Below are 288,358 nucleotides of genomic sequence, written 5' to 3'. Positions count from 1 at the left end.
GTTGAGAGTCCGCCTGCCGATGCAGGGGACACGGTCCCGGTCCAGGAAGATCCCACATGCTGTGGAGCAGCTGGGCCCGTGAGCCATGGCCACTGAGCCTGCGTGTCCGGAGCCTGTGCTCCGCAGTGGGAGAGGCCACAACAGTGAGAGGCCTGCGTACCACAAAAAAAAAAACACAAAAAAACAACACCCCCCCCATGTATTGCACACAAGGGAATAAATCCAAAGAACATCCTATCCTAAGTGAGTCCTGAGGTCCATATCCACAAATGGACTCATGGGCATATCTAGCTGGATGTCTTTCAGGAACCTCTAACTCCACCTAACAAAAACTAAGCTTATTATCTCTGATCCCTATGGCTACAGCCTCTCCATAAACTGCTGTTCCTCTATTTCCTCTCTTAAAAAACGGCACATTGGGCCTCCCTGGTGGCGCAGTGGTTGAGAGTCCGCCTGCCGATGCAGGGGATACGGGTTCGTGCCCCGGTCTGGGAGGATCCCATGTGCCACGGAGCGGCTGGGCCCGTGAGCCGTGGCCGCTGGGCCTGCGCATCCGGAGCCTGTGCTCCGCAGCGGGAGAGGCCACAACAGTGAGAGGCCCGCATACCGCAAAAAAAAAAGAAAGAAAAAAAAAAAAAAACGGCACCACTTCTGCTCAAGATAGAATCTAGGAGTTACCTTCAATTTTTCCTTCTCCATTATCTCTATTTAAAGGCCCATCAAGTTTTGTACATTCTACCATTTAGAGTAGATTCTTGTTATATAAGTAGTTATACACTAAAAATATAAAGTAAATGTTCTCAATCTGGGATTTTTCTCCCTTTTTAATGTAGGCATTTACAGCTCCCAGTAGCTTCTTATACTTAAGAGAATGAAAGTCAAGAGCAAGAGCAAACATACTGCTTCAGATGGCCTGTTAGCTGAGGCAGGGAATGGGCAAAGCAGAGAGGCCTGAAATAAAAAGACCAGAGTTTTTAACTATAAAACCTATTGAGGCAGTCTCATCAAGAAAAAAGGGGGAGGATTCAAATCAATAACATTAGAAATGAAAAAGGAGAAATTACAACTGACACCACAGAAATACAAAGGATCATAATAGACTACTACAAGCAGCTATACGCCAATTAAATGGACAACCTGGAAGAAATGGACAAATTCTTGGAAAAGTACAACTTTCCAAGACTGAACCAGGAAGAATTAGAAAATATAAACAGACCAATCACAAGATATGAAATTGAAATGGTAATAAAAAATCTTCCAGCAAATAAAAGTATGGCTTCAGGGCTTCCCTGGTGGCGCAGTGGTTGAGAGTCCGCCTGCCGATGCAGGGGACACAGGTTCGTGCCCCGGTCCGGGAGGATCCCACGTGCTGTGGAATGGCTGGGCCCGTGGGCCATGGCCACTGGGCCTGTGCGTCCAGAGCCTGTGCTCCACAACGGGAGAGGCCACAACAGTGAGAGGCCCGCATACAGCAAAAAAAAAAAAAAAGTATGGCTTCACAGGCAAATTCTTTCAAATATTTAGAGAAGAGTTAACACCAATCCTTCTGAAACTCTTCCAAAAAACTGCAGAGGAAAGAACACTACGAAGCTCATTCTATGTGGCCACCATCACTCTGACACCAAAACAAGACAAATATATCACAAAAAAAGAAAATTACAGACCAGTATCACTGATGAACATAGATGCAAAAATCCTCAACAAAATACTAGCAAACCGAATCCAACAACACATGAAAAGGGTCATACACCATGATCAAGTGAGATTTATCCTAGGGATGCAACAATTCTTCAATATATGCAAATCAATCAATGTGATACACCATATTAATAAACTGAAGAATAAAAACCATATGATCATCTCAATAGATGCAGAAAAAGCTTTTGACAAAATTCAACATCGATTTATGATAAAAACCCTCCAGAAAGTAGGCATAGAGGGAACTTACTTCAACATAATAAAGACCATATATGACAAACCCACAGCGAACATCATTCTCAATGGTGAAAAGCTGAAAGCATTTCCTCTAAGATCAGGAACAAGACAAGGGTGTCCACTCTCACCACTATTATTCAACATAGTTTTGGAAGTCCTAGTGATGTCAGAGAAGAAAAAGAAACAGAAGAAATATAAATCGGAAAAGAAGAAGTAAAACTGTCACTGTTTGCAGATGACATGATGCTATACATAGAGAATCCTAAAGATGCCACCAGAAAACTATTAGAGCTAATCAATGAATTTGGTAAAGTTGCAGGATACAAAATCAATGCACAGAAATCTCTTGCATTCCCATACACTAACAATGAAAGATCAGAAAAAGAAATTAAGGAAAAAATCCCATTTACCATCGCAATAAAAAGAATAAAATACCTAGGAATAAACTTACCTAAGGAGGCAAAAGACCTGTATTCAGAAAACTATAAAACACTGATGAAAGAAATCAAAGATGACATAAACAGATGGAGAGATGTACCATGTTCCAGGACTGGAAGAATCAATATTGTGAAAATGACTATACTACCCAAAGCAATCTAGATTCAGTGCAATCACTATCAAATTACCAAGGGCATTTTTCACAGAACTAGAACAAAAAATTTTATTCTTTGTATGGAAACACAAAAGACCCTGAATAGCAAAAGCAATCTTGAGAAAGAAGAACGGAGCTGGAGGAATCAGGCTCCCTGACTTCACCCTACACTACAAAGCTACAGTAATCGAGAGAGTATGGTACTGGCACAAAAACAGAAATATGAATCCATGGAACAGGATAGAAAGTCCAGAGATAAACCCACAACCCATGGCCACCTAATCTATGATAAAGGAGGCAAGAATATACAGTGGAGAAAAGACAGTCTCTTCAATAAGTGGTGCTGGGAAAATTGGACAGCTACATGTAAAAGAATGAAACTAGAACACTCACTAACACCATACACAAAAATAAACTCAAAATGGATTAAAGACCTAAATGTAAGGCTGGCTACTATGAAACTCTTAGAGGAAAATATAGGCAGAACACTCTGACATAAATCACAGCAAAATCTTTTTCGACCCATCGCCTAGAGTAATGAAAATAAAAACAAAAATAAAAAAAATGGGACTTAATTAAACTTAAAGGCTTTTGTACAGCAAAGGAAACCATACATAAAATGAAAAGACAGGGCTTCCCTGGTGGCGCAGTGGTTGAGAGTCCGCCTGCAGATGCAGGGGACACGGATTCGTGCCCCGGTCCGGGAAGATCCCACATGCTGCGGAGCAGCTGGGCCCGTGAGCCATGGCCGCTGAGTCTGCGCGTCCGGAGCCTGTGCTCCACAACGGGAGAGGCCACAACAGTGAGAGGCCCACACAGAGCCAAAAAAAAAAGAAAAGACAACCCTTGGAATGGGAGAAAATATTTGCAAACAAAGCAACTGACAAGGAATTAATCTCCAAAATATTCAAACAGCTCATGGAGCTCAATATCAAAAAACAAACAACCCAATCAAAAAATGCGCAGAAGACCTAAGTAGACATTTCTCCTAAGAAGATACACAGATGGCCAACAAAAACATGAAAAGATGCTCAACATCATTAATTATTAGAGAAATGCAAATCAAAATTACAATGAGGTATCACCTAACACTGGTCAGAATGGCCATGATCAAAAAATCTAGAAACAATAAATGCTGGAGAGGGTGTGGAGAAAAGGCAACTGTCTTGCACTGTTGGTGGGAATGTAAATTGATACAGCCACTATGGAGAACAGTGTGGACATTCATTAAAAAACTAAAAATAGAACTACCATACGACCCAGTGATCCCACTAGTGGGCATATACCCTGAGCAAACCATAATTCAAAAAACACATGTACCACAATGTTCACTGCAGCACTATTTACAATAGCCAGGGCAAGGAAACCACCTAATCGTCCACTGAGAGATGAATGGATAAAGAAGACGTGGTATATATATATACAATGGAATATCACTCAACCATAAAAAGGAACAAAACTGTGTCATTTGTAGAGATGTGGATGGACATAGAGACTGTCATACAGAGTGAAGTAAGTCAGAAAGAGAAAAACAAATATTGTATATTAAGGCATATATGTGGAATCTAAAAAAATGGTACAGATGAACCTATCTGCAGGGCAGGAATAGAGACACAGACATGGAGAATGGACATGTGGACACGGGGCGAGGTGAAGGGGATGGTGGGACTAATTGAGAGATTAGGATTGACATATATGCAATACTGTGTGTAAAACAGATAGCTAGTGGGAACCTGCTGCATAGCATAGGGAGCTCAGCTTGGTGCTCTGTGGTGACCTAGATGGGTGTGATGGGGGGGAGTGAGGTCCAAGAAGAAGGGGATATATGTACATATATAGCTAATTCCCTTTGTTGTACAGCAGAAGCTAACACAACATTGTAAAGCAACTAAAAATGAAGAAATCTTGGAATATCAGGAAAAAAGACTACAGTCAGCAAAAGATATGGTTAAATTCAACATATTTTACTTCTCCTGAGTTTTCTAAATTGTATTTGATGGCTGAAGTAAAAATTATAACATTGTATACTATATCTCTAAATGTATGTAAGGAAATACTTAAGACAATTACATTATAAATGGGAGAAGGTAAAAGAACATCAAGGGAAGTAAGGTTTCTACACTTTACTTGAACTGGTAAAATGACAGTACCAACAGACAACAGGGGTGTGTGTGTTATGTGTGTATACATATACAGCAACCTCCAAAAGTTTATACAAAGAGATACTCGAAAACAATAAAGATAAATCAAAATGGAATTCTAAAAATGTTCAAGTGATCCAGAGGAAATCAGAAAAAATAAAACAGAGAAATGAAAAACAGATTTAAGTCTAATATATCCATAATTATATTAAATGTAAGTGGTCTTACTATATCAATTAAAAGAGATGGGCAGAGAGGATTGAAAAACATGACCCAAGTATATGCTGTCTACAAGAAATTAAACCTCAAATATAATAATATAGTTAGGGTGAAAATAAAAGGACAGAAAAAGATACACTGTGCAAACACAAATCAATAGAAAGCAGGTGTGGCTATATTAATATCAGATAAAGTAGTCTTTAGAAAATTACAGAGGGTGACATTCATTCCATTAAGACAACAAAACAATTTGAAAATGTGCATGCACTGAACAACAGAGCTGCAATATATGTGAGGTAAAAGCTGATAGAACTGAAAGAAGAAATAGACAACCCACAACAATAGCTGGAGACTTCATCATCTCCTTCTCAACAGTGATAGAACTAGACAGAAGATCAGGACGAATATAAGATCTGAACAACACAATCAACCAACAGGATCTAATAAACATTTATGGAATTCTCCACCCCTAACAGCAGAATACACATTCTATTCAAATGCCCACAGAACATATGCCAAGGTAGACGATATCCTGGGCTGTAAACCAAACCTCAACAAATTTAAAAGAACTGAAATATTTTAAAGAACTGAATCTAACTAGAAATCAATATCAGAAAGATAACAGGAAAATACTCAAACACAATGGAAACTACAAAACACACTTCTAAATAATAGATCAAAGACAAAAAGTCTCAAAAGAAATTCTAAAAAATACTTTGAACTGAGTGAAAATAATAAAAACATATCAAAACATGCATGACACAGCTAAAGCAGTGTTGAAAGGGAAATTTATACCATTAAATGTATTCATGTGAAAAGAAGAAAAATCTCTTATCAATAATCTGTGTTCTCACCTCAAGATCCTAGAAAAAGATCAAAATAAACCCAAAGTAAGTAGAAGAATGGATATAATAAAGAGCAGAAATCAATGATATTGAAAGCAGAGAAAAATCAAATAATTAGTTGACTCTTCAAAAAGAGTAATAAAATTGACTAACCTCTCACAAAACTGACAAAGAAAAAATAGAGAAGACACCAATTACCAATATCAGGAATGAAATAGTGATATCATTATAGACTCTGTAGACGTCAAAAGGATAAAAAGGGAATATTACAAAGAACCCTGTACACATAAATTTGACAACTTAGGTAAATAATACAATATCTCAAAAAACACAAACTACCATAACTCACCAAATATGAAACAGATAATTTTCAAAGTCCAACATATCCATAATCACATTGGGTTGAATAACCCAATGACTGTTAAAGAAATTCAATTCATCATCTTAAAAACTCCCATTGAAAGAAATCTTCAGGTCAGCATTCTACCAAATGTTTAAAAAAGAACTGACACAAATTGTGCACACAATCTCTTCCAGAAAGCAGATGAGGATGGAACACTTTGCAATTCATGTTATGAAGTTAGTAATACCCTGATTCCAAAACAAATACAGTACAAAAAAAACTACAGACCATTATCCCTTGTAAATACAGATGTAAAAATCCTTAACAAAATATGTATCAGCAATTAAAATTCAGCAATATGTAAAACGATTTTTTCACTATGACCAAGTAGGGTTTATTCCAAGGACACAGGCTGGTTCAATATTTGAAAATCAATGCATGACTCCATATTAACAAGATAAAGAAAAATCACATGATAATATGAATCATGCATAAAATGAACCTGACAAAATTCAACACCCATTTCATCATTAAAAAAAAAAAAAACAATTCAGAAAAGTAGGACTAGAGAAAACTTCTTCAACTTGATAGAGTATCTACAAAAGCCTACAGCTGATATTACAGTTAATGGTAAAACAACATGTTTTCTTCCTAAGATAGGGAGTAAGGAAAGAATGTCTTCTATAAATCACTCTTATTTAAAATAGTGCTAGAGGGACTTCCTTGGTGGTGCAGTGGTTAAGAATCCACCTGCCAATGCAGGGCACATGGGTTTGAGCTCTGATCCAGGAAGATCCCACATGCCATGGAGCAACTAATCCCAAGCGCCACAACTACTGAGCCTGCACTCTAGAGCCCGCGAGCCACAACTACTGAGCCCACATGCCACAACTACTGAAGCCCGCACGCCTAGAGCCCGTGCTCTGCAACAAGAGAAGCCAGTGCGATGAGAAGCCCACGCACTGCAATGAAGAGTAGTCCCTGCTCGCCGCAGCTAGAGAAAGCCCGCACGCAGCAACGAAGACCCAATGCAGCCAAAAATAAATTAATTAAAATAGTGCTAGAAGTTACAGTCAGGGCAAAAAGGTAGGAAAAAGAAACACACAGAGGGGGGCTTCCCTGGTGGCGCAGTGGTTGAGAGTCTGCCTGCCAATGCAGGGGACACGGGTTCGAGCCCTGGCCTGGGAGGATCCCACATGCCGCGGAGCAGCTGGGCCTGTGAGCCACAATTACTGGGCCTGCGCGTCTGGAGCCTATGCTCCGCAGCAAGAGAGGCCGCGACAGTGAGAGGCCCGTGCACCGCAATGAAGAGGCCCCCGCTTGCCACAACTAGAGAAAGACCTCGCACAGAAACGAAGACCCAATACAGCCATAAATAGATAAATAAATTTTAAAAAAAGAAAGAAAATTGACTCTATTTGCAGACGACATGATTGTCTACATAGAAAATCCCAAGGAATCTATAAAAAAAAAATTCCTTGAACTATAAATGAGTTTAGCAAGGCTACAGCATACAAGATAAACATATACAAACCAATTGTATTTCTAGCTACTGATAATGATCACATAGACACGAAAATGTAAAAATACAATACCCTTAAAAATCATTCAAGAAAAGTGAATGTTATAAATCTAACAAGACACAGAATACTTGTGTGCTAAAACTACAAACTGCTGATAAAATAAATAAAAATTATAAATAAATGGAGAAACATATTGTGTTAATGAACTGGAAGACTCGATACAGTAAACATTTTAATACTCTTCACATTGATATACAAGCTTAATTCAATTCCGATCAAAATCTCAGCAAGAATTTTTGTAGATATAGATGAGATTTCTAAAATTAATGTGAAGGGTAAAGGAGCTAGAAAATTAAAACAATTTTGAAAAAAATAAAGATAGAGGAAAAAAGTATTCAATTTTAAGACATTATATAGCACAGTAATCAAGATTTTATGATATTGGTGGAGGGATATACACACAGATCAAGGGAACACAAAAAGAATCAAGAAACAGTTACACAAATGTGCTCAACTGATTTTTATTTTTACTAAGGTGCAAAAGCAATTCAGTGGAGCAAAGAAAGTTTCAACAAATGGTGCTGTACTAATTTAGTGTCCATTAGCCCCTTGCCCCCACGAAGACAAAACAAAACAAAAGCCTGGACCTAAGTTTCACATCTTATACAAATATTAATTCAAAATTAGTCATGGACAAGCATAAAAATGGAAAAGTACAAAACTTTAGTACTGTGGAAGAAACCAAATTTATGTTGTTTTGGAAACAACCCAGATGTCCTTTAATGGGTGAATGGTTACACAAACAGTGGTACATCCATATTATGAAATACTAGTCAGCAATAAAAAAGAACAAGCTACTGATATGTGCAACAACCTGAATGAAATTCCACAGAATCATGATGAGTGAAAAAAAAGTCAATCCCAAAAGATTACACACTGTATGGTTCCATTTACATAACATTCTTGAAATGATAATATTATCAAAATAGAGAACAGATTAGTTGTTGTCAGGGTTAAAGGAAAGATGTGGAAAGGAAGTAGATGTGGCTGTGTAAGCTTTACACGAGGAATCCTTGTGGTGATGGAAATGTCCTGTATCTCGATTATTTTAGCATCAATGTCCTAGCTGGGATATTGTACTACATAGTTCTGCAATATGTTACCACTGAGGGGAAGTGGGTAAAGGGTACATGGGATCTCTCTGTATTATTTCTTAAAATTACATGTAAATCTATAATTATCTCAAAATAATTTTTTATTTAAAAAATATCTTCAAAATCATAAAGAAAAAACCAAACTACCAAATAATTCTAACTGATCTCTGTACTATATAAAATAATAATTTTATTGTTTATCTCTTACATTCTCTGTGTTAGGTAGTTCGTTTTGATGGAGACACTAATAAAAATAATTTGAATAAAATATTAATGTTGAGTAACTATAGGATAGCTGATTAAATTTATCAAAATTGTAAAATCTTTGTTCATTTAAAGCTCTGGTAACATGAAAAATGAGGTTTCGTATTACTGCATGCAAAAGATGTGTCTCTTCTTCTTTTGATACTTCAGACGGCTTGCATGCAACAACATTTTGCCTCTTAAGAACAACCTTATAATGCATTTCTACTATATTAAATTTTTTCCAGCAATACCTCATGACATTGCTGATCCTAGTTAATCTTATAAGCATTCTCATCAGTGTCAAGGGAAACTACAAGTAGCCATCTGTTAGAGATGGAAATCTTAAGGCTCTCTACAAAAATAATTAGCTGGACACTTTTAGATTTCCATGTATTTTTTTAAAGAAAAAAATCAAATGCTTACAAACATCATTTGCTAGCTGTGATCTTGACCAATTTATTTACTACCTCTGAGTCTTAGTTTCTTCATATATAAAATGGGATACTTCCTATGAAAAATGACAAAATAAACTGAGTATGTTAAGTAGTTAATAATATCTGACAGATATCAGTGTCATTTAATGAGTTTCAACAATAAATGATAGTTCAGTTCTAGGTTAAGGTATAAATAAAATAATATAACATAGGTAGAAACTACATCACGTTGCTCTTTAAAATCTTTTGAACCAAAGACAGGTTCTTTTTGGGAAGGGAAATAGATTGTTAGAGTTGTCTCCACAAAGCGGCACAATTAGAGTAAAATTATAAAGCGGTATTTGAAAACCTTTCTAGTGTAAACTATGTCACGATACCTGTGTTACGGGACATTCCTGATGATGGTGACAGAGCACTGACTCAGTCATCATGTGGTGAGGTACCAAGAATTGGAGCGCTCCATCTTTCCATACATGTTTTGATTGCGTTTTCTTTTTAGGCAAGAGGACTAAATGATATAATTATCACTTGGGGGTGCACATAGGGCTTCAAAAAATTACCCCTCTGTATAATGTTGACATTAGATGCTAAAGGCAGGAAAAATGTAAAGTCATTAAGAACAAGAGGCTTGAGAGTGAAAATGCCTGGGTTTAAAAGCAATCTCTACCACTTCCCATCTGGAAGACCTTAGTCAATTTACTTCATGTCTCTAAGATTGAATTTCCTCACCTACTAAAAGGGGCAAGAATGTTATAATACATATAAAGTTCTTTGCACAATACCTTTCAGATATTAAGAGCACAATAAATGCTAGCCATTAGTAATAATAATAATCTTAGCTAATAATCAAGCTTAAGTATAAAAGTGATAAATACTGAAGTGGTATCTAAAATATATTTTCTGACAAAGTGAGATGTGAGGAATAAAATATAATTAAACCGCAAAAGGGCTACTAGAATTGAAATAACTTGCAGGGTGTTTTGCCTGAATATACTCATTATTTTAAGAAAGTATTATGTACTCTGCTTCATAAATATTTGATAAAAGAACCATTATTTCCTCTTTAGCTCATTGGTGGCAGTTTTCAAGCATAAAATTAAACAAAATTTGTCATATTTAATAATTACCTTCATACTCATAAACAATTTAGTTTTAAAAATACTTTAAAATTGTTTATCCTGCCTAGAATATTAGTCAATTACCAAAAAAAAGAACTTTATGAGCATATTAATTTGTCTCCATAACAAATAACTTATCTTTAGAAATCAAACTGTAATAAACAAACTACATTAGAAATTAGATCTCTAAATATTAAAACATTTGGGCATGGGAAGGAGAAATTAACTAAGAAGTTCTATAATTGTAAGTAACAGCTGCACAGTCAATATTTAATCACTATATTGTGAGACAGTTCAGTAGTGGAAGACAGGATTAACATATTGCTTTAAAACATTCCATTACTTTCTCCATCTGTTTACTGATAATAAAAGACACAGCTGTTCTAAACGAAACGCACTAACAGGTGTAAAGTGCCAATTTGTCATTTTACATAAAACTTACTCATTATTTCCTTTTGGAATACTCTAAAATTATACTCTAAGCATAGCTACCAATAACTTAAAGAAATTTTTTTATACTAACTTGGATTATTCTAGTCATTGAGGAAAAGATACGCTTCTTTCTCCATGAATTCAAGATTATTTTTAAACAGTACACATCCTGAACTAATTATAATTACCCCAGATGTTTTCCATAAAAATGGTCACACATCTGAACTGGGTTTCGTTAGCAACTGTTCTATATCAAATTTACTGCAAAGAGCATCAAAATTATGAAGGAACGCTGTATCAGATTCACTATGTTTAAGCTACAAATGATAATGAAGCTTGAGCTTATAATTTATTTTGACAAGTACTCTAGCTAATCTGTAGCCATATGTAATCCAAGGCCACCATGAGGAAATTCAGTATTATTTATAATAAATTCTCTATAATCACTAACTTAAAACATGTGGAAGTTACCAAAATTTGTGAATACTATAAATGTAACTATAGTTTCGGGATTTTGTTTTTAAAACATAATATACACCACAAACCACTAAAAATGTCCTGAGTAAAAGAGCTGACCCCATTCTAGTAATTTAAATATCTTTGATAACTAATTTTTAAATTTTATAACAGTGAAATTTTAAGACAAGTACAAAATCAATATTAATGATTAATGTATTGGTGATAAGAAAGAACACTGTGAAATATTTTCATTTGGCCATTATATTTACTTTAATATATAAAACTTGAAAAGTTAAGGGAGAATGTCAAAGGAGTCCAAAGCATTCCAGTCGCTTTTATTTCTTTTCCTAAAATAAAAACATCTGTCAAATTAGCTTTAGAAAAAGAGGTTCACTAACATGTACATTTAAGAGTCCTTGAGACTATGCCTGTATTTTGAGATATACACCTGAGGAAAAACATAAAATATATACATTTTGCTTAAGATTTTACAAATCATTAAGTTCTTCCTCCAATAGTTCCTTTTCTTTGTTGGCTCAGGCTTACATGATTTTAAATTCAAATAAAATACCCTACAGCTTTGCAGTAAGGTATCCTCAGCCAGGTCACTTGGTGACAACAGTTTTTCTGGTCCTTCTGGAAACAAATTATGATCAATACAAATTCTATTCGTTTGCTGCTTAACTTTTGAAAAGAAACATAGGAAGAATTTTTTTCAACATCAAAAGAATGAAGAAAAACATTAATTTTATTGTGCAATCTAATAAAGCTTAACTCTGCCTATTATATGGTAAAATGATGACATGTTACCTTAGAAACACACCATCAGATTTTCTGATTTGTAAAATAAGTCAGAGTATATAATCCAAATAATCAATAATCCAAATCAGATGATTCAGAAATTCGTGAGTTGTTTATACAGACTTCATAAGGCTCTTAGTCTTCATAACGAAAAGACAACCCACAGAATGGGAGAAAATATTTGCAAATGAAGCAACTGACAAGGGATTAATCTCCAAAATGTTCAAATAGCTCATGCAGCTCAATACCAAAAAAACAAGCAGCCCAATCAAAAAATGGGTGGAAGATCTAAATAGACATTTCTCCAAAGAAGACATACAGATGGCTAAAAAGCACATGAAAAGATGCTCACTAATTATTAGAGAAATTCAAATCAAAACTATAATGAGGTATCACCTCACACTGGTCAGAATGGCCATCATCAAAAAATCTACAAACAATAAATGCTGGAGAGGGTATGGAGAAAAGGGAACCCTCATACACTGTTGGTGGGAATATTAATTGGTACAGACACTATGGAGAACAGAATGGAGGTTCCTTAAAAAACTAAAAATAGAGCTAACATATGATCCAGCAATGCCACTACTGGGCATATACCTGGAGAAAACCATAATTCAAAAAGATACATGCACCCCAATGTTCACTGAAGCACTATTTACAATAGCCAGGACACAGAAGCAACCTAAATGTCCATCAACAGAGGAATGGATAAAAATGTGTTATATATATACAATGGAATATTACTCAGCCATAAAAACGAAAGAAATAATGCCATTTGCAGCAACATGGACGGACCTAGAGATTGTCATACTGAGTGAAGTAAGTCAGACAAATATCATTTGATATTGCTTATATGTGGAATCTTAAAAAACGGTACAATGAACTTATTTACAAAACAGAAATAGTCACAGATGTAGAAAACAATCTTATGGTTACTAGGGGGTAAGGGGGAGAGGGATAAACTGGGAGATTGGGATTGACATACACACACTACTATATATAAAATAGATAACTAATAAGGACCTACTGTATAAGCACAGTGAACTCAATACTGTGTAATGACCTATATAGGAAAATAATCTAAAAAAGAGGGGATATATGTATATGTATAACTGATTCGCTTTGCTGCACAGCAGAAACTAACACAATATTGTAAATCAACTATACACCAATAAAAATTTTAAAAAATAAAGCAAACAGAATATGAGTGAGCTGTGGAATAACTTCAAGTGGCAGAAAATACATGTAATTGGATTCTTTGAAAGAGGTGGAGAAATGGACAAAAAAATTTTGAAAAAATAATGACTAACATTTTTACAAATTCGATAAAAATTTTAAATCAACAGATACAAGTTCAGTAAACCACAAGTGCAAGCAATATGAAGAAAACAAAACAAAAAACAAACCAACCAACAAAAAACCTCCAATGCTCTAAAGCAATTAATTTAATTCAGGGTAAAATAAGACAAAATGGCAACTAAGAGGGACAAAATGACTTGTCAGTTGATTAAACATAGCAGGAATGACAGTTTAATGACTTTAGTGAACCAGTTTTTAAAGAAATTAGAGAATGGGTATTTCTAATAACTAAAAAACTGAACTTTAAAAAACCACATTTTATAGTCAAATTTCTAGACTAAACTAAATTTAGTCAAACTTCTGTATATTTCTACTCTTGACTCTTTTTCTAGTACATATGAGTATGGTCAGAATCATGAGACATTTTCATAGGGTTTTACTTAAGTAACCACTGTAGTCCATCTAACAATCAAGAAACGCATTACAGCTGTGGCTTGATGTTAAGAGATCAATAAATTCTCTAAATCTCTTTCATAATTTAATAATCTTATCGCAGGTATCTCCTACTTCAATCTCAAAAATGGATATATTTCCTCCAAAATTAGTAACAATACATAATTATAACCGTATGTTCAAATGGGTTTTAATAAAATGGTATATTAAGACTAATAAAGCTCAGTTGTCCTGTAAAACTTCAAAAACTGCGAAGTATTGATTGTAATTCCTACAAGCACAATGTGGCTGTCCATCTGGTAAATTCTGAGGGAATTAATTTAAAAGTCTAAGTGGTGTGCTTTCCTTCCACCTTATGCAATATTTCTTCAGATTTCTACTTCCCATTATTTTCTAGTTTTCAAAGCTTCAAATAAAAGGTTTCATCAATATGTAAATCCATACAGAGTAATACACAGGGAATTTTATTTAGAAAAGGTATATCAGAAGCTTAACTTAAATCCATGGAATGAATTCTGTCTGTCCTTTACTTGAGATGTTAACAGTGCTTAAAAAGGAAATAGATATGGAGGTATGACATATCAGATAACATCCAATTTATAGTGAAAGGAATAAATTACAAAATAGTGCTTATAAATATTTTTTAAAAAGTTACATATGCTATGTATCACCTTGTCTTACACCCAAAAATAAAAGTTGTGTCCTTGTTTTCACTGAGAAATAAAGAGCTTTTATTGCCACAATATTCACAACTTAATTTCTGATTCCAATTTTAAATAATGATTAACTAAAGAAAATCTGGTTATGCGTCAATTTTTACAATTAAATAAAACAAGACAATCATTAATACAATAATAGATTACTAATGCATATTAATCCAAAGAAACCTCTATTTTATGTAGTAAATAAGTGAATTTTAAAGAATTAGAATTTTGTTAGGTACCTAGTCTCAGAATAGGTCAAAATATTACCTGTTAAAAGTCAAAAGGAGTTTTCAAATTGTTCTATGACTGTGTGGTTTGAATTTACCCAGGTTTAAAAAAAAAAAGAAAAATTTAAAACTCAAATGTCATATATGACACAGAGTAGAAGATCATCAATGCATTACTTGGTGTGTTAAAGAGGGGGGCAGAGAGAGAAAGATGAGAGTGGAGATCAAGAGACTGAAAGAGAACAGATACAGACCTTGGAATATGTTTTCTTTTTTTGTTTGATCATCTCTGCAAACATTCCAAATTTTTATGACAGTACAGTTGAATAGAAAAGTATAGTTTGGCATGAAGTTGTTGGTTTAAATTCAGATTGGTCTGCCCAGGTCCACTTTCAGGAGAATATTCAAGTGAGTGTAACAATACTGTGAATCAAGACTTTTGTCATACTATAAAGCCAAAAATTTAAAAACTATAAGAAATACACTGCATCCCATGCTGACTAAGGCTGCAAGTGTTACCTTAACCTTGCTAAATTAGTTCCTAAAAACATTCTCTTATTTTCAGAGATTTCCTATATAAAAAGTAGATGTTATTAATTAACATGGCCTTTATGCAAAGAGTAGTTCTCATGTTTTCTCTAAAGTAATTGAAATATCTTTCATTTGCATATTAATTTATTTAACAAAGTTTCATAATTCAAATGTAAGTGTCTGCCCTATCTATTTCAAATGATAAATTCTTAAATGAATAAAATTTGGACCATAAGGCTAAATTCAGAATATGCCCAATTTCAGAATAATATATACATAGGAAGCTAATCCAAGCATAGAGCTAAAGCAAAACATATACTCTAGATATTTAACCTGTTACAGAAACCATTTTTATAATTGAAAAATACCTTAACAAATTCTAAATGTAAAATTATTATAATTATCACTATTGAAATCAGTACTTACTCATAAAGGGTTTGAGGTACATGAAAACATAGCAATTAACCATTAATAAAATATCAACTCAAATTCTTTGTACATAAATATTACAGCTTACCATGTCAGTGATGACTTCTTTGCCTAAGAATAAAAGATAATTCAGAAATCAAATGATATTAAAATACTGTCAAAAAATGGGTTCAGTTTTAAAAAGGCCTGGGAGAAAAAAAACAATATTTACACACGCAACCTAAGCTGTTCCTTGATACCTACCATTATTGAGCATGTACTATGTGTGAAATACCACCTATAACTCTTTACATGGATTATTTGTAACCCTTAAATCATCCCTACAAGACTGGAATTTTCCAAATTTTATAAATAAGGTGACCATGTGATTTAGTAACAAAATTGGTACATTTCTGAGAATAAAGGCAGTGGGCACAATTAACAATTATGCTAGGAGGAGAGGTGTAAATCATGACTGTTGTAGAAAAAGTATGATACATGATCACTATACAAATGAAGAAACTGCCTCAGAGGGGCGTATTTTGAAACTCACTCTCTGAAACACAGTATGAAATACGGTGCTAAGTCTTTTTGTACAAATTAATAACGTAATGCATGAATATGGTTCTGAGTAATACATTACACTTCTCCAATGAATTATAGCACTTGCTTTTTACATTCTCACAGATTAAATTTGAGTAACCTACTTAGTTAAATTGATACCTGCTTAATCTCATGTTATTAATACACTCTCATTTACTGAAACTATATAATTATTACCTGGCCCCACCACCCCTTCTATACTTGCTATTGTTGCTTATTTTTTTTTCCAGATTAAAGTTTGAATCTAGATAATCAAATTCCAAGAAAAAAAAAAGATTGAGAAAATAAAAATTCAGAGAAAACAAGAAAGTTGTTAGAAACAATGGTAAACAGAAACTGATAAAATGTTGGTTAATTTAACAACTGACAAGACATTAAGCTTTGGGTTAAAATACTGAAGTAAATTCTAGGTAATTATAATAGGAAATTGTCTTGGAGGTTCTGTGGGTTAAGTTAAATTTGTCTTGTTCCAGGGCAAGAGAGATGATAAATAACTTTGCTAAAAAAAATTTATGGTCAAGAATTTATTTTAAATATTTAAGGGTAACCATTAAAACAAACAAACAACCACCACCACCACCAAACAAAAATCAGAAATATAAACCACTACTTCCAAACCAGGGGACACTGAAACAGGAAATTAATTTTATTATTTCCAACAGAAAGCATTAATAGGAAAGAAAGACACAGACATGGACACATACAGACACACACAGACACACACAGACACACACATACACAGGCTTGATAAACAAAAAGCACAAAATAAGATGATGGCGATATGTCCTAATAGATCAGTAACCACAATAAATGTAAGTATTTAAATTCATCCACTAGCCAACAATATCACATTGTCAAGGAGATGAATAAAGCTATATACCCAATACTGCTAAAGGGCTGGAAGTAGAGAAAAGCCATGCTGCCATCTGGTTTCAATCTTCTACATAAAAAAGGATGACAATCTAGTATAAGGTGGTATGGACTCTCTTTTATAGAATATTATTATATAATATAGAATAGAATAATATAGAATAGAATAATATTCCCACTCCCCCCACCAAAATACTATCATCCATACTGAACAATAAGATCTCCCAGCCTTACTGGGTTTCCAAAATGCTAGTAACCAGGCTTACCCATTAGGAAGAAGATTAAAATATTCTTCCCTTGGGAACATGACCAGCCCAAAGAAAAGGCCTTAAGATACTTGTATCCTGGACTCCCCAAAGAAACAGACAGATAACCTTCTAATGAAGCCTTCAATAAACAAGCCCCACCCAGCCAGCTATTTAATACCTCTTATTCTTAGTATAAGCAGGCAGCCAAGGATCAGAAGATATCCGAGAAAAGCCACTAACAAAAGACTGAAGGGAAAAACTGAAAGGGAACAAAGGAATATGAAACCTTCAAAAGAACCAACACTGCCTATGGAGAAAAAGGCAGGCTCAATGGTACAATCCCTATGGATGAGAATTTGGGTATATCTAACAAAATAATAAATGTATATACCCTTTGACCTAGAGGTCTTATGTCCAAAATGCATCCTGAATATACATCTCCACCAGTTAAAAAAAAAAACCAAAAAAACCCAAAAACATATACACAAGGTTATTCATTGGGTCATTACTGTAATACAGACCAGAACAACAGAAATGACCATATCAGGGTACTAGTTGAAGAAACTGTAAAATATCCATATAATATGACACAGCTACAAAAAAAGAGTGAGGAAACTCTCTATGTACTGATTTGGAGCAATCTCCAAGATACATTGTTAAATGAAAAAAAGCAAGGTACAGAACAGTGAATAAAATGCTGAACCTTCTGACTAAGAAAGTAGGGAGAAATTATATATGTATGTATGTATGCAAGTATGTCTCTGTATATTTTTGCAAAAGGAAGCAATGGAAAAACACAAACTAATGAAAATAAGAAATGTCTATAAGAAATAGGAACAGAATGGGATGGTGGAGGAGAGAGATGAAAGTAAGACTTCTCTAAATATCTTTTTATTTAGGTTTTGACTTTGAACATTATACAAATGTTTTACATAGCTTAAAATGAAATTCAATGCAAGTAAACTCTGAAACTGAGAACTGAAGCAAAAACAAACAAACAAAAACCCCAACTGTATAACAAACCATTAGTAAAACCAGATGAAAACCTTATTAAATATTCTCAGAATGCTGACTTTCAGACATATTTAAAGATAAACAAAACAAGCAAAGAAATCTTAAATTTCATTCAGTACTTTTATAGTTAGTAATAACCTTGGTATTAACTTTTAAAAACTATTGTATGTATATTGTAAAATAAAACAAAGTAACATGTTAATGTTAGAAGAACCAAGATTTTTAGGATAAGAGAAAAATTTTAAATTATAAAAACAAAGCAGTAAAGGAAAACCCTGAAATATTTAACTTGAGTTGGGAGTATACGTTTGAACTCACGGTTTTCTTTTTTTTCTTTCTTTCTTTTTTTTTTTTTTTTGCGATACGCGGGCCTCTCACTGTTGTGGCCTCTCCCGTTGCGGAGCACAGGCTCCGGATGCGCAGGCTCAGCGGCCATGGCTCATGGGCCCAGCCGCTCTGCGGCATGTGGCATCTTCCTGGACCGGGGCACGAACCCGCGTCCCCTGCATCGGCAGGCGGACTCTCAAGCACTGCACCACCAGGGAAGCCCTCATGGTTTTCTTTAAAAATTACATATATATGTGTGTAGAAGGGTGTGAAAGTGTGTGTATATATATACATCCACCCTAGCTACAGTCATTGAAAAAGCTCAGAATTATTAATATCATCCTAGTAAACAATGAGTACACTTAAAACACACCTGGCATTAGTATCTCTAGGCCATCCTGACAAAAAGGAACCAGAAAAAACGGCCAGGGTCAGAAAAAATACAAGATGAGCCTGGGACATCATGTATGTGAAAAAACGAATGTGCTCCAAGACTATAAAAGGGTATGTCAAAAGGACACCAAACCAGCCTGAAGGGACTGCTAATGGTCAGATCTGAGACTATTATAGGGTTAAAAAGTATAATCGATTGTAAGATACTGAATTAATAAGTACTCAAGAATCCAGAGTGCCAGTCAACGGGAAAGGAAAAAAAACACTTGCCACCAAAGGAGATGACTGTCACATCACTTTTAGAGTGAAAAATGGTAAATATTCAAGAATTAGGCATCTACCCTACCTTTTTCACCCTAGTTGATGAGGGGGAGCTCTACTTCACAGGAAAAGAAGTCAGTTAATAAATATCAAAGGAACAATAGAATTAGAAAATTAGCATTTTGTAACCTCCAATGTAATAACTGATTTAGGAACACTTCCATGATGTCAAAGTATCTTCCCACAGATTACCTGCTAATTGCAAAGGGAAAGCATATCTTCATAATGCAGAGATCAAGTAGTCACCACCTCCACCAAATAATCAAACTTGGCATCATCAATATTGGAACAACCTGCTATTACATCCTTCAATTACATATGATGAAATACCCAGTATCACCTACAAAGTATTCTTCACAAAAAGGTTTAAACTGAGCCTAATCGAAATGCTAGAGTTTACAGAGTATAGAACAAGTAAAAGAAAACCAAGAGAAAACAATGAGACCAATCCAGAATATGATTCCTTCCTCAAAACAACTTTCTTGGTCTCTTTAAAAGGGCACTGCCATTAAAAAAAAAAAAAAAAGGTGAGAGGGTAGTGGTCAAGGTGAGGGAGTAGGCAGACCCTGAGCTCACCTCCTCCCACAGGCACACCAAAATCACAACTATTTATTGAGCAACTACTAATGTGAAAACATGAAGATTAACAAAAAAGGTTTTCTACAATGAAAGATAAAAAGAAGGAACCACAACAAGATGGGTAGTAGAGGCAGAGACACAGTATAGTCAAGACCCATACCCTGGGTGGGTGACCCACAATCAGGAGGATAATTACAATCACAGAGCTTCTCCTCGAGGAGTGAGGGGTCTGAGCCCCACAGTGGGCTCCCCAGCCTGGGGGTCCTGCACCAGGAAGATGAGCCCCCAGGACGTTTGGCTTTGAAGGCAAGTGGGGCTTATTTTGGGAGAGTCAGAGGGCTGAAGGAAATAGACACCCTACTTTTAAGGGCACAGACAAAATCTCACACACTCCGAGACCCAGGACAGAAGCAGTAATCTGAAAGAAGCTTGAGTCACACCCACTGCTGATCTTGGAGAGCCTCCCAGAGAGGCAAGAGGCAACTGGAACTCACCTTGCGGACAAAGATGCTGGCAGCAGCCATTTGGGGGAGCTCATTCTACCATGTGGACACCAGTGCTGGTAAGCACCATTTTGGACTCCTCCCTCTAGCTTATTAGGCTTAGGACCCAGTCCTGCCCCCAGCCACCAGCCTGTCAGCACTTGTATTGGAACGCCTCAGGCCAAGCAGCTAGCCAGTGAGGGACACAGCACCACATAGCAGGCCAGCGTTCATAGAAGCCCCTAAGCCCACAGCCACCCCACGATGCTGCCCCACGCACCAGAGAACCCAGGACCTGTCCTGCCCACCAGTACACCAGCACTAGCCCTGGGACCACTGGGGCCCTGCAGCCAGCCATCGGGATGGGTCCCTGTACCAGCAGGCTAACATCAGCTCCAGGACCCCAGGACCTGCAGCCAGAGACCTCAGGACCTGGCTCTGCCCACCAGGGGCAGACAGCAGACCCAGGACACCCTAGACCCAGCCCCATCCACCAGCAGGCTGACACTAGCTCCAGAAACCTTGGGCCCTCTAGCCAGAGACCCCAAGATGTGGCTCTGTCCACAAGTGTGCCAGCACTGGCCGCAGGACCCAGCATCAACTACCAGCAAGCCAACACCAATTCTGAAACACTTTGAGACCCTCAGCCAGCTACCCTAGGATCCAGCCCCACAGTGGGTCAACACCAGCTTGGGGGTACCCCAATCATGCAGAGAGCTGTATCAGGAACCGGCCCTGGCAACCAGCAAGCAGACACTAGATCTGGAACCCCCAGCCCACAGTCAGCCATGCCGAGACCCAGTGGGCCAGGACTAGCCTTGGGACCGCCCCCCCCACACACACCCCTGGGACTCTGTAGCCAGTCTCCTTGTGACCTGGTCCCACCCGCCAGCAGCTAGCACTCTCTGCACAAGGCAGGGCATGGCAACCAACCAGTATGGGGGCCAGCCACACCTACCAGCACACCCACAGTAGTCAGCCCACCACAACAGAAGGACCTACACAACCCACATAGAGGGTACTGCTAAGGCATATAGCACGGGTGACCAGAGGGGTGTGCTACTGGGCCCATAGGACATCTCTTACAAAAGGCCACTTCTCCAAGATGGGGAAATGGAATAAACCTACCAAATACATAGAAATAAAAACAGTAAATTAAGCAAAATGAGGCAACAGAGAAATATGTTCCAAATGAGGGAACAAGATAAAACCCCAGAAGAACTAAGTAAGGTGGAAACAAGCAATCTACCCAATAAAGAGTTCAAGGTAATGATCATAAAGATGCTCAAAGATCTCAGGAGAAGAATGAATGAAAACAGTGAGAAGTTTAACAAGGAGTTAGAAAATATAAAGAAGAACCAGAGATGAAGAATACCTGAAATGAAAAATATGCGAGAAGGAATCAATAGTAGATTAGGTGATACAGAGGAACAGATCAGAGAGCTAGAAGACAGAGTAGTAGAAATCACTGAAGCTGGACAGAAAAAAGAAAAAAGAAACAAGGACAGTTTAAGAGACCTCTGGGACAATGCAGAGCATACTAACATTCTCATTACAGGGGTCTCAGAAGGAAAAGAGAGAGAGAAAGGGGCAGAGAACATATCTGAAGACATACCAGCTGAAAACTTCCCTAACCTAGGAAAGGAAACAGATATCCCGGTCCAGGAAGCACAGAGAGTCCCAAACATGATCAACCCAAAGAGGACCATACCAAAAGACACTGTAATTAAAATGGCAAAAATTAAAGATAAAGAGAGAATATTAAAATCAGCAAGGGAAAAGCAACAAGTTACATACAAGGGAACTCCCATAAGGCTATCAGCTGACTTTTCAGCAGAAACTCTGAAGATGAGAAAGGAGTGGCTTGATATATTTCAAGTGATGAAAGGCAAAAAGCTACAACCAAAACTACTCTACCTGGCCAGTCTTTTGTTCAGATTTGAAGGAGAGATAAAAAGTTTTACAGATAAACAAAAGCTAAAAGTTCATTAACCAAAACCAGTTTAATAAGAAATGTTAAAGACAACAAATAACAAGTGTTGGTGTGGATTGGAAAAAAGGGAACACTTGTGCACTGTTGGTGAGAATGTAAATTGGTGTAGCCACTATGAAAAACAGTATGGAGATTCCTCAAAAAATTAAAACTAAACCTAACAGATAATCCAGCAATTCCACTTCTGGGTATTTATCTGAAGAAAACAGAAACACTAGTTTGAAAAGATACATAACTCCTACTTCATGGCAGCACTATTTATAATAGCCAAGATATGAAAGCAACCTAAGTGCTCATCAATTGATGAATGGATAAAGAAGATGTGGTGTACCTATAGAGTGGAATATTACTCAGCTGTAAAAACGAATGAAACCTTGCCATTTGTGATAACACAGATGGACCTAGAGGGTATTATGCTAAGTGTAGTAAGTCAGAGAAAGACAAATAGTGTATGATTTCACTTATATGTGGAATCTAAAAAACAAATGAACAAATATACAGAGAACAAACATGTGATTGCCAGTGGGGAGATGGGCAGGGAAGGAGAGAAACAGGTAAGGGAGATTAAGAGGTAGAAACTTTCAGTCACAAAATAAATGATTTACAGGTATGAAATGTACAGGTGGAGAATACAGTAAGTATGTAATATCTTTGTATGGTGATCAATGACAACTACACTTATCATGATGATCATTTTTAAATGTATAGAAATATTAAAACATTACATTGTGTACCAGGAAATAACATAGAATTGCAGGTCAATTATACTTCAAAAACAAACAAACAAACTCATAGAAGAAGAGATAAGATTTATGGTACAGGGGAGTTGAGTGGGCTGGGGGCAAGGGGATGTAATATGCAACATGATAAAGATAATTAACACTGCTGTATGTTATAGATGAAAGTTGTTAAGAGACGAAATCCTGAGAGTTCTCATTGCAGGGAAGAATGATTTTTCTATTTCCTTCTTTTTTTTTTTGGCCACACCACGCGGCCTGTGGTATCTTAGTTCCCCGACCAGGATTGAACCCGGGCCCTCTGCAGTGAAAAGCGTGGAGTCCTAACCACTGGACCACCAGGAAATTCCTGTCTATTTCTTTAATGTTGTATCTATATGAGATGGCTGTTCACTAAACCTATTGTGGCAATCATTTCATGATGTATGTAAGTCAAGTTATCATGTTGTATATCTTAAATTCATATTGTGCTGTATGTCAATTATATTTCAGTAAAACTGGAAAAAATACCAATTTTTTAAAAGAAAGAAATAAGAGAACTCAGTATGAAATGAGACTAATGAGCCAAAAGTAATGCATCAATCTGACTGGATTCTGGTTTTTAAAAAACAGCTCTAGAAGGCATTTTTGGATTGGGAATATCTGAATATGGATGAATACTAGATGATTTAAGGGATTAATACTAATTTTCTTACATGTGATGGTAGTTTTATTTTTGAAGAGAAATATTATTTTTAGGAAACACATTCTTTTGGGAAATATATCCTGAAGTATTGAGAGATCAAGTGTCATGAAGATTACATATGTCAAATGGTTCAGAAAAAAAATACCAACACATGGATTACTCTGGCAAATGTTAACATATGTATATCTAGAGGGTGAGTATATGGGTAATTATAGTACTGTTCTTTCAGTTCGTCAATATGTTCTAAAATGTTCATAATAAATTATTTGAAAAAATACATTAACATCCCCACAAAGAAAAGAAAATATACTACATCCACGAATACAATGTGAGCACTTGGTAGTAATACCAGATTAGCAAAAAGTTTTTTTACAATTGGAAAATAAATTTGAGGAAATCTAGAAAGTAAAGCATACAGGAAAAGAGATAGATAATTATCATTCATATATATATGTATATGTGTATTTGTATATATGTGGGCTTCTGTATATGTGTATGTATGTATATATGTATATACATATACACACACACATATATCTCCAACAGGAGTTTCATAAAACAAATCAGAGAAAACACCCAGAAAGCAACCAGCTAAAAAATAACTCAAGAAAATATCTCAGAACGAAAGAACATGAATTTAAAATTGGAAAGCCTGATGGAGTGCTCAGCACAATGATAAAATCAAATCCTCACCAAGACACATTACCATGAAATTCCAGAATATTAAGGATAAAGAAAAGATCCTACAAGTTTCCAAAGAGAATAAACAAGTCAGATAGTAAAAGATCAAGATTTAAATGGTTTCAGATAACACTACTTCTGGAAGCCAAGACAAAAAAAGAGTAAAGTCTTTAAAGTTCTGTGAGAAATTTTTTTCCATACTAGAGTTCTCTATCCTGCTGAGTATAAGCAGTCAAATGTAAGTGATTTCAGATATGCCAAGTCTCAAAAAGTTTAATTCTCATGCACTATTTTCCAAAAAACTACTGGAGGATGTACCTCCCTAAAATAAGGTAGTAAAATAAGAAAGAGCAAGACATGCTATCCAGGAAATGGAAATCAACTCAAGACAGATGTAAAATGAATCCCCCAGATGACAGTATTATAGATCCCTGGATACAAGCTGTGTATGAGGTACTGATGTCAATCAACTGGTTAGCAGACTTTAAGAAAATAAAAACAATAGGCTACAAGATGTATGTAAACATATTGAGAAGCAATTTAGACAACTGGGCAGATTTGGGGGATGAATGAATGACAGATGCAAAAATCTCAAACAAAAAAATGCATAGCAAATATATTTTTATTTACTCTTAGAATATAGAAAAGGGCTCTTTAAAAAACTGCTATTTATTAAAGCTGTTACACTGTACAAGTAATAGTATTTGCCCAACATAGCAAAAAATGTTAGAAAGTATAGAAAAGTATTTGAGAGAAAATGAAAACCACTTAAAGTTCTACTACTCAGAGAAAACATTCATTCATTCAATAAATAATTATTGAATGCCCTTTACATGCCCTACTCTGTTTTAGAGTCTATGATTCAGCAATGACTAAAATCTGTTTTCATGAAGTTTAGATTCTAGTGAGTAGTGACAAATGATTAAACATAGACTAGGTCACTGGTAAAAAAAAAAGTAGGATAAGTAGCACAGAGTGCTGGAAAGAGAGCTATGCTATTTTCTATAGAGTGACTAGGCAAGTCCTTTCTGATAAAATGACATTCAAGCAGAAACTTCAAGGAAGTCAGTCAACAAACAGTGCAGGTATCTAGAGGGTTTTGGAATGAAAAGCAACTGGAAAGAACCTGAGAAAAGAACATGCTTGACACTTTGAAGGAACATCCAAGGGGCCAGTGTGGCTAGAGGAATGAAACAGGGAATCAGAGGTAGAATATTAGCATCAGAGAAAATGGAAGTTGCAGATGGGAGGCATAAATAATGTAAGACTTTGCAGGCCACAGTTAGGACTCTAGATTTTACTCTGACAAAGTCACTGGAAGTTCTGTGCATAGAAATGATTTTAAATGATTTCTGTAGTTAAAAGCAGCTCTGGCTGCAATGTGGAGACACATGATAATGAAGAAGAGTGAAACTAAAAGGTCAGTTAGGAAGTTGTTTTAATAATCCAGGTGAGAGGGCTTCCCTGGTGGTGCGGTGGTTGAGAGTCCGCCTGCTGATGCAGGGGGCGCGGGTTCGTGCCCTGGTCCGGGGGGATCCCACGTGCCGCGGAGCAGCTGGGCCCGTGAGCCATGGCCACTGGGCCTGTGTGTCTGGAGCCTGTGCTCCGCAACGGGAGAGGCCGCAGCGGTGAGAGGCCCGCGTACTGCAAAAAAAACAAAAAACAAAAAACAAAAAAAACACACAAATTTTTCTTGGTTTCTTTTTTGTTTGCAAATTTAAGCATTAAATGATGTCCAGAAAGTTTAAATTAAAAAGTTGGGGAAATTATACCCTAAATATTAAGAAATAAAGGAATGTTTTAAAAGATGATAGTATATCTGCATGCTAGAATACTACACAGCTATTAAAAATAACACTTAAGGGCTTCCCTGGTGGCGCAGTGGTTGAGAGTCCACCTGCCGATGCAGGGGACACAGGTTTATGCCCTGGTCCGGTAAGATCCCATCTGCCACAGAGCGGCTAGGCCCGTAAGCCACGGCCGCTAAGCCTGTGCGTCCAGAGCCTGTGCTCCGCAACGGGAGAGGCCACAACAGTGAGAGGCCCGCGTACCGCAAAAACAAACAAACAAACAACACTTAAAATTATTTTTAAAACATAGAATAATGCTTGTATAATAGAAAGAACAAAAAGCAGAATAAGATTCTATATACCAAATGTTCTTAACTATGTAAAATATATATATCAAAAATACTGGAAGTAAACATATTTTTTTATGTGGTAAGATTATGGATATTTTATTTCCTTTTGTATCTGTAGTCTTCAAATTTTCTACAGTGAACTGGAATTAATTTTATAATTAAAAAATACTTCCATATTTTCAAAAATTAAGTAAAGGGGAGCAGAACCTGTGACCCCCAAAATATGCCACTTTGGCAGGAGGATTAATTTGAGCTAAAGGCAATCAAAACTCCAGCAGATTTAAGAAAAGCTCTTTTCCTCCCCCTAAACTGCCTAAATTTACACTGGAAAGGGGGGCCTGTACCAGGAAGGGAGCTATTACCAGAGACACTTTTTACCTAAGAAACTTATCTGCATAACAAAACAGCTTTTGTTTTCTAAACATCTCCTCTGCTTCCTATGAATGGGCCTTCCTCCCCTTTGTATCCCCAGACCCTTACCCCTTTCCTTCTCTCAGGATGTTTGGCCGCCTTTTGAGTCTTTACATTTTTATGGGGATCCTGTACATATGTAATTTTGTTTGTTTTTCTCTTGTTAATGTATTTTGTTAATCTGATTATTAGACTAGCCAAAGAACCTAGAAAGGTGGAAGGAAAAATTTTCCGGCCCTTCATAGAAACACATAGAATTGAAAGACATAGGTTAGGTTCAAATGCCTGATATGGCACTAATCAGCTATTTCTTGGACTAATATCTCCCTTAAACATCCATTTCCTCACTTTTAAAATGAAGACAATATCATACTCAAAGAATAACTTTGACGATTACACATGAGTGTACTCAACTCAGTATAGTTCTTAACATATTAAATGCTTGATAAATATGTTTAAACAAAAATGAAAATTTGACAGTCTGAGAATTCATATTTCAAGTAAAATGCAAAATCTCCTTGTTAGGGAACCACTGACTGAAACTGCCCATCCCTGCCAGGCAGGATAATAACTACTTGCATGAATTAATTCACAACAGGAGGTCCTGATAAGGAACACAGAATTGATAAGCTATCTACCACCAGCTGGAAGAATTCTGGAGGGGCCAAAAGGAGGGAGGAGATGCCAGCCCATAATATGTCCTGCCAACTTCCCAGAAACCCTCATGCTGGAAACCATCCTGACTAAGAGATGCACACACTGCCAGGAAGGGCCTTGAATCGGACCAAATATGGGCACAAGTGAGGTGACTGGCCAGAGACAACCCAGAAAGCTAACCTCATTACCATAAAACCTGAGACTGTGAGCCACATGGCAGAGCAGTTCTTACCCCGCTGCTCGCTGCTGTCCGTCTGGGCGCCCCTTCCCAATAAAGTCTTTTGCTTTGTCAGTACGTGTGTCTCCTCGGACAATTCATTTCTGAGTCTTAGACAAGAGCCCACTCTCACACCCTGGAAGGGGTCCCCTTCCAGTAATATCATCATGAAGACCTGATTTAAAATGAGTGAAACATGTTATTTGCTCTTATACTCTGCTCACTCTTGTCTGCAAACCAGTTCAAACTGGAGAAAAACATATCACTCTAAAATTAATGTAAAAGGTAAACCAAATTGTCACCTTCCTTCCTTGAGACATCTGCTTGCCTAAAGTCCTCCCCAATACTGGAAAGAAATTTCCAACTTTTGCTGTAAAAATCTATATTCCTAAAGCTGAATGTAAATGCCAGAGAGGAATTCTCAAGTCCCCTCTTGTTCAAACACATGCTAAATGAGTGATTAAAGCACAGCTTCCCACTGCTGATGAGAACTCAGAAATCCATATGTTGTTCTGATTCAACTTAATAGATGATTATCAACTGACTATAGATTGGGGATAGGAAGCACTTTTTTTTTTTTTTTTTGCGGTATGCGGGCCTCTCACTGTTGTGGCCTCTCCCGTTGCGGAGCACAGGCTCCGGACGCGCAGGCTCAGCGGCCACGGCTCACGGGCCCAGCCGCTCCGCGGCATATGGGATCCTCCCAGACCAGGGCACGAACCCGTGTCCCCTGCATCGGCAGGCGGACTCTCAACCACTGCGCCACCAGGGAGGCCCAGGAAGCACTTTTTAACACAACAAATATCCAAAATCTCAATACTGGCCAAAGATTCAAGGTAATCCTGTAGACTATAAACCTTGAAGACAAAGGATAAAAATTTCCTTTCACTAGAGGAATCTAAAACTACCTTAACAGCTACAGAAAGTGGGCATAGAGGGAACCTGCCTCAACATTTTAAAGGCCATTTATGACAAACCTACAGCTACCATCATACTCAATGGCGAAAAGCTGAAAGCATTTCCTCTAAGATCAGGAACAAGACAAGGATGTCCACTTTTGCCACTTTTATTCAACAGAGTTTTGGAAGTCCTAGCCACAACTATCAGAGAAGAAAAAGAAATAAAAGGAATCCAAGTTGGAAAAGAAGTAAAACTATCACTGTTTGCACATGACATGATACTATACATAGAGAATCCTAAAGATGCCACCAGAAAACTACTAGAGGTAATCAATTAAATTTGGTAAAGTTGCAGGATATAAAATTAATGCACAGAAATCTCTTGCATTCCTATACACTAACAATGAAAGATCAGAAAGAGAAATTAAGGAAAAAATCCCATTTACCATCGCAACAAAAATAATAAAATACCTAGGAATAAACCTACCTAAGGAGGCAAAAGACCTGTATTCAGAAAACTATAAAACACTGATGAAAGAAATCAAAGATGACATAAACAGATGGAGAGATGTACCATGTTCCTGGACTGGAAGAATCAATATTGTGAAAATGACTATACTACCCAAAGCAATCTACAGATTCAGTGCAACCACTATCAAATTACCACGGTCATTTTTCACAGAACAAGAACAAAAATTTTATTCTTTGTATGGAAACACAAAAGACCCTGAATAGCAAAAGCAATCTTGAGAAAGAAGAACGGAGCTGGAGGAATCAGGCTCCCTGACTTCACACTACACTACAAAGCTACAGTAATCAAGACAGTATGGTACTGGCACAAAAACAGAAATATGAATCCATGGATAGAAAGTCCAGAGATAAAGCCACAACCCATGGCCACCTAATCTATGATAAAGAAGGCAAGAATATACAATGGAGAAAAGACAGTCTCTTCAATAAGTGGTGCTGGGAAAATTGGACAGCTACATGTAAAAGAATGAAACTAGAACACTCACTAACACCATACACAAAAATAAACTCAAAATGGATTAAAGACCTAAATGTGTGTGGGACCTTCCTGGAGGGGCCAAACCTGTGTCCCCTGCATTGCTTCACTGTGTGGCCCAGGCATGCTGTGTACTCTCCAGGACTGGTAGATGAAAGGCTCTTGGTGCTGCAGCCAGGAGTCAGTGCTGTGCCTCTGAAGTGGGAGAGCCAACTTCAGGACACGGGTCTACAAGAGACCTCCCAGCTCCACATAATATCTAGCAGCAAAAATCTCCCAGAGATCTCCATCTCAACACCAGCACCCAGCTTCAGTCAATGACCAGCAAGCTACAGTGCTGGTCACCCTATGCCAAGCAACTAGCAAGGCAGGAACACAACCCCACCCATTAATAGAGAGGCTGCCTAAAAACATAATAAGGCCACAGGCACCCTAAAACACACCACCAGACGTGAACCTGTCCACCAGAAAGACAAGATCGAGCCTCAACCACCAGAACACAGTCACTAGTCCCCCCCACCAGGAAACCTACACAACCTACTGAAACAACCTTAGCCACTGGGGACAGAAACACAAAAAAAACGGGAACTACGAATCTGCAGCCTGCAAAAAGGAGACCCCAAACACAGTAACATAAGCAAAATGAGAAGACAGAAAAATACACAGCAGGTGAAGGAGCAAGATAAAAACCTACCAGACCTAACAAATGAAGAGGTAATAGGCAGTCTACCTGAAAAAGAATTCAGAATAATGATAGTAAAGATGATCCAAGATTCTATTTCCAAGATCCAAAATCTTGGAAATAGAATAGACAAAATGCAAGAAACATATAACAAGGACCTAGAAGAACTAAAGATGAATCAAGCATCGAGTAAAAACACAATAAATGAAATGAAAAATACTCTAGATGGGATCAATAGCAGAAAAACTGAGGCAGAAGAACGGATAAGTGAGGTGGAAGATAAAATAGTGGAAATAACTGCTGCAGAGCAAAATAAAGAAAAAAGAATGAAAAGAACAGAGGACAGTCTCAGAGACCTCTGGGACAACATTAAACGCACCAACATTCGAATTATAGGGTTTCCAGAAGAAGAAGAGGAAAAGAAAGGGACTGAGAAAATATTTGAAGAGATTACAGTTGAAAACTTCCCTAATATGGGAAAGGAAATAGTTAATCAAGTCCAGGAGGCACAGAGAGTCCCATACAGAATAAATCCAAGGAGAAATACGCCAAGACACATATTAATCAAACTGTCAAAAATTAAACACAAAGAAATCATATTAAAAGCAGCAAGGCAAAAACAACAAATAACACACAAGGGAATCCCCATCAGGTTAACGGCTGATCTCTCAGCAGAAACTCTACAAGCCAGAAGGGAGTGGCAGGACATAATTAAAGTGATGAAGGAGAGAAACCTGCAACCAAGATTACTCTACCCAGCAAGGATCTCATTCAGATTTGATGGAGAAATTAAAACCTATACAGACAAGCAAAAGCTGAAAGAGTTCAGGACCACCAAACCAGCTTTACAACAAATGCTAAAGGAACTTCTCTAGGCAAGAAACACAACAGAAGGAATATACCTACAATAACGAACCCAAAGCAATTAAGGAAATGGGAATAGGAACATACATATCAATAATTACCTTAAATGTAAATGGACTAAATGCTCCCAGCAAAAGACACAGATTGGCTGAATGGATACAAAAACAAGACCCATATATATGCTGTCTACAAGAGACCCACTTCAGACCTAGAGACACATACAGATTGAAAGTAAGGGGATGGAAAAAGATATTCCATGCAAATGGAAATCAAAAGAAAGCTGGAGTAGCAATTCTTATATCACACAAAATAGACTTTAAAATAAAGACTATTAGAAGAGACAAAGAAGGACACTACATAATGATCAAGGGATCGATCCAAGAAGAAGATATAACAATTGTAAATATTTATGCACCCAACATAGGAGCACCTCAATACATAAGGCAAATACTAACAGCCATAAAAGGGGAAATCGACAGTAACACAATCATAGTAGGGGACTTTAACACCCCACTTTCACCAATGGACAGATCATCCAAAATGAAAATAAATAAGGAAACACAAGCTTTAAATGATACATTAAACAAGATGGACTTAATTGGTATTTATAGGACATTCCATCCAAAAACAACAGAATACACATTTTTCTCAAGTGCTCATGGAACATTCTCCAGGATAGATCATATCTTGGGTCACAAATCAAGCCTTGGTAAATATAAGAAAATTGAAATTGTATCAAGTATCTTTTCCAACCACAATGCTATGAGACTAGACATCAATTACAGGAAAAGATCTGTAAAAAATACAAACACATGGAGGCTAAACAATACACTACTCAATAACGAAGTGATCACTGAAGAAATCAAAGAGGAAATTAAAAAATACCTAGGAACAAATGACAATGGAGACACCACGACCCAAAACCTATGGGACGCAGCAAAAGCAGTTCTAAGGGGGAAGTTTATAGCAATACAATCCCACCTTAAGAAACAGGAAACATCTCGAATAAACAACCTGACCCTGCACCTAAAGCAATTAGAGAAAGAAGAACAAAAAACCCCCAAAGCTAGCAGAAGGAAAGAAATCATAAAGATCAGATCAGAAATAAATGAAAAAGAAATGAAGGAAACGATAGCAAAGATCAATAAAACTAAAAGCTGGTTCTTTGAGAAGATAAACGAAATTGACAAACCATTAGCCAGACTCATCAAGAAAAAAAGGAAGAAGACTCAAATCAATAGAATTAGAAATGAAGAAGGAGAAGTAACAACTGACACTGCAGAAATACAAAAGATCATGAGACATTACTACAAGCAACTCTATGCCAATAAAATGGACAATCTGGAAGAAATGGACAAATTCTTAGAAATGCACAACCTGCCAAGACTGAATCAGGAAGAAATAGAAAATATGAATAGACCAATCACAAGCACTGAAATTGAAACTGTGATAAAAAATCTTCCAACAAACAAAAGCCCAGGACCAGATGGCTTCACAGGCGAATTCTATCAAGCATTTAGAGAAGAGCTAACACCTATCCTTCTCAAACTCTTCCAAAATATAGCAGAGGGAGGAACACTCCCAAACTCATTCTACGAGGCCACCATCACCTTGATACCAAAACCAAACAAGGATGTCACAAAGAAAGAAAACTACAGGCCAATATCACTGATGAACATAGATGCAAAAATCCTCAACAAAATACTAGCAAACAGAATCCAACAGCACATTAAAAGGATCATACACCATGATCAAGTGGGGTTTATTCCAGGAATGCAAGGATTCTTCAATATATGCAAATCAATCAACGTGATACACCATATTAACAAATTGAAGGAGGAAAACCATATGATCATCTCAATAGATGCAGAGAAAGCTTTCGACAAAATTCAACACCCATTTATGATAAAAACCCTGCAGAAAGTAGGCATAGAGGGAACTTTCCTCAAAATAATAAAGACCATATATGACAAACCCACAGCCAGCATCGTTCTCAATGGTGAAAAACTGAAAGCATTTCCACTAAGATCAGGAACAAGACAAGGTTGCCCACTCTCACCACTCTTATTCAACATAGTTTTGGAAGTTTTAGCCACAGCAATCAGAGAAGAAAAGGAAATAAAAGGAATCCAAATCGGAAAAGAAGAAGTAAAGCTGTCACTGTTTGCAGATGACATGATACTATACATAGAGAATCCTAATGATGCTACCAGGAAACTACTAGAGCTAATCAATGAATTTGGTAAAGTAGCAGGATACAAAATTAACGCACAGAAATCTCTGGCATTCCTATATACTAATGATGAAAAATCTGAAAGTGAAATCAAGGAAACACTCCCATTTACCATGGCAACAAAAAGAATAAAATATCTAGGAATAAACCTACCTAAGGAGACAAAAGACCTGTATGCAGAAAATTATAAGACACTGATGAAAGAAATTAAAGATGATACAAATAGATGGAGAGATGTACCATGTTCTTGGATTGGAAGAATCAACATTGTGAAAATGACTCTACTACCCAAAGCAATCTACAGATTCAGTGCAATCCCTATCAAACTACCACTGGCATTTTTCACAGAACTAGAACAAAATTTTCAAAATTTGTTTGGAAAAACAAAAGACCCCGAACAGCCAAAGCAATCCTGAGAACGAAAAACGGAGCTGGAGGAATCAGGCTCCCTGACTTCAGACTATACTACAAAGCTACAGTAATCAAGACAGTGTGGTACTGGAACAAAAACAGAAAGATAGATCAATGGAACAGGATAGAAAGCCCAGAGATAAACCCACGCACATATGGTCAAGTTATCTTTGATAAAGGAGGCAGGAATGTACAGTGGAGAAAGGACAGTCTCTTCAATAAGTGGTGCTGGGAAAACTGGACAGGGATATGTAAAAGTATGAGATTAGATCATTCCCTAACACCATACACAAAAGTAAGCTCAAAATGGATTAAAGACCTAAATGTAAGACCAGAAACTATCAAACTCTTAGAGGAAAACATAGGCAGAACACTCTATGACATAAATCACAGCAAGATCTTTTTGGACCCACCTCCTAGAGAAATGGAAATAAAAACAAAGATAAACAAATGGGACCTAATGAAACTTCAAAGCTTTTGCACAGCAAAGGAAACCATAAACAAGACCAAAAGACAACCCTCAGAATGGGAGAAAATATTTGCAAATGAAGCAACTGACAAAGGATTAATCTCCAAAATTTATAAACAGCTCATGCAGCTCAATAGCAAAAAAACAAACAACCCAATCCAAAAATGGGCAGAAGACTTAAATAGGCATTTCTCCAAAGAAGATATACAGACTGCCAACAAACACATGAAAGAATGCTCAACATCATTAATCATTAGAGAAATGCAAATCAAAACTACAATGAGATATCATCTCACACCAGTCAGAATGGCCATCATCAAAAAATCTACAAACAATAAATGCTGGAGAGGGTGTGGAGAAAAGGGAACACTCTTGCACTGCTGGTGGGAATGTGAATTGGTACAGCCACTATGGAGAACAGTATGGAGGTTCCTTAAAAAACTACAAATAGAACTACCATATGATCCAGCAATCCCACTACTGGGCATATACCCTGAGAAAACCATAATTCAAAAAGAGTCATGTACCAAAATGTTCATTGCAGCTCTATTTACAATAGCCAGGAGATGGAAACAACCTAAGTGTCCATCATCGGATGAATGGATAAAGAAGATGTGGCACATATATACAATGGAATATTACACAGCCATAAAAAGAAACGAAATTGAGCTATTTGTAATGAGGTGGATGGACCTAGAGTCTGTCATACAGAGTGAAGTAAGTCAGAAAGAGAAAGACAAATACCGTATGCTAACACATATATATGGAATTTAAGAAAAAAAAATGTCATGAAGAACCTAGGGGTAAAATGGGAATAAAGACAGAGACCTACTTGAGAATGGACTTGAAGATATGGGGAGGGGGAAGGGTAAGCTGTGACAAAGCAAAAGAGAGGCATGGACATATATACACTATCAAACGTAAGGTAGATAGATAGTGGGAAGCAGCTGCAGAGCACAGGGAGATCAGCTCGGTGCTTTGTGACCGCCTGGAGGGGTGGGATGGGGAGGTTGGGAGGGAGGGAGACGCAAGAGGGAAGGGATGTGGGAACAGATGTATATGTATGACTGATTCACTTTGTTATAAAGCAGAAACTAATAAAAAATAATAATAACAACAAAAAAATCTAGCAAGGAACATAGACACCTAGACTTAATACATCATACATTACAATATTATATGTGTAATATATAATATTATTTAGAAATCTATTTTTATAGTTTTATATAGTAGAAAAAAGTATGGTCATGGGAAAATGAAGGAAAGATAGTATTCAGAGAGAGGATCTATATATAAAAAAGTATATAATGTGAAAAAAAATGAGATAGCATGGATGGTAAAAGAGTATACAGCTGCTATGAAAACACATTAAGGAGTGAGTGTTCAATTTGCTCAGGGAGATCAAAAATTAATTCTCAAGAATTAACATCAATTCTGAGTCTTGAAGGATAAGGATAAGTAAAAGTTTGATGGGTGGCCTTGGATTGACATGGTGTAGAGCAGGAATTAGGTAGCAGGAAATTGGAGACATATTCTGAAGAGAGGAATATATAGAGAAGGAGGAAAAACAGGTTTATTCTGGAAAGCTTCAAGTAATTTAGCACTTCAAAGTTCAGGGTATTAGAGAAAAAATGATTGGAAATGAGGCTGAAAAGAGATACAGAGGCCAGACTATGAAGTATTTGATATATCATGCTAAGAAATTTGACTTGTAACTGATTATAATCAAGAGAGTGATTTGATTAGATTTCTGTTTGAGAAAGATTCTTTGGTAGCAACATGAAATATGGAGAAGAAGTGGCTAGGACTAGAGGAAAAGAGACTAGAAGTTTTTAAAAATGGTTGAGGCCAAAAGTAATTAGAGCTTGAACTAAGGTGGTGGCCTTGGAGGCTGAGAAGACAAAAGAGACTCAGAAGATTTTAGGAAGTAGAACTGACAAGATCATCAGGGAGGTGTTAAAATGGCTCTCATATCTCTTACTCGGGAGATTGCGTGGAATGTGTAATAGTGATTACATGTATACACGTGCATGTGTTTGTGGAGATGCCTTTTTTTAAAGCAGTCCTCATTTTAATTTCAAGTCCCCTATAAGCTGTACTTACAATTCAGGCAACACCTAGTTCTCTGAGTTAATTTATATGTGTGTGTGTGTGTGTGTGTGTGTGTGTATATATATTTATATCTAACTATATATATAGGTTGATAGATAGATAGATACACATATATATATGGTTTAGAATAGAATCTAGCAAATAGTAAGTTTTAAATGAATATTAGCTATTTTATTATCACCCTGAACCATCAAAGAGCTTTAGTCCCTATTCTAACTTTTCTATTTCATTCAATTCTGAGTTCTAAAGAGGATATGGTAAAATCTCTGGGAAACATATAACTTTCAAATTCTTCAACACTGTCAGCCACTTAAAGCTTTTGTTGAAATAAAGATGATCTGTTTATTCAAAACAAGGAGAAGCTGGAATAGGAGCTTTCATTAATTACTTATATGCCCCAGGAAATATATAAAACGTACCCACTCCAAGTAGGTATTACAATAACAAGAGTTTCGGATCTACCTTAGAAAGATACTTTGTGCCATTGAGAGTTGATGTAATCTGTTTCTAAAGTGGAGTTGTGAGTGAGAGAATTTGAGAAGAAAAGGATAAAGAAATGTAATAAATTTCCAGAGTTCCTTGAGTTAGACCTTCAAAATGTTCTCAGTATTTTCTTTGAAGGACTATAAATAATCAGACCAAAAATATCCGAATTCTAAAACAAACTTCAAAGAAAATATAAATTTTTTTAACTATGCAGTGGTTCTCTTTCATTAGCTTAATAAAAAGTTAACTATAAATTCATAGTATTATTGTCAGTATTTAATCATTAAGATGGCATCTGAATAAGATACTGTTATGATGAGTAACTTACCAAAAATGATATACATTTGTTATACTTAGGTACACAGACTGAGCATTTTTAAAATGCTGTATTTTTTTAACTGTAAAATTTCCTTCAGAAATAGATGAAAACATATAAGGGATGGGCACTAATAATTGCTGAGTATCTACTATGTGGTAGGCATTGTACTAGATGCTTTACATTTCCTCTCACCTAATCTTTACAAATCTCTGCAAAGTAAATATTATCTCTATACAACACAGAGGAAGCACATAGAAGTTAAATAGTCTATAGTAACATAGCTAGTAATGAACAGAGCTGGAATTCAATCCTGAAGCTGTCCAACTCCAAGGCCCACAGCCTTACATTATACTGTATTATTGATTCATAAATATAGAACATACGTGCCTTATATTTGAATAAAAGTTATAAATTTAAAAGCAATTTATATATTTCACTGACATATCATGTACTTCTTTTGAACTACCATCTTCGCTTATAGTTTCTGTTTCTTCTTCCTTTAAGGAAAAGAAAAATGTAGTATTAGGGGTAGTCTTAAAATGTATATAAGAGTAGGTAGTTTCCCCCAAAAATGTATATCCCTAAACTGCCTGAAATTCAGTCAATTAGAGATTAATTCAGGGCAACTAATTCCTTTTAAAATCCAAATATCCAAGTCACTCACATTATAGTTTTTCCCCCTTCATGCATCTTTATATCATTCACATTGATATAAATACTTTTTCAATCTAATTCCTTTTCCTTTAACACTTAGCCAGGATCAACCAAATTAAGGGAAAAGGAAGTATATTTGGTGGTTGGGAAAGAGAGAAAAAACAAGAGGTTATCTGGAAATATTTAGGCCCATGTGGAATGCAGGAGAAAGTACAGGAACAGCAATAAGTATAAGGAACATACAAGATCTACTAAGAAGGATAACAAAATATGCATTTTCCCCCAGGCTAAACATCACAATATTTGCTGTTATGAAAATCAAGATAAAATTAAATAAATTTAAAGCATCTTTTAGTCCATGTGCACCATAAACTCAACATTCTTGTTAAGTATGGTTTTGCCATCCTCCAAAGTCACTAACATATTTTACTGGAAATATTAGAACTAGAAAATGGAGAATAAAAATGTATGTTTTAAAATTTTACTTTGATTGAGTTTAAGTTTAGAAATAATATATTTTTACACCTCAAGAATGTCAAATTCTTCTAAAGAAACTTCTTCTTCTTCTATGTTGAATGAACATAATGAACATGAGATGACTAACACATTTATACATAACAAAAATGGAAATATAGCAGTTTGACTTTTTTTTCAACTGACTTCCCCATCTCTATTCTTACTCATTTCAATTCATTTTCAACACAATTTTAAACTAATATTCCTAAAGTACAGTTCGGATTATTTTATCTTCCTGAACAAAAGCTTTTAGCTGCTCTTACCAAAGTTGAAAATCTTTAGCCTTATATTCAGGGCCCCTCAAAATCTGTTTCCAAATGAACTTTTAATTTTATTTCCCATGACTCTCCTTTGGATGGGGAGTAAGACTAGTTAGTATTGGTTTGTCAATATCAGCAGATTTGAAATTGAAGGGAAAGAGCGCTAAATAAAATGCCATCATTCAAATTCACAGAAGATTGTAGATTGCCTTCTAGGTTAGGCACAACTCTAGGTGATGCAGATAAACAGGTAAACTAAACCCAAAAAAGTCACGATACTTAGTGACTGTAATACTAAGTATACCAATCATTGAATATACACAAGTGGTAGGGTATAGGAGTTATGTCATTGCTCCGGGGGAAAAAAAAAGGAGATTTTGGCCAGCTGAAGGATGTCCAGACAGTGGGAATAATTATTAGTGCATTGTCCCATAAAGTATGAGTGATGAGGAGAAAACGAGAGACGAACTTTTGTGGTGATCAAGCAACAGAGTTTCCCCCAACTCTAGGGCTTCTTCCTTTCTTCCTTTTGCCTCTGGCTGTAGCTCTCCATTCAGATTAGTTTCATTTTGTCTTTTCTGTATTCTTCCACTTTCTCTTTCCTTTACTATTTAATTTGAATATTTTTTTCTACGTTAATGGTTTTGATCTCATTCTATTTGTTCTTTAACTGTAACCCACTGAAAATCCTTTTTGGAAATAAATGGTGTTCAAGTCCACCTTTTCTTTCCTCTTGCAGAGACTTTTTTTTCTCCTCATAAGTGTTGTTCTTTTAGTTGACTGAAATTCAGTACTGAGATTTTTTTTTAATTTAATTTTTTTTATCCCTTGGCCGTGCCGCATGGCTTGTGGGATCTCAGTTCCCGACCAGGAATTGAACCCGGGCCCTCACTGGTGAAAGTGTGGAGTCCTAACCACTGGACCGCTAGGGAATTCCTAGTACTGAGATTTTTAATATTAATTTTAATGTTTAATATTCAGTATTTTACATTTGAGTCTAAATTTTCTAAATTTCAATTGGTTCTTTTGATTAAGAAAGTTTTTAAATGTGGGTTTTAAATTTAAAAGATATAAATCACAGTATAGGGAAAGCATAAACCTTTCTGACATTTGAAATAAAATATTATGAAAGAGAGGCAATTTAAGTAGAGATGCCAAAATCCTTTCACATTAGGAAAAGGAGACTAATTTAGGCATAAGAAACAATTTAGGAGGAAAACTAAAAGTAGAAGCAGGATTATACAAATAAAATTTAATTGGTATGGTTAGTAGAAGAACGAGAATATATGAAGTGATATGAAAAGAAATGGATCTATAATTGATGCAGGAGCCTCAAATATCATTGAAGGACTGAGCTTCAGTTCTTGGTTCTAATTCAAAAAAGAAGATTTTATTTAGGGATGCCCAAAAGATGTGGATGTCAATTCTACCTGTAGATTATATAAGCAAAATAGTAAAAAAAAAAAAAAAGCTATGAATATTCATTCTAAGGGGCACTATGATATTCAGAGAGACTACACTGAATGTTTGTTCATAAAAGTATTAAAATGTGGAAAAAATTATTTTTATCTACCCTTAAGCTGGTGCAAAGTTCATCCATCTTCCAAAGATTCTCAGTATAAGTATCCGATGTTAGAAGTGTTTATTCTGTTTTAATAAGACATGAGTGGTCATACTAATTTTTATTTTTAAAAGCATCTGAAGTCATTTTTGCTCTATTTCCTAATGCATAAAGGATACATTTATATGGCAAACAGGTTCATTTTCTGAGAGAGTTACTTTTATTGCACGATCACTCTTCCACCAGTGCTCCTTCTACATAATGTAGCCTTCCCTAGTGGTACTATAATTTATGCACAGACTCAAATTGAGCCGGCTGTAATGCCTAAGATGCACTGATCATCTATCTATCTATCTGTCTGTCTATCTACATACATAATTAGGCATTAAGTTCAATTGAGTCTATTTCCATTTCTTTTTTCCTCCTTTTAATTTCCAAGGTCATTGCATTAATTCATGCATTTGTGTTCTGACTACAGCAACAGGCCTCTATCTGAACTTGACTTTCTCTCTCATACAAAGAATGTCACACCTGGCTGCCACAGTTAATCTTTCTAAGTCATAATTCTAACATGTTTCATATCTACTATCTCTATACTTCTCTTCCCTATGTCTAAAATATCTTCTTTGATTTCTAATTAAAAAGCATGCATTTTATTTGGAACTCTCTGGGCTTCCTAGATCTGGATGTCTATTTCTTCCCCAAGTTAGGGAAGTTTTCAGCCATTATTCCTTCAAATAAGATTTTTGTCCCTTTCTCTCTCTCCTTCTGGGAGCTCTATGAGAATGACAGTCCATTTCATGTTGTCCCATAAGTTCCTTAAACTATCTTCACATTTTTTCATTCTTTTTTCTTTTCACTGCTGTGATTAGGTAAGTTCCACTGTCTTGTCTTCAAGTTGACTAGTCCTTTCTTTGCTTCATCTAGTCTACTGTTGAACCCCTATCATGTATTTTTCAGCTCAGTTATTGTATTCTTCAGCTCTTTGACTTCTATTTGGTACTTTCTTACATTTTCCATCTCTTTGTTGAGGTTCTCACTGTGTTCATCCACTCTGTCCTTCTTTTCCCCAGTTCAGTGAGCATCTTTATGACCACTACTTTGAATTCTTTAACAGGTAAATTACTTATCTCTGTTTCATTAAGGGTTTTTTCTGAGGCTCACCTTGTTCTTTCATTTGGAACATATTCCTCTGCTTCTTCATTTTGCGTGACTCTCTGTGTTGGTTTCTGTACAGTAGATGAAACAACCACCTCTCCCATTCTTGAAGGAGTAGCCTCATGTAAATGAAAACTTTCGTTTAGCCCTGTCCCAACTCTTGGCTGACTCTCAAACCTTTGTGTTTGTCCAAGCAGCCTGTTACGTTTTTAATAGCTCCTAGTTGTTGAGGATATGCCAAGACCTGTCAGTGTCCCTAGGAGAGGATCTCAGCACCTAGATTCAGGCTGACTGGAAGCCAGACAGTCAGCAGCAACTTTTAAAAGTATGCAAATATATATTGTCCTGAGGGGCCACAAGTGTAAGCCCTACCAGCCACCAGAGCCAGATGATCTGGAGGTGGCCCCTGGGCAGCAATCACAAAAATTGAAGCTCCAGACAAATGCATAAACTCCTTTCTGGGAGACACTGGTGAGTGGGAACAAGGCAGCACGGGAGTGTCAAGACAGTGTCCACAGCCTATGTTCCTTGAGAGCACCTCTGTAGGCCAATAAATGTGTGCCAAACCTGAGGTCTGCCCCTCAGTATGAAGCTCCAGGAAAAGCAAAGTGCCCTCCTTTACAGAAAGACTGGGGGTGTATGCCTCAGTCTGCTGTCTGTGCAGTGTCCTGGTGGTGGTAGCCTGCCAAGAACCATTCCTCTGATTGCCGCAGTCTTCTGGGACCCTGAAATGCCAGGCTTTCTGGCCACCAGAGCCAGTGATCAAGGGGTGTCTCCCAAGCCATCAGCCACAAAAACTGGGCACCAGACATTTGCAAAGCTCCCCTCCAGGCAATGCTGTGCTCCGGAGCTTGGCAGAGGGTGACTGTGAAGATAGCATCCACCCTTCGAGGTCTCTGAGAAGGATTACAGTCAGCCCCTAGATGTGTGTTTAATTAGAAGCCTGCCCCGCTCCCCTCCCACCTACCCCACTGAGCCATAGTTATGATGATTAGCTAATAGATCTCCTTCACAGAAAGACCTCTGGGCCTGTTGCCTCTTGAAGTGCCCTGAGATCGTAGCTGTTTAAGAACTCTCCCTCCACTGGTTACAGTCTTGTGGGACCTGTGAGTACAAGCCCCACTGGCCACCAGAGCCAGGCAATGTAGAGGTATCTCCTGGTAGGAGTCATAAAAATCAGGACACCAGACAGGGGTATGAGCTCCTCTTTGAGTGACACCATTAATTACAGTCCCATGTGTCTAGAAATGCAAGCTCCCCTGGCCTCCAGAGCCAGGTGATCAGGAGGCATGCCCTGCATGGCAGCTGCAAAAATCAGGGCACCAGACAAGTGTAAAGGCTTTTTTCTGGGAGATACTGGCTCTGTGAAGCATGGCAAAGGGAGAACATGAAGATGGTGCCTGCAAGTCTCCATCCGGGAAGAGTGTTCCAGCAGGCTCATAGAAGTGTATGTTAAATTAGATGCCTGCCCCTTTCGATGGTTTTAATATAAGCAGGGGAGCCTCCTTCACTTTAAGTTTGGGCACAATCAGCTAGCTTCCTCCGAGCTGGGCCCTGGGGTGGTGAATCTGTGTTCATGAGCCTTTTAAGAGCTGTTTCTCAGATCACTACCATCATGTGGGTCTTGGGATGTGAGCCCTGTTGGTTTTCAAAATTAGATGTTATGGGAGGTCATCTCTCAAGCACATGTCTTAAAAACTGGGGAACTCCCTCTGGGGTTGAACCCTTTGCTCCTCAGAGAGAAGCTCTGGGTTTTGAGCTCCCTCCAGTTGTGGGCCATCACACAGGGGGTGAGATTGATGGCAAGATCGTGTCCCAGCCTCTCCAACCCGTTTTGATGTGGTTTTCTTCTTGTCTGCCTGGTGCAGAGTTGTCACTCTGTCAGTCTTTAGGGTTTTTTAAAGAGGAAATCGTTCCATATGTAGCTGTAGACTCAGTGTGTCCGTGGGAGGAGGTGAGTTCAGTATCTTCCTATATCACCACCATCTTGAATTGGCCAGTTAAGTAAACCCAAAGAGACCACACAAAGACACATAATTGAAATATCAAAAATCAAAGACATGGGGCTTCCCTGGTGGCGTAGTGGTTGAGAGTCCGCCTGCCAATGCAGGGGACACAGGTTCATGCCCCGGTCTGGGAAGATCCCACATGAGCCCATGGGCCATGGCCGCTGAGCCTGCGTGTCTGGAGCCTGTGCTCCGCAACAGCAGAAGCAACAACAGTGAGAGGCCCACGTACTGCAAAAAAAAAAAAAAAAAAAAAAAAAAAATCAAAGAAATGGAGAAAACATTAAAAGAAGCAAGAGAAAAATGACTTGCTACGTACAAGGGAACCCTCATAAGACTATTAGCAGATATTTCAGCACAAACATTGCTGGTCAGAGGTAGTGGCATAATATATTCAAAGTGCTGAAAGAAAAAAATTCCAACCAAAAATACTATACCTGACAAAGTTATCATTCAGAATTTAAGGAGAGATACAGAGTTCTCCACAGAACCAAAGCTAAAGGAGTTCATCACCACTAAACTGGCTTTACAAGAAATGTTAAAGGGACTTTTTTTTTTTTTTCTTTTTTGCGGTACGCGGGCCTCTCATTGTTGTGGCCTCTCCCGTTGCGGAGCACAGGCTCCGGACGTGCAGGCTCAGCGGCCATGGCTCACGGGCCCAGCCACTCCGCGGCATGTGGGATCTTCCCTGACTGGGGCACGAACCCGTGTCCCCTGCATAGGCAGGCGGACTCTCAACCACTGCGCCACCAGGGAAGCCCCAAAGGGACCTTTTAAGTTGAAAAGAAAGGGTGCTAATTAGTAACAAGAACACATATTAAAGAATAAACCTCACTGAAAAGTAAATATACAGGAAAGGTAGTAAATTAAGTACTTATAAAGCTACTATGAAGTTTAAAAGACAAAAGTAGTAAAACTATGATTACAATAATTAGTTAAGGGATACACAAGATAAAAAGATATAAAATGTGACTTTAAAAACATAAAACATAGAGGTGGGGGAACAGTAACAACTTTCAGCTTCAGAATCAGATCAAATTTCAGTCATTATCAACTTAAAATAGACTGTTATAGATATAAGTTGTTATATGTAAGCCTTATGGGAACCACAAAGCAAAAACCTATAGTAAACATACACACAAAAGAGAAAGGAATATAAGCATACCACTAAAGAAAGTCATTAAACCACAAAGGAAAAGTAAGAGAAGAAGGGAACAGAGAGGAACTACAAAAACAGTTAGAAAACAATAAACAAAATGGCAATAAGCACAGATCTATCAATAATTACTCTGAATATAAATGGACTAAATTCTCTAATTAAAAGACATAGATTGGGTGAGTGGATAAAAAAAACAAGACCCACTCATATGCTGCCTACAAGAAACACACTTCAGATGTAAGGACACTTGCAGACTAAAAAGGAAGGGATGGAAAAAGATATTCCATGCAAGTGGAAACCAAAAGAAAGCTGGAGTAGCTATTCTTAAATCAGTTAAAATAGACTTTAAAACAAATACTGTAATAAGAGATTAAGAAGAGCATTACATAATGATAAAGGGAGTGATCCAACAAGAGGGTATAACATATACAAATAGTTATGCATCCAACGTAGTGGAACCTAAATATATAAAGCATATATTAAAAGACCTAAAGGGGGAAACTGATAGTGATACAATAATAGTAGGGGACTTTAATACCTCAGTTACACCAATGGATAGATCATCCAGACAGAAAATTAAGAAGAAAATATTGGCCTTAAACAACATGTTAGACAAGTTACTAACAGATATTTACAAAGCATTCCATCTAAAAGCAACAGAATACACATTCTTCTCAAGTGCACAAGACAGCTAAAATGTTAGGTCACAAGACACGTCTTAACAAATTTAAGAGGACTGAAATTATACCAAGCATGTTTTCTAACCATATGGTATGAAACTAAAAATTAATGAAAGAAAACTGGAAAATTCACATTAAACACATTAACAACATTAAACATTAAATACATTAAACAACATTATACTGAATAACTAAGGGATCAAAGAAAAAATCAAAATAGAAATCAAAAAATACTTTGATACAAATGGAAATGGAAATGTAATATACCAAATTTTATGGGATGCAACAGAAGCAGTTCTAAGAGGGAAGTTCATAGTGATAAATGCCTACCTCAAGGAATAGGAAAAGTCTCAAATAAACAACCTAATGTTACACCTTAAAGAACTAGAAAAAGGAGAACAAATGAAGCCCAAAGTTAGTAGAAGGAAGAAAATAACAAAGAGCAGAAATCAATGAAATAGAGACTAAAAAGACAATAGAAAAGATTGATGAAATTAAGAGCTAATTCTTGGAAAAAATAAACAAAATTGATAAAACTTTTGCTAGACTTACCAAGAAAAAAAAAGAGTGCCCAAATAAATAAAATCAGAAATGAAAGAGAAGTTATAGTTGATACCAGAGAAATACAAAGAATCATAAGAGACGACTATGAACAATTATATGCTATCTAATTGGACAACCTAGAAGAAATGGATAAATTCCCAAAAACATATAATCTTCCAAGACTGAATCAGGAAAAAAAATAGAAAATCTGAACAGACTAATTACCAGTAATGAAACTGAATCAGTAATCAAAAACTCCAACAAACAAAAGTCCAGGACTAGACAGCTTCGCAGGTAAATTCTGCCAAACAGTTAAAGAAAAGTTAATACCTATCCCTCAAATTATTCCAAAAAACTGAAGAGGAAGGAATGCTTCCAAATTCATTCTACAAGGCCAACATTACCCTGATACCAAAACCAGAAAGACCCTACAAAAATAGAAAATTACAAGCCTGATGGGTAAAAATCCTCAACAAAATATTAGCAAACCAAATCCAACAATACATTAAAAAGATCATATACCATGATCAAGTGGAATTTATTGCAGGGATGCAAGGATAGTTCAACATCCACAAGTCAGTCAATGTGATACATCATATTACCAAAATAAAGGATAAAAATCATATGATCATCTCAACAGATGCAGAAAAAGCTTTTAATAATATTCAACATCCATTTGTGATTAAAAACACCTCTCAACAAAGTGGGAGTAGAGGGAACATACTTCAACATAACAAAGGCCATACAGGACAAACCCCAGCTAACAAGCTAATGGTTAAAAGCTGAAGGCTTTTCTCTAGGATCAGGAACAAGACGAGGATGCCCACTCTTGCCACTTTCATTCAACATAATATTGGAAGTCCTAGGCACAGTAGTCAGAGAAGAAAAATAAAAGGAATTCAAATTGGAAAGGAAGAAGTAACACTGTCACTGTTTGCAGATGACATGATACTACATGTAGAAAACCCTAAAGACTCCATCAAGAAACTGTTAGAACTAATAAACCAATTCAGCAAAGTTGCAGTATGCAAAAATCTGTTTCGTTTCTTTACACTAATAATGAACTAACAGAAAGAGAAATTAAGAAAATAATCACATTTATAATTGCATCAAAAAGAATAACATACCTAGGAATAAATTTAACCAAGGAGGTGAAAGACCAATATATTAAAAACTACAGGACATTAATGAAAGAAATTGAAGAAGACACAAATAAATGGAAACATATTCCATGCTCACTGGTTGAAAGAATTAATATTGTTAAAATGTCCACACTACACAAAGTAATACAAAAAATTCAATGCAATCCATACCAAAATTCCAATGGTATTTTTCACAAAAATAGAACAAACAATTCTAAAATTTATATGGAACTACAAAAGAACCTGAATATCCAAAGCAATCTTGAGAAAGAAGAACAAATCTGGAGGCATCACACTCCCTGATTTCAAACTATATTACAAAGATTAGTAATTAAAACAGTATGGTATTGGCATAAAAACAGACACATAGATCAATGAAACAGAATAGCCCAGAAATAAACCTACACATATATGGCCAATTAACTTATGATGAAGGAGCCAAAAATATAACAGCGGGGAAAGAACCATCTCTTGAAAAAATGGTGTTGGAAAAATTGGACAGTCACATGCAAAAGAATGATACTGAATCACTAACTTACCCCATACACAAAAACTAACTCAAAATGGATTAAAGACTTGGACATAAGACCTGAAACCATAAAACTCCTAGAAGAAAACACAGGCAATAAGCTCCTTGACATAGGTCTTGGAAATACTTTTTGAATCTGATACCAAATGTAAAAAGTGACAATAGCAAATATAAACAAGTGGGACCACATCAAACTAAACAAGTGGGACCATATCAAGGCTTCTGAACAGCAAAGAAAACTACCAACAAAATTAAAAGGCACCCTATTCAATGTGAGAAAATAATTGCAAATCATATATCTGATAAGAGGCTAATACCCAAAATATACAAAAAACACATACAACTCAATAGCAAAAAAAAAAAACACTGTAGACATCTAGAAAAATGGTACAGATGAACCTATTTGCAAAGCAGAAATAGAGACACAGACATAGAGAATAGGCATATAGATACCAAGGTGGGGAAAGGGAGGGTGGGATGAACTGGGAGATTGGGATTGACATATATACACTGCTATGTATAAAACAGATGACTAATGAGAACCTGCTGTATAGCACAGGGAATTCTACTCAGTGCTTTGTGGTGACCTAAATGGGAAGGAAATCCAAAAAAGAGGGGATATATGTATACATATAGCTGATTCACTTCGCTGTACAGCAGAAACTAGCACAACACTGTGAAACAACTATACCTCAATTCAAGAAAAATTAAAAAATGGGCAGAAGATCTGAATGGATGTTTTTCCAAAGAAGACATAGAGATGGCCAACAGGTACATGAAAAGATGATCTATGTCATTAATCACCAAGTAAATGCAAATCAAAACCACAATGAGATGTCACCTCACACCTGTTAAAATGGCTATTACCAAAAAGACAAAAAGAAATAGCAAGTGTTGGCAAGAATGTGGAGAAAAGAGAATCCTTGTGCATTGTTGGTGAGAATGGTAACTGATGCAACTGCTGTGGAAAACTATAAGAAGGTTTCTCAAAAAATTAAAACTAGAATTACCATGTGATCTAGCAATTCTACTTCTGGGTATTTACATGAAGAAAATGAAAACACTAATTCAAAAAGATACATGTACTCCTATGTTCATTGCAGCATTATTTACAATAGCCAAGATATGGAAACAATCTAAGTGTCCGTCAATAGATGAATGGATAAAGAAGATGTGGTATATATAAATACAATGGAGCCATAAGGAAGAATGAAATCTTGCTTTTTGAAACAACCATGGATGGACATGGAGAACATTATGTTAAGTGAAATAAATCAGACAGAGAAAGATAAATAACGTATGATGTTTCTTACATGTGTAATCTTAAAACAAAAAACCAAGCCCATGGATACAGAGAACCAATGGTGGTTGCAAGAGACAAGGGGCTGGGGATTGAAGATATGTGTGAACTTTTTCTTTAGTTTAAATAAATTAAATTAAAAAAATTTTAAAGTACACTTAACATAATATAACCTGTGATGAAAGAATGTAAAAATATTTCATGTAACATAGGAAATGTGAAAAAAAAAAACGATGCAAACAAGAAAACTTCCCCACTCCCACATCCCAGTTCAACTGCAATTTTCTTCATGAAGTTGATCACCCTTGCTGTTGTGGTTTTTCTTTATTCTGAACCACCCCTGCATTTTCATTCCTTTCATTTAGCCTTGATTCTAACAGAGTTATGTGTGGACTATTCTTTTAACTGACTACATGTTCCTGAGGAGGAGATTATGTTTTATTTAATCTTGAATCCCTGTGTATTGAGTTTCCCAGGGTGGTTCTGATAGATGTCTGGTAAAAACTGAGTGAATGATTAAGTTTTTACATGTCACTAAAATCATTTTTTATGAAAGAAATAAAGCCCCCTTAAGAGGCTATTGTGGGGAACAATATCTAGACAAATCATGGCATGAATCTAAGATACAAGAAAAGTTAATATTCAGTAAAGAACATTAATCTATTTCTCACTCATAGTTTGATCCCATGGATAGGTGACAGTATCGACTGGTGAGAATGGAAAATTCTAGTGATTATGTGGAAGAGCTGAAAATCAGATCTATAAATAAACAGTCCTCTAAATCAATACTATCCCTAATCTCAAAGGCATGATCATAAAACATGACTCAAATATGTTATTTAATACTAGAACATTTTAATGAAAATAATATGCTAGACATTACATGAGTAAGTTTATAATAAAAAACCTAGACTGCAATATTATTTATGTGAAAATTTCAGATGAATCTGCAACCTCTATACTGATCATTTTCTGCAAGATCAACATGACATTTCGGTAATAACATTCAAGTTGGCATAACGTAAATGTTCTGTTTATCTACCTCTGCATAACAAACCTCAAAACTTTGTGGTTTAACAATTTATCTTTCATGGTTCCTGGGGTTGATGAGCTCAGCTGGGCAGTTCTCACTTGGGGTACCTCAAATAATAAAATGGCAGCTGAGGCTAGAGTTGTCTAAAGGAGTCGCCGCTCAACATCTGGCACCTGAGCTAGGATGGCTGAACAACTAGAAACCCATTAGTCAGGCATTTCTTTCTCCACACGGCCTCTTCAGCTGGCTAGCTTGTACTTTTTTACATAATGGCAGACTCAGGGTAGGCTGACTTCTTATGAGGTGACTGACCTTCCCAGAGAAAGTTTCAAGAGAGCCAGGAGGAAAGTTGCAAGGTGTCTATGACTTTGCCTTGGAAGGCATATAGCCTCACTTCTGTTATAATCTAATTAATGATCATAGTTATCAAAAACTAGCCCAGATTCAAGGGAATGGAGGAGTGGACTCCACTTCTTAATGAGGGGATGGCTTGTGTGTATAAGGGAAGAGTTGATGGTGGTCACTTTGAAACCAATATTTTGAGAATATAGTTGACCCTTGAACAACATGGGTTTGAATTGTGCAGGCCCTCTTTCTTGGGACTTTTTTTCAATAAACATACAGCCAGACCTTAGTATTAGCAGGTTCCACATCTATGGAAACAGAGGGCCCACTATGGGACTTGAGCATCCATGGATTTTAGTATCCCCCCCGCACCACCCCCTGCCCCATGGATACCAAGGGACAACTGTATATAAATCCAACTACTTTATAAAGAATGATGTCCCAAAAGATATCCTAAATCTGTCTTCCTAACAAGAATGGAGAGCCATTAACACACTCAATTCTGATTATTTGACTTGCAGCATGTTTGGATTAAAAACATACCTGTATTCTATTGCAAGAATCTAGCATTTGGCCAAAAATTATGTGCACTCTTGTTAACCCAAGTATGGTTCCTGAACCAGCAGCACCTGGGAACTTGTCAGAAATGCAGACTATTAGACCCTACCCCAGACCTACTCAATCAGACATGTATTTTAATAAGATGCCTAGGAGATTCATATGCACATTAAAATTTGAGAAGTGCTGACTTACGCCATACTCATATACAGTCATCCCTCGGTATCCGTGGGGGATTATTTCCAGGACTCCCTGCAGATCCCAAAATCCAAGAAGATGCTCAAGTTCCTTATATAAAATGGCATAGTATTTGCATATAAACTATACAAATCTTCCTGTATATTTTAGATCAATTCTAGATTACTTATAATATCTAATAGCATGTAAATACTTTGTAATAGTTGGAAGTACAATGTAAATGCTATGTAAATAGCTGCTGGTGTATGGCAAATTCAAGTTTTGCTTTTTGGAACTTTCTGGAATTTTTTTTCCCGAATATTTTTGATCCATGCTTGGTTGAGTCTGCAGATGTGGAACCTGTGGATACTGAGGGCTGACTGTACTAGTATACACAGAGTAGCCTCAAACTTGTCATCTGAAGAAAACTAGGAAACATGAAGTACTCTTCTTCACCTTTGGCGACAGAGAAGGATTGTATATTTCATTTGGGTTTTAAATGGAAAAAATAGCTAAAACTTGATTGCTCCTATAAAATCTTTGACAAGTTAGAAACCGCATGTATGAAGGTTTGTGTTTTAATCTTGCTTTTATCTGGGACATCAAGGATCTCACTATGTATGGGGGAAAATTTTTGATTTATGAGTTTTTCATATGACTAGGGAAGCTAAGAAGAAAAGACCAAAAAAAGTGCAAAGGACTTTGAAATAGATAATAAGTACATTATATACATGTAGTTATTTACACGTAAAGACACATGGAAAAATTTTTCACTATTATTATTAGCGAAATACTTAAAATATTTTTTTAGGCAGGATAGCATCATAGTTCTGTCATAGATAAAATGAAAGCAAATTTAGAAACAAAAATGTTCTTTTTAAAGAAATAAAGTTAACTTTTGAAAACATACCATTTTCTGCCAAAAATACGTTCAATCCATTCACAGTTTCTTGCCTGTTCTTCTTAATTCATCATTCATTTCTATGATCTAAATTACAAAACATAATTAAAATGCCTATGAGAAAGTTCTTAAAAATCAGATTAGTTCAACATTAAAGATAATTTAAAATTTTCCAGCCATTACTTTATCTTGTTAAGTATCTGTCATGTTATCTAGAAAATTACATATGAATATTTAAGTCCTTTATAGATAAAACTATTTCATTTAAGGTATAACTAGAAACTTTAGGTTGGTTTCCAAATGGCACTTATACAAGCCTAGATTAAAAGTTAAGCACCAGATTTAACAATTTTTTAAAAAGATACTGAATTTGAGTAAGGAACACAAAAGGATTAGCCGAAATTATACTGACTTCTTATGTAGACAAGAAAGGCAAATGACTCTCCATTCTTCCAGTAATCTATTATCACCACAAATTAGCCAAATGGAGAGAGACCTCATTTTCTACTTTAATTCTATTATGGCATTATCCTAGAGAATCTAAACTGAAGACCACCACAAGGCTATGAGGGCCTCAATAACTATCAAATAGACTTTCTCTATTTGTTACCATAGAGTCAATTATCCCTTTTTGTTTGGATCACTCACATTGTCTGAATTCTCAAGTAGCCTGCTTTCTTTATCTGCTTTTAACTTGGCTAAAGTATTCTCTAAACCTTAATGTGTACTTCCCTGCTGAAAAACTTTATTGGCTTCCCACAATCCTTGGGATAAAGTCTACCAAATACTTAGAGGCCTATGAGACCCTTTATGATCAAGGTACTGCCTGTCATTCTACTCCAACCTCCATTTACTTCTCAAGATGCAGCAATGTAGAATTCCTTGCACTCACCAAGGCACTGGCACATGCTATTCCTCCTGCCTGAAATACCTTTCTTTTCTTTCTCCTCCTGGATAATCCTTAACCTTAAGATTCAACTTGCTAGCTTCTTCCATAGGTTTCTCCAAGGCAGTGGGTGGCCCTCTACACTTCTGTACTACATACTATTGACACATATTCTCATAACACTTATATTACATTGCAATAATTTTTCTCAACTGGAGGGCAAAGAATGTCTTTTCTCTGTATTGTGTTAAGCGCTGAGTTTGGCACTCAATAAATGTCACTGAATAAACAAAGAAATGAATATACAACTAAAATAGAGATGAGGGAGTTATAGTGATTCTGAGTCCAATTTGAGTAGGGTGGAAGAAATCTACTCCCCACCCCCCACTGATTAGTTTAAAAGATTTTATGGGGAAAAATGGACCTCTTCAGAAATAGTTAAATACGGTCAATAGTAATACTGTGATAATTAACTGAAAATAGGTTATTCCAGGTCCTGCTAATGAATATTCATGACACAATAGGAAAAAATAAAATTACAGAATGTTAGAAATAACTGTGCACTTCAGGGTCAAGTTCAGCATCTTCATGGCAGAGATGAAAAAATATGGGCTAAAAGAAATGGACCTGAGATTGTTAGGGGAACTTTGATGTAGGATAGGGCAGTGGTTCTCCTAGTGTGGCTCAAAGTTGAAAACCACTGAAACAGGATTTTTAAAACTAGAAAAAGTTTTACATTAATTTGCAATGGCTTAAGGAGGAATTAAAAAGTGTGATTAAAAAAATAAGCAAGTAGGGCTTCCCTGGTGGTGCAGTGGTTAAGAATCTGCCTGCCAATGAAGGGGACACAGGTTCAAGCCCTGGTCCAGGAAGATCCCACATGCCGCAGAGCAACTAAGCCCGTGTGCCACAACTACTGAGCCTGTGCTCCAGGGCCTGTGAGCCACAACTACTGAGCCCACGTGCCACAAATGCTGAAGCCTGCGCACCTAGAGCCCGTGCTCCACAACAAGAGAAGCCACCAAAATGAGAAGCCTGCACACCACAATAAAGAGTCGCTGAAACTAGAGAAAGTCCATGTAAAGCAATGAAGACCCAACACAGCCAAAAATAAATAAATAAAAATAAAAATGAGCAAAATACCTGAATAGACATAAAAAAAAAAATAAGCAAGCAGAGAAAACAATCTCAAGGCAGAAGTAGAGAGCGCTCAGTGCTGTGTTGTTAGCATTACTGAAAACAATGAAGGTTTTGAAGATTAAAAATGTTTAAAGCTTAGGTGAGATCAACCAAAAGATCTAGAGTAAATTAATAGGTCACTTAATTATTCATGTTTATGAAGAGAACTAATTGACAATCTTGAGTCACTTTTTATTTGGTTCTGCAGTAAAATGTATGATTTTTCTTTCAGTACTTACCCTTCTTTGTTTTGTTTATGGTAATATCAACATTTGAAGTGGAACTGGTAAAGTACTAGATCAGCTGTGGGTACTCAGGCAACTCACAGTTAAGTATTCTGGGTTCTATTTTCTCATTTGTAAAATTGTTTGGATTATATCACCTCAAAGATTCTTTTTAGCAACTATGAATCCAAGAACACTGGTTTGCCAAAATTATAGAATTAATTTAAAGAACAAGTCTAGTTCACTTAAATACCTTAATATCATTATTGGTATTTTTAATTTGCTTGGCAACGTCGGTTTTTAAGTTAGTGAGTCACCTTGGGTCTCCAATAAATAGATCATATTTACATTCTTAGTTAAGAAACATAATAGGCTGCAGTGGAATGGCCTATAATTCCTGCAGTCTGAAGCCACAAAATGTGGATAAGATAATTGAGAATCAAACAGCCAATGAAAATAACAACAAAAATCTATCCACCTGAATTCAGGTCTAACACTTTTCAGTACGTTAAATATTTGAAACCTCGTAGGCACTGCGGGACCACACATGGCGGGACCACACAAGGCGAAAGGTCCATCCAAAGGGGCTTTCAGGCCTCATCACCGCATGGGTTCGGCGTCATCCCTGTCCTATAGCCGAGGGTGGAATGCTAAGCAAGGCCCGCTGGTCTCAAGAGCACTTTGGGAGGATCACACCTTAAGAATCCTCCCTCTTCCCGGCCAAGCCGTAACCTAGAGAGAAAAATGGGCAATTTGGGAGGCTTTCCTTTCCCTCCAGATCTCCTCGCATAGCCCTTAATCCCCACCATCAGCTTCCCAAACTGCAGCGGCCGTTACCTCCAACCTAGGAGCCAGGGCTTTGCAGACGCTGCCGCCTCCTCCAGCCATTTTGTCCCGTGGTCCGCGACTGCAGCACCTACCGCTGCTGCTGCCGCTGCTGCCGCCGCCTCTGCCGTCAGGGCCTATGGGGGATGGGGAGGGTGGTGCGTGGGGGCGGGACTTCCGTGCCCTCGTCGGGAGCCAGGAGGCGGGGCCTCAGCAGAACGGCCCTGATCCTGCCCACCAGACTCAGTAAATTGCAGCTCAAAGTTGATCTAGCATTGCTTAGAGTGGCATCAGGGGCTGCTTTATAATTTTCTTCTTTTCCCGAATACTTCCGTAGACTCTAACGAATAGGGCCTGCTTCTCATGGCAAGCAATGAACATGGTAAGGAACACGAGCTCTGGGATTGGAGACTCAATAGTACCTACAATCCTAAATCTGATGTGAACATTAATGAGATCATACAAGGTAAGTGCACAGTGGATCTAGTGAACAAGTGATAAATACCTGCTGTCATAATTACTACCTTGACCTGATAGAATCCAGCACTGGAAAGAAAATGCAAAATGAGTTTATTCATCTAAGAAGCCACTGTAGGACCTCTTACAATAGATTACGTCAGCTGGAAAATAACTCCAAAATTTTGCTTAGGACCGGTACAAAGGATGATGCAAATTTTGTCTTTCTCAGTATCTCTCTGAACTTCTCTTTCCTCAATTTACCCAGTAAATTAAAAAGGATTACTCCCAGAAAGGTCTTCCAGAGAGGGGCCCCAAGTTATTAAAGGGAATAATGGGGAAAAAAACCCTCTAGTATTTGGGTTGTTGGAAACAGGACAATGTTAGGAAAAAAGTCCTAGCTACAGATATAAATTATCACAATTTGTACCTCTTAACACAAGTGTCTTAAGAATTTAAAAATTCTCCTTGAAAACTACAGGTGATGTGAATGTGGGAACACTGTATCCCATATATTATTTTATATAACAAATATATTCACTAAAAATCATGTTTCAACTTTTTGTAAATTAAGTACTTTGGTGCACTTGTGGGATCTGTTTTAATTTTTTTATAATTTTTTTAAACATCTTGGGATCTGGTTTTTGAAAGGATACATGCACAATGAACACTCAATCTAAATTTTGTTAAAAATCTGGATCTTCCTATGTTCTGACAAATTGTAATCCCAGAGCCCAAAAATTTCCATATAAGAGACAGCAACTTCTCAACTGTTACTCCCAAATAGAGGTAAATAGCAGGATTTTTGAAGCTATGTTTTATCTTCTTTCTCTGAATTTCATTTTCTTACTTTTCCCCACTCCCTCTCAATCCTACTTTACACAAGACTGATAACTTCTGCCATATATGCCAGCTGAGTCTGTGATTCTCCCTGCACAGGACTGACCCATTGTATTAGATCAGGCTGCCATAACAAAATACTGTAGACTGGTGGCTTAAAAGCACAAGACATTTTTTGATAGTTCCAGAGGCTAGAAGTCCAAGGTCAAGGGGCTGGCATGGTTGGTTTCTGGTAAGAGCTCTATTCCTGGCTTACAGAGGGCCACTTTTTCTCTCTGTCCTCACATGGCAGCTGGGGCGGAGTGGTGGTGGTGGGGGGGGGGATGGGGGGTGGGGGGTGGGAGGAGAAGAGAGAATGAGCAAACTATCTGGTATTTCTTCTTATAAAGGCACTAATCCCACCATGAGGGCCCCACCTCATGACTTCATCTAAACCAAATTACCTCTCCAAAAGGCCCATCTCCAAATACCATCACACTGGGGGTTAGGGCTTCAACGTATAAGTTTGGAGGATACAATTAGATAAATAGAACCTAGCAAATCAACCACCCAAGAATAGTATTTTTCAATTTGGAGTTTACAACCAATAATTATTATGAAGGTTGGTTCTTGAGAATAAAATGAATTAATAGTCTGTATTAGTTTATTTAAGATTTTTACAGTTTTGGAAAATTTTTTCAGTATACAAACAGGCCAGTGAATCCTTACTTATAAAACAACCATTTGACATATGATAGTACAAAGACAGTTTAAAACCCAACTCATATTATTTTATGACCATATCGATTTCAATAGTAACAAATTTTCTTAAACATATTTAATCATGTAGCTTCTGGGAGATGGGTTAAATGATGAAAAAATGGGCGACCATGAACACAGCCTTTAATTTCATTCCTAAATTGGTGCTTCATTCTGTAGATAATATCCTGGATGTCCTCTTTTGATAAGTACATGGGTAACTGTCTAGACAGACGCACTGCTTCTCCCTGTGGAGAGAAAGCCATACATTTTACTGCGATATACCCTGAAGCAGAAAACAGGTTTTTACTGGCAAGGAGGAAGACATAAAATTGATTATATTCTTTCATTATTTACTTACTCAACAAATATTTATTAAACACCAATTATGTGCTAGTCAGTGCTGTAGGTTCTAGGAATACAGCAGAGAACAAGACAAACAAGATCCTTGCTCTTCTGAAACTGACATTCTAGTGCAGAGAAGCAGAAAAATAAAAATACAAAGAAAATTTCAGCGACTAATAGCGCACAAAATTAAACTGGGCAACATGATAGAGAGTGATTGTGTGATTAGGAAAAGCTTCCTCCAGGTGACAATTAAGCTTCAATTTAAGTAACTATGATGCAAAGATGATGGGGAAAGAAAAGCATTTCAGACAGAGGGAACAGAAAGAACTGAATGGTCAGTGTGGGTGCAGCAGTTACTAAAGTGAAGAGATGAACAAGAAAAGGAGTTAGGCAGGGGCCAGATCGCCCTTTGGGACAGGGTAAGCAATTTGGGTGTTAATCTGAATGCAAAGGGAAGTAACCAGAGGGTTTTTAAGCAAAAGCCTGACATTCATTTCACATTTTAAAACAATCAGTCTGGCTACTTTGTGAAGTATGACTTGAGGCAGATCAAGAAGAGAAGCAGGAGTCTTGCAGGCAATCACTGCAGTCCTGGTGAGAGCTGTTTTTTAAAATTAATTATATATATATATATTATTTAGTGTAACTGACATACAATATTATGTAAGTTACAGGTGTACAATACAGTATTCATAATTTTTAAAGGTTACGCTTCATTTATAGTTACTATAAAACCTGGCTATATCTCCTGTGTTGTACAATATATCCTTGTAGCTTATTTTATAAGCTAATCATTAATCCCCTACTCCTATATTGCCTCTATATTACCTCTCCCCACTGGTAACCACTAAATTGTTCTTTATATCTGTGAGACTGTTTCTTTTCTGTTATTATATTCACTGGTTCATTGTATTTTTTAGATTCCACATGTAAGTAATATCATACAGTATTTGTCTTTCTCTGTCTGACTTATTTCACTTAGCATAATACCCTCCAAGCCCACCCATGTTGTTGCAAATTTTCATTCTTTTTTTATGGCTGAGTAGTATTCCATTGAATATATACCATATGATAACCCCAACAGATGCAGAAAAAACTCTTGACAAAATTCAACATCCATTTATGATAAAAACTCTCTAGAAAGTAGGCACAGAGGGAACATATATCAACATAGTAAAGCCCATTTATGACAAACCCACAGCCAACATCATACTCAATGGTGAAAAGCTGAAAGCATTTCCTCTAACATCAGGAACAAGACAAGGTTGCCCACTCTCACCACTTTTATTCAACACAGTATTGAAAGTCGTAGCCACAGCAATCAGGTAAGAAAAATAATAAAAGGAATCCAAATTGGAAAAGAAGAAGTAATACTGTCACTGTTTGCAGATGACATGATGCTATACATAGAAAATTCTAAATATGCCACCAGAAAACTACTAGAGCTCATCATGAATTCAGCAAATTTGCAGAATACAAAATTAATATACAGAAATCTGTTGCATTTCTATACACTATCAGAAAGAGAAATTAAGGACATAACCCCATTTACCATTGCATCAAAAAGAGTAAAATACCTAGGAGTACACCTACCTAGGAGTACACCTACCTGTACTTGGAAAACTACGACACTAATCTAAGAAACTGAAGATGACACAGATAGAAAGATATACCATGTTCTTGGATTGAAAGAATATTGTTAAAATGAACATACTACTCAAGGCAATCTATGGATTCAATGCAATCCCTGGTGAGTTTTTGACTAGGGAGATAGTAGTGGAGATGGGGGGAGTTATAAAAGACTCCTGACATGAGTTGGAGGTAAAGTCAAGACTTGCTGATGGACTGGTTATGAGGGATGCAGAATCAAGGATAATTTTTGGTATGGTAGTGCTGTTTTCTGCGATAGGGAAGACTGACAGTTTGGGGGTAAAATAGCATTAGTGAAGTTGGCTTGTTTTAAGATTTATTTTTTTTCAAAACTTGTTGTACTTCAAAGATCCTGAATACTAACATTATTCTCTCTAACCACATACTCTCTCCCATTATCTTTCAGATCATCCTACTTCCTTTATTCCAACTAAATCTATTCTTCTTCTTCACTTTGACCTTTAATCTCCTCAATCTTTCCTAATTCTCCTGGCCCACAAGCACCCTTCTGTCATCTTTCTGTACTTCATGTGTGAATAGTTAGTGAGGCATTAAAGATACTATCTCTAGCTTCGCTTCCTGCATTCCCTCTACATTCCAACTAGAATCTAAGGGCAGGTTCTTACTAGAATCTAATTCATCTTTGTATTCCTCTAGGATTAAACAGTTTCTTATATATATAATGTGTTCAAATTTCGTTACTCACTCTTTTTTTCTTACACCATATTCCTCTTGCTAATCCTTACCCTTGGATAAATTCTACCGAGCATTGTTGGAGAATCACAAAACTTGCTGGCTGGATCCAATACCAATATTAGCTCTTATGAGCCTTTAATGTCATTTGAATATCCTATTCTTCTCTAATCAACCTTCTCTTGAAGTACCTGCAGCTTATTTTCACATCATTTCCAATATACTCAAATCCTCAAGTGCCTCCCCAGCCTCTTCACTCTCAGCAGATAACCTCTCCTATTTCATTACCACATATATCATACAGGACTTCTCTCAAGTTTACTTCAAAATATTTTTACTTTCACTTTAAAGCTCTCCCCTCGTCTGCTCTTGATTCAGAGAATGGTTTCACCTTTCTACAGCTTATATTGTTAACTCATCTCCCTTCCTGCCTCTTCTGGAACGTCTGCTCTTCAATCTTTTACTGTAAGACTTTTTCAGTGAATTTAATACAAACATGTTCTTTTTTTCCCTTCACCACCATGTAACTTGCTGCCTACACTTTTGCTTTTCACCACTGCTCCCACTCTTTCACTATCACTACTACTTTTCCTTATGGCTCTCTTCAAGGATATAACTCCCATCTAGCAGCCACACCTGCTGGTCTTCTAGCAACTATATATACCCTATAGAGAATGTGATACTACTTATTTTTAAGTTTCTTTCCTCCCTTGACTTGTATATCCACTCCTCCCTTGATTTGTATATCCACTCCTCCCTTGATTCTTCTTTTACTCTTCTATCTTTATCTTTGATTCATCTTATTCAGCTTGACTGTCAATGGAAGCATAACTATGGTTCTGACAGAAGTTCTCTTTTTTACTTAGACTATCTTCCCTAAGAATCACATCCACTATTGCCTTAACGTAATGAGAGGTACAGTATTAGTAAAAGTATTTGTAACTAATCCCAACCACTTTTTCCTCTTATTTCTGAAATCTTACTTCTTCCCATGTAGTTCTTTGATATACAAAACACTACCCACAACTCCCTCAACCTTTATTTAGTTTATACCAACTCCTTCACAAGGAAACTTTCAGGTCCCTAGAAACTATCAGTGTTGAATTGCCTCCACAATAGGTTGGCAAGTTCCATAGGACAACCTCTTGAAGTATTCACAGAATGCTACTGACTATAATCTTCAGGAAGGGTAAAAAATGGACTTTCCTGTTGAGGAAATCTGTCCCTCAGAATTCATGGCCCACCATGATCACAGTCTAAACAAAAATGACTCATTTTTTAAAAGGAAGAAAATAAACTTTATTAAAGTTCAAAATAACACCAGTCAACCTTGAGGGACAGAAGCTCAATATAGAAACAATCACTATTGTTTTACTACCAAATGCCCAACACTTGGACATTTAAAACTTTATAACCTGCCTCCATCCTCTATTACTTTTGAATTTATTTTTTAATACACTTTTACTTCTCATTTGTGGTAGATACTGCTAGAAAACAAAAATTTCCATTTATTCAATAATCTACATTTTTCATTCCCCCTCCCCTCTTTTGCTCTTGAAGAAATCAGGGCTTAAAATCACATTACAGTTCTTTTTAGACAAGTGTTTGGTATCAAGGTGGAGTAATTATGAATCCCTTCTAAACAAAACAAAACAAAAAACTTCACAAAGTGTCTCATGCATAAGGCTCTTCCTCAGTATGTATTCAAGAAATAATGTAATAGTAAGGATCCATGATAGAGTTTACCAAAACCAGTCCATGATGTGAAACTTTTAATGGAGTTTTTTTTAAAATAGTATTTCCTCTTGCAAACAGATAACAAGCCTTATAGAAACTTTACTATTTTGAAACCATTTACTATTTTATTAAGGAAAAGTTAAGTATCTTAAAACCTAGACAATCTACATAAGCTAATAATGCATACCTCTAAATAACTTATTACTTTGCGAGGTCTACATTCATAAACTTCCTTCGCATTTTTGTTTAATATAGCGTTAAGAATTTCTTTTAAATCCATCACTCCATAGAATGGAAGACAATTAGCCATTCCTTCTATTTCCAAGTAGTTTTCAGCAATGGAAACTCCTAAGAGAAAAAAATAAATAAAACCACATATATAGTTAGTTTTGTTTAAACTATATTCCAGAAAATGTCTATTAAAAACAAAATCACTGTTAAAATATTTAGTTAACCTTCATTAGAATAGAGTCAGGAAAAAGTTTTGTTCCTTAGTTGAAGAACAAATAATAATTTCGCATAGGATTTCACATTCACATTAAGTCGTAAGTGCTCAAAGAATCCACATGTGCTTTACATCATTTAATTTAATCTCAGTTACTGTTGTTCTGTTCCCTACATTTATCTAGAACATTTCTTACTTTGGAGAGAAAATGGAGCCCCATTACTATTTATTAAAATAAAACTGGTTTAAATGTTTTAACAACTGCTGCTGTTCAAATTCTATCCTACTGGTTTAATATCTAAAAACCTGAATTATTTCTATGATTAGTTTAACTTAACAGGTTATTATAAAAATACTCACATAGTAACTTATTTTCTTCCAGCTTTATTGAGATATATTTGACATATAACACTGTGTAAGTTGTACAAAGTGTTGATAAACACACATATAAACTACAAAATGATTAATTACCACTATAGTAACTTATTAATATAGTAGCAATTTGAGGAAATGAAATACTAATGTTTATTTTACTAGAATAATGTTTAAATCTGACATATTATCTATTATTTAAACTAATTTAAATAACTTAGTGATTAAAATAAAACTAAAAAGTAGCAACATGAGTGGATATATAATGGGGTATAATATCCATAACAGCATACATTCCCAAGCATCAAATTTGGCTTTAGAATGCATTTTATGATTTTAGAAAATAGCAGAAATTTGTTTTCTTTGGTTATATCTGTGTAAAAGTGTTCTTAATATTGGAGACCACAAAATGTTACCTATAAGTACCTATAAGTAAAAAAACAAACAAAAAAAAGAGATAGTCCCATGTTGGATAAGTGGTAGCCATCAATGGAAAAATTTTAAAAGAGGAGTGATGTAGCTTGAAGAGTTTCAGGTCCTGAGATGTCAACGACCCTATTCCTAACCTATTCCCAGTTACAGACTAGTTCCTTGACCTGAATGGCAGATGCACTGGTGGTATACTAAACAGAGAAGGCATCCTAATGTTCTTCCCTGGAAACAGCTGGAGAATAATATAAGAAGATACATAATCAAGTGTTAAGGGGTAAAATACAGAGTTCAGTGAAGGAAGACAAAATGAGAGTTTGAGCAACCAGGGGAACTTAAATGGGACTTGAAACAGGGTTTAGATAGGCAAAGAGGAAGTAGCAGAATATTCCAGTTCACATCGTTTTATACAGATAGTAAAATTTATCAGTCAAGAGACTTTTCACTATTGCTGCTTCTATGCCATTTACAGTATGATTTGACTGAAAAGTCTAATACCGTCTACATGAATGCTGGAAAATTATACACATTTCACAGAATTATTTGTGGATATGGGTAAAAAGTATATGGCAACAAACAAGGAAACTGAACAATATTTTAATATCTGTGCTTGCAAAATTTAGATATGGAAAACTTAGAGACATTTGGAATCATGTTCAAGAAGTTTCCATAAAATTCTGTGAAATGCTTCCCAATTTCCAGAAAATACTTCAATAAGTGGTTTGACAAGTTTTCAGTTCCTAAAATGTGTAATTCTTATTGATACAGAACAAAAGCTATTCTCATTAACAAGCAAAGTTCTTAGGGTCACATTCAGAATCTTTTTCCTTAAAGCCAGATGTATTCTTCCTCTTTCAAGTGCTTTTATCTAAATAATTTTTATGACAACTGGCAAACTGCTGATCAAAAGTTAGTCCAATACAGGGCTTCCCTGGTGGCGCAGTGGTTGAGAGTCCGCCTGCCGATGCAGGGGACACGGGTTCGTGTCCCGGTCCAGGAGGATGCCACATGCCGCGGAGCGGCTAGGCCCGTGAGCCATGGCCGCTGAGCCTGTGTGTCCGGAGCCTGTGCTCCGCAACGGGAGAGGCCACAACGGTGAGAGGCCCACATACCGCAAAAAAAAAAAAAGTTAATCCAGTACAACAAAACTCTCACTAAAAGACGGAGAAATGGTCTTTAAGAAAACATGACATAAAAATTAATGAATGAAAAAATGGTTTTAAAAAAATGAAGGAAAAAAACGAATGCCTTTAACTTGATCTGTTACTGAGACGAGAAATAATGCTGATGATAATCGAAGTAAAGTTAATTCCGATCAAATCAAGTCAGTTCGCAGATGACTGGCTTATTCATTTTCAAATCTTTGGTGCCATGCAAAGTACCTGGCATTTACAGGACTTAAAAACATTCTCTACAAGCTGAGAGCTGAAAGCATCTGTGACACAGAAACTTACTGGGTAACTCAAAAACAAACATGCTTTTGCAACAGACATGGTAGTTATCCTAACTAAAAAAAAAATTGTTGTGATAACATCTTTCATGAAAAAAAAAAGTACCTGCCACCAATGCCACATAGTTAATTAGGAAAATAGATTAAGAAAAAATTATCTTGCTACACACACACATACACATACATAAACTCCTTGCTTCACACTTCAAATAAATTTTTAAAATGTCAGAAGTCCTGAGGATGAAAGATTTCTAGGAGGACCAAAAAACTGACTACAAGTCAGCTCAGGTCAGAAAGGGGGTGCTGGAAGAAAAGAGAATATCTGAACACATACCATTGCCGAGTACTATGCTGATTTACCTAAGTACCTAGTTTAGTGCTAACAACTTCATGAAGTAAATATATCAATTTTAATAGGAAATCAACATAAATTAGTTAAGAGTTGGGTTTAAAGGCAGATTGCTTGGGTTCATATCCTGGTTCTACCACTAATCTGTACCCTTAGGCAAACTTAGTTTCTCCATGCCTCAATTTTTCTATTTATAAAAAATGGGCACAGTAACAGAACCACAGGGCTATTAGAAAGATCAAATGAATTAATACATTTAATACTTAGACTACTGCCATGCACATAATAATTATTAGTTGCTATTGATGAGGTAACACTGAGGCCAACTGACTTTCCCTAGAACATGTGTTTTTAAATGGCAGAGGTGGGATTTGGACTAACTCTTCACTCCAGATCTAAACACCCAGGGTTGAGGTTAGGAGGAAAGAAGTTCTGGGTAGGTTTTCTTAAAACTGCTAGTCAATGAAGTTAAAGTTTGGAACACCAAAGCATTTTCTGTATTTATTCCATTTCATGATTTTGTACATTGTTTTTACTTATTTTCTTTTCATGTCTCAGTAAAACAATCCTTTAAAAATTTTCTACATTGTTTTGTTTTTGTACACTTTGGTCATGGCAAGTTTAGGGGAGGGTGGGGGAAGGGACAGTGGAATCACTCTTCCTGGTACCTTTGTGCTGCTTGATACCAGATGAAAGCAAAGTAATAGGACAAGACTGGCCTAGGTAGCTAGGGCAGAAGGCAGTTAAGTATGGAAACTATGAAAGAACAGAGAAGGGGCCAGCCAGGAAAACTGAAGTCTCCTAGCCAGAAGAATTTTCTTTTTTCTCCCCACCCAGTGAATTTCCACAGTAAGCAAACAGTATTATGACAGGTTTTTTAGCAAAGCCATGGAATCATATCATCCACTCTTCAAACAGTAAGACTGTTGATGCTACACATCTAATTGGCAAAACAAGTAAATGCTTTTAAAAAAGGAAGAGAGATGTTTAATTTTGTTAGTCAATTCTAGTACCCTACATGTCTATTTCTGCTTCATCATCTAAGGAGTATTTAATAATTTAGTTAGACACAGCAGGCAGTCTGCATATTGTGACAAAGGATGGCAAAAATTACAATTACTTGATTAGTTATGGAAATGCTAAAATACAAGGCAATGGACTGAGATGCTAAACTTGCTTGTTTCAGGCAGAGGTGACCTTTCTGAAATATGACTGTTTTTACAAAGGTGACACTGTACTTTTGGTGAGACAAAAATATACCGTGATATCTGTAAATTACGAAACCCAAAAGTAACTTTTGGAACAGGACTTATTTTTCCAAGTCAGGAAGTATTAAACCACATTATCATACCTGGTATCAATTTTATCTTGAAACCATTTGCTGTGAGACGAGGATCGGACAGGTAAGTTGATCCACTGTATCTTTGGTCATCTGCTGTCATTTTATGTAAAATCTCTAAATAATGAGATCCATTAAAAAGACTGAAAAAGAAATTATGGCCCTTTAACTTATTAAATACGTAAAATGAAATAAGAGAATTTACGGAGAAAAGTTAATCTGACGGCCCTTTAAAAAGTGTTATCACTAACCAAAATATAAAGGTATAAGGAGCCCTGTGAGAAACTTTACCTTTTTACATTTCTGTTAATACTTCGTAGACCTACCATATATACAGTGTACAGAAAGGAGGAAGAATAGACACAAAGACAGTTTCTATCTTCTAGAATGTTATACAAACTAAATGTGAAATTTAAAAAGTACTCTCTCTATAATACAAATGAAAACTTTATTTATAAATAACGCCATTTTATACCTTTATTTACAAAGACATATTGTCAAGTTATTGATGTAGTCCATCCTGCGTAATAGTCTATTGCTAGTCAAGGTTTCTTCAATAAGAAGATAAGCATGTATCTTTTTCTCCCAAGAACTTATAAAAGTAATTCAGGGCTTGGGAGAGATACTTCCAGTATACTATAGGCATGGTATGTTTGCCAAAGGTGGCATACACTGAGTGGTACTAGCTCTAAACAAAATTTTGAGGTGGCCAAAGATTACCTAGGCCACAAATTAACCTTTCATGCTGGTTTTAGGCTTGGTCAGGTGCTTCATAACATGTTATTTACAGTAATGTGTCGGTTACAGTTGACACCTATGTAAATAAGGCACTGTTCTATATTCTATCCAGTGCAGGATGATGAGCTGCTACTTCACTAAAATCTTGTACCCCTTGAAAATTAATAGATGATGTCTTTGCTTATCACCTCTGAAAGGTTGAGGACCCCACTGGCTTTAAGAGCAGGTATCATGGAGAGGAGAACTTTGGCTATATAGCAGATGTGCGCTGTCTGGTCTAACGCAACATTCAGAAGATCAACCTGAGAGCTGGTGGCGGTGGTAGTGGTGGTGATAATGATATAGTATAGAAATTAGTGGTGCAGGGTCTACAGTTACTGTCAAGATTGGAATGCTGGATCCACTGCTTATATACTGACTGAATGAACCTTGGTAAGTTACTTAACATTCTGTGTTTCAGTTTCCTCGTTAAAATGTGGGATACCTCTCATATGGTTATTGTGAAGATAAGATCATGAAAGCAAGGGGCTTAGTAAAGTTCCTATCATATAGTAAGAGCTCAATAAATATGAGCCATTATTGTTATTATTATTATTATTGTTAATATTAACAATATATTGTTATTATTATATTATTATTGTAATATTATTATTATTGAGATTATTAATAAATAACCTCTAAATTATATACTCCATTGAGAGATAAACTACACAACCTGCATTAGAACTCTGACACGAAAATTGAGCCCAACCCATAATTACCTTCTTTATGACTCAGTTTTTAAAAACTTATATTAACTGTGATGGGGATGTCATATTTCAGAAGAAAGGTGAAAACAATTTTGAATTAAGCTTTGTTGCTGTCCATGTTCAAATAAGAAAGATTTATTCTCAGGCTAGTATGGACCCCAAATAACTTTTAATGTATTTGTTTTTAAATAACAGAATGTCACAAAGAAGAATATTTTTTAAAACCTATAATTCATAAAGCACAAAAATATTTTTGAGATCTAAATGAAAATTTACGAATACCATTTAGAAAAGCAGTGGAGTATACAAATACACCCTAGCTCTTTTTAAGGGAAGAAAAAGAAAAGTACTATCAGATTTTTGAACTGTTTTAATTAAGCCTAAGGCTGTATTAACTCTTTTTAATTCTTTCTTTGACAGTTTCCTAGCCAGTCTTAAAAGAATACTGTGAAAGACACTGGGTTTTAGTTACTGTGATTACTATTGCCTTAATTAAAAAGATAGCTTTATCACATGTTTTTTTGGTTCTGGCCCTGTTTTTCTTTCTGGAGGCAGGGTCTTTAACACAAGGGTTTAAATACATTTTTTAAATGATTTTTGATTTATTCTTGGAAGTCTGAAACAGAACGTTGGCCTCCAAAACAAACTGTCATCTTTTTAATTTCAGGTTTTTATCTCCTTTGTCATAAATATAATTTCTTCTACCTATGTCAGACTAAAAAAGAAATATTAAGTACAAGAAAGTGAAATATTAGTAGACTATTTAACAGTTATTTGTTTTTACAGAAAACAATTTGCTCACATAGGATATGAAAAGGAAATACCCCATTTTACAATCTATCATAAAGTTAGTTAAGGCAACAATCATCAATGGATAAAACCATTAGATGGAAAGGTTATCGGGGAACTTTAAGATGGAACATCAGGTTGTCAGCAGCTGAATTCAGTGATAAGTGCCTTTTGATGTGATGAAATATGAAGTACATAGCACCATGTATTAAGTAGTCTTATCAGAAAGTAGAATCTAAATCTATTCAATCCTCCTGAGCTAACTTCCATTTAAAAACGGGAGAGGGAAAAACAAGTTAAACACCATCACAAGAAAGCAAGAGAGACAAATAGAGACAATGGGATATTCCAATGAACAAGCAACTAAGAATCCACAATACATTAACGGCGTGATATTAGAAGAGATTTAAAATACAAAGCAAAATGTAATGGTTGGACCTTGTTTAAATATAAATTAAACTTAATTTAAAAACTATAAAAAGACATTCTGAGACAATGAGGAACAATTCCAAGGAATTAGTATTGTGTAACGCATGAAAAAAGGCATTGTGGCTAAGAAAATGGCCATTTTAGAGAGAGACATACTGAAAATTCTAAGGATGGGAATTGTTCTAAATCCTTTAGCAAAGGAAAAACATAAGTGTGTGTGTGTGTGTGTGTGTATATCAAGAACAGAGTAAATGCGGCAAAATCTTGATAATTGTTGATAAAGGCGTTCACTGTATAATTCTGTTTTGGTATATGTTTGAAATGTTAAAACAAAGAGTGCGCAATGAAGGAGAGTCATGGCAATCCAACGTCAGGATTACCCTGGGGAAATCACTAATGTACAGGGGGGAACTGAGCTTGATATTTATTAACTGCAGAAGTAAACTATCTAGAATATTCTAAAATTATTTATTTAAAAGCAATTCCATTAAATATTTGAAATCAAATTACAAAAATTTCTTTAAATAAGTACCACTTTTCCCTGCCAGGAAACACTTTCAACTTTTACCTTCAATTTCAATAAATGTTTTTAGAGTAAAAAAAATTACATTACTTCACCATACCTCTCTGTTAATATAATTGGCTTTTCGAGTGGCTCTGCAGGAAGTTTGTGATTCTCAAGAAGTCTTTTAAATAGCAGAGCTTCTTCCACCCTGTATGGATTTAATAACATTATCTCTGTTTTGGATGTAATTAGCCATGCATCAGGAAACTTGAGATTGTGGATCAAGTAAGATTCGTCCTTTTCTTCTAAGTCAAATTTCCTATGTTTATAATAATTCTTTTTTAAGTTTTCCATAGAAAACGGGATCTGAACTTTTTTAATGTTTTGGTTTTTCTTTTCAATTTGGGACTGAAAGAGCTCATCAAGTTTTGGCTGATTAGATAATGATGTTTTCAACTTGTGCTTCTGTGCCAAATTCCATGCGCTGGTGGGTTTTATCCTTTTTTGGCCATCTTTTAATGATACTTGCGACTCTTGTTCAATGGCTCTCTTGATTTGCCTATTGTATCTTTCCAAGTCTTTAGTAGCCTTCTCTTCATACCTATATACAGAGATAAAAAAGAACTAATGAAGTCATAATGAGAAATACATTAACCATCCGAAGAAAATTTTATAAAAAATAAAGAGCTGGCATTCCAGGTTCAGTAATGACAAAGGAGCTCCTATTGGATTAACCCACCTTAATATAACCATAAGCTCTGAACAAAATACAGAAATCAACCATTTAAAATAGGCACTGAAGAGCAATGAAAAGCATGCAGAATTTGGAATGGATTCAACCCTTGAAAAAAAAAGAGATCCACATTTATACCACTTTTACCCAGAGGGCAGTCCCCAGGGCATTAAGGAAGTGTAGCAAGAACTCAGTCACAAAGCTGCACTCTTATTAGACTGAGTCATCAGAACACAGAACTCCCTGCTTCCAAAACAACTGGAAATTGAGGGAGAAAATCCCGTGTGTGAGAATCTAGAGGAAAATAACCACTAGAAGGCTAAATAAGCTAAACAGAGATTTCAGTGGCTGCCTGCTGCAGGAGAAACAGAGTTTGGAGTTTAAATTCCACATAATTAGATGACTTGGAAAACACTTTGGGCTTTCAATTAAAACTGGAGGAGGGCTACATCTTACATCTTAGGGGTAAGGAAACAAAACAGAAACAAACCAACAAAACAAAAAACTATGTTCTAGAACTAAGGAAGCTGCCCTAGGACTAACAGCAAAATTTAAACAGTCTTTGCCTAAGGAAGTGTCAAACAAAGTCTCCTTAAGCTCCAGGTGATCTGTCTGCAATTTAAATGCATGGTAGAACAAAACCAAACACTTTTCGGAAGATAATAGAATCCAGAGTTTCTACAACATACCAACCACAATGTCCACTATAAGAGCAAAAGTTACCACTCAAGCAATAAAAAAGGAAAATGTGAGTTATGGTAAAGAGAAAAAGTGGACAGTAAAAACCAACCTCAAGATGATGATGTAGGTGTCGGAACTGCAAAAAAAAATTTTTTTTAATTGTTTTTTACATATATTTAAGGAAGTAAGAAAAAGATGATCACAATGAGAGCCCAGAAGGAGTAATCTCAACAGAGAAGGGAAATTATAAAATGAACCAAATGGAAATGGAAATTCTAAAACTAAAAAATAGAATATCTGAAATGAAAAATTCACTGGGTAGACTTAACAGCAAAGAGATGGCAAAAGAAAGGATCAGGAAATTTAAAGACAGATCAAAGGAAATTATCCAATCTGAACAACAGAGAGAAAAATGATTGAAAGAAGACTGAAAAAACACTTCAGTGACATATGGCAAAACAAGCAACCTAACATATATGTAATTCGAGTCCCAGATAAAAAATATAAAAGTAATGGGGTAGGGACTTCCCTGGTGGTGCAGTGGCTAAGAATCCGCCTGCCAATGCAGGGGACATGGGTTCGAGCCCTGGTCCGGGAAGATCCCATGTGCTGCGGAGCAACTAAGCCTGTGAGCCACAACTACTGAGCTTACGCTCTAGAGCCTGCATATATGAATTTATGAAATTCATATATGAATATATGAAATTATATTCTTTTAACCCTAAAGAGGCTGCCTCTCTCCCAAAACAAGGAGGAACAGAGGAACAAAACTGAGAATAGGAAAATGGTAGACCAAAACACAACCATATCAATTAATACATTACATGGACTAACTATTACATTTGAAAGGCAGAGTCCGTCAGACTGAATTTCAAAAGCAAAATCCAGCAATGTAGAGGTGTGGCCAACAAGGTGGAGTAGGAAGATCCTGAGCTTACCTCCTCCCATGGGCACAACAAAATTATAACTATTTAGAGAGCAGCTATCGATTAGAATGAACTAAAGACTAGCAAAATGTAAAGACTTCTACAACTAAAGATATAAAGAAGGAACCACAATGAGATGGGTAGGAGGGACGGAGTCGTGGTATAGTCAAGACCATACCCCCAGGGTAGAAGACCCACAAACAGGAGAATGATATCAATCACAGAGCTTCTTTCCAAAGAGCATAGGGTCTGATCTCCACATTAGGATCCCCAGCTCGGGGGTCCTGCACCAGGAAAGAAGACCCCAGAATGTTTGGCTCTGAAGGTTACTGCGGCTTACTTTCAATAGAGTCAGAGGGCTGAAGGAAATAGAGATTCCACTCTTAAAGGGCACACACAAAATCTCACACACCCCAAGACCCAGGGCAGAAGCAGTAATCTGAAAGGAGCTGGGTCAGACCCACCTGCTGATCTTGGAAAGCCTCCCAGAGGCAGGAGGCAAATGGAACTCACCTTGGGGACACAGACACTGGCAGCAGCCATTTTAGGGAGCTCATTCTACCACGTGGGCACCAATGCTGGTAAGCACTATTTTGGAATCCTCCCTCTAGCTTACTAGCTTTGGAATGCAGTCCTGCCCCCAGCCACCAGCCTGTCGGCATCAGTACTGGGACACCTCAAGCCAAGCAGCTAGCTGGGCAGGGACACAGCACCACACACCAGCAGGCCAGCTGCCACAGGACCCGAGTCGACAGCCCCCTTAGGACCCGGCCCCATTTACCAAAGGGCCCAGGATCCAGCTCCCCATACCAGTGCATGGGCACTAGCCCTGGGACATTCAGCCAGCCATTGGAACTGGTCCTGGCACTAGCAGGCAGAGACCAACTCTAGGACCCCACAAGGCCCTGTAGCTGGAAACCCTAGGACCCAGCTCTGCCCACCAGGGGTTAGACAACAGACCCAGGACATCTTGGGCCTGGGCCCATACACCAGCCCTGGAAACTCTAAGCCCTGTACCCAGAAACACCAAGATGCAGCTCTGCCCACCAGTGTGCTGGCACTAGCCCCAGGACCCAGCCTCACTCACCAGTGGCCCAATACCTACTCTGGGACACCCCAGACTCCACAGCTAGCCATGTCAGGAACTGGGCCCACTCACCAGAAGGTCGACAGCAACTTTGGGACATCATAACTATACAGAAAGCTGTGTCAGGAATCACCTCTGCCTACCAGCAGGCAGACACTAGATCAAAGAACCCCAGCCGGCAGCCAGCCACCTGGAGACCCCGCTCCACCCACCAATGGGCCAGGACTAGCCTCGGGACCCCCCGGGACTCCACAGCCAGTCAACTCATGACCTGGCCCCATCTATCTGTGGGCGGCCCACACCAGTAACCAGGACTCCTCTGGCCATACCAGGACCTGGCCCTGCCCACCATCAGCTGGCACCCTTTGTATAAAGCAGGGCATGGCGACCAACTGTAATGGGGGCCAGCCACAACCACCAGCACACCCACAGTAGTCAGCCCACCACAACAGAAGGACCCACACAACCCACATAGAGGGCACCACTAAAGCATATAGCTCTGGTGACCAACAGGAGTGTGCTACTGGGTCCCATAGGATGTCTCCTACAAAAGGCCACTTCTCCAAGAGGGGGACATGGAATGAACCTACCAAATACATAGAAATAAAAACAGCATATTAGGCAAAATGAGGCAAGAGAGAAACATGTTCCCAACGAAGGAACATGATAAAACCCCAGAAGAACTAAGTAAAGTGGAGATAAGCAATCTACCCAATAGAGTTCAAGGTAACGATCATAAAGATGCTTAAAGAACTCAGGAGAAGAAAGGACAGACACAATGAGAAGTTAGAAGTTTTTAACAGTTAGAAAATACAAAGATAACCAAACAAAGATGAAGAATACAATAACTGAAATGAAAAATACACTAGAAAGAATCAACAGTAAATTAGATGATACAGAGCAACAGATCAGTGAGCTGGAAGACAGAGTAGTGGAAATCACTGAAGCTGTACAGAAAAACAGAATAAAAAGAAACGAGGACAGTTTAAGAGACCTCTGGGAGTCTCTTATGTCAAGTGTACTAATGTTCTCATTATAGGGGTCTCAGAAGGAAAAGAGAGAGAGAAAGGGGCAGAGAACATATTTGAAGACATACTAGCTTAAAACTTCTCTAAACTTGGGAAAGGAAACAGACATCCAGGAAGTCCAGGATGCACAGACAGTCCAAAACAGGATCAACCCAAAGAGGACCACACCAAGACACATTGCTATTAAATGGGCAAAAATTAAAGATAAAGAGAGTATATTAAAATCAGCAAGGGAAAAGCAAGAAGTTATGTATAGAGAATTCCATAAGGCTATCAGCTGACTTTTCAGCAGAAACTCTGAAGGCCAGAGGGAATGGCATGATATATTTAGTGATGAAAGGCAAAAATCTACAACCAAGAATACTCTACCCAGCAAGTCTTTTGTTCAGATTTGGAGGAGTGATAAAAAGTTTGACAGACAACCAAAAGCTAAAAGAGTTCAGTACCACAAAACTAGCTTTGTAAGAAATGTTAAACACAACAAATAACTTGGTGTGGATGTGGAAAAAAGGGAACTCTCGTGCACTGTCAGTGGGAATGTAAACTGGTGCAGCCGCTATGGAAAACAGTATGGAGATTCCTCAAAAAATTAAAACTAGACCTAACATATGATCCAACAATTCAACCTCTGGGTATTTATGCAAAGAAAACATGATAAACATAACTAACATCGATGTATGTTGTATATTAAAGGCGTTAAGAAAGTAAATCCTAAGAGTTCTCGTTCCAAGGGAAAAAAACTATTTTTTTCTAATTCTTTTTTTTTTTTTTTTTAATTTTTTTTTTTAATTTTTATTTTATATTATAGTTGATTTCCAATGTTGTATGAGTTTCAGGGGTACAGCAAGTGGTTCAGTAATACATATACATATATCTATTCATTTAGAAATTCTTTTCCCATTTAGGTTATTACAGAATATTGAGCAGAGTTCCCTGTGCTCTACAGTAGGGCCTTGTTGGTTATCTATTTTATATATAGTAGTGTGTACATGTCAATCTCAAACTCCCAATAAATCACCCATTTCAACCTTATGTGTTTTTTTTTTGTTTTTTGTTTTGTTTTTTGCGGTACACGGGCCTCTCGTTGTCGTGGCCTCTCCCATTGCGGAGCGCAGGTTCCGGACGCGCAGGCTCAGCGGCCATGGCTCACGGGCCCATCCGCTCCTCAGCATGTGGGATCTTCCCGGACCGGGGCACGAACCCGTGTCCCCTGCATCAGCAGGCGGACTCTCAACCACTGCGCCATCGGGGAAGCCCTCTAATTCTTTAATGTTGTATATATATGAGATGATGGCTGTTCACTAAACTTATTGTGGTAATCATTTTATGATGTATGTAAGTCAAGTCATTGTGCTGTACACCTTAAACTTATACAGTGCTGTATGTCAATTATATCTCAAGGAAAAAAAACAGAGTAGATGCCTAAAAAATTTAAATATTAATATTTTAAATGAAGTGACTACTAATATTTTAAAAATTATCAACATTTAGAAAATGCACTTTGTCAGAAACACCTTCACCTTCAGCATAGTTGAATATTTTTGTTTCACTTTCACATTTACTTTTGCTTTTGCATACTGAAATAAGTACAATGTTCTTTATTCTGCTAATCTATGCTATGCACAAGTTGCCAAGCTGCTTTCAAGTATTTAATCAATTTGTTATTCAATACTCTGGTCTAATTTCTTAGGGAAAAGCACCAAGAGATGGGCAATGGAATCTTTTTCTATCAAAACATCACTAACTCTCAGGGGAAAAAGTACTAAAATACAATGAAGGATTAAAAAAACCCTTTATAATAATTAAAATTTATTTTAAATCTAGGAACATAAAGCACTATCCAGTACAGCAAAATTAAAATTCAGTCCACTTAAATAAAAAAGCAAATTCCAGCTATATGTGTCTACAAGAGTTACACAGATAGCACGGGGGAAAAAAAAGACAGATAGTTTGAAAGTAAAAGAATGGAAAAGATAAACCATGCAAATCGTAAGCATAAGAGCAGCTTATAGTAATATACGATGAAATAAATTTCAAAACAAGAAATAATAGCACAGATAACAGGAATATTTCATAATGACCAAAGGGAATCATTAGGAAGGTATACCAATCACAAGTGTGCGTGGATCTAATAACAAAGCTTCAAACTATGTGAAGCAAAAAATTACAGATCTAAAAGTAGAAATACATCCAGAATTACAGTTGGGGACTTTAATGCCCCTCCCTTAGGAACTGACAGAATTAGACCAAAACATAAAAATCAGTAAAGCCTTAAGAAGATTTTAGCAATACTATCAACTACCTTGACTTAATTCTCATTTTAGAACACTATATCTAACAGCTATAGAATTCAGATTCTTTTTAGGTGCCTGTTCTTCAAGATATGCTGCTGGGCCTAATTCTCAATAAATTTCTAAAGATTTAAATCTAACAGTATTTTCCCTGTCCGTGACAAAATTAATTAGAATTCAGTAGCAATAAGATATTTAGAAAAACTCCAAATATTTGGAAACTAAACAACACAGCTTTATTCATAATATCCCATATCTGGAAAGAACACACTGATCATCAACTGGAGACTGAGGAAACAAATTGTGGTATACTTATACAACTGAGCATTACTTACTGATTAAAAAAGAATAAACTACATGCATACATTCAACAAACATGGATGAAAACTACAAAAATATTTTGTTGAGGGGAAGAAGCTGGACATAAAGGAATACATATCATTATGATTTTATATATAAGAAGTTTAAGTACTGGAAAAACCAAGCTAGTGTGATGGAAATCAAAATAGTGGCTGAGAATGGAGACTGGTTTGTAGGTGGCATTAAAGAACCTTCTGGGCTGATGGAAATGTTCTATATTTTGTTTGCAGTGGTGGTTTCATCATTGTACACATATGAAAATGCACTGAGCTATATATACATTTAAGATCTATGCATTTCACAGCAGCTAAATTTTACCCAATTTAAAAAACCATTTAAGGTACAGGCAACTAAAAAAAAAAAAAAAAAAAGGAAATAATTAAACAATAAAACAAGGAGTCAGGGCTTCTCTGGTGGTGCAGTGGTTGAGAGTCCGCCTGCCGATGCAGGGGACACGGGTTCGTGCCCCGGTCCAGGAAGATCCCACATGCTGTGGAGCGGCTAGGCCCGTGATCCATGGCCACTGAGCCTGCGCATCTGGAGCCTGTGCTCCGCAACGGGAGAGGCCACAATAGTGAGAGGCCCGTGTACCGCAAAAAGAAAAAAAAAAAAAAAAAAAAAAGGAGTCAATTTTAGATCTGAAGAGTTCCTTAAATACGTGCTGTAACATCAACATAGAAGAAGCAATTCCCTGAGCACAACAAAAGAAAACTTACATACATTTAATAATTATATACTAGTAAAATTAAGGTCACTATAATAATAACACTCAAAATAAAAATTATATGATTAAATTTATAATGGCTTCATAGATAAATGTTCATTTTTTTGTTACTAGTTATTTCTCATTTTAGAGTCAGCAATAAAAAAATAAATTCAAATAAACTGAACACATCCAAACCACCTAATTTAATTCAATTTCAAACAAGGTAATGGACCTTTTAAAATTATACTGGGTAAGGGCTTCCCTGGTGGCACAGTGGTTAAGAATCCGCCTGCCAGCGCAGGGGACACTGGTTCAAGCCCTGGTCCGGGAAGATTCCACACACCTCGGAGCAACTAAGCCCGCGCGCCACAACTACTGAGCCTGTGCTCTAGAGCTTGCGAGCCACAACTACTGAGCCCACCTGCCACAACTACTAAAGCCCGTGCGCCTAGAGCCCGTGCTCCGCAACAAGAAGCCACCACAATGAGAAGCCCGCGCACCACAATGAAGAGTAGCCCCCGCTCACCGCAACTAGAGAAAGCCCACACACAGCAACAAAGACCCAACGCAGCAAAAAATAAGTAAATAGATTTATTAAAAAAAAAAAATTATACTGGGTAAAACGTTAAGAGGTCTTTTCTTTTTGGTTAACAATAACAGAAGTAAAATGAAACTTCTGGGGTCAAAGACAGCAGTATGGTATAGTGGTTATATCAAACCCTTTTCTAAAAAATTGAGATGCCTGGGTCCTACCCTCAGAGTTTCCAATTCTCCACACCTAGGCTGGAGTTGGGCAGCACTGTCTTTAAAATGAGTTTTAAGTACTTAGAATAGTGCTTGGCACATAGTAAATGATAATAAATGTTCGTTATCATTATTTTCTATCAAGAAACACCTATCTTATAATGAACGGGGCACACAATTGACTAAACGTTGGTAATTATTTGAGCAACCTTGCTAAAAAATTCTTTGAATGCAGTTTTAAAACTGAGACTAGGAAATGTTATTTCTAATCTTAAGAAACTCAAACTGTTTGAGTTCTATTGTAGATAATATATATACATTTTTAAGGAGAAATTTGAGTAGTTATGTACTAGGAAATAAAAATGATACTATTGGGAGAATGGAATTAAATGTTAAAAGTGAGACTAAAACACAAGAAACAAGCATGTTATGTAATTTGTACTCAGCATATGTTTGTTGAATAAAGAAATGTTAGCTGGATGAGAATGTAAAAAAGCCTTTATTTCGCTGTGAACTAGATGAATGAAAAATGCCTCTTTTGGTTACTGACCAGGCCACATTCATAATATTTTACATTATTTTCTCCCATTTCCGCTTAGAATCTGAAGTTCTGGATTATAAAACACAAAATTTTCAATACAGTTTACCTTCAATAAGTACTATAACTAAGTATTTTTAGCTCTTGGACATTCAAACTCAAGATTTTGCTCCTACGGTGGAAAATGAGTTCAAGATGAAGGTTACCATTTGTAATTAATTATGATGTGCAAATTTTCACATATGGTACTAATCTTTTGATTTATTCAAGAAGTCAATTTAATTAGTTCCTTGGGAAATATAAAAAGTTATGTGCAAAGGAATATTAAGTAAATGTTAAGTAAAAACAGCTGTTATCTTCAACTTTATATCACTAAGGGATTTAGTAACTTGAACAAAAATATTAATTCTGATTTATCAGTAATCAATTCAAATGTTTCTGTGTCTCAAGATTAATGTAATTATAAAGTTTATTTACCATTTTTCAATAATATCCCAATTACAGTATTGTTCTAAGTTATTTTAAGTAGAAATATGTTCATAGCTACTACAAATGAAAGTTCAAGTTCACATCAATTGACTGAGAACTCAGTGGGAGGACACAGTGGTTTCTAATCCACTAGAGGAAAGGAGAAGAAAGCAAGGGGGAAAAAAATCCAGAAAGGAAAAATTTTAAAATGTAGGTACCCTCTATTGCAAAGTCTATCCTAAGCTCTCAGTAGAAAACCTGGATCCAATGTCTTATTCAAAACTGTCTGAATCTTCCAAGATCTGACCAGCCTACCCCATCTTTCTTTATCACACTCCCCCATAATCCATTCCTGTCATAAAGGGCATCTTTCAGTTCCTCAATAACGCTGTTTTCCTTCTAGCTTCTGGGCATTCTTACGTGCTGTTCCTTCTACACAGAAAATTCCCTACACCATTTTGATTAATTTCTATTCAGGGAAGCATTTCCTGTCCCACAGATATGATTAAGCCCAACTGCTGTTTTCAGAACTCTTCTGTGTTCCTTTTATTTAAAAACTCTTCATATTCTATGATTACTATTTGTTTAATAGTGTCTTCCTCACTAGACTGCACTTTTATAAGTAGTAAAAGTATCTTTTATTTATAATTTATCACTGTATCTGAAATGACTAGCTAGAGTACATAGGGCCTTGTACACAGAATGGCCTCAGTAAATAGTTCCTAACTGAAAGAAACAAGGAAGGGGAAGGGAAGGGAAGGGAAGGGAAGGAAGCAAGGGAGGAAAGAAAAAAGGGAAGGAAGGGGATGGGAAAAAAACAGGAAACAAGAAGAGAAAAAAAGGGACGAAAAGGAAGAATGGATGGAAAGGCTGATTATCCGTAAAACAAGAGTCTACTCTCCTATCCCTTCACACTCCTTGTAGAATTTAAGACCATGGAAAGAATTCTAAGATAAAGACCAGAAGAGAAATGGTAGTTAGTGTGATTCTTGTGTTATAATATATTTACTCTACCTTTTCACTAATCATGATTTTGATTCCCAGACCCCTGGCTCTGGAAGATTCTAATAGAGCTTTTTGTGACATAGAGTAAGCTCTCTGATCCCAAGATACCTATATTTTCTTCACAGGTTTCTATTTCTGGGCTCCAAATTAAATTTAACCTTGAACAAGCAAATGAAAAATAATATCAATCACAATAGAGAAATTTCCTTTTCACAGATTAAAAACTCTGATTAACATCATGAACAATTATTTACTATGTGCTAGTCATTTATCTTATATCATAACACACAATATATCTTATTTAATTTTCACAACAATCCGGGAGATAATGTCCACACATTTTTACAAAAAGCTATCAAAGAGAGGAAGTGAGGTTACAACGCAGGTGTAGCTTCAGAGACCTGCTCTCGACCAACAATGCCTCTTTTGTATACCTTATGGCAAGAGAGAAAATTCTGAATTCCAGAATACTGCCTGATGATTAACAAATTTTTAGATGAGACTATTAACCATAACCCTTGTATCTTAACACCTTGGGGCCTGTAAGGAGAAACAATGTCGACATTCCTTGAAAGGAAATTGGAGTAATACCTGCTATTGTGAGGCTGCAAGGGAACAGCTACCTTGAGCTGTTCCAATGTCAATACTTCCATGAGAACTGGGAACATCTATGCTTTTTTTTTCTTTTCTCAGACAGCTCTCAATTCATCACCTCCCTGGTCAATGCAGTTCAACTTTTGAGGGCTTACTGTATTAAAACTCAAGTGCTCTCATCTTTAAACTGAATGTGTCATTTATGTAAGACAAAAGATAATTAACAATGAGTGAACCTTATTTGCATCTTAATTCAAATAAACTTTTAAAAAATTTGACATTTATGAAATAATAAGAAATTTGAACAATGAAGATTAAGGAATTCATGTTTTAGAAAGTGATAACAATTTGTATTATGGCTCTGTTTAAATTAAGAGTATCTTTATCTTTTACAGATATATGTTAAAGAACAAAACACAACCACCATCCCCACTTAAAAAAAAAGATAGAGAGAAGTTAACTTGTGGAGGTTTTGCCTGTTGGTGTGTTAATAGTGGTCTTTATTACTTTAAATTAACAGTGTCTTTATAAGATTGAAAAGCTAATGAAAAAATGAAAAAAAAATGGTCAAGTATCCATGTAGCTTATCACCAAATATAAACTCTGGATGACAGGTTACATTTAAAATTTTTTCCAGATGTTTGACATAGTATTGCGCTGCCTTAGGTCAGGGGTCCCCAAACCCCGTGACACGGACCGGTATCGGTCCACGGCCTGTTAGTAACTGGGCCGCACAGCAGGAGGTGAGCAGCAGGCAAGTGAGTGAAGCTTCATCTGCCGCTCCCCATCACTCGCGTGACTGCCTGAACCATCCCCACCGGCCCCCACCAGTGGAAAAATTGTCTGCCACAAAACTGGTCCCTGGTGCCAAAAAGGTTGGGGACCACCGCCTCAGGTAATAATATGTGACCGGAAGTACAATTGCACTCTTTCATTTTCTTGTGAGCTAAATCACTCAAAATATAATATTTTGTGTTTACAGCAAGTGCCCTAAGTCAATTAGAAACACCCCTCATATTTTTTTGGAATATTTATTCAGATCATCTGATCTAAAAATGGCAAATAATATGTAGTTATTTTCATCAAGGAGATCAAACCACCTATTTACCTAGCCCCCAAAACCCGCGATAGTTTATAAGTTGTCAATAAATAAAAGATTTTATAAGAAAGCCTTGAGTTATACTGAATAGGAACTGTATTAACATCACTAAATTAAATCTGCAACGTTACAATTTTTTATATTGTTACATATTTTAGAGACCAATTTAAAAAGGGAATAGTCAAGATCTTAAAAACACCACTGTTCTAATGCAAAAGTTTAAAAAAGAAAAAGTCCTGTCATAGGAAGATTAACGTAAAAATAAAAAAGAAATAGAAGAAAATGGTAGTTTTTAGTTAAGAATGGAAAACCTTTAACTACAAACTTAAATCAGAAAGTAGTTAAGGCTTGTACCAAAATAAAAAACAAACAAACAAAAAACCCCTATAAAAACCTCTAAATTAGCAAAAAAAGTAATGCCAAAAAAGGTACTTTAGTCAAGCCAAAAGCCGTTTTCCATTCTGCTTTTCCATAAATAAGAAGTTAAAAAAATTTTTTTTAATCCAGTGAGTCATATAGAATGGAAATATCTGAACATTCAGGTCCCATGAAAGCTCTGGAAACTTACTTCAGTTTTTCCTCTTCACTCAATGTCTTCCACAGTTCTTCAATTTGTACTGTTGCATCTTCCAAACTGGTCTTGGAATTGTCTGTGAGAAACTGAGCACGATGATCTTGAACAAAAAGGGCACTTGCTGACATGGGTTTCTTGATTACTCGATTGCTAATTAAATCATAAGCTGTAAGCTGTCCAGATTTGTTATCTACCACATTTGATTTTTTGTTATAGGAACTTTCATTCAAATTCTTTTGTTCAGGACTTGGGTTATTATTATTATTACTTCCTTTACGTGCTAAACTTTCTTGAGGCACTAAAATTTTCACAGGTTCAATATTTTCTCCTCTTGAATCTTTAAGTACATTTCCCTTGCTCCAGTCATCTACACAAATTTCCAAAGACTTCTCAGGAACCGCTTCTTCCTCATTTTCCCCACTCTCATCTATATGGCCTTTACTGCCATTTTCTGATTGGGCTTGCTTAACAGAACCTACAAAACAAATTTCACTAAATTCCTTTTGGGTGTCCTCACATGATAAATTATTCATTGGAATCTCCTGAAATGTATTTCCACTGTTCTTATCAATGCTAGAATTTTCACTATTAAAATGATCATCACAATGGTCACCAATAGGCATCTGATGATTCAAACAATAATTAGTGTTTTGCCCAGATTTATCATTATGCACATCATTCTGGAAAGGAATGGCTGAAGTATCAACATTTGGATAATTATTTCCAGATGTTTCCATCGTAGTAAAAAGCACATCTGTTTCTGTTGTTTTACTAACAACCATGTCATCTGAGGAAACATCTGTTTTATTACTTTCATAAGAATTTGTACTAGTTAGTGATCCATAATAAGTTGTCATCAGATTTTCAAGAGCAATCAACACAGATTCCTGAAAATACAAATTAACAAATGTTAGAGGAAATTATGAAAATAATATTAAAAAATCTACAGAAACAAGCAAATCTTTTTCATATGAAAATGGTTAGGACTGCGTAAGTTTGTAAGTAGCATAAATACAAAAAAAATCTGAAAAAGATTACCTTATTCTGTAATAATACTTGACTTTTATCTGGTGTTAAATTCACATCTACATCAGCTGTAGGAACATCAATTTTCAGAAAGAAAATGGGATACAAACGAGTAGATTCCTTTAGGCATTTCAGATTGTAATAATGTCGGATTAGCTAGAAATATATGAAATGAGTGAAAGACAAAAAAAATGACATAAAAAAGATAGTATTGCCATCTTTAAAATACCACCAAAAGAAGCATATTTAACTGAGAAACTAAGTGGACGTAACTGCTTATTAGGAAAAGTAGTATCTAAATAGTAATGCTCATTTAGAGGCTTTGAACTTACATAAAGCACAAGCATTCATTAAGAAGTAAAAATATCCAATGCAACTGGCTTCATGGTTAAAAGATCATAGTGCCATGGATGTTTGGAAAGTCCTGGGTTCAAACCCAAATTGTGTTACTTCCTCATTATGTGGTCTAAGATAGTCACAAACATTGCAGTCTCTTCACTATAAATAGGATAATAATTCACCACAGAACTGTTGTGAAGAGTCATATGTAAGGTACCTAGCACAATGCTTAATAAATGATATTGTATCTATTTTTCCTTTTCCTTATTTTGGAACAAATTCTTAGAAGTAGTCCTTATAAGAAGCTGACAAGTGACAGAGTTTTTATTTCTGATCCAAGTGATACTTTTTCTTAAAAAAATTACCTTTAATATATCTTTTTGGTGTACTGGTCGACTGTTTATAAAGATGAAACTCCTTTCTGGGGTTGAAAGACTTGTGAAAGAGTGGTCTGCATCATGCTTTGGAAGAAATCCACTTAGATAAATCTGTAATTGTAATAAATAATTACAGAATTGATATGCAATGTCAATGATAAATGTGATTCCATGGGTCTGGCTACATACAATACATTAAGAGGTATAAAAAAATTGAGACTTCCCCAGTGGCTCAGTGGTTAAGAATCCACCTGCCAATGCAGGGGACATGGGTTCGAGCCCTGGTCCAGGAAGATCCCACATGCTGCAGAGCAACTAAGCCCGTGCGCCACAACTACTGAGCCTGCGTGTCACAACTCCTGAAGCCCGCACGCCTAGAGCCCGTGCTCCACAACAAGAGGAACCACCACAGTGAGAAGCTCACGCACCACAACGAAGAGTAGCCCCCACTTGCCGCAACTAGAGAAAGCCCACACGCAGCAACGAAGACCCAACACAGACAAAAATAAAAAAAATTTTTTTAAATAATAAAATAAGTAAAATAAATTAAAAAGCCTAAATAACACTGTATATGTATTTTAAAAAGGTATAAAAAATTAACAAACAAATGGATTTCGATCTTAAGGTCTAAAGAGCCATATATTTCCTGATAACCATGTCATGAGCATTAACCTTAAATAAATTACTGAAGCGTGTTAAATTGGTGTTCTCAGCCTCTGACTCTCCCTTTTTGCAATTCTATTTTAAGGAAAAACTGGCATTCATGAGAGTTTCACCAACGGGCATATATCTTATTGTCATAGGACATACAGCATAAATACTGCTCTCTGCTCAACTGATCTTCTTTCTGTCTTCTAAAAATTTCTTTCCTCATATTGTGACTTTCCTCTGGCTCTTTAACCTTTTCTTTTCAGCCACCATTTTCTGTAAAGAAGTGGCTGTTTCTATTTTTATTCTGAGTATGCCATGAAGTCAATCTGACTGGGTTTTCATTACTGAGGGAAAAAAAAATCTTTTACTCTTTGATACGTTGCAGCGTTGTACTTTATCTTCATTTTTGTTTAGAGAACTATTTTACAAATGTTTGAAGACGGAGAAAATAAAGAAGAATCCTAGAAAAAATACCAGCGAGAAGATTGATTGATTTAGGGAACAGAAGGCAAGGAAAATGCTCCTACTTTTACTTTTAAAGATAATACAGAGAATTGTTAGGAATACCGGATAGAGCCAGACTGACATGATTTAAATCCCAGCTCTACTACTAGTGTGATTTTGGTCAAATTATTCAAAATACAGGCCTATAATAATCTCTTATCTGAAACAACTGGCATCAGCTGTTTTATTAACCTGTTAAGAAACAGTAATAATGGGAAAATTTCAGCTTAGGTTTAGAAAAGCAAGAGTGTCAGTGGGGGTGCTATTTTTAGTTAAGCAGAAACCATAAGGCTCCTTACCAATGTATCCTGCAGGCTGCCACCTATGTCTGTGGCTATCCCTGCCCTTGGAAATAAGTGCTTAAGGAGATGCAGTACCAATTTTAGAACACTAAGCGCATTACCGTCACAGTGCCAAACTGTGCCAATTAAAAAAAGTTAATAAATAAACCTAGATAATCCATTATAAAATGAAAATACTTAATTAACTGTAAAACTTCACAAGACTTATAAATGGTTGTATAATTTACCAAGTAACATGAGACCCTTCTTAAAGCACCTGCTGAGCATCAGGAAGAGCCTGTTTAGCCTCTGAAAGACTTATTGGGCTTGTTGATGGAAAAAGAATACCCAGAATAGGGAAGAATGAAGATTAAAATGAAGAAAAAATTGGTAATATTGCTAGTGTTTTCCTTCCACACCATCTTGGCTGGCCACTGAATAAATACTATTACTTCTGAATACTGAGCTTTAAAAATGGCTTAAGACAACCTTAAGAACTAACAAACTTTAAGTTATATGGAATAGTAAAATCAAACGGCAAAGTCTTATAAAATGCTATAAAAAGTGAAAATCCATCTAGTTCGAGTGAAGAAAAATGTCTGTAGAGACCAAATCAGTGCAACAAAATAAAAAATTAGATAGCCCTTATAAGATTCTATACCCAACAATTAACTAAATAGCAAAACAAAAATCAAAGGCAAAATATAAACAAATAATTCTCCCCTGATTGTCCTTCAGCTATGGACCCCTCTCTCCTTCCCTTCATCTCCAATATTCTATAATCTGGCTTCTACCTCAGTGACCAACTCCAATGGACACTTCGTTCTACCCTTACCTGACTCTCTACAGACCCTGATACCAATGACAACTCTCTACTTTGGGAAGCATGACACTGCTTCAGCCTTCTCTTTTGGTCTTTCTGTTTCCTCTCTGACAGTTCCTCTTTAGCCTGGTTTGCTGGCTTCTCTCTCTTTGCTTACAGCCTATAATGATGATGGTCCCCCTGAGTTTCATCATCAGACCCTTTTTTCTTGCTCTCTACTCTCCCTGAGTAATTTCATTCCCATCTATACACATACACCAGTGACACTAAGATACAGATGTAGAACCTTTATTTCTCTCATCCCCAAATGCTTACTATCTTTTTTTTTTTGCAGTACGCGGGCCATTCACTGTCATGGCCTCTCCCGTTGCGGAGCACGGGCTCCGGATGCGCAGGCTCAGCGGCCATGGCTCACGGTCCTAGCCGCTCCACGGCATGTGGGATCTTCCTGGACCAGGGTACGAACCCGTGTCCCCTGCATCGGCAGGCGGACTCTCAACCACTGAGCCACCAGGGAAGCCCCAAATGCTTACTATCTTTAACTAGCTGTCACACAAATCTTCTCAATCTCACCACATTCAAAACTTGATAAAATATTTAAGCTCACTTCTACCCTGCTGTCCAACTAGCTTCTCCTGTATTCCTTTACCATGATAAACAGCCCTGCCCCCTACCCAGTTTGTCAAACCCATCTCTTCTTCTCTGCCCCGATTCTGTTGAAGTAACCTTGATGTTCTCCTCTTTCGGTAAACCTCTAGAACCCTATGGGATTTATGTTTCCAAAGTAAAAACTTAAGTACTTCTGATCAGGATAGTGGAATAAATTCACACTTATTAATAATTCCCTTCTCTCCATCCCAACTGCAAATACATAGCAGTGATAGATAAAATAAATTTTTACAAAAATTTTTAAAGACCTAACCGTTTAAAAATAAGACAAACATAAAGATGTTATGAATGCTAAACATAACAGGGAGTGATGGCTGAAATCAAAAGCTCTCATGTGCTCTATGATCAGAAACCAGCTGTGTCAGAAAAAAAAAATGTGTTACGATGTGTGATTATGGATGTAACTAGACTTACTGTGGTGACCACTTCACAATGTATACATATAACAAATCATAACATCGTACACTTGAAACTAATATGTCAACTGTATATCAATTAAAAAAAAAGAAAAAAAAAGAAACCAGCTGGTCAATTGGAAATTCAATTCTTGTATGGAAATAAGGACAGAAAACACATGTAGTTACAGGGGATTTACATCAGTCTTTCCCTTTGAAATGGGCAAATTTCTCCTCCCACCCCCACAAATGTTTAAAAAATATTGTGACCACTGTTTGGAGCTGCTTGCAAGGATCACCAGAAAGAACAGAGACAACTCCAAAACCAAAAATAAGGTTAAGCCAAGTCCGCTAGGAAAAAGGGTCTGCAAAATCTTGGCAGGACGAAAGGCATGAACTACTAATATTAATACCTAGTTTTGAATTGGAGCTGGGAGGGCAGTGGTATCTGCCAAACTATGGGAAGGGAGGGGAAAGTGGGAGGGAAAAACAAACAATAAATCTGCATTCAAAGTGATTTTGTAAATTAAAATGTCAAAGCATATAAAATGGCAGAGAATGAGAGAATATTCTCTCAGGAATAAAAATGATAGAGCAATATGAAAATGACTGAAATTAGTATGTGTACCATGCTTTTAAAAGAGTAAATAAAAAGCCATTATTATTTTTAAAAAAAACCCAGAAGATAAAGAAATCAAAACTGGTAGCTATAAATCAAGTTTAGAAGAAAGAACAGAAAAGTAGATATTGCTGTGGGAATAAAAATCAGGCAGCACTGAGGAATTCACCCAGAACTTAGCATGGATTGATGCAGAGCTATCAAAGAGAAGACAGATGTCAAAACAAACAAACAAACAAAAAAACCAACTTGAGGAGTTCCATCAAACCAACAAAGCCATACTGGGAAACTCCATAAGAAATGCCACCACAGCAGTGGTGCAGCTGGGATCACCATCCATAATTAGGAGATTCTTCCCATAAGGAGTTGCTATAGATAAGAAAGGGACCCTCAACATTATAGAAACAGATATTATGAAGATTTTCTGAACCCAAGGTTCCCAATGACTTATGCATCTGCCACCCCAGTCCAGTGAAGGGCCTTGGTGGCCAAGTTTCACAACTTGAATGTATGTAATGAGGACAAAAGTGAGGTGAGAGGGGCAACCATTAGCAGTTGCTAAATAACTTAAGATTGATTTTGGCTAGGAATGAGAATGGGTCAAGGAAACTCTGAAAGCCCAGGAAGCATGAAATGGTGATGGGTAGCTGGTGGCAACATAAATACAATACCCATTTAGACACACAGTGCATGAACAAAAGAGAGATTTGGTTAGACGATCATTCTCACTAGGGAGACACTCAAAAGTCTGTCCTTCTGACAACCCACTGAAGTGGTACTACTGAGCAACACATGGTTTCCGAGTTCCCTCATTCCCCCATGCAAGAATAACCACGTGAAGGTGCAGCAAAGTTTTGGTATCTGTCAAAGATTACCAGCAGCCCTTGTACAATTCTATCTCAAGAGAAAATTTAAAAATCAATGGACATGGGGCTCCCTGGTGGTGCAGTGGTTAAGAATCCGCCTGCTAATGCAGGGGACACGGGTTCGAGCCCTGGTCCAGGAAGATCCCACATGCCGCAGAGCAACTAAGCCCGTGTGCCACAACTACTGAGCCTGCGCTCTAGAGCCCGTGAGCCACAATTACCGAGCCCACGTGCCACAACTACTGAAGCCCACACGCCTAGAGCCTGTGCTCCACAACGAGAAGCCACGGCAATGAGAAGCCCATGCACCACAAGGAAGAGTAGACCCCGCTCGCCCCAACTAGAGAAAGCCCACGCGCAGCAACAAAGACCCAACACAGCCAAATAAAATAAAAATAAAATAATAAAATAAATTTATTTAAAAAATCAATGGACATGCACAGATCTGGCAACATATCTCAATACAGATCAAAGAAAAGAAATCCCAACTGCAGGACCGACTTGTTCCAATCACACATGTAATCATAACTAACAAAGGTCTAAATCAGTGCTTTTCCTACTTGAATATGCACTCGGAGACCGTATTAAAATGCAGATTCTCATTCAGTATGTCTGGGATGAGGCCTGAGATTCTTCACCTAACAAGCTTCCAAGTAATGCCAATGCTGCTGGTCTTCAGACCAAACTATGACAGGTAGAATCTCTAAAGCACAACACCACAGATATCATGTCTGGGTCTCCTGTCACAAGCTTCCTGGGTTACCAGCATAGGCAACAAAGTTCCAGGAAGCCACAGGGAATGCAGGGGAATTTAGACAGTACCCTTATTATCCCAAGTCAGCCACCATGACCAGTCCAAGGTGGCACTAGTGTCTAAGCTATTAAACAACTATTAAGAGAGCTCTGAAAAATAGAACCCATGTCAGATCATGGCCACTAAGGGTGGCCTGAATTGTTCCTCAGGAGAGAGAACTCTTAACGCATTAATTGAGCGCAAGCTCCCATCCAAGACTCTAATAAGATGATAATTAAGAACTCAATACTGCAAAAAAGGATAGGAGGGGAACTAGTAGCAGAAAAGAGATTGTAACAAATTATAAAAAAGAAAAGGAGAACAGAGAAGTCATAGTAATGTATACTCCATATAAGCTTTCAACTTTTAGAATGAATCTTCAAATAAAAGATGATTACATAATTAAAAATCTTCCAACAAACAAAAGATGGTTACATAAGAAAATAGGTTATTAAGCTAGATAACATGAAAGTGGAGCTGACATGACTGAGAGGGAGAAGAGCAGGTAGAAGTAAGACTGGGAATGTTAATAACCTCATCCAATATTATTGGGACTGAAGAAGACGGAAGCTGACAGATCAAGAAAATAAAGCTGGAATACATATACCTAGGATGGGAAAGGGAAAACAAAGGTAAGAGAGCTCAACTTCTTTTCTTTCATTATAGAAAGTAAACAGATGAAGATTCTAAATTGAAAATCACTTAAAACATTAATGTAGCCATGATACTTAAAATTAAACAATAAACAGAAAAGATAAAAACAGGAAGCAGGGCTGGGAAGAGAGGTTTAATATGAGCTCTGTGCGTATTTTCTTTTTGTACCTTATACACATACTTCGTTAAAATTTTAAAAGAAAAAATTCTTGCAACCCCAACCCCACAAAAAGGAAATAATTTAACAGTTTCATTGGTAAATCAGAATTATTAAAGAACATTTTCATTGTATACCTGAGATTCTTCAGAGTGGTACTGAAAGGGTTCCATGTTGCCCATAACAGCAGTCCCCAGAACAGACATGAGAGCCATTTTATGATCTGATACTCTAGTTTTCTGCCAAATAATTGCCTAGGGACAAAATAATACAGACAACTTTTGACACAATTTGGATTTAGTAAACTCAAGTACTTATACAAATTATTGCTATATTTAGCATTCATCCCTAGCTTATATTTTCTGCATCATTTATAAGATATGCATGTCTGACAGAACTCCATTTCCAAATTTTAATAGCTATATATGCTGCAGTGTAGAATCTATTTTAACTTCCCTTAACCTCAATTTTCTTCTCTCTATAAGATGACTAAGAATAATTATCTCCCCGAGTTGTTGGAAGATGAAAATATATGATGTAGGCAAACACATAGGCCGGTGTCTGGCATAAAACAGTTTTATTAAATATTAATTCTCTCCCCTCTTCTAATCCTAAACTTCAGAGTATATACTTCAGAGTATATTTAAATTAAATCGCTACTCCAAGTAAAGTATTACTGTTTTATTGAGGACAGACACCTATGCTATAAGATTTCTATAAATAGTCAAACTGGTATAAAAATTTAGGATAATGCATGCTTTTTAAAATTACCTTTATTATTACCTTTTATACACAGAAAACTTTTAAAAAGCTAACTGAACCTTACAGACATAAAAGCTGAATAATGAGCTTGGATTTTTTTCACTGCAAGCATCCAGTAGGGTAGTTTAAGAGAAGCATAGTCCAGAGAGACTGCACCAAAGTTTGGCTGTGAAGTGTATGATCAGGTACCACATACTGAAATTTTTCAGTTAATAAGGTCCAATTATAGTCAAATCTCTTAAGAAACCACCAATACAGACACATATCATACATTCAACAAATAGTCACTTAGAACCCCCTAAAAGCTAAAGAAAATGGGTAAAGGGCTTAGGAGAAAACATTAACATTCAAGAGGCAGACAGAGGAAGAAGAGGAGACTGAAAAGGATTGGCCACAGAGGCAAGAAGAGTCACAGGACAGTATGGTGCATAGAACAAGGAAGTTTTTTTAAGAAGAAAGAAGTAGTTATGTGTGACCAGTGTTGAGAGACCAAGGTAAAAAAAGAGATGTGGCCACAGGATTTAGCAATCAGGAGGATGAGAGCAGTTCTAAGGAAGCAGAGCAAACGAAGCCAAATTTTACTTACTAGACAGTGACTATAGGGGGAACATATGAAAGAGACAGCTCTTTTAGGAAGTTTGGCTATAAAGTGAAAGCAGACAGCAATAACTGGAGGCAGGTGGATCAAGGGAAGCTCTTGATGACACACTTGAACAAAAAGCAGTGAGGGAAGAATGGGTATACAAACAAGTAGGTTTGCAGAATCAATGGAAGGAAGTTGAGAAAGTTCTCCTTTGTTCTCTCTTTCTCTCTCCCTCTTTTTTTTTGTAATGTGGAAAGGTTATTTGTTCCAAGTAAAAAGACACTGATTTAAATATCTGATTGTAGAGAAGGTTTAAAAGAAAGAGAGACACTCTGGCTAGATCAAAGGATCCTAGCCAAACAAATGCCTTAACATGACCAGGAACCTATGTAGGCAGGAAGAAGTACTAACAATATTATATATAATAAAATGAAAGGGGAAGTAAATGAATTCATGTTGTTCTCTAACTGGCACGTCGGGATAGCAACGAAGGGCTGTTCTCTTCTGGACAAGAAGACAATAGTCACTGACTCTGCTTCTTGATATGTATCACCTGTAAGCCACTTTTGTTTTTAGAATCTCAAAGACCAACCTGCTGGGGAAAACAGATAGTGTAACAACTGATCAAGAAGACAAAATGCCCAATATTTAGTGTAACAGGAAAACCTTTTACCTATTCCCAGGGTTTTATTAATACTAATCAAGTAGGAGTTACAATTTATGAAGAACTTACTTACCAGGCACTACTATTCTAGAAACCATTAGTTTTCACAACCATTTCAGGCAGGTATTATTATCTCATTTTCCAGATGAGGAAACTGAGGCTCAGATTGATTTACCCAAAGAAACAGAGATATTAAATCACGGAATCATGATTTATACCTTAACCTTTCTGGCTCCAAATTTTTACTTTGCTAACATCTCTCTCCTCTCTAGTCAGGGATAGTAATAAGTTAGAGCCAACTCCAGACCCTAATTGGGAATTCTCAAATAGGGTCTCTGACAAATGCATTTTCATGTATGAGTACGTGATATGTTATGAAATCTCCAGTTGTTTGAGGGTTTTAATACACTCTCAAAACAAAATTATTTTAAAAATTCATTTAAAGTTAAATAAATAATTTACCTTTAGAAGAGGGCAAGGAGAAAAATCGGGGTCTCCAAATCAAAGAAACCACACCAGAATAACAGAAATCCAAAAAAGACTAGGAGCTACTCTTATAGCATCCTGAAGTCAGAATATTTTTGAGAGTGCAGCTTGTCAGTGCCAACCTTAGCCTTATTATGCAGATCCATATACCTAAGGATTTCTAAATTTCTGATAAATTTTATTTATTAATATTCATATAAATACAGATGTGAAGTAATTAGTCCCAGCAAAATGACAGAACTAGAATTTAGGTACTGTTCTGTCCTAGATGCCAACTTTTCACTGTCTATTGCTTTGAAAGTGATCTGAATTAGAAAAAAAGACCTAAAGTGCATGAAATCAAATAGAAAAATAAATTGTAAACAATTAAAAAACTAAGGTATAGGTTCAATGTGTATATTTCTAAAAAAAAAATGTTTTGGTAACTACATTTCCACTTAAAGGACAATTCACTATTTAAAATTGGAACTGCTCCAGGAAACATGGGATGTCACATAAGTATTTTTAATCATTATTTCAGCACATACTATAATATGTAAATGCTCTGGCTAAATTAAAATTTTTGGAGAAACTTCTAAATTTATTCAGCAAATATTTTATTGAACATCTACTTTGTACCAGATTCCATGCTAAAAGCTGGGAATACAAAGATAGAAGGACAAGGTCCCAGCTTTCAAGGAGCTAAAAATACAAAAGGAAAGTAAGGTATTAAAATAATTATAATGCATTATGAAAACTGCTAATACAAAACACAGTGGGAACACTGTAGAAGAAACCTAAGTCTACTCCACAGAGCAACTACAAGTGCGGTGAGACTTGAAAGGAGTCTGCCACCCACAAATTATGGGAAGGGCATTCCTGACAGGTAGAAGAGCACATGCAAAGGTATGGAAGCATAGAAAATATGCCTTGCTGGAGATGAAGCTGGACAGATAGATAGAGAGGAACAAGATCATGAATGACCTAGCATATCATGCAAAGAAGTTTATAGTTTCTCTTAGATGCAATGCAGAATCAATGGACAAATCTAATTGGGAAAATGGCATGATCAGATATGGATGTTAGAAAGAGATCTTTTGACCTTGAGGACTTTCTGTTAAATGAGATAAGTGAGACAAAGACAAACACTGTATGATATCGCTCATACAGTGATACAGTTTTTCTAAGGAAAAACTCACAGAAACAGAGTAAAATTGGTAGTTACCAGGGCATAAGGGTTGGGGGGATAAGACAGATGTTATTTAAGGGTACAGACTTGGAATGAGTAGTAAATAAATCCTAGAGATGTAATGCACAGTACAGTGAATATAGATAATAATATTGTATTACAATCACCAAACTTGCTGAGAGACTAGAACCTAATTATCCCAACCAGTAAAGAGAAAAATTAGTTAATGTTATAGAGGTGCAACTATTGCTACAATGGCAATCATATTATATTCAATAATACAGTATCAAGTCAACATGTTGTATACCTTAAATTTACACAATGTTTTATGTCAAATATATTTCAATAAAAAAAGAAAGAACTTTGGCAAGAATGATTTAGTGAGAACTGAAACTAAAGCAATATGGATTTAAAAATGTGACTGTAATAATCCAACTCAGAGATTCTCAACTTTTATTGAGGACACATAAAATGGATGAGGTTCACATTCGTAAAACAGTCTCATAGACACTGATGATTGTGTGTTTTTCCTGGCACACTAGCTATAACACAATTGCTTTCTCTTCTACTCACAAAAATATAATGGAATGCAAGTCAGTAAAAGTGACATTTACAGGATTATTTATCTTATTTTTTTAAAGGTAAAACATTTGCAAACTTTGGTGTTTTACTAATATTAACACTGGCTGAGAATCACTGGACTGGGTAACAGAACCAAGCACACTGCTAAGAGTAAAAAAAAAACAGAGATAGACTAAAGGATATGAAACAGACTTGATGTGATTTTGTGACTCGCTGCATGGGGAGAGGAAGAAGAGGAGAAGAATCAGGAATTTGACTGAATCCCTAGTACCAATAACAGCGTCAAGTACTCAGAAGGGCCCAGTAAACAATCTGTTGAAGGAGTGAGCAAATGAATACATTTTTCTAGAGAAAAGTAAGCCTAGTGGAGTTGGAAACTAGCTCTTTATTTTTAAATATTAAGACTGCTGGTTCTCACACCACTACATGGGTTAGAAATTATAGTCTTTGTCTATTCCTTTAGGAAATCCAAAACAACTTTGCTTTTCCTTATTTTCTTTAAAATAATAGTTTTATTCTGATAGAACTGACACGATACAATTTAAGTATACAAGTATACAATTGAATGGTTTTTAGTATATTTACGGAGCTGTGCAACTAAATCCCCACAGTCTAATTTTTTAAAACAATTTTATCATTGCAAAAAGAAACCCTGTACCCATTAGCAGTCATTCCCCATGTCCCTGCACCTTCACCTTATGCAATCACTAATCTACTGTCTCTATAAATTTCCCTACTTTGGGTATTTCATATAAATGGAATCATACAATACATAGTCATTTGTGAGTGGCTTGTTCACTTATAGCATAACTTTGTCAAGTTTTATCCACGCTGTATCAGTACTTCATTCTTTTTTTTTAAATCCAGTTTTATTTAGCTACACAATGCTAAAGACTTTACAGACTGTCTCAGGTGTATCTTACAGTAATGATACAATTTAATTTACACGAAAGGGTAAAACATAAAATATATGAATTTAGTTTTGAGTTTATAGTAAGGGAAGAAGCTAGCATAATTAATATTATATGATCTAAAGAAAAAAATAGGAGCTAACAAATTCTGTAACTGAGTGTTAATTTGCATGAGATGATAGATTCTCCAGATGAGGGACTTTTATGCTGTTCAACTCAGAAATTTAGTGTCTGTCACATAATGAATATTATTTACATGTTTTAAAATGAGATGGATGTAGAAAGCCATCAGCTGTACACTCCACTAATGATGATTCTAACTCAGCTCAAGCCACAGGAATTTCCAATATTCTCTCCCTTAGTTATGCTTCTAGATGGAGGGTAGAAATAGGTGACTGAGGTTCTTTCCAATTTCTATAAACAGATACTGATAAAATGATTCCTACCAAAAAGTTACAAATAATACTGACAGCAGCAAGGCTCTTTGAAAGAAGATCATTTTGAATGACACTGCTTCCTAGTTCTGTTTATCTTTTTCTTTTTCAAGTGAATTTTGAGTCACTGCTTTTTTAACACTTCTGAACAATTTCAGCTTAGATATAATTTTTATGCAATGCCTCTGAATTCTGACCATTAAACACAATGTGTTTAGGTAGGAATCGTATTAAGTCATTAGTGTGCTTCATTTCATCAGCATCTGGGATAGTCACTGATTAGCTGGGTTGACTGGTTTCATATGTAAAAATGTGCAGAGTTCCTTTTATCTTCATCGCCCATACTAGAAATTTTAAAGGCAAAAAAGCTATGCTCAAGTGATTTCAGGTTAAAACATGTGATTTCAAGTGATTTCAGAGTTTGGGCACTCAAACTTTAATCAAAGGCTCAATCTCCACATATTTATGTGCAAAATTCCAAAGTGATACTTATCAAATAAAGAAATCTTAATGTCCTATTAACAGCTATATAACCTACACTTCTGTATGTCACATAACATTTAATTCTTTTTGCACTGGGAGCTGCACTGCAAACATAAATCTATTTATATAAATACAGCCTTCCTGAAAGATTCCAAAAGCACTGGTCCACTCAACATGCCTATACACATCGAAGTACTGAGGTCCCATCACAGAGAAAAGAGTAATGGGTTACGTGGACATACAAGGAAAAAAATGGTCAGAATCCTTGCCCTCTAGAAATTAAAAACTGGCTGAATTAGAATGCAGTATTGGTATCAATAGGATAATTTAAGGACATGGAAATATTTGGTTGATAAAGAGCAATTTCTTTTTTAAAATCTTTTTTTCAGCTTTGAGGTATAATTGACAAAAACTGTATATATTTAAGACGTACAATCTTATTGTTTCATATAACATTGCATTTTGTGCAGTGATCACCACAATCAAGCTAATAAGCATTCATTACCTCACATAGTTACTATTTTTTGTTGTTTTACTTTCATCCCACCACCAACGCCCCTCTGGTAAACACCTGTTGGTTCTCCATGAGTCTTTCAGTTTGTTATGTTTGCTCATTTGTTTTTTTAGACTCCACATATAAATGAAATTATACAGTATTTATTTTTCTCTGACTTATTTCACTCAACGTAATACCCTCTAGGTCCATCCATGTTGTTGCAAATGGCAAGACTTCATTCTTTTCTTATGGCTCAGTAGTATTCCACTGTATATATGTACCACATCTTCTTTATCCATTCATCTGTCAATGGACATTTAGGCTGCTTCCATATCTTTTTTTTTTTTTTTTTGCGGTACGCGGGCCTCTCACTGTCGTGGCCTCTCCCATTGCAGAGCACAGGCTCCAGACGCGCAGGCTCAGCGGCCATGGCTCACAGGCCCAGCCTCTCCACGGCATGTGGGATCTTCCCGGACCGGGGCACGAACCCGTGTCCCCTGCATCTGCAGGCAGACTCGCAACCACTGCGCCACCGGGGAAGCCCCATTCCATATCTTGACTATTGTAAACAGTACTGCAATGAACATAGGGGTGCATATATTTTGTCAAATTAGTATTTTTGTTTTCTCTGGAAAAATACCCAGAAGTGGAATAGCTGAATCGTGTGGTAGTTCTATTTTTAATTTTGTGAGGAACCTCCATGCTGTTTTCCTTAGTGGCTGCACCAATTTACATTCCCACCAGTGCAGGAGGGTTCCCTTTTCTCCACACCCTCTCAAATAATACCAGTTATTTGTTGCTTTTTGATAATAGCTATTCTGACAGGTGTGAGGTGGTATCTCACTGTGGTTTTGGTTTGCATTTCCCTGATGATCAGTGATTTTGAGCATCTTTTCAGGCGTCTGTTGGCCATCTATATGTTTTCTTTGGAAAAATGTCTACTCAGGTCCTCTGCCTTTTTTTTTTTTTTTTTTTGGTGGTACGCGGGCCTCTCACTCTTGTGGCCTCTCCTGTTGCAGAGCACAGGCTCCGGACGTGCAGGCTCAGCAGCCATGGCTCACAGGTCCAGCCGCTCTGCGGCATGTGGGATCTTCCCAGACTGGGGCATGAACCCGTGTCCCCTGCATCGGCAGGCAGACTCTCAACCACTGCGCCACCAGGGAAGCCCCTCTGCCTTTTTTTTTTTTTAACATCTTTAACGGAGTATAGTTGCTTTACAATGTTGTATTAGTTTCTGCTGTATAACGAAGTGAATCAGCTATATGTACACATATATCCCCAAATCCCCTCCCTCTTGCATCTCCCTCCCACCCTCCATATCCCACCCCTCTAGGTGGTCACAAAGCACCAAGCAGATCTCCCTGTGCTATCCTCTGCCCAGTGTTAAATCAGTTTATTTGTTTATGATGTTGAGTTGTTGAGTTCTTTGTACTTTTTGGATATTAACCCCTTATCAGATATATTGTTGACAAACATCTTTGTTCATTCAATAGGCAGCCATTTCATTTTGTTGACAGTTTTCTATCGTTGTGCAAAAGCTTTTTAGTGTAGTCCCATTAGTTTATTTTTGCTTTTGTTTCCTTGCCTGAGGAGAGAGATCCAAAAAAATATTGCTAAGAGCAATGAATGTACTGTTTACGTTTTATAATAAGAGTTTTACAGTTTCAGGTCTTACATGTAAACCTTTCATCCATTTTGAATTTATTTCTGTAAATTGTGTGAAAAAGTAGTTCAGTTTGGTTCTTTTGCATGTAGCTGTCCAGTTTTCCCAACATCATATGTTGAAGAGGCTGTCTTTTTCCCATTGTATATTCTTGCCTCCTTTATCATAGATTAATTGACCATATACATGAGGGTTCAATTCTGGGCTCTCTATTCTCTTCCATTGATCTTTGTGTCTGGTTTTGTGCCAATATCATATATATATATATTTTTATAATTTTTATGTTTTATTTATTTTTGGCTGCACTGGGTCTTCGTTGCTGCATGTGGGCCTTCTCTAATTGTGGTGAGCGGGGGCTACTCTGTTGCAGCACATGGGCTTTTCACTGTGGCGGCTTCTCTTGTTGCGGAGCACGGGCTCTAGGCGTGTGGGCTTCAGTAGTTGTGGCACGTGGGCTCAGTAGCTGTGGCTTGCAGGCTCTAGAGCGCAGGCTCAGTAGTTGTGGTGCACAGGCTTAGCTGCTCCGCAGCATGTGGGATCTTCCCGGACCAGGGCTCGAACCTGTGTCCCCTGCATTGGCAGGCAGATTCTTAGCCAGTGCACCACCAGGGAAGTCCCTATCATATTGTTTTGATTGCTGTAGCTTTGTAGTATAGCTTGAAATCAGGGAGCATGATAATTCCAGCTTTGTGCCAATATCATATTGTTTTGATTACTGTAGCTTTGTAGGATAGCTTGAAATTGGGGAGCATGATAACTCCAGCTTTGTTCTTCTTAAGATTGTTTTCGTCATTTTGGGTCTTCTGTGTTTCCATACATATTTTAGAATTATTTCTTCTAGTTCTGTGAAAAAAGCCATTGGTATTTTGATGGGAATGCACTGAATTCGTAAACTGTCTTGGGATGTATGGTCATTTTAACAATATTAATTCTTCCAATCCATAAGCATGTTTTATTTTTCCATTTGTTTGTGTCATTTTCAATTTCTTTCATCAATATCTTATAGTTTTTTGAGTACAGGTCTTTTACCTCCTTGGTTAGATTTATTTCTGGGCATTTTATTCTTTTTGATGCAATTGTAAATGGGGTTGTTATCTTAATTTCTCTTTCTGATAGTTTATTGTTAATATATAGAAATGCAACAGATTTATGTATATTAATTTTATATCCTGCAATTTTACCAAATTCATTTATTAGTTTTAATGGTTTTCTGGGGGCATCCTTAGGATTTTCTATACATAGTATCATATCATATGCAAAGAGTGGAAGTTTTACTTCTTCCTTTCCAATGTGGATTCCTTTTACTTCTTTTTCTTATCTAACTGCTGGGGCTAGGACTTCTAATACTATGTTGAATACAAGTGGTGAGAGTGGGCAACCTTGTCCTGCTCTTGATCTCAGAGGGAAAGCTTTCAGTTTTTCACCTTTGAGTATGATGTGAGCTGTGGGATTGTCATATATGGCCTTTATTAAGGTGAGGTACATTCCCTCTATACCTACTTTGTTGACAGTTTTAACATCATAAATGGATGTTGAATTTTGTGAAAAGCTTTTCCTGCACCTACTGAGATGATCCTATGATTTTTATTCTTCAATCTGTTAATGTGGTATATATCACACTGATTGATGTGTGGATACTGAATCATTCTTGCATTCCTCAAATAAATTGCATCTGATCATGGTGTATGATCCTTTTAATGTATTACTGAATTTGGCTTACTAATATTTTGTTGAGGATTTTTGCATCGGCGTTCATCAGTGATATTGACTTATAATATTTTTTCCACTGCCTTTGTCTGGTTTTGGTATCAGGGTGATGCTGGTCTTGTAGAATGAGTTCACAAGCATTCCTTCTTCAACAGTCTGAGAAGGATAGGTGTTAATTCTTTAAATGTTTGTTAAAATGCACCTGTGAAGCTGGCTGGTCCTAGACTTTTGTCAGGAACTCATTCCTTTTTTAATGGCTAAATAATATTCCCCTATATGGATATACATTTGAAGTATCATTGCCTCTTATGATGGACGTGTGGGTTATTTCCACTTTCTGCCTATTACAAACGATGCTGCTATAAACATTCATGTACATCTTTTTGTGTGAAATATATTTTTATTTTTCTTGTGTATATACCTAGGAGTGAAATAGCTGGTAAAGTGGTAAGTCTGTTTATTTTCTCTGTTTATTTTTGCCAGACTGTAATCTTTCCATTTCCTCTGCACGTGTTTGTGTTTGTATGTGTGTGAGTGTAAAAAGACAAAAAGGTGCTGGCTTCTGCTATGATGGTTGTTATTTTAAGCCAGCCAGTAGCTGGTGATTTAAGGAAAAATACTCAAAATAAGAGAAGCAGGTTACGGTTCTGAATAATCTGCAACTGTATATAAATTAAGTGTCATCTGCTTCATACTTTCTACATCACAAGTTATTTTTAACAAGGAGTAGTTGAGCAATAAAAACTTATTCACAAAAAGTTTATCTCCTTAAAGCTAGCCAGCTAGCTCTCTGATTCATACATATGTATAAAATGTATTTAAAATGAGTAGTCATGAAAATATTTCAAGAAAACTAATGTTTTAAAATTCCTGCACTTAATACAGCTATAAAACCTGTGATTTTTCTAGTGGAAACGTCATCTTGTGTATTTTAGTTTGTATTAGAGTGATGCCTCAGATATGAATCTTAGCTGCTGATTAATGCAAAGATGCTATTGCACTGCCTGACCTATTGAAAAGCTAGTATACAGAACTGCAAAAAGATCACTTGAGGAAATGGGCTCTAAACAAGCTGTGAAACATGAGAACCACTGATTGTGAATTTTTTTTTTTTAATGTAAATACTACTAGCAGTTCTAGAGCATTATTTCACACTGGGCAATTACTGCATCAGATCAGGGGGCTGATTTAGAAGCATTTTCTAAGTAGTTATAGTTGGGCTAACAATAAACAATAAAGAGGTCTGCCAATAAATTAAATCTTCACTATTACTTAGGCAATTAAGATTCATTTTCAAACCAGGACCCATTATTAAAGAACTAAACAATTAAGTGTAGTACTTAAAAATTAAGGATACAGAAAGTACTGAATTTTTAAGTGCTACAGTTTTTACAGCAAGTGATTTTCAGTTTGCTGTCCCCACCATTTCATCAATCCTGTATTATTTTCTAAAACAGAGATCTTCTTTTCACTTCCTGAAGTTTTTCATATATTTTGCCCTTAGGCTGAAAGCTTAATGTGTGCTAAAAATACACACACATACCCCCATATGTTTTCTATCTAGGTCACACAAAGCTGGAGCATCTGGATGTGCCAAGTAAGAATCTGACTCTAGTCAGGATGATGACAGCGAGAAAACACCTCAATAAAAAATATATTATTACACGCACGCCATGTAATTGATTGAAGTTAGCCAAATATATCTTGCCACTCTTCCTACTTCATTGACATATACTATTTGAAGTTAGATGAGAATATTCAGGATTTAATTAGTAAACCTCAACTGTGAAGGCAACTTGTGATAATGGGAAAAAGGAGGTTACACATAGATAATAAAGAATTAACTAAAAACTATAATGCTAATAAGACTGCCTGAGCAAAGGTGACTCCTAGAATATGAAATCAAAGTATACATATTAGCATAGAGTGCAACCAAACTTTTCACATAAATTATTTGCAGACATGTACTAAGAACTTCACGTTTCAATTTCTTAAAAATCAGAAGTTTTAACTACTTCTAAGGTCTTACAATATAATTGGATCTGTATCTATTGCTATCTACTCCTGGACATGTATTTGTACTGAATGGTTCAGAAAAGGGCAGTGGCACAACCACAATATAAGAAAAGGCAATCTCTTTCCGCACTGGCAGTACGATAACAACATTAGCTATAGAAGCTTATAGAAACTTTATTGCTGAATGTTTTGAGTTTAGTATAAAATTACGGATTATTCCATCATAATACCAAATACTACTGTTAAAAGAATATCACATTCTATTAACATAATAAGCATTAATATGATTTGGTTCTTACTAAGCAGCCCTAGTGTTTAAAACTGGTAAAATTTATTTAGAAGGGTTCGATATTTAAAGTCTCTTATGTGGGAATTCCTTGGCGGTCCAGTGGTTAGGACTCAGTGCTTTCACTGAGCGGGGTGGGGGTGGTGGGGCTGAGTTCAACCCCTGGTTGGGGAACTAAGATCCCACAAGCCACATGGCATGGCCAAATAGAAAAAAGAAAAAAATTAAAAAAGACGCAAAAGGGAGGGGATATGGGAACATATGTATATGTATAACTGATTAAATTTGTTATTAAGCAAAAAATAAAAAAATAAAATAAATAAAATAAATAAAAAAAAAGAAATGGGACCTAATGAAACTTAAAAGCCTTTGCAAAGCAAAGGAAACTACACACAAGATGTAAAGACAACTCTCAGAATGGGAAACAATATTTGCAAATGAATCAACAGACAAAGGATTAATCTTCAAAATATATAAACAGCTCATGCAGCTCAATATTAAAAAAACAGACAACCCAATCAAAAAATGGGCAGAAGACCTAAATAGACATTTTTCCAAAGAAGACATACAGATGGCCAAGAAGCACATGAAAAGCTGCTCAACATCACTAATTATTAGAGAAATGCAAATCAAAACTACAATGAGGTATCACCTCACACCACTTAGAACGGCCATCATGAAAATATCTACAAACAATAAATGCTGGAGAGGGTGTAGAGAAAAGGGAACCCTCTTGCACTAGTGGTGGGAATGGAAATTCATACAGCCACTATGGGGAACAGTATGGAGGTTCCTTAAAAAACTAAAAATAGAACTACCATACAACCCAGCAATCCCACTACTGGACATATACCCAGAGAAAACCATAGTTCAAAAAGACACATGCACCCCAATGTTCATTGCAGCACTGTTTACAATAGCCAGGTCATGGAAGCAACCTTAATGCCCATTGACAGACGAATGGATAAAGAAGAAGTGGTACATATATACAATGGAATATTACTCAGCCATAAAAAAGAACGAAATTGGGTCATTTGTAGAGATGTGGATGAATCTAGAGACTGTCATACAGAGTGAAGTAAGTCAGAAAGAGAAACACAAATATTGCATATTAACGCATATATGTGGAACCTAGAAAAATGGTCCAGATGAACTGGTTTGCAGGGCAGAAATTGAGACACAGATGTAGAGAACAAACATATGGACACCAAGCAGGGAAAACAGCGGGGGGTTGGGGTGGTGGTGTGATGAATTGGGAGACTGGGATTGACATGTATACACTGATGTGTATAAAATGGATGACTAATAAGAACCTGCTGTATAAAAAAATAAATAAAATTTTTAAAAAAGCGCAATTGTGAAAGTAGAGAGCCTTCTTGGTAGCAGACAAAAAGGATCTCATTTTCTGCTGCAGGAAGGCACAGAAATCCGAGGACCAGGTCTAGAATATAATCATCAAAGGAGCCAAACTCTGAAGAAGGTTAAACTCCTAATCAAGACAGATCTTCTATGATAAGATTAGGGCCCTGGTTAGGAAAAATAGGACCCTGACACATTGAATAGTTATCTAAGTGGATGCCCACAAAAATCCAAAATCCTTAGATTCCCCAAAACCCCATAGACTGCAGAAGTGTCTGTTCCCCACCCACCAAAAAAAAAAAAAAAAAAAAAGACCCCTCTCTCCCCCCTTAAAAAAATAAATATAAAATCTTTTATGCTTACTTTACTCTGCTTAAATGTTTATTTTATTTTATATTCATGTTTTGGAATATAGTATGCATAATTATTTTTTCCTAAGGTTATGAAGAAATTAGTAACTTTACCTATGGGAGGGGGGGCTTATAGGTGCTAGGCATATAAGAGACAAAAGATGAGATTAATTTTTTCACTCTACCTTTTCATAGTTTTGGGGTTTTGAATCATGTAAAGAAGGTATGGTTCAGTCAAAAAAACTAAGCAAAAAATTGAAAACATAAGTTAACCTCTGCATAATTTTCAAAGGGAGATTGTAGATACTCTTTGTGGTCTTTAAAGCAAGAAAGATTATTTCCAATTGCTAATCAAATCTTATCTACATCAGAAATATTTTCCTTACCATAATTCCAAAAGATACATGTACCACAATGTTCACTGCAGCACTATTTACAATAGCCAGGACATGGAAGCAACCTAAATGTCCAACGACAGATGAATGGATAAAGAAGATATGGCACATATATATAATGGAATATTACTCAGCCATAAAAAGGAATGAAATTGAGTTATTTGTAATGAGGTGGATGGATCTAGAGTCTGTCATTCAGAGTAAAGTCAGTCAGAAAGAGAAAGACAAATACTGTATGCTAATGCACATATAGGAATTTAAAAAAATGGTACTGATGAACCTAGTGGCAGGGCAGGAATAAAGATGCAGACGTTGAGAATGGACTTGAGAACACGGGGGTGAAAGGGAAGCTGGGACGAAGTGAGAGAGTGGCATTGACATATATACACTACCAAATGTAAAATGGATGGCTAGTGGGAAGCTGCTGCATAGCACAGGGAGATCAGCTCGATGCTGTGTGATGACCTAGAGGGGTGGAATAGGGAGGGTGGGAGGGAAGCTCAAGAGGGAGGGGATATATGTATACATATAGCTGATTCACTTTGCTGTATAGCAGAAACTAACACAACACTGTAAAGTAATTATATTCCAATAAAGATATAAAAAAAAAAAAGAAATGTTTTTCTTGCCTATACCCTTTTCTACATGCTCTGTGCAACTGCTTGGACTACTGAACCAGCTTCTTCTGTTACACAACTACTACACATAATTTGGTTCATTCTCCAACTGCCATGAGAATTATCATATTCTGTTAGTCTCCTACTAAATGTCCTTATTATGTTCCCATTCACCACTTGGCAAGAAGTCCATACTCCCATGAAAAGTCCATAAGATCCTTTAGAATCTAGACCAAAGCAACCTTTCCAGCCTCATCTATTTTCCTATACCGGCTTACTCTGACCTTTCATGACTCCTTGACCTGGCATGTGCTTTGAATGCTTTTGCCCACTAAGTCTTTCTCAAGAACCAGTTCTAAAGCCACCTCCTCTGAAAATTCTTTTTTTTTTTTTTTTTTTTTTTTTGCGGTATGCAGGCCTCTCACTGTTGTGGCCTTTCCCGTTGCGGAGCACAGGCTCCGGACGCACAGGCTCAGCAGCCATGGCTCATGGGCCTAGCCACTCTGCGGTATGTGGGATCTTCCCGGACCGGGGCACGAACCCGTGTCCCCTGCATCGCCAGGCGGACTCTCAACCACTGTGCCACCAGGGAAGCCCTGAAAATTCTTTTGGAATTCAACCAGAGTTTAATAACTGCTTCCAGATTACTTATATTCTTAATACTGTTTATAGAAATCTTTCAGATCAGTCTTTCTGATCAGCTCTTTAATTGTGGATCTCTGAGGCAATCACTACATCCTCCCATATTTAACTTTACAGAAAAGGTTATCTGCAAATCAAGCTGCTACTGCTTTATACAATATTTGATTTCAGCTTTTCCTCTTTATTCGAACTGTATAGATCACCTTTCTATTACATTTTGTTTTTCAAGAGACTTTTCTTCTCCAAATTGACTCTTACTTCTCTCTAACACATTTTTTTTTTTTTTTCAGTATGCGGGCCTCTCACTGTTGCGGCCTCTCCCATTGCGGAGCGTAGGCTCCGGACGCGCAGGCTCAGCAGCCATGGGTCATGGGCCCAGCCGCTCCGCGGCATGTGGGATCCTCCTGGACCGGGGCACGAACCCGTGTCCCCTGCATCGTCAGGCGGACTCTCAACCACTGTGCCACCAGGGAAGCCCTCCCTAACACATTTTAAAGGAAGCTACCCCAACCACCTCTTCTACAATGCAACTCCATCTTCTACATGGTTCTCTAGTTGTTCTTTTTTTCAGACCAATAATGGATAGAAAATCCAGACAGAAAATCAATAAGGAAACAAAGGACTTGAACAACTATATAGACCAAATAGACCTAATAAACATATAGAGAACATTCCACCCAACAGCAGCAGAATACATATTCTTCCCAAGCTCACTTGGCTCTTTCTCCAGGATAAATCATATGTTAGGTCACGATACAAGTATTAACAAATTTCAAAAGATTGAAACATACGAAGTATTTTTTCTGACCACAATGCAATGAAGCTAAAAATCAAAAGCAAAAGGAAAACCGGAAAATTCACAATATGTGGAAGTTAAACAACATACTCTTGAACAACCACTAGGTCAAAGAAGAAATAAAAAAGGAAATTATAAAATGCCTTGAGATAAAGGAAAATGAAAATACAACATACCAAAACTTATGGGTGCAGCAAAAGCAATACTAAGAGGGAAGTTCACAGAAAAAACACCTACATTAAAAAAGAAAGATGTCAAATAAACAACCTAACTGTATACCTCAAAGACCTAGAAAAAGGACAACAAACTAAGCCCAAAGTTAGCAGAAGGAAAAAAATAAAGATTAGAGTATAAAATAAATAAACAAAATAGAAAAAAAAAACAGAAAAAGAAATCAACAAAAATAAGAGTTGGTTTTTTGAAAAGGGACAAAATTAACAAACCGTTATTAGCTAGACTAACAAAAATAGATCCAAATAAATAATATTAGAAGTGAAGAGATATTGCAACTAATGTCACTGAAATAAAAATAATCATGACAGACAACATGAACAATTACATGTCAATAAACTGGATAACCTACAAGAAGGGCTCAATTCCTAGAAACATACAACCTACGAAGATTAAGTTATGAAAGAAGAGAAAAGTCTGAAGAAACTTATAACTAGTATGAAGTTTGAATCAGTAATCAAAATCCTTCCAACAAAGAAACTCCTAAGACCAGATGGCTTCACTGGTGAGTTCTACCAAACATTTAAAGGAGAATTAACACCAATCCTTCTCAAACTCTTCCTAAAAACTGAGAAAGAAGAAACACTTCCAACTCATTTTATGAAGCCAGCATTTTCCTGATACCAAAGCCAGAGAAGAATACTATGAGAAAAGAAAACTACAGGCCAATATCCCTGATGAATACAGATGCAAATATTCTCAACAAAACACTAGAAATCAAACCAACAGCATATTAAAAAGATCATACACCATGGTCAAGTGGGATTTATCTCTAGGATGTAAGGATGGTTCAACATATCCATTTAAATTAATGTGATACACCACATTAACAAAACAAAGGATAAAAATCACATGATCATCTCAATAGATGCAGAACAAATATCTGACAAAACTGAACAACCTTTCACAATTAAAAACTTTCAGCAGGGGCTTCCCTGGTGGCACAGTGGTTGAGAGTCCGCCTGCTGATGCAGGGGACACGGGTTTGTGCCCCGGTCCGGGAAGATCTCACATGCCGCGGAGCAGCTGGGCCCGTGAGCCATGGCCACTGAGTCTGCGCGTCTGGAGCCCATGCTCCGCAACGGGAGAGGCCACAACAGTGAGAGGCCCGCGTACCACACACAAAAAAAAAAAAAAAAAAAAAAAATGCTCAGTGTAAAATGCAAATCAAAAAGCACAATGAGATATCAACTCACACCTGTCAGAATGGCTACTGAAAAGACAACAAGTGTTGGTAAGAATGTGGAGAAACTGGAACCCTTGCATACTATTTGTGGGGATGCAAAGTGATGCAGCTGCTGCAGAAAACAGCATGGAGATACCCCAAAATATTAAAAATAGAACTATCAAATGATCTAGCAATCCTACATCTGAATATTTTCCAAAATAATTGAAAGCAAACTCTCAAAGAGATACTAGCACTCCCATGCAGCACTATTTACAATGGCCAAGATGTGGAAACAACCTAAATGTCCACTGATGGATGAATGGATAAAGAAAATGTACTATATACATACAATGAAATATTATTCAGGCTTAAAAAAGAAGGAAATTCTACAACATGTGACAACAACATGGATGATCATGAGGACCATTATGCCAAGTGAAATAAACTAGTCATAGAAAGACAAATACTGCATAATTCCACTTATATGAGGCATCTAAAATAGACAAATTCATAGAATCAGAGTCAAATGGTGGTTAACAGGGACTGGGGGGATGGGGAAATATGAAGTTACTAATAAATAGGCATAAAGTTTCAGTTAGGGTTAGTAAGTTCTAGAGATCCGCTGTACACCATACCTCTAGTCAACAATACTATATGGTACACTTAAACTATTTGTTAAGCGTGTAGATCTCATCTAAAGTGTTCTTAACACAATAATATTTAGAAAAGAAAGAAGACGACCAAACCTACAGATTCTGAACTGCCAACACTCCTACAATCAGCTGGCTCTCTGGTACTTAACTGATGGCAATTCTCTTCCCATACATCCTATTCAGGCAAATATGCCAACAAGTTTTAAGCAACAAGCAACAAGTTTTAAGGCTGACAAATAATATCCAGCCTGGAGATGATTAGCTTTTCTTTCTTAACTGATTAGTTAACAAAAACTTTCTACTGATGAGGTAACAATAACTTCACTTTAAAAGTTTGGTTTGATTCTATTAGGTTCTTTCTGGAGTGAAATCAAAATTATGCCAGAGTAATTCATGAATGTACTACATATAAGAGGAGAAAGACAGATGCACCCATCCAGGAATAAAAAAGGCATGTATATAGTATTATCATTTGCCTAGGCATTAAGTTAAATAAATCTGGTATCCTCAAATCTTTTCTGTTCTTCATTTTCTATGTGCAGTCAATCAGTCTCATTGATTCTTCCTTATAATAGCAATCACACTGTTTTCTATGCCCAATCTGCTTATCCTATTCAGACCCATAGAGCCTGAACTTTTGTTACAGCTTCCTAACTTATGTCACCACTTATAGCCTCCTATAATTTCTCCCAGCACACTACTACCTAACTAACTGTCTGAGGTTACACCGTGATCAAGTCATTTCCCTACTCCCAATTTTCTATTAAAAAAAAAATCAGCCTAGCATTCAAGACCCTTTATAATCTAGCCTCAAATTGTCTTTCAGGATTCATCTTCCTGTATTCCTTTATATAAAATACTTACTCACTTAAATTGACTTATTCACTGCCTCTAAATGTGCTCTGTACTTTCCTACCTACATCTTTTATATTCATACTATTCCTCTACCTAGAATGATCTTGGTCCATTTATCTATATTAGCAAATTATACTGTAATAGAATCAGCCTATGACCCACCCACTTGTGGAGTTCTAGGTGAAATCACTTTTACAGGTTGTTCCTACTTCACTGAATCAGTAACACCCACCTGCCAAGTGGCTAAAGTCAGCCCTCCCTCTTCTGTGACTTTCTAGGAGCCCTCCAGAAAAAAAGGGAAATGTCTCGAGTATAAAAGTTGATACTTGCTGTTTTCCCACCTCTCTTTTCCAGTTGCTATTTCTAATTCTAGTGACACCATTTACCACTGTATCTTTGGTGCTTTAATACCTATGTTCACAATCCAGTATGGGCTAGTGGCACCAATGTGATAGAGTACTCCTGTCCTCCATGCTTTCAATCCTTGATCATACTCATTATTTTAACACATATTTTTTGAGTACCTACATGAAGTACTACCGTCGACACTAGGGACACATCAGTGAAAAAATAGTCAAAAATGCTTCCCCTCATGGAAATTATATTCCAGAGGAGAGAGAGACAATAAATTAAGATAAGTACAACAGGGCTTCCCTGGTGGTGCAGTGGTTGAGAGTCCGCCTGCTGATGCAGGGGACACAGGTTCGTGCCCCGGTCTGGGAGGATCCCACATGCCGCGGAGCAGCTGGGCCCGTGAGCCATGGCCGCTGCGCATGGAGCCTGCGCATCTGGAGCCTCTGCTCTGCAACGGGAGAGGCCCGCGTACCATAAAAAAATAAAAAATAAAAAAAAGATAAGTACAACATACAGTGTATTAGATTTTGAGAAGTTTTAAGAAGAAGCAACAGGAAAACATGTGTGGGGCGGGAGAAATGGTTATAATTTTAGGGTGGCTAAAGAAAGTGTCATTGAGAAGTTTTAAGAACTAAAAGATGAGGATTGAGCCAGATATACCGAAGAATGTTCTAAGCAAAGGAACTACAAATACAAAGGTTCTGAGTTGGAAGTATGACTAGTAGGTTCAAGAGAAAAACGAGGCCAGTTAGCTGAAGCCAAGAAAAGAAAAAAATGAGATCAGACATAATAGTGGATCAGATCATCTATAACAGGGGTCAGCAAACTATAGCCCAAGGACTGAATCCAACCCACTGCCTGCTTTTTAAAGTTTTAATACCTACGGCTGCTTTCATGCTACAAGAGCAGAGCTGAACAGTTGTAAGAGAGTCTGTATGAGTTAGAAAATCCAAAATATTTACACTATGGCTCTTTACAAAAAAAGGTTTACTAACCTTTATGTAGAACTCACAGGCCATTTATAAAGACTTTGAGATGGAAACTCACTGAAGAGGAGTTGCATGACCTGAATTACATTTTTACAGGTCACCCTAGCTGTTGGGCTGGGAATAGACTAAAGAGAGAAAGGTAGGAAGTGGGGAGATCCAATTAGAGTACTATTACAAAAATCCAGGTGAGAGATGATGGTGGCTTGGACGACAGTGGTAGTCAGACATGGTGAAAAGTAGTTAGATTTTAGATATATTTTGAAGGTAGACCAACAGAATTTACTCTTTTATCAGATTGAAGTGTGAGAGGATCAGTAGTCAAGGATAACCCTAAGGCTTCTGGTTTGCCAACAGGAGAAACAGAATTCTCACAGACTGCTGCAGAAGGATGTGGAGAGAGCAATTCTGAGAGACAATGCAGGGAGCTCACTTCTGGTCATGTTAAATGTGAGGAGCTTATTACTAAACATCCAAAGAGAGATTCGGGGTGGTAGTTTGATCTATGAGTTTGGAGTTCAGAAGAGAGCTATAGAATGGAGATAAAAATTGAGGAGTCATCAGGGTATAAATGACATCTAAAGGCATAAGACTGAATAAGCACATCAAGAAAAGAATATATATGAGAATAAATTACACACACACACACACACACACACACGAGGATAAATTCCAGAATTGAGCCACAGGACACTAAATGTTTACAAGTTAGGATATGAGGTGGAACTAGAAGACTGATAACAAATGGTAGAAAGATAGGAAAAAAACCAAGTATGTGTGTTGACCTAGAAGACAGGTGAAAAAGTGTTTCAAGGATGCGGAGATCAACTGTGGCAAATGTTAAGTAAGATAAGATCTGAGAGGTGACCACTGGATTTAGAAATTTGAAAGTCAATGGTGACCTTGGTAAGAGTTGTGGACTGGCAGAAAGAGAAAGTCTAACTAGAGTGGGTTCAAGAGAGAATGGGGGGAAAGTAATTGGAGACAATGAATACAGACAAGTATTTTAAGAAGTTTTGCCCAAGTGAAGGAATTGGCCTTGCCTAGAAACATGACACATACATCTGCAGTAACAGAAGGGAAGGCTGAATGTATGGGCACAATTGCAGACAGGTGGGTAGTCTGTAAAAGTTCTCTCTTGATTGCCTCAATTTTCTCAGTGAAATAGGATGTAAGATCAGGTTATGTCCTAGTTCCCTGTGCTACTCTTGTGAAGCTAGGGAAGAAGGACTTGACTGAGAAGAGAACACATGAAATAGCCCTTTGGGACTTCCACTCAATGTGTGGATCATGGGCCAGCAGCAACTGCACCACCTGGAGACTTGTCGGAAATGTAGAATCTCAGGCCCTCCCTGGCCTTCTAAATCAGGATCTGCACTTTTAACAAGATCCCCAGGTGATTTGTATGCATATTAAAGTTTGTTTAAAGCACTGATATAGGAGACCAGGAGAGAAAATGGGCAAGAGAAACACAGTATGACTACCAGGCAGTACAAAGATTAGTGATCATGAATTTAAAGTGGTACTAGTAATTTTGATTTGCAATTCCCTAATAATTGGCAATGTTGAGCATCTTTTCATGTGCTTTTTTGGCCATCTGTATGTTTTCTTTGGAGAATTATCTATTTAGATCTTCTGTCCATTTTTTGATTTGGGTGGTTTGGTTTTTTTTTGATTCATGTGCTTTTTTTGCCATCTATATGTTTTCTTTGGAGAAATATCTATTTAGATCTTCTGCCCATTTTTTGATTGGGTGGTTTGGGTTTTTTTTTGATATTGAGCTGTATGAGCTCTCTGTATATTTTGGAGATTAATCCCTTGTTGGTCACATCATTTGTAAATATTTTCTCCCATTTTGTAGGTTGTCTTTTTGTTTTGTTTATGGTTTCCTTTGTTGTGCAAAAGCTTTCAATTATGTCCCATTTGTGGTATATATATACAATGGAATATTACTCGGCCATAAAAAAGAATAAAATAATGGCATTTGCAGCAACATGGCTGGACCTAGAGATTATTGTACCATTAAGTGAAGTAAGCCAGACAGAGAAAGATAAATATCGTGCAATATCACTTATATATGGAATCAAAAAAAAAAGATACAAGTGACCTTATATACAGAACAGAAATACACCCCACAGACACAGAAAACAAACTTTTGGTTACCAAAGGAGAAAGGGGAGAAAGAGGAATAAATTAGGAGTTTGGGATTAACATATATACACTACTATATATAAAAGAGATAACCACCAAGGACCTACTGTATACTACAGGGAACTATACTCAATATTTTGGGTTTTTGTTTTAATTTATTTTATTGAAGTATAGTTGATTTACAATGCTGTGTTAATTTCTGCTGTACAACAAAGTGATTCAGTTATATATATATATATATATATTCTTTTCCATTATGGTTTACTACAGGATACTGAACATAGTTCCCTGTGCTATACAGTAAGACCTTGCTGTTTATCCATTCTATACATAATAATTTGCATCTGCTAATCCCAGACTTCCAATGTCTCCCTCCCCCACCCCCTCTCCCTAGGCAACTACAAGTTTGTTCTCTGTATCTGTGAGTTTGTTTCTGTTTCACAGATAAGTTCATTTGTGTCGTATTTTAGATTCTACATAGAAGTTATATTATGCGGTATTTGCCTTACTCTTTCTGACTTACTTCACTTAGTATGATAATCTCTATGGCATTATCTCATTCTTTTTTATGGTTGTATACTCAAAATTTTGTAATGCTAAGTGAGCATTAAGAGTAATACAGATATAAGCAAGATGCAGCCCTCCCTTCCACAAAAGGCTGGTGGGACGGGGAGAGAGAATGCATATCATTTCCAACAAAGCAAAAGTGACATAATAGGAATACGCAGAAAATGCTATGGAAAAAGCTACATAATAACTAAGTCTTGCTGGCGGATATGGGAAGACTTCAAAGACGTTTTTAACAGTGTGAGCAAACATCAAAATTAGAAATCAACTAAACTAAAATTTGACTTATATATGTCCCTCATCTTTTCTATATAATATTTCACAGAAGTTAGGTGAAAAGTAAAAGAAGTTAATATAACAAAGAAGAAAAATGAGAACCATAAAAAAAGTTATCATTAATTTGCAAATAAAAACAAATAAACAAACAACCAATCATGATTGATAATGAGCCCCAAGCTAACCTTAAAATATATCTGAAGGAACATCCACCTTCACTAATTAAAAAAGAAATAAAAACAAACCACCCAAACTTTCAAGGTTAGAACTGGAAGAATATATTCTTCAGAAGGAAGGGGCATTTGAACCACAGTCCTGGACTGGAATTTCTCTTTGATTATACTGCCTCCACAACACTGGCTGGGATGGGCGGGGGGAGGGGTGACCCTTTAATTCTGGTCCAGTTATGGGCAAAGGACTTTTCTTGATTCCTCACAGCACAGGTGAAACAAAACTGGGACATTCAAAAATACATGAGTAAGGGCTTCCCTGTTGGTGCAGTGGTTGAGAGTCCGCCTGCCGATGCAGGGGACACGGGTTCGTGCCCCAGTCCGGGAAGATCCCACATGCCGCAGAGAGGCTGGGCCTGTGAGCTATGGCCGCTGAGCCTGTGCATCCGGAGCCTGTGTTCTGCAACGGGAGAGGCCACAACAGTGAGAGGCCCACATACCGCAAAAAAAAAAAAAAAAAAAAGAGTAAAAGGCTAAAAGATGCAAAGTAGAATAAAATGAACAAAGGGAATAACATGAATGTAGGGGATACAGATTATAAACTACCACTTATTTATCTTTAGTTTATAATCTAATAAATGTGTCCCTTCTTTCTCATTCTTGGTCATCATTCTTCCAGACTTCAAAAATAAATAAATTGATCCCAATAAGCCTTAACATTCATGTCACATGGAGGTGGGATAGGTAGAAAGCCATTCCTTAAATTACTTCTCTCTCTCTTCTGTAAGAGACAGATCAGACCTTCTTATGTCAATAATATCCAATTCAGCTTTTTTTTTTTTTTTTTTTGCTGTACGCGGGCCTCTCACTGTTGTGGCTTCTCTCATTGCGGAGCACAGGCTCCGGACGCTCAGGCTCAGCGGCCATGGCTCACGGGCCCAGCCGCTCCGTGGCATGTGGGATCTTCCCAGACCAGGGCACGAACCCGTGTCCCCTGCATCGGTAGGTGGATTCTCAACCACTGCGCCACCAGGGAAGCCCTCCAATTCAGCTTTTGCAATACCAGCAGGACTCTAATTATCAAGACAGGATTAAATTCAAAACAATTTTTAAAAATACAAATGATATTTTAAGCAAAGGAAAATCACAAAAATCCACAAGTATGAAGTATGAAAGTATCCCTTATCTGAAATCACATATTTACCATTATGTTCTAAACTAGTGGTCTATAAAATTACTCATGTATTTATGAAAGAGCTAATACTACTAAGTGGGTTTCAGATATCACCACATTGAGAAAAACTTCTAATTCTGGGAAATAGCTACTTTATAAATGAAAATATATGTAGCAGGACCTCACAGGGATTCAGTTACAAAACAAAAGTTGAAGACTGTACTGCTCATCTAAGAAATGGCTCTAGCATTTCTCCAAACAAAATCTACTTTAAATAAAGTCACTGAATCCACTTGTAAATTATTTCTCTTTGGCTGTCTCATTATTCAATATGCTTTCAAGGAACATGGTGATGAAAGAAGAAAAATACCTCTTTCTAACATAACCATACTGGCAAGAACATCAACATTATCAGTATTCAAAGAATGTCTTGGCAGGTTAAACCTTCATAAAAAGAAGGAACACTATCTAATCCAAGATGTCAAAATAGCAATAGTACTTCTCATATTATGTGCAATATGATTGTTTGTTTCTAATGTAGAAAAAAATTTCAAAAAAAGAAGAGACAACAATATTTCCATCTTTAAATTTTAAGCTAAGGCAAAAAAATTCTTCAGAAAAGCACATAAAGAATGACAAACATAAGCATGTTTATAAGAGCAGAGCAGGACTCAGTGTTCAAAGAGATTTATGATAATGTATCAATGCTATTTTAGGACGTTTAACAATATAACATTTGAGGCACAATAGCACTATTAATAAATAGAAGAGTGAAAAAATAATTTATACTAAAAGAAAAAAGCTTGAAAATATAATTGAGTTCATGATTTCCTTGTGTAATAATAGCTAATACTTAATTTTACTATAAAACTTTTGATAGTCTTACATTACTTGCATGGTATAACACTCTCCAGGACTTGAAATGCATCTGAAATTACTGAAGGTCACCGAGAGACCTGTGTTTGCTCAGTGTAAGTTCAGATACAGTCTCTTCCAAAAATTATAAAATACGGTATATTAAAAAATACTACTTTCCATTTTCAAATGCCTACACTGATGATCTTACACAGGTTGGGATAATAATATAAACTTATTCAAAGCTTAGAAGATATATATTTGACTTTAAATACGCATCTCCATTACACAGGGCAATAATATTCTTCTGTTTTCTCTTAAAACTTTTCTCTTTGGTTGTAGTCACTTTTCTTTTATAAAAATGTAGCTCCTGTCTTCATGTTTTACCTTTTTCCATTTTTTTTCCCTTCCTGATCACTGTTTCTTCTGCCCTTAATATTTTCTTAACTTGGGTAATTCAACTTTTAATGACTAAATGTCCTTTGGATCAAGAGGTCATAGGGTTATTTATATTAACAGGATGAGTCTCTATCTATCAACATCCTGAGGAATCCTAGCATGATAGAGCTGGAAGGAATCTCAAGGTATCATTTGGTTGAGCTCTATGCCAGCACGAACAGGTGGTTGACTATTCTTAATGTTTTTCTTTATTTTTTTAAGATGACCAAAGATTTTGATCATAAATATTCCACCATAACTTGGTTTAATATGGAATCTTCTTAATAACAAGTAAAAAGACATGGAGTGGAAAGAAAACTGGATGAAAAAAGGGTTCTGACCTCAGTAGTATTACTTACTGTAAAATAGAAAACAATTCCTTAGATCATTCTGAGCTTCAAGTTCCCCATACAAATAGAGATAAGGCTGTCTAACCCACAAGGTTACTGTAAGTGCTATGAAACCTGGAAAAGAACCACGCAAATGTAATGTAATATTAAAATGGGAAGACAAAACAGTAGAGTGTGAAGAACCTATACTCTGTAGGCAGGTAAAGTTTTGAACCCCATCTCAACAATTTACCAGCTGTGCAGCACTGAGCAGAGTATCAAACCTCTGAGTTCAGAGGACAACTGCAAATTGATATAATGTCTACCTCACCTGGCTGTTGCTGTAGATACAGGAGTTTCACACACCTAGCATAGGCCCTGGCATTGTGTACGTCCTTAATAAATGTTAACTCTCTACTCCCCATCAGGTTTCTAAACTTCTGCTGTGTGGTTCTACTCACCTTACATTAAATATTTTGAAGTGCACGTGTGGAATTTTATGAAAAACATAACAATCAGAAGATATGTAAACCTTTCTTTCCCCTAAGATTCATCAAGCAACAAGAGGAATTCCTTATCAGCCCTGCTTTGAAAAATGGAAAGAAATGAGGTAGAGTTTCCTTTAAAAACTTAACAAAAAACTCTTCCAAAGAAGAAACAGTTTAGAATAGAAGGTGGAAAATGTTACTAAATTGTGAACTCTTTAAAGGAAAGAACAAGTCTTACTCATCGTCATATTTAGGAAGCAAACATTTCTTGGATGGAAAAGTCTCTTGGTAGAATCACCTATCTTAGAAATTAAGAAATAAAAGGTTCAATGAGATTTCATATAGATATAAGGTAACAAAGTGAAGATGCTCTCTAAACAATAAAGAAAAAGCTAAACAAAAGTGGACAAATTTTGAAAGAAGACTCTTTACATATCTAACTGATTTAGATAAAATACATTGTCCCTTTATTATATCATATACCAAAAAAATCCTGTAGAAAGTACAATAATGCTTACCTTGTTATGTACAAAAACAATCCTTACATCAGGTTTAAGTACACCATAGTTTATGAGGAGGTCTTGGACCTTTTTTATTTCCTCTTTACATTTTTTAGCAGTTGAGTAAAATTGCTTTCTTACAGGTAGATTCTTAAACAATCGTAAAGCAGTTACAGTTGTACCTGTTGGCAGGTAAGAGGAAAGCATATTTAGATGTGGAAGGAACTTCACAGATCTTCAAATCCACATACAATCAGTAATTAATCCCTTTTATCACTGAAGGCCAGTCCTCTTCAAACTCTGGGAACACAAAGAAGGCTCAACCTTGCAAGCTATTCTGATTCCTTGCTAGGCTCTCCTATTTGTAACAGGTCGGACCTGCTAAGTATGATCTCTTCTATGTCATCTAAACAAGAATAATCTTATTTCTACCACTGCAGAGAAACATGGGCTTACTAGAATGTACAGTATCTTAAGAAATCTGCTGATATTCAAACTACCTGGTGATGATGCTTATTCTGCACTTTGAAACACACAGGTGGTATAAGGCTAACAGCATATGTGATAACCTTAATTATTCAATTAAAAATTCTTATCTGATGCTCAACATCTCTAATTATCAGAGAAATGTAAATCAAAGCTACAATGAGGTATCACCTCATACTGGTCAGAATGGCCATCATTAAAAAGTCTACAAATAATAAATACTGGAGAGGGTATGGAGAAAAAAGAACCCTCTTACACTGTTGGTGGGAATGTAAATTGGTACAGCCACTATGGAAAACAGTATGGAGGTTCCTTAAAAAAAAAGTTACCATATGATCTGGCAATCCCACTCCTGGACATATAGCTGGAGAAAATTCTAAGTCAGAAAGAAACATGCACTCCAATGTTCACAGCAGCACTACTGACAACAGCCAAGACATGGAAGCACTCTAAATGTCCACTGACACATGAATGGATAAAGAAGATGTGGTATATGTATACAGCAGACTACTACTCAGCCATAAAACAAATAATGCCATTTGCAGCAACGTGGACAGACCTAGAGATTATCACACTAAGTGAAAAAAGTCAGACAGAGAAAGTCAAATACCGTATGATATCACTTATATGTGGAATTTAAAATATGATATAAATGAACTTATTTACAAAACAGAAACAGACTCATAGACATAGAAAACAAATTTATGGTTACCAAAGGAGAAAGGGCAGGAGGGAGGGATAAACTAGGAGTTTGGAATTAGCAAATACAAACTACTATATATAAAACACATAAACAACAAGGTCCTACTGTATAGCACAGGGAACTATATTCAATATCTTATAATAACCTATAATGGAAAAAATATGAAAAATAATATATATATGTAAAACTGAATCATTTTGCTGTACACCAGAAACTAACACACATTGTAAATCAACTATACTTCAAGTAAAAAAAAAATTCTTATCTGAAATAATATCTAATCGCCTGGTTTAATTTACCTCATCTCCTGAACAACAACAAATATGCAAAACACAGGATAATCTAACAAAAGGCTTTTTTTAACTTTGAACTTATTTAACTAAAAAGTTGAGGGGTGGGATCAAGATAGCAGAGAAAGAGGATACAGAGCTCACTTCCCCTCTCTAACACATCAAAAATACATCTACTTGTAGAGCAATTCTTACTGAAAACAAACTGGAGACTGGCATTAAGACTCTTATACAACCAAAGGTGTAAGAAAGATGCACATGAAATCAAGCAGGAGGGGATGAGAAGCAAGTCTGTGTAATCCCTCTCCTCTTCTTGGAGGGGGCACAGAAGTGGAGGGAGTACACAGGCTCAAAGATCCTCCCTGAGGAGTGGGCGGTTTGAACCACTTATTGGGTGCCCCATCCCTGGGGTCCACCGCCAGGAAGATGAGTCGCTTCAGGTGGTTTGAAAACCAGTAGGATTGACAGTGGGGCTATAAGAAACCTAGACTCCACTCATGAAGAACATGCACATGCTTGCTTACTTCTGAAATAAGGCAGAGGAAGCAGATTAAAACTGCCCAGGTCTCTGGCCTGTTTCCCACTACCACCCCAGCACATACCTCAGACAAGCTGAGCATCCACTCTGGCCTGGGCTCATTCTGTGGCACAGCTCCACACCGCGACAAGGGCTGCCACAGCCAAAAGGAGTGCACAGTTGTAGGGGATGGGGCTGGCTTGGACCTGGGGCAGTATCCAAATGGGGTTAGGGGCAATCGTTGCTGGCACTTGCAAAGGAAGTGGATTGGGAACAGTCCAGAACTCTGGTGCCAGGACAGCCATGGTGCATGCCCAGTCCACACTGAGCATCGGCCCTGGTCCCTCTTGCTCTGCAGCATAGCTCCACATTAGGGCAAGGGCTGTCCTTGCTGAAAAGAATGCACAACTGTAGAGGGTGGAGCCGGCTCAGGCTCGATGCAGCATCTGAGCAGGGTTGAAGTCAGCCACTGTTGGTGCTCCTGGAGAGAGCAGATCCAGAGCAGTATGGAATTCCAACTGGTGGCAGGACCACCACAGCCTGCACCCTGACCCATGCCAAGCACCCACAGCAGCCTCTCTTGCTCCAGCTCCCCTTGAGGGCAAGTGTGCCAGTGCTGGGAGGGGAGGGCACACACTTAGAGGGAAGAGAGCCAGCTCAGACCTGACCCTCAGATCTTCTATTCTAGCAACATGGGACCTGATCCCATCCCCATTAGGGTGGTATTGGCCACTGAACAGAGGAGAAGCCCCAGCTCACACGTGACTCTGGTTCTAGCCCATCTATCTCTAGCCCTACCGCCCAACAAAGGTGAAAGCTGCCACTACTCCATAGGGGAAGATGTAACTCGTGCTCATATAAAATCCAGCTCTCCCACCAAAGGCACCTGGCACACACAGACAGTATAGGGATGCTCCCAGACAAGGATGCCACTACAAGACCAAGATAGGTAACTGTTTCACCAAATTCCATAGAGACAGAAAAAGTTAAGCAAAATAAGAAGACAGAGGAATTTGTTTCAAATGAAAGAACAAGAGAAAACTCATGAAAAAAACAACTAATGACATAGGTAAATAATTTACTAGATAGAGTACAAAGCATTAGTAATAAGAATGCTAACTGAACTAGGGAAAAGAACAGATGAACAAAGTGAGAACTTTAACAAGGAACTAAAAAAATACAAAAAGGAACCAGTCAGAACTGAATACAATAACTGAAACAAAAAACATAGTGGAAAGAATTAGCAGTAGACTTGGTGATATAGGAAGAACGCATAAGTGATCTGGAAGATGAATAATGGAAATCACCCAATCAGGACAATGAAAAGAAAAACAAATTTAAAAAAATGAGAAGAGTTTAAGGGACCTCTGGGACAACATCAAGTATACTAACATTTGCTTTGTAGAGGTCCAAGGAGAAGAGAGAGAGAAAAGGGGTTGAAAATATATTTGATGAAATTATGGCTGAAACCTTCCCAAACCTGAAGAAGGAAAGAGATATCCAAATATAAGAAGCATAGAGGGTCCCAAACAAAATGAACCTAAACAGACCCACATCAAGACATATCATAATTAAAATAGAAAGATTAAAGATAAAGGGAGAATTCTAAAGGCAACAAAAAAACCCCACAAAGAGTCATATATAAGGGAGCCCTCATAAGGCTATCATTTGATTCTTCTGCAGAATCTTTGCAAGCCATCAGGGAGTGGCATGATATATTTAAAGTGCTGAAAGGAAAAATCCTACAACCTAGGATATACTACCCAGCAAGATTATCATTTAGAATTGAAGGAGAGATAAAGAATTTCTCAGACAAGCAAAAACTAAGAGTTCATCAATAATAAAATGACTTTAAAAGATATGTTAAAAGGTCTTCTCTAAGAAAAAGAAAAGGCCACAACAAGAAGTAATAATCTGTTGGAAAGTAAAATCCCACTATTAAAGACAAATATAGGGAACTCCCTGGCAGTCCAGTGGTTAGGACTCAAAGCTTTCACTGCCGAGGGCCCCGGTTCAACTCCTGGTCGGGCCTGGGTTCAACCCCTGGTCGGAGAACTCAGATCCTACAAGCCGCATGGCACGGCCAAAAAAAAAGCAAAAACCAATATATGGTAAAGGCTGACAATCAACCACTTAAATATGCATGCTACTACGAAGATTAAAAGACAAAAAAATGTAAAATTAACTATAACTACAACTACAATACAGTTAAGGGATAAAAATGAAGATGTAAAATATGACATCAAAAACACAAAATGTGGGAGAGGGAGGAAAAAAATGTAGATCTTTTATAATGTGTTTGAACTTAAATGACTACCAGTTTTAAACAAGTAGATACAGTTATAGGTCAACATATATGAACCCCACGGTAACCATAAATCAAAAACTACAATAGAGGGAGTACCCTGGTGGCTTAGTAGTTAGGATTCCAGGCTTTCACTGCCATGATCCAGGTTCAATCCCTGGCCGGGGAACAGATCCTGCAAGCAGCATGCGTGGCCAAAAAAAAAAAAAAAAAAAATACAATTCACAAAAACTAGAGAAAGGAAGACAAGCATACCACTAAAGAAAATCATCAAATCATAATGAAAGAACCTAAAAGAAGAAGACCAAGAAAATATACAGAAACAACCAGACGATAAGTAACAAAATTGCAATAAGTACATACCTATCAATAATTACTTTAAATGTCAATGAACTAAATGCTCCAAGCAAAAGACACTGGGTAGGGTCTTCCCTGGTAGTGCAGTGGTCAGAATCCACCTGCCAATGCAGGGGACACAGGTTCGAGCCCTGGTCCAGGAAGATCCCACATGCCGTGGAGCAACTAACCCCGTGTGCCACAACTACTGAGCCCGCGTGCTGCAACTACTGAAGCCCATGTGCCTAGAGCCCATGCTCTGCAACAGGAGAGGCCACCACAATGAGAAGTCCATGCACCGCAACAAACAGTAGTCCCCGCTCGCTGCAACTAGAGAAAGCCTGCGTGTAGCAATGAAGACCCAACACAGCCAAAAATAAATAAATAAATAAATTTATTAAAAAAAAAAAAAAAAGACATGGGGTAGCTGGGAATTCCCTGGTAGCCTGGTGGTTAGGATTCTGGGCTTTCACTGCTGAGGGCCCGGGTTTGATCCCTGGTAGGGGAACTAAGATTCTACAAGCTGTGGGGCATGGCCAAAAAAAAAAAAAAAGAGAGAGAAAAAAGCCATAGGGTGGCTGATTGGATTAAAAAACAAGACCTGACTATATGCTGCTTACAAGAGACTCACTTTAGAGCTAAAGACACACATAAACTGAAAGTGAGGGGATGGAAAAATATATTTCATGCAAATAATGACAAGAAAGCTGGGGCAAATAATACTCATATCAAACAAAAAACACTTTTAGACAAAATCTGTAACAAAAGACAAAGAAGAGAGTTATATAATCATAAAGGGATCAATACAAACTGAGAGTTTAACACTCATTAATATATATGTACCTAACAGAGGAACACCTAAATATATAAAGCAAATATTAACATATATAAGGGGAGAAATTGACAATGATATAATAATAGTAGGGGACTTTAACACCCCACTTACACCAATGGACAGATCATCCAGAAAAAAAAATCAATAAGGAAATAGTAGTTTTAAATAATACATTAGACCAGCTGGACTTAATAGATACCTACAGGACATTCCATCCAAAACAGCAGAATACACACTCTTTTCAAGTGCACACAGAATGTTCTCCATGCTAGAGATCACAGGCTAGACCACAAAACAATTCTCAAAAATTTAAGAGAACAGAAATTATATCAAGCATTTTTTCTGACCACAACAGTATGAAACTAGAAATCAATTACAGAAAGAAAAATGGGAAAAACACAAACATGTGGAGACTAAACCACATGCTACTAAAAAACTGATGGGTCAATGAAGAAACTAAAGAGGAAATTAGAAAATATCTTGAGGGCTTCCCTGGTGGCGCAGTGGTTGAGAGTCCGCCTGCCGATGCAGGGGACACGGGTTCGTGCCCCTATCCCGGAAGATCCCACATGCCGCGCAGCGGCTGGGCCCGCGAGCCATGGCCGCGGAGCCTGTGTGTCCGGAGCCTGTGCTCCGCAACGGGAGAGGCCACAGCAGTGAGAGGCCCGCGTACAGCAAAAAAAAAAAAGAAAATATCTTGAGACAAATGAAAAAAAAAACCACACCTTTCCAAAATCTATCACATGTAGCAAAAGCAGTTCTCAGACAAAAGTTTACAGCAATACAGGCTTACCTCAAGAAATAAGAAAAATCTCAAATAAACAACCTAAACTACTATCTAAAGGAATTAGGAAAAAAAGAACAAGCAAAGCCCAAATCAGCATAAGGAATGAAATAATAATGATCAGAGAGGAAATAAAGAGTCCAAGAAAACAATAAAAAAGATCAATGAAATCAAGAGCTGGTTTTTAAAAAATATAAACAAAATTGATAAGCTTTAACCAGGTTCATCAAGAAAAAGAGAATCCAAATAAACAAAACCAGAAAATGAAAGAAGAGAAATAACAACTAATATCACAGGGATACGAAAAAATCATAAGAAAATACTATAAACAGTGATATGCCCACAAATTGGACAACCTACAAGAAATGGATAAATTTCTAGAAACATAATGCTCCAAGACTGAAGCAGGAAAAAACAGACGGTCTGAACAAACTGATCACTAGTAATGAAACTGATTTTATAATAAAAAACTCCCAGCAAACAAAAGCCCAGGACCAGAGAAGCTCACATGGGAATTCTACCAAACATATAAAGCAGAAATAATACCTATCCTCTCAAACTATTCCAAAAAATTGAAGAGGAAGGAACACTTCCAAATTCAACCTATAAGGCCTCCATTAACCAGATACCAAAACCAAAGACACTACAAAACTAAAATTACAGGCCAATATCTCTGATGAGCATAGATGCAAAAATCCTCAACAAAAGATTAGCAAACCAAATTCAACAATATATAAAAAAGGATCATACACCATGATGAAGTGGGATTTATTCCAGGGATGCAAGGATGGTCCGACATCTGTAAATCAATCAATCTGATACACCACATTAACAAAAAGGATAAAAATCACATGATCATCTCAATAGACACAGAAAAAGCAACTGATAAAATTGAACATCCATTCATGATAAAAACTCTCATCACAGTTGGTATACAGGGAATGTATCTTAACATAATAAAGACCACTGATGACAAATGCAGTTAATATCATGCTCAACAGAACAACACAAGGATGCCCACTCTTGCCATTTCTATTCAACATAGTATTGGAAGTGCTAACCACAGCAATCAGACAAGAAAAAGAAGTAAAAAGAATCCAAATTGGAAAGGAAGAAGTAAAACTCACTTTTTGCAGATGACTTGATATTACACATTGAAAACCCTGAAGTCTCCCCCAAAATAACTACTAGTACTAATAAATGAATTTAGTAAAGTTGAAGGATACAAGATTAATACACAGAAACCTGATGGTAATAATGAAATAACTAATAACTAGTAATTAACTATCAGAGAAAGAAAAGAAGAAAACAATCTTATTTAAAATTGCATCAAAAATACCTAGGAATAAACTTAACCAAGGAGGTGAAAGATCTATATTCTGAAAACTATAAAACACTGATGAAGGAAATTAAAGATGATACAAAGATATGGAAAGATATCCTGTGTTCACGGATGGAAGAATTAATATTGTTAAAATGTACATCCTACCCAAAGCAATCTACACATTTAATGCAATCCCCATCAAAATACCCCTTGACATTTTCACAGAATTACAACAAATAATTCTAAAATTTATACGGAACCACTAAAGATCCTGAAGAGCAAAAGCAATCTTGAGAAAAAAGAACAAAGCTGGAGGTATCAGACTCTGACTTCAGACTACACTACAAAGCTTCAGTAATCAAAATAGTATGGTACTGGCACAAAAATAGACACATAGATCAGTGAAACAGAATAGAGAGCCCAGAAATAAACTCAGGCACTTATGGTCAATTAATGACAAAGAAGGCAAGAATATACAATGGAGAAAAATTGTTCTCTTCAGTAAGTGGTACTGGGAAAACTGTACAGCTACATGTAAAATGAAATTAGAACATTTTCTCACACCACTTACAAAAATAACCTCAAAATGGATTAAAGATCTAAATATAAGACTAGAACATCTAGAAGAAATCACAGGCATAACATTCAGACATAAATCATAGCAATATTTTTTTGAACGTGTCTCCTAAGGAAAAGGAAACAAAAGCAAAAATAAACAAATGGGGCCTAAATAAACTTAAAAGCTTTTGCATGGCAAAGGAAAACAATTAACAAAACAAAAAGACAACCTACTGAATGGGAGAAAATATCTGCAAATAATATGACCAATAAGGAGTTAACATAAAAAATACATAAACAACTCAAACAACTCAATATCAAAAAACAGCACACCTGATTAAAAAGTGGGCAGAAGACCTGAATAGACATTTTTCCAAAGAAGATATACAGATGGCTAGCAAGCATGTGAAAAGATGCTCAACAGTGCTTGATCATTAGAGAAATGCAAATCAAACCACAATGAGTTATCAACTCACACATGTCAGAATGGCTATCATATGACTACAAATAAACTGGCAAGGATGTGGGGAAAAGCAAACTGTAACACACTGTTGGTAGAAATGTAAATTGGTGCAGCCACTATGGAAAACAGTATAGAGGTTCCTCAAAAAACTAAAAATAGAACCACCATATGATCCCACAACTCCACTCCTGGGTATGTATGTGAAGAAAACAGAAACACTAATTCTTAAAGATACATGCACCCCAACGTTCACAGCAGCATTATTTACAATGGCCAAGATATGGAAACAACCTAAGTGTCCAACCACAGATGAATGGATGAAAAAGACGTGGTGTATATATAGAATGGAATGCTACTCAGCCATGAAAAAAAGAATGAAATTTTACCATTTGCAACAACATGTATGGACCTAGAGGGTACTATGCTTAGTGAAATAAATCAGACAGAGAAAGACAAATACTGTATGATTTCACTTATATGTTGAATCTAAAAAAAACAACAAATGAATGAAAATAATAAAACAGATTCACAGATGTAGAGAACAAAATATTGGTTACTAGTGGGGTGAGGGAAGGGGGAGGGGCAAGATAGGAATAGAGGACTAAGAGGTACAAACTGCTTTGTATAAAAGAAACTACAAGAATATATTGTACAGCACAGGGAATATAACCAGTATATTATAATAACTTTAAATGGAGCATAATCTATAAAAATATTGGATCACTACATTGTACACCTGAAACTAATATTGTAAATCAACTATATTTCAAAAAAAAAAGAAAAAGGAAAAATGTTGAATAAAGGTATAAAAATTATACTGCTTAAATATCAGGTTAATAATTAGCTTTTGTTGGGGGAAAAAACATGAAATTAGTACTGGATGCTTTCTCAAGGCCATATACCGTAAGTCTGTGTTTTTTCAAACACTGAGCAACTTTTAAAACTACCAGTCACCAGCTAATCCCGACTTATTAAATCAGTCTCCTCACATGATTCTAATGAATGTACAGCAGGGTTGAGATACAAAGCACTGAAAAGTCAAAAAACCAATTTAGTGCACGGTTTCTTAAACATTTACTGGGGTGGGGGCTGTCTGGTGCATTTCAAGATGTGTAGCTGCATCCCTGGGCCTCTACCTACTAGATGCAATCGGCACCCAATCCAGTTGTGACAATCAAAAATGTCTCCAGAAAATGTCAAATGTCTCCTGGAGGGGGTGGGGGGGTAGGAAACTGCCCTTGGTTGAGAATCACTGATTCAGTATACAGCAACTACCATTAAAAACAAACAAACAAGAAAAACTAAAATACAAATAGACTAAATGAAAACAAAAATAGAATGCATTACACGTAGTAAGTGTATATATTGCACTAAGAATTTTTGTTTTGATTAGATTTGTATAAACTGGGTTGCTATGTAAAATGTATTTCTTATTGTGAATTGGAATCAAAAAACCTGAAAGTTGCTGCAAAGGTCAACCTTTGACCTACTGCTCATAAGAAATGGCAAAAACACAAAGAAATGACAATCAAGAGGGAAACATAAGACATAGAAGCCTAGCATAAAATCAGGAGTTTCAGGAAGAGAAAAAGAAACAAATGTAGATGTAATTAAATAAATAATAGAAGAAAATCTTCTTGAGTTAAAGGCTTGAGTGCAGGTTTCAAGAGCTTAGAGCATTACAAGTAGGAATTTAAAAAAAAAAGACACCACATTCCACTGGAAGTCCTAAATTTTAAGGAGAATGGAAAGCTTTTTCAAACCTTCAGAAAGCATAAGTTCCTTATAAGGAAAGACTAGCATCAAATTTGTTATCTATCTATAACAGTAGAAGACAACCTCAAACTACTTAGGTGTAATTAAGAAACTTACATCAAGATATGATATGTATATGGGCAAAATGTAGACAGTTTGGGACCTGCAAGGATTTGAAAGTATATCAACCAAAGCATATGTGATGAAAACAGTGGAGGATGAGCACTAACCAAGTGACAATTATATCAAAACAAGAGATTTCACAATAAGAGAAGAAAATAAACTTGGTGAGCAAAGAATCTTAAGACCTGAATGTAAACAGAAGATGGCAATGTGGCTGGCATTTACAATATAACTGTTAAATAAAGATTTTTAAAATGTAAGAGATATGTTGGGGAAATCCTACCAATAGCTTGGAACTCAATGTTTTAAACGATTCTTAGTAACATTGGGTAATAACTGGAGAAAAGAGTTAGGAATAAAGAGGGATAAAGCTTACAGGGTCCTATATAACCTTCACTATGGCTATCTCCTTTCCTCTCAATGTCCTTCCTTCTGTTATTCCAGCACATCAGACTTCTTTCCACCTGAGGGCTTTTGCACATGTTCTATCCCCTACCCTTGGCATAGCTAACTCCTTTATCAACCTTCAGTCTCAATCTAAGTAACACCTCTTTAAAGAATCCATTCCTGAATGCCCTATCAAAGGCTGTTGCTCCCAAAGTTAAATCATGTTTTGTTTCTTTCTAGAAATGATCAATATTTGAAAAAACTTGTGTCTGCCTCTTCTTTTAGAATACAAGAAGGATGAGAGCAAGTAACTGTCTACCATGTTTGCCATTAAATCCCCAGCACTTCAAACAATGACTAATAAGCTGTGGGCATTTAACTAAAAATTTTTGAACAAATGAATGAATGCACTGAAGAAAGAAAATAAAATAAATAAGGTAGTAAGTAGAAACTTTGTTTAAATTGTTTCTGTAGTTAAAGAGGTACACATTGTGTTTTTATAATTTTTGAAAGGGAATTTACTATAAAAGAAACAAACAAAGAAAACAAGGTTAGGGAAAAAAAGATCTTTGTGGAATAGGACCAAAGGAAAAGCTGTACTTCTACTTTGCTCACACCTGATGTTTTTCTGCTTTTTTTCTCTCGATTAGGTGCTTCATTAGCATATCACAGTCAGCCTTCCATATCAGTGGGTTCTGCATCAGCAGATTCAACCAACCACAGATCCAAAATGGTTGGGAAAAAAAATTCCAAAAAGTTCCAAAAAGCAAAACTTGAATTTGCTGCATGCAATGGCAACTATTTACATAGCATTTATAATGTATTAGGTATTAGAAGTAATTTAGAGATGATTTAAAATATATGGAAGGATGCATGTAGGCTATATGCAACTACTACACCATTTTATATAAAGGACCTGAACATCTGAGAATTTTGGTATTCGCAGGGGGCCCAGGAACCAATCAGATACTGAGGGAAGACTGTACTAACAATTTAAAGTATTTTTTTTTTTTGGCCTCCCTCCATTTTTATGTAGGGTATTTTCTTGGCCTAAATGTACATGTCACTTACAAAGAACAAAAGTCCTAGGAACACCACAGTATTCCTCACTAGTAACACCGTGGTGCTGGTATTCTCTGCCTTAGGGAAGTAAAAAAGCTACTGCTAAGTTCTGAGGTAAACTTGACAGATCAAGGAATGCACACAGAACAAGTATGCACTCTGCCTCCATTGCTAAACAGAGGTCACACTCACAAAAGAATTCACATCACACCCTATTCTGAAACCTCTCATGCCTTCTGCTCATCTCACGCTACGTTCTCCCTAGATATTGCCTCCACTCCCAACAGCTTCAACTGCCATTCATATGCCAATGATTCTTTTCATCAAAACATAAGAAACACTATGTTATGAAACTCTAAAAAAGATAAAACATGCCAATTAAAGTATGCTGCAATGCCTTAACAATAGTCCCATGCAACACAGAACTAGTCACACCAGACTTTCACGCTTTGAAGTTACTTTTAACTAGCTCCATGGATAAGGCAATTTCCTCTGGTGTCTTCAATTTCAATACTTGGCATGTGACAGCAATCTTTTTGCATTTAACACAGCTTTTTTCACTTGTGGCTATTTTCCCTTTTTAGGTCTCATAAAGCATTTGTTGCTTCAGAAAGAAAATACAAAATTGTTGTTTATTCCTGAAATCAACACACAAATTACGAACAATGCACAAAACTTGTCCAAAAAGGATTTGAGGAAGCCATTTATTATAAGCCAAAACCTGTTTTCAGAGATGTCAAAACATGCATCTTATAATTAAGATATACATCTGAGACCTGTAACACTCAAGTTATATACAGATGCTTATTCAAAATTATTACCTGGATATCCCAAAGATACCTCAAATCACCACACGCAGACCTGAACTCATAATCTTTCTTCTTGAGTCTGATACTACATCTATCCTTCCTTTCTCACATAACACTAACATCCAACAGTTTCTAAAAACGGGTACTCTAGATTTCCTCTACCTCTTACTATCAATATTGCTTAAGTCACCTAGCCCTATCCATTCTATCCCCAAAATATCTCTGAAATTTATGTCAAGTCCCTTCCTCTCCTCAAACCTTAGTTCAGGATAACATCTCTTACAGTAAGACATAAATTATGGTAGGAGTTATAATGTCTTACTGGTTAATTTTGTAAATAGCATGATATTCATCCTCTACCTAAAAAGTTTCAGGGGCTCAACACTGGTTGCAAGAAAGGGTACAAACTCCTTACCATGATAAAACAGGCCCGTCATAACCTAATATCCAAGCTACCATTTTCTTACCTAATCTCCTGCATCTACTACCTCCAAACATTCTCACAGAACTTTGCTATGTCATTCTTAGTATACCAGTTTATCTACTTTATTGGTTTTTAGCTATACTTTTCTGTATTATATTTAGTGGTACATTTTTTAGTTTTAGAATTTTCATTAGGTTCTTTTTTAGAATTCCATTTCTCTGCTGATATTCTCCACCTTCTTACCAATTGACCATCTTTTCCTCTAAATTCTTTTAACAGTAGTTTTAAAAGTTCTTGTCCCTAATTCAAACATCTGCAAGTTTGCTTATATCAACTAATTTTTCTCTTGACTATGAACCCCACTTTCCTTTCTTCATGTCTCTCAATACTTTTATTTTCATCAGACATAATATATAAAAGAACAATAGATATTGAAATAGATATTTCCCCCCAGTGAAGGTACTTCATTTTCTCATCAAACAGCTAGAGTGAAGAATAGATCTCTTCAATATATAATTAGAGGAGTTCATCTGGGTTGGAGCTGAGTTGCCCCTTTATTTAGTTCCCGTTCACTTCTGGTTTCAAATGTCTTGAGGATGGAATCAGGTCTCTCTCTGCCTCTAGCAAGGCTCTGGGATCTAGTACTGTAAGACTTTAAGATATTTCTCTCTCTAGCTCAGTCCCAACTTTCTTCACCACTGCTTACTCAGCAAAAGTCCTGATGAGATTTGGCTTCTTGGGTGAACTACCTCTGTGTTTGAGGATCCTATCCTCCAATCTGTCATGTCAGCTCACATGTGGCTAATAAAGTTCAGCTGGTTTCTCCTAGGGCCATAAAAGATCCCTTGTCTATAGTAGGCTTGTTCCTTTGCATGCCTATGCCTCCAGGCTCAGTTAATGCTCTCAGGGATACAAGTAGCCACCAATCTCTTTGTGCCTAGGTGCACCTAGGAAGGGTCACCTTCCTCTTGAACTTGGTTCATTTAATTTCTTTGTGACACAGTTCTCCAATGAGTTTTTAAAAATACAAGTTTTTAAATTATGTGTTCTTCCCCCTCATTGTTACACAGAGAGCAATGGTCTCCCGAAATCTTCTAGAGCCATCATTCTTCTCTTATTGAAAGGTTATGCTCCCACCCCTCCTTACTACCATCTTCAAACTCAAATGTTATCTTTTCTGAAAAATTCGCTCACCTTCCTCTAGGCAGCTGGTGGCTTCTTCTTACTGTCATTGCCTGTTTACTCATCTGTGTTCTCCACTCGTCTGTGAATTCCTTTCACTCACCTGTGTTCTCCACTAGCCTGTGCAAATATAATGACATATACTGTAGCTGTGGACAGATGGCGGGAAGGAAGGTAGGCAGAAATCAGTAGGGCAAAATATGTGTTTATGAAAGGAAAAGATGTTGGCTTTTAAATATATGTCTGCATCCAAGACCACACTGTACCTAATCCATATACTAATTGATAAATTAGTGCTTCAAGAGCTAAAACTATTTTCTCCGACCAAACTGAGAATTACCAGTAAGCCAAGAATTATATATATGTTCAAATAAAACTTAATGATGGAAAACTTTGCTGATTCCAAATGAAATGTATATCCTTAAAAGAAGTACCTAGTAATACTGGCCAATAGGGAGGAGGCCCTAGTATACTATCATATTTTACAAGAGAACTGCTCAGCTCTCTAACTTTAGCACATTCTATAAACACCAGAATTAAACTGCAGTCTGTAATATGCTCCCTGTTATATTTTTACATGACCCTATGTTATGCCATTTATAAAGGCAGCTATTTATATTCCTAATGTAAAGAGGTATGATTGCTTAACTATATCAGAGTTTTCTTAAACTATTTAATGAATAAAGTTCCATTCTCAACATGAAAAAAAAATCCTTCAACACCTGCACAATCACACATAGAAGGGATTTACAAAAACCATGATGCATTACTCTAATAACAGAGTAGGGAAAGGATATACCCTGATCACAGTACTTTAAATATACTACTTTTGATATCTGAGAAATTCCTAAGACAGAAGTACTAGGAGGTGTTAAAAGAATTTGTCCAGGAGGGTAAATCAATTTAGAAAGCTTAATGCTGATTATCTAGGGTAAAGAGAATAGAAGTGATGACAGAAAAAAGATATGGCCAAAACAAATAATTTAGTCAGAGTTCTTGGTAAAAGAATTTAAAAGCTAGAAGTTTATTTTTACATTTCTTGTTAATTTTAAAAATGTCTTAGAACTGAACAGAAGGGTAATTTAAAATGACATTCTATTAAACACATAAATCATTTTAAATGATTAAATTAATCCATAAAACAAATACCTACATCTGGAAAAACCAGAACTGGAATCTCTAGTAAAACTATTCTTAAACATTTTAAAACATGTTTTAAAGGGGTAATGAATTTTCCAATGCCTAAGAAAGATTTTGTCCTAAGTTGTCCCTGCACCTACAGTTAGGCTATCTACAGGTGTCATCATCCTATCAGATGATATGAGGAGTAACTGCTAAGCAAGCATATTCACAACACAGCAGAAATTAATCTACAAGAACCCTAAATGCACAGGTATTAATTAGGATGGTTGTACTGTAGTTTTATCTTACATAGAAAACATTTAAATGACAGGTGGTGAAATGTGAGTCTGTGATTCAATCACTCAAAAACTATCAGCACTAAGGCAATACAAATGTAAAAGACTTTTGAAAGTGCTTGTGGATTTTTATATGTCTATATAGAGCAATAAGAAACTAAGAGTTTGACTTTTTGTTATTTTCCTAGGCAACCAGCTGTAATTGGGGAAAAAAAGTGAGTTATGAAAGGCGGTGACTGGTTTCGCAAATGTTGACCTTCTGAGTGGGTAGTTTCTTAAGATAAAAGGAATATGCTAAAGAAAATAAGGTTCATTTACTGACTGTAGAAATTTCTTAATATGCTTATGTGGTCTCACTAAAGTAGAGAAGACTCACATCAGCAAGAAAAAAAAAATCAATAAGCGAATGGGCAAAGATCAGAAGGATTCCATATTTAAGGATTGTTATTTCATAGTTCCCATGGAGATGAATACAGAAAAGCATGAGAAGTATGAGTGATGCAGAGCCACTGGCCCTCCAGATTAGACTGGCTACTACCAAGATAAAAATAAATACAATTAAGTTTTATAAGGTGACTAAATTACTTCAAAGTACTCCATAGGCTAGCCACTCAAATATCTCCTAATGGTTTCTTAATCTCAACTCCCAAGAACTGGGGTCAGAGCATTTCTGAATAGGGACAATATTAAAAAATACCTTCTCCTTGTCTTTATCTTCAGTACATAAAAAAGAAAAAGAATCACAATCTATTACTTTTAATTAAAACATGTACAACATAATACATCAAATTAAATCACTATTAGACTTGAGCTCATTTTTTTTTTTTTTTTTTTTTTTGTGGTATGCGGGCCTCTCACTGTTGTGGCCTCTCCCGCTGCGGAGCACAGGCTCCAGACGTGCAGGCTCAGCGGTCATAGCTCACGGGCCCAGCCGCTCCACGGCATGTGGGATCTTCCCGGACTGCGGCACAAACCCGTGTCCCCTGCATCGGCAGACGGACTCTCAACCACTGCGCCACCAGGGAAGCCCCTTGAGCTCGTTTTTATTAACTGAATAAATGAGAAAAAACTGTGTTTTCTTAAGAGTTCCTATTAATTTTTTTTTTTTCCGGTATGCGGGCCTCTCACTGTTGTGGCCTCTCCCGCTGCGGAGCACAGGCTCCGGACGCGCAGGCTCAGCGGCCATGGCTCACGGGCCTAGCTGCTCCGCGGCACGTGGGATCTTCCCGGATCAGGGCACGAACCCGTGTCCCCTGCATCGGCAGGCGGACTCTCAACCACTGCGCCACTAAGGAAGCCCTATTAACTCTTTATGTAGATGCAAAAAATAATTCTTAATGGGCAAAAGTAATCAGTAACTAATTTGAGGATTTATAAACTAAGAGAAAGGATGAGAAAATCTGGTATCAGTATTAAGATACAAGAAAATAAATTTCAATGAAGACAGAGAAGTCATTTGAAAAAAAAATAAATCCAATAATTTAACATGAAAACTGGAAGAAACCACAGAAAAAAATACAGGCTTTGACAGGGAGATCAGCTCAGTGATTTGTGACCACCTAGAGGGGTGGGATAGGGAGGGTGGGAGGGAGACGCAAGAGGGAGGGGATATGGGGATATAAGTATATGTATAGCTGATTCACTTTGTTATACAGTAGAAACTAACACAACAGTGTAAAGCAATTATACTCCAATAAAGATGTTTAAAAAAATATATATATATAGTGCTTTCATAAATTACAATGAGGAACCCAAAAATTTAAAATGAACTTACAACAAAATTGGAAGGACAAATAACAAAAACAAACCCCAAACAACAACAGAAGTCCCTTTTCAGATCTAATAACTCTTTTGCACATGACTCTAAACAGGGCATATCTTTAATATTCTCTCAAATTTATACATCCCGTTACCAGAACTTAGTAGCATGAAAAAGATTAAAGGAAATATGTGAAACTCAAGCCTGAAGAGATTTTTTTCTTTATAAGTAAATAAGTAGAGGAACTTAAAAATATGTCAATTAAAATGTACTAAAATTACATAAGTGTATAAAACACTAGAGAACTAAATTACAGGACCTCCCTGGCAGTCCCATGGTTAAGACTCTGCGCTTCCAATGCAGGGGGCATAGGTTCAATCCATGGTTGGGGAACTAAGATCCCACAGGCCGTGTGGCGTGCGTGGCCAAAAAAATTAACAAATAAATAAAAATTTTTAAAAAGTTTAAAAAAATGTAAAAAAAGAACTAAATTACAAATAGAATATTATATTTATATACGGTGTAATTTATAATATATTTATTTGCTTCAAATAATATAGAAAGGAAGGAAGTGGCTGAGAGTATTCGATGAAACATTAGCAATGAGTTGATAACTACTGAAACTGAGTGATGGGTACTCCATTCCAGGGGTCCTCAACTCCCAGGCTGTGGACCGCTACCAGTCCACGGCCTATGAGGAACCAGGCCGCACAGCAGGAAGTGAGTGGCGGGCGAGCGAGTGAAGTGTCATCTGCCGCTCCCCATCGCTCACGTTCACCCCCAGCCCCACCCCCATCTGTAAAAAAACTGTCTTCCACAAAACCCTGGTGCCAAAAACGTTGGGGACCACTGCTCTATTCTATCTACTTGTACATATGTTTGAAGTTTTCCATAAACAGGTATATTTTAAATTAATTATTTAATCATAATATCTTGATAGGATGGTTTATTAACATGATTACTAAATCAATAATGTTTTAGGCATTTAAAGAAACTATTATCCTTCATATAAAAAGAAGACACTAGTGATCCAGCAACAGTAAAACAACTGCTCTTACGAGTTTTACAGAATAACTAATCCATATTGTTGCTCAAAGTCTTTCACACAGTTCCTCTTGAGGACAACTCTAAGTATTTAAAAGATTAGCAGGTAAAGTAAGGCTGAACGTTCACTTGGAAGTTAACCAGGCTTTATCAGAAACAAACCCAAAGCAATACATTTGAATTTAAGGAGTAAACAATTTTTTTAAAACAAACAATTAAAACAGAAAAGGCAAAGAATGCTACAAAGCTTCTCTCTTACCTTGACCAAGATGTGATGGTTTTTGAGAAATTATGTGGCCACTGCCATCTAAAACATACTGGGTGCTAAAATTATCAGCAGCTGTCCTTGTTGTAATTAAAACCTGGAATAAGAAAAACTCGAATAAAATTATGATTTTAGTTATTGCAGTGGGCTTATTATAAAATTAGACTTAAAATAATAATTACATATTTCCTTGATTGATATAAGTTCTACTTAATAAGGTCTTACAGCCATTTCTCTTGAAATATTCCTTAGAGTTACACTAATAAGCAATAGGCTAGCTTACATTTTCTATGTTGCAAATTACCAATTTTTATTTCAAATATTTTACTTTAATTAAAACACACACAAATCAGTATACTTGAAATGGCTATTTGTATTGTATGTATTAAATGACTTACATCTGTAAAATCAAATCAATTGCATTAGGGAAGCTTGCTTTTTAACAGACAATTCCCATAAATTTGTTGGCAAAGTGAAAAATCCTTTTGTAAAGTGATCATTCCCTCCTTCCTTTATATTCTGATAAAACTGCGCTTCTCTATTTCAAGTTAATGATTCAAAAGAATAAAAATAAATAAATTATACATATATGTATATTTATGGGCAGTTTTTTCTTAAACCCAAGCTTTGAACTCATTGTTTTAAATGTAAAATTTTTATTAATTAAAAAAACTAGCATTAAAACATGTAAGAAAGGATTCCATTCAGCATGAAAATATTTCCTAAGATGTTACAGTCATAGAAATATAAATTTTAAGAATGTCTGAACTCTTCTGAGCCATCCTCACCCTCAGCTTTCTATTTACCTACTTGGTGAGATTACTAGAAGTGTACATGCTATAACAGTAGTAAAACATTCCATTATCAGAAAATACCATAGGTAGGGAGTGGGAATGCTGGCAAAAAAAAAAGCAGGGTGGATTCAGAAAAGGGTAGCCTCCTCACATTTCTAGTGAGTAATGTTGATCCAAAACTGGGAGCAATCTTTCTCAGCCATCCGTGAACTCAGCAAAGCTATCTTAAAATAAATCTATATAATTTAGAAAGAAGCCACAAATATACAGCTCCACTGTTGGAACTCATCCAGGTCCAGTTGGGTCTACATTTGATGGTTCTGTCACCAAGTCCTAACCATGCCCTGATTTCTGGTAGGCCAGATGGCTCTGTGGAACATGTCAGTACCATGAAGGGAAAACCAGAGTCACCACAAAAAAAATCTGGTTTCTCTAGCTTACAGTCCTAGTAGAGTCTATTAGGTTCTGTCTAAGGGTGACGTCCATAAAATCCTTATTAGAGGCTCATTGCTGCAGGCTGCTATTTCTGTCAAAACTGTTCCCTCAAAGAGTTGTACCTGAAACAAAGTTGTGAGCCTCTGTATACTCTTAAGTGATTATTCTACTTCTTCTAAAAATATATTCCATGGTTCAAAAGTTGTATTTTAGAAGTTTTCCTGATAACCAATCTCAATCTTCCCACCTACATCCCAACTCTATTGTGTCCAACAGTGATTTCCTCTAGTAAAGTTTGTTTAAAACAAAGAAGACAGAAATTGCTAGAGATTTTCTTTCCTGTTTCTAATTTACTCTATGATTGTCCCTTTAAAAACAATTCTACATTTAACCAACCACTTCTCCAAAATGCCAAGGTCAACTGAATTCTATTTCTATTCTCCAAAGAGCTAGCCACCTGACCTAAAGCTGGTGTCACTGAGCAAAGGCAGCCCTGAAACTCTGAGTTCTAGTACTAACCCTGCCAGTGGCTTGCTAGATGGTCCTGAATAAATGATTACACTATCATTTTAAGAGGACGGTGATGATAAGATGAAGATGATGCTAATCCTTTATACGGTTACATGGGTTTTTGTGTTAACTACTTAAGAGCATTTTACAGATATTAACGTGTTCGTCCTTTAAACACATTAGTGAATAATAAATATGCTCCAGCCAAGATGAATAAACTGAAGTGCTAAAAAACAAAATAGGACCTTAGTGGTCATAATGTAACATTTATGTTATGGTAAAAAAAAAAAGAGAACACAATATTGTTTTCCAATAGAATGTTTAGGGTACTATGAAATTTATTTAGATAGGAAATCCTTTGCAATTCACTTCAAAAGACAGTGAAGGATAACACGCCTAAGCACGTTTCACAAAGTCATGAAACACAGTGTGTTCCTCAAAGGAAAGAATTGTATTTCAAGAGTTCATTTCATCATATGATCCTGTGTCCTGGGCAGAAAACCTTTTTTTGGACGAGGCACAGGTTCAGAATGTGTTAGCTGTGAAGCAGCTAACACACTCGAATCTGTAGCAACTCCACCATCAGGAGCATCTCCAATATTACAAATTATTACTGGTGCTTCCTGCTAGAGACATTGAGGAATTGTGGCAGTGAATGAATCTAGTGGTGTCAAGAAAATAAATAAATAAATTTATTTTAAATAATTTTAAAATGAGAGATTTATTTTAAAAGAAGTTTTAGAAGTCCTTAGAAGTTATATTAGTTATCAGTTATTACAAACTGACTGTCTGGTCCAGTTACTGAGTTTCAAGAAATTATAGTACTATTACAAAGTTAAAATTACATAAAAGCATTTAAGTTTTAGATAAGCACAATTTTTCTCAATGTTTTAGAAAGTAAATTGAAAAGCTTAGGATGTATCCTAGCAATTCATGAGAAAAAAATATCCTCTCTTGACAAAAATTCATTGAAGATAATCATATTAAAGTTTTGTGGGTTTTTTTGTTTTGTTTTTGCTGACTTTTGGACAAACACTTTGGCACAAAAACACAAATCTGAAAACTAAGGTAAATGGTCCTCATGATTCAGCTAAAATATGGACTGTGCATGGATCACTGAAATGTCTTTTTCTTTCTCTGTGTGAGTATGCCTACCTGCCTGTGCATAACTGCATACTATGATTTCAGAGCCTTCCTCCAGATAGTCCACTGAGGGAGACTAGCAACAGGGAGATCTTGGCCCTGGCTTTTCTCCTTTTAGCAGAGTTTTATTATTTGTGAGAAGGCTGCATTTATTTAGGAAGCAGGATATACCAAGTGTTTCAAAGATCCTGTGCCTATTCTAATTAAAGCCCTACCACAATGGCTCTAAAGGACACAGGAGGTATTCTACACTGTGGAACAGGAAGCAGGAAACAGCAGAATGAAGCTAGAGGCTTCCCTCTACTACTCTTTTACAGCTATGTGGAACCACAAATAAGGGCACCCCAGCTCCCATCTTCAAAACAGAATGACTTAGCTTCTCATTCTGCCCCCCTTAAGCCATGGAGGTTTAATGTAACATAAAAAAACATAATGTATGTTTAATATACATCCCTTATCATCTCATCACAAAATGTATAATGAACTTGATAGATCAAAATAACACACAGCACATTATAACCACTTTAAAAAATTTGGATGAATGAATCAATAAACATGAGTTTTATGCAAGAGGATAGCTGGCAACTCTTCTAATTCTTCCCAGGGAAAAACAAGAGAAAAAAGTGAACTTAAGCTACAGAATAAAGACCACTGGTGAGAATGAGAAGGAATTTACCTAGGAATGGCGGTTAAATTTTAGAAGGATTTCCTGAAAATGTTGAGGAGTCTGCATAAACTTTGAAAGTTAAGGTGAAATACTGCTTACCAACAAGAGAATGAGCAAGCCTGATGACGCCATCACCTTACATGATACAGACGCATGCTACGTTTCACATTCAAGTCCAGAATAAACATAACTTTCATCTTCATGGCACATGACCATATTCTAGATACTTTAATACATATGATTTCATTTAACTCTCAAATCATTATCTGCACTTTATAGATTAAAAAAAAAATTGGCTCTCAGAAAAGTCAACCTGTTTTATGCCTTTGGCCAACTCTCTTATTTAAACTCTTGGAAATGATAATTAGGCTTCTGAATCTTCATCCCGAGTGTGTTCTAATTTGAAGAAAACAAAACAAATCAAAACTGTTCTGTATTCCTCTGAAAACTGAGATGTAATTTAGCCTCTATTTAAAATCTATTTCAAAAAACTTACGAGTTTCTCATACATTTCCTTGGAGAAAAAAAGATCATTTTTAACATAATGTATACAAAATATCAGCCTAAAAGGAAATAAAATATTTTATTGTGTGTTTTATTATGTAACAGGAAGAATATATACAAAGAGTCTTCTTAAAAAATTTTATGAACAGGTCAAAACAGGATTTTCACTATCTCTAGCTCATCCTAGTCAGTATGCTTAGTAATTAGTATCAGGAATTTAACACTGAAGACTGACAAATATCCCAAAATTATTGCTCCACAAACAACAATAAATTTCAAGAGAAGTTATGCTTGATGATACGATTTTTTAAAAGCCGTATCAATTTGTTTCAGTCACTGACACCTTCATCACAGATTATGGAAGCAGTTAATTCCAGTTTTAAATACTAATAGATCACTCTGTAGATATAATTTTTTTTTTTTTTACTCTTTTGGACTGTTTAAGATTGGAAGTCATTTTACAATTGACAAATTAGGAGAACTGCCCATTCTTTTAAAATGCATAAATAAAAAAACAGAATTAGATGTATTTTAAATTTCTTCAGCCAATTTTGCTGAAAGTCTACTTAATTTCTTCTTTTTATAACTAAAATTATTAACATCTTTAAAATAATCTAACAAAAAATAATTTCAACAGTTTTGGGTGATGGCTGTTTAACAGTGTGACAAAACTATATCCCAATTGCATATTATCAATCTACCGAGTCTGAGATGATTTACATCTGTATGACTTTAAAATTATCTACATCAGTTAGTTTGGCAGATAAAATGACCAAATCACTAATTTTTATTATGTAACTGCAATCTCTATCCAAAGATTTTCGAAGTAAGTTGGAGCCTTTAAAATAAACATGCAACTTCTATACCTGAAACTTCAATTATTTTTGAATGGTAAAGAATATTGTTTAAAAAGTGAATTTTTTCCCCAAAAAAGCACTCATTAATTTGCCTTGCTGAATAACAATTTTTAATTTTTAAATGTAATTGACCTTAACAACCAGGTATTACTTTCTGTGTTTCTGAAATACTATTCAGAACCCTCCCATATAATTTTCAACTTGACTACCCCTTGATAACCACTCTATTGAGCACTGTGGGACTGAGTATATTTATTATTTTAGTATGAGGTATTTTTAAACTTATAAATACCTTTATAACCATGCTAGTAAGAAAGCAGCATGACCTACTGTGGAAAACTCATTACTGAGAGGCATGAAAATGTAAATGAATTTTTGGCTTTGCCATGGATACATTATGTGTCTCTAAACAGGTCACAATTTTCATATACCATTTACTTCACTGTGCACAGTTCCTCTAAAGTAAACTACTTAGCACAGAACCCTGCATACAGTAGATACTGAAATATTAGCCGACTTATTATTAGACTGTGTTTTGAAGTTGGGGTGAGAAAACCTGGCATTTGGCTTCACAAGACCTCGTTTTCCTTATCAGTAATATAAGGAGACTAAACCATAAAAGACTGAGATGGAGACCAGCACTGGGGAGTGCTCCAGAGATGATCACTTGTGGGGGTAGGGCAGAAAGAGAAGTGAGGCTGTGCCATAGTCACAAGGCCTTGGCAGACCCCAGGGGGGCACTCTGGAGCAGAAACAGCATGGCAGAGCTGCTTCTGAATTGGAATAAGGCCTTTACAACCCCGCATCAACTAGTCATTGGATGCAGGTTGACCTGTATGAGGTGGGTAAGGGTCCACTACTAATACAAGAGTCCCCTGTATAAGAAACAATCAAACCTAAATCATCAAAAAATCTGTGACAAAATAGTACTTACTGTAAGATTCCATTCAGATCAAGTACAGGTATGACTAATCTATGTTGATAGGGATCAGAATAGCCATTACCTTTGAGGTGTACTAAATGGGAGGGGACATGACAGAAAACTTCAGGGATGCTGATAATGGTCTAAATCTTGATCTGAAGTATACATACATAAATACTCACACACACACACACACACACACACGCACACGCACACACACACACACACACACACACACACTTATCTATGCGTGACTTTCCCAAAGACTTACAAGAAAAGAGAGTCCACAAAATACTGGAATATTTTCTAAGACAAACACTTGACATTGCAATATGTAAACTGAACATAATTTTTTAAAGCTTATAGTTTTCTATTATTGTGATACTTTGACAATTTTTTTATTCCTTTTGTGATTTCGATGAACAAAATTATTTTAAATATTTATACTTAAGGCATTCAAATGCTTCAAAAATAAAACAAGGCAAAATGATAAACCTGGATATCAAGTGGGCTTAAGTAATCAAATAAAAAAACAAGATAGAGAGTATCACAGGATAAGGACTTGCAAAACTGCCATCTAAAATCAGAACTACAGTGACAATTTGGAGAAATCATGGCTGAGGTACAATGCATTTTAAAAGACTAAGTATAGTACTGCCACCTAGCAGACAAAGTTGATAATGACCAACTTCAGTTCTGAAAGGTTATCATATATAATCTTAGAGGAAATACAGAAACGCTGGACAATATATTATTCAACAATACTTGCCAACATAAGGCTTAACAACTAGAACTATCTGCCAGATTTGGACGACAGCTAAAAAAGCGAATACTTTTATTCTCAAACAAATTATATGATTTCTAAAATAGCCACTGAGAACTCCAACAACAGTACTAGCACTGGGAGCTTCAAAGCTTCCTTGGTACAAACCCCACCCATTTTAAAAACAGACTCTTTGTACAAGATTCTAGGGCTATAGGTTCCCATACACAGTCTCTGGGGATAAAAATGGGCAATGGCCAGTTGTACCCTCTAGCTGCTCTTCCCTAAAATCTATCTGGAGACTCAGTGAACTCTAAATAAAGCAAGAGCTGAGAAAGATAGAGAAAGCACACGGTGTGCTGGAATTTGGGTAGAGATTTTAAGCAGAATGCACTTAACGAATGACAAGGTCTTTCCTTCTTTAGTGATGTCTGAACATCTGGATTCTAACAAGCAAGGGCCCTTAGTCCTCTGTGCCAGAACAGCAAAACCTCCCACTCTACCTCTTCCCCAACCCACACTTTTTCTTTCTTACATATAGGCATCAGCTTACAGAGCCCCGAAGTCAAAGAGTAAGTGAATACCTAGCTGGAACCCTTTCCACAGAAAACAGAAAATCTACACTTTGCCAGCATTCTAAAGGCAGAAGGGCCAAGGGAAAACCAAAATAAGCCTGAAGAATATATCATTGCTGGGGAGACTAGGCTACTAAATAGATAAAGAAATAGCAACAATATCTCATGTCCTTGCCACTTTTCTGGGACAATAAGTATAAAGTCCTATCATTTTACTGTACCTGTGCATGCTCACCCAAACAAGGTCTGCCAGCCTAAGCACAAAAGAAAGGATACAGAGCCACTGGGCAAACTTAGGTAGATAAAGAGACCCTCACAATTACCATGTCACTCACTGGCACACAGATACTATCACACTATAAAACAGAGCCTAACACACACAGAATAACAGTACAGCACAAAGAAACTTGTGATCAAACATAACTGAGATACATGGAAATTAAGAGATCAAGGTTCTAGATGGGCTTTGCCACAAACTAGTTACGTAACTTAGGGCAGAGGCAGTGACGTATAATTGGTACTATGCAATGGAGTGGGTCAGGCACTGAACTTAAGGGTTCATAGAAATTGAAAACATCTAGCAGTCAGGAGAGCAAAGTTCTAGCTAGGGTTTAGCTCAAGTCAATGCACATCTCTAGAGCACAATCTAGTTATCTGTATTGACTAGAGTAGTATTTCCAGAGTGCATTCCACAGCACAACAGAATAACAGTGATATGTGTCTCAATAAAAGAGTTTCATAGTCAAGTAAGAGCAGGAAATGTCTGTACTATAAACCACCAACCTCAGAGATTCACAATGCACTTTAGTGCAGTAAAGGCTCTGAGAAGTGCTTATAGTTAAGATACCTGTTTAATTTTAATACTTTTCCAAGTCAGTGGATCACTAAACCATTTTTTCCTCTTATAAATGTTACCACTGAAAAACACTCTTTGCCATTCCTCAAAAAATTAAACAGAATTATAGTAGTCCCCCTTTATCTGCAGGAGACATGTTTCAAGACCCCCAATGGATGCCTGAAACTGCAGATAGTATCAAACCCTATATATACTATGTTTTTTCCCTATGTATACATACCTAAGACAAAGTTTAATTTACAAATTAGGCACAGTAAGAGAATACCTGAATTGCTGGCATCACTGCTCTTGCACTTTGGGGCCATTATTAAGTAAAATAAAGGTTCCTTTGAACACAAGCACTATGATACCTTGACAGATCTGATAACCAGATGGCTAGAAAGTGACTAACAGGCTGGTAGTGTATAAATCGTGGATATGCAAAACAAAGGGATGATACACGTCCCAGGCAGGACAGAGCAGAACTGCACAAAATTTCATCATGCTACTCAGAATGGTGCACAATGTAAAATTTATGAGTTATTTGTGGAATTTTTCCACTTAATATTTTCCGACAGTGGTTGACTTTGGTAACTGAAACCATGGAAAGCAAAACCATGGATAAGGGGGGACTACTGGACCATTTGATCCAGCGATTCCACTTCTGGGTATATACCCAAAAAAGTGAAAGCAAGGACTCAAACAGACATCTGTACACCAATATTCATAGCAGCATTATTCACAAGAGCCAAATAGTGGAAACAACCCAAATGTCCATTGACAGATGAATGGATACAACAGAGTATCATTCAGCCTTAAGAAGAATGAAATTCTAATACATGTTACAACATGTATGAATCTTAAAAACATTACGCTGAAATAGGCCAGACACAAAATGACAAATAGTGTATGATTTCAATTATAAGACATACCTAGAACAGTCAAATTCATAGAGACAGAAAGTAGAGTACTTACCAGTTACCAGTGGACGGGGGAAAGGAGAATAGAGGTTTATTGTTTAATGGGCATAGTTTCAGTTTGGGATGATGAAAAAGTTCCGGAGATGGATGGTGGTGATGCCTACACAACAATGTCAATGTATTTAAAACCACTGAATTGTACACTTAAAATGACTAAAATAGTAAATTTTATGTATATTTTACACAATAAAATGTATATTTTACGCAATAAAAAAAACTCTTTGCCAAATTCTGGGTGAGTTGTCTCTTAATTCTAATATTGTGTTATTATGAAACCACTAAAATAGTCAATACAAATTACCTCACCTCAGCTACACAACAAATGGACCCCAAGGCTTCTCCACGAAAACCGTAAGTTGTCAAATTTTCAAGATCTTCATGACCACTTATTTTTGAGGTATAGTACTTCATTGCCATCACAGGTGCATCATTAGCCTTGATACCCTCACCATTGTCTCGCACCTCAATCTTATCAAATCCATAGTTCTCCTATGAAAGTTAAACAGTACTTTTAGTATATAAGGACATTAAACTACTATCACATTTACAAACAGAATGTAACACAAGTGAAATGGTTTTGTCATTTATCTATCTTTTATGGAAACTTAACATTAAAAAAGTAAGAGTTTAAATTCTTAACTCTACCAATTCCTAGCTATGGTACTATGGGCAAGTCCCTTGTTTTCCCTTGACTCAGATTCAACTGTAAAATAAGGAGATCAGTATGATCTTCAGGGTTCCCTAGAATTGTTTCAGTATGATAGGTATTTATGTTTAAATTTATGTTTAAACTTGCCCAGAAATACTCTTCTAAGTTATATACACCTTTGTATATATAATCTCTCAAATAAAACAGAATACCATCACCATCAAAAACATCAGCTGGGGGCTTCCCTGGTGGCGCAGTGGTTGAGAGTCCGCCTGCCGACACGGGGAACACGGGTTCGTGTCCCGGTCTGGGAGAATCCCACATGCCGCGGAGCGGCTGGGCCCGTGAGCCATGGCTGCTGAGCCTGCGCGTCTGGAGCCTCCGCAACGGGAGAGGCCACAGCAGTGACAGGCCCGTGTACCGCAGAAAAAAAAACAAAAAAAACACACAAAAAAACACCAGCTGGTTCTACCCACCAAGAGTCTAGCAATCATCATTATTCAATCTGATTTTTAATACTTTGTCCCTGAACTACTTATTGCTTTCATAAATAAATAAAAATCTGCTACATTATAGCTTTCTAATTTTCTTTCTGCAAATAGTCACCTAACAGACTGATGAGAAAATATAGCTAACTGGCAATCTCAGAGAGTTTTTAATTTGAAAATGGAGGGAAAAAAACAAATCATAGCTTAATATTGGTAATTTAATCCTAAAAATACGCATACATAACAAATACAAAGCCTAAATTCCTAGAGTGATTACACTTTCTATGAATACCATATTCTAAATTTGGTAGCAAGCTTCTATCGTAAGCTTTACTTCACAAAGTTTGTGTATGGCCTTAAATGCATGTTATAAAGGGGAAAAAAATCTTCCTACAATTATGACTCTGCTATTTAAAAATAATACTTTTTAATAACCTAGAATTATATAATACTGTGTCATTACTTTTTAGATAAATTAGAAATAAAAGGTGTTGGGGGAAGACACCTAAGATCTAGTTTCTTATCTCTCCCTCGATCTAAAAATTATCTTTCTGGGAATAGGTTGTCTGCTTCATTTTATAGAAAAATAATTAACTATAGAAATGCAAATCTTTCAATATAAATAAGAACTCCAGGCACCTGAGTAAAATAACACAAAGATCTGTTTAAATGTTTAAAATAATATCTACATGTTTAATTTACTAATTACAAAAACATTCCTAGTCAGAACAGTTATTACTGTATGAAACTATAATAAAACAGATCTTATTATGTAAAGCAACAGACTTGTTTATTCTAAAATTCTACAAAGTAGGAACTGGCAAATGTCAAGAGACTTAAATATGCAGCAGGATAAAAATGTGTACTTTAATTTACTTTTTAAAGAGGACTTCTGTTGGCTCTGTAAAACGATTTCTAAAAACTATGTTTTTCTTCCAAGAACTTTGAGAACAAGACATATGTTTGCCTGCCTAAGATTCTTAAGTTAAACTTGTCAGATATAATTATATAATCCTATTTAAGTATTATCAACTGTATTCTAATCAGACTGAACTGACTACATAAAATGTCTAAGAAAAAGAAAATGTCTTTCTTTTGGTTTAATTTAATTTTTTCATGTTTATAAATCTTTTACTATATTATTTAAAACCAAAGTAGCGGTTTGATACACTATAGAACAGCGGTTCTCAGCATCAACCAGAAACTTGTTAGAAACACAAAGTTGGGACCCTACCTAGAATCTGAAATTCTGCGGCCCAATAACTGTTTTAACAGACTCCCTAAAATTACTGATGCACCCAAATGTTATGAAAACCACTGGCATAGAGGAAAGATCCTGAATGAGTTTTAGAGCCATAAAGACCTGGATTGCAATCTCAGCTCCAGTACTTACTACTTACATGACTTTGGGAAAGTTCTCGGAACCTCAATTATTTATAAATGAGTAGAGCAGTAGCTAATTCATAGTTTTTACAAGGAGCAAATGGGTAACATATATATAATATATGCATATGTATATGAAAAGGGAAGGTCTCTTTCCTACAAAGATATTCGTATCAGTAGTCTTTATAATGCCATAATACCAGAAATAATATGAATATCTGATAATTATGAGATTACAAAAAATGTATTCTTGCATTCACTCAAATTTATTTACCATTTATGTACCAGATACTGGACAGGTATAGAGGACACAAAAAAATATAGACCTTACCTCCATGAGCTAGTAACTTATAACAGGGCAGGTAGACCTGAAGACTAATTGTAATAAATCATAATAAGAGTCCTAAGTCATTACTAACTCAAATGATTTAATATGTAGCACTTAAATTTAAAAATGTGAAAACTATGAAGCAACAGGGACACAGTTCTGAAATAAGATTAGGTAGAAAAAACAAAATGCAAATAAGAATATATAAAACAAGTAAACACAAATAACCAAGGATAAGTATTAGAAAATACGGACAAACTAAATTCATGTTTTATGTGACAGAGTCCTTCAGAATAAGCTTTCCTTTATAATTTCCTTTAATGTTACTGTAACATTGAGCTAAATTAAAACTTATTTTTGGGCTTCCCTAGTGGCGCAGTGGTTGAGAGTCCGCCTGCCAATGCAGGGGACGTGGGTTCGTGCCTCGGTCTGGGAAGATCCCACATGCTGCGGAGCGGCTGGGCCCGTGAGCCATGGCCGCTGAGCCTGTGCGTCCGGAGCCTGTGGTCCACAACGGGAGAGGCCACAACAGCAAGAGGCCCGCATACCGCAAAAAAAAAACAAACTTATTTTTAAGAATTTACTCTTAAACAAGACAAAGGGCTCAACGTCCTAAGAATAATTTACTGTTATATAAAGAAAAGAAAGGTAATAATTGTAAGGAGAAAACATCTGTCCAACCCTCTTCTGCTTTAAAGGTACTGGGCAGCATCTCAGGGACACTCACCAGTTTAACGTCTATGCTCGTGGCGCCAGCATCCAAAGAGTTTTCAATGAGCTCTTTTACGACACTGACCACTGAAGTGATGATCTGAGAACTTGAAAGGAGGCGAACTGTTGCTGCTGGCAGCTGTTTCATTCTAGCTTTTAGCAGAGGAGCTAGAAAATAAAATATAAGTTGTAAAAATAAAAATTGTTAAGCATTCCTAACAGAACTGATAGCAACAACAGCAGCAATAATAGCAACGCATATTTATTGAGCCTCACTGTATGTCAGGATCTACTGTTAAGCTCATACAGTATTAAATCATTTATTTCTTACGAATACCCTTTAAAATAGATGCCATTATCATCTCCATATTGTAAGACTAAGGCACAGAGAAATTTGTTGGTAAATCACACTACGTTACTAATTGAAGAATGATAAGAACAATTGTGCAATAAGTGTAATGTATGATGTGTCTGGCTAGGAATCACCAGATGGTGCTGTCAACTGTTAGGCAGATAATGTCAGTCGTGTGCCTTAATGGCAGTTGCACTTGAACATCATTAGTCGTCTACACATTTTGATGAATTACAATATCTCTTTCAATTATTGAGCTCTTTTAGAGTTAGGAAATCTAGACTCTAGAATTACTCTTAATCTAAACTAGTCATACCCAGACATATCATATCAGATTACTATCCTATGCACTACTGGGTCTAAAACATCTTTCTAATCATGTGGCTCCCCAAAGCCAAATTATGATAAAGCTCAAACCATATGCTGGCATTCAAGGTCCTTTACATGCCGATCCAACTTGTACATCCAAAATCTCTCTGCCAGTAATGGTTTTAGCCATGAAACTCTTTGTCTGAAACCTTTTCAAACAAAGAAACAAAAAAATTTCATATAGAAATCACGTATGTAAAATTTGCAGGGAGTGGGGTTTGCAACTACTTTAATGCCTAACTCAGAAAAGATTTTAGGCAAATAAAAAATACTAGCTTGACAACATGCAATTCCTCTAGAGTCATGATTTTTTTTTTTTTTTTGCTGTTCGCGGGCCCCTCACTGTTGTGGCCTCTCCCGTTGCGGAGCACAGGCTACGGATGTGCAGGCCCAGCCGCTCTGCGGCATGTGGGATCTTCCCGGACCGGAGCACGAACCCGTGTCCCCTGCATCGGCAGGCGGACTCTCAACCACTGTGCCACCAGGGAAGCCCTAGAGTCATGATTTTATTTGACAATAAAATGGTGGGGGGAGGGGGAGGAGCCCTAGATACTTCCTTAATTTACCATGACTAGTTACATGCTCACATGATGATCTGACCCTATGGAATCTAGATCCAAACAAAACAACAATGCCAAAGACAAACCAAACCAAATAAAAAAGTTTCTGTTTAGGATTCTTTCTCAGGCAACTTAAGAAGTAAAACAAGCAGAGTCACATAAAGTTTAAGAATAAGTGAGCAAGAAATGGAGTATAGCCATTACAATGATTACATAAAATTTTGAGGGATGCATTTCTGGGAAGAAGTCAGTATACTGAGTTCTGAATGGTGTTAACTGTTCACAATTCATAACTATATTTTGCTTTGTACAAGGCAAAGCTGATTAGCACAATGGAAAAATATGCCACTAATTATTATTATACACTAAAAGCTATAATAATGTTGAGGAAATTAAACTCTAAAACTCAATCACCTAACTTAAAAGAGATAATGATGATATCATATGGTGTGGTGAGAAGTAAATAAGATAATGTATACAACTTAATATAGTGCTTGGCATATACATGCTAAAAAATCCCAGGATCTCTGGACTAAATTGAGTTCCTCCAAACTACTACATGAATACCACACCCCCCAACACACTTCTAACCCCTAGCCCCACAGGAGCTAACCCAGTGCTTGGTATCAGGTTAGGCTTGGGTTTAAGAAGTCTTCTTTCTTAGTTTGAGAGTCCCAGGGATCTAAGAAAAACACTTATCAAGGAAGCTTTGGCGTATAAACCTAGCCTCACCTCAACCTTCCCTCCTTCTGCAGAGATTAATTAATCTCTTTAGTAATCTCATCATCTTTGTCTCATTCTCTAAATCTCTCTTCCAAAATCTTCTATTTCTCCCCAGCAAGTCCCTAATTTCATCCCAATCTTCTCCCTCTTCTAGTTTACTGAGATCAAGGCAGACCACAGCATCAACTCTATCTTCACACACTTTACCTCCTCCACCATACTGTGTCCTTTGGTTTCTTAAAATGTCTCCACCTCTACCCATGTTCTTCTTCACTCAGTCTCAGACCAATGTCTTTCTTCTAAACTAACACTTTCACCTAGTTTCTTTATCTAGTCCCATCCCTCCTCCAGGCCTCTTGATCTTGAAAACAAAAACAAAACATTCTTCCCTCAACCTTATTAACTCTATGATTATCTTCTTTCTTTATGAAGCCAAACTTGAGTAAGTAACCTGTATTCACCTCACCAATTCCCTATCACCAACTCACTTCTAAAACCCTTGCAAAATAGCTTACACAACCACTGTTAGGATTTTGTTTTCTTCAGGTTCACCAATGAGCTCTTACATCATCAAATCCTTTTCTCAGGATTCACATTCCTTGATATCCCTGAAGCATGTGACACTGATGATACTGCCTATTCTCAAGGATTATACCATCAATCAATACCTCTTGGATCTCTTCGTGTTTTATTCACACTCTTCCCAGAAAAATGGGCATTCCCTAATCCCTCTCCCCTCTTCTTATATACCCAAAACCTTATAACCTTAGATGTTATAGAATAACATCTAAGTCTACATCCCAACAGCGATCTCTCTCTTCCCAAGACAGGCATTTCTTACAATCAGTGTCACTGCTACCTCAAAATGTTTATAAAATAGAACTCATCTTCTTGTTCCACCCTCCATACCTCCCACTTAACTTTGCTATTTCTCTTAATAACTCACTGTTCTTAGTGACCAAGTCAAAAACTTCAATCTTCCTTTGCCAGCAATCCCACCCTATTTGCACCTCCACTTTCTCCTAATGCAATACTATCATTCTAGACCCGGTTTCAATATCATTTGTAACATGGTCCTTTCTGATCACCCAGCCAGGAATGACCCTTTCCTCCCATTCCGAAAGAACTTGGCTTGCTTATCACACCCCTGTCCTGACCTATACAACCTCTGAATGCACGGAATTATATATTTCTGGATGCAACACAGAGTAATCAGAGTACTTCACTCAAGGTGAGTACTTCATAATTATTAATGAAGTGGCCACGAAAAATAATTTTATTGGCACCTACCTCATGCCAAGGTAAAACATTAGGAAAAGTGACCTCCTTCCCATCAAGTCACCATTGCCTTAACTCCTTCCCTTTATGTATTCTATTTTAACTGGACTCCATATCATCCCCTTCATCACTTGTATCTCCTAACCAGGCTTTTTTCTAGAATCCAGGGCCTTATTTCCAACTACTTTCTAAATAGCATCATTTAGATGACAGAAAGGCACCCTAAACTCAACATGTCCCAAAGAGATCAGATCTTTCTCTAATTAACTGTCTTTCTTGCTATATTTATTTGATAATAAAAATAACAGCTAACATAAGTTACTTAAATATATATATATAATTATTCCAGTTAATCCTCACAACAAGCTTATGTATAGTGTCATTCCTCTATCACAAACAGGATTTAAAAGCTTGATCGCTTGTTCCAAGATCACACAACTATTAAGTGACAGATGCACACCTGCATATTTTGTCATGTTTGACTCCAAAGGCTATTTTCATCCAGTCTCACAAAGCAAAATTAGAAACCTTGAGTCATCCTTGAAATTCTCCTCACTCTCTACATCCTGCCACCCACTCCTGCCTATCTTACTACCTAAATATTTCTCAAACTAGTTCTTTCCTCTCTATCCCTATGGCTACTGCCTCTGTTCAGCCCTTCAACAATTCTCCCCTGACCTATTGCAATAACCAGCTAATTGACAGCTTGGCCTGGAATCTCAACCACCTACAGGATTCTTTCTATAATTTACATTTAATCATGTTGCTATCCTACTTAAAATTTTATAAAGATTTCCAACTACTAACTAGGTTAAATCCAAGCTCCTTATCAACTAGACCTGTCTTTCTAATCTCATCCCACTCTTCTCCAAATGCACACTAGGCCAGTCATACTATGCAACTTGTCTCTCTTAATGTGGTGGCAGTGACTCCTTCCTTGGCTCATAAGGTTCCCTTTCTCTACTGATGACTTCTCACCATCCTTCTAGATTTAGTTCAAGTATCATCTCCTCGAGGAAGCCTTTCTTACCAGCTCCAACCCCTGCCCCAACAGATTAGGGAGTCCTTCCTCTGTACTCCCAGAGCACCTTTTCCTTATTTCTAACCCCAAACTCATCACAGATTATTCTAAGTATTGTATTTCTGTCCCTTCCTCCTGGCTGAGAGTTCTTTGAGGATATATTAATCTCATATCCCTAGCACAACCTCTGGAACATAACAAGCATTCCACCGTATGTGCACCAAATGGCATCTTTTGAAAAGCAGAAGGGTTGATATCAGGCTTACAACTCACAGCAAAGAATGTCTAAGAATGCCAGGAATCAGTCTTCTATATTTGCTGAGAGGTAAATCAAATACTCCTGAAAGAGTGCTGATGATCAGGAAATTCAGTTAAGGCTGAGGTAAATCAAATACTCCTGAAAGAGTGCTGATGATCAGGAAATTCAGTTAAGGTTAACAATGTTCCTAAAAAAGAAGTAAAGGTCAGAGAACTCATAGATAAACTTTAGGAAGAACACAATGAAATAATTATTTTTAAAAAAATGTAATAAATCTAACCTAATTGGTTTTATAAGGCCATTAGAAATGCAATATATGTACACATATATATGTGTATATACAGTCAACATTTTCTTACACCAATTTTGAAAAGCCATTATAAGTTATTTCAGCAATATGAATAAAATAAACTGTGTACTGCCAAGCTTATGAAATTCAATTTCAAATATGATTCCAAATAATCTAGTTTTTTCCTCCCCGTTCTTGAATGAGATCAATTATTGGGGGAATTCCCTGGAAGTCCAATGGTTAGGACTCCAAGCTTTTTTTGCCGAGGGCACGGGTTCAATCCCTGGTCAGGGAACTAAGGTCCCCACAAGCCGCCCTGCAACCCGCGGGGAGCGGCCAAAAAAAGAAGAAAAAGATCAATTCTTGGTACCCACATTTCCTCAGCATATAACTGTCTTCAGCGTGTAGACAGACCCAGAATGACACCAGTAAAAATCATGGTTAACCGAAAAGTTTGCTTCCGCCATTTGCATGATGCCACAACCTACAATATTACAAAACCCTCACTCACTCACACTCTAGACAGGCTGAGTTACGGCCGTCAGGGGTTAAAGTTTCTTCCTGGCAAACAACAACTTTAAGATCTGCACCCAGAAGAATCTGAGGAATGGGCTGCAACAAAAGCCTGAACACCATTTAGTCAGGAAAGTCCAAATCAGACAATAAGCAGCCCACACCTGCTGACAGACCGCTCTCCAGGTGTGCGCGCCAGCGAGCCGGGCTTCGTCCGCTTCCCGCCCCGCGAGGGGAGGGGGGGAGGGGCGCCCACGGCGGCCGCCGGCGCTCCCGCCCCAACCGGGACAAGTGGAGGGGAGGAGGCTCTCGAGCTTACGATATAAGAATGAATACCCGTTAGCCACACGACACTACCTTCTTGCTCGCGCGAGGTGGGCAACAACAATCCACTAGCGGACCGGCCAGCGTCCCACCGAGAGCCCAGGCCCAACCTGGCGGATACCCGACTCGCCCCCGAAGCACGCGGGGCGGGGCGGGCACCGAGCGCACCGCCCTTAGTCCCGCCCTGCCCGGCGAACGTGGTATTGGCGCCGTCCTCAGCCAATGCCCTGGCAGCGCGTTCCGCCCTGAAAGCTTCCGGAAGCTGCGCCGCGTCGCGCTGCGTTGGGGCTGACCACTCGCGTTCCGCCTGAGGAGGCGCCGCCGTCAGCACTGCAGCCGCAGCGTAGCTGTTACTGCTCCGAGCCAGCAGCCACGAGCGGGGCGGCGGGTGAGTGGGCGCGAACGGCCGCCGGGACTGTGCTGCTGCCCGTGCACTGGGGAGCTGCTGGCGGGCCCGGGTCGGCTAGAGGGGAAAGAGTGGACTCCGGCTCCGTCCGCGGCGCCCTGTCAGGCCGTGCGGGCCAAGTGGCCCCCAAGGCTTGCCCCCCAAGTCCCCGTCGTCGCGTCCTGGCCCTGACGGGATGTGCAGCTCCGAGAAGAAAGGGGCGGGGGGCACTGTGGCCGTAGCAGCGGCGGCTTTTGCTGAGCTTCCACTAGCTGGGAGCTCCGGCCGCCGGGGAAGGCTGCCGGTGATGGTAGCTGGCGGGGGGCGGGGGGGGGGGAGAGGGGCGTCGCTGTGGGTCGCCCGGCACTGCGAGGGCAGAGCCGAGAGGCTCTTCGCTCTCTGAAGTCATTGTTTGCCAGTCCTGAAGTGGCGTGGCAGACTCCCTGGAAGGGTTTTCTGGCCTGGGATAGAGTCAGTGTTTGCCTTCCAGCTCAGATGTAAATTTTAAGCCTACTTTCGAGCATTTTTTTTTTTTCTATCCTGTCGAAAATGGGAAAGGCATCTTGAGTGGAGGCACGTTCTAAGTATAACTTATGGCGTATAAAAAGAATGTAACATGCACGGTGGATGTTTGGATTGGAGGAACTTTTTACACATTTAAATTTGAGGCTTTTGCTTTGTTTCAGTGCAACCAACTTTCATCACCGTAAGCCTATAGATTTTTGGAGGGAGAAGGGCCATTGTACTCCGGAACACTTGTTGGACGGGGTTCGGAGAAATTCCTCTCTCAGGGCCAACTCTGTAATAGAATGGGTTTATATATTTTTAAATCAGAGCTGTTTGAAATACAATGTAGCTCTTCTCCCCCCCCACCCACCCTCAATCTCAGAAAGAAAGGAAGAAAGAAGGGAGGGAGGGGAAGAAGGAAGGAAAGAATGAGAGAAAACCAAAGTTTTAGGGAAGGTGACTAGAGTTAAAATACGCAGAAGAAAGACTCCTTGTTTAAACCTAATTGTATCACTAGGTTGAGAAACAAACCTTATCCCTTGACCATGTAAAATTTCCACCTCATTATGTTCCTCGCAGCTTCAGTTCTCATAAAGGAGTGATTTGAACTCTGACCACTCTTTATGGACCCAACACTACATTAAATGTAAGAGTCTGGCTACTCAGAACAGACTGGTTAGGTCAGCTTTGCTTTTTTATATATTAGTTTATTCTGTTGGTAAATTTACTTCCTAAGTTTTCACTTTACACTCATAAGAAAATGTAGGTTTTCTCTTTCAGTTTGCATTTTCCTGCCCATTACTTCATTTAGTAAAAGCAACATGCTTGAAGACAAGCTTTAGGAAAGGCATTTTAACTGTTTATTTTTTCAACAAGAAGCATAAAAATAAGTCTTGCTTGTCTTACTGGGGAGTTAGATGTTAAGGATTATTTACTGCCCTCGTCAGCATCTGCAAGTAGCATATTTTGGAGGGTCTGTTTGTTCTATTGCAGAATGATGAGGTAAAAAAATAATCCCAGTAACACTTATTTTGTCATGTCAGAATTAGGAGTACATAGGTTACCAGTTATATCAGTGTTGATTCATCCCATTGCTTTCCTACAGCGCAAACATGAATGTTGGAGTTGCCCACAGTGAGGTGAATCCAAATACCCGTGTAATGAACAGCCGGGGTATGTGGCTGACATATGCTTTGGGAGTTGGCTTGCTTCATATCGTTTTACTCAGTATTCCCTTCTTCAGTGTTCCTGTTGCTTGGACCTTAACAAATGTTATACATAATCTGGTAAGAATTTCACCTTATACTGAACACTTAAGGTTTAATGGTTTTACAGGGCAAGGCAGGAATGGGAAGGTACTGTTTTGCAAGACGAAAAGAGTTGTGGAGATGGATGGTGGTGATGGTTGCATAACATCGTGAATGCACCGAATACCATTGAACTGTATGCTTAAGAGTGGCTAAATGGTCCATGTTATGTGTATTTAAACACAGTTTTTTTAAAAGCTTAAAGTTTTATGTTACAAAGAAGAAAAACACATGACTCAGTTTTTTTAAACAGTTTGATTGATATATAATCTAAAATTCACCCATTTAAAGTGTACAGTTCAGTGATTTTTAGTATATATGACAATTTTGAAGAACTCTTATCTGGAATAAGATTATATTTTTCCGATCACTTTATATTTAAACATTGGACCCTTTTTGTAAGTAAGACATTTTTTCCTCCTGTTGGTTTTATAAAATCTGAAAAGAAGTAGGGCATTTTAGCAAAAATTATAAGACACTGTAATTCAGGCCACTATAATATATTGATTAACCAGAATGTATCAGAGGAAGTAATTATGTTTTTTGGTTAACTGGAGTCTAATGAACATCTTTGGTTTAAATCCTTTCTAAATTGTATATATATACTTTTCTATTTCAGTATAGAAATTTTGAGCTTAATCATATCTTATATGATTCAGAAACTTATGGTACCTTAGCTTCTTCCTGTTGACTATTGCTCTTTTGTATTATATGATAGCCCTACAAAGTACCAGAGGTTAGATTGACTCTACTGACCATATTATGCAGCCCTGGAAATTGCCTGTTTAAAAACAAAACAAAACAAACAAAACGTGATAGTGACTTTTCTTGTCTTTAACAGCCTATTAAAGTAGAATGAAAGGGGAAAAATCTGGTTAATTGAGACTTTTAATTGAATCCAGATTAACTATATATTTGTTTAAAGATCTACCCAAAATGAAGAGGTTAGAACTTTAAGACAGAAAAATGTAGGAGAAATAGGTTTTTAAAAAATTGATATTATTTATATCTTCTGGAAAGCATTTGAAGTTGACTGGAGGACAACAAAGATGATGTGGTAGAGATCAGTGAATGTCCCTTTAGTCCATTTTATGTGATAGACTTTGGAAGGAAGTGTTTAAAAACAGTTTTTAAATAGTGACTTCTCTGAAATATTTGACACTAATCATATCCCTTTTATTGGAATTCTTTTCCTTTGGCTTCCATGAGATTGCTTTTTCCTAGATATATTTCTGATCTTTCCTTTACTATTTCCTCTTGCACAGTTTTCTCTTTTCCTCTCTTAAATATTACTGTTCTCAAGGTCCTTTTTTTCTTTTTTTGCGGTACGCGGGCCTCTCACTGCTGTGGCCTCTCCCGTTGCGGAGCACAGGCTCCGGACGTGCAGGCTCAGCAGCCATGGCTCACGGGCCCAGCCGCTCCGCGGCATGTGGGATCTTCCTGGACCGGTGCACGAACCTGCGTCCCCTGCATTGGCAGGCGGACTCTCAACCACTGCGCCACCAGGGAAGCCCTCAAGGTTCTTTTCTTCATCTCTTCTTATGATATATATTCTATCTAGGTTGCTTCATCTATCTGTATTTTCAGTTTCTACCTGTTAAATGATGATGACCATATTAATATTGCCAGATCACCTTGCACCTTAAACCAAACAAGTATAAACTGAATTCATTCCTGATATATCCCTTACCACCCACCACAATCTGTTCCTGGATTTTGTTCCTAATCTAATCTAAAGGTACCACTATCTGCCCGGTAAGCCAAGCCACATAGCTGAATGTCAGAGGTAAAGTGATTAATATAATGTATTATCCAAACTGAGACTGTTTGGAGAGTAAAAGAGAGCTCTAGTAATAACTACTCCAAGAGAGTAAGTGTAACTCAGGACCACCCATGGCAAACTAGTATATATAGTCACCCTAGACTTAGGGTAACTCTTTTTCCTTTGTATTCCACATCCATTTAGTCAAAGCCTTGTCTATTCTACTGCTTTACTGTCTTCAACTTGATCCTTATGGGCATTGCTATAATTTCATGCCCTTTTTCCCCCTCAGGTAGGTTACACCAGTAGATCAAGTGGTCTCTTTGACGCTTCTCTACTCTACTTTCCTTCATTCCAATTTGGCAGGGTGATATTTTTGAAATTCATGTTTGTTCAGGTCACACTCTTAAGTCCTTCAGTGATTCCTTGTTACATTCATAGTAAAATACCAAGTTCTTTGTGTGGCATACAAGGCCAGTTGATAATACTACAGAGGCAAGAAAGAGACCCGATCTTAACATCTCTCCAAACACAAGCTGTGCTCTACAATAATGAAAACCATCTTCTCTCACCTTTTTGCTTTGGCTTAGGCTCTTCCACTATTTTAATACCTCTTCCTCCTTCCTACTCTGCCTGGCTAATTCCTGTTTCTCCAGGAAAACTACTCAAGTGTCACCTCTTCTAGGAAGCTACAAAAGTCCCATGCTACATTGTTTTTTCATGTATTTATCATCCTTTTATAATTAGCAGTTTATCTTTTTTTTGGTTTTTTAATTTCTTTATCTCTAAAGACTTATTTAAATGTTTGCTGAATAAATTAGTCTGTTCTCACATAATTTTCCCTTCTCCAGTGGCACATGTATTAAATGTACTTTAGAAGTCATCTCCTCCCTTCATGTTTTCAGTTGGTTGACTGAGACTGAGGCGCAGTATGTGGCCATGGACAAAGGACAGGTGATGAGAACAAGTAGGGAAGCAAAGTTCTGACTTCTTAGTCCTCCACTAAAAACCTGACTAACCAGCCATGGATGTGGCAATTACATGATGCCAAATGTAAATTTCTTTTTTTTTTTTTTTTTCTTTTTGCGGTATGCGGGCCTCTCACTCTTCTGGCCTCTCCCGTTGCAGAGCACAGGCTCCGGATGCGCAGGCCCAGCGGCCATGGCTCACGGGCCCAGCCGCTCCGCGGCATATGGGATCCTCCCAGACCGGGCACGAACCCGTATCCCCTGCATCGGCAGGCGGACTCTCAACCACTGCGCCACCAGGGAGGCCCTAAATTTCTTTTGAAGTTAGCCTACATTAAACCAATTAAAAATGTGAAATACATACTGCATGCTTTTAAACATGGGAAAATAGACCAAATATGGGAAAAAAGAAAAAACATGGTCTCTGTCTTTCTGAACCATATAGTAGAAACCTACAGCAGTTGTTTTTACTCAGTGCTACAGTTCACTCTTAGAAGTTTTAATACTTCACAAAATTCTTATCCTGGCTTTTAAAATGAAAGAGAATTCTCTTCATTTTGAGTCAGTAAATATTTGTTAAGGGCTAACCATGAGCTATATACTTTTTTCCCTATTTCTTTTAATGTGGGTATAAATCATCCATCACTAAAATTTTATAGAAAAACTATTAAAAATAAAAATAATGGAGTGGAAGATAAATGGTTAGATAATATTTTATTCTTACTCATTAAAAAGAATACATAAAAACATTTGAATGTTATATTCTGAACACTGGTGAGTGTATGTGGTTTGAAGTAAATAATTCGAGTACTGTTCTTCTTTCTCCTTGATAATTCTAACACATGTATGGTCTAGAGTAGAGATTCTTAACTTTTTTGGGTCACATTCTCCTGAGAATTTGAAAGCATACAATTTCTGTTTCATAGTCTCTTTTAAAACCCATGTGAAAATGGTTTCTTGTGCTTACAGAATAAACATTCCTTGGCTTAATGTCATCTTGGCTTAATATCTAATACTTGCTTTGTAAGAGCCCTTGTTCCTGAGGTAGGCAGGCTAATGGGAAAACAAACATTATGTAAACAACTTTAATACAATATGTTGTGCTATAGTAAAAGTATTTTCAATAAAATTCTGTATATGTACATAGGCAACAGGTTAATTATTGCTAGAGAAGGGCTTCACTAAGGAGTTATCATTTGAGCTGAACCTTCAAGACTGAGGTAGGTGACAAGGAACCATCAAGGCTTTAGCCTCAGCAACAAGGAACCTTCCCCTCCTCTGCATTTCCTGAGTACTTTGATTGTACCTTTGATAGTAACTTCTGCCCTACATTGTAGTTGTTTATGCATATCTTTTTTTTTTCCTTTACTATCTCTTAGAAGATTGAACTTTTTCAAGGCATTGGACACGTGGTGTTCAATTTCATATATGCATATAGGTCCTGTGTCCTGTACATATTAGCCACTTATTAAATGTTTGTAGAGTTATATCCAGTTGAACATGAATCCATTCCTCTGTTGCTTAAGTGTTACTGTAGGTAAACAACTTTTAAATTGCCTATTGGAATAACTAGGAAGCAGATAGACTAAGCTTTGAAAAGAAGGGCTCTCTTAACCTAGTAGAATAATGTAAAATTTCAAATCACTAATATTTCTATTTTTTCCACATATTTATTAAAAGTTGAAGGAAAAAAAATGACATCACATCATGACTTTAGTAAGTAAAGCTGTTTCATGACCATATATAGGCTTTATTCTGTTACCAGTGCCTCAGACAGTGATCCTGCAATGAAGCATTAACTTATCAATCTAAATGGGCATCTCAAGTAAACCACATCTAGTATACATTGGTTTTTTCCCCTAATTAACCACAAAATTAGGTGCTTAAACTTATCACTGGACAGAATGGCTTTTAGTAATGTTTTTTACTTTATTTTTAAAAACTAACTTCAAAAGACACTATTGAGGTACAGTGGTGATTTTAAAAGTAAATTGTGTTGAACATTATACTTGCTACATCAAACCATCTTTATTGCTTTGGAAAAGAACTACTGAGACAAAAACAGTCCTAATATTAAGTATTTTCAAAACAATTTTCCCCGATACAGAGATTTTGTTTATTATTATTTTCCAACTTTTATGTTTTTATCATTTTATAAGTATCATCAGATTTACTAATATGACACTCTAAACTTTCCTACACATTGGAGAAAAGGTAATTCTATCTCCCAACAGGAAATGTGTTAGAAAATGTAAATGTAATGATGCAAAGCTACCCTGATGGTACTTTTCGTTTATTTTCAATTTTATAGGAGATGAAAACAGGTTACTTTTAGTTGACTTAGAGTTGTTTTCAGCAAATAATATTTGCATGTAAGCCCCTGGAAGTTTTGTTTTACTCTGAAGAAACTGGCCACAGTCTTTCACAATATGAAATCTTAAAACTTGAGCTGTCAAGTTAATCACGCTCTCTGTCACAGTCTGCAACTGTCTTAATGCTAACTGGCAAATATTAATTTTGTATTTGATATTGATTATATACCCCCTGCTTGCTTTCCAGGGGATGTATGTATTTTTGCATGCAGTAAAAGGAACACCATTTGAAACTCCTGACCAGGGTAAAGCGAGGCTCCTAACTCATTGGGAACAACTGGACTATGGAGTACAGTTTACATCTTCACGGAAGTTTTTCACAATTTCTCCAATGATTCTGTAAGTGGTGGAAATTTTCAGGTATGAGGAGAATTGGATGAGAGGAAGCCATCCTTTTAATAGAAAATTTGAAATAGAAACAGAATATTTTGTTGAAAACCTATGTCAGTAAATTGCTACTTCATAGAGAGTATAAAATTCAGGCAAAATTTTTAACAAGCTGGTAATAAACCAGTTTTCACTTCAGTCAAATATATATGGAGACAACCTTACATGTTTATCAGTATGACAAGACATTCTAGAATACAAGTTAAATATATTCTAGTTCATGTCTTTAAGCTGCTTGCAAGAATACTAAACACATAGTCTTGTTCTGTATTCTACTATCAGATTAATCTCCGTAAACAGGGATTTGGATGATTTCAGATGAATTTCATTGACCACCTGCCACATTTGGATGTTCAAACTCCTTGGGAGAGACAGTATGGTTTAGAGGAAAGAGAGGTTAGGCTTTCATTGTAGGACAGACCTGGGTTGAATCCTGTACCTATCACTCAGCCTGCTTGGTTTGCTCATAAATAAAATTCTAGCCAATGGTACCTAACTCAATCTGATGCTGTAAGAAATAAATGAGATAATACCTATCTGTAAAGCATCTAACCTTATATATATGTAATTTCCTCCTGTTACCTGATATTCAGGGTCCTCCACAAAATGGTTCCTACCTCATTTTTCCTTTATGTGACTATTTTACCCTCACCTAACTTGTACCTGGTCACACTCTTCTAAGCAGCATTTCTTTTTTTTTTTTTTTTTTTTTTTTGCGTTACATGGGCCTCTCACTGTTGTGGCCTCTCCCGCTGCGGAGCACAGGCTCCGGACGCACAGGCTCAACAGCCATGGCTCACGGGCCCAGCCGCTCCGCGGCATGCGGGATCCTCCCAGACCGGGGCACGAACCCGCGTCCCCCGCATCGGCAGGCGGACTCTCAACCACTGCGCCACCAGAGAAGCCCAGCAGCATTTCTTAAATACTTCATGTATAGTCCTATTTCTATGCCTTTGTTCAAGTCATTTCTCCCACCTGAAATGCCTGCTCCTTTCTTAATTTATCTGTCTTATTTTTCTTTCAAAATTTAAATTGTGACCTTACCAGTGAGGTCTTTTCCTTAGCAACCAGCCTTCAATGATAACTCTCTGCTTTGAAATCCATAGTAGTTGTTATATATCCCTTTTTTTATTGCCACTTTTTATTATTTCTCTATTATTATGTTTATTTCTGCAAAGAATTTATAAGTACATAGATTGCTTTGAATTCCACACTCAGTTGCTTTCATATAATGGATGTTTCACATATATCCTAATCAAACACTCGATACCACAAAGGAGATATCTATCTATCTATATATATAGATAGATATCTCTCTATATATATAGATATAGATATATATTTATATATCCATTATAGAATCAGTGCAGTCTGCAGCAGCTGGAAAGACTTCTTGGAGGCATTAGAATTCCTTATACTAGGACTTAGGGTAGGTTTTAGACAGGTGTTTAAGTTAGGGACGACATTTTCAAATGAAAAGAATAAAGTAATCAGGGCTTCCCTGGTGGCGCAGTGGTTGAGAGTCCTCCTGCCGATGCAGGGGACATGGGTTCGTGCCCCGGTCTGGGAAGATCCCACATGCCGCGGAGCAGCTCTGCCCGTGAGCCATGGCCGCTGGGCCTGCGCATCCGGAGCCTGTGCTCCACAACGGGAGAGGCCACAACAGTGAGAGGCCCGTGTACCCCCCCCCACCCCCCCCAGAAAAAAGAATAAAGTAATCATAAAGTGGTAGATTTCTTTTTCCTTATATTTATAGCACTTGGGAGGAAATTTTTTAAGTTTTTAATTGTTTTAGTCCCACATAAAATTCATGTCAAAAGAAAAATTATTTGTATGGCCTAACAAAGATTAATGCAATAACAAGAATAATGGTTATTCAAACAGCCCTAAATTTGTATTTTAGCTCTACTACTCTCTAGCTATGTGACTTTTGGCCATATTCTTGAAAGTCTCAGTTTCCTCATCTATAAAATGTTGAGGATTGCATTATAATACAGTTAACCCTTGAACAATGTGGGGGTTATAGGCACCCGCCCTCTGTACAGTTAAAAATCCAAGTATAACTTACATAGTCAGCCTTCTGTATCCCCATTTCCACATCCTCGGATTCAGCTAACTGCGGATCGTGTAGTAACTGTGGATCATGTAGTACTGTGGTATTTACTACTGAAAAATATCCATCTGTAAGTGGACCTGTGCAGTTCAAACCCTCATTGTTCAAGGGCCAACTGCACATGTAAAAAGCCTGACATATGCTGAATTTTCAATAGGAGCTATCACAAAAAAGGTGATATCACTTAAAAGCCTAACTAAGATGTACCTGTGTACAACACCCATATTTCTTAAAGTGTACTTTTGACCAACAGGTATGATTTTAAATATTCTGTGATGAAATTCCTTATATAACTGAGGAAACAGCATTAAAGCTATCTGTGTAGCATTGATATTTTTCAGAGTGCATTTACATTTTCTTATTTGATCATTTGTCAGGTAGGTAGGATGAGTAATATTATCTCAGATTTTTAGATAAACAGATTCAAATGCATCATCTTCATCCAGATCTTGTAGCTAGTTGGAATCAAGAGCCCATGTTAAACCCTAAACTTCTAGCTTCCAATACAGGTCTCTTTCTAGTATACCCTTTGGCAGATAAATGCTACCACACTGATTCCTACCTGGGTTTTGCATCCCCTTGGAGGGTTGTGTAGGTTTTTGTAAGAGTCAGGTAATTTTCATATGATCCACACACACAATCAGTTTTTATTAAAAGACATAAAGGAGACATATGCTATGAGGAGAAGCCATTCCAAGAAGATTTATTATTTCTAACATATCAGATTACAGATTAAACCTGTAATGATGGTGGGAAATTAAATGAGCTTACTGAATGTAAATGGTATCCTATTTTGTTCAGTTAAGGAAGTATGAAAACAGTCTTCAAGTATATGAAAGCAGGAAGACAGGATTTAAAGTAAGGATTGAGGAATATGGTTTATTCTCAAGAATGAATTTTCTGACTATAGTTTGTGAAATAGGTGGAAGAGTATAGAATTTCTCAATTTAGATGGTTCTGAAAATAATGTGTAGAGCTCTCTGATGTTTTTAGTTGTACTTGGAAAATAGCTGTTCTTTTCTAACCATATTACACAAGATATTTATCACTCCTTTAGAGGAAACACTATTAAAATACTTTTCTATGTACTCTAAAAGTACTAATTAGACAAACACCCTTGTGCATAGTAACTTCTTAGTTATCATCAAGTAAGGTATGATGTTTTAGGATACTCTTTTAGTGGCCTCATGATGTGTCTTCATTTTGATGTACGCTTGGGTCAAACTAGGCATTCTGACTCGATGATCTGTGGTCTTAAAGGTGGCTTAGGCTTCTTAAAACAAATTCTCTGATATTGGATGTCTTTGAATATATATGTATGTATGTTCGGTTATAGCAAAACAGCTGGAATTTTACAATAGTGTCTCAAGTTTCCCGTTATACTGGTTATATACCTGTTCAACTTCAGTATGGAAATGAGAACATCAAAAGGGCAATCAAGTGTTTGTTTTCTTTCAAAGATGCTAAACTCTACTAATGCACTAACACCCGTTTTTCACAACTTTACAGCAGTAGTTTTTAACCTTTTGGTGGGTCACAAAACGGTTTGAGAATATGATGGATGCTTTGAATCTGGACTTTCTCTTCAGATATATACACATAGATACAAAACTACACCTGAAATTTCAGGAAGCACATGATCCCTAGTTTGAAAGCCTTCTGCTTTAAAGACAGTAGTAACTGTCTTGCATTAAATACATTTAACACAATTGCAGAAAAGCAAAATGTGCATATATGCCTCCATTAAACAAATGTTTAAATCCCAAATAAAATTAATTTAGGCCCCCAAACTAAAACTTTTGCTCTTGTTTTAGTGCTCAAAAAAATGGTTCTGCTTTTAGGTATTTATGTTTCAGTGACCTTTTTCCTACCTTTAAATATTTTAAAAATTCTAAGTAATTTCACTTTTAGATGTTATATATATATTCTTAACTTTTATTTCTACAGATATTTTCTGGCAAGTTTCTATACGAAGTATGATCCAACTCACTTCATCTTAAACACAGCTTCTCTCCTGAGTGTGCTAATTCCCAAAATGCCACAGCTACATGGTGTTCGGATCTTTGGAATTAATAAGTATTGAAATGTGTTTTGAAACAACAAAAATTTTTACAGTTACTGAGTTTTCTGTAAGGAAGGAATGTTACTAAACTGCACTGTTTCTGTGATAATGTGAAATGAGAGGTAGCTACATTGGAGAGCCAATTGCTGGTTCTTCATATGCTGTTTTGAAGTGCAGATTCTTATGAGAAGATGCCTTTGTTTAATGCATCTGGTATCCTTCTGAAGAGAGGCTTCAGAGGCAGGCTGGGCAGGCCCAGCTTATAAGGTAAATGGCTATAAAGTAAAGGTGTAGTAGATAAATCCAAGGAAATAAGAGATTTATAAGAAACTAAGTCCAGCTTAGCTTATAATGAATGGGCATTATGTTAAGAGAAGAAAATGTTTAATCATTCAATCATGGTCAGTTTAAGCAGAGTTACATGTAAACCAGAATCATTTCTTTACAAGTTTATTATAGATTGTTTTTATTACCATGCATATTCCTTTTGTGTTATATAAGAGGATATATATCCTCTTATACAAACCAATTTTATACAAACCAATTCCTTTATACAAACAAATTCCTTTATACAAACCAATTCCTACCTTATGAATGTACTTTTTTGGTTTTGCAGGCTCAGCATTGTGTTGATAGATGAGTTCATTTTTACATTTATTAAGTTACTGAGTTTATGAAGGTCCACCTTCACGACTGATGGATGATAGAAGATAGTTAGGCACCTTAGAAGCAGCCTCTGAGTCGGCTTTCTAATTTTGGAACAAAGTGGGTTTTGCTGCCTTTCCAGATACAAGGCTGCTAAACTAATTAAGAAAATAATTTATTTCTCGTAATTAAAGTATATGGTAACTCAAGGGTCTGCTTATTTGGTTGAACAATCTAATTGTTGAAGTCTGCCATTCTTTAGCGATGGATATTTAAAATGGACAACTACATAGCCAACCTGTGATCTGGCAGAAACTGCTTCTTTAGCAATACTATCAGAGTAAATAATGGAGTCTTTTTTTAGCAGGTCTGCAGTAAAAGATATCTTTTCTTAGTCATCCTGCTCTCAATCTCCATACTTTGCCCATTAACATTTTGCCTGTCAATACATGAGTCTTAGTATAGATAACTCAGAATGGTAACTATTTCCAAAGCAGCAACCATACTGAATCCTTGTGACTTAAGAGAAGCTTTCTATAGTTGCTGACATTAATTGCAAGAAATAACTATACTCTACTTTGAGAAATAAACATGTCAAAAAAAGTTCTGATATGTGGCGAAACTGAAAAACCTAGTAACATTTGTAAGCAAAATTGAGTGAAAAGAATTACAATACCAACTTAAAAATCAGTTTGTTTCAAACTGACTTTTGGGGGTAATGATCATTGTTTTGCATTTCAAAAGTATTGAGTTTAGAAATCAGTTGTATGATAATGCCTTTGTATGTTTGTCTTTTCTCATGTATTTTTAAATAACCAGTAATCTATACTTTAATAAATTTTTCTTTGGTTAAGGTTATTGCAAAAGCTTTCCAAAGTCAGTCATCGAGTTACACTTAAATTTTTCAAGTTTTTTTTAAAGCAACTGAATTTGTAAAATTAAGGTAGCTAAAAAGTATTCTTTTGTTTTCCTTCATTTTAAAGTTTATTTCAAAAGGCTTATATTTTTTGCACAGACTTCAGAGATAGAAATCTGCCTCTAATACAGGTCTTCTGCTGTTTTCCCTACTTTTGCCCTTCAGTGTTTTAAAGATATTTATTCAGTAGATATTTGAGGGCCCACTCTGTTGTAGGAATTGTTTTAGGTATTGTGGATACAGTTTGTAAGCAAGACAAACCAAGTCCTTTCCCTTATGTGCTTACGTTCAAGTTGGAGAAGAGATAATAAATGAGTAAACAAATAATATTATTTTACATAGTGATAAATGCCATAGGGAAAAAAAAATTAAGTCGGTGAAAGGCAGGGGAGCCTGCCTCAGAAAAGTCTTCCCTAAATATCCTAAGGTGACATTTAGACACAGACCTCCCTGATGTAAAGGAGCAAGGAGTACAAAGATCTGGGGAAAGAGACTTTCCAGTACTGGTGATGGCAAATATTAAAGCTCTGGGCCAGGAATGAGGGTGGTGTGTTTGAAGAAAAAGCAGACAGTCACTGTGCCTGGAAAGGAGTAATAAGCAACTAGAATGAGCTCAGAGAAGTAGGTAGGGGTCAGATCAATATAGGACTTTATAGACCAAGGTAAAGAACCAATTGTATTCTTAGCTTGACAAAGCCATTGGAGAGTTTTGCACAGGAGAGTAAAGGGATCTGGGGTTTTTTGTTTGTTTTGTGAAGGCTACTGGCTAATGTTGAAGAAAAACTGTTAAGGGAATGGGAAGCAGGAAGAATAGCTACTACAGGCAAGAGGTAGCTCAGACTAGGGAATTAGCTGATGTAGTGGTGAGAAGTGGTCAGATATGGGATATACGTAGCAAGTACAGCTCACAAAACACTGGTATATTGAAAGTAGGTGGAAGGGAACTAAAATGACTCATGGTTTTTTGGCCTTAAAACCTAGGTGAATGGTTGAATGGTGAATATGAAAACTGTTCCCCATTTCACAAATTGATAGAGTTTAGTGTAAAACAAAAACTTTTTTTTTTAAACAAAATCTATAATGACTATTGTTTGGAACAAAATCAATTGCTATGCTATAATTGCTCCTAATTTCAAGTCAGGACACATAATAATCAATTTCTTAATAGGCATGAGTTCAGAAATGCTACTGATTTTAGCATTCATTGGTGAATCTTTCCTGCAGCAGTTATTACTGTGGAGTTCCAGTGATGGATTTCTATTTCCCTCATTCCTTCTACATGTATTTATTGGAATTCTTTTGTAAGGCATATTTTTCCTTTCTCTTCCATTTATTTATTCAATCATTTATATTATGGACTCATGGATATTTTATTCTTTGGTTTATATATCCATTATAATCATTATTAATTTGTTGCTAAAACTGTCCCCCATCTTTGACCATTGGGAGTTCCCAGTGGAACTTCCCAAGTTAACTCCTGTGTTCTTTTTTTTTTTTGCGGTACACAGGCCTCTCACTGTTGTGGCCTCTCCCGTTGCGGAGCACAGGCTCCAGACACACAGGCTCAGCGGCCATGGCTCATGGGCCTAGCCGCTCTGCAGCATGTGGGATCTTCCCGGACTGGGGCACGAACCTGTGTCCCCTGCATCGGCAGGCGGACTCTCAACCACTGCGCCACCAGGGAAGCCCACTCCTGTGTTCTTTTGACTTGCCTCATCCTTTATTTTTTTTTTTAAACATAGAATGGTATTTTTAGGTTTATGTCACTATTGTCAATTAAACTAGAAAGATCCTGAAGGGGCATAGCTATCTCCTTAACTAATATTTGTATGAATTAGCCTTATAAAACTATATGATGCTAAGAGTTGGAAAAGACCTTAGAGGCTGTAATTCAGCCCCATCCTTTACCTTGAATTTTCATCGACCCTCTATTCAGTTTCAGTGACACCTCTATTCAGTTCTGTGTTAGCACTAATAAAGGAAGACTTACAACTTACAAGACTGCATTTTTGTTATGGAATTTATAACAGGTTTTACAGTGAGCCAAAATTTAATCCTTATTCTGTATAACTCTTCAATTAGTTAACTTTTAAACTGTTATCAATGGCACTGAATATTACCAGAGCCTTCACCATTTTCCATATGATACGGTTTCAAATTTCTCCCACTATCCTGATAATTCTGCTGTAAGTTGCAATTTATTATTATATAGCCATAAGCTAACTACAAGAGGTGATAGATGTGATGTCACTACAACAGTACCACTTACCTTGTTCTGGATACTTTTTATTTTTATTTTTATTTTTTATTTTTTTTGCGGTACGCAGGCCTCTCACTGTTGTGGCCTCTCCCGTTGCAGAGCACAGGCTCCGGATGCACAGGCTCAGCGGCTATGGCTCACGGGCCCAGCTGCTCTGCGGCATGTGGGATCTTCCCGGACCAGGGCACGAACCCGTGTCCCCTGCATCAGCAGGCGGACTCCCAACCACTGCGCCACCAGGGAAGCCCTGGATACTTTTTATTTTTAATGCAGCCTATTATTTTAGCTATTTTGAGAGCCACGTATCACTGATTCACTTTATGGTCACTAAAACCTCAAGTCCCAACATGTAGCGCTGTTCAATGGTGGCTTTCCCTTCATGTACTTATTTAATGGATTTATTAAACCAAAGTCTAAGATTTCTTATTTTTTCTATAGATCCCCATGTTGTTAGATTTTAGCCTATTGATTCATCTTGTCTAGCTGAAGGTGAATCTTCTCATGTAATATATTTCTCTTATAGTATGTCTTCTATTTTAGTATATATCACTAGTAAATATGACTCCAAAATACCCTCATGCTAATCCTGCAAAAGACAAATGCAGCAACCCAGTATAGACCAATGCAGTTTAATAATCTTTCACAGGACAGATAGAAAAGTGTAATTCCCAAAACAGTTACATGGATATTACATATTGATGTTGGAAATGTAAACAAATTTAGTACGGGGAAGACAAGTCTAGGTAAAATAAAAGGAATTTTTGAGTAGCACTGGGCAGGGAAGTAAGGTAGGTAAGAGAATAGCAAAGATAAACCCTTTATTTTGCTTGATGTCAAAAAGTAGTGAAATGTCTCAGGTTTTTATTTTACTCCCTAATTTCAGTTCCAGTTAAAAAAGATTCAGCAGATAGTTTGTTATATGGGGTTTAAAAGCTTTTGTTTAGCTACAGGTGAATGTATAAGAATTATAAACATCAAATTTAAAATACTGAATATCTTGGGTATACAGTACCCAGAAAGCTCAACTGTATTGGGTGATACTTTAGCTCTTAAATTGGGTGTTGGGTTCACAAAAGTTGATTATATTATTCTTGACCCTTTTTCATCTAAAATATTTCATAATTAAAAAATAGTAAAAATATACTTGGATTTTATTTTATGTTCAGTATAGCAGTGTAATTTATTCTATTTCTTGACTCATTCAAGTCTAATGAACAACTAATGGTTATGAAAGTGGCTCAACCTGTAGCTCTAAAGTTCTATATAATTTTAAGTTAGCAGGTAAGCCAATTTTATTACTATGTCCTTTAACTGCATAATTACATTGATAAAAATACATTCTTCTCAAATTCAAGAATATAAGTAAAGAAACTACATCATTAACACTGTAGAATGAACTCTAAAATATGAGAGGAATTTTATAATACATAAATATTCTGACTTTCCAAATATATAGTTACAAATTTTTTCACAACACTTTTTTGAAAAACTTGAAGATTTTGCAAGATAAGCATGCATTATCTTCTTCATTTTATAATTTTTTAAATGGAAACAGAAGAGCAGATGATTTATTGGCTATTGCCCAGGAAAATACGAGTATACCAGCTACTACACGGAAACCTGATACAATGATCCTGCTTTGAAACATCTGTCCCTCCTCTGAATTATCAAACACATGCTTCTATTATGGTGCTTAATGGTCATAGGGAGTTTATGGAAGCAACAAAGAAATTCACCCTCTCCCTCTACTGCCAAAAAACGTAGACCCCACACACTTGAAAAATAAGGTCATCTGAGTATGGCAAATTCTCAAAAAATTAACAGAATTACCATATGATCCAGCAATTCCACTTCTGGGTATATATCCCAAAGAAGTGAAAGCAGGGACTTGAAAAGATACTTGTACGACCCACGTTTATACCAGCACTATTCATAACAGTCAGAAGGTGGAGGTAACCGGTGTCCACTGTCAGATGAATGCATAAACAAAATATGGTGTATGTACACAGTGGAATATTATTTAGCTTTAAAAGGAAGGAAAGGGCCTCCCTGGTGGCGCAGTGGTTGAGAGTCCGCCTGCCGATGCAGGGGATACGGGTTCGTGCCCCGGTCTGGGAGGATCCCATATGCCGCGGAGTGGCTGGGCCCGTGAGCCATGGCCGCTGGGCCTGCGCATCCGGAGCCTGTGCTCCGCAACGGGAGGGGCCACAACAGTGAGAGGCCCGCATACCGCAAAAAGAAAAAAAAAAAAAAAAAAAGGAAGGAAATTCTGACACATGCTACCACACTGGATGAACCTTGACATTAATGCTAAGTGAAATAAGCCAGTCACAAAAGGCCAAGTACTGTGTGAGCCCACTTACATGAGGTACCTAGAGCAGTCAAAGTCATAAAGACAGAAAGAATGGTGGTTGCCAGGGGCTGGGATGAAAGGGAAATGGGAAATTAATGGATACAGAGTTTCAGCTGGGGAAGATGGAAAAAGTTTTGGAGATGGATGGTAGTGACCGTTGCACAAAAATGTGAATGTACTTATTGCCACTGAACTGCTTAAAATGGTGATTTTGTTAACATTTTAACACAATTTTTAAAAAGCAGTAAATTTGTAAAATAAGCATAATCGTTCTGCAAATGAAATAAAAAGCAAAATATCTTCTAAAGATGAGACTTGATTGATGGTATTACCATTAATGAAAGAATGTTCCACATCAAAAAATATTTGTCAGCAAAGAAACTTTAAAAAGAGAAAGGCAAATGACAGTGTATTTTTAGCACAATCCAACCTATGAAGAACATAAGGCAGGTATGTGACTCAAGTGGAAAGGGGTGCATCAGGCCTGAAATATTAGCCATTAAAAGCACCAAACTCATTTCTATTGCTTCCATTCCACTGTGCTAAACAATCTGGTTATAATTTGGATCTGGCTTTCATTGTAATTTGATCAACACAGAGAAGGTGAGGATCAGCAGGCTCAACTATCCTGGACCCTCCATCATTTCTCTTAAGTTAATACATTAGTATTATGGGTTTTACATAGCAGTTTCTTAGCAAATTGAGTGTGTGACTCAGCACTACAGAGTCCAATCACTTCCAGATCTGATAAACTAATTTCAACCTAAGAAAAGAATCAGATATTGAAACCCAGTCATCATACCATGGTCCTGCTAGACTGTGGATACCGCCTTCCCCCGCAACTTTTCTCTCAATGCACATTTTCCATAATGCTGTATGGTAATTGCCTATTATTAGACTCAGCTCCTTGAAAATAGAAAATGGATTTTATCTTTGATCCCTAACAACTAATAAACTGCCTAGCACAAAGGAAAGAACCAATAAATATGTGATACGTGAAAACGAAATCCAGTTTAGTAAGACATAATTAGGGAATGAGTATTGTAGAGATTCTTCTACATAAAGTTTTCCTCTTAAGTTTACAAACGGAAAGCTAAGCAATAGCAGAGACAAAGTGAACATATTTAGATTCAGAGCTCTCAATTCAAGTTGAAGTTACAGTGGTTAAGCCATATTTTCTTGAGAATGCCCATGAATGTGGCATTCAAACCATATGATGTGATCTTCATGAAAGCTCAGACAAGCCCCAGAGAGCTTGCCTTTCCCGCAATAACTTCTCCAGTACGATAAAGAACATGGAAGCTTTATACCTTCACTTGTCAAATATGTGGGACTGATGTAAGTACCATTTCTTTCTACCACCCACATGCACTCAATAAAATTTCTTCCTAATGTGTCCTAAAGTTTGGCTCTTTCACATAATGCAGCATTCAGACTCAACACCAGCCAAGAGTGCCCAGTTAAGGATTCTACTTTTGATACTACCAAACACAACAGGGATAACTCTTGACAGCACAGGAGAGCACTGGAACAAAGTAATTCAAGTTGCAAGAAAATGCCAGACGGGAATGATTTTTTGTTCAGAATAGATCACAGTGTATAAGAAAATAACTCCTGACCTATCATATGCAATCAGGATGACTACTTTTTCTTAACCTTTAGGTCTTAAGTTTTCTTTTTTCCTCTTTTGGGTCAACAGCACATCCTAGGGAAAATATGAACTATTTAATCTTCTGTCAGTTAAGAAAACGGACTCCAGAGCAGATGGCCTGACTTCTAATACTAGCTCTGCACTTACCAGCTGTGTAACCTGCAAATCACCCAAACTCTGTGGTCCAGTTGTCTCATCTGCAAAATGAGGACAGTAACTACCTCATGCGATTGTTGTGAGAATTAATTAATCTGCAACAGTGCCTGGCACATAGTAAGTGCCACTTTATTGTTAATTATGGTTATTATTGTCACATAAATGAAATTTTTGATAAACGTAAGTTCTACCTTAAAAATTCTTACTAATGTCCTGATAATTATAAATTTACATATCTGGAAATTATGAATTACACATCTGCCACTAGACCAAAACTGTGACTTCCCTACCTCATACCAAGAACTTCACACCATGCAAGGCGCAGATACATGTGCCAGCCCTGTCCAACTTTGCATTTATAAAGTCCTTGTTCAGTAAAATCTTAGCGCCTAGCAGGGAAGAAAAACAGATTGGGATAAATCTATTCAAATGGTAACAAGTTCACATACAAATAAAAACAAAAAAAGACTGAAGGAGGTAAAGAATAGGAGTACATACTATGCTGAAGTACATACTTTACCTCCAGAGTAAGCAAAGACACACTTTTCTCACAGTGGTGTCCAAATTCCAGCCTAAGGCAAAAAATTTTTTTCTTTTAATGTAGCATAGTGTTTAGAACTAAATGTTATGTAGTCGAATCTGTGCTCAGTCTCCACTAGATCAGCCACTAGCCGTGTTACCTTATAGAAGTCTTACCTACAAATCTGGGAGAATTGCTTGAGCGCACGATCTGGGGAATGAGAGCCTTTGTGCTAATATTTATTCGAAGAGTGACGCCCTCTAGGGGAATACCAGATGACCCTGGCGACGGGACGCGGGGACCGTGTTGATGACATCACTTCCGGGGCGACAGGTTCGGGCTTCCTTGCGCCTAGGAAAGGGCGGTCGATCGGCTTTGCTGCGGAAAGTAGACGAGTACTAGTTACTGTCGTTCACGAGGAAGGTGGGTGAAACTGCTCAGCCCTCTCTCCACTGATGCTATCGCGCGCCTGGAAAAGCGGTTCCAGTCAGAGTCCCTCGCCTTCTTAGAGCAGACAGAGACCAGCGCTGGCCAAGTGCCCAGGGTTCGCTTGGGATCCTTCCTGGCCCGAACGAGGAGGGCTTCGCACAAGCCTCCTTGGCTGGATTTAGTGACTATAAGTCTAATTTCTCGTGGCGCGTCTGTTGGGGCTGCATCTTCTGCAGGGGTCTTCTGAATAGGTCGCTTATCTCTAATCCCTGGATGCCCTCTGCTCCTATGGAGCAATAAAAGTTCCAATATTCGCTCTTTTATTTTTTTTCCATTTTGTCCATTAGTGTGATAGGGAAAGAGCCTACTTAAATATCTAGAAGGTTCTAGAACAGGTGATTGGGGGGCATGAGACTAGATATTTGGCAGTGTGAAAAAACCAGGGTGCTTTAATGATGGACTGCTGTTATTGGGGCCAAAGAGGATTTGGGGAGATCCCTGTTATGATAAACCTGTGGCAAAAATGGAGATTTAATTCAAACAATTGTAATTAGTGGATAAAATAGGTATTAGGTTACGGTCATTTTAGCTGAGATGCTTTTTTAAGATGAGCTTTCTGAGGGCTTCCCTGGTGGCGCAGTGGTTGAGAGTCCGCTTGCCGATGCAGGGGACACGGGTTCGTGTCCCGGTCCAGGAAGATCCCACATGCCGCGAAGCGGCTGGGCCCATGAGCCATGGCCGCTGAGCCTGCGCGTCCGGAGCCTGTGCTCCGCAACGGGAGAGGCCACAAAAGTGAGAGGCCCGCGTACCGCAAAAAAAAAAAAGATGAGCTTTATGAGAACACTTGTTTCTAAACTTAGACGACTAAATCTTACTTTGTGTTTTATGTGAACTCTTGTTTTCCGACCAAATGATTAAATTTTTCTTTTGAAAGATGTTTCTAGGAAATGGAATGCATTGATTTTCATCAGTTCCATTTTGCCCTTATTGTTTGACTGTTTTTTTTAAACCACATTTTGTCTTAATTTTAGCTATAAAAAAATGAATAACACTTTTCAAAAGACTATCCATGCAGCTGTTGTACTGTAACATTAGCTGTTTTATAAAGAATAATCAATAGTTTGGTAAGAACAACATGCAAGTAATAGTAATAATAAAAATTTTATATCTAACCTCCCGTTTTCCCTCTTAAAGAGCATTATATTCATTCATACTGTTATTTATATTAACAGATTTCTACAGACTAAAATTTTTGCTAACTTTTACAAAACTTTCCTAAATTTTTATAAAACTATATATTGAAAAATAAGCCAAGTTTTTGGAATTTTGCTTTACTGAATGGGCTAGTGGCTAATGTCAGTTCCAAATAATAGTTTGTTTAATTCTTTTCCAGGAATTATCTATACAGTAAATATGCTAATATTGAATAAGACAGCAGGAGTTTTTTCTAATCCATCAAAAAGGAATATGTATGAATTTCTAAGAAGTTTTAATTTTCATCCTGGAAAGCTATTTCTTCATAAACTAGTTTTGGGAATTGAAACCAGTTGTGATGATACAGCAGCTGCTGTGGTGGATGAAACTGGAAATGTTTTGGGAGAAGCAATACATTCCCAAACCGAAGTTCATTTAAAGTGAGTAGACATTGTCTTGGTAGTTTCCACTTTTTTTGGAAAAATAAAATGAAATAATTTTTTTTGTATTTATTACATATAAAAGTTAAATTTTAAGAACTAATTTCTTCTTTCATGCAAAAGTTTCTAATAACTGCTGTAGAAAACCTTAAACCCCTCAACCTGGCGTTTAAGGAGCTCCACAATAAGGTCTCAACCTTAGCTAATCCTGTTGCCAAAAGGAAACTAAACTCCAATATTTATCCATGATTTCCCCTCATGCCTTTTCCTCTTTTGTCCACCTGTATGTACCATGGTCTCAACTGAAGTCCTAGGAAAGTATGATCTGACCTCTAGCCTGTGTTTATCACTGCAAAGGAAAATCCTATTCACATTTACACATATAATTAATATTGGTACTTAAATAATAATATACTGTTGTATTAAAGCACAGAATGGTGCCAGGTTTATAAACTCAGATTTTTCCAGAGGGCCACCAGGCAGGTTACATAAATAGGTGGGCTGGGTATAATGTGGAAAATATCTATAGGAGGTCACTACTCAGCTCCAGCCAGTTGTTGCCATGCAAGAATGTAGGCCTTATGTTATTTGATTATCAGAATTTTCAAGAGAAAATGGAAATCCAGAATGTTATGGTAATATCTCCCAGATTTTAAAAATTAGTAGGTAATTCAAATATATTAAAATACCATACAGTTCAGATATGCCTTCAAGCCATTAATTTACAACATCTGAATAGTGAAAAAGTTTGGTGTTTTGAGATCACAAACCTGTGTGTGAATCATGAATTAGTGATTGGTATTGGCTCTGACTTTGGGAAGTTCCTGATCCTCTCTGATTCTGTTTTCACATCCATAAAATGGGAAAGATAATACCTGCCTTATAGGATTGTGGGGTGCATAACAGAAATAATACAGAATATTAGAAATAGTATACGTGAAGAGGCAGAGTAGGCCTCTGATGGTTACATATTATATGAAAGGGACTGTGTTAGGTCTTAATAAGGCACAGTGAAATACTAGCAAGTCCTTGCCTTTAAGAAGCTTAACCTAATCTTTGAGACATGGTATGTAGACCTACAAGGAAAGTTAGCAGTGCAAGGCAGCATAAAGTGAGTATCAAAGAAGTAGTGCAGACAATAACTTATTACCATGCCTCAGTTTTACAGTCCTTTCATTATTTTGGGGTGTATTGGACATTTGAACATGTAAATGTTAGCTGCACAGAAAGGCCTACCCTAACCACTTAATCTAAATTAGGTACTCCCACCCTGTTTATTCTATATACCATATCCTGCATATTTTCCTCATAATTCTTTTCATAATTTTTATGTTTGTTTACTTATGTACAGTCTTTCCCCCAGTAGACTCTCAGCTCCATGGTGACAGGGGCTGCGTCTGTATTAACCGCTACACTATGCCTAGTGCCCAGCATAGCACCTGACATGTTGCAGGGGTCAGTGGCCTTGAGAGATAGTTAGGCCTTCAATGAAAGAGGATGGAAAGAATATTGTAGGCTGAGAGAGCATCACTGGCAAAGGCAAAGAGGTGAGAAAGTACTGGACAAACAGTTTAGCTAGCGCATGAGTCACTTGAGAGGAATATATAGGTAAATAAGCTATTTGGTACCATCTCCTCAGCACATCTTATCATTTATTAAATACCTACAATTGCAAGGCAGCATCTGAGGCACTGTGGGTACATATATATGGTCCTTTCCTCTGAGCAGCTTACCATATAAAGTGGTTTACATTCTGGTTCAGCCACTGACTGGTTTTGAGACCTTGCACCATTTTCTATGTCTCAATGTCCTTATCTGTGAAATGGGGATAATAATGACAACCAGCTTATAATATTGTTGTGAAGGTTAAATGTGAATTCTTTTAAAGCATTTAGTGCAGTCTTGACAAATAGCAAGGGCTCAAAAAAACCTACCTATTACTAGTAACAACAGTACTTCTCTTACTACTATAAATAAGTGAAGAAGGCAGATAGGTAAATAGCATGTAAAACAGCATGGAAAGTGCAATAATAGAGGATTGCTTGGAAGAGGAGCTCTTTCTTTCGAGCCAGAGACCTGAAGGACAATCTTGACTTCTCCCTCACCACTCTGTACCCAAATCAGTCATTTAGTCATAGTAAATCTACCTCCTAAATATTTCTTGAAACTTTTCCTCCCACTTTCCACTTAGTTCAACCCCTTATTGTCTCTTGCCTGGACTCTTGGCTCCAGTCTTCAGGCTAAATGGTTTCACTGCCTCTTTATTAGCTTTGTTCTTTAATCATCCACTTTCCATACTGTCCACAAATTATTATTTATTAATTAATTGATTTTATTAATCATAATTAATTCTTTGAGAATAAAGCCATGGTCTTATTCATCTCTTTTGTCTCTAATGCTTAGCATAATCCTTAGAAGATAATACATAGAAGAGGCACAGGAAGGAAGGGGAGTAGGCAAGTGGGAGGAGGAAGAAATGAGTAGGAGGGAGAGGATTTGGATTTAAAGTCTCCCAAATTCCAAGAAAGTAAAAGCTTTTGAGTAGGTGAGTGATGATGTCAGCACTGTGCTTTTTTTCTGGCAACACCATATAGAACAATTCCAAGGATCAGAGAATGTATCTAGGGAAGTACAGTTAGAAGGCTTTGAATAGACTGAGTTAATGAGAGCTTTTCGAACTTGGTGGTGGCAGTGGGACAGTGCTGACCTTATCAATGGTGATAAACTTAATTAAATGTGGAAAGTAAGAGAAAGAAAAGAGATGAAGATAAACCTGGAAAAACCCAAGTGATTAGGAGGTTATTGATGCCATTAACAGAATTGAGGAATATAGGAGAAAAAGTCACTTTGAATGGTATTATATTATGGATGTGTTGAAATAAGATCATTTCTTTTAAATATTGCCCTCATTGACTGACACAGTACATATTTTAACTATTAAATATTCCTTGAATGCCGTGTATATGGATCCTACAACATCAATCTTTGACGGTTTTTTTGGGATTAGAGGTACATCTTGCAGACCCTCTATAGTTGTGCTCTGCCTCTCTGATCAGTCACATTGCTGGCAGATTTTTTGCTAACAACTTTGCCTTCTAATTCTTTATTCTTGACATTTGGAGTGGTCATTCACTGCTTGTCCTACATGGACCAAAAATCAAAATTACCAATCCAATTAAAGATTGGATTTCAAACTTTATTTCAGGATTTCAAGCTGTCTGCCGTCCTACCATGAGCTCAAGTGCAGTGTGTTTAAAAATAAACTCGTCTTCTTCACAAAACTGTCTTCGTGTTTCTCTCTGTTAGTATTTCTTTTCTTCCAGTCAGATAGATTAATTTTCCTAAAATCCAGTTTTATCCTGTCCTTTCCTTATTCAAGACTCCTTCCTTAGAATGCTTCTCAAAACTATTTTGGTGATTTCATTTATCAGGAAACAAATCCATAGGAGTTTGTTGTATACAGTTTTGAAAAGTCAGAGACATTAAATAACATCCTTAATCACTGCATGGTGAGTTCTTATAATGTACTGCACATTATAAGGCACACATAATTTGAAAATACTTGACTTACTAATGTGTTTAGCTATATAATGGTTAATTTGAAAACATGCCTTCAGCCATAATATATACTTTTTCTTTCTCTATTTTTACAATCTTAAAATTATAAAAAGCTGTTTTTTTATATCTTTCAGAACAGGTGGGATTATTCCTCCAGTAGCTCAACAGCTTCATAGAGAAAATATTCAACGCATAGTGCAAGAAGCTCTCTCTGCCAGTAAAGTCTCTCCAAGTGAACTCTCAGCAATTGCAACTACCATAAAACCAGGACTTGCTTTAAGCTTGGGTGTAGGCTTATCATTTAGCTTACAACTGGTAGACCAGTTAAAAAAGCCCTTCATTCCCATTCATCATATGGAGGCTCATGCCCTTACTATTAGGTTGACAAATAAAGTAGAATTTCCTTTTTTAGTTCTTTTGATTTCAGGAGGTCATTGTCTTTTGGCATTAGTTAGAGGAGTTTCAGATTTTCTGCTTCTTGGAAAGTCTTTGGATATAGCGCCAGGTGACATGCTTGACAAGGTAATTATTTAAGAATTAATATCTCTATTCTTTTTTGTTAAGGTGTCTGTTTCAGCTAAATAGTAATAGATACACTACTGCTATTCATCTAAATATTTCTGAGTAATATCATATTAGACTGAAAAAAATTATGTGCAGTAGTAAAAAAAAAAAGAGTAGTACATAATTTTATAAAAGATCCCTTCTTACTCATTCCGAATAAAATGATATGAGGTTTACATCAGTATATAAAATATATATATATATATATATATATTTGATATATATATATCAAATAGTTTGTATATACACTTTTTAAAATCAAATAACATAATATATGTGAAAGAAAGTGCTTTGTGAAGTGTAATGTGCCTTTAAAAAGTGAAATAAGAGGATATATAAAGATAACATAAGGACATTAAAGATGCACAAAGTTCTATTATTAAATGTTATAATTGCTGACACCACTGGCAAGCAGATTTCTTTTCCTTTGTTTTAGAATCTTAAAGCCTACTGCCTTATACAAAAAACCTGTTGCCAACAGCTGAAATGATAGGAAGAAATAGGACAGGTTCTTATTTTTGAAGTTCATCATTAAGCAATCATTGTCATTTTCAAACCTATTTTCCATCCCCAGTAGAAGAGCAAAAGTAGATAGGAAGGCAGTGATTGGCCACTATTGATCAGGTTGTCAGAAACAGCAAGATTGTCTGTCTTGACTGACCACCAGCTCTGGTCCATGTTTGTAAAAGTATTGCATGTCTTATTCACCCAGGGTAAAATTCATTTCCTTTGCACACTGGTTTCAAAATGTACAGTTTCATGACATTACAAAAATTTTTGTTTGTTTTTGATAGGTAGCAAGAAGACTTTCTTTAATAAAACATCCAGAGTGCTCCACTATGAGTGGTGGGAAGGCTATAGAACATTTGGCCAAACAGGGAAATAAATTGCATTTTGATTTCAAACCTCCCATGCAACGTGCTAAAAATTGTGATTTTTCTTTTTCTGGACTTCATCACATTATTGAAAAGATGATAATGCAAAAGGAAAAAGAAGAAGGTATATTTCTAATTAGTAAAGTTGGACAAATAAGTAGTACTGGATTGTACCTAAAAATACCTGCTCATTCCTGCAGGTATTGAGAAGGGGCAAATCCTGTCTTCAGCTGCAGATATTGCTGCTGCAGTACAGCACACAGTAGCCTGCCACATTGCAAAAAGAACACATCGTGCTATCCTATTTTGCAAGCAGAGAGACTTGTTATGTCAAAGTAATGCAGTACTGGTAAGTTTTGTAATTTTAGAATAGTAGTAATCCTTTACAGTATGTTACTTTTCTTCCCAGAGATTAATTGACCCTAAGCATAGGATGAAAAGATCTTTATGCCATATGCTATCCCTGACAGTATGAAATCATGTAGAATAAAAACTAACAGCCATTGGGATTTCCCTGGTGGTGCAGTGGTTAAGAATTCGCCTGCCAACACAGGGGACGTGGGTTCGAGCCCTGGTCTGGGAAGATCCCACATGCCACGAAGCAACTAAGCCCGTGCACCACGACTACTGAGCCTGCGCTCTAGATCCCGTGAGCCACAACTACTGAGCCTGTGCGCCTGGAGCCTGTGCTTTGCAACAGGAGAAGCCACCAAAATGAGAAGACCTCTTGCCACAACTAGAGAAAGCCCACGTGCAGCAACGAAGACCCAATGCAGCCAAAAATAAATAATAATTTTAAAAAACAAAACTTTAACAGCCAATCCCTGTACAGGCCTGGCAGCTTTATAGGACATCTGTATAGCCTGTGTGGCAAAAAAGTTCAAGGCTGCATCTTATTGAATTTAAAAGAGGGTTTACAGTATGAAACAAAATGCAGTATAACCGCTGTCATTATTGAAGGAAAAATAGGCTGTTTCCTTCATATTTATGTTCCTTTGATGAAATCCCTTTAAATGTGCTTAAAAGCCTTGATAAATTTCCTGTGTAACTGTATCTTAAACTTCATTCTTTGGAAAATTGTAAAGCGGGAAAAATATTTAAATGGTAGGTTCACAAAATGGAATATTACACAAATATCAAAGGTAATAGTTTAAGAATTATGTAATAAAATGAAAAAAATGCTTTTAAGTGAAAACTGCAGGGTCTAAAATACTGTACTATGATTGTAATGAGAAAAGGGTTAGAAGAAAATGTACAAAAATGAAAGTGATCATATGGTAATATTGAAATTTTTGGTGATTTTTGTTTCTTTTGCAAATGTTTATTATATAGATATATCACTTGCTCATTACCCACCTACCAAAATGTGATATTGTCTTACTGTATAATGCTGGTACTTTCCCCAGGTTTAGCTCACAGCTTAGCTCATATTCATGTGTGATATTTGTTCATTTTGGTTTTCTCAACTTTTTCAGGTTGCATCTGGAGGCGTTGCAAGTAACTTACATATCCGAAAAGCTCTGGAAATCGTGACAGATGCAACACAATGCACTTTGTTGTGTCCTCCTCCCAGACTGTGCACTGACAACGGCATTATGATTGCGTGGTAAGCCATGGATGTTTGTGCTTCACTCATAATTATGTAAATATTAATTGCCATTTCATCATGCTAATTTTTTTTCCTTTAAATCTTGGGCTAGTTATTTTATTTTTATTGATTCTTATTTAGGAATGGTGTTGAAAGATTGCGTGCTGGCTTGGGCATTTTACACAGCACAGAAGGCATCCGCTATGAGCCAAAGTACGTGGTACCATTCATAATCTTTATGCAAGTTGCATTGTAAAAGTCAAAGCCTGGATTTTGCTTTTATATTTGAGGTTTTCATTGACACTCTGGTGGTACTTGAAGAAAGAGTACATTAATTTTTTTCATCTAACCTAAGCGTTAGATACCTTATAAGAAATATTTTTATTATAGCATTAAATTATATAAATGTTGACAAATCATAGGTTAGAAACAGGCAGTGGGTAAGGATGATGAATTCCCTCATTGGGGACCAGAATGGAAACCATGTCCATGACCTGGACTTTTGCAGTGTTAGGACCATCTCAGCATCAGCTGCCGTGCTGGAAACTTAAGGAAAATGTGCAAAAAGCATTCAGGTGTGAGACTGGGTTGTGAGTATACTTCTCCACAGGCAGCTGAGAAATGGCCAAAAGATAGCTGTTTTCTGCAAGCCTTATTTCCTCTCCCAAATCAAAGTTCCTAGGAGTAGCACAGTTTTTCAATTTGTTATCAAGTTCTGGTCTAAGCTAATTCTGGAATAGTAAAAACAGTAAAGCATGATTATGTTTCATAATCTAACATAATTCTGTTTTCAAGAGTGTTTCATCTGCTGTTTTAAACTTTTCAGCATTTTAATACATAACTATACGTATGTGAACCATAGACTATTAAGGCTGATCATAAATGAACAGAGTTTAGTTAGTAGTAACTAAACTACTAGTAGAAAGAATCCCTTAAGTTGATGGCCTAGCCTCAGGTAGAATCTACCATCTGATCCAACACTGCCTTCTTGTGGCAGTGTTGAGGCTGGAGATGATGGCTTTTTTTAGGTTGGGGTCCATTTGAAGCTTTGTATAGGGCAACATTGTACAAAAGCAGAAATCTGAGGCCAAAAGTATTTATTGAGGAAGAACAGAGAAAGAGGGTAGGATCTAAGACCTCTCCTGCCACCAGTGACAAAGGAAGGTAGAAAAGGAGCAAGCTAGCTTTTGAAACCTCAGAGAAGAACGGTAGAAACCTGGAGAATTTCTGAAGTTGGAATAAATGCAGGTCTGACTTTGTATGGTAAACTGTTTTTACCCTGTTAGCTTTGTAGAGCATTATCAGGCAATTTTTTGTTATTTCTGTTTCAAGTTTTTATTTATTTACAGTATTTGAGAGAGAACTCTTTCAAAAACATCTCAACCCCAAACTCATTGAATTGTATGCATTAAATATTTATAGCTTTTAACATGTCAATTATACCTCAAAGTGGTTTTAATAAATTGTCCAATTTAGATTTTTAGCCTTCCTTCACCCATTATTCTGGTTTGAGGTCCTATTGTATTTTTATGTGTTCAAGAACCACCATCACATATAATCACTTATACACTAGATACATATATTGTTTGTCAGAATTCTAAGCAGGTAGTTTGCAGAGCTAGTAACAGATCAGTAAACAAATAATATAAAATAATTTGAAGTAATGTGATTTGTCTGATTTTGATGCAGATGTCCTCTTGGAGCAGATATATCAAAAGAAGTTGGAGAAGCTGCCATAAAAGTACCACGATTAAAAATGAAGATTTGATTTTTGCTTTTCAAAAAAATCCCTAAAGGTAGTAGTAAAGTTTTGATTTTTTTTATATCAAATATATAATACTAATTGTTCATCAAGACTTCTTTGTTATCCTTTTTATGTTTGATGTTTAACCTGCTCTTCTGAGAGACTATAATAATATGTTATAGTCTTAGAAGGGAGTATAGGGTTTTTATTATTATAAAAAACCAAATAAAACATCTTGTGGGAAAAAGAATATACTGATATTGGCAAGTAGAAAGAAAAACCTTGGAAAAAATATAGCAATTCTGCTAAATCCTGGCCCCATATTATACAGGCATAGATCTTTACCCCCCTTTTTCATATCAGGATACATTAGCCCGACTTTTCTAATGATAGAGCAATTTTAGAAAGGTAGCCAGGTCAAAGTCATGTCAACTCAAGAATTCTAAGTCAAAACAAAAGAATATATGTTAGTAATTATAAAAATATATATATTATTTGGTATCTTCTCTGGAGCAAATGGGATTTCTATACATCTCTTAAAATGGGATTTTAAGAAATATGACATGCAAGTAATCCCTCGAGTGTATATTGTACTTTTTAGTTGGCCACATATATTCACATTCATTATTTTATTTTATTATTTTTTTTTTTTTGGCAGTATGCGGGCCTCACTGTTGTGGCCTGTCCTGTTGGGGAGCACAGGCTCCAGATGCGCAGGCTCAGCGGCCATGGCTCATGGGCCCAGCCACTCCGCGGCCTGTGGGATCTTCCCGGACTGGGGCACGAACCCATGTCCCCTGCATCGGCAGGCGGACTCTCAACCACTGCGCCACCAGGGAAGCCCCACATTCATTATTTTAGAAACTATATTTAATCAGTGAAAATATATGAGGTGAAAGGGGCTGTTTTATTTTTGGATAATGTCCTTTGACTCTGACTTTTACTGCAGATATCATAACAGTTCATGACTTTTTTTCTGCCCAGATTAAAATAACTGAATGTACTGTCCTTTGAATATAAGGATGATGCTACTAACTATTTAATGTCCTTTGAGAGATTTTGCTAGTAGAGATTTATGTTACATCATCCACACTGGATCAAATTGTTAATTTTCTAATCAGTGACTTGCTTTATTGAGAAACTAAAGGTTAAGGATAAAAATCTAGAATGAAAAAATTTCTTATTTTAATCCTTCCTTAAGGTGACCTTCCCTTTTGGGAAATTCCATAAGTAATTCTTTTTTCTAGAATTGTGATCATAGGATATTGCTTTATGATCCTCCATTTTATCCTGGAAATATAATTTATATGAGAGAACATAGAAACAGCAACATTTATAAAGCTTACATTCTTTGATGTTGAGGTACAGGTATGATATAATTGGTTTGTAACTATAATTTAGAAGAAACTATTAGTTTGTGAATTCACCTTTTACATTTGGATTTGTATTCTGTATCATGTGAATCTAAATTCACAGAAAGTGTATTTCCTTTAGCTGTTACAATAAGAGTGCATATAAACTATGGAAGAAAATTGACCAAAATTTTTTCCCACCATCACAGATTTCATAAAATAGGAATATCTATAATCTAAGTTCTTAAAATTTCTAAGTATCAAAACTATTCCAGATGCTACAAACACACATGTCAAAATTAAGTTCATGATATAAATCAGGTAAACTACAGATAAAGAAAACAAGCAAATTCTGGAAGCATTCCATATATTTAGGTCTTTCAGTATTTAGCCAGAAGAAAGGAAGAGAAAGGGAGAAACATTGAACTCTATATTGGCAAGCATGTGTGCCAGAGTTAGCTTATAGTACAGGTAAGAGGCAGGCAATTTGCTGAAACTCTCTATATATTGAGGCCTTTCTCATCTTATGTGTAATTATTAAAAATAAAAAGAAAGTGCAGGGTAATAAAAGTAATATGTATTTTGGGGCTGTACTTAAGGAGAAATACTGTAAAGTTTTAAGGGTGGTAGGATGGTCCGGCTAGGCCAAGATACTCAGGAAATGTCTATGTTACTGAATGCAAAAAAACCCTGATCATCAACTTTGAAACCACCTGAAGCCAGTTTCAAAGCTCAAAGTTTGCTGTCTAAAGGCTTTTTTTTTTTTTGAATGTCTACAGAGGCTTAATGTTTCCAATGATATGAATTCTTAACAGTGCTGAATAAATGACACAGGTTTGTATCATTTGAATTATTTATCCCTTTCTAGTATAAAATATGCCATTCTTCTCAGAATTCCACCAGGAAGTTGTGACTCAGAGCTATTAAGATAATTTTGAATCGAATTTGAAGATTAAAGTGGTCTCTTATTGTACAGTGGTTAAGAGCACAGGCTTTGGACTATGGCACACAGAAAGCCCTGAGTACCTGTAGCTGCAGTCACCACCATCATTACTGTTATGTTAAGGCATGTTGGAGAAAATAACTGCTAATTAATGTGTATGTTCACTGCAGCCCAGGTAGACTATAGAGACAATTGAGCAAAGTGGACAGAGAAAAACAGTGGCTCTTTAAAGGACCCACTGAAACCTAGTTAGCTTTTATATCAAATCCATTTGCTGCTGTAAAAATATGAGAAGCAGACATACATCAAAACTTGCACTTACTGGGGTTTCCCTGGTGGCGCAGTGGTTGAGAGTCCGCCTGCCGATGCAGGGGACACGGGTTCGTGCCCCGGTCCGGGAAGATCCCACATGCCGCGGAGCGGCTAGGCCCGTCAGGCATGGCCGCTGAGCCTGCGCATCCGGAACCTGTGCTCCACAACGGGAGAGGCCACAACAGTGAGAGGCCCACGTACCGAAAAAAAAAAAAAAAAAAAATTGCACCTACTGGAAACAATACTGGTTGGGCAAAGACATCACATGATTCTAAGCCACAAAGAATGTCATCTATTCCAGCTGCAAACCAAAGATACTCTGTATGTATGGAGAATGGTCAACAGTGGTGGCCACACTTTTTAGCCATACTTTTGTGCTTGATGGGAAATGATTTCAAATTTTTTTTTAGTAAAATGTTTTTAAAAATATACATTTCAGATTTTAGAAGACTCGTGTACCTGTAGTATTTATCATTGAATATCTTAAGGTAGTACAGTGAGTGTTAACATGTAGCCTACTTTGAATCAGGTCTTTTTAGCCCAGCATACCAATTTAAAAATGTTTCTTATTTTAAAATGTTTCTAACACTTGATATATACACTAATTGTGCCACTTGTGTCAGTTGCTATATCTTAATAGTTTTAAGTGCAGGCATTCTATTATAGAAAATTCTACTTATTTTTTGAAACCATAATTCTGACCTGATGTTAAATTCCAGTAGACATGCTAAGGAAAATTTGTTAAGTATCAATATCAAGAACTTCCATTCAAAAAGATTACTCAGTTATGTGTATTTTACCACAATTAAAAATAAAAAAATTTAAAAGATTGCTCAGGAGTCCTTTTACACTAAAATGTTTTTAATTAGCCTTCTGCAGTCTCCGGATTAGCTTTCTGTACATGTTTCCCAAGTTGGCTCAAAAGCACTATTCTTGGTCTTGATACAGTTGTGATATCTGATGAAATTGCAGGTGAAAAGGAAAAAATATTGTGAGAAACAGTGGTCTGTTTTGTTTTGAAGAGTCCCATGAAGTTAGTTACAGGAGGTATAAAAGTCAAAGAATCTCTTGGTTGAATTTTGGGTTTTAATTTTCTTCGGTGCTCTTTCCCTAAAAATTAGAGAGCCACAATTAAGTGTCTCTTTCTTAAGCCTAAGAGCCCTAGGTATAGTCTCATTGCTTTTAGTTCTATATATTTCTGTTTTCTTCACATCACTAAAACATACTAAGAGAACAGATCAGTAGCTTCCAGACTTTCAAATGCCAGAGTGCAAAAATTTGTGGGGATCAATATACAGTTGCCAACTTTTTATTATGCCAAGTTTGCACTAGTGAAAGAATAAATGCCAGCTACTTTAAACACCGTTTTGTAAAAGAAGGAATATTTTAATGTCAATAGAAAGTGTAAAAGGCATTATCTCAAAATGGAGGACTTTACTTGAATGAAATTAACTTTATCAGAAATTTGATTGTCCTTATTTTTTCTTATGTTACTACAAACTTGTGAAAACTTTATCAGACCGATACTGGTATACATATTGTTATTCAGAAACCAATATTAAAGTGAAGGAATAATGGAACTGGCTTTATTCTTTTATGTAAATTACTCTTACACTAAAGAAGCTATACAAAAACCAGACGTTCTTCTACCCATGATATTCAGAAATAATAGCCTCCCACACATGCTTAGCTTCCCTCATATCTCCCTGAATAAATGAAGTTCTTTCCTCTCCTTTTCTTTTCTTATTCTCTCTCTTTCCATTTGTGACTCCAGCAAAGTGATCTTGATTTCAAAAGGTTCTATTTTTGCTTTTGACAGTAAGGTAATATACCAAGTAAGACTGATTTTGGTCCTACACTATGCACACATGAACAAACACTAAGCATATACATAAAACCAGTAAGTAATTTATTTTCCCCATTACATGTCTGATAGGAATTGATGAGTAACATTATAAGATCTAGACTCTGATCTCGCAGGCCTAGGCCACTCAGCCATCATCTGCCAACTTTGTATAAAACTGTACATAGTATCAGTGGAAACTGTGGTCTCTGCCCTAAGAACTTATAAGATAGACAAGTTGTACATGAAACAGAATAATAGCAAGATCGTAATTAAAGTCATATTTACATGTTGTTTCAATAATGACTTCTATGCATGTCTTGTGGGAAAAAGCAAAGAGGGATTTCTGTCAAGTGATATTATTAGGGAAGCCTTAAAAGAAATGATTAACATGGGCTTGTAAATGGGAAGATATTTTAGGTATATAGAATTAGAAAAGCATAAGTATACAGGTAAACATTTTTTTGATAGTCCCTACATTTTGAATTCTTAGAAATGAACAATTATAAAGTGTCAGGGCTAGAAAGTATAAAAGAAAAATCAATTACCTTTTTTAAAGACAGGAATTATGGATGGCCCTCCATTTTTCTCCAGACTAAAAGGAAAACATTTTTATCACAAAAACTAGATATATATAAAGACTTCGTACACCCAGGTACCATGTTCAGTGCCTAATGGTCTAATTTATACGTTACCTGTACTAACTATGCATGTTACCTGAAGGTGTTTTATATTCTGTCACTCGTTGACTCGCTTATCACCCAAGACATTTGGAAGAGTAAATCTGCTTGAAGTGATCAGGGAAAGCTCCATGGAAGAAGAGACACTTCAGTTAGATTCTGAAGAAAATAGGTCTTTAAATAGATGAGGTGGGGGGGGGCGGGTATTCCAGATAGAGGGAATAGGATATGAAAAATTACATACTATAAAACAGCATGGCAAGTTCAAAGGGCACTACATAGTCTGGTGTGATTGGAATTAAAGGTATCTGGAGACATGATGGGAGATAAGGTTGGAGAATAAAGATCAGGTCATTTTATGTATTAAGAATAAGAGAAAATTTAAACTTTATTTTCAAAGCAATGTAATACCTATGAAATGTTTCAAACCAAAGAATAACAAGGTATACCTAAGTTAATATGATGTGTGTGGCTTTAAAAGAAGTATTATTTTAATCATCATCCTGTACATGTAACATATAAATATGGTATTACACAATTTCCCTGGTAATAAAATGTTGTCTTGATTAAAGTTAAAATGTTAAAACTGCTTATCACAAATGTGTTCCTGGTTAATTTGATGAGGAACATTTGCTGTTGTCAACTTTACTGAGGCACAGGCCCAATCTATTCAATAGGCCAACTTCATGACTATAGGGTCATGTGAAACTAGCTACTGTTAGGCTCAGAGTACTTTCATGCAGGGTCAGTTAACAGTAAAATTATGGCTCTCTACATACTTCAAAATTTATATGTCCAAAGACTCTTCTAATCTGCCATTCTTGGGGCTGAATAGGGGTGTGGGAATAGAGAAGTGGAATATACTCCAAAACAACGATGTTGTGATCCCAACCAAAATCAATCTACTTTAGGTTTCCAGTAGTGGAATCAAGGAATATTTTGTGGAACTTAATCTTTTAGTGCATTTCCCATAGTTTCATTTAAATCAAATTCCTTTATAGGATTGTTATGAAAATTAAAGGGAATAGTCTATGTAAATGCTCTAAGGAGAGTGCATAGAATTATTATTAGTTATGGGAGTAATTGTTATTTGCTTACCAGTTCCACCTCACTTGGTAGCCATTCCTATAAGTTTACTGACCACTTGTTAACTGCTTATAATCCTGAAAGTTGAGCGTTCACAACTCCAGAGGGTGCCATTCACCTTACAGTCATAGATTTGTATGGTTACTACAACTATTTTCCAGGGGATGGCAGTAAAGTGTACTGAGGAAGGGGCATCTTTTTCTAATTCCCAAAAAGTTGCCGTATGGGCTAGCTGTGGGAGTGACTGTAAAATAATACTTTCATTATTTAAACTAAATTAATTTTTTGAACTGGTAAATATTTCTTTTAACATTGTCAATTAAAGCAATTGTAATTTAGTTTTCCCTGGCTTATTATATAAAATTAGATAATCAGTTTGGGGTTTTCAGTTTTTCAAAGAATTCAAATTAAAGTGACTCTGAAGATATACTCATTTTTCTCTATACTTAAAATTGACTTATAGAACCATGATACACTGTTGGGTCCTATTCTCTTCTATTATTGTAGAGTTAATAACATATCTTGAGTAGTTCTGTTTCCTATATGTAAATAGCACTATCTGCAGAGACTTGTCATTCAGCTACAATTATAGAAGAAAAGAAAATATGTCCATTGTAAGGAGATTCTCCTCTCTTTTTTCAGAAACTTAAGTTCATGATAGAACTACAACACTGAGGCAAAATCGTCTGAATAAATGCCTGGCAAACTTTGCCATAACTTGAACCACAGGGTCTGATTTAGCCCTGTTTCTGCCCTGGGAATTTGGCCTAGCTTTGGATCAAGTCTAAGAGTCCCATTTGATGCCAAGGTCATAGTGACATTCCTGGTTGCCTCAGAGCTCTCAAATATACTCCAGTCTACAAAAAAATGGCTTCCTGGATCAGACTTGGAGGCAACCAGTCTTCCGGAAACTTTTCTGAAACGTGGATGAATAATCCTGGCCAGACAGGATCCCCAAGATCAGGTTGTATTCTTGTCTGCACTTACAATTCTGTTGCTAACTCGGAATTAAAACAGGCTTTGGCAGTGGACATTTAGAATGAAGTGTATCCTTTGTTTTACAATGCATAGATTCATAACAAGGACAGTTCCCCGTGTTTGATCTTCCTTAAACTTCCTTAAAAATTCCTCTCAGTAATTTTACTACTGCAACTTCAAATATAGAAACAATACCTTAAAGAAGGAAGTCCCACTCTTTGTTGCATTTGAAATTCCTTTAAAAATGCTGGGTTTATACTTGCATCTCTGCTGATATTCTTTGTTATATGAAGGAACTGATTAGGCTTATTCCTGCATTCCTTTAATAAGATTCGGAAAGCATTTGCATTGTAAGTTAAGTAGCCAAGAGCACTGGAGCAAGCCATGCGAACCTAAATGAAGAGGAAACAATTTCTCCTTAACCATTTAGCTTTGTTCTTAAAATATCTAACCCAGTGCTCTCATTAAATATTTCATAGGAAAGTCTCTGTAGCTATGTATAGCAAATATGTATGTCAACTGATGGCACTCTATAGATAGAAGCATAGCAGCAATATTTTTAGGGAAGGCTGTCAATTGCCATTGATTTCTAGTAGTTGTTCTCAGTCCTGACTGCATTGTTAGAATCACCAGGAGTTTAAAAAAAAAAAAAAAAAAAGCCCACCAACTAAATACAGACTCTCTTAGTAGAATCTGGCATTGTGTATTGTTTTTAAAGTGCCACAGGTGATTCTAATGGGCAGCCCGAGTAAGAACCTTTGAGTTTGAACTAAGACAGTAGGTCTCAGTCTTCATTGTGCACTGGAATCATCTGGATAACTATGAAAATCATGTCTGTATTCCACCCCCTAGAAACTGATTTAATTACTTTGGGGTGCATTGAACTGAACATTAGGATTTTTCAAAACTGCACAGGTGATTGTAATATAGGAAACCAAGTTAGAGAGTATAGCATAAAAGTAAGTTAAAAATAAGCTGCACAGGGAAGCAACTCAATTTTCCAGGGCAAAACCAAAGAAACAAGCACAAGTATCAGGCCATGGGACTCCAGAAAAAGTAATTATTTCTTTGAAGGAAATACCCTCTGCATTTGACTCTGAAGCAATTAGGTTGTTCATATAATTAATAAAAGTATATTCCTGGGAAGTTCTTAGAAGAATCTGTTCATGGTGGCATAAGAAATGTCAAAGAAAGGAACATAAACCAGGCCCATGCAGGGTATCAGAAGGTTGACATAGTGGTCTTTACACTGGCATCTGACTGCTGTATAGGCCCAAAAATCTTCCACACCTTGAACAGTGGTTCTGGACCAGCAGCCTCAGCTTCTGGGAACTTGTTAAAAATGCAAATTCTAGGGCCTACACCAGATGTATTAGATCAGAAACTTGGTGAATGGAGCCCAGCAGTCTATGGTGGAACAAGTTCTCCAGGTGATTCTGTTGTACCTTAAAGTTGGAGAAATACTGCCTTAGACCCTGTGGGAAAAGCAAAGGAAACACTACTATGTGTAGTAGTGTTTTAGAGGCAAAACACTACTATGGCCAGCCTGGTCTTCAGGTGCCCTCACTCTAACCCTGTTTGGCAGGTAAGGAAAATTTTCCAATGGATTCCACTTTCATTCACTACAAATAATCATAGAAATGACAATGATTTTAATTATAAAATATAAAATATTTTATAAATAATTATAAATTTCTGTATCATCCATGTACTTATTTGTAGACTGAATCTTAAAGATTGAAGTTAAAATGAATGTGCACATTTTGTGGAAACAAGAATTGTGAATGGCAAATGTAGTACTAGAAAAATAATCAAATTTTGAGTTAGTAATATGAACTATTATATGAGACTCAACCTGTGGAGAAATTAGCCTGCAGAAGTGAGAGAGAGGCAAATTATATTTTAGAATACTCTATTTTCAAATTAATTAATTAATTATTATTATTTTTTTTTACCTCTTCTTGCCTTGAGTACAAATGATAGCAGAGCCGTTGGATTGTCCCTAATGTGGTAAGTGCTTCTGGAATACCAGCTCTAGAATGAGCCAGGGTAGCTATTAAATTCCCTATAAATTAAACAACAAGAAAAAAAATGCCTGTGTTATTTAATTGGTATAAACTGATATACTGTGCTTTCATTCACTTGCATATATTAAAGTATTAAAAAAGGTTTGAGGGACTTCCCTGGCGGTCCAGTGGTTAAGAATTCACCTTCCAATGCACAGGATGCGGGTTAGATCCCTGGTTGGGGAGCTAAGATCCCACATGCCTTGCGGCCAAAAAGCCAAAGCATAAAACAAGCAATATTGTAACAAATTCGATAAAGACTTTAAAAGTGGTCCACATCGGGCTTCCCTGGTGGCGCAGTGGTTGAGAGTCAGTCTGCCGATGCAGGGGACGTGGGTTCGTGCCCCGGTCTGGGAAGATCCCACATGCTGCGGAGCGGCTGGGCCTGTGAGCCATGGCCACTGAGCCTGCGCGTCTGGAGCCTGTGCTCCGCCGCAACGGGAGAGGACACAACAGTGAGAGGCCCGCGTACCGCAAAAAAAAAAAAAAAAAAAAGTGGTCCACATCAAAAAAATCTTTAAAAAGATTTAAGTCACAAGACATTTCTATTAATGAAGACCTGCTGAGAAAAAGCATGTGTGTTAAATGTAGAATAAACTTTCCCCAAAATTCTGGTTTGGTTTTCTGTCACAAACAGTAAAAGTTAAATAGGTTTATTTAACAGTGGGGAATTTTGAAAAATCAGAGGTTTTCTTCCTCTTGGCTTCAGAATATATTTTGTTTTGAGCTTTTATGGTTTGTTTGTTTTAATGACTATGAACATAATGTTTGAACTACTGTAAGAAAATTTAATGTCCTTTTTGCAATTCAGATGGCTTTGAGTTCAGAGCTTAATGGTATTTTAAAACCAAGTAATGTATTACTTATTGAAGTTTATGATCATTGAAGTTCTTGCCATAAAAAGAAATGTTTTGAGATTGAAGTAATAAAGTGATCTAGTAATTAAATAAATGTGCAGCTACGAACTTAAGATTGTTTTATTCAAATTCGTGTTTTATTTTTAGAGCTTTCATGTGATATTCTTTCACAGTATTGTCGCTGTGTTGGAATAGGTGTAACACAAATTTTAAGATATAAATGTATTTTTACATTTGTGGGTGGATACTTTATTAAGGTATTAACTGAGTTTTTGTTCTCCTTGTATTTTTTTCCAGCCTCCATTATAAGCCAGGAAGCCCTTTGTATTTATTGCCTCAGGATGAGGAGGGCTGGGTTATATGGCCTAGAGCAAAAATTGTCTAAAGATAACCTTTCTTTCAGGCTTACATTTTCAAAAGCCTGAGTTTATAGAAGGCATTATGCTAGGGGGAAGGGACACAGGAGTCTTTAAAGATAGGGAGTAAGAAATGGGGAACCAATGGGGAAGGGCAGAGAATCTAAGACTAAAACAGAGATAGCAGGAGCTTTGAGTGAAGAATGGCTAAGTGGTGTACATAGGAAAACTGGACACTTGGCAACAGAAATCTGTTTCTGCAAAATTTTATGCTTTTGGAACATCTTCTGGAAACCATATCAACTTGGACTTGAGCATGTCATTTATTTTACATTATACCTGAGGCCTGAATATCTGGCTTTGCTTGAGATACCCCAGACATGCATATGGCTCTGGAGATGCATATGACTCCAATGGTGGAGTGCAGAGAAAGCCCAATAATTTTTGAGATTGTTTCTACCAGCCTGGGAAAATTAATATTTGAAAGCTAGAATAATATGGCATTTCTTGCACAGAAGAGTTTGTGGAGTAAAATTGAAACCCACTACAGTTGTTTTTCAGGGTCATAGAATTACTACGACATTGAATTAAGAATGTTATTTAGATAAAAATATATTTAATAACTTCTTTTAAACATGTATTTTTCCTAGATAGTTTTCATCAGAAAGTTTTTGTTTGCTTGAATTTACCTTCCATGCCAAGTAAATACACTCCATAAAAATGTAATTTTATGGCAGCAAGTGGAGATTCCTTCACTGTGTTCGGTAATCCATTTCAGTTAAAAAAACAAATACTTTATTTTTTGGTAGTTGTCACTCCATATGGCTGTCGTTTTGATACTGTTTTATGCTGTATTGAGCATGATAGATCAAGAGAACTAATGTATTGATCATCTGGAGAGTTAGGTCTAGATAGACATAGTCACACAATTAGCACTAACTATGTCAAGAACTCTGTTGGGCCATTTTGCTTTGCTATATTGCCTAGCAACATAGAGAACTCTTAAATATTAGACAAATATGCACAATTAGTCAAAAGGAAACCAGACAGAGGTTATCAGTATAAATCTGCCAGTATTATTATAAATCAGTGTATAAATTTTGTTGTTGGTAGCTCATAGTTGAATTCTCATCTTACATTCTGGAAAAAGTAATTAGGAGTTCAAAAAAGTAATTAGGAAATCAGAAAGGTTCTATTTGGGGTGCACAGTAGACTTTCATTGTTCCATGTAGCCTTAACTCTGGAGTTCCATGTAGACTTATATGAGTTCATTCTTCAAACTGTGTGACAGAATATCAGGCTTATTATTTTATTATTGCTCAGGTTACCAAAAAAATTTTTTGTAAATAGTTTTAGGTGGATATGATTAGCTTCTAGTTATTTCTTACCTGTCAAGACAATAGTAGTGGAATGAACTGAATATAGACTATCAACTAAAATAGTAACACCTCTTGCAGTCAAAGTAATGTGATCCACATCTATAATGACTTTAGCTAATATAATAATCTAAAAACAAAAAAGAGGCATAGAATCATTAAACATTTTCTACTCAGCTTCTGTAATTAACCTTTTATTTCTGAGGGGATACTTCTTGGAAAAGTAAGAGGAGTAATTTGGTATGATTCAATGAGAAGCGAGCTGTGTGGGGAGGACCTAGAGTACATATCCCTATCTGATCACTGCAGTGACCATCGTAGGCCATATTTTTCTTTCTACAATGTTTGCAACTTTTGCATTGTTGACGTATGGGTTGATAGAAAATACTTCTAAAGGTCATAGGATAGAAAAAAAGAATAAGACCAAGAAGAATCCAGATACATAAGGTTGTCTACATGGTTGAAGAATTAGATGATCAGCTAAAGATTTGCAGTTAGAAAACTTGTCTTGGACACTACCATGTTTCTCTACCTATTTCCTTGTAAAATAGGGGTGATGAAAATAATACTATATTTCTATCAATCTGATAGGGTTGTTATAAGCATCAGATGAGATATAAAGACAAAAGCGCCTTGTGACTTGTAAAATTTTATATAAATGAAGAAATCCTCATAGATAATGGAGTTTTTATGAGGTGAGGAAGGGACTGGTGTAAAAAATACTGTGAATTTTACAAAAGCAGTAAACGTTTTTCCAGATCCAAAGTTTTTTCTAATTTTTCAGTTTTCACTAAAAAGACATATTGATTTGAAGTTTTAACCTTCAATTTTATACCTGAAAAGCTGCCATTGCCTTTTCAGTTTCAAATGTTGATTCAAGAAAAGGTTCAAAAGTTGATATGGTCATTATTCCACTTTCCAATATTAAGTATTGTTGAAAGTGACTATTGAAGGCAAAAAGGGTTAACGCATAGCCTGCTCTTAAACAAATATCCTAGAAATAAGAGAGACATGCATTATCTTTAACTTACTTCATTTGTCATGTTACTCAAGGTAATAGGTTTTGAATTCTTACATATTAAGATACATTTCATTTGTATCTCTGGGAGTAAAATATGACATTATTGGGGAAAAGAGATAATAGAGTTACCCCAGAATGTTATTGAACACATAAAACAGAGAATTAGGTTGTGGTATCAGGGAGAAGAAAAGAGAAAAAGTTTTAATTTTTAAACAGAATTTTAGATTACTGATTATGCAAATGAATAATAGGAAACTCCACAACTTCATTAAACTTCAACTTTTGTTTCAACATATTTTTCTTTCAATATTTTGAAATAGAGCTGATAAATCAAAACTTCTCTTGTATAGCATGATATATATTGAATTTTATGCATTGTGAGATATCTGTCATTTCCTAAAATAAGTACAAATTTTACAAAAATTCTACTGTACTATATTCTAAGGGAGAATAAAAGAAAAATGATTTCCTTTTAAAAATCGCATTTTAACATTCTGGGACTGGGCAAACAGAGCAAAAGCCAATTCTCCCTTAGGCAGTCCACTTGCCAAAGATTAACAAGTATGGTCCATCTTCTAGAAAGACCCAAAAGATACAATCTTATCACTAAATCTTATTTATAATATTTTATTTGAACATGGTAGTACAGAGAGAACTTAGTCTTAGTGTGAGAGAACCATTAATCTTAGTGAGTTTTCTTCTGCTGCTCTTAATCATATAAAAATGCTATAGGTACATACTGAAATATTTACAGATAAAATTATATGATGCCTGAGATTTGCTTCAAAAGTAATATAGGGGAAATGAGGGAATATATAAATAAGATTGGCCATGAGTTGATAACTGCTGAAGCTAGGTCATGGGAATATTTGTTCACTATGCTACTTTGTCATTCTTTTTCTGATTGAAATTTTCCATAATAAAAATTATGTACTGGTGTGGCTCCCAAGAGCTCAAAGTGGAGGAGAGCAAGCACCACCGAGGCCCCAGGTCCCAGGCAGCAGCAGCAGCGGCAGGGATGGCAGGGCAGGAGCCAGTGGCCTGAACACTCTCTGCAGCCCCTCTCCTGGGTCTTCATGGGCCTTGACTGCCCCAGCGCCCAACTTTTCTGCCCTCTCCGCCCCCTCCCCCAAAACTCCAGCAACAAAGAAAAGTAGTCCGAGAAGGAGGGCCAGGACTTACTGAAAAATAAGAAAGAGAGCGCAGACAGCAGAAGCAAGAAGAAGTACAATCCTGCAGCCTGTGGAACAACCACATTCACAGAAAGATAGACAAGATGAAAAGGCAGAGGGCTATGTACCAGATGAAGGAACAAGATAACCCCCCAGAAAAACAACTAAATGAAGTGGAGATAGGCCACCTCCCAGAAAAAGAATTCCGAATAATGATAGTGAAGATGATCCAGGACCTCGGGAAAAAAATGGAGGCAAAGATTGAGAAGATGCAAGAAATGTTCAACAAAGACCTAGAAGAATTAAAGGACAAACAAACAGAGATGAACAATACAATAATTGAAATGAAAACTATACTAGAAGGAATCAATAGCAGAATAACTGAGGCAGAAGAATGGATAAGTGACCTGGAAGACAGAATGGTAGAATTCACTGCTGCGGAACAGAATAAAGAAAAAAGAAATGAAAAGAAATAAAGACAGCCTAAGAGACCTCTGAGACAACATTAAACGCAACAACATTCACATTATAGGGGTCCCAGAAGGAAAAGAGAGAGAGAAAGGACAAGAGAAAATATTTGAAGAGATTATAGTCGAAAACTTCCCTGACATGGGAAAGGAAATAGCCACCCAAGTCCAGGAAGCGCAGCGATTCCCGTACAGGATAAACCCAAGGAGAAACACACAGAGACACATCATAATCAAATTGGCAAAAATTATCAAAAGCAGCAACGGAAAAATGACAAATAACATACAAGGGAATTCCCATAAGGTTAACAGCTAATTTCTCAACAGAAACTCTACAAGCCAGAAGGGAGTGGCATGATATACTTAAAGTGATGAACAGGAAGAAACTACAACCAAGATTACGCTACCCGGCAAGGATCTCATTCAGATTCGATGGAGAAATCAAAAGCTTTACAGACAAGCAAAAGCTAAGAGAATTCAGCACCACCAAACCAGCTCTACAACAAATGCTAAAGGAACTTCTCTAAGTGGGAAACACAGGAGAAGAAAAGAACCTACAAAAACAAACCCAAAACAATTAAGAAAATTGTCATAAGAACATACATGTCGATAATTACCTTAAACGTGAATGGATTAGATGCTCCAATCAAAAGACACAGGCTTGCTGAATGGATACAAAAACAAGACCCATATATATGCTGTCTACAAGAGACCCTTCAGACCTAGGGACACATACAGACTGAAAATGAGGGGATGGAAAAAGATATTCCATGCAAATGGAAATCAAAAGAAAGCTGGAGTAGCAATACTCATAACAGATAAAATAGACTTTAAAATAAAGAATGTTACAAGAGACAAGGAAGGACACTACATAATGATCAAGGGATCAATCCAAGAAGAAGATATAGCAATTATAAATGTATATGCACCCAACATAGGAGCACCTCAATATATAAGGCAACTGCTAACAGCTATAAATGTGGAAATCGACAGTAACACAGTAAAAGTGGGGGACTTTAACACCTTACTTACAGCAATGGACAGATCATCCAAAAGGAAAATAATTAAGGAAACAGAAGCTTTAAATGACACAATAGACCAGAGATATTTAATAGATATTTATAGGACATTCCATCCAAAACCAGCTGATTACACTTTCTTCTCAAGTGCGCATGGAACATTCTCCAGGATAGATCACATCTTGGGTCACAAGTCAAGCCTCAGTAAATTTAAGAAAATTGAAATCGTATCAGGCATCTTCTCTGACCACAACGCTATAAGATTAGAAATGAATTACAGGGAAAAAAATGTAAAAAACACATGGAGGCTAAACAATATGTTACTAAATAACCAAGAGGTCACTGAAGAAATCAAAGAGGAAATCAAAAAATACCTAGAGACAAATGACAATGAAAACACGACAATCCAAAACCTGTGGGATGCAGCAAAAGCAGTTTTAAGAGGGAAGTTTATAGCTATACAAGCCTAACTCAAGAAACAAGAAAAATCTCAAATAAACAATCTAACCTTACACCTAAAGGAATTAGAGAAAGAACAACAAACAAAACCCAAAGTTAGCAGAAGGAAAGAAATCATACAGATCAGAGCAGAAACAAAGAAAACAATAGCAAAGATCAATAAAACTAAAAGCTGGTTCTTTGAGAAGATAAACAAAATTGATGAACCATTAGTGAGACTCATCAAGAAAAGAGGGAGAGTACTCAAATCAATAAAATTAGAAATGAAAAAGGAAAAGTTACAACAGACACCACAGAAATACAAAGCATCCTAAGAGACTACTACAAGCAACTCTATGCCAATGAAGTGCACAACCTGGAAGAAATGGACAAATTCTTAGAAAGGTATAACCTCTCAAGACTGAAACAGGAAGAAACAGAAAATATGAACAGAAAAATCACAAGTAATGAAATTGAAATTGTGATTTAAAATCTTCCAACAAACCAAAGTCCAGGACCAGATGGCTTCACAGGTGAATTCTATCAAACATATAGAGAAGAGCTAACAGCCATCCTTCTCAAACTCTTCCAAAAAATTGCAGAGGAAGGAACACTCCCAAACTCATTCTGTGAGGCCACCATCACCCTGATACCAAAACCAGACAGAGATACTACAAAGAAAGGAAAATTACAGATCAATATCACTGATGAATATAGATGCAAAAATCCTCAACAAAACACTAGCAAACAGAATCCAACAACACATTAAAAGGATCGTACACCATGATCAAGTGGGATTGATCCCAGGGATGCAAGGATTCTTCAGTATACACAAATCAATCAATGTGATACACCATATTAACAAATTGAAGAAGAAAACCCATATGATCATCTCAATAGATGCAGGAAAAGCTTTTGACAAAATTCAATACCCACTTATGATAAAAATTATCTAGAAAGTGGGCATAGAGGGAACCTACCTCAACATAATAAAGCCTATATACAACAAACCCACAGCAAACATCTTTCTCAGTGGTGAAAAACTGAAAGCATGTCCTCTAAGATCACGAACAAGACAAGGATGTCCACTCTCACCACTATTATTCAATATAGTTTTGGAAGTCCTAGCCATGGCAATCAGAGAAGAAAAAGAAATAAAAGAGATACAAATTGGAAAAGAAGAAGTAAAACTGTCACTGTTTTCAGGTGACATGATACTATGCATAGAGAATCCTAAAAATGCCACCAGAAAACTACCAGAGCTAATCAATGAATTTGGTAAAGTTGCAGGATACAAAATTAATGCACAGAAATCTCTTGCATTCCTATACACTAATGATGAAAAATCTGAAAGAGAAATTAAGGAAACACTCATTCACCATTGCAACAAAAAGAATAAAACACCTAGGAATAAACCTACCTAGGGAGAAAAAAGACCTGTATGCAGAAAACTCTAAGACACTGATGAAAGAAATTAAAGATGATACCAACAGATGGAGAGATATTCCATGTTCTTGGATTGGAAGAATCAATATTGTGAAAATGACTATGCTACCCAAAGCAATCTAGAGATTCAATGCAATCCCTATCAAATTACCAATGGCATTTTTTACAGAACTAGAACAAAAAATCTTAAAGTTTTTATGGAGACACAAAAGACTCCGAATAGCCAAAGCAGCCTTGAGGGAAAAAGCAGAATGGGAGTAATCAGACTCCCTGACTTCAGCCTATACTACAGAGCTACAGTAATCAAGACAATATGGTACTGGCACAAAAACAGAAACATAGATCAATGGAACAGGATAGAAAGCCCAGAAATAAACCCACGCACCTATGGTCAACTAATCTATGACACAGGAGGCAAGGATATAAAATGGTGAAAAGATAGTCTCTTCAATAAGTGGTGCTGGGAAAACTGGACAGCTACATGTAAAAGAATGAAATTAGAACACTCCCTAACACCATACACAAAAATAAACTCAAAATGGATTAGTGACCTAAATGTAAGACTGGGCACTATAAAACTCTTAGAGGAAAACTTAGGAAGAACACTCTTTGAGTGTTAAATAAATAAATCACAGCAAGATCTTTTTTGATTCACCTCCTAGAGTAATGGAAATAAAAAGAAAAATAAACAAATGGGACCTAATGAAACTTCAAAGCTTTTGCACAGCAAAGGAAACCATAAACAAGACGAAAAGACAACCCTCAGAATGGGAGAAAGTATTTGCAAACGAATCAACGGACAAAGGATTAGTCTCCAAAATATAAAAAGAGCTCATGCAGCTCAATATCAAACAAACAACCCAATCCAAAAATGGGCAGAAGACCTAAATAGACATTTCTCCAATTAAGACATACAGATGGCCAAGAAACACATGAAAAGCTACTCAACATCACTAATTATTAGAGAAATGCAAATCAAAACTACAATGAGGTATCACCTCACACCAGTTAGAATGGGTATCATCAGGAAATCTACAAACAACAAATGCTGGAGAGGGTGTGGAGAAAAGGGAACCCTCTGGCACTGTTGGTGGGAATGTAAATTGATACAGCCACTATGAAGAACAGTATGGGGTTTCCTTAAAAAACTAAAAATATAACTACCATATGACCCAGCAATCCCACTACTGGGCATATACCCTGAGAAAACCATAATTCAAAAAGAGTCATGTACCACAGTGTTCATTGCAGCACTATTTATAATAGCCAGGACATGGAAGCAACCTAAGTGTCCATCGACAGGTGAATGTTTAAAGATGTGGCACATATATACAATGGAATATCACTCAGCCATAGAAAGAAAGGAAATTGAGTTATTTGTAGTGAGGTGGATGGACCTAGAGTCTGTCATACAGAGTAAAGTATGTCAGAAAGAGAAAAACAAATACCATATGCTAACACATGTATATGGAATCTAAAAAAAAAAAAAAAGTGGTTCTGATGAACCTAGGGGTAGGTCAGGAATAAAGATGCAGATGTAGAGAATGGACTTGAGGACACGGGGAGGGGGAAGGGTAAGCTGGGACGAAGTGAGATAGTAGCATTGACATATATACACTGCCAAATGTAAAACAGATAGCTAGTGGGAAGCAGCCACATAGCACATGGAGATCAGCTGGGTGCTTTGTGACCACCTAGAGGGGTGGGATAGGGAGGGTGGGAGGGAGACACAAGAGGGAGGGGATATGGGGATATATGTACATATAGCTGATTCACTTTGTTATACAGCAGAAACTAACACATTGTAAATCAATTATACTCCAATAAAGATTAAAAAAATAAGGAGACTCTGCACATTTAAAAAAATTGTTATATTTCAAGATGAAATATGACAACTATGAAAAATATGGAACAATATTATTCCATCATTACAAACTAACAACCCACCAAAGAGATTTTACATTTCTTAAATAATACATTTGAATATTGCCATGAAAAAAAAAAAAGAAAAAGAAAAAGACTTGGTGAAATTTTGAGGATGTAGTCTCAAAATCATTTTCTTCTAAATGATCTCTAATATTTTGTATAGTTATTACCTTATCTTGTGAGTGAAGAAGATAAAGGACATCAGCATAATTAAATCCTTCATTTTCTTGTAATTCATTCTGTAACTGATCATTCCTTAGGACAATACATGCCAAGGAAAATGCCACTTCAACCTAAAAATGTGATTTTCAAAAATTATTTTTCACTCATGGTTTATCAAATGACATATTTCATTATACAAATATTTATATAGGATATACCAATCAAAGATACCATAAAATCCATTAATTCCATCTCTCTGACTAGTATTTAGAGAGTGGCGTTTACAACTTCTGGAGAAAGTCCCTTATAATTTTTAACAGCTGAGAAAATACCCTTCTGTGTGTTGCACAATCACAAAGCTTCATTTGAGGGCATAGCGGGAGGCAACAAGGGCCTGCAAGACATGTGAAGAAGTTTCTCTTAAGTGCATAGTTGCATTCCTTCTACATCTAAAAAAGGTTTTTTAATTTCCTAGCATGAATTATAAAGCTGTTCTGAACTGCTTGTTAGCTACTGACCATTGAGTTGTAACGCTTTAATAGAATGCCTTCAATTGAAGCAAAACACTGAGGAAGCTTTCCTCTTCTAGTTCTGGAGTCATTTAAGGAGGTTGCTAATGAACCTTGTTTATTATTGGGCTCAGTAGGCAAATTTTTTAAGTGCTACACCATGCATTTCTATGAAAAGTGTGAATTTGAAAAGCATGATTATTATTGCAAAATTACTATAGAATCTTACTTGAGGAAAAGTATTAAAATGTATTTATGTTTTGTTTTAACAAGTTTAAGAATGCAGTGAAAATGTATACTGAAATACAGATAGATGCAGTTGAAGTAAACTGGCCATGAAAATGTACATTTTAAAATAAAAATGTATTTTTATGTGTCATTTTCCTTCATCTTGTGAAATTTATTTGTACTTTAAAAGTCGTTGCAGTTTTTACATATAATTCAAGCCAAAAAATTGCTAGCATATGCCTTTTTTTGTTTCCCTAATCAACTCCTGTAATGAAATAATCTCTTTCACAGCAAGAAAAGCCAGATAACTTATGACATCTTTTCTGATAATAAACACATTCCTTAAAAGAAACAACGCTATGTTTACTTATATATTTCCCTCCTATGTTATTTTTCTTTTCTCACTTCCAGCAAAGCACATACCAAATTTTGTAGAGAAAATATATTTCTTGTCCTTATAATTTCTGTCTGGCCAAGTATAGATGTCCTGAATTTCTAAAACCTTGGTAAAGGATTTGAATAGATGTGAATGTCATTTTATTAAAGGCATTTTACTAGAAGTAAATGGAAGAGTGAATGACTCCTCAACAACTCATAGTAATACCTAGCAGTGTCCACCCTTGAGATAACTATTGCTGCCAGACAACACAGACTGCTTAGTAGACGGCAGGGCTGTATTGATGGTGTGGCACTGACAGGATTCACTTATATTTGAGAAATTTTGCTACATAAATCACACATCCTCATTATCCCCACCCAGTTTTAGCAACCAGTATCTGAGGAAGTAGGGAAGAAATCCTATGAATAATCAAATATCTGAGGAATAAAACTTCTTTGATGAGTAAGGACATGAGACTTTCTTATTATATTTGAAGAAACCATATTTTAATAAAATTTAATGGTATCTTTGCTACTATCTTTGTAGTAACTTTTTTGTTTAAACTTCTAAGATTTTGTTTAAAAGGTTAAATATTTTTATTATACTTGTGAGCTTGCCTAAAGATACAAATTATTCTTAAAAAGTCATTTATGTTAATTTTTACTATATCACACACAAAAAATCTTATATATACCTTAATATTAGGAGAGGGGTGATTTCTCAATAGTTGGATAAGTACTGGAAAGGCATTTTCTTCTACAAGCAATTGTTGACTAATGGGATTGCTTGTATGGGCGACACCTATAAGAATCCAAAACTCCATAAGATAATATTTTTTCCATCTTGAAAATGGTAAAGTCAAACATAGCTCAACATATTTGGTTGATAATGTGTCCTAGCGTAATATGGTTGGTAAATTACAAAAGGAAATGCTATATTGACACTATTTTACCTTAATTAATTTTTTAAAAGGCAAACTGGATAAACATGGAAAATTTACTGTTAGAAGTGTAGATGGTTTTCTAATAGTCAAAAGAACAAAGAAATTAGAGGTGCTGGACTATCAGGGAATAATAATGTAATAGCTATCATTTATTAAAAAATTATTATGTACAAGGTACTTCAGCTTATAGTTGCTACTGTTTTCCATAAAAAGTTTGTTTTTATAAAAGTAACTCGAGTAATCACCTGGTTAAATTTCTGGATTCCTTAAATACACATACTAAAAAGATAATCTTACTTCTTCTTTTAAACATACTACTTTAAATTGCAGGTCTAATCTCAATGAAGAAACTCAAATCATCTCTAGTGGACATGCACAAACAATTTAAATTTTGTTCTTTTGCCAATAAATGTCACAACACATATGCAGTGGGTTTACATACTTAAATATAAATACAAGATTGGGCTCCTTTATGAACAATGAAGAGAAACCACCTACTTATTATGACCTGGGGAAGTTTGAAGGGACTAAGGGAAATATTATAGAAGGAGCAAAGAATACTTTGGTTTCCTTGTCCCCTACTCCCCCCACACTGGCCACCAGGGGATGTACACAAACACTAATTACATGAATATTCTTCATTCAACCGACAGGTATTGAATGCCTGGTACACCAGGCACTGAGGTAGTAGGTAGGGCTAAAAGAAGGAATTAGATTCTCTACCCTCAAGGAGTTTATATTTTATAGGGTGAGCAACTATTTAAATATATGATTTCAGTACCATGCAATAAGTGCTTTGACAGAGGTTAGAAAAGTACAGTTGAAGCACAGAAGAGATATTGCTCACTTCAGAGTAGGTGGCAAAGGAGTAGGTAGGGAGATTTCAAGGGGTGAAGATGCTGGAGGTTGGTTTCAAAAAAATTACTATTTTTAATAATGATGATTATAATGATGATGGTGGTGTTATAAGATGAACACCCTCAAATCTCTGACTGAATCTTCACATGTTAATAATGGAATGGAACTCAAAAATTAAGTTGGGAAAAGAATCACTACAAGCAGTAGGCTGAACAATTCTCAGAGCTCACACTTGTCTAGGGATGGTTTCTGTTCCTACTGGCCAGAGTGTAGATACCTCATAAAACACGGGACTACACAAAGAGATTGAGTCCTCTGAAAGGAATCATCTCAAAAGCACAGGGTTAAGTTAGTTCCAAAGTAAAGGCTGCTCTAGACTTGTCCTAGGAAAGGTTAAAAGCTAGGTGCAAAAGGATAAATTTGATCCCAAGTAAAATAACTGCATGCCAGAATAAAGCCTAACTCTCTTTAAAGGAAAACAATAAGATCCAGCATATATCAATTTAAAACTCACAATGCCCAGCATTCAATCAAAATTTCTTATGCATGATTTTAAAATATGAAATACCTAAGGTAAAACTGGCAAAAAATGTGCAAGAGTTGTACATTGGCAACTATAAAACATTGCTGGGAGATACTAAAGAAGGCCCAATTAATGGAGAAATATACCATGTTTATGGATTAAAAAACGTGATATTAATGGGATGCATGTTCTCCCCAAATTTACTTATAGATTCCATGCAATTCCAATCAAAATAACAGAAGGATCTTCTTTAGAAATTGGCAGGTTAATTTTTTAAACTATATGGAAATACAAGGGACCTGAAACAGCCAAAACAGCTTTGAAAAACAATAGCAAGGTCGAAGCACTTAATGCTATCTGCTTTCAAGATTTACAGTAAGTCTACAGTAATTAAGACAGTGAGTACAACATAAAGATAGACAAATAGTTAAATAGAACTGAATAAAAAGTCAAGAAATAGACCCACAAATATCTTGTCAATTGATTTTTGACAAAAGTGCCTAGCTAATTCAATGGAGGAAAAGATAATATTTTCAATAAATGATGCTGAAGCAGTTGGGCAGCCATATGTGAGAAAATGAGTCTCAGCCAACTCAAAATGTATCATACATCAAAATATAGAGGAAAACAGAAAAACTTTATGATCTTGGGTTTAGCAGAGAGTTCTTAAAGAGGACACAAAACCTACAAACTGAACAATTTTTAAATCAATGAACTGGACTTCACCAAAATTTAAAACTTCACCTCTTCAAAAGACCCTGTTACAAAAATGGAAAGATACCACAGACTGGAAGAAAATTTATGCAAAACATGCATCTAACGACAACAAAAAAAGAGCTGTATCTAGAATTTATAAAGAATGCTTAAAACTCAAGACAACACAATGTAAAAAATGGGCAAAATATTTGAACAGACACTTTAGCAAAGAAGATATACAAATGACAAATAAACACATGAAACGATGCTCTACATCATTAGTCATTAGGAAAATGCTAATTAAAACCACAATAAGATTTACTACATATCCACTACAATAATAAAATTACCATACTAAATGTTGATGAGGATGTGAAGCTACTGGAACTCACACACAGCTAGTAGAAGTGCAAAGTGGTAAAAGTGCAAAGTGGTAACACTACTTTGAAAATCAATCTGGCAGTTTCTTTAAAAGTTAAACATACACCTACCATACGACCCAGCAATCCTACTTCTAGATATTTACCCACGAGAAATGAAAACGTGTCTATACCAAAACTTGAACACAAATGTTCGTTAACAGTTTTATTTACAATATAGCAAGAAACAGGAAACAATCCAAATGTCCATCAATGGGAGCATGGGTAAACAAATCATAATATATCCATAAGCATTAGGGTTTTCCAAAGAAAGAGAACCAACGGGATATATATGTATGTATGTATGTATGTATATCATAAGGCATAAAATTAACCATCACACCATACAATGGAATACTACTCAGCATTGAAAGAGAAGTATTTTATTGATATTTGATACAATAATATGGATGAATGTCAAAATAATCATGCTGAGTGAAAGAAGCAAGAAAAAAGTACATATGTATAATTCCATTTACATAAAATTCTAGAAAATGCAAGCTAATCTATAGTGATAGAAAATAAATCAGTGGTAGAGATCATTTAATGTCAAATTTTAAAAGTAATTTTGTGCTGTTAGGATCCATGCCATGAATTCAAATCAGCACATTATTTTTTAAAGAAAAAAATCAGCAGCTTATGTTTTAATATGTAAAATACACTAAAGCCATTCTCAGATCATAAGAAAAAAAAAACAGATCAGTGGTTATCTGGGGATGGGGTGAAAAGAGGGAGGAATTAGGAAGGAAGGGACAATGAAGCATTTGGAGGTGATGATTATATTCACTTACTTGACTGTGCTGATGGTGTCAGTGCTGAATACATATGTCAAAACTCATCAAACTGTACACTCTAAATAATGTATTTAATATTTTATTCTATTTATTTTATTTAAATATCTTCTTATATATAAATTGTATTTCAATAGCACTTTTAAAAAACACTCACATTTTAAAAGCTCTAGGTGTGCAAAGAAGCAGGAAAATATGATTGATTCATAATCAAGAAAAAAATCAGCCAATAGCAAGAGACCCAGAAATAACGGATATGCTGAAACTAGTTACAGGGATGTTAAAACAGCTATTTTAAATATGTTCTATATGTTCAAGGGTATAGAAGAAAACATGAACATGATGAAGAAGAAAAAGGAAGGGGTATGTTTGTGTAAAGAGTCTAAGCTGGTGAGTTTGAAAGCAAGAGTCTTTTTCTGTAGTTCTTGTCTGTGGCAAGAACTTGTCTATGGCAAATGCGGACAGCTTTGAAGTAAACTAATGAGAAGAAACTGAAAACACACACGTATATCAGTTATCTTTGTATTTGTGTTATCATTTACTAGAATTTTAGAAATAATTTATACCAGAGACTCTGGCTAAAACAACAACAACAACAACAAAATTATCTTGCCTGACTTGATTGCCTGCAAGCAGTTAGTGAATTTCAGTAAAGTAGCTTTTCTAAGAAAAAAGGAAAAAAAAAATTTTGAAACCAAGTCCTATGTTCTTCAGCTAGAATTTTTTTTTTTTCTGGAAACACAATGGACTAGAAATAAATTTTTAGGGTTTTTTTCTCTTGCCTACAGGAAGCAGTCTCAGTCACTGCCATACGTTCATGCAGGTCAGCAAAGAGCCTGATTTTTTATTTTTGGTAAGTCAATCACCAACAATTCCACGTTTTTCAGATATCCCAAAAGGTTAATTCCTCTGCAAAGAAAGGAACAACTAGACCTAGTGGCCACTATGTAAACAAAGAATCATTACGGAAAGAGACTGGGATCGAAAAATGTGCCACAGCATTAGAAACACTTCTATATCTTTAAAAACATATAGTTCCTGAGATTCAAAATAAGAAATATTTTCTCTTTACTTAAAAAAGGAGATCGCTTTAAGTCAAAATAGCCAAGGCTCATGGTCCTCATTTCTCCTTCTAACCAGAACTCAAGAGCAAGACTGATACAATATGCTTAACTACACCACTTTTACTCAGTAAGGTCTTGGAGAAATAAAAACATTATAATAACAGATTAAATATGGTTAAGGGCTGCAACAGTAGGGATAGAGAGGAAGAGAAGTATTTACTGATATTTTTAAAACTGAGAATAAACGTACAAACCAATACAGATGGATCCCACTGCTTTGATGACACTCAGAAGTGTTCCTTCAGCTATTTTACTAATCCTTAGTAAGTGAACCAGTGGTGCAATTCCATTCCCTTCACATATTTGATTTTGGTGTATCCTGCTGTCCTTACTTAGTGCTATGACTGCTTCACCTCCTGGCAACAAAAAGCAAGAAACATGTGTGATATTCCAATGTCCGGTTCTATATTGTACAGATTTATGCATAGAAAATAACTTACCAACATACTGCATTTTAGCTGATGGTGATAAAAGCATATTTATTATAAAGTTGTATCCAATCTCTTCTGCCATATACTTTTGTTGTTTTAGTGTTTGTCCTGCCAAGGCCCAAAGTGCTACAGCTCCTTGTTCCTTAACATCTATTTGAAACGCCTATTTAAAAAAGTATTCTATTCAGTCAATGAGGATTTATTGAATACCGTAGGAATGTTTGTTTGATAAAATGTTTATTCTAGAATTGGTTTTAGTTTTCTTTTCACTTAATTAAATTCAATATTGAATGCTTTATCTAAGAAAAATGAAAATGAATCATAAAATTCCTACCTTGAGGAGTTTTAAAAGATATTTACTTAGTGATTTTTCCAGAAATGCTCTCTGTATAGCAGGGTTGTAACTTGCCAGTGCTTCCACAGCCATTGCACCCTTCACTTGAACACCAAGTTGTTTTCCTATAAAAAGGGCCACCAGAGGAGGAATGGCTCCTTCCATAGCCATAGCATCCTGAACTTCCTTATTGTCACGTGCAACCTCAGCAATTGTGACAGAAGATACAGCTGTCAACACATCTTCAAATGAATTCAAGAACCAGTTAAATAAATCTTTTAAAAAGAACATAAAAATGCAGCATATATCACTAGTTTCCCATATTTGAAAATCAAATTTATAGAGTTTAGAAAATTTAGAAAATAAAGAAAAATAGAAAAAAAAAAACTGTCCAGACTTTCACCACCCAAGCACAAACATTTCACTAAATCTCATCCACTACTTTTATAAATATATATAATATATAAATATAGGTAACTTTAGTGTTACAGACATATTTAATATAGTTGTACTGTAAACACAGTATCCTGCATTTTAATTTACCATAAAAATTTTCCCATTCTTTATGAACATCAGTGTCTCCTAAATATTCCATTAATGGGTGTATCACATTTCCTTAAACATTTGCATTTTAAAAAATAATGTGTTGTTTCCAACTTTTCACTGTTTTAAACAATGCTTAGGAGAAATCTTGGCACATTTCCTTCCTGTTTGTATTTTTTTCCCTTAGTATAAGAGTCCTAGGAGCTATTGGAATAACTTAATACATTTGCAGTAAATTTATTTTCTTTTTTTTCCCTTTTTCTTTTTTTTTAATTGAAGTATAGTTGACATACAATATTATGTTAGTTTCAGGTGTACAGCAGAGTTATTTGATATTTAAATATATTATGAAATGATCAACTCAAAAAGTAACCATCTATTCCCATACAATGTTATTTCAATATTACTGACCATATTTCTTATGCTGTATATTACATCCTTGTGACTTATTTTATAACTGTAAGTTCGTACCTCTTAATCCCCTTCACTTATTTCGCACAGCCCCCAAACTCCCTTTGCCTCTGGCAATCACCAGTTTGTTCTCTGCATCTATGAGTCTGTTTTTGTTTTGTTTGTTCATTTGTTTTGGTTTTTAGATTCCACACATAAGTAATATGATATTTGTCTTTGTCTGACTTATGTCACTTAGCGTAATACCCTCTAGTTCCATCCATATTGTTGCAAATGGCAAGATTTCATTCTTTTTTATGGCTGTAAATATTCCATTGTGTATATATACAACATCTTTATTCATTCATCTATCAGTAGGCACTTAGGTTGCTTCGATATCTTGACTATTGTTAATAATGCTAATTGAAAATAGGGGTGCTTTTATCTTTTTGAACTAGTGTTTAAGTTTTTCTTGGGTAAACATCTAGAAGTGGAATTGCTGGATCATTTGGTAGTTCTATTTTTAATTTTTTGAGAAATCTCCACACTGTTCTCCATAGTGGCTGCACCAATTTACATTCCCACCAACAGTGCTAGAGGGTTCTTTCTTCTCCACACCCTCAGCAACACTTGTTATTTGCTATCTTTTTGATGATAGCCCTTTGGAGAGGTGTGAATGATATCTCATTGTGGTTTTGATTTGCATTTCCCTGGTGATTAGTGATGTTGAGCATCTTTTCATATGTCTCTTGGCCATCTGTACATCTTCTTTGGAAAAATGTCTATTCAGGTTCCCTGCCCCTTTTTTAATTGGATTGTTAGGTTTTTTTTTTTTGTAATGTTGAGTCATTTGAGTTCTTTATATATGTTGGATATTAAGCTCTTATCAGATATATTGTTTGCAAATATTTTATCCAATCAGTAGGTTGTTTTCTCATTTTGTTGATGGTTTCCTTTGCTATGCAAAGCTTTTTAGTTTGATTTAGTCCCATTTGTTTATTTTTGGTTTTGTCTCACTTGTCTGAGGAGAAATATTCAAAAAATATTGCTAAGATCAATGTCAAAGAGCATACTGCCTGTTTTCTTCTAGAAGTTTTAAAATTTCAGGTCTTACATTTAAGTCTTTAATCCATTTCAAGTTTATTTTTGTATACAGTGTAAGAAAGTGTCCAGTTTGATTCTTTTGCATGAAGTTGTCCAGTTTTCCCAACAGCATTTATTGAAGAGATTATCTTTCCTCCTTTGTCACAGATTAATTGACCATATAAGCATGGGTTTATTTCTGGGCTCTCTTTTTGTTCCATTGATTTATGTGGCTCTTTCTGTGCCAGCATGATACTGTTTTGATTACTATAGCTTTGTAGTATAGTTTGAAATCAGGGAGTGTGATACCTCCCGCTCTGTTCTTCTTTCTCAAGATTGCTTTGGCTATTTGGTTCTGTTGTGGTTCCATACAAATTTTAGGATCATTTGTTCTAACTCTGTGAAAAACGCCATTGGTATTTTATTAAGGATTTAATTGAATCTGTAGATTACCCTGGGTTGTATGGCCATTTTAACAACATTAATTCTTTCAGTCCATGATCTTGGTATATATTTCCATTTATTTGTGTCAACTTCAATTTCTTTCATCAGTGTCTTACAGTTTTTAGAATACAGGTCTCTCACCTCCTTGGTTAAATTTATTCCTAGATATTTTATTATTTTTGATGGAACTGTAAATGGGATTGTTTTCTTAATTTCTCTTTCTGATAGATTGTTATTAGTGTACAGAAACACAATGGATTTCTGTATATTAATTTTGTATCCTGCAAATTTACTGAATTCATTTATTAGTTCTAATAGTTTTTTGGTGGCCTCTTTGGGGTTTTCTATATATAGTATAATTTCACCTGCAAACAGTGACAATCTTACTTTTCTCTTTCCAATTTAGAGTCTCTTTATTTATTTTATTTTCTGATTGCTGTGGCTAGAACTTCCACTACTAGTTGAATAAAAGTGACAAGAGTGGGCACCCTTGTCATATTCCTGATGTTAGAGGAAATGCTTTCAACTTTTCACTGTTGAGTATGATATTAGCTGTGATTTTGTCATATATGGCCTTTATTATGTTGATGTATATTCCCTCTATACCCACTTTGTTGAGAGTTTTTATTACAAATGGATGTTGAATTTTGTCAGAAGCTTTTTGTGCATCTATTGAGATGATAGAATTTTTATCCTTGGTTTGTTAATGTGGTATATCACACTGGTTAATTTGTGGACATTGAACCATCCCTGGGATAAATGCCACTTGAACATGTATGATCCTTTTAATGTATTGTTGAATTTAATTTGCTAATATTTTGTTGAGGATTTTTGCATCCATGTTCATCAGGGATATTGGCATGTAATTTTCTCTTTTTTTTGTAGTTTCTTTGGTTTTGGCATCTGGGTAATGGTGGCCTCACAGAAGGAGTTTGGAAGTGTTCCTTTCTCTTCAGTTTTTTGGAATAGTTTGAAAAGGCTAGGTATTAACTCTTCTACAAATGTTTGATAGAATTCACCTGTGAAGGGACTTCCCTGATGGCACAGTGGATAAGAATCAGCCTGCCAATGCAAGGGACACAGGTTTGATCCCTGGTCTGGGAAGATCCCACATGCCACGGAGCAACTAAGTCCATGCACCACAACTTCTGAGCCTGCACTCTAGAGCCTGTGAGCCACAACTACTGAGCCCACGTGCTGCAACTACTGAAGCCTGTGCACCTAGAGCCCATGTTCCGCAACAAGAGAAGCTACCGCAATGAGAAGGCTGTGCACCGTAACGAAGAGTAGCCCCTGCTCACCGCAACTAGAGAAAGCCTGCACAGAGCAACAAAGACCCAGTGCAGCCAAAAAATGAAATAATATAAAATTCAGAGAAAAGTTGCAAAAATAAGTCAGAGAACTCTCCAAAGATTTGGCAACAATTGATTTTTGCCCAAACCAATCTTTACTATGATGTTTGCAAAATGTTAATTTTCCAAATCTACTGCTCTCTTCATACTTATCAGTTGCATTCTACTGTAAAGAAGAGCTCTCCCTACTTCTCTATTTATTTATTTCCTTGTTTATCCACTTATCATCAAGATGGGCTCTTGGATTTTTATTCAATGAGTTATAATCCATTAATTTCATTATTTGTATTGATTCTCTGTCCAAGGTTTGGCAATTGTCCAAGATTGTCCAACTTGAAGGGCCAGTGGGAGTTCCTTCAAGTTGACCCCTGTGTCCTTTAGATACACCTCCACTTGCGGGGGGGCATTTTCTTACTTTCTGCCACAATATGATGTTTTGGACTTACCATGTACCTGCTCTGCCCCAGCCCTGGAAGCTCTGGTTTCTTTTAATGAGGAATGGTATTTAGAAATAAAGATTTGGGTACTAGGTATGTTCATTGCTACTGAAGTGTCATTGCTACTAGACTCTTTTAGCAGACAAGGCTAGGAAAATATATATATTTCCAAATTTCCAATTCCAGTCCAACCCCACAGGATTCTTTATTGTCTTTCCACATTCTGTATATTTCTTTTCACAGTGAGAACCCAATAATATTAACACTTTATTCATTTGGTCAGTCCTACAATACTTATAACACAGGCTCAGAGCTGTTTCACCCATATCACTATGAAATACAAATCCACTAAGAAGAATTCAAGGTATGTTTTTTTCTCCCCTAGACTGAAGCTGTATAGTAAAGCACTGTGCTCAAAAGTTACTTTAAAAAGCTACTTTAAAATTAAAAAAACATTACCTGTGTTCATTTTTTTCTTTTTAATCTAGCTACATAATTCATTTGAAATATAATGGGGTTCATTTGTTTTTGTTTGTATTCAATTTTAGATTCCCCCTTCTGTCTTGTAGATTTAATGTAGTTTTTTTTTAATGTGAAGACATCAATATGTTTCCAGAAGTTAAAACTGTACAAAAAGGTGCTTTTAAATTCAAGCAACCAGACTCTCTATATTTAGCATTTGTTCTTTCATAGACTTTCTATTCAGGTTAATTGTTTGTCTATTAAGGCCTTATTGTTCATATCAATTTACATACTCACTTTATGTCAAATATATTAACTTTTTTGTTATGAATATTTTTATCATTCAATCACTTATATATTCAGCAAATATTTTATTGAGTGGCTACTAGGAGTGACCTAGGTACTGGGAAACCATGATGAACCAACAAAACAAAGTCCTTAGCCTTGTGGAGCAAGCTCAAAGGCCAGAAGTATGAAATAGCAATAAGTTCAATATTAATTGAGAATAAAATAAGAGAGGAAGGGAGTGACAGGAAATAACAGGAAGGTTATTTCCTTTTCAAGTTGGAAGTTTAGAAGGGCTGATAGGCTGTGCTAAAACTCTGGACTTTATCATAGGTGACAAAGAGCCACTGAATAATTTAAAGGAAAGGAAAGATATAATCAATTTTGTATTTTAGATAGATCACTCTAGTAACACTTGGAATGTTTTTCAGCTAATAAGGTAATAAAATTAAGAGAGTGTGAAGGGAACCATTCTTTCTCTTACCCCATATTGCTGCATCAGTCCAAAAAGCAGAAATTCCTACTCTCATCTCCCACTCAGGAATGTTACTCATTCCCCCCATAAAATAATGAGTCATTGCAAATGCATGGCTTAGGTTCCTTTTGGTGCTATCTTTTTGCTGTTTTCTCAAAGCAAGCTTTCCAGCTGTTACTGAAGTTTTGATCTCCATTACATTCTTGTGTCTATTTATCAATTGCATCCAAATTCTAAAGGGAGAGGGCTGTCTTTATTTACACCTCAATAATCCAGACTAGCTCTGAAGCTCAGAGGAGAGGCCAGGGATTTCGATAGAGAACTGGGAAGAATAGATTATGAATGTAATGAAGTTACTAAGAGTAAATAAAATTGCTTAAGAAGGGTGTGCTGTGTAAAAAAAGCTGCAGACCAAGAACAGAAGCTTGAGGAACTCCAACATTAAGAGTTGGGTGAAAGAAGCCTAATGATGGAGGTGTTTTGGGTTTTTTTTCTATCTAAAACCCTTTCTGAATTCCAAAGTTCCAGATTTTAGAAGATAATGAGCACATACTACACATTACATAACATCCCAGAGAATCTGGAGAAAACATATTTCTGCAGTGAAATGTATAAATAATCATTTTCAGAAGGATGAGGTTACTCTTTAAATTTTGCTCAGATAGTTTGGAGTTGAAAATCATTTCATATACTTTCTGCTACATATTTGAATTTCCATGGTGGTGTTGTGATATTATATAAACCTTTGTTAATAACACAGAACAGGACAATTGCATGCATTAGAAAAGATGAAATAAGAAGCACTATAGGAATGAAAACATGTATGCACGTACATACATATGGGGAAGAGTATGAAACAAACAGCTAAAGATGGTAAAGCAAAGACCTCAAACAAACCAAACTCAGCAAAGGTTGAGGAACCCCTTGGAGATAGGGTTAAGGAGGTGTTAACAAGTCCATAGTCTTAAGAAACTGCATATGAATCTACTTTGGGACCATTTTACCTTAATGCATGAAATCTTAGAGTGGTTCAGAATAGTTAAGAGGATATTGGAATTAATAAAACTCTTTTGTAATCCCCTAAAACTTAATAGCACAGCTAATATACAGGAGAATCATTTGTTAAAGCACTAAAATTAGAAGTGTAGAATTTACAAATTATAAATGGGGAGAAAAACAATTAAAATCTCTTCAAAAGTATTTATCTTCCTTGGAGTGAAGAGATAGTATAGATTACAATATAGGATGTTCCTTTTATTTAGGTTTCAGATGAGGCAAGAGCCCAAAAAAGACATGATTTTGGTGATTCATTTCTATAGCTTTCTTTTAGGAATTCATTTATTATTTATCCAAATTACCTCTACAATTTGTGCTTTGTTCAAGCATCTGGGGTTGGGAGGATGAAAAAGGATAGGGAAAACCTATTCCCTGACTTTAGGAATTTGTAATGAAGGAAAAGGACTTTCAAATGATTTCACTACATGATAGAGGTCCTTAGAAGATGATAACTGCTTAAATTTGAAGTTCTAAAGTAAAAGAAAGCCTTCTGCAACAATCCCCTTATCCATAACCGTGTCTTACATTTTAGCCAACATATTTATTCTGTATTCATTCTTAGAGGACTAGAATAGAAAGATAGATGATAAACTGAGCAGGAAGAAAAACATACAACCTTTCCCCCAATTTTTTATTCCCCCAAATGTGGGGAAAACCATAGATTTGAAGTTTATGTGTATGCTCACTTGAATGAGAAAATTCTTACAGAATCTAAGAGACCATTTGCAGTAGCTGCAGAAACTGCCTCATAGCTTCTGGTGTTCCTGGTGTTTATAGGCACTTCAGAGTTTGATAATTAACCTAATGATCTGATGACCTTGAATTTTGATATCAAATATCTAACAGCAAATCTGAAGTCCTTCTTGTAACTTGAAAAATAGCTTCCAATGATCAATGTGTGTCTTATTCACACAAGCAGACATCTACTTGAGTCCCTGGGCATATTAACTACATTATTTTCATTACTCATGCCAATATTTCCATTTATAAAAATATCTAGTTCAACATTTAAAAAATTATGGCTTTGAGAGTCAATTCCTTTTATAAATCCAGCAGTTTAAGTGTTTCAGAAGTTAGGTTATGTTACATATGTCTAGATCCATCCTAAGATAAATCCAGGACATCTATCATAAAGGACAAGTCCAAACATGTATTTGCTTCACTTAATAGAGCTGGTCACTTTAAAATATATAGAACTAAAGACTTACCTGAATCAGAACTCAGAAATGTGATAAGATATGGGATGCCTTTATGGTCTCTCACTGCTCTTTGATTGTTTTTGTTTCCCATACATAATACCCGTAGACAGTTCATTACATTTACTAGCACGCTTTCTACGTCTAAGTTCAAAAGATTTAACAGAGCTGGAATTCCATTCTAAAAATAAACAAAAAGATTTAATTATAATTGAATTTATTTAAGATGTATGCTTTATCTTTATTTAGAAACACAAGTCTATAATCTTTCTTGCTATAAATATCTGCTTATTTAGGAGAGAACAACTGCCCATAAACAAATGTGTCTACATATGGCACATTAAATTACAGTTATTACAACTTTGAGCATATCTTATGCTTCAATATTAAGGAAAGTATTCTATAAGTATATTTTCTGTCTCCCTCCCTCCCTCCCTCCCTCCCTCCCTTCCTTCTTTCCTTCCTCCCTTCCTTCCTTTCTTTCTGTGCCGTACCACATGGCATGTGGGATCTTTGTTCACCGACCAGGGATCAAACCCATGCCCCCTGCATTGAAAGTGCAGAGTCTTAACCACTGGACCGTCAGGGAAGTCTCTATAAATATATTTTCAAATAGTCTCCTCTATACCAAAATAATTTGAGGCTGCAAGTTCACTGTAACATTTAAGTACCTAAAAGTGAAACAACTAAGTAATACCAATTGAATACAGTGCCCATTTGGAAATATTTGCTATTGTATACATTGCACTGGTAATTAGTAATTATATTTATGCAACACAAAATATTATTTTTAAATGTTAATATAGTTTCTTAATTTTAAGTGGAGTAAAGATGGCATTTCTCCCTACTAACAGAATTAATGAAAGGATATTAAAGAAGATAAGAAACAGAAATGTAATGTCATTTTCTATAAAGCTAGGAGACATCAGTAATGTTGAACCATAATAAATGTTTACGAGTAGCCAACAGGGATGTGCAAGATCTCCCATGGCCACTGGCTACAGGAAATACTGGCAGAACATAGTTTTCCAAAGTAAGTGGCTCTACCTTAAGGGGCAGGAAAACATACACATACACACACACCACACACACCACACACACACACACACACACTTCCTTGTCTGGAACAACAGGAATGGGTATGGAGGATGGCAGCAGGATCTTTCCTGGACCAATTTGTCCTAAAGTTTCAAAAATTAAGGAGGGCAAGGACAAATAAAGAATGATACCAATAAGAGGTTTGGAACAAGTAGTCTTATTGGTGAGATAAAAAGGAGGAGATAGACTTTTGCATTGTGGAGGAAATAGAATCCACATTACGAGTACTATGCAACAGTCTCTGCTGGCTAAGGGAAAGTGAAGCTGAAAGGACCCATGCATACAACCCTGTAGCATATGTCATATTCTTGCTAGCCTAGAACATGGATCTGGGCCCGTTTCCACATGTATTTCCTGCAAATAGCTAGACCAGAAAGAACTTATCTAATTCAAAGTGAGTTATGTTCAAAAAGGAAGTAGAACAGGATCTGTCCAAATATAAGAGAAAAAAATAGGAAAAACTTATGACAGATAATGCTTGTAAGAAAAATATGCCACAAAGTAGATGAAAAACGTTAACTGAAAATGGTATATTGTTATCAATGAAAAAAATTAATTAGGCAATCACCTCTATAAAACAAGGGTGCACAGGAGAGATATCAGTGCTCAGGGAAGATTTTTTGAGACAGGGAGAGGTGAAACAAGAGCTGGAAAAGCTCAGGAAAGATGTGGAAAAATATAAAAGCCAAACTGTAATCTACACAAAAATAAACAAGGCCAGAAAACATAGCAAGAGACAAGGAGGATAGGATTGAGGGGGAAAAAATGAAATAAAACAGTGAGTGGAAAAGGACTAGAGAGAAAATGATAGCTGTATAAAACTGGAAAAGGTGATATAATACACAAATAATTGGTATTCCCAAAGAGAAGTGTAGTTAAGATTTAATTAATTAATTAAATTTAATTCAGTGATCAATAAATTCAACAGTCAACTTTTGACTTTCATCTTACAACAGCCTTTGACGCTATTGATATTCATCTCCTCTTTGAACACATTCCCCATTTGGCTGATAGGACAACAGATTCCTCAGGTTTCCTCCTACCTCGGTGGCCATTCCTTCTTAGTCTCCTTTGAGGTCCCTCCAGATCTTTCAGTTTTCCCACAGCTCCTGGTGACTCAATTTTCAGAAAAATAATACAGAATCTGACTACTTCTCACCATTTCCACTATTACCACCCTGGTTCAAGACACCACTGTCACCTGGATTACCAAAATAGCTTCTTAATTAATCTTGCTGCATCCACCCTTGCCCACCTGTTTCAACACAGAAGGTAGAGTGATATAAATCTCTTCATGGAACTGCCCAGAACAAAATTATTCAATGGCTTAACATACTCAGAGTAAAAGCCAGGGTGTCTAACAATTATCCACATGGCCCTACATGATGTGGTCCACGATTACCCAGCTAAGGTGTCTCCTATTTCTCTTTCTTCAGCTACTTTTGCTTACTTGCTATTCCTTGAATATGCCAGGCATACTCTCACTTCATTTACTTTGCATTTGTTTCCTCTGCTTAGAATGCTCTTCCCAACAGAAAAACATGGCACACTTCCTCATCTATTTTAGATTTGTACTCAAATGCCAACTTCTTTTTTAAAATTTATTTTATTGAAGTATAGTTGATTTACAATGTTTTGTTAATTTCTGCTGTATAGCACAGTGATTCAGTTACACACACACACACATATACATTTTTTTTGTATTCTTTTCCATTATAGTTTATCACAGGATATTGAATATAGTTCCCTGTGCTATACAGTAGGACCTTGGTATTTATCCATCCTATATATAATAGTTTACATCTGTTAATCCCAACCTCCCAATCCAACCCTCCCCCACCCCCTCCCCCTTTCAAATGCCAGCTTCTTAGTGAAGCATTTTTTGCCAAGCTCCCCCCTTCCCTTTCCCTGCTTTATTTTCCTCCTTAACATCTCTTCTCATTGAATATACTATATTTGGTTTATTTTCTTTATTGTCTTGTTACCCCCAACTGGAATAAAAACTCCATGAAGGCTGGGATTTTGTCTATTTTGTTCACTGCTATAACCCTAACATCTAGAAGTGTATTTCCATATAATAAACTCTCAAAAAGTACTTGTTTATGAATTTACTGAAAGAATAATACAGAAAGAATGTTTAAAGACATGAATTCAAGAAAACATTTTGAAAATAAAAGAAGATGAATGTACATGTTGAAAAGTCACACCAAGCCCCAGGAAAAATAGGTAACTAACACTGATGTGTAAGTCCTGGAATTTAAAGATAAAGAAAAAAAGAGGAAGAAAACACTGCTCATACAGTAGATTTTTAGAAAACCAAAAATAATAACAAAATATGCCAAAACTAAGATTAAACATCACATCAATAAATGTAAATGAGCTATATTCAATAAAAAGTGAATGACAAAGCAAACGTAAATATATTGCATACAAGGGACACACTTATCATAACTCTGGGTGATCAGCTTCTAAAGTGAGGTCTAAATGAATAAGACTAACTGACTAACTCTAGTTGTGGGCCTGGGGGGAGGGGGAAAGTTCTAATATATTTTCCAAATGATTGATAACAAAACAACCAGCAAGAAGTAAAATGACTCCAAAAAATTAAAAAGAAAAGGATAAGCAAAGCCAAATTAAACATGAGAGCACAAAAGAAAACAAAGATCACAAATCTGATTTTGGACAACATAGAATTTGGGGCAAAAGTATTGCACTTGACAAAAAGGGTATATTTTATAATGCAAAATGACTCACTCCATAATGAAGAAGTGTCACCTGACAAAAACTATAAAAATAACCTTATTTATAAATATCTTTAAAAGATCTTACCTAAAATATTAATAGACATAATAAGGTGGGTTTTATTTGAAAAAATACAGCATGGCAAAGATTGCTTGGTGTTCACACACACAAAAATTTTTTTTTCTTCTAAATCTTTCTGGTACACAAATAGACTATATTTACCAGCCAGAATAGAAATAGCCAAGATAGTATTTATTTTAATATCTTCTCATAAACAACAAGAAGCAACCACATCCCCCAGAGCTAAATAAGCAGTTGACCTGTCTTCCATATTGTCCCAGGTGATAGTTTTAACAGATAATTTTGTTGAGAAACAGTTTTCCCTTGGTCTCTTGCACTCCTACCAGTATTGGGAGTGTATCGAGATTGTAACAGCTCTTTTACCTGGGCCATTTTTCGGGATTTTTATGTAGCTATCTTTTTTTTTTTTTTTGACTGAGAAATAAATCTTCATTTGTTTTTAGCATTGATATTTGGGAGATATTACCACAATATCATCTAGGCTATCCTAGCTGATACCACCTCCTTATGTAACATAAACTCCTCCCCAGACCTTGCCAAACTGGAGCTAGCAAGATTTTATGTGTCACTTCCTTGAATTACTGTTCGCTTCATTTGCCTGTGGTTTTCCTCATTATAATGCCATTACCCAATGATGTGGGCCCTAGAAGTGGTACACGTGCAAGTACAACTTTTACTCATATCCTAATGCTGTTTATCACTTACTGGATCTTGGCTCATCCTGCTATCATTCTTGAAAGGTGTGGTAACGTCTACCGCCAGGCAAAGAATAGGCTTGCTTACTGGTTGCTACCAAACTGATAGGTTTCTTAAGCTCAACGTTCCTCAGATTTGACACAAACCCAATGTGCGGGTATGAGCTACCTGGGCCCACTCTGTTGCCCTGTGAGGCTTTGGGACAGGGAAAACAGACAACCCTTTGCTGTGCTTGCTCTGGTACTGTCTTGCTCTTGTTTAATTTTGGCACTCATGGGACTGTGGCAGGTTTGCTCTTTGCCATCCTCATTAAGATTGGAGCTCTTCCCTGAGAGTTTATGAGGGCCACTGCCTAATGAAATGGGTATCTTTCTAGCTTCTATATGAGAGAATTAGTCAGTCAAAATGATGTTCTATGAAAAGAGCTTACATATTTGGCAATAACATCCTTGTTTTCAAGTTGAGCAATATCATACAGAATGACAGCACACCGAGAGAGTAGTTCGGGTTCATCAGAAACCAGTAGGTTGATCAAAGCTGGAATAGCTCCTGCTTCTACTAGAGCATGCACTATCTTTGCATGGGTTGAGATATTACTCAATAACCCAACTGTTTTGCACTGTAATTTTATTTTGGAACCTTTTAATAGATCGATTAAGGCAGGAATGGTACCTGAAATGAAAAGATCAAGAAAAAGCATGAATTGTTTGTAAATATTGGTAGTCAATTTATCATGGTAAGATTTAAATAATGTTTATGGGCATTGTCATAAAAACAGTTAGCAAATAATTCTATAAAATATTTATAAAATTATCATTTGAAACTACACAAATGTACTTTTCTGTCTTTTCTATAGTGTAGGCGGCTCTCATTGTTTACACATAGCCCACAATCATACATTTCATATTGGTGATACTAAGTCACCTCTGAAACACTGAATTTTGACTTAAGATCATTGATATATAAATTATTTGAGCTACCATATGGTAGAGTTCAGTTTTGGTTACTGCATCAATTTTTTTTTTGTGTGTGTGAGATAAGTGTTTTTTTTTTTTTTTTTACATCTTTATTGGAGTATAATTGCTTTACAACTGCATCAACTTTGTGTGGCAGTTGTCTGTATAATTATTTGAACATTTTATTATGTTTTACCCATATTTTATACAATCAACTGAAAAATGAAAAGTGCTGAATCTAGTATAAAGCAGTCTTAGCCTCATTAATTACAGTTTGTTCAAAGATGGAAATTATTGGGCGTGGTGAAAATAGAAAATATGGCTTCAGTTGGATGCTTGTTACTTTAGTTCAATGTGAAGGAAAAACATTAAAGAGTACACATGACATGCTGGAAATATCATGGGTATAATTAGGGATGTATATATGTATTTAGCTACCTTAAATGAAACCTCTATCATGATTTGTTTATCTGTGGTTCACTTTTTTTGGACAAAGAGCTTTTTGTACATGTTTTTAGGAACATATTAGGGGACTACCTACAATAAATTTTTCATTCATTCAACAAATATTTATGAAGCATCTCATTTGTGCCCAATATTCACATTAGAGTAATGGCTACCATAATGGATAGTGTAGATAGAATATTTCTATCATTTCAGAAAGTTATAATGGGAAGTGCTATTCTCAAAACAATCCTGTGAGGTAGTAACTATTTTATTAATGAGGAAATTAGGCATAGAGAGAGTAAGCAATTAGCCTAAGTTCTAAATGTAGAGCTAGTTACAAACCCAGGCCTGACATTGCAACTGCTATTTTTACAAATAAAGTGTACAAGTACAGAATAGGGATAATTTTTAAGTGAAAGTAAACATAAGGATAGTATGAGGAAGTAATTTAATATAATTTTTAAGTTCACAAACTTTTAGAGAAATGAGATTTATATAGTTTTTTGATCCTGTGCAGCTTCCACTTGGAATATAAAATATAAGGTTTACAGGTAAAGGAAATGATCTTAGAAAAATAGAAAGTTAAAATCAACTAAAAAGTTTTCTCCATAATTAAAAATACATTTTAAAGTGATTGAATAAATCTCTACATAAAATAGCATAAGCAAAAGATAGTTAATAGATTTTACATCACCTGCATCCAAAATACATTTCCAGTATTCATCATTTGCTAAGCAGATTACTTCTAAAGACATGACAGCCATCATCCTTCGTTTATAGCTTTCACACTGCAACATTTCTGGTAAGTTTTCAACAGAAAAATACACATTGTAATTTCATAAGAGGTAATGGAATGATTTATTCTCGTTCTGTACAGGTCAAGTGAAGCCATGAGTTGAGATCACCAACATCACCACCAACTGCATTCATTAAATTCCCCTGTGCATGTGAGGTGCTTAAACGGATTGAACACCCATGTTCTTTGAAGTTTATAATCTATATAATTAGTATTAAAAAACTCTGAAATTTTTTATCTTTGGTCTGAATGACCTAGATTGGCTGGCCACATGGTTCAAATTCACTTGGAAAATAGTATACCTCTCTCTTGCCTGATATCAGTTGTTGAATAAAATTTGAGTATGGGTTTTCAAGGAGAGCAAAGTAAACTACATTACTGTCAATAAAATTTTAATATCCATTAAAGCTTTATACATTTCCTGAGTATGAAGAAGATACTTTTTAAAAATCTTGAATGAACTTATACTCCAGACAGGAAATAATACAAATATACATGATTCTAAACAATATCTCTGGTTCAAGCAAAACCACATAGAAATATCTTTACCCAGCCCCTATAACAACAAATCTGGTCCTGGCTCCTACCTAGCTGGTTCACTCCATAGTACTCTTTTAAAATTCAGCTTCCACTCCAAGAGCTAATCCTGGGGAGTTCTAATAAACTCTAATTCTTCTTTTTTTTTTTTTTTTTTTTTTTTTTGACTAGCAACTGAAGTGATGAAGGGTCAGGGACTCCTAGTGGGTCTGCTTTCAGTTAGGGACTGGCCCCAGCAACGGGGAGGGCACCACAGAATTAAGTTAAAGGGACAACACTCTACGATTGGTGTCTCCTGAGAGGTCTCCTCCTCTGGTCTCTGTCTCTTGGGTCCCTCTCATCAGGTGGGGGAAACACTTGCTCCCTTCCCGCATCTCTAGTTTCCTTGTGTCCCTGGGAGCTCACCATCCCCTCTCCTCAGAAATCCCCTTTCAATTCCCAGGATAGCGAAGGCATGGCAGAAGGGGGTGTTCTAAGCCGGGTTCCCCTCATGCTATCGATAATTCTCTGACTCAGTTTGGGGCACAGGAAAATAATGGGGGAGAGGGACAGTACTGGCTGGGCCAGGAGGGGGAAGCCCTAGAGTCCTGAGATGTGAGATATGGGAACTGGACCTGCTTCCAAAGAACTTTCCCTTTAGCCCTGCTTGTCGAAGAGAGGAGTAGGTCTCAGCTGAGGGATGTGTAGTCACTGTGATAGGCCTATGGAGACCTGGGAGGAGATCTTCCCCAGTCTCACCCTGCTACTTGCCATTGTCCTCAGGTAATCTGGGGGACCAGCTGGGTCCCATCTTTCCCACTCCAGTAGTCTTAGGACCACAGAGAAGAGGTGGGAGTAAGGAGAAACCTGGGAAAGAGGGAGCCCCCCAACCATATTGCTCTGACCTCTAATCCTGAACCAAGCTCTGACCCCTAGCCTTAAAACTCATGTTCAAGTGCCTTCAAGGGGACGACACTGCAAACCTTCCCCTAAAAGGGACAATGCAACCCACTTCCCTTGTCCAAAATGTTGAGTGCTGAGGTTCTCAGAGCTAAAGACAAAGAGTGGGAAATGGGGACAGGGACGCTACTAAGGAGTTATGAAAGGGAGAAAAGGTTCCAGATAGATGGAGACAGTGGGGAGTGCACTCAGTGGAAAGGTATTCTGCTGCCAACTCATGTACTGCAATTCAATGCAGACACTAACTACCCAGAGCTAGTGTTCGACTCCACAGGTTTAAGGGCACAGTCCCAACAAGCCTGCCTCCACTTGAGCTGCCAGTCACAAGTGGGGTCCCCAGGACACCTGCGTTTCTGCCTAACTAGCTACAAGTCCAGAGGTCTTCAAACCCCCCTCAGGTCCAATGGTTCACTAGAATGACTCACACAACTCGGAAGTGCTCTCCTGACAACTAGTTTTTTATAAAGTACATATATCAGGAACATCCAAATGAAAAGACACACAAGGAGGGTCTCAGTGCAGAGCTCCCATGCTCTCTCCCCATGGAGACACAAAGGGCACGTCACCCTCCCAGTACATCAATATGTTCACCAACCAGGAAGTTCCATGAGCTTTGGTGTACAGAGTTTTTACTGAGATTTCATACATAGGCAGGAATGAATTGTTGGCAACATGACTCGATCTCCTCTGACGGATTGGCTCAAAACCCCAATTCTGCAGTGATATGGTTGGTCTTTCTGCTGACCAGGCCTCAGCCCAAGTCACCTCATCTCTTAGCATCAACTCAGGTGTGAGCCGAGGGACTCATAGATAACAAAGACACTCGTATTACTTGAGGTATTCCAAAGATTTAGAGTCTCCCTCTCAGGGACCAGGGACAAAAGCCAAATTGTTGAGTATACAACAGACAGAGCCCTGCATCTGAGTGAAGGGATGTGAATTACTGAAGCCCTGGGGACCAGGCCTCCTCTTCCCGTGCACCAGACTTGACCCAGCTGCAGCAGGGCAGGAGTGTCACTGTGAGTGTGAGTGTAAGTGAGGGTGAGTGTGGTGGAAGCACAGCTTCTCCATGCCCAGACTGCAATGCTTCCCACTGGCATCCGTGGATCTGTCTGTCACCTGTCTGTCTGTAGCCCAGGCTGGGGAAGATAGGTATGAGAGGGGAAAAGAGTGTGGAATGGTGGGAAGAGGATAGGTGAATCCATTCTCCACACTTCAGCCTGAGGGGACTTTTATTTCACTCATTTCTGGTCATTCTCTCCCATACCGTCCAGCCACAAGGCTCCCTTCCCCCCTCCCCAGACCAAATAGGGCAGCTATTTCCAACCTCCCACACTGGGTTAATTGCTCTTTCTTGGCTTTGCCAAAGCACCCTCCACGGCCCCCAGCCAGTCAGCTTCGTCTATTGTAGTGATCTTATTGTCTCTTTTGATTCCCCTGCCCTGTCCAACCCAGATGACAAGCTCCCTGAGGGAAGAGTCTGTGCCTGTCTTCTCTGCTGTATCCTCATGCCCAAGCACATCACCCGGCACCTAGTAGTCACTCGATAAATATTTGTTGATTAGTGACTGCAGGAACAGAAATCACATGAAAGGAGGTCTCAGCTCAGAGAGGAAGGGCTGTGACCCTCTAACCATGAAGTGACTTGGCCAAGGCCACTCAGCCAACAAGTGTTCCCATAGCCTGGCCTGTCTAGACTGGGCCCTCTCTGGAGCCCTATTCCTCCTCTGCCCAGAATCGTACAAACAGAATGGGGCAGACAAGAAAGGTAATTGTCGGAGCCGAAGCCAGGAAGACAGAGAGGAGAGGGGATTGGCAAAACAGTACTGGACAGCGTCCCAAAGCTCTCTAATTCTTCTTTTACTCATAGTGGAAATGGGTAGTGTGAGGAGAAAGAGCTATTATAGGGCACGAAGCAAAGAAGCAGTGGCCAGACGCTCATGGTTATGGTTGTGTTCATGTCATTATCAGGATTTCCCAACAATCGCTGTAGGAAGGAGTGGCTGTCAAGAATTTTTTGTGCCATCAGGCTATTACTGTTAGGGGCCAGAAGGTCCTACCACTGCATTTCAAATGTGTTAGCCTTTATCAAAAGCAGCAGGATAGCCTTCTTAGTTACCTCTCAAAAGACTAAGATATAATGATATATATGCATACAAATAAACACTGAAAACCCCATCCAGTATCTCTTGGGCTGATATACTTGGAGTGTGTTTCCAGCACCCAGTAAATTCCAAAATCAGGTATTGAGCCAGTTTTGAAACTAGTTACTCAGACTTTGTGCATCAGTAGGTTGAAAATCTTAAATATTTATTTATCTTATCCCATCCTAAAACGAGTTGTTGGGAGAAATGTCAGTTCTCATTCTCCAATTTGTTTAATTTTTCCTTTAGTTTTTTTTTTTTTTTTGTGGTATGCGGGCCTCTCACTGTTGTGGCCTCTCCCGTTGCGGAGCACAGGCTCCAGATGCGCAGGCTCAGAGGCCATGGCTCACGGGCCCAGCCGCTCCGCGGCATATGGGATCCTCCCGGACCGGGGCATGAACCCGTATCCCCTGCATCGGCAGGCGGACTCTCAACCACTGCGCCACCAGGGAGGCCCTCCTTTAGTTTTATTAAAGTAATATATGCTCATGATTCAAAGTTAAATGTTACTAAAAAGCCTACAGCAAAATATAACGGTTCTTTACCCCACCCTCTCCACTTTTCTGAATTTCTCTCTCTAGATAGTACCACTTTGGACTCTTTCCCTATACCTTCTGTGATTTACATATCTACACATTTCTAAATATTTATACACAGTTACCTTTGGCTATTTCAATTTTAGACATCATTGACTGACTTCTTGTCATGATAAGTGGGAAACTAGCTCTTTCAACACTGCTCTGCCATTTCCTCTGCTCCCCCCTTCCCTATATTTATAGCTTTTAGTTAAATGAAAATTCAACACTTACATTATAATGCCTATACAGATATTATTCACAGCTAAGTACTGCAGTGTACTACCTTGTGTCTCCTTACTTTTGCTTTTCCTGGAGGTAATAATTTCCTTATTTTATTTCATCTGCTTAGTTTTCTTTGTACCTGTTGGTCATTCCTCCCACACTTTCCTTTTGGTCTGGATACAGAGTTTCCATTCTGGGACTCCCCTTTGCTGTCATCTTTGAAATTCCCTTTGCTTTTCTCTTGGGTCAGATTCCCAGTTTCCTGTTAGTTGGGGAGAATCCCCCCTTTAGATCTTTAGGTCTTTCCTGGTCAGCCTCTGCAGAGAGCACTCCTGACTGGCACTGCCAGTTCTCCAGCCAGCCTATTATGGATTTATGGTGTGAATCTGAGATGTTCTCAGCTTTCCCAGAGTTGGCTAGGAATGATTTCTCTGGTCTGCTAGGTCCTAAGACTTGCCTGTCTGTTTTCAATATTTTATTGCTTTTTCCTGTTTTCTCTTCAATGCTTGTTTGCTGCTATTTAATCTCTATGTAATTTTAGTAGGGTCTTGAGAGGGAGTAAAATTAGATGTGTACATTCAGTTGGCCAGTAACTCTTACCTGTATAATATTTCTGGCTAGATTGAATATAAATTGGCAGAAAAAACCTCAAATAGAATTTTTCACAAAATATTATCAAAATATGAGGAAAGATGTTGCTGAATCTGTCTCTAAAATTAGGATGTGAGGAATGAATTGGAAGGAATCTTATATTTTCCACTCAAACTTTATTTCCTACCTCTTTTTTTTTTTTTTAATGGAGCCGAGGATGGCTGGACTTTTGGAGAAAGTTGGAAAATAAAAATAAATATAATTGTGTGAAATATCATCTGGGTTATTATTCTTTTACTTTAATTTAGAAATAAAACTACTTTTACACACACAAAAATAGTCCAGTATTATTTGTATTTCTGATTTTAACTCAAAATATGATGCATGCTTTACTTTGTTTTATTTCAGAATAAGTACCAATAATTAAACTGAATCATGATCAGAACATTTATTTATAAAGAGATTACGTGTTCTGTACTCACCTACCAAAGTTTTCCAAACTGGGAGTTCAGGAATATTTAACTCTATTACATACTTGAGAACCTCCGTGTGAAAGGTTAGCACTGCTAAATGAATTATATTATTTCCTTTAATATCTGTTTTTCTCCAGTTAGCTCCAAGAGAAAGTAGGTACTGAATAGTGTCCAGTGCTCCCGAAGTGGCAGCAAGTAACAGTGGAGTACACTGATTCCTAAAAACCAAGGAATATGTCATAATAATTGAGCACACACATAGTGTCAAATTTACTTCTTGTAAAACTATCCAAATGGCTGTTGGAGGAAGTCTGATTTATACATCATCTTCTCTTCCTTACATAGTGTTGTTCTGTATATTCCCCATGTCAGTAGATTTGCCCCCCTTGCCTTGGCTACCCCTACCCTCCCTCCCAACTTGATTATCATGCATTACAATTTGTTTGGAAGTTGATAATGTATAGAGTTCTTAGACTATACTATCTCATTGGCTCCCTACAATTCTATGAGTGAAGCGAGGCAAGTATTATCAGCCCATTTTACAAATGATGAAACTGAGGCGCAGGTAGTGCTCCAGCCCATTTCTTTTTTTTTTGTTATTACTTTTTAACATCTTATTGAAGTATAATTGCTTTACAATGGTGTGTTAGTTTCTGCTTTATAACATAGTGAATCAGCTATACATTTACATATATCCCCATATCTCCTCCCTCTTGCATCTCCCTCCCACCCTCCCTATTCCACCCCTCTAGGTGGTCACAAAGCACCGAGCTGATCTCCCTGTGCTATGCGGTTGCTAACCCATTCTTTACAATTCATGTCCACTTCTCAAATCCTAGCTTCCTCAGTGTGGCAGAAACTAACAGTTTTTCTCAAAAACCCACTATCTGCTTCTTAGATGGTGAAGAGTTTTTGGTTGGGCACATGGCAGTCCAGCCAAATGCTACATTTCCTACCTCCTCGTATAGGTAGGTATGGCCACATGACTGAGTTTGACCTGTGTGATATTAGTAGAAGTTACCTGGGCAATTCCCTAAAGAGAAATGGAGTGTGTCATTACTTTTCCTCTCTCTTTCTTCTCATGGCTAGAATGCAGGCATAATAATGAAAGCCGGAGTTGCCATTTTGTACCAGGATATGGAAACCACATGTGAAGAAGCAACAAGAGGACGTCTGGGTCTCTCATATTGCCAAATCATTATGCCAGCCCTCGACCACCAACCCAGACTTCATGAAAAAGAACTACGTTTATCTTTTTTAAACTACAGGTATTTGGGGCTAGCTTTGTCACAGCAACTTCAACTGTATCTTAACTAACAGGTCTACTGACTAGCAATGTCACCTTAAGCAACTTGGGTTACTTTCTTGTCGGTAAAATTATGAGAGTAACAAAAATCAGCTGACAGTTTTGGTGTAAGGGGTGAATAAGGTGCTCATTAGCACAGTCTTCATACATAGTCCCCTGCCTTTTTTTCACATCACATTGCCTCAAACATTACTTTTATTTTTTATCCTTATACCCATGCCTTCTTCTCTTCATGAAGCCCTTTTCTCTTGCTGCCTGTCCTTGAACGCTCACCAATATCCAGCTGGCCCCAAGCTTCTCCTCTTTTTCCTGGGCCCAGGAGAAACTCATCCTTTACAAGTAAACATCTCTTCATTTTCTCCCTTTTCTACTCTAACAGGAGTGTTCTCCTCCTGTTCCTGTCTTTCGCCTACTCAGTGGTAGGAATAAAGATAACTCTGGGGCTTCCTTGGTGGCGCAGTGGTTGAGAGTCCGCCTGCCGATGCAGGGGACACGGGTTCATGCCCCGGTCCGGGAAGATCCCACATGCCGCGGAGCGGCTAGGCCCATGAGCCACAACTACTGAGCCTGCGCGTCTGGAGTCTGTGCTCCGCAACAGGAGAGGCCGCGATAGTGAGAGGCCCGCACACCGCAATGAAGAGTGGCCCCCACTTGCCACAACTAGAGAAAGCCCTCGCACAGAAACGAAGACCCAACACAGCAAAAATTAGTTAATTAATTAATAAACCCCTAGCCCTAACATCTTCTTAAAAAAATAAAAATCATACATTGGAATATCGCCATTAGAATGTGTGATTTAAAAAAAAAAGATAACTTTGACTTCTAATATCATCACTCTGATATTCCTCACTTGAAAAATATGTTAGCAAGTTATATTATGACCCTTTCCAGTTCCACACTGCCACCGCCCCCTGCCAACTGGGTCCTCTTCCGCCAGTCTAGCTCATGTATTGGCTGCCTCGCCAACATGCCTCCTTCTATTCAGCACCCATGCTAGCTACCATCTGTGTCCTGATCTCTCAGGTCCTTGTCATACCTTCATTTGTGTTCCACATTCATACGCACCAGCCTGGTCACACTCCTCATTGGCTCCACATAGATCTCAACCTTGGTAACTGTCTTCTCTACGAATCCTTTGCTTCTTCCTTAAGTTCACAGATAGCTTCTTACTTCTACCTCTGATTTTCAATTGTTTGACCTTTTACAATCCACCCAGTCTTTTAGCTCCCTTCTGCTCAAAGACACATTGTCAAAATATGACAGAACTAGGAACTGAATTCAGGTCTCCACATTCCATGGCTTTTTCCAGAATCCATTTGCCGGACAATCTATTAGCCAGAGACCCTGGTTTCCCGAAAGCTTTTCCACACACATCTCTGCCCCAACCTAGGGAGGATTTATTTCTACACTGAATAATAATCGACAAGTTATTTGAAGACCCCAAAATATCTGAAACTATGCCTAAACCAAAATAATAACCTGGTATTTAGATTACTAGCCAAGAATGTACCCTCAGGAGAAGGTTTACCTCCACCCTAAAGGTTGCTAAATTGTGAAACAGAATACCGTTTGGGATGTTTCCCTATTGCAAAGTTATTTTCTTTTTTTTAATGTCTTTCTATTCTGGATACAACTAGGTATTTCTCCTACTGTCCACTGTCTATCCACCTTGGTCTGGAGCCCTCAGGCTGCCTCCTGGTTGTATAAGGTCCAATTTAGAACAACTTTCTCCTCCCTTGTCTCATGCTTCTTCCAGGACACTAAGTATCAGTAGTTAACCTGATAAACTAATCTGTAGAACCACACCTTTGGGAAAAGGTTAGGAAAAACTTCCTAGGGCTTACTCCTTATTCTTCCAGAAAATAGGCATAGGTTAATAGAAGTTCCCATTTTTATAAATTCTAAACATAAGTGGTAGGAGAAGACAGTGACTAGAAAGGAGAGCAGAGTAAGCCCAACATAGCCTTTCAGATCAATCATAACAACCAGTCCTTTTAGTGTGTTTGGGGCAAGCCATGAAAGCAGAAATTTATATTTTTACAAATGCTTAATAACTTACTCAGCTGTTGCCTCAGCTTCTAGTAAACTAGGATCCTTCCTACAGAGAACAATTATGATGCAGATATTGTCATAGAAAGCAGCAAAGTGAATTGGCATCCAGCCTCTTTTTTCAGAAAGTGTGTAATCAGCTTTGAAATAAAGTAGACAGGTGGTTGTTTCCAGTGAACAAGCCTGTGCTGCCAGGTGTAGAGGTGTTGGACCTAGAAACGATGGACAATTACTTCAATGGTCAAAGAGCTAACATTTCTGAAAAACATGCCTTTTTAATGTCTGACCACAGAGTTTAGTATTGTGATATAAAAGCTCCAGGAAGATCACTAAAAGGATTTACTTAGGCAACTCCATACTTTATTTAACTCAGGATGTCTGACCATTAAAAATAAATACTTCTTTATAAGTTAAGAAGAATAAATAACACTGAAAATATTAAACATTTGAAAAATTAAGTCAATGTATAAAAGTCATAAAATAAACTATTTCTTGTTTAAATTATTTTCCATTTTATTCAAATGTTTTGTAGTAGGAGATAAGGTTCTTTAAAATTGAAAAAAATATGCTCATAAAAGGCTTCTATATCACTAAATCCAGTGGGTGTTTTTCAAGTCTCATCTTACTTCTCAAGTTGAATACTTCTTCTGTTTTAAAAAGGTTTCTTCCCTTGGCTTTTGTGATATGAGACACTCTTATTTTTCTCCAGCATCTCTGGATACTTATTTGCAGTCTCCTTTGGGACCTTTTCATTGTCCTGATATCTAAATGAGCTTTAAGACTTTTATCTTCTCAATGGCTTAATTTACAGATCTATAAGTTGATGACCCCCAGCATTATGTCTCTAGGTCTGATTTCTTCCCCAAACTCCAGATCTATCATCTCAGTAGGCATCTCCACACACCACTTCAAACTTGTCATATTCAAAAAAGAACTCCTGTCTTTTCCTCTTTCATCGCCCCCTAATTCAGTGAAGGATGTCATCGTCCAGCCAGTTCTACAAACCAGGAACCTGAAGGACCCCTCTCATTTCATCTTCATAACCAGTCCCCATCACCAGGCCTAAATATCTCTAGAACGTAATCTTTACCGCCATCACCACCCTACTTAAGGCCATAATCACCTCCAAACTGATATCCCCACCTTGTTCTTGCCCTTCCCAATACACTTTTTCAAAATGTAAATCCGATTTTTTACCTCCTTGTTTAAAACTCTTTCGTGACTTCTTGAGGCCACCTGATCATTAGTACAGGAAAAGGATGCACTGGCTCCAACTTAACCTGAACCATCCCCCCTCCAAAAAGGAAAAGGAAGGAAGGAAGGGAGGGAGGAAGGAAGGAAGGAAGAAAGAAAAAGAAAGAAAGAAGAAAGGCAACATACACACCTTGTTCTCTTTATTTGGGCCTTCTTGTAGCTCCTCAAATGTAGGGTGACCGACCGTCCAGGAAAGTACTGGTCTATGCCTGTTGCCCCAGTATAATTATTAATACTGCCCTTCTATTTTCAAACTCCCTGATTTGGATGATGAATTATCCGGTCACCCTGGGCTATTTCTGCTGTCTGAAAGCTTCCTTCTCCCAAACAACACTTCTCTGACTGGGGTCTACCTAAGTCTTATTTATTCATCAGCCAAAATGGTATTTCCTCAGTGAAGCACTGTTTTCCTCCCAACTCAGAAAATTCCAATGGCCTCCTGCCTGCCTTAGCAGTCTAAGCTCTATATCATAGCCTTTGATAATCTATAACATCTGACCCAAATCTATTTATTTAAAATTACTGCTTAGTCTTCCAGCTTCTGGTCTGGCATGTAAGGAGCTTAAAAGTCCCCAATCCATCCTAAAAGTAAAAACTTGAACAAAATGAACTCTTTTCAGATCCATTAGAGAAGTGAGGTCACATGGCAAAAATGCTGCTCCCAAAACTAGAGAGATAGACAGGCAGATACAGAGAATCACAACTTACTTGAGCAGAAATTCAAGAGCAGAAACCTCTATAGGAACCAGTGGCAGGGTCAGAAAACCTGAGTGTAACTGACAAATTGCTGGTGGCTCAGTGTGGACAAGTCTGATAGTCAGAAACTCCAGGGGACCCAGTCATAAGAGGCCCCCATGCCCTAGAGAGTTTTATCTCCAGGACCTCGACCAGGTCCTCACAGTTAATATTGAAGAAATACCGCCTTGTGCTTCCAGCAGGGGAAAGGGGAAAGGAACCATTTGGAAATACACCAAAGCATCCTATTTTTCTTAACAAGGCCAGTCGGTCCTCAGGAGAAACTATTTTACCAGAGCCTAACCTGCTGAGGTTTTATCGGAGCCTAACCTGCCTGGGGGAAGGGAAGTACCCAATTACAGTCCCCTTCAGCCATCCTGATCCACCTAAGGGGCAGGCAGGGACTGAGAAGCAAGTTGAAGTTCATGGTTCAGGAGCACAAGTTCCGCAAAAGACTGAGACCTAATCATAGGACTACAGAACATTTTGGTTCATTTCAATCAATCAAACACAATTAGCTCAGCAGAAGAAACATATCAAAATGAACTGAAGTTTGTTTGTTCGGTTTGGTTTGGTTGGTTGTTTGTTTTAAACAATGCTAACCTCCCCACTGACCCTCTCCTTCTCTTCTCTACCTTCCTTCAAAAAATATTTCATCACAACCCAGGGGCAGGAATACTATTCTTACAGCCCCCCCCCTTACTCCTTTAAAGTGTGTTTAATAGTAATGCAGGATCTCAGCTCTAAGCCAGCCCTCTGAATCAGTGTGCATTTAACAAGATACCTGTGTGATTCCTACATACTTGAAAGTTTATCCAATAATAGTGGGACAAGATGTCTCCTCTTGACATATGAAATGTCTGATATTTTGGTTGTCACATTTGGGGTAGGTGTTGCTACTGGCATTTAGTGGGTAGAGGCCACGGCTGCTACTAAACATTTTACAGTGCACAGGATAGCCCCTACAGCAAAGACTTATCAAGCCCGAACGTCAGTAGTGCTGAGGCTGAGAAACACTGTCCTAGTCATGCTTGAATCATGGAAGTTCTGGAGGGGTTTATGTAGTCTGAAGAAATTATTCTCGGGTAGAGAAAGAACCTTGGTCTAAAGAACAGATGCTCTAATGGGACCTGAAAGCCATTCTTCTCTTTTCCCTGAATTTTCCCTGAACTTCTATAGTACATCACTGTATATTAATAATGCCAGTGATTATGAAATGCTACCCTGCATTCATCCATCATGCATTCACACAGCAACTATTCCCAACTACCTATTAATGCCAGGCTTTCTCCTGGGCACTAGGACACTATGGCAGAGTAAACCAAATCCTTGCCCTTATGGACCTTATATTCAATTGAGGAAGCCACAATAGACAAATAAATAATATTATACAAGGTAGCCATAAGTAATATTTAGAAAAGAAAAAGGGAAAAAATAGAGCAATAATGCAGGAGGTGTACTATTGTTACTCAATTGCAAATTCCTACAGGGTAGGTGGGCCTGTAGATAAGCTTTCTTTTCCCCCTCCAGGCCCACTCACCTCCCTCTAAGACCCTCCCTGCTCTCTGCCTCTGCAGATTTTGCAACCCCTGTCCTTTGGCTTCTTGTCAGTAACTGCCAATGGGGAGCCCAGGCAGGAGACTGGAGAAGGAGGATGATGAGGTCAGGATACTTATCCTCTCTGGTCATCTCACGTTAGCTGTTCTTCCACCAATGGAAGGTGGCTGGTTTGCATAACTATTGCCCTCCCTTACAAAATTCAGGTCTTTGCAAATGGTTTCTTTAAAAATAAACCCTCCTTGAATTAGCCTATATAGAGTATGAAGGTATAGCCTTTTAGATATAGATATAGAAGGTGTATCCTTTAAATTTTTTTCTGTTTTCATCACACACAATACTTAGGTCAAGTCTCTCACCTCAGCAAGAATGACTCATTCCTCAGACCTCATAGATTGTTAATGTCACTAGATGGCAGCATATCTAAATAATATTAACTGCTCTTTTTTTAGGCATAAAACCCACATTGGGGCCTGATTTTACAAAAATAATTAGAGATAATTTGCAAATTCCAAGGTTAAAAAAAAAAGAGAACCATCCCCCCCAAAACTTAAGAAAAAGATGAATAAATAATCATGGGTAGAAAAAATGTATACTTCAAAATGTATATAAAAATCATTTTGTGTTATTCTCAGGTGACAGCATTTTGAAGATTATATACTACAAGAAAAGTTTTAATATATAAAATTTTAAAAATGCACCAAGCATTTTACTTATGTCTTACCATTTCTTTCTTTTTTCATGTCTAGTTTTGATGACTCTGTTTTAAAAGGGAATACACATAGAAGTATGATTATTAATATGCAAACTCTACTCAGTTCTTAGCAAATGGAAATCTGTGTAGTCACAGGATGAATGAGAAACTTTAATTACCAATGGTTTTTTTAAACCAAAAACACTTAAAATAAAACACATCTTTTAAATAACAGGCCACCCATTGCATTTTGACTGAATTTTGCTCTATTTTAACTAAGTTCATTGTGTATTGAATATTTTAATTAAGTAACAGAAGCATCTTAATACCCAAACATTTTAATTATACTGATAGAGTATGAAATTTATCAGTAGTCAGTAGGATTAAAGCAGCACATTTTGTGTTGGTGTGAAACTTTAACACAACCTCTTAAGGCAGCAAGTTAAAATATAAAATTGCCATTTCTTATTGCCAATGTTATTGCATCAGCTATTCTCAACATTTTATTTCCCTCTTCAGTTGTGGAGGGCTTCCACTTTATTTTCAATTTTATTATTTTTATACTGGTTAAATTTATTCCAATGAACATATAAATATGTATGTATATCTATAATAATAATCAAGAAAATTTGCTTTTCAAAGTTTAAACCAGGTTAGCCTTAAAGGGGTCATTAATCCTAAAATTATGATTATAGAGGAATTTTTTGTTATTAAATATAAGTTTATGTAGTATGAAGAAACTATTACCTGGTTAAGAGCCTGGGATAAGAAATGGATGTTCTGCTGGGATCTCTATTTATCTCCCTTTTCTCAGAATTTCTACAGTACATCACTGTATATTAATTATGTCAGTGATTATCAAAGGCTACCTTGAATTCATCCATCATGTCATTCATTCAACAAATATTTCTCAAGCACCTACCAATGCCAGGTTTTCTTCTGGGCACTAGGATACGATGGCAAACAAACTAAACCAAATCCTTGCCCTTCATGGAGCTTATATTCAAATGAGGGAAACACAATAAACAAATAAATAATATTTACTACATAAGGGAGCAACAAGTGATACTTAGAGAACTAAAAGGAGCCTCTCTGAGATAAGTGAAACAAAAACCTCAACTCTACTCTAGGTTCCAATACTAAATTTTAACCTTGTGCTAAAATCAACATGCATTCCTAATGCCGAATAGGGGTAAGTAAAAGAAAAACATTTTAAGATTTAAAAACTTTATGGTACCTTGGCTAAGTATAATAAAGCATCTCTGGTTGACATTGAAGTTGGCATTGCACAGTTGACATATGATTGGAACTCTGTTGTATAGAGCAGCTTGATGGAAAATAGCATAACCTGCCTCATCTGAAACATTGATCGTCGAACTTGAAGTTTTACGGCTAAATGTATGGAAAACAGCAGATAATCCTCTTTCAACAGCAGACTTCATACCAAATGGGATACTCTAAAATTATTAGGAAGGCCAGAATTAGTTTTTTCAAAATACACCTAAAGTTTAGTTAAAGGAAGAAAAGTACAATGAAATATATTAATATAATCACATGATTGGTGTGCAATCACAGTAGAATTTTCACAAGATCTGTGGGCAAGGAAGTTGTTAGAGCTATAAAGAAACATTGAGAACTTTAAAAAATATTTTGGGGAAGTTTTTTTTTTTCCCATCCTTTTTTTAAGGGAGAAGTTGTAGATCTTGCTTCTCTGGAGACAATTAAAACAAGGAAACAAGTATCTTTCTGAAATATTTAAAAAGCGAATGGACATCAAATTCCTTCTCTGATTTAAGAACAATCTAATTTAGAAGTCTAGAGACTTGAAATATATAGCTATAGGAATACAGTTTGTCTTCTTTGCTCTATGTCTCAAAGTGGAGAGGTGAAAATGTTACACTCTTCTTTTAGATGTTCTGACTACTCAGTTTTTTTTAACATCTTTATTGGCATATAATTGCTTTGCAATAATATTTTTAAATTAAACTAATAGTTTATCAAAGCTTAAAATTTGTGGACATTAAAACAAATAAATGGTAAGTAAATGCCAATGTATCCTTTGAAACTGGTGAGCTCACCACTTAATTTATCAGTTCCAAAAGCTGTCAGTCAAGGCATATTGAAGCAGATACAGAGGTTTGATTCAGGATGCCAGGTTTGCTCCTTCGATTTAGTCCCCACGACTGAAGCCTGCCTTTGCAATTTACTAGCTGTGTGATTTGGGAAAGATCCTTAACTCGCTGCATGTCAAATTTCTCATTTGTAAAATAGGATTGATAACAATAGTACCAGTGTCTTGAAAGAATTTGTTTAAAGAATTTATAGTATTTGTATGCCTGGCATACAAAATAAGCACTCAATAGATATTTAGCTGTTATTAAGATTAATCACAATTCCATTCATAAACAGGTTGTTTTGTAACCTGGCCAGAAGTTTGTAATCCAGAATTGTGGGGCTTTTCAGCTGCTAAAATGTGGAATCTTAATTGCATATTGAAGACTTTATTTAACCCTATGATAAAAATTTGAGACATATACTTATTTATAATTTCTTACACTAAATTATGTTGTAATCACTGAAATACCTTGCATTTCATAGCTTTTTTGAAACCAAATTTTTTCTTAAATTGTTCATGCAATTGAGCATCTGTCAGTGGAAGTCTTTTCAGTCTCAGATTGTTCACTATTTCATTTATGGCTCCCCACCACTGTGTCTTATATAGTTGCTGATAGAAAGTTTCAAGTTCAAAACTGATCACATAGTAGCTATTAAAAAAAATAAAGAAAACAATTTAAGTCTTTCTGACTTGGAAGTTATTTGTTACTTTTTTTCTATGCCGGCAAAACTTTTTATATAACAATTACAATTTTCTATAACAAATACAAATAGTTTAAAGTGTACTTGATGGTATTTTAATGACATGGTTATCAACTGTTATTAATCAGGTCTTTTAGAACAAGTATCTTCTCCATACTGACCTTTTTAATTGACTCTGTCTTTCCTATACCACTGACTAGGGGCACTGCCTAAAAGTCACCAAAAGTCCTAACTCTGGTTGAAAGATTTCTAGGTTTACCTTCTAACCATCTGCTTAATCTCCTCTTACAAATTTACTTTTTAATTCCTTTAATCTAGTTATGTCTACATTTGCTTTCTCAAGAGTGTATCGTGAATCTGATTTGGAATGATGTTTTGGGTAATGGCTGCTTGACTTTTACTCACTGCACAGTGGGCTAGAGAAACTCCAACCCACCAGGTCCTTGAATCATAGGTAGGCAATAGGCCCAGTCCTCTCTCACTCTGGAATGAAAAAATGACAACATCTTGAGTGGCTCTGTTCCCTGGGGTTGCTTATCATCACAGGTAAAAGAAAATGGTGGCCTTCCTCCACTTCTGCCACGAGTTACCTTTCCCCATTGCCAGATTTCAGTGGTGTCTCAGCTGCTGTCCCCACCTCTGCCAGTGGGAAGCCTCTTAATGTTACCTGGGTTTCTCCTCTAAAGGCAACTACTGATTGCTGTAAAAACAGTATTCTTGACAGTGGTAACCCCCTCCCATGGCTCTTCACTTTGCTGCTCAGGGACTATTAGTTCTCCTAAGGATGCTGAGAAGTTTTTTCCATTGTGCTAATTTCCAGGAAAGTGAGTCGGTGACTCTCTATGCTAAGGAAACTCCTTGCCCAGAGGCTGAGGTGGAATCACGGGGCCCCATGGATCAGTTAAAGGAAGATCTTAGGAAAACACTCTGTTATGAACCGATCAGGGGCTAATACCTTCTCTTCTTTGACCTTTACTTCAATCCCAGTTTTCTGAATATAACAGACCTCTGCATAGATGGAGACATATTTGAGGAACCGTTAGCATTTATTTGAGGCTATCATTCTTCATATCCACCATCTTCTTCCCCCAAAGGAAACCAGACTATGAGAATATAAACTAAAGGCTTCTTTACCCACACCTCTCAGGTATAGTGCCAGGCCAGGTGGTGGACTTGTCACTTTGTCCACCTTCATCAGTGGGAACTTGCCTAACTTACTAGACTCCAGCCTCCGAAATTGAGGAGCAGGTATTCTGAATCCTACCCAGATTTGAAGGCTTTCAGATCCTAGTGGTGATAGGCTAATGGGCCTTAAGGAGCTATATGGATCAGACCTGGATACTTGATTTGCACTGGATGACTGAACTAAATTTCTGGAAGAAAACAGCTCACCTTTCCTTGGTATTATACACACTGATAAGAGTGGACACCATATACAGATACCCCAAGTCCCATAAGACTGTGTCCATAGATCTAGGCATGAGGGATTACACTAAGGATGTCCTTTGGTCTTTGGCTGGCCCAGCTCTACATCATCTTGCTCCAAGAGAATCCCAGTGTCAGAAACCTCTGTCTTTTCATGTACTTCTATAGGGAGCTGGCTCTGGCTGTGGGAAATTGCTATGGAATCAGAAGCTGCTGACTACATTTGGAGCCCTGGTACTCAGTGATGTACTCCCAGATCACTGCCCAAGCGATGAAACAAACTTATGAATTTAACAAATACCAAGGGAGGGCAGGCTGATTTCTTTTAGAAATTTGGTCTCATCATCCAATACCAATCAAACATCCAAAACCAGCAGGGAGCTGTCCTACCCTAGAAACTGGAGAAGAAACTGGTGGTGAAGATCACTGTCCCCTGAAAAAGTCTCTGACCTCAGAATTTTGTGACCCACCCCCCCCACCCCTGCAAAGTTGGATACACAACCTGTGCATTAGGCCATCACTGGCCCACACAGAGATGATTACTGGAAGCACAGAAAGCCCAGATGGCCAGCACTGTGAGTGAGCCCTCATCCAAGTACTGCATAGTGACACACCACTGTTCTTAGTCAAAACTTTAAGTGTAGGCATCAGCAGGGGCTTTAGCGGAGCCTCACTTCTAAACAACTCCCTCCATAGTCTTCTGCCTGGGCATCTGCACTCAGCTTAGGGACTGCAGTAGGACCCTCTAACATCACACTTCCCTGACACGCCACTGTCACGTCAAGTTGACTTCTGACCTGCCTCCTAACATCCACAACAGCATCATCATACTGGTATGCTCTCCCCCAAGTAGGACATTTTAGTATCAGTATCAACTCATCTATTTTCTCCAATCATTGTCATCTTAATAATTCATGAGTTCTTCTACTTTCATGGACTGCCAAATCCTGGGTATCTGACTGTGGCTCCTATTTTTTGAGTTTGGTATGGTGGAAGAATACAACCTGAGCCAAAAATGAATCTAGGACTTAGATGTTTCCAAGCAGGGCAGGAAGGCAAGTGGAAATGATGCTATTTTCATTAGGGATCGGGAGTCTCCTAGGAAGTAAATCATTCTGAGCAAAGAGAACATCACAATACATGAGCTCAGCCCAATAACAGTGCCCCTAAAAGCAAAGAAGAGGGGAGATTTTGAGATGGTATGTTTTCAATCATTCAGCTTATTCTCTGGTCCAGGACCAACAAAGAAAGAAGATCCCTACATAGAAAGAAACAACTGTAAGCAAAATGACTGAAAGAGCTGTTTTCGCACCAAATTGTTAGGGGCTCAAGGCAGCACTTGTTTGAAACCAATAAAATTGGGAAAGAAATTATCTTTATGTCATTGAATTGGCTTCAACACATCTCACATTTGATGCGTGCTATCTACCAGACATTAGGAGGAGTCAGCCCAGGGGTGATGCCAGCTCTGTAACCAGGAGCAGCAGTGTCAGAGACAACAGTGACATCAGTATCGAGTTGCCTTCTTGGGGCTGTTGGGCTCTGGGGTTCCAGCAGTGGATCATTACAGGGAGCCCAGGCAGGAAAGGAGACTGAAAATATGTCATAGTAGCTGAGAGTGCTGACCCATGGGCATACAAGATTTCTAGAAATAATTCTGTAGGGGTATATTTTATAGGGAACTGAAGGTTCACTGGTAATTGGCTCAGGAGCCAGGAAAATTCTACTCCTCCTCTTGTGGTTTTCACTTTTACCCCATGCTGGCTGGGTCTGGGAAACAAGCTTATGCTGGTTTTGAAAGTCTGAAAATTCAAATCCATCCGTCTACAATTGGCCAACACTGATAACCAAATGCTGTGCATTCGTCAGAAACTAGAGAAACAATTCCACTATGAGATCCCACTGCAGTGATATGACTGGATTCCTTAGGGTGCAATGGCAGGGTGCTTACACCGACCATACTCCTTCATCCACAACTTCTCATCCAGCACAGCCTTCATTCCAGCTCTTTCCCTGAGTTTCCAGGATCATTCATGTCCCACTAGACACTAGAACCTGGGAGAATAAACTTTTGTTTAGAAGAGCCTCCAGCTTGGCAAGAATCGTACATGGAGTATGTCTACAGGTGCTAGGTCCCTCAGAAATCCCTCCTCCAGGGAGATGCACACCAACTGTCCATTCCAGAGGAGTGAGATCTACTTCTTAGTTCCCTTCAAAATCATGGAGGCCGTTAGCCACATGGTCTTTGACTTTAGCTCTAGTACCTTGTGTGCAACCAGGCAGTACTCAGTGGGAAGATCCACCTTTCATCTTTTATCTGCTTCTCCCTCTGCCTTATTCCTCTTATTTTCCTCACTGCCATGCATCTTGAAAGAAATTTATAATCTTTGTCTTTATTTCTTCACATCCCATGAACTCTGACTTTATCCTTCAACTTATTACACATAGCCTTCTATAACCACATCTTCTCTTATCAAGTCATTGTCAAATTTAGAGGGCTTTCTTCAGTCTTAAGTCAACTTGGCCTTTTTCTCTCTTGAGTTTGATGCTTTTAACTATTACCATATTTTAAAACTTCTCCCGTTTGGCTTCCATGCTATCATACTTTCTCGTTTCTCCTCTACCTCTATCATCCCTTCTCAGTCTCTTTTGCTCTCTCCTCTGCGACTCCCCACCCCCCTTAAAGGTTTCTATTCTCCAGAGTTCCTGACATGGCCCTAGCCTCTCAACTACTTCCATGACTTTAAGAAAAACAAAACAAACTCCAATATGCTTTAAAATCTCAAGTCTCTACCTCCAACTCAAATGTTTCCTCTGCATTCTATTTCCCTTATTTACAAATTTCAGTTTCCAACCTGTGAAAATCCAAGAACATACATAAAAGAGCCTAAAAATACTGAGAGAAGCATGGTACTCTAAGAGATGACAGGCTTAACAAGACCCAGCAGAGGAAGAGGATTTAAAATCATATTCCTTACGGAAACAAAGGGGTGTATGCTGAGTCCATTGCTTTTCAGTGGGCCCATAGGATTTGAGCCCCACCTCCATCCCCATTTAACCACTGTGTTCACTGTAAGAACAAATTACAATGTCTAAGGATACAGAATGTATCAAGGTGTATGAAGTAATAAATAAAACATTTAATACTTTGTAGAGTCCGTAGTCATTCACGGGGGTTATTATTGTTCTAGGATCTCCATCCTGAGGTTTTAAGTTAGCCTTTGCATTTTGACACTTTCCGGTTTTCTGCTTTCAACAAGTTGTGTTACTGTGAATAATTACTAAAAGTTCCTTACCTTTTTCCATTTAATTTCATGATTGGTATTGAGTAATATTCTTTGTATCCTGAATCTTCTGCAAATGTATTAGCAGCACAATCCCGTATTTTTTCTAAATTGTTCTAAAATACAAGTTATGTTACTAAAAAAAAAATCTTTAAACAAATCTAAACAATTATAACTTATTTTAGATGAAATTTTATACCTGTAAAGGACAAAGTTTTAATAAAAAATCCCAAGTGACCCTGGTAATAACTGAATATATCCAATCCCTAATTTGGATTAGAGAGGAAAATTTTTAAAAAAGAATATAATATGGAGAAGGTAGAAAAACAATGACAATTGAAATGTATTATGTTTTTCAGATGAATTTTGTTCTCAAACTCTAGAGGATCTCTGTTCTAATACTAATTTTTGAGAAAAATGGAAGAATATGTAGTTAATGTTCAGGGATCTCTACTGTATTCTTCGCTTAACTATTCTAGGGCAAATGTGGTCCATTAGAAGTCTGTAAATTCTGCAAGGATGATAGTTGTGCCTAGCTTATCATTTTATCTCTGACATTTAACACAAGACCTTAGATATACTTGCACTTAATTCATGTATGTTATGTAATGTTTGAAATTAGTGAGTTGTGAAGATAATCATTTGGAGAGCTGCCTAGTGCCTGTACCAACTAGGTACAGGTTGGAGAATAGGATAAAAGGATAATAGGATAAAATGACAAACCATTTCAGGAACAATAATAATTTAAACCTTAAAATCTTCCAAAGCATTCTCAATTGAAGGAGTGCTGATATCAAATTCAATTCCTCCATGAACATGAAAATACTGATCCTCTTTGTAGTGAAAATTCTGGCATTTAAAATCTCGTCCATAAATAAATGGAGGCAATTCTCGCTCTGTCTTGACCTTGTCATCTCCAAAAATGAAAACAAATTTTTGTTTAAAAGTTGAATAACAGCATATAGGCAATCATATTTTTGAGGTCTAAATTCTCTTTCTCATAAAGTGAAAAAATTCTATGTGAAATGGAAATCTTGGCAATTACAGTCTATTTATTCATGCTCTTCATGTATATTTTAAATATTAAAATATATTTATATCATACATTTTGGTCTTATTTTGTAGTTTCATTGTACAGACGTTTCAAAAGAATAATCAAAACATTATTTTACTTATTGATTACTACATATGAGCTCAAGACTAATATTTTACTCCCAATTATCAGAAAAGATTTGAAACTCTGTGCCATGGAGAATCTTTCGTTAAATAAACAAAAGTTACCTGAGCTAGTTAAGGAAAAGAGAGACACTATAAAGAAAAAGGTGGGTATCTCTCACATGACAAAAATAATCAGCCCATTTTTCTGGGAAGTAATGAAGCTACACATATAAAATTTACTTTGAAAAATAATTTTCTATAATCCTGGAAAGGATTAGGTTTAGTCAATATTTTGACTTGTTAGCAGAATATAGTTTCATCAATATAAGGTATATAATGTATTTTGAGAAATGCAAAAGGTCTAGAAAAGTACAAAGAAAAATATAACACCTTAATCTCACCACCTGGAAATTAATTATTAATATTTAGTCGTATTTGTTTCCAATAATTTAAATAATAAGACATTACAGATATAGCTAACATCCTCTTTAACCATATTAGTTCTATACACATGACATTCTCCCCAACCCCATCCTGGACAAGCACTGTGGTGAGTCCATTTTTAAATAGTTTACAGATATGGATTATAATCTTCACTATCATAATTCTCATGATACAAATTTTCATTAAATGACTTGCAAAATTTCTACTGAAAATTTGCCATCTGAATAGAAAGCCCACTATAATAAGCCTACAAGTTTGAGCACCAGTGAAAATACACAAATTATGTGCTAATCTGGGTGGGAAGAATAGTCTGCTCTGCATTCCTGTCAAATTCCATGTAAACATGGTCCTATTTTAGCTCTCTATTCTCTTACATTTGTCTATTTCTTTGTTATAATACCAATATATTACTAAAGTTTTTAATATGTTTTCATCTTTTTTTTCAGAAATGTAAGAGCATTCATGATCTTTTACTGCTCCATATTAATCTCAGAATCAATTTCTAAACTTTCATGAAAAACACAATAGGGATGTTGAGTAGAAGTGCACTGAACTTATAATTTGAATGAGATATAATATAGTGTTGTCCCATCGTGAACATAGCATATTTCCCTATTTTCTCAGAACTCATTTTAAGTATTTCAACAGTCCTTATAATTGATATAAATATATACCATGTACTGTGTGAATATACCAAGTATTTTTAATTATTTTGGAGACATTACATTTTGCTTTTTAACAGGCTACAGCTTGGTTACATGCTTGGACCCACATACTAGAAACAAAATTGAATTTACATATAAGTTCAATATATATCTACATTTTATATATAATTTTTGGTGATACTCTTACCTGAAAAAGACTGAAGCAGACTACTTAAATATGGAACTTTCATCTTCTTTTTTAAACTCAGTAGAAATGGAGTCAGAAAACATATTAATTTTAGGTATCCTATCCCTTTCCTGATTTCTTTTTTCTTCTCAAAGTGTTTTTGAATAATCTTTTTTTGAAGATATAACCTTTGCTGTAATCTCTGGTAGGTACAAATGTCAAGATAATCCTGATTATACCTTACAGCATTAGTAAGCCAATAGGCTGTTTCAAATATAAAAACATTTTCACACTGTTGAACTTGTGTGGTACTGAATGTCAACTTTAGTAGAATATTTTCAGCATATTTCATAAATACAGCTTTTTCTTCAGGGCTATTGGGATTATATGTTGGATCTTCATTCATGTCTTCATCATAGATGCCATCAAAGTCTGGATCCTTTGTAATATCTATCAAACCTTCACAGCAAAAAAGAAAGATTTTAGATTGTGAAAATTTCTTACTTGGTTTCCGGATAAACAGAGTAGATTGAAGACAGGGTTTCATCTTGAAATTCTACCGAAATGACAGCAAAGGGATAATGAAATGCCAGTAAAATTGTCAAAGAATAAAAGCAGATAGATACGTGGTAACTAAGCAGAGTAAAGAAAGATGGAAGCTCGCGGAATTAAAAAGAATCGATTTTCATTCTCTTTGGAGAAATACAACACCATGGAAACATAATAACATAAGTCCCATCTTTAATCAAAGAAAATATGGAAGAACAAGAAGAAATGTGATCTTCCTTTAAGCAGAGAATCAGCTTCTTACTTGGGCATAAAGTATATTTGCTTTTTCAGCTCCTATATTACATATTTCTTCTTTTTGATGATAACAGAAGCTAAACATATACAACAAATAACTTTCCTACCAACTAATCATGATGAAACAAGAACTGAAACTTGATTTTACTCTATATTATGAATGACAATTTTTATATTACATTTTCTTCCCATTTATGATGAAATTAAATTGTTTCTTGTCAAATTATCTTTTTTAAGATATTTACAACCTTAATCAAAGTTTGAGAAAACGGGACCCAGTCTTTTGCAAGGAGCCCGCGAGGGGGGTTGGCGCGCGCTAAACGGGAGAAGCACTGGTTTGAGAAAAGCATGGGTCGCAAGTACACATTGGGACCCTGCCATTAATGGAGGGGAAAAGCGGGGAGACGCCAGCAGATTCCATCCTGTAAGCTGGTAGGAAGCCTGAAGGCTTGATGGGATTCCAGTGTGATAGGAGGCAAGGACATGCTTCAGATACATCAGAAATTCATCTACACGTGGAACAACTCCTACAGAACACCTACTGAACGCTGACAGAAGACCTCAGACCCCCCAAAAGGCAAGAAGCTCCCCACATACCTGGGTAGGGCAAAAGAAAAAAAGAATAAACAGAGACAATAGGATAGGGACGGGACCTGCACCAGTGGGAGGGAGCCGTGAAGGGGGGAAGGTTTCTACACACTACAAGCCCCTTCGCGGGCGGAGACTGCAGGTGGCGGAGGGGGAAAGCTTCGGAGTAGCGGAGGAGAGCACAGCAACAGGGGTGCGGAGGGCAAAGCGGAGAGATTCTGGCACAGAGGACCGGTGCCCTCAGGCACACACCAGCCCGAGAGGCTTGTCTGCTCGGCCGCCGTGGCGGGCGGGGCTGGGAGCTGAGGCTCGGGTATCGGCTTTCAGTCGGAGCGCAGGGAGAGGACTGGGGCTGGCGGCAGGAAGAGAGCCTGAAGGAGTTAGTGCACCACGGCTAGCCCGGAGGGAGTCCGGGGAAAGGGTCTGGAGCTGCTGAAGAGGCAAGAGACTTTTTTCCCTTTTGTTTCCTGGTGCGCGAGGAGAGGGCATTAAGAGGGCTGCTTGGGGAAGCGCCGGTGACAGGCACGAGCCGCGGGTAAGGCACGGACCTCGGAGACGGGCGTGGGCCGCCGCCGCCGCCCGCCCGCCGCCGCCGCCGCCGCCGCCGCCGCCGCCGCGGGGCCTGTGTGCGAGCGCGGGTCACTGTCCGCCCCGCCTTCCGGGGGGCCTGTGCACCCCGCCACTGCTGGGGTCCCCGAGACCCGGGGACGGCTTTCCCGGGAAAGCGCACGGAGCGCCACGGGCTGCTGCAACGTCACGCCGGCCTCTGCCGCCGCAGGCCCGCCCCACACTGCGCGCCCCTCCCTCCCCTCTGCCTGAGTGAGCCAGAGCCCCCGAATCAGCGGCTCCTTTAAACCCGTCCTGTCTGAGCGAAGAACGGACGCCCTCCGGCGACCTACGCGCAGAGGCGGGGCCAGGTCCAAGGCTGAGACCCGGGAGCTGTGAGAGCAGAGGCAGGGAAATCTCTCTGTGCAGCCTCGGAGGCAGCGGATTAAAGCTCCACGGTCCATTTGATGTGCCCTGCGTCTGTGGAGTGCATGAATGGACAGCGAATCATCCCAAATTGAGGAAGTGGACTTTGAGGACAAGATTTAAGACTTTCCCCCCTTTTCCTCTTTTTACAACGAATTATTCCAAATTAAGGAGGTGGACTTAGCAAGATTTCAGACTTCTCGCCCTTTTCCTCTTTTTACAACGAATTATCCCAAATTGAGGAGGTGGACTTGGAGAGCAAGATTTTTGATTTTTCCCCCTGCTCTCTTTTTGTGAATGTGTATGTGTAATCTTCTGTGTAAGATTCTCTCTGTATAGCTTTGCTTCCACCATATGTCTCAGGGTTCTATCGGTCCGGTTTTTTTTTTTTTTTTTTCAATAATTACTTTCTAATTTTAATAACGCTACTATATTTCATACTTTATTCTATTTTACTTTACCTGCTCTTTCTTTTTTTCCTACTCTCCCTTCCTCCCTCCCTCCCTCCGCTCCTCCTTTCCTTCTTTCTTTTTCTTTCCTCCCTCCCACCCTTCTTCTTTCCACTTTCTTTTTCTTTCCTTCCTCCCTCCCTCCTGTCTTTCTTCCTTTCCTTTCTCCCTCCCTCCCTCCTTTCTTTCCATCCTTCCTCCCTCCCTCCCTCCCTCCTTTCTTTCTTCCTTCCTTCCTTCCTTCCTTTCTTCCCTTCTTCCTTTCTTTCCCTCTCTCTTTCTTTCTTCTACTAATTCTTTCTTTCTACTTTTTCTCCCTGTTACTCTGAGCCGGGTGGATGAAAGGCTCTTGGTGCTGCAGCCAGGAGCCAGTGCTGTGCCTCTGAAGTGGGAGAGCCAACTTCAGGACACGGGTCCACAACAGACCTCCCAGCTCCACATAATATCAAGCAGCGAAAATCTCCCAGAGATCTCCATCCCAACACCAGCACCCAGCTTCAGTCAACGACCAGCAAGCTACAGTGCAGGTCACCCTATGCCAAGCAACTAGCAAGGCAGGAACACAACCCCACCCATTAGCAGAGAGGCTACCTAAAAACATAATAAGGCCATAGGCAACCCAAAACACACCACCAGACGTGGACCTGTCCACCAGAAAGACAAGATCGAGCCTCAACCACCAGAGCACAGGAATTAGTCCCCCCCACCAGGAAGCCTACCCAACCTACTGAAACAACCTTAGCCACTGGGGTCAGACACCAAAAACAACGGGAACTACGAATCTGCAGCCGGCAAAAAGGAGACCCCAAACACAGTAACATAAGCAAAATGAGAAGGCAGAAAAACACACAGCAGGTGAAGGAGCAAGATAAACACCTACCAGACCTAACAAATGAAGAGGTAATAGGCAGTCTACCTGAAAAAGAATTCAGAATAATGATAGTAAAGCTGATCCAAGATTCTATTTCCATGATCCATAATCTTGGAAATAGAATAGACAACATGCAAGAAACAGTTAACAAGGACCTAGAAGAACTAAAGATGAATCAAGCATCGATTAAAAACACAATAAATGAAATGAAAAATACTCTAGATGGGATCAATAGCAGAATAACTGAGGCAGAAGAACGGATAAGTGAGGTGGAAGATAAAATAGTGGAAATAACTGATGCAGAGCAAAATAAAGAAAAAAGAATGAAAAGAACAGAGGAGAGTCTCAGAGATCTCTGGGACAACATTAAACGCACCAACATTCGAATTATAGGGGTTCCAGAAGAAGAAGAGAAAAAGAAAGGGACTGAGAAAATATTTGAAGAGATTATAGTTGAAAACTTCCCTAATTTGGGAAAGGAAATAGTTAATCAAGTCCAGGAGGCACAGAGAGTCCCATACAGAATAAATCCAAGGAGAAATACACCAAGACACATATTAATCAAACTGTCAAAAATTAAACACAAAGAAATCATATTAAAAGCAGCAAGGCAAAAACAACAAATAACACACAAGGGAATCCCCATAAGGTTAACAGCTGATCTCTCAGCAGAAACCCTACAAGCCAGAAGGGAGTGGCAGGACATAATTAAAGTGATGAAGGAGAGAAACCTGCAACCTAGATTACTCTACCCAGCAAGGATCTCATTCAGATTTGATGGAGAAATTAAAACCTTTACAGACAAGCAAAAGCTGAGAGAGTTCAGCACCACCAAACCAGCTTTACAACAAATGCTAAAGGAACTTCTCTAGGCAAGAAACACAACAGAAGGAATATACCTACAATAACGAACCCAAAGCAATTAAGGAAATGGGAATAGGAACATACATATCAATAATTACCTTAAATGTAAATGGACTAAATGCTCCCACCAAAAGACACAGAGTGGCTGAATGGATACAAAAACAAGACCCATATATATGCTGTCTACAAGAGACCCACTTCAGACCTAGAGACACATACAGATTGAAAGTAAAGGGATGGAAAAAGATATTCCATGCAAATGGAAATCAAAAGAAAGCTGGAGTAGCAATTCTTATATCAGACAAAATAGACTTTAAAATAAAGACTATTAGAAGAGACAAGGAAGGACACTACATAACGATAAAGGGATCGATCCAAGAAGAAGATATAACAATTGTAAATATTTATGCACCCAACATAGGAGCACCTCAATACATAAGGCAAATACTAACAGCCATAAAAGGGGAAATCGACAGTAACACACTCATAGTAGGGGACTTTAACACTCCACTTTCACCAATGGACAGATCATCCAAAATGAAAATAAATAAGGAAACACAAGCTTTAAATGATACATTAAACGAGATGGACTTAGTTGATATTTATAGGACATTCCATCCAAAAACAACAGAATACACATTTTTCTCAAGTGCTCATGGAACATTCTCCAGGATAGATCATATCTTGGGTCACAAATCAAGCCTCGGTAATTTTAAGAAAATTGAAATTGTATCAAGTATCTTCTCCGACCACAATGCTATGAGACTAGACATCAATTACAGGAAAAGATGTGTAAAAAATACAAACACATGGAGGCTAAACAATACACTACTCAATAACGAAGTGATCACTGAAGAAATCAAAGAGGAAATTAAAAAATACCTAGAAACAAATGACAATGGAGACACGACGACCCAAAACCTATGGGACGCAGCAAAAGCAGTTCTAAGGGGGAAGTTTATAGCAATACAATCCCACCTTAAGAAACAGGAAGCATTTCGAGTAAACAACCTGACCCTGCACCTAAAGCAATTAGAGAAAGAAGAACAAAAATACCCCAAAGCTAGCAGAAGGAAAGAAATCATAAAGATCAGATCAGAAATAAATGAAAAAGAAATGAAGGAAACGATAGCAAAGATCAACCAAACTAAAAGCTGGTTCTTTGAGAAGATAAACAAAATTGACAAACCATTAGCCAGACTCATCAAGAAAAAAAGGGAGAAGACTCAAATCAATAGAATTAGAAATGAAAAAGGAGAAGTAACAACTGACACTGCAGAAATACAAAAGATTATGAGAGATTACTATAAGCAACTCTATTCCAATAAAATGGACAACCTGGAAGAAATGGACACATTCTTAGAAATGCACAACCTGCCAAGACTGACTCAGGAAGAAATAGAAAATATGAATAGACCAATCACAAGCACTGAAATTGAAACTGTGATTAAAAATCTTCCATCAAACAAAAGCCCAGGACCAGATGGCTTCACAGGTGAATTCTATCAAACATTTAGAGAAGAGCTAACACCTATCCTTCTCAAACTCTTCCAAAATATAGCAGAGGGAGGAACACTCCCAAACTCATTCTACGAGGCCGACATCACCTTGATACCAAAACCAGGCAAGGATGTCACAAAGAAAGAAAACTACAGGCCAATATCACTGATGAACATAGATGCAAAAATCCTCAACAAAATACTAGCAAACAGAATCCAACAGCACATTAAAAGGATCATACACCATGATCAAGTGGGGTTTATCCCAGGAATGCAAGGATTCTTCAATATACGCAAATCAATCAATGTAATACACCATATTAACAAGTTGAAGGAGAAAAACCATATGATCATCTCAATAGATGCAGAGAAAGCTTTCGACAAAATTCAACACCCATTTATGATAAAAACCCTGCAGAAAGTAGGTATAGAGGGATCTTTCCTCAACATAATAAAGGCCATATATGACAAACCCACAGCCAACATTGTCCTCAATGGTGAAAAACTGAAACCATTTCCACTAAGATCAGGAACAAGACAAGGCTGCCCACTCTCACCACTCTTATTCAACATAGTTTTGGAAGTTTTAGCCACAGCAATCAGAGAAGAAAAGGAAATAAAAGGAATCCAAATTGGAAAAGAAGAAGTAAAGCTGTCACTGTTTGCAGATGACATGATACTATACATAGAGAATCCTAAAGATGCTACCGAAAAACTACTAGAGCTAATCAATGAATTTGGTAAAGTAGCAGGATATAAAATTAATGTACAGAAATCTCTGGCATTCCTATACACTAATGATGAAAAATCTGAAAATGAAATCAAGAAAACACTCCCATTTACCATTGCAACAAAAAGAATAAAATATCTAGGAATAAACCTACCTAAGGAGACAAAAGACCTGTATGCAGAAAACTATAAGACACTGATGAAAGAAATTAAAGATGATACAAATAGATGGAGAGATATACCATGCTCCTGGATTGGAAGAATCAATATTGTGAAAATGACTCTACTACCGAAAGCAATCTACAGATTCAATGCAATCCCTATCAAACTACCAATGGCATTTTTCACAGAACTAGAACAAAAAATTTCAAAATTTGTTTGGAAAAACAAAAGGCCCCGAATAGCTAAAGCAATCTTGAGAACGAAAAACGGAGCTGGAGGAATCAGGCTCCCTGACTTCAGACTATACTACAAAGCTACAGTAATTAAGACAGTCTGGTACTGGCATAAAAACAGAAAGATAGATCAGTGGATCAGGATAGAAAGCCCAGAGATAAACCCACGCACATATGGCCAACTTATCTTTGATAAAGGAGGCAGGAATGTACAGTGGAGAAAGGACAGCCTCTTCAATAAGTGGTGCTGGGAAAACTGGACAGGGACATGTAAAAGTTTGAGATTAGATCATTCCCTAGCACCATACACAAAAATAAGCTCAAAATGGATTAAAGACTTAAATGTAAGGCCAGAAACTATCAAACTCTTAGAGGAAAACATAGGTAGAACACTCTATGACATAAATCACAGCAAGATCCTTTTGGACCCACCTCCTAGAGAAATGGAAATAAAAACAAAGATAAACAAATGGGACCTAATGAAACTTCAAAGCTTTTGCACAGCAAAGGAAACCATAAAGAAGACCAAAAGACAACCCTCAGAATGGGAGAAAATATTTGCAAATGAAGCAACTGACAAAGGATTAATCTCCAAAATTTATAAACAGCTCATGCAGCTCAATAGCAAAAAAACAGACAACCCAATCCAAAAATGGGCAGAAGACTTAAATAGGCATTTCTCCAAAGAAGATATACAGACTGCCAACAAACACATGAAAGAATGCTCAACATCATTAATCATTAGAGAAATGCAAATCAAAACTACAATGAGATATCATCTCACACCAGTCAGAATGGCCATCATCAAGGAATCTAGAAACAATAAATGCTGGAGAGGGTGTGGAGAAAAGGGAACACTCTTGCACTGCTGGTGGGAATGTGAATTGGTACAGCCACTATGGAGAACGGTATGGAGGTTCCTTAAAAAACTACAAATAGAACTACCATATGACCCAGCAATCCCACTACTGGGCATATACCCTGAGAAAACCATAATTCCAAAAGAGACATGTACCAAAATGTTCATTGCAGCTCTATTCACAATAGCCCGGAGCTGGAAACAACCTAAGTGTCCATCATCGGATGAATGGATAAAGAAGATGTGGCACATATATACAATGGAATATTACTCAGCCATAAAAAGAAACGAAACTGAGCTATTTGTAATGAGGTGGATAGACCTAGAGTCTGTCATACAGAGTGAAGTTAGTCAGAAAGAGAAAGACAAATACCGTATGCTAACACATATATACGGAATTTAAAAAAAAAATGTCATGAAGAACCTAGGGGCAAAACGAGAATAAAGACACAGACCTACTTGAGAATGGACTTGAGGATATGGGGAGGGGGAAGGGTAAGCTGTGACAAAGCGAAAGAGAGGCATGGACATATATACACTACCAAACGTAAGGTAGATAGATAGTGGGAAGCAGCCGCAGAGCACAGGGAGATCAGCTCGGTGCTTTGTGACCGCCTGGAGGGGTGGGATGGGAAGGGTGGGAGGGAGGGAGATGCATGAGGGAAGGGATGTGGGAACAGATGTATATGTATGACTGATTCACTTTGTTATAAAGCAGAAACTAATTAAAAAAAAAAAAAAGAGAAATCTAGAAACAATAAATGCTGGAGAGGGTGTGGAGAAAAGGGAACACTCTTGCACTGCTGGTGGGAATGTGAATTGGTACAGCCACTATGGAGAACGGTATGGAGGTTCCTTAAAAAACTACAAATAGAACTACCATATGACCCAGCAATCCCACTACTGGGCATATACCCTGAGAAAACCATAATTCCAAAAGAGACATGTACCAAAATGTTCATTGCAGCTCTATTCACAATAGCCCGGAGCTGGAAACAACCTAAGTGTCCATCATCGGATGAATGGATAAAGAAGATGTGGCACATATATACAATGGAATATTACTCAGCCATAAAAAGAAACGAAACTGAGCTATTTGTAATGAGGTGGATAGACCTAGAGTCTGTCATACAGAGTGAAGTTAGTCAGAAAGAGAAAGACAAATACCGTATGCTAACACATATATACGGAATTTAAAAAAAAAATGTCATGAAGAACCTAGGGGCAAAACGGGAATGAAGACGCAGACCTACTTGAGAATGGACTTGAGGATATGGGGAGGGGGAAGGGTGGGCTGTGACAAGGCGAAAGAGAGGCATGGACGTGTATACACTACCAAACGTCAGGTAGATAGATAGTGGGAAGCAGCCGCAGAGCACAGGGAGATCAGCTCGGTGCTTTGTGACCGCCTGGAGGGGTGGGATGGGGAGGGTGGGAGGGAGGGAGATGCATGAGGGAAGGGATGTGGGAACAGATGTATATGTATGACTGATTCACTTTGTTATAAAGCAGAAACTAATTAAAAAAATAAATAAATAAACTTAAAAAAAAAAAAAAAAAAAAAAAAAAAAAAAAGTTTGAGAAAACGGCTTAGAACCGTAAAATAAGACTTCACAGAAAATGTGGAGTGTGTAATATACGTGCCTTAAAGTGTAAATAATTCATCAATGTGCGTCCCCCCTTTCTTTTTCCTTTTTTTCTTCCTCGAGTCTACATATTAAAAAAGCCAGAATACTCTTGGATTTTTAAGATGGCCACTATGATTCATCTCCCTTTTGCAAAAGAATTAGTAAGATAAATTATTGAGATTAAAAAGAAATTAAGCGTTTCTGACAGTTAAAATAGACCTAAACACAAGCTAGAGCACTGTTGATTCCTCTAAAACTTTGTGGCTTGAGTGGATGGGAGCCAAAATGCAGCAAGTCAATTCTCACCCCAGAAGGGCAGAAAGGCTGAAAAACTAGAAGGGAATGGGGAGCTCCACAGACCATTCCCCTCCTCTGGCGCCAGGCTCATTGCCCCCTCCAAGCAGGATATAGCAGGAAACAGACCAATCAAAGAGAAGGGACCTACAAATATGGTATTTGGGGAAAGTCTCCCCAGTGAAACAGCAAGGTTTCCTCCTAATCACTCTACGGTGTGGTGTACTAGTCAGCAAGCGGGCTCCTGCCTCACCCCTCAACCAGGATGGAACAGCAAGGATCACCAGACTGGTGAGGAAGGCCTCTCAGGTGAAAGACGAGACTGGCAGGGGGAGGGAGGCGGAGTAGGGGCGGAGGAAGGATGGATGTTGAAGAGCAGTAAAGTGCCTAGAGAAAATAATCTACCGGCTCAGATGGGAGCAGGAGGGTGAAAGTGTGGAGAGAGACATCTCTAAGGAGAAAATGGAACTGCTGCACCACCTGATACTTCACTTCACTGAGAGGAGCTCGATATTTCTGTTCAAAAGTCTGGGGCTGAATTGACATGTACAATGGAAAACTAAGCGAATTTCTTAAAGAATGCACAATTGCTCATGTCACAAAAAACTAGAAGTTATTAATGAAAGGAAATGTGATCATAGCATGTTATGCAAATCAGCTGGGAAGATACATACAAAGTCATTATGAAGTAAAAAACGAGAGAGGACTTAACTAAAAATTGGATATAACTAAATTTGGAAGGCGGGGGGGGGAAGGGGAGAAATACAAGATTCCGTCGTTTTAACCTCTATGCTAATTTCTTTTAATAGTCTCTCCTGCCCTGGTTTTGCTCCTAACTCCAGATTCTTTCTCCATGTCTAATACATATCTTTACTTGAATGTCCTAGAAGCACTCCCGAACAAAATCCACCTTTCCTCTCCCTCAAATCTGCTTTTCTTTCATTCCCTATCACAGTTAAAAGCACTATTTATCTATCAGCTCCTCAAACTAAAAACCCGAGAGTTTCGTTCCTTTTCTCTTACACTCTATCTGTTAACCATTTAATTTCTACATGGATTGAAATTTACTACGTGCCAAGCACTGTAGATGTGATGAGAATTTAAAGACAAAAAAGGCACACTTTTCTGTGCTCTCAAGCTCTCAAGCACAGAAAAATCTATTAAGGAAGACAGAGATGAAACCAATAATTTCAATACAAAATGGTACAATGTGTACAGAATAGAGGAGGCTGTGTCCGAATCAGGTCTCGAAAAATGAGTAGCAATAACCTGGGGAAGAATGCAGAAGAGTGGGGTGAGAGAGAAGGGCATTCCAGATAAAGGACAAGGAATGAGCAGAGGCATAAAAAAAAAAAAATCAGTTTACCAGCTTTTGGTTTTAAAGAAGGTCATCAGATCAAGGGACCTGCCCTAATGAGTATCCCTTCTCAGCAAACTGGATAATATGACCAGATTTTTGGAGTGCTCGATTCTCCACTGCTGTTGCTACCGTTTTTTTAAAGGTGGTGTTTGCTGGTGGTTTTATACAGTGCAAAGGTATTAAAGAGGTGACGTTTAACTTGGCCTCAGTGATTCACAGCAGTCTTCCCTCCCACAAAAATAGTTCGCCTCCCGCAGAGTTCCTCGGAAATTCACTGTAGCACAGTGTTTAAGGCCATCACATGGTCAGTTACAAGGTTTGAACCCAGTCTCGAAGTCAAGAGAGGAGGTGCTGTTTCCCCAAACGTGAAAAGATGAAATAGCAAGTCTCGCCACTGTCTTGCCACAATACAGCGGCAACTACAAGGCCTAAGCTGAGAGCACAGGGTTAGAGCCACATTTCCATAAATCACACTCTGTATCAGACACCTTTTGTTCCCTACCTCACTTCCACCCAGACAGTATTTTTCACTCTAGCTGTCATTGCATGGACCAGCTCCACACAGATGTAACCTGACTGCACCACGTGGCCCTTACTTTTGCCCTGGGGTTTCTCGGCCACTGCTGTGGTGGACTCCTGACGGAACCCATTCCACCATTCTGACGGATGAACAAGTCTGCACGAGGGAGTTAACTCTCATGGAACCTTTGACTAATGAAGGAGAGAAGTCAGGGAAAATATGCTGTCCTCTTCCATCCCTCGGGCTGACAATCCTGAAGCGTATTCTGTGTGACTCCCCACAGAGTCCCAGCAAAACCGGCCCTAATTATTCAGGTGATGAAAGCTCAACAGCATTGTCCTTGGATTGATGACTCCTTTTCTATTCACTTTTCCTGTCCCTCACTCCTGTTCCTTGGAGTCATTTCACATAAATTACTCTGACTTAAGCCCTCATTTCAGGCCCTAACTTGGGGGGTAACCTAGGCTAATACACTTTGCACTTGTATGCTGGTGTCTGACCCTGTATATCCTTAAGCATGCAGCATAAAAGCCCCACCTTCTAGAAGTCCAGGTCCCTTTCCCAGAATCTGATGCTTGGCCCTGCAGGATTTCATAGTGATGCTCCAGATGTGGTGCATGATGGGGAACCTGTACCTATTCCTGCTGCTGCCTCTGGGAGTTTCCCCCTGAAAACTCTGCCCCAGCACACCTCAAGTGTCTGCTGCCTGGTCATTTACAACTGTTTGCACTATACCTTTGTTACAGTGCCTGAAGCATATTGATGCCGCTGGTTCTTCAGCAGACTCCTGAAGTGTGGTGGAGGGAGAAAAAAAATCTCTATCCCCATATGATGCTCTTCTTTGATTGTCCGGCAGCCAATATTACAAAGCGCTTTAGTGTAACATACACAGCACTTTTCCCAAGGCACATGGTGGTAGAGTGACTGGCTCTGAAAGGTTTCCAGCCTCACTCACATTCAGTGAAAAAGGGATTACAGAGCGAGCAGCCAGAAGGCAGCTGCAGTACGTAAGGCTAGAGAAAAGAGTGCTCTGTATCAGGGTGTCGTAGTTGAGATAAAGCAAAGTGGATGATTTTGAGATATTTTAGTGGTAGAATCATAACAGTCAAGACATGAATTCCCATCCAGAAAAGGAGAATTAAGTCGAAATGTCTGGGACTGATATTTAGTTACATATCAATATGGCCACATTGTTAAAATATTGAAATCTTCCATATTGTGTGGTAAATTAAATTGCTATAACCCTGAGCTCTTTGAATGCCTCCCATCCCTGGGATAGCCTAGAAAGCTCCATGATCCTGCAAAGGGTACATATGACAAGCACAAGGTCTCTGAGATACTGTTCCAGCATTATTGCTGATGTCTGTTCTGATGGGTCAGTGCTCATGCTGTGCTGGTGGTTAATTATTTTGAATGTCACCCCTGAAAACGTAAGCCATGGAAGACAGATAACGTTAGTCTCTGGGTGCTCCCCAACTCCACCTACAGCTTGATTCGAATGTCTCTGTGTGTCTCTGATCTTCTCAACCAGGAGCACCACTGTGAGGCGCCACTCATAGAGGGTGGCCTCAGACATGACAGACAGCTAGATTCAATAGACCAGATGTCGGGCCACAAAGTTGCTTGATATAACTGATTCTTATCATCAACTAAGTAGGAGCCCTTTGTCCGCAGATACAAAACAGGACACATGCTCCCTCCTGCCCTGGCCATCTCTCTTCTTACTATTGATGTTCTCACTGGATGATCCAAAGGCTCTTGTGGCTTTAACATATGAATGACTAAATCCTCAATGTGCACCTCTAACCCTGATTACTCTCCAGAATTTGACTTGTATAATGGAGTTCCCACCTAGGTATCTGGATCTAAAAAGGGCTCATTGTTTCTTTACCAGTCAATCTGTCAGCTCTGGCTTTTGCTTTGCTTGACACATGCCAGATTGGAACGATGGTTCATTAGTCCCACCTCCTTTCTGATGAGAGTCTCAAAGTAATCTTTGTAAAAAGGGAAGAAAGGCCAAGCCAATTTTTGTCAGAATTGTCAAAACTCTAACGTTGTTAAAACCCACCATCCAATCGTGCTGATCCTTAACCTCCATGGAGCTCAGATCTTCACAAAGTTCCTGGCATCATCTCAGTCAAGAAGGGCAAACGGTGTAGCTTAGTTTATAGACACATCTTGGCCAATGCAAGTAGGCAGAAACATCATCTGGCTTGTGCCATATTCCCTACTGTCTTCCAGTGAGTAGTGAATATAGATTACTAGACAACTTCCAGGATAGAAGACTCATCAACTACTCTATCATCTTTGACATCAAAATGACACCTTAATTTAGATACATTTTATTTATGTGAGTTCAACTAGCCTTGGAGGTCCTAAACTACCAGAAATGATAGCACTTCTGGTTGAACGCTAACAAATGTTTTTAAGACTCTGACCATGCCATATTCTCTTCAACAATGTATCTGCATGTGCCAAAGTATCAGTACCCTTTAAGAGGAACTACCAGACCAGTCAAGGGGATGCAGAAATTAATGGAACTTACTAGACATTACTGGCAGCATTTTGCATTACTTCACCCTAATCACCCCAAGGACCTGAACAACAAGAAGAGATTTTTCGGTTCCAGTTACAGCTATAATCTTTTAGAAGCCAGTGATCCTCCAATCGTAGGTACTCTGCACCTATCCAGTGACATCTGTTGATTCCACCAACATCACAGACTAATTCTCACCCAGAGGGGGAGAATTTCTGCCTATACTCAGTACTCTTGGAGTCTGCTCTCAACAGAAGTTGAATACGTTGCATAGAAATGAGAGCTATTAGCTATCTAAACTGTCTTTGAGACACAGAGGTACCATCTCCAAGACATGGTACTGCTTGCTGGTACACACAAAAGCTACAGAGCCTGAAACACATCTGGAAACCCAACCCATAGCAGGTGAGTCAGGCTGCCTTAGTATCATCAAGCATATCTTATTCCCAGGCATTTGAACTTCACAGAAGTCTAGCCACAGATAACAGTAAATAGCAAATGAACACTTCTGTGGTTCAGGTCCTAACCAAGCTTCAGAAGGTGACATTGAAAAAAATTTATTATTGAATAGATTCTTCGTAATTCAAAAAATCTCTTTCAAGAAACATGGCTCAATACATAAAACTGAGTCACAGATAAATTACTTTTAAATTTAAAAAAAGGCTTCTAATAAAAATAAAACAAATTAAATTCTCTTACCTGCTGAACTAAACTCTGCAAAAATATCTCTATTTGTTTGAGGGTTCCCATCTGGATCAATGTCCATGATGGTACGCCACAGTTCAGAGAATCTAGCTCGTTTTTCCTCGGGCATATATATTCCATGCCATAGTGCTTTCAACATGTAGTCAATATTGATCAGAATTTGCCCAATTCTGGTATCATAATAAGCTGGAGGTAACTGACAAGAAGAACTCTGATCATAATTAGCTTCTAAACTGATTGAAGGAATTTGATTTAAGCAATAAATTCCAACAGCCAATTCCCTTATGATTTGATGGACTTCTCTACAGTCTAAGAGGGCAGTAGGGTCTACAGGAGTCAGTAGGATTGCAGTGGAGAAGGCTACATTATTTATCTGACTCATAATTCCACACGGGATGTCTAGTTGAGAGTGGTCATCTTCTTTGGCAGACAACCAGCTAACTAGTGCAGTAGTCAGCAACTCTTGTACTTCACTCCGATCATATTTTTCAAAAAAAGCAGAAGCATTTCTCTGTACTGCTAAATTCTCCAGGTAAGTTTCTTCATCTTGAATTTGATCAAATCTAGGTGCTCCTTTTTTGGGCATTCTTAACATTTCTAATTAATTCTAGTGTGTCCTTTTTGAAGTTTCTGCAATGAATAAAAAGGAAAAGACAAGCAATAAAATTTACCATGGTAATGAAGCTGAATTTCTCAAGAAATAAATCTGTACCTTTCATCTTTATCACGTTAATTGTTTCATGGTCAACCACTATATTTTTTCAATTAAAAATTCTTTTTCAATTAAAAATTAAAATTTTTTTTTCAATTAAAAAAAGATTTTCAAATGACATACACTATATTTGTTTCAGGTGTACAACATAATTTGATATATGTATATATTTTGAAATGATCACCATAATAAATGTAGTTAATATCCATCACCATACATCGTTACAGAATTTTTTTTCTTGTAATGAGAACTTTCAAGATTTTATTATCAACTACAGTTGCCATGCTATACATCACATCCCCAGGACTTACTTATTTTATAACTGAAGTTTGTACCTTTTGACCCCCTTCACCCATTTTGCCCACCTCACCCCCTGCCTCTGGCAACCACCAATCTGTTCTTTTATCTATGCTTGGGCTTTTCCTTTTTTTTGTGGTTTTCCATAACCACTATTTATTGAGCATCTACTATTTGCCCAGCTCTTTATACACAATATTTATTTAATTGGCCCCTCTGTATAGTGGTTCTCAAAATCTAGCCTGTGTTGAAATCACCTGTGGCTTGTTATGACAGATTGCTGGATCCTACCCTAGAGTTTCCGATCCAGTTGGTTGGAGTGGAGCCAGAGAAGTTCTGTTTCTGAAAAAGTTAGATGCTGCTCGGCGAGACAGGCGCTGGGAGCCCCACTTTATAGACGCAGAAACGAGACTAGGAAGGTTACAGGATAGGCCTGAGGTTTCACACCTTCAGAATCAGAACCATCCCAGGTCTGTCCATCCTCAAGTTCAAGACCTATGCCCACTGGACACGGAAAAAAGGAAGGGACAAGGAAAGGGAAGAAACCAACTCTGAGATTATAGTTTGCTTGTCCAGGAGACGGGAGCTGTGTCCATGCCGGTCCTTGGAGTACTCCCGGGGCCAAGGACAGTGGTCGTTTTGAATGACCGATCTCTCGTTGGGCCCGAAGCCAACGTCAGGAGTCCCACGTGGGCGAGGGCGAGGGTAGCCGCTGCAGGGTGAACTGGGAGGGGTTCTCCTGAGCCGAGGGCCTGGGGAGGCCTGCTAGCCCCACGCGACCTCCAGGCTCTACTGGGAACCCGGGCCTTTGCTGAAGTCCCGCCGCCCCTGCGCGGGCCGAAGCCGTTGGTACCCGGGGCCTGGGACGGCGGGGCCGCACCGCGAGGGGGCGCTCCTGTGCTTCCGAGGGCGGGGCCTCCCGCCGGTGCCAGGGATGCTCGCCGCGGCTTAGATTCCTCCAAGGCAGATGCCCCACTCCACCCCCACCCCTCCCCTTTAGAACTCAGTCTGGACTGGGGCTCTGCGAACGGTGCATCTCTGTCATTTCCTACTTTCACTATTTGTCTACGAGAAAGCACAGAAACAGAGCGGCGGAGGCGAGGGCCCCAGGCTCTGAGGTAGTCCTGAGTTAGAATCCCACCTCCATCATCATTCTTTTACTCAACAAACATTTATGGAACGCTTGTTATAAGCCGCGCTGGGGGACGCTGGAAAAGGGCAGCTGTAAAACCCCAAGGAGCTTACAGTTACGCAGATAATCATACAGCTGCATTTAAACAGTACCATAATGTAAGATGTAATGACAGCACATGAAGGAAAGCTAACCTTCATGGGAAAGGCTGCCCTGAGGAAGTGATCTTTTAAGCTGAGCCTGATAGATGAGAAAGAGCTATCCAAGCAGAGAGCTGGAGAAGCAGCTTTCCAGGCATAGGGAACAACAGGTGATGAAGAACTGAGCTGAGGAGAAAGTTGAAATTTTTGAGAAACTGAACAAAACCGCATAGAGAAGTAGAGAGATGTGGGCACAAAAATAGGATGAGGAGGTAAGTGAGGGCCAGACTATGCAGGCTGCTGAGTTAAGGGTTTTGAACTTTATTCTAAGAGTTTACGCTACACTGCTGGCAGTAGAGGGCAGGCGCAGGCTTGAGTGGTGGTAGTGGTGGTGGAGGGTGGTGGATGGGTTTGAGAAATAATGAGATGGCCTACTGGGAACAGATCGAAGAGTGGCAGAGCTTAAAAAGAAGGTGGGGGGCTTCCCTGGTGGCGCAGTGGTTGAGAATCTGCCTGCCAATGCAGGGGACACGGGTTCGAGCCCTGGTCTGGGAGGATCCCACATGCCGCGGAGCAACTGGGCCCATGAGCCACAACTACTAAGCCTGCGTGTCTGGAGCCTGTGCTCCACAACAAGAGAGGCCGCGACGGTGGGAGGCCTGCGCCCCGCGATGAAGAGTGGCCCCCGCTTGCCACAACTAGAGAAAGCCCTCGCACAGAAACGAAGACCCAACACAGCCAAAACTAAATAAATAAATTTAAAAAAAAAAAAAGAAAAAAAAAAATAAAAAAATAAAAAAGAAGGTGGTCATCTAGGTGACACCTCAATTTCTGTCAGGAGCTATGGGGGATCAGGGCAAGATTAAGTGTTCAGTTGTACCTGTGAGAGAACCAAGTAGAGATGTCAGATGTGCCTTAGATATATAGGTCTTAGCTAAAAATGGCAGCTTGGGTTAGATGTATACATTCCGGCAGGCTTAGGGTGAATGAAGCCAGGGGAGTGGCTGAAATCACCACGGGAGAGAATAGATAATTGATAACCCAGGATGGAGCCCTGAGAAATTTAATATGTAAAGGTCAGGTGGAGAGGGTGGAGGCAGGAAAGAATACAAAAAGTGAGCAGTCAGGAGAGCAGGAGGAAAGCCAAGACTGGTCACAGAAGCCAAGAGAAGAGAATGGCCAACTTCACTGGATGCTGCTCTAGGTCAAGGGAGATGAGAACTGAAACTTTTCCCTGAATTTAGCAACAGGGAGGGTTCTGGGCACTGTTTGAAGGCAGAATTTCTCCTATTCCAACCATGTCGCTATCTTAGCTGCTGTGGAGGTGGTGAATATTAATAAATTTGTGATTGCTCTCCCAGATCAAGAGATGTCAAAAAGTCACTGCCTGCTTTAAGAGAGCTGCATGTTTGCACTTATGAAGTATGAGCAACGTATGTAAATTCCTAAAATTTCTTTCCCACTATAATTAAAAGAATCAAAGTATGTCCAGATCCAGAAAGGCTGTCAGCCCTAACTGGGGATAGATCCAAAATGTGACCCTGCGTTATGGTGGTCACAACTGAATACTGTAGGTGGATGTCAGGTTGGCGTGACGTTGAGTGACTAGGTGAAAAGGCGGAAAGGGTGAGTGTGGGTGGGAGGCAAGAGATGCTAAGTACAGGAAGATGTAGGACCAAGGATGTGCATTTTAAATTGGTATAGACTAAAACATTTTAAATGATTATACGAAGGATACTATAAAGAGGCTGAAGATACTAGAGAGACGAATGTAAGGTTCCTGAAAGGCAGGAAGGGTTGGGATACAAAGAAGAGGTGGAGGCACAGCCTTTTTGATGGATGGATGCATATATTTCTCTTTCTAAAGGCAAGAAGGAAGAAAAGGATGAGTGCACACACAGGTAAGTTAGAACTTTTGGGTTGGAAAGCTGAGCAGTTCTTAGCTGGATGACTTTGATTTCTCTGTGAAAAGCCGAGGTCATGAGCTGAGAATGGGTTAAAGAGAAGGAGGTTAGAGATCTGTGGGACAGGAGAATATTTAAAATAGTCTCCAGAAGTTCTCAGAGCGGGACAGTGAGCTGCCTAAAGAGATGTACCACATGTCTCTCAGGAGTGTGAACCTCAAACAAATTGTTTAGCTTCTCTAAACCTTAGTTCTCTTATCTGTTAAATAAAAACAGTAACAAATTGAGTTATTTCTGGATATAGCCACCATGAAGAGTCAATACAAGCTGCCTTCTTTTAGTGTTGCTGGTGGGAAATTACCATGTAAGAGTTCAAAACAATGTTAATACCACAGTTTAAAATATCCAGGTTGTTCTTTCAAGTATAATCTCTTTCTCTGGAGTATCAATTTGATTAAATTGGTTATATTACGCTACAAAGTAAAAATTCACATAATGAATTTTACAGCCACATTATACAATAATAAAGCAGCAGAGTATTTTTTTAAATCATCATTCAGTAAATGCTATTACACTGTGAAATATTACATTTTAATCTCTTTTTCAATAGAAAGGTTTTCTAAGGAAATGACTTGGAGCCTTCCACATTTATCAGACGCCTTTTCATTATTCTTTTCCATTTTTGCAATTCTGGATCCAAATTGCATGGCCCGTTTCGGCAGAAGAGCAGAGGTTGTTAGACCAAGTTCCACTGCCGCAAGACGCAAAATTAGTTTTTCACCAATTCCACGGGATAAAGTCAAGTTTGCCTTTTCCCAAACCGGTAGGGAATTTAGAAAGGAGACAACATTTTCATCCAGGAAAGGAAATCTAAAATAAAAAGTATAACTACTATTAAAGAAAAAAATCAATCTGTTGTGATTATTTCTTTTGCATTTTCTTCAGTATGTTAATATTTATAGTATAAATTTATTTTTGAGGGCACTATTTTTCTAGATTAAAAATATTCTAGGGCTTCCCTGGTGGCGCAGTGGTTGAGAGTCTGCCTGCCGATGCAGGGGACACGGGTTCGTGCCCCGGTCCGGGAAGATCCCACATGCCGCGGAGCGGCTGGGCCCGTGAGCCATGGCCACTGAGCCTGCGCGTCCGGAGCCTGTGCTCCGCAACAGGAGAGGCCACAACAGTGAGGCCACATACCACAAAAAAAAGAAAAAAATTCTAGTTATTTATACAATTTTATGGCTAAAATTTAATCACATGAAAAACTATTTCACAACACTTGTCTAATTTTAATACATATGCTAAAATATAAAGAAATTTTCCCTCAACAGATAAACAAATTAAGCCTATGATGTCAAGAAATAATTTCAAATTGTTTCACAAGATATCTTGGGAGATGCCTTGAAAATAAGCATGGTCTTGAGTTAATTATTCAATCTGTGTCTGCTCTTTACTATCTAAAGATATTGAACTTTAGGGATACAAAACCAATAATAGAAGGGCTCTGCTCTCCTGAACTTGTGAAACATTTACTTGTGGCAAAACTTTATGGTATCAAAATTGTAATTACATTTAAACTGCTTAAATGGCGACATTTAATTGCTTAAATGCTTAAATTGGTGTAACAGGACAAAATATTAGATTAAAAAAACCTTTCTGCTCTTTTGGCTTTCTTAATTTTCTAGCAAATTCTGTTCTTTTTTTCATTTAAAATACTCTAATCTCACCCCCTTCCTTCCCAATTCCTCAAAATGCAATACAATTACACTAGTGTTTCTATTTCATTACATTTCATTCTAACTTAAGTAGAGAGATCAGAAAGGGTAAAGGCATCTGTTATACAAAATATTTTATAAAAATGAATTGTGTGCTCTTGGAAACTGAGGCTCCAGAAACAGGAGCCTCTGAAGAATGTGTTTTTCAACTTGGCAGAGAGAGCCTGGGACCCCAGTGTTAAAAAGCGTCATATGGCAATGAGAAGCCTGGGAACTATGGCCTGTGAGACCCCGGACAAGGTGAGAAAGTATAAAATGATTGTCCTGGACCTGCTGGTGCATGGACTGTATGACCCTGTGAGTTCTGAAGTCATCCACGAGAGCCTGAAGACCCTGACCATCATCCTGGGCAAGATCCAGGGGAAAGCCTTGGGCTCCTTCTTCATAGACATCACCCTTCGGACCAGGACTTTGTTCGATGATGCTTGCAAAACAACTTTTCGAGCCTGTTCTCCGTATCTGAGACAAAGGAAGGACTACAGCTTCCAGAGTGAAGAGGATCAAAGGAACCCTAAACTCTGCCGGCAGCTGAGCCACTATCATACAGAGCTCCTGCAGTTCTTCCATGCAAATAAAATCCTGTAAACACAGAGCAGCAGGGAAATGGTTCCAGTGAACACATTGCTGGGGGCTGATATTCCCCCTTTTAACTCTTTGGATACTTCTGCTGCTTCTTGTGATTATGATAGAAAAGGGGATGTTGGGAGAGCAATTGATGGCAAAAAATAATACAGTGGAATTGTATAATTACACCCAAAGTACATTCTAAATAGCTTTTATATGTCTCATTTTCTCCCCACACAAATTTTATGAGAAGGTGCATACTTTAAAACATTTAAAGTATATGTAGATTCAGTGCTTATTTCTCAGCTATTTTCTTCTTAAGGATATCTCTGTCACCAATTTTTATTTTTAATTTTACTTTTAATTTCTAAGGCTTAAGAGAATAACTACTACCTGAAGTGTTTTTTTTTTTAATCTGCTATTGATACTTTGCCATTTGCTATTAACACCTTTTTTTTTTTTTTTGCCGTACATGGGCCTCTCGCTGTTGTGGCCTCTCCCGTGGGGGAGCACAGGCTCTGGATGCGCAGGCTCAGCGGCCATGGCTCACGGGCCCAGCCGTTCTGCGGCATGTGGGATCTTCCCAGACCGGGGCACGAACCCGTGTCCCCTGAATCGGCAGGTGGGCTCTCAACCACTGCACCACCAGGGAAGCCCAACACCTTTTCTTGGCGAGACCTATTTAAAGTTGGCCAAGGTACCAAGACGTTGGTGTGGAGGGGGATCATTAGCTTCTCATCATCTTCAACAGTCAGTGCCTCCAAGATCATTCCAAACAAGAATTAATAAAGAGAAAAAAATCGATGAACATATGTTGAAAAACCTCAAGTTAATGGTAATGTGTGGAATAATAATAATAATGAATAACATATATTAAGAATGTTTGTACTTTACTGGGCACTCTCTAAGTGCTTTGCGAGTATTACTTAATACTCACAGCAAGCTGTGAGAAAGGTACTGTTACTACCCTCACTGTGTAGATGAGAAAACTAAGGCACAGGGAAATTGACCAAGATGACCAGTAATTGATGGAGCTGGAATTCAAACCCTGATTTCTGGAGCCTACGTTCAGTCATCCTGTGATACTGCCTTGTTATGGAATAATTGACGGATGGTTAGAAATGTAAAAAAATAAAAGAAATTGAAAAAACAAAAACAAAAAAAAAAAAAAAAAAAAAAAAATGAATTGTGAAAGCAAATTTAAATAAGAGAAGCTAATAGATTACAATTATTATGCCAAAATCCATAATAAATCGGTTTAAATCTAGCCACTATAATGGTATTTATTAAATTACAATTCTCATTTGCTGTTTTAAACATCCTTCACATCCATTTTTACCCAAGGATGTCATGGAAGGGGTCTTTTTAAAATTTTTTTTATTTTTTGGCTGCACCATGCGGCATATAGGACCTTAGTTCCCCAACCAGAGATCGAACCCACGCCTCCTGCAGTGGAAGCACGGAGTCTGAAACCACTGGACCGCCAGGGAAGTCCTGGGGGTCTTTAGAATTAACTGTTTTTACTGAGTAAAATAAATTCCCTTTTCTCTGACCTAGCTGAAATAATGGACTGAATTTCTCTTTCTCTCTCTCTTACACATATACCCTTCAAAAGGAAAACATTTTACACACTCTGTATTGTGGCATTACTTATTTCTTTATAATGAAATTTTGAAAATTATGATAATTTTACATGTCAGAACTGGCAACACAGGAATGACAAGGTAGAGACAAGAAACAATGAAGTCTCAGGGTTCGTGTATTATGATGCTCCAATTCCCACGAAGCTTATTTGGACTCCTTGTTCTTGCATGCTCGTACCCTTGTAATAAAACCATCACTTAATAAATTAACCTACTTGAACAAATTTCTGCTTTTTATAATTAAATGAAACATCTTCTTTTATCCTTAATGCTTTAAAAAGTTGTATTCAAGCACTTGTTTAGTATCATCAGAAATATGTTGTAGGTAAACACAAACACCTAAGATTAAAAAAGAATATACACATGAAAGTGGCTTGATCTCTGAAACTTTTAGGTAATCTGCAACATATGACTAAACTGTGTTCAAAAAACATATGGGGCTTCCCTGGTGGCGCAGTGGTTGAGAGTCCGCCTGCCGATGCAGGGGACACGGGTTCATGCCCCGGTCTGGGAAGATCCCACATGCCGCGGAGCGGCTGGGCCCGTGAGCCATGGCTGCTGGGCCTGCACGTCCAGAGTCTGTGCTCCGCAACGGGAGAGGCCACAACAATGAGAGGCCCACGTACCGCCAAAAAAAAACATATGACAGAGGGGAATCCAGTACCGGAACCACCATTTAAATCAGTATGGATCTATAAAGGCACACCTTGTTTTATTGTGCTTCATAGATACTGCGTTATTATTATTTTTTTTACAAACTGAAAGTTTGTGGCAACGCTGCGATGAGCAAAGTCTATCAGTGGTGTCATTTTTCCAACAGCATTTGCTCATTTCACGTTTCTGTGTTACATTTTGGAAATGCTCGCAATATTTCAAAATTTTCATTATTATATTTGTTATGGTGATATGTGATCAGTGATCTCTGATGTTACCTTGTCATTGCTTTTTGTTTTGTATTTTTAAATTAAGGTATATACATTTTGCTTTTAGACATAACATTGCTGCATACTTAACAGACTACAGTACAGTGTGAACATAGCTTTTGTATGTGCTGGGAAACCAAAAAATTCACGTGACTCGCTTTTTTGCGGTGATCTGGAACTGAATCTGCAGTATCTCCAGGTATGCCTGTACAGACAGAAATGTCTGTAGAGACGAAGTCAGACTCTGTAACACTGGAGGAGAAAGCTTGGGAGTAGGACTATGCCCTTACTGGGAGGAAAGCAAACATCTGAAACAAAACAATGCCCCTTACACACCTTCTCTCAGTATTTCACTACCTCAAGTTTTACAGTCTTTCACTGTAGTCTTAAAAGCAATCATGTCATTGTATCGTATCTGAAAATTACTGAAAAGCCATTTCTTGGAGAATGAGTTCTGGAAAAACTGTTCCTCTGGCTCTTCTCCAGCTTTGCTTCTGACCGACTGTGTTTGTAATATAAAGCCAAGATATTGCTGCTACTGTTATTCATTTGAACAAGTCCCCAAAGAAAAAGGAACCTAAAAATCTCCTTTTACAGTCTATTGTCTGTACAAGATTACCCAAAAGCCCTCAGATAGATAATAGGAATTACCTTGCTTCTTTTCCATGATCACCAATAACTCTGTCATCACGACCAAGATTTCTAGAAGAAATTCGACCCAGTTCCATCGCGATTTCCTTATTCAGTCCTTCCAGCCCGTGTGTCTGGAAGCGGACACGATGACGAGAATAACCTGCGAGCTGCTCATCTGCACCAATTCCAGTAAGAACTACCTATAAAGGTTTAAAGAAATCCAGATAAAAAACGTTATCTACTATACAGTAAGGAAAATAACTAAGATAAAAGTCAAGCTTAAGAAATGATAACCCCAAAGATAACATTTTCAGAGAAAAGCCGTAAGGCAAAGTCATAAAATAGTAAACTAGGCCCAATTTTTACAAAGTCATATACTTTGTGTTGTAGTTTAAATGCAACTGAAATACGCTATATTCTTGCAACTTAAATGCTAAAAGCTTTAAGGGTCAAAGTTAGGTCTCAGAAATCCTGAATAGAAATACCGTGTCATACCTTTGCACTACTCTGGTATGGTTTTGCTTCATCTTGGATCACTAACCAACCAGCTCCTCCAGAAGCAAACCAGACTGCACAGCCAATGCTGTCATCCAACACTGTATCCAAGGGCTGAATTAAGTGGGATATTCGAGTTCGTCTTAATCTTTGCAGTTCTTCCAGAGAAACATTAATTTCAACAAAATTCCAAATCCGGGAAGGGTTGGCAGCTTGTAGTTCCTTTAGCCCTGCTCTTCCTGTGATTCGATCTGGTACGTTGAATTGTTCACCAGGATTAGTGGCAGCAGCAGCAGTGACATTTTTAGAGGATTCTTCAGAGCGTTTTTCACAATTATTTTTCTCTTTTCTCCCTTTTTTGTTAAAACCAGCTGGTATGGTCTTTTCTTTAGTCATGAAAGCCACATTAAGAAGATCAATTGGTTCATCTAAAGGAATATGACGGTCAGCAAGCGCTGCGATAACCATGGAATCAATTCCCCCAGAAAATAGGATTGCAACATTTGCTTTCCTGTTACTAGTATTCAAAACTTCACTTTGTGTCAGGTTTTCATCCCTAGGTAAACACAAGACACGTCTCTTGACTGCGATACTCAGGACATCAATGAACTGCTGGACTACTTCCTTCATGTGTCCATCAGTAAGAAAGACCTGAAGGGTCTCTCTTGACGGTGGGACGCTGGAAATGCTACTGCAATGGATCTCAAATGCGGCTTCTGGCAAAATCATATTTAAAGGGACAACAGGTTCTTTCAGATACAGTTTGGCTTCATTTGCTGCCACTGATACAAATGTTGGCAAATCTGCTGAAATTTGAGTTAGGCTATTAACACATTCTTTGATAACATCCTCCCTAGAGTTGTATTTCCAAGGATACCATTTTAAAACAACAGCTTTGGAAATGGAAGCAGACTTGAGATCAATTCTGAAAATTCCAGATGCTGGAACTTCTTGCCACTGATTGGCCACTCCAGATGTTTGGGCGCCAATCGAAGAGAGGCAGAAACTCTTGCCCAAACTACTAAAATGCCAAAGCAAGCTACGACGACCAAAAAAATCCCTACCAAACCACAAAGAATGACTAGATGCTTGATAATATATAAAAGACCAAGGACCTTGGACTTCTGAGAAGAGTGACAAAATATCAGATTCATTCTTACAAGAGGAAAGATAATTAAACATTATTTGGGTATCATTCTCTTCAGCTTCAACCTTTATTCCACTAAAGACTTCTCCATTCCACAGGAATACATTGCCTCTTTCATCTTCAACAGGCTGGGCAGTCAACACACCTCTTAAGTGAAGGACATGACCAGAAAATAAACACTGGTAGTTAACATTAGACTTTAACAACTGTTTACTACTGTTGGGTCCCCGCCGTTTAAGATTACACAGTAAATCCTCTTTCAAATCTTTGTTGAAATGCTCAACAGAAAAGCTTACTGCACAACAAATGCCACACATTGCTATGTAAAATCAAGTTGACTATTTCTTGATTTTGGTCTTCTCTGAGTTTTCTATTTCTTGGTATTCTTTCCTCAGCTCATCCAATGTATCTGTGGGGGAAGGGAGAAGACATACTAAGTGAAATAAAAATTCTTGAACCTTTACCTAGTAATTCAAAGGGCAAAACAGGTTATTTTCCAAGATCAAAACATATGAGTATATGTACTACGTTAGTTTGAATAATAATTTACAACAGGCTTCTAATGAAGAATGTTTAGTATTTAGGGAACTTGTTTCTGTTTGTTAAATGCTTATTTTGACCCAGGCATAGGGCTATGCACATTAAATATATGTATCATTTTATTTAAATCCCGTAAGACTTTGGAGGCTCAAAGTGATTCACTCAAAATCACAAAGGTAGAAAAATATTTCATACCTAGATCTCTCTAAAACTCTAAAGCTTACGTTAATTATTATCGCTTCCTAACACATCTTATATTTTTTAAATCTGATTTTATTTTTACTGTTGACTCATCCTTGGAAGGCTAACTTGAAAAAAACCAAACTACTGCATTAATTTTATTAACAGGTATACCACCATCCCATCTTTAGATATATGTTTAAACATTGAGATGTAGACAGTATAATTTAGGCACCATCATGAATTTCTACAGAAAGCCCACAAAAGAATTTCTGTGTGTTTCTATATAATGTACCAAAAAAACTTACTTTTGCTTTCAGAAAGCATTTCTGTTCGGTCTGCAAGAAAGAATATGTCGCTGTTCTGCTGCTGCCTATATACTTTCTGCAAAACATAATTTAGGCTAATATCATGATTTATTCTAAAAAGTAGATGTCAAAACTCTGAACCCTATTATTGCTTATTCTTGAACTTCAGTAACATGTTCAGAACAATACCTTAGCAAATACAGATAAACAAACAGAACTCACCCATTATCCAACTATCTAGAAATTGCTACCATTAACACTGAGGTAAAACTCTTTTTTCTCTGCATTTACTATAATACCATTTTTCTTTAGTAATATTTCAGTTTATTTGGTCATTTAAGTGTTTCCAACTTTTCACCATTATAAATCAACGTTGAGATGAATGTCTTTGTACCTAAATTTTTTTGCACTCTCATGATACTTTCTTAGGTATCAATTCCTATAAATGGAACAGCTGGATCAAAATGTTACATAGCTTTAAGACTTTGATACATTATGCCAATTTGCCCTCTAGAAAGTTTGTATCAATTGTACCGTACCTGTATCAGAAATGTCTAACATGTCAGTTACCACGTAATCTCTACAATGCTTTAAAGGGCTCAAATCATTTAACTTTAAAATATATGTTTTGGCAGTATAATGACCCATGAAACAGTAGCTTGCTTGTTTGTGAATATGTTAATGGAAATGGAGTTAAATAACCATGTTAAAGATTTGGAAGCTTTGAGTAAAAAACCTGGGGTGGGGGGGAAGAAAGGGGAAGCATTTATCTTTTTTTTTTTAAACAATTATTCACATTCACTTGAATAGTTTCTACTCTTCTCAATAGATTTAAAGTTCATTTATTTCAAAAGAAAACACCAATTCAAGTATAAAATAAATACCATTAGTGACTATGGCTGCAAGATAACATAGCACAATTAATATCATTTGGTTCAAAGGTAATGTCAATTGCATATGATGGGGAAAAGATTATCAACAGCTATGGTTAATATGTAGATATCTATATATGATATATATTAAAAAAAATCACAGACACTTCATTTTTGCAATTTAACTAAAAAGATGCTGAAACCTTGTAAATTTTAATGTAATATAAATCTTATATGTAGTTCTTATAACTTTTGTATATAGTTAATAAGATATAATCAAACCCTCCCACATACTGTTTGAAATAACTCTAATAACTCACCCTGTTCTTCTTCAGGTTAGAAAGTTCATCCACAACAATTTTTTGTTCTTTAATCTATTAAAATAAGAAAACATTCTTAAATCAGAGGTTATCAAAGTATGCTCAATGAGGGCCCTTTAAAATTAAAGACATGGGATAAGTATTGATTGTCCAAATGGGCAGTCTGTGAATATATAGATTCTTTTCAACAGCAGCTGTGTGGAAGTGCAGGTGGGGGAAAGCTGAGGGAAGAAACAGTGATTAGACTTACAAAGTGTTAGATGGCTCACTGAGCCCAGACAGGGTGTTGGTAACCAGCATTCATATTCAGGCAAGAGCCATAGTTACTAAGATTTACATCTTTTATTTAAAATAGAGAACGTACCAAAAAAAAAAAAAAAAAAGACAGTATGCACCAAAACCCAAAAGTAATACCAATTTTTCAATGATTTCTTTTAAATTATATTTTAGCTTAAAAAAAAAAAAACAAATGGAATGAAGAGTGGGTTACTCAACCCCCCACCCCCATTCCCATGCTTTTCATGATTTATGTACTAAATGGTACAGCCAGACATTCAGAGGGAACAAGTAGCAGTAAGTGCCCTACCTGGGGTAGTACAACCCATCACTTTCCATCTTTGCTTTACATCTCAAAGGTTAGCACAGGGCTGGCACTGTTGAACTAGGTCTCACTTTTTATTAGTAGAAGAGGGCTCAACTAAGTGGAAACTAAGTTTCTTTTAAACTCTTTTCAGTAATGGTAGCTTTATTGTGAACATGATTGATTACATAGTATCACTAGAGCCTCTAAAAGCATATTTTATAATTTTGGCCTACCTCGGAAGCCTCAAGGATCCGTTGTACATCAGTGTAAGTGGCAAGCTATGGTAGTAATCAGAGTGGGCCATGTGTGGTTTGAAAATTCATTCCTCACAGATGTGTATGTACCCTTCTGCTCTCCAGCTGACGGTCACTGTAGTAACTGACTAGAGATTGAGTTGAATTCCAGGATTGAATTTGTACAACCTCCTGGAGGCTTATGTTTGAACAGCACTTTCCCATTCATTTTAGGAATGGCAGGTATACTTTAGTACTTCAGACAAGGAAACTGTGATGGAGGGATTAGAGACTTGCCCAAGATGCCACTGTCAGTGTGGGACAGAACCAAAGTATTATCTAGGACATCTATTACCTCAAAGGCTATAGCCATCCTCATCTCAAATTTATTTTTAAAGTTTTTTTTTTTTCCTGCTTATGGAAGTTAAGATTTATATTATACTGGCTCCCTTTTGGGGGGGAGGGGCAGAAGAGTGATAATCAGATACCCATTTTAGGAACGTAGCTCTGGCTAAAGTGAAGGACATACTGGAAGAAGGCAACAATGGCTGAGGAGAGGCCAGTTAGGAAACCTTTGCAGGATTCCCTACGGTGGATGAAAGTGGCTGGTTTAGGATGGTTAAGAGTGTACATGGTGATAAAGGCACGTATTTCAGATGGGCCTCAAAAATAAAACTGATAGGGCTTCCTGACGTACATAAAGTTTGGCTCCCACGTTACTGGCCTGGACAACTGGATGGACGGTGCTGACATTTTCTGAGACAGAGAATACAGGCAGCAGATCTAAGGTGAGCAGTATTTCTAAAAGTATTAGAAGAGTACATAGAAAAAACCCAAACCAGGCTCCTCCTCATTAGGGAGGAGGCCCACACCCTTGCTCTCTGGGTGTGCGTCTCTGCCCTGCTTCTATCTTAACTAAACAAACTTTCTCTGTGTTCTCTCCCACTTGTTGTGCTATGTCTCTAATAATAAACTTTGTACCTGTTTTTACAGTTTTGCCTCCGTGAGAAATGCATTTTTCACTGGGGGCAAGAGCCAGGGACTGTGGTGGCTGGGATCCCTGGTTTTCATCCAGGCTCCCCAGGTTCAAGTCCTGGGCAAGGAATTAAGTAAGATCTTGCTTCACGCCATCACTCACTGCTGCAGCTCCGAGATCAGATGGTGCTGAAACCCGGGAGCTGAAGATACAAAGAAGCTCTTCTCCTCAAGTTATTTATGGTTTACAACAATTTGGTAATTTACACCTGTGGGTAAAATTAAAACATTTATCTTCCTCTCTACCTGCTCCCTCCTGAGACTGGAAACTCTTAGGTTCCCAGTAGCTTTATCAGCTCCTCTATGCTGGGAACAATTAAATCATACTAAGGATAATCAGTCTAATTACACCAAAAAATTGGGGCAAGTGCCTTATGAACAATGCCAATATATAATTTCCCTGAAAGATAAGGATTGGTACAGAACAGACTAAGTCAGATAACCTGGATATATACTGGGCAACACCTAATGGAAGTTCTTGACTTAAATTCTTACTTATGACCTTACTAGTACTGCTAGCCCTATTGTTTTCTATATTGCCTGTTTTACAAAATTGTTGCTTATTACATCATCAAATGTGTGACTGAGCCTCTGATAAAATGATGATACATAGTTCCATATGAGATCAATGATTTTAATAGTGTAACTCTAAATATGGGAAGACAACAAGAGGGAATATTTACCTGGACCCTAAGGAATTAGTAAGACAGGTGGTCCAGAGGTTTTTGGCTACTGTTAACAGGGCCTAGTCCAGTAACACCACATTGAGTGGCCTGTCAACGAAATCTTTGCCAGACCCCGGAATGCGCATTCCTAGCACTGTGGGACGAAATGGTCATGAAATGCCCCCCAAACCATGGTTAAATTTATGACCATGAAGGGGCCCTGCCGACTGGTAACTGACCCTTGCCATCTACCTCTACAAGGACTAAATCATGGCCACTGCAGCTGCTGACCTTCAACACCCCGGGAAAGGAGTTCAGGGTGGAGATCAGAAATGAGGCACTCTGGGGGACTTCCCTGGTGGCGCAGTGGTTAAGAATCCGCCTGCCAGTGCAGGGGACACGGGTTCAACCCCTGGTCCGGGAAGATCTCACATGCCGTATAACAACTAAGCCCATGCTCCACAACTACTAAGCCTGCACTCTAGAGCCCACGAGCCACAACTACTGAGCCTGCGTGCTGCAACTACTGAAGCCCGGGAGCCTAGAGCCCATGCTCCGCAACAAGAGAAGCCACTGCAGTGAGAAGCCTGCGCACCACAACGAAGAGTAACCCCTGCTCGCTGCAACTAGAGAAAGCCCACGCGCAGCAACGAAGACCCAACACAGCCAAAAATAAATAAATAAATAAATAAATAAATACATATTTTTTAAAAAAGAAAAAGAAATGAGGCACTCTGTGCTCTGGGAAAAACTGGTAGGACAGCCCTTCAGATTGTCAGATATTTTCAGAAAAAGATTTTATGAGCCCAAGTTCTTACATCTTCTCATACCTAGGAAAACACTAACATCATTAATGGTAACATCTGCTTTGGCTATTAAGGAGAAAATTTTCAGACCAATAGCACCTGTTATCTATGTGTTAATACCACATTAAAAGTTAAAACCTACTTAAATGAAACTAGACAACTGTCTATCTGGCTACAAGTCACCCCAAAGCGTCAGGTCCAGATTGGGTTTCAGGCTTTATCTCCTGAAGAGAAATGAGATCTATTTTGTCTGTTAACGTCCAGGTTGTCACTCCTCCAACTACTAACTAGGTCTGTCACACCTACATCAATAACACCGGGTTAGTAGAAAAAGACATCAAAAAGTTTTATGACCGTGCTCAATGGCTTCATTCCTTTGGACAGGGTAACCCAAGCGCTGACACTATCTGGACTACAGTTAAAGTAATGCTATCAAATGTAACCTGGTTCTTACTCCTGCTTGGGCCCCCGGTTACAATAATTCTTTTACTGATCTTTGGCCCCTGCCTTTTATTAATCTACTTGTCTAGTTTGTTCTTTCTAAGGACACAACGGTTTCCCAGACAAGATGACGGTGATGCAGATTCCAGCCACTCCTTGGAATAACAAAAGAAGTCACCCTGGGCCCCTTAATGAGACAGGACGAGAGCTCTGTGACCCCAACTAGGTAGGGTCTACGAGCGCCATGCCAGCATGAAGAAGCTGCAGAAGACAGACCTTTGCCCTTCAACCTCCCGATAAAGATGTATTGGGGTTCACATCTCTCAGGGGGAATTTGAGGCAGGAGATAGATGGGCTCCAGGCTAGACATATACAACTGGCCTCCTGTTCACACTTCCTGGAGTGAGAAGAAGATGGGCTCCAGACTGGACATTCATTACCAGCTCCCTGTTTACATTTCCTGAAGCAAGAGACAAACGGGCTCCAGGACTACATATTTATGACCGGACTCTTGTCTATCTGCACCTCGATATAAAAACCAGCAACAGAAATAAGAGTAAATAACCGGACATTGGACATTTTTATGGCAGGGACAGAGTGGGACTAAACCCTGTGAAAAGATCAAGAGGTCATACATTTCCCATCCTTGGGGCAAGGGAAACATTGCACATGCGCAGAAAGGCTCCTTGGGGGTCAAAAAGGAGGGGGCACCACCCCATAATATGTGATGGCCGTCCCATAGGCCTCTGGGCTGTAATCCATCTTGGAAAAAAGTTGCGCACGCATGTTGGGGAGGATCCTAGGGCAGGTCAGGTGTGGAAAAAGAAACCAGATAATGGGCCAAAGGTAAACAAAGACCTGGAAGAACTGCCCTATATAAACGACTTCACCACCTCTTTACTGCGCTCCTCCTCATTACGGGGGGACATCCACACCCTTGCTCTCCGGGTGTGCATCTCTGCCCTGCCTCTACGTTAACTAAACCGTTTCTCCGTGTGCTCTCCCACTTGTTGTTGTGCTACGTCTCTAATAATAAACTTTGTACCTGTTTTTTGTTTTTAAAGAAAAAAAGCAATTATGAATCTCAAAGACATGTTGAGTAAGAGACGCATACGCTGTGATTTCATCTACATGATGTTCTGGAAAGGATAAAACTCGTGACGCAGAGCAGATCAGGGGTTGCCCGAGGTTCTGGGTTGGGGAGAGCACAGCTATAAAGGGAGTCTTTTGGGGTCATAGAACTGTTCTGTATCCCAATTGTGGTGGTGGTCACACAAATTTACACGTGTTAAATTTAGAGAAAAGAAAAAAGGGTCAAATTTTACTGTACGATAATTTTTAAAATAAAACTTTAAAAAATTCATAATTTGAAAAACAAAACAACTAAACCCCCGCCCTACTGCCAACTGGGTCTAATATTGGGGCAAGTTTCAAGGTCTCCCTTTAACTGTAGCTGTCAAAACAGCGGGACAAAGCCGAGACCAGGCCACGCGGCCGCCGTGAATCTTCTCCGGCGGGGGGAGAGCGGCGCCCCGTCCCGAACCTGGGGACCTTGTCACCTTGTCCCACACACACCTTGCTGCTGAGATCTTCCTTGTGCTGGGAGGAGTTGTCGGTAGGGACCAGCCCGGAGCCGTCCTCGGGTTGCGCACCTCGGCTGGGCATCTCCACGGAGCGTCAAATATGCAGGATGCGCAGCCCGGAGAGCGTTCTAGCGGCTTCCAGTCCACAGCCTCAGAATGTCTGAGCTCCCAGCGGCTCCATCCCCCACCTTTCCCTTTTCCGTGAGTCCTACCAATGGCGTCTGCGCGCTCACTCTTACGCCTGCGCGCTCACTCTCTTACGCCTGCGCGCTCACTCTCTTACGCCTGCGCAGTTTGGATCGGGCCTGGGAGCAGTTGTACGCGTGCGCACAAATGATTAGTGAGCACGTGATCAGAGCCTTGTTGTGAAATCTGAGAGGCTCCCGAACGGTCCCCTAGTGGATGGGGTGTTGAAACGCTCTTCACCACGTGGCATCCGGTAGACTGTGAGTTATATGCGCCCCCCAGTGGTAAATATAAAGAATAGAAGCGCTGTAGAAATACCGCTTAATATTTATCATCTACGCAAGAATATGAAGCCAGGCACAAATTTAAGAGATACGTTGTTGGCAACGGAACTGTGCAGACTAGGTAAAGTTGTTGTTGACTTGTTATTAGGGTTAAAAGATAAATACAGGATTCCCAGTTAAAAATGAATTGCAGGGGCTTCCCTGGTGGCGCAGTGGTTGAGAGTACGCCTGCCGATGTAGGGGACACCGGTTCGTGCCCCCGTCCGGGAGGATCCCACATGCCGCGGAGCGGCTGGGCCCGTGCGCCATGGCCGCTGAGCCTGCGCGTCCAGAGCCTGTGCTCCGCAACGGGAGAGGCCACAGCAGTGAGAGGCCCGCGTACCGCAAAAAAAAAAAAAAAAAAAAAAAAAAAGAATTGCAGATAAACGAATAAATTTTTAATATAAGTATGTCCCATGCAATATTTGCAATATCTCACTCCTATGAGAAAAATTATCCAAAACTTGGAAATAGGCAAGAATTTACCAAGGTGTTCATGAAAGAACACCTTCGCTGAGCTTGACTTTATGTTGACTGGGCTATTTTATAATTCTGTAGGGGCGGGGGGTTGGGTAACAGGTAGATTTTTGTCTGGCTGATATGCAATAATTTCTATCTGATACACCAGATAACCCCACACGTTGTGACTTATTGTTCTGTAAGATATTAAACAGTTTTGCATCTAACTCTGCAGTCCTACCCTAATTTTTAAAATGAATATACTTCTACTTTCGCATGTACTCTTAGAATTGGTTTTAGCATCTTACTTGTTCGTTCATTAATTAATGAGTTGAATAAAACTTTGACAAATGTTCATTTTATATTTGCACAGGAGACATGGTTTTCTGTTTTTGAAAAGTATACTTTAACGTAGGAAATCTCAAGTTTCCACAGAGATGCTCAAGTGAACTCATGTGATGGAGCCAAACTTTATGGCTAAGGAAGTGTATGTACCTCATGGGTTGTTTTATTGGCTCTTAGAGTAAATCCAAAGCAGTTATAGAACTAACCACTGTCTGTTTTTTCTTTTTACTGATTTTTTAAAAAAAATTTGTTTTTGTTTCTGATTTATGCATAGCTAAGTTATTCTGCATTGGTAGCAATGATTGAGAATTTGGTTTTATGGCCTAACCATTTGGTGATACCTGTTGAATGATGGCTATCTAGTCTCCATTAGAAGTGAGATGACAAAGAATCCAGTATTTTAGTCTTTTCATTTGTCCTTTGTGAGCTCAGATTGATTAAGAATGTTGTGCCCACTGGGAAGAACAGCTTTTTGAGATCTGAACTTGTGTGTCTGTGTTTACTTTCAACCTGGGGTTGAGGTTGTAAAGCTGAAGCTATAAGCTTTCTAAGTGTCTGTGTCTATAATTTATAACAGCCTTTATATTTTGCTGAGTAAAAGTAAAATGTTTTCCTACTCTGTAGGGTATTAATAAATTCCATTGTAATGCCTCTTAAATTAAAGGAACTTTGTTCTGATTGGTCTACAGACGTACATATGCACTTGCATAAATCCCCCAAATTAAAAAAAAAAAAGCCCAGAATTTCTAATGTTTTAAGTGTGCTAAACTTTAAAAACAAAAAAGTCCTTCTTACAAAAACTGCTAGCTTAGAAACATTTGAAAAATCCAAGTTTATATAATTAAGGTGAGTCTTTGGAGAAATCAGCCTGGATTAATAATTTTGGTTTAAGAAAAGAAGGCAATTATATGTCTTTTCTCTGATTTATCAGTGTTAAGTAAAATAACTACACATTTTAAGAATAACATGTAGATTTGTTTTCTCATGAAGAGATTAGCTAATCTGAACTTCCTAAACTACTTATATTGATTTACTCACTAAATAAACTAGCATTATTGCTAGAAAATATAAGTTTATGAAAAATGTTAATTTGTGTTCACTAAAATAACTTATTAAGACAAACTTTTTATATCAACAGTAATTATGTTTTATACTCTAAATTTAAATATAATTCCAAAATCCTTAGGTAACTTAAAACCCTAAGATAATATTAAATTAATTATTAATTAATCATTAGATAACTAGATTATTTTAAAAGTTGAATACTGAAACACTGATTAATAAAAGCATAATTTTAAGTTTATATACTTTTGCTTCTTGCTTTTGTATGCTATAGAATGGCTATCCTTTTGGGTCATGTTAATATACATGTTCATTTTTGCCACTTTCAGAAGGTGTGAAAGGAATGTGTGTGGCTGTAGAGACTTGTGTTATGTGGACTTATGAGCTTTATTCATCGGCTAAAATGCTTGCATATGACAGTTCTCAATAATCTACCTCCAGTTTTCCTATGAAACAGAACTTATTAAATTGGTTAAAAGTTGTAATTAATATGGGAGCTAAGACCACATTAAGGGCAGGAAGAAGAGAGCATGTAAGGTAATGGAATGAGTCTTGTTTTGAAAGGAAAAAGAGAGTCCTAAAGTGTCACTTTATTCAGAATATGAAAGAGCACAGTGAAAGACAAAAACCTGAGGAAGTACAACAAGTTGGAGAAGGTCTGATGAAAGTGGATCTTATTTGCCTTGGTTTGTAATACCAGGCCCCGAAAGGAAATTTTGAAATATGCTAAAGTTTTGGCAAAGTACATTCAGTTTTGAAGTCCTATTCACAAGATAATTATTTTTTAAAAACGTTACTGCCAAATTTTATGTTAATTAAAAACTAAAATTTGGCATTCTCTTAACCTACGTCCTGGCTCCATTTTCCAAAACCTTTAGGATTCACTACAATTGATCTGGTGGGAACCTAGGAACATGCCTCTCCTGACACTGACACATAGGATGTCATCTTAATTAGTGTTTGGAGGTGGTGGGGAGGCTTATCTGTAAAGCTAAAGAGAATGAACTTCCCAGTGTATTAGTCTTCTTTGTACCTCATCTTCTATGGCAGTGTCTGGCAGAGTGGGAGCTCTGGTTAATCCTTGAGTTGACTCTGACCCACAATTGTTTCCCTACTGAGTAACCAGAAACACTGCTGATTGGTCTACAGTTGTTCACCCCGCTTTGGGAGGGGTGGTGTTGGGAGAGCTGCTGCTTATCGCTCTGCTGAGGTTCTGATGTTTCTCTTTATTTATTGAGGCCACCCAAGATGAAATAGTACTAAACAATACAGTGATAATCATACTAGTATGGTGATAAAATGTTTTCAAAGTTCTTTCACATTTTGTCTTATTTTTGTCATGTTTATCCAATTGCTTCTATCTTCCCCCCTCAGTTGCTGTAACTTCTGTGTTGCTTAAAGTCACACTTTAGGGTTACTTGGTATCGTTTGTCTTGCCTGACTGGTTCAGGGCTGCCTGTCTGGAGCCCAGGATACGAATAGCTAGGCTGTTCTTCCTACTTTCATGCATCTTTCACTTAAGTCCATTGCTGTTGTGTGTCCTACTTCATAGGATAATTTCATATTTATTAATGCTATTTATACTCTTCCTCTGATGCTACATTCTTAACATATTTAATTCTGTTTAATAATACATAGTTCAATATTGACCATTTTGTAAAAGTGATGTGTATTATTAGCTTGGCCTCCAAGGTTTTGAAGAAATAATATCCCAAACACTGTTTTTCCTTGCTTACTCAATGTAATCTAACACAGATTTATTTCTAGCCACATAAGTCAGTCTCCATCTGGTCTCTTCCAAATAAGGTGTGGAATAGTGCTGTGGTCCCCAAATATCAGTTAGTAGAAGGGTGACATTCTTACTATATAAAA

General features: G+C 37.3%; 7 protein-coding genes across 13 annotated transcripts; 3 read left to right on the top strand and 4 right to left on the bottom strand.

Moving 5' to 3' along the window:
• Window positions 1-57,273: 57,273 nt before the first annotated feature.
• PMS1 (PMS1 homolog 1, mismatch repair system component) lies at window positions 57,274-155,206 on the bottom strand. 3 transcript variants are annotated; one of them, XM_081242006.1, is made up of 14 exons: window positions 155,073-155,144; window positions 153,928-154,100; window positions 149,368-149,519; window positions 146,099-146,281; window positions 136,802-136,904; window positions 117,997-118,160; window positions 90,521-90,637; window positions 83,960-84,082; window positions 83,268-83,411; window positions 82,224-83,116; window positions 69,514-69,996; window positions 66,198-66,328; window positions 61,989-62,149; window positions 57,274-57,621 (listed from the first exon to the last, which is right to left on the bottom strand). In XM_081242006.1, exons 3-14 carry the CDS (start codon window positions 149,497-149,499, stop codon window positions 57,457-57,459), a joined length of 2,799 nt encoding a protein of 932 aa, XP_081098132.1. In that variant the 5' UTR covers window positions 149,500-149,519; window positions 153,928-154,100; window positions 155,073-155,144; the 3' UTR covers window positions 57,274-57,456. The 3 variants fall into 3 exon arrangements, 2 of the variants coding, with proteins under 2 accessions (XP_081098132.1, XP_081098133.1); XM_081242007.1 differs by lacking the exon at window positions 153,928-154,100 and having other exon boundaries at window positions 155,073-155,206; XR_014016463.1 differs by lacking the exon at window positions 57,274-57,621 and having other exon boundaries at window positions 62,131-62,149; window positions 66,198-66,302.
• Window positions 155,207-155,339: 133 nt separating this feature from the next.
• On the top strand, window positions 155,340-168,405 carry ORMDL1 (ORMDL sphingolipid biosynthesis regulator 1). Its single transcript, XM_081242008.1, has 4 exons — window positions 155,340-155,427; window positions 157,037-157,217; window positions 162,528-162,679; window positions 166,788-168,405. The coding sequence occupies exons 2-4, from the start codon at window positions 157,044-157,046 to the stop codon at window positions 166,921-166,923; spliced, it is 462 nt and encodes a 153-aa protein (XP_081098134.1). The 5' UTR covers window positions 155,340-155,427; window positions 157,037-157,043; the 3' UTR covers window positions 166,924-168,405.
• Window positions 168,406-175,519: 7,114 nt separating this feature from the next.
• Window positions 175,520-193,038, top strand: OSGEPL1 (O-sialoglycoprotein endopeptidase like 1). 4 transcript variants are annotated; one of them, XM_081242600.1, is made up of 9 exons: window positions 175,520-175,826; window positions 177,226-177,466; window positions 181,159-181,546; window positions 182,383-182,587; window positions 182,664-182,812; window positions 183,939-184,069; window positions 184,193-184,264; window positions 185,741-185,847; window positions 192,654-193,038. In XM_081242600.1, the coding sequence occupies exons 1-8, from the start codon at window positions 175,679-175,681 to the stop codon at window positions 185,817-185,819; spliced, it is 1,413 nt and encodes a 470-aa protein (XP_081098726.1). In that variant the 5' UTR covers window positions 175,520-175,678; the 3' UTR covers window positions 185,820-185,847; window positions 192,654-193,038. The 4 variants fall into 4 exon arrangements, with proteins under 4 accessions (XP_081098726.1, XP_081098728.1, XP_081098725.1 ...); XM_081242602.1 differs by lacking the exon at window positions 192,654-193,038 and adding an exon at window positions 187,927-188,613 and having other exon boundaries at window positions 182,560-182,587; XM_081242599.1 differs by lacking the exon at window positions 192,654-193,038 and adding an exon at window positions 187,927-188,613.
• On the bottom strand, window positions 188,754-275,007 carry ANKAR (ankyrin and armadillo repeat containing). The gene is made up of 24 exons (XM_081242596.1): window positions 274,922-275,007; window positions 265,175-265,810; window positions 250,129-250,566; window positions 248,425-248,588; window positions 247,687-247,790; window positions 242,733-242,913; window positions 241,386-241,605; window positions 240,179-240,214; window positions 235,919-236,120; window positions 232,563-232,771; window positions 226,968-227,072; window positions 225,301-225,542; window positions 220,266-220,434; window positions 212,531-212,772; window positions 212,206-212,359; window positions 211,960-212,121; window positions 207,106-207,212; window positions 205,304-205,426; window positions 198,480-198,638; window positions 197,657-197,774; window positions 194,945-195,054; window positions 193,185-193,381; window positions 190,794-190,840; window positions 188,754-189,512 (listed from the first exon to the last, which is right to left on the bottom strand). The coding sequence occupies exons 2-24, from the start codon at window positions 265,773-265,775 to the stop codon at window positions 189,268-189,270; spliced, it is 4,335 nt and encodes a 1,444-aa protein (XP_081098722.1). The 5' UTR covers window positions 265,776-265,810; window positions 274,922-275,007; the 3' UTR covers window positions 188,754-189,267.
• Window positions 269,943-276,927, bottom strand: ASNSD1 (asparagine synthetase domain containing 1; the record flags this gene model as incomplete). Of its 2 annotated transcripts, none has more annotated exons than XM_081242598.1 (3): window positions 269,943-270,235; window positions 274,922-275,103; window positions 276,842-276,927. In XM_081242598.1, the coding sequence occupies 3 exons, from the start codon at window positions 276,860-276,862 to the stop codon at window positions 269,950-269,952; spliced, it is 489 nt and encodes a 162-aa protein (XP_081098724.1). In that variant the 3' UTR covers window positions 269,943-269,949. The 2 variants fall into 2 exon arrangements, with proteins under 2 accessions (XP_081098724.1, XP_081098723.1); XM_081242597.1 differs by having other exon boundaries at window positions 275,399-276,862.
• LOC308621774 (protein maestro-like) lies at window positions 271,240-272,669 on the top strand (the record flags this gene model as incomplete). The annotated part of the gene is made up of 1 exon (XM_081242514.1): window positions 271,240-272,669. A coding segment is annotated over one exon (486 nt), but the record flags the coding sequence as incomplete, so codon positions are not given.
• Window positions 276,738-284,345, bottom strand: ASDURF (ASNSD1 upstream open reading frame). The gene is made up of 4 exons (XM_081242603.1): window positions 284,104-284,345; window positions 278,766-278,819; window positions 277,574-277,649; window positions 276,738-276,954 (listed from the first exon to the last, which is right to left on the bottom strand). Exons 1-4 carry the CDS (start codon window positions 284,191-284,193, stop codon window positions 276,884-276,886), a joined length of 291 nt encoding a protein of 96 aa, XP_081098729.1. The 5' UTR covers window positions 284,194-284,345; the 3' UTR covers window positions 276,738-276,883.
• Window positions 284,346-288,358: the final 4,013 nt, after the last annotated feature.

The sequence above is a fragment of the Mesoplodon bidens genome, assembly GCF_964165515.1.
Source record: "Mesoplodon bidens genome assembly, chromosome: 8".
Classification (NCBI taxonomy): domain Eukaryota; kingdom Metazoa; phylum Chordata; class Mammalia; order Artiodactyla; family Ziphiidae; genus Mesoplodon; species Mesoplodon bidens.
The sequence above is the reverse complement of the archived record's forward strand: the minus strand, read 5'-3'. Positions and strand labels throughout refer to the sequence as shown.

Excerpts from the sequence above, each read along its gene's own strand:
- PMS1 (XM_081242007.1), bottom strand. The coding sequence starts at position 149,499 with ATGAAACAGCTGCCAGCAGCAACAGTTCGCCTCCTTTCAAGTTCTCAG. Across the intron at positions 118,161-136,801 it reads ACCATCACATCTTGGTCAAG|GTACAACTGTAACTGCTTTA; the intron begins GTAAGAGAGAAG and ends ACCTGCCAACAG. Across the intron at positions 62,150-66,197 it reads CAAGATAAAATTGATACCAG|GAGTTTCCATTGCTGAAAAC; the intron begins GTATGATAATGT and ends TTTTTCTCTTAG.
- ORMDL1 (XM_081242008.1), top strand. The coding sequence starts at position 157,044 with ATGAATGTTGGAGTTGCCCACAGTGAGGTGAATCCAAATACCCGTGTA. Across the intron at positions 157,218-162,527 it reads CAAATGTTATACATAATCTG|GGGATGTATGTATTTTTGCA; the intron begins GTAAGAATTTCA and ends CTTGCTTTCCAG. Across the intron at positions 162,680-166,787 it reads ACAATTTCTCCAATGATTCT|ATATTTTCTGGCAAGTTTCT; the intron begins GTAAGTGGTGGA and ends TTATTTCTACAG.
- OSGEPL1 (XM_081242600.1), top strand. The coding sequence starts at position 175,679 with ATGACCCTGGCGACGGGACGCGGGGACCGTGTTGATGACATCACTTCC. Across the intron at positions 184,070-184,192 it reads AACGGCATTATGATTGCGTG|GAATGGTGTTGAAAGATTGC; the intron begins GTAAGCCATGGA and ends ATTCTTATTTAG. Across the intron at positions 184,265-185,740 it reads GGCATCCGCTATGAGCCAAA|ATGTCCTCTTGGAGCAGATA; the intron begins GTACGTGGTACC and ends ATTTTGATGCAG.
- ANKAR (XM_081242596.1), bottom strand. The coding sequence starts at position 265,775 with ATGTTAAGAATGCCCAAAAAAGGAGCACCTAGATTTGATCAAATTCAA. Across the intron at positions 247,791-248,424 it reads ATGCTTTGGAAGATTTTAAG|AACAATTTAGAAAAAATACG; the intron begins GTTTAAATTATT and ends CTTGTATTTTAG. Across the intron at positions 212,122-212,205 it reads AGCTAAAATGCAGTATGTTG|GAGGTGAAGCAGTCATAGCA; the intron begins GTAAGTTATTTT and ends TTTTGTTGCCAG.
- ASDURF (XM_081242603.1), bottom strand. The coding sequence starts at position 284,193 with ATGCCCAGCCGAGGTGCGCAACCCGAGGACGGCTCCGGGCTGGTCCCT. Across the intron at positions 278,820-284,103 it reads AGGAAGATCTCAGCAGCAAG|ATTAAAGAACAAAAAATTGT; the intron begins GTGTGTGTGGGA and ends TTATTTTAATAG. Across the intron at positions 276,955-277,573 it reads AATGCTTTCTGAAAGCAAAA|ATACATTGGATGAGCTGAGG; the intron begins GTAAGTTTTTTT and ends CTTCCCCCACAG.